This window comes from Sebastes fasciatus, chromosome 9 (genome assembly GCF_043250625.1).
Source record: "Sebastes fasciatus isolate fSebFas1 chromosome 9, fSebFas1.pri, whole genome shotgun sequence".
In the NCBI taxonomy this organism is placed as follows: domain Eukaryota; kingdom Metazoa; phylum Chordata; class Actinopteri; order Perciformes; family Sebastidae; genus Sebastes; species Sebastes fasciatus.
Genome location: NC_133803.1, coordinates 18220736 through 18509093, shown reverse-complemented (window position 1 = coordinate 18509093; position 288358 = coordinate 18220736). Strand labels below are relative to the sequence as shown.

At 39.7% G+C, this 288358-nt stretch overlaps 9 protein-coding genes across 24 annotated transcripts in view; 3 read left to right on the top strand and 6 right to left on the bottom strand.

Annotated features, from left to right (window-relative positions):
* hmgcll1 (3-hydroxymethyl-3-methylglutaryl-CoA lyase like 1) overlaps positions 1–12821 on the bottom strand; it is a 17310-nt gene extending 4489 nt beyond the window's left edge. For both annotated transcript variants that reach the window (XM_074646395.1, XM_074646396.1), the window contains exons 1-7: positions 12476–12821; positions 10353–10430; positions 9731–9838; positions 9243–9338; positions 8907–9055; positions 8044–8107; positions 7657–7845 (exon numbers count right to left, since the gene is read on the bottom strand). In XM_074646395.1, coding sequence (XP_074502496.1) covers positions 7657–7845; positions 8044–8107; positions 8907–9055; positions 9243–9338; positions 9731–9838; positions 10353–10430; positions 12476–12571 — 780 coding nt within the window. In that variant the 5' untranslated portion in view covers positions 12572–12821. The remainder of the gene's footprint in view (positions 1–7656; positions 7846–8043; positions 8108–8906; positions 9056–9242; positions 9339–9730; positions 9839–10352; positions 10431–12475) is intronic.
* Positions 12822–22869: 10048 nt separating this feature from the next.
* Positions 22870–35147, bottom strand: bmp5 (bone morphogenetic protein 5). Its single transcript, XM_074646394.1, has 7 exons — positions 33913–35147; positions 30585–30777; positions 26151–26299; positions 25607–25804; positions 25087–25163; positions 24857–24967; positions 22870–24710 (listed from the first exon to the last, which is right to left on the bottom strand). Exons 1-7 carry the CDS (start codon positions 34418–34420, stop codon positions 24561–24563), a joined length of 1386 nt encoding a protein of 461 aa, XP_074502495.1. The 5' UTR covers positions 34421–35147; the 3' UTR covers positions 22870–24560.
* Positions 35148–40666: 5519 nt separating this feature from the next.
* On the bottom strand, positions 40667–69330 carry col21a1 (collagen, type XXI, alpha 1). Of its 4 annotated transcripts, none has more exons than XM_074646391.1 (29): positions 69149–69307; positions 63135–63262; positions 62435–62995; positions 61226–61391; positions 60923–61145; positions 59694–59864; positions 58280–58357; positions 56514–56594; positions 54608–54670; positions 54135–54188; positions 53993–54046; positions 53827–53880; positions 49554–49607; positions 49417–49470; positions 49281–49334; positions 48904–48957; positions 47296–47340; positions 46817–46870; positions 46656–46709; positions 45532–45585; positions 45355–45426; positions 44513–44548; positions 44085–44129; positions 42633–42665; positions 42396–42542; positions 42221–42275; positions 41946–42137; positions 41797–41865; positions 40667–41115 (listed from the first exon to the last, which is right to left on the bottom strand). In XM_074646391.1, the coding sequence occupies exons 2-29, from the start codon at positions 63229–63231 to the stop codon at positions 40928–40930; spliced, it is 2862 nt and encodes a 953-aa protein (XP_074502492.1). In that variant the 5' UTR covers positions 63232–63262; positions 69149–69307; the 3' UTR covers positions 40667–40927. The 4 variants fall into 4 exon arrangements, with proteins under 4 accessions (XP_074502492.1, XP_074502491.1, XP_074502493.1 ...); XM_074646390.1 differs by lacking the exon at positions 69149–69307 and adding an exon at positions 64629–64907; XM_074646392.1 differs by lacking the exon at positions 63135–63262 and having other exon boundaries at positions 69149–69330.
* Positions 69331–75112: 5782 nt separating this feature from the next.
* Positions 75113–89680, bottom strand: LOC141774064 (uncharacterized). The gene is made up of 26 exons (XM_074646388.1): positions 89575–89680; positions 88446–88569; positions 86335–86728; positions 86168–86245; positions 85973–86068; positions 85838–85891; positions 83003–83056; positions 82856–82909; positions 82715–82768; positions 82501–82554; positions 82365–82418; positions 82228–82281; positions 81815–81868; positions 81659–81703; positions 81524–81577; positions 81381–81434; positions 81238–81291; positions 81038–81109; positions 80917–80952; positions 80580–80624; positions 80447–80479; positions 79041–79187; positions 78407–78583; positions 77585–77675; positions 76012–76089; positions 75113–75714 (listed from the first exon to the last, which is right to left on the bottom strand). The coding sequence occupies exons 1-26, from the start codon at positions 89651–89653 to the stop codon at positions 75509–75511; spliced, it is 2295 nt and encodes a 764-aa protein (XP_074502489.1). The 5' UTR covers positions 89654–89680; the 3' UTR covers positions 75113–75508.
* Positions 89681–92136: 2456 nt separating this feature from the next.
* Positions 92137–214342, bottom strand: dst (dystonin). Of its 9 annotated transcripts, XM_074646379.1 has the most exons (105): positions 213975–214342; positions 213460–213491; positions 212011–212199; positions 205453–205669; positions 185330–185391; positions 182611–182700; positions 180299–180415; positions 179075–179152; positions 176494–176586; positions 168559–168716; positions 168344–168456; positions 168052–168158; positions 167832–167951; positions 167377–167472; positions 167140–167267; positions 165083–165176; positions 164826–164980; positions 163540–164008; positions 163331–163459; positions 162474–162551; positions 162217–162378; positions 161841–161945; positions 161587–161682; positions 160819–160944; positions 160572–160724; positions 160328–160482; positions 160079–160205; positions 159773–159956; positions 158974–159131; positions 158710–158888; positions 158461–158599; positions 158180–158373; positions 157913–158075; positions 157743–157826; positions 157474–157581; positions 157284–157382; positions 149718–149864; positions 147939–148027; positions 147744–147852; positions 143126–147184; positions 142880–143026; positions 142582–142797; positions 142360–142503; positions 142036–142272; positions 140300–140452; positions 139972–140205; positions 139536–139820; positions 138422–138970; positions 137701–137877; positions 136605–136728; positions 135552–135760; positions 135140–135457; positions 134889–135055; positions 134602–134758; positions 134046–134172; positions 133813–133863; positions 132699–132934; positions 132443–132572; positions 131879–132078; positions 130742–131240; positions 129048–130516; positions 120601–120762; positions 120239–120409; positions 119801–119967; positions 118809–118968; positions 118256–118582; positions 118011–118095; positions 116949–117190; positions 116643–116849; positions 116353–116472; positions 116119–116226; positions 115812–116030; positions 115525–115728; positions 114203–114434; positions 113502–113728; positions 113284–113406; positions 113066–113167; positions 112080–112181; positions 111574–111747; positions 111306–111461; positions 110902–111099; positions 109732–109860; positions 109075–109245; positions 107802–107957; positions 107417–107623; positions 106669–106788; positions 105831–106000; positions 105576–105735; positions 104163–104357; positions 103952–104080; positions 103551–103694; positions 103155–103343; positions 102934–103063; positions 102578–102741; positions 102329–102491; positions 102082–102236; positions 101922–101996; positions 101713–101730; positions 99775–99891; positions 97533–97650; positions 96460–96525; positions 94861–95051; positions 94549–94656; positions 93823–93946; positions 92137–93202 (listed from the first exon to the last, which is right to left on the bottom strand). In XM_074646379.1, exons 1-105 carry the CDS (start codon positions 214156–214158, stop codon positions 92946–92948), a joined length of 22116 nt encoding a protein of 7371 aa, XP_074502480.1. In that variant the 5' UTR covers positions 214159–214342; the 3' UTR covers positions 92137–92945. The 9 variants fall into 9 exon arrangements, with proteins under 9 accessions (XP_074502480.1, XP_074502482.1, XP_074502483.1 ...); XM_074646381.1 differs by lacking the exons at positions 212011–212199; positions 213460–213491; positions 213975–214342 and adding an exon at positions 205907–206146 and having other exon boundaries at positions 96412–96525; XM_074646382.1 differs by lacking the exons at positions 212011–212199; positions 213460–213491; positions 213975–214342 and adding an exon at positions 205784–205807 and having other exon boundaries at positions 96412–96525.
* A 2663-nt stretch (positions 214343–217005) lies between these two features.
* Positions 217006–227705, top strand: znf451 (zinc finger protein 451). Of its 4 annotated transcripts, none has more exons than XM_074646375.1 (13): positions 217006–217139; positions 218986–219046; positions 220505–220588; positions 220689–220802; positions 222044–222155; positions 222444–222594; positions 222696–222822; positions 222963–223122; positions 223945–224092; positions 224236–225656; positions 225738–225806; positions 225992–226048; positions 227553–227705. In XM_074646375.1, exons 2-13 carry the CDS (start codon positions 218990–218992, stop codon positions 227591–227593), a joined length of 2541 nt encoding a protein of 846 aa, XP_074502476.1. In that variant the 5' UTR covers positions 217006–217139; positions 218986–218989; the 3' UTR covers positions 227594–227705. The 4 variants fall into 4 exon arrangements, with proteins under 4 accessions (XP_074502476.1, XP_074502479.1, XP_074502477.1 ...); XM_074646378.1 differs by lacking the exon at positions 217006–217139 and adding an exon at positions 217595–217619; XM_074646376.1 differs by lacking the exon at positions 217006–217139 and adding an exon at positions 218621–218762.
* Positions 227706–230683: 2978 nt separating this feature from the next.
* bag2 (BCL2 associated athanogene 2) lies at positions 230684–234837 on the top strand. The gene is made up of 3 exons (XM_074646372.1): positions 230684–230990; positions 231449–231558; positions 233874–234837. The coding sequence occupies exons 1-3, from the start codon at positions 230869–230871 to the stop codon at positions 234266–234268; spliced, it is 627 nt and encodes a 208-aa protein (XP_074502473.1). The 5' UTR covers positions 230684–230868; the 3' UTR covers positions 234269–234837.
* Positions 234838–236316: 1479 nt separating this feature from the next.
* Positions 236317–244857, bottom strand: rab23 (RAB23, member RAS oncogene family). The gene is made up of 7 exons (XM_074646371.1): positions 244440–244857; positions 241082–241315; positions 240908–240993; positions 239601–239757; positions 239419–239501; positions 239246–239338; positions 236317–239168 (listed from the first exon to the last, which is right to left on the bottom strand). Exons 2-7 carry the CDS (start codon positions 241234–241236, stop codon positions 239035–239037), a joined length of 708 nt encoding a protein of 235 aa, XP_074502472.1. The 5' UTR covers positions 241237–241315; positions 244440–244857; the 3' UTR covers positions 236317–239034.
* Positions 244858–250091: 5234 nt separating this feature from the next.
* Positions 250092–276765, top strand: prim2 (DNA primase subunit 2). The gene is made up of 13 exons (XM_074646370.1): positions 250092–250241; positions 250371–250486; positions 251242–251336; positions 251430–251550; positions 253196–253291; positions 256633–256770; positions 261387–261454; positions 262584–262656; positions 262957–263142; positions 271989–272115; positions 272376–272458; positions 274811–274879; positions 276263–276765. The coding sequence occupies exons 1-13, from the start codon at positions 250097–250099 to the stop codon at positions 276488–276490; spliced, it is 1545 nt and encodes a 514-aa protein (XP_074502471.1). The 5' UTR covers positions 250092–250096; the 3' UTR covers positions 276491–276765.
* The last annotated feature ends 11593 nt before the right edge of the window (positions 276766–288358 follow it).

Below are 288358 nucleotides of genomic sequence, written 5' to 3'. Positions count from 1 at the left end.
GGTGGGGTAGGAGGAGGAGGAGATCTACTCCGGTGTGTGCAGTGCACGAGATTTCCAGACCTTGGATAAAGCCAGAGCAGGATATTGTACTAGGCAGATTTTTTTTTGTAGTATAAACACAGAGTTGTAATCTACCATGCCAATCCTCTCGCTTTCAGCTGCTAACCGCGTAAGGCCAGGGGTCCTCGGCGTACTGTTTCCGAGAGGAACAAAACGGACCCTTCAGCAGCGTGCCCTGTTCCTCTGGACCCTAATCGCGCAGGAATTGGTGGTCAGCAGCTCGAGCTTGCCAATGCTCAGTTAGGTTCACAACTGCCCAGAAACCAGATGTGCACTCAGTGTTAAAAAGCCATATTCAGTGAGCTGCGGCCATATAAAAACAATACATTCCTGGGTAAAGACACAGTGCATTTTAAAACTCGCATGATTCAGGATAAGCTTGTTGACATTCTACACTCGGAGTGGACGAGGCTGAAGATGGACATGCTCCCATTTTTGGTTTTATGACTGCGTCAGCGAGAGAGAAAGAGAGAGCGTGCATTCACTGAAGGATATGGAGCAGTGATGCTTTACCTGCTGCTACATAAACTGGGAAGCTGAAAGAAACTGTCACAGATCCACTGCTGACACATATATCACCTCCTTCCAGGAACGCATAAATAAGCAGCTAGGAGATAGACAAAACAAACATGTAAAGAATAAATAAATGACATTTTTGCTTCATGACTTATTTGAGCATGATCACATCGTTCACCTTCCAACCTCTCCATGGATTACTGGGCTTCATGAATGCAGAACAAGACAATAAGTCTTCTTAATATAGAAAAAATTCAGATCCTAATCTAAGATCCTGGTGTTTTAAAACCATTGAATTTTTATGTTCAGTTTGGAGCTGTGTGGTCAGTAATAGGTGAAGAACACTATCAAATCAAACCATATTTAACTTTGAAAGAGACATAACTGGTTGCTCTGTGTATTCAACCGTAAAATAAAAAAGTGTCGGGTGCTCTTGAAAAACTCCAAAATATTAAAACAAACGAGGAAGAAAATATTAAAAGCTGTAGGTCCTACAGTGGTCGAAACATGTTAGATTTAGCCACTATAATAAAGACTTTTTAATATTTCCTTCATTGTTTGCCACTTGTTTTCATATTTTGGAGTGCCTGGATTGCCTTCCTGTTTATCTATATTTAACTTTATTTTATATATCCCAAAAAAGGAAATTCATTTGGTCGAAGCTGCAGAAAAATAAATCTACAGAGACAACCCATTAAAGAAATAACCAATGCCAAATGCACCTGTTGCACGATAGATAGATAGATAGATAGATAGATAGATAGATAGATAGATAGATAGATAGATAGATAGATAGATAGATAGATAGATAAATTAATAGTAACTTTATTGATCCCAAGGGAAATTCAATATTGACCAAGTCTTAGTCGTAGTAAAAACCTTTTAAAAAATCATATTTAATAATTAACAATAATCTTACAACTGTCAACCTATTCTGTTTTTTAAAAAAATGAAGAAATACCAGAAGGATGTGTGTGTTTGCGTCTTTAGCATTTAGTTGAAAGATTATTCTTTGGTTGTTCTTTGTGATGCTTGGTCTCATCGGTTATTTTAAGGTTCTGAATGGCGTTCTGTATGTGTTGTTGTTGTTATTGTTGTTGTTGAATGTGTCTGTTCTGTAGTTTTTCTGTACATCTTTTTACTATATACTTCATTTTATGCCGTATCCTCTTATATATGCTTTGATGCTATTCTGTCTGCTTTTTTAAAGGTTCTCTATACGATATCCAGAGCATTAATATAGCAGTAAACAACTACTGTCTATGTAAAGATATAGAGGAGTGATGTCTACCTGAGCAGAGAATGAAGTCATTCTCTGCGTGTGTTGTAATCAGCTTCTCCTTGTTTTGTTTACATAACAACCATGCATGCTTTTTAGTGCATGTTAGTGCACTTTTTAAAACTGCTTTTAATGTTTGATTTATGTTCTGTATAATACTATAATATTCTGCACTTGTATTGTGTTGTCTGTTTTTGTTTTACATACCTAGGTTGTCCTGTAAATTAAATGTATTATTTATTATCAATATTATTTTGTGATTTATTAGACTTTGATTGGTTATTTAAGCTAAGTGCGTATATTTCTTTATTTGATTATGAAGGTTTTTTCTTCTGAAAAACAGCACTTCACCACTGACGGGAGACAATGGTGATCATGATGATGAAGATCACAATGGTCATAATATGATACTGTTATACAGTAAATGTCACCTATAACATCATCATACAAAGATGTACTGAAGGCATCAACACACTTCCAGTAGACCTTTGGATGTTAGTAAAACAAAGTTATTGACCTTGCACAGCCCATCATGGCTGAACAGGGCCTCATGGAAACAGACAAAAGAGAATACTGAAGATGATGTTATTGTTAGCGGAGAGCTCAAGCGTGAGCACAAACAGGTTATACTGTATTCCCCAGCTGCAGCGCTACACAATACACCAAAATTGCGGGTGAGAATAAATAATTTTCCCTGCCAAGCCTGTGAAATCTAAGTACATACGTTGTCATTGTGTGACCTGCCAGGAGTAGGTTTGTAACAAAGCCCCCCCCCACCCCCCTCCAGACCTCCTGAGAAAAAAAGAGAAAAGGTACAAAGACTGAGGAATGTCTTTATCGAGAACAAAAGAGGTGACTCAGGGCTGACAGCGCTGGGGGAATTCATTTCTCTCCCAGTTGGTGGTGTGGACTTCTGGCACACAGTAATGAAAAGCTATGATAAAATCTTTCATTTCCATCTTGTTTATGGGCGAGCAAATGGTAGGCAAAATATCCCCGGCTGCTATTATTTTCTGTGGCCACGGGGCAGCTGTGATGAATCATTCTGAATATGATCCACAGAGGAATTTAACCGTCCCTCTGCGCTTTTTCACTCCGCCATCCAAAAACAAGGCTAATTTTTACAATATTTGCTACTTTTACAAACGGACATTGTTGAGCTTTCCTTCAGCACGATGTTGCAGAGTTACAGATGACTGACTGGAGATGATCAAGATAAAAGCATCAATATTAAGAGTAAATCAAACCATTATTTCTTCCAAGTACTGTAAATGCTTCACTGTATTTTGTGTCCTGCCAGAGTTGACTATGAATCATGTTTTAGGGTTGGACTGAAAAAAGTTCTGGTGCGGTAAATATTTGTTTCACATCTGAAAACAAAAACTTTTTTTACATTACGCTTAATAAGACTCCAAAGTTACGCTAAATATTGGCCAGGAAAAACTGGCATGGTCATTTTCAAAGGGTCCCTTAACCTCTGACCTCAAGATATGTGAATGAAAACTCTGAGATGAACTGAGTGAAAACTGAATCGTATTAGATAAAACAAATGTTGACAAACTACATAATTTGAAGTTGAAAAAAGGTACTAAATCGCAATATATCTTATCGCAATGCTCAGTATATCGTAAAATGTTTAATATCACAATAAGAAAGTGACCCGATGACGTGATAATATTGCATCGTGGGGCCTCTGGTGATTCTCACCCTTAGTATTTACCAGTATTAATATTAAGGTGCTTTGTCTTTGGTGAGAGTGTAACTCTTAATCTAATGTTTCCAGGTCTTAAACTAGGTTTTTGCTATATTTGGATGACACTGTAAATGAATGATATTACCATGCAGTCATCTATTCAAACTACAAGTCACAAAAACGCATAATAATTATTGTCTGAACACCAGATTATTTACAAGTGCTATCAAAGTTTCTAGAGTTGGGATCTGCAGCTGCAGCGCCATTCATCACGTGCTCCGCGGCGAGCGAATGAGAGGATCATCTTCCACTGGCCTTTAAGCGCAGCATTGTCAGAGAGTTCAACAGCCAAGCGACAGATGAGTTAGGAGCCCCCCAGGGCCCTTCTATCCACCTAGCTCTCAGTGGCTTTGTCCAACAGACACTGAATAGGTGAGCCTTTGTGCTGACCCCCCTCACATCTGTTGACCCACCCAGCCCCCAATGAGCTCCCTCCTCTGCAATGACAATGTGCCCCGGAGAACTGATACCGCCATATCTGCGTTACCTCTGTTTTATGTCTGGATTTATGTCAGTTTTACACTCGCTACGGGCACATTGGTGAAAAAACACCCCGATGAGAGCTCTTCCGCAGGGATTTACAACCTAATTACATTTTTGTGAGCTGTGTAGAAACAGAGTTTATTACTGTAATAATCCTTTTTTTCCTTCTCTTCGCTACAACACATGTGCACTGTGATGGAAGGGCCCGTTGGAAATATCTTATGTTCATTAAGATTCTGGGATTTTTTCTCAGCGGGCAGTTTGTGAATCATCTTGCTTTGTGGGGAGGCTTAGATCATGTTTCTCTTCCTTGTTGACTGATGGTTCCTGCTTTTCTGTGTGTCCCATTGTAACCTACACATTTGTTTTGCGCGTTCTCAATACTCCCCCCAAAAACAGAGGATACATTCATAATGTCGTAAACTGACACATTGTCATTAAAGCTTAAGGGCAGATTAAGGTTCACGGTTGGTTTCATAAACATTTGGACAGCGATACATTGATTTACACTGCATACTCAAAATTACAATAGTTGTTTAAGAGGAGAATGTCAACAGGTATTTTTGAGATTTATTTTAGATGAACACTTATTATGTGTAAGCTCTAAAATATCTTTGAATTTAATATTATTTAGTGCTGTTAAAGTTAACGCATTAACGCAATTGATCTTTCAGAGGTTGTAGCAGACTAAGTTTTAAAGCTAGAGTGAAGATACTGGTATCATTTGAAACTACAAAAAAACTAAGGAATTCATCATGTCATACTGGCTTGTCGCCAAATAGGGTAAATAACGCTCTGAATTTACGCTACATTTTGACGAGGAAAAACTGTCATGGCCATTTTCAAACGGGTCCCTTGACCTCTGACCTCAAGATATGTGAATGAAAATGGGTTCTATGGGTACCCCCGAGTCTCCCCTTTACAGACATGCCCACGTTATGATAATCACATAAAGTTTTGGGCAAGTCATAGTTGCGTGTTGGGCTCGAGTTTGCCATGTTATGATTAGACCATATTTTTTTATGCTAAATGCAGTACCTGTGAGGGTTTCATGACTATATTTGTCATTGTTTTGTGTTGTTAATTAATTTACAATAATAAATATATACATACATTTGCATAAAGCAAACATATTTGAGTATTAAATGTTTGACAAATTCTCCCTTTAAGGTACATTTTGAATAGATAAAAAATGTGTGAATAATTTGCGATTAATCTGGATTAACTATGGTCAATCATGCGATTAATTCTGATTAAATATTTGAACCGATTGACAGCACTAATATTATATTATTATTATTTCAAACAAGCTTAAATGGGCAAAATAAACCGCCATCAGTCTACTTGAACATTCTGATGATAATTTAACTTCCTTTTTCCTGATACCAGTGGAAAATAAACACTACTTATCCTGTGCTCTTTGTAAAAAACAAAGAAAAGAAGCTGTCTTTGAATGTCTGTAACTTCTGCCCCGAAAGAGATGGATTGGGAGCAGCTTTGCATACGCTTATCCCCAGCAGGAATAATGATTTAAAGCCGCAGAAAAGACTTGTGATCTCTACAATGTTGGCAGTTACTTAAGGTAGTTGAAAGACATCCTGGAACAAGAATCACCACCTCAACTTTGCTTCCACATCTGGTTGGTCCTCTTCATGTCATCATGAGTAAGAACATTGATTTATGTAAAGGCTGGGCATTTATCCATAATCGGCTTGCGGTTCTCCACAATAGTGTTCTTCAAATTCATCACGGCGAGAGAGATGTGCATGTGAGGGAGAAGATGCCCGGAGACATCCTTGCCAAGCCACTGCAGAAAGTAAAGCTGTCAAACAATTCAACATTAGAGGATGTGCGAATCTAGAGGATGATGCATTACTGTCTTGTGCGCAGGAGAACTCTTGAGATAAATGGGTCTCCTCTTCAAACCATGCCAGTATTTGTAAGCCCTCTACGGACTGCAAGAGAAAGTACTGGCACTTTTTCACATCCCTCACACCAAGATCAGGATGTTTTTTCATACTTTTCTTCTCATAAAAGTGGTGTGATTCATGCTTGTCCTCCCAGAATTATCAGAGCTCCTGTCTTCCTTTTCTTTAGAGAGACCTGAGAGCTTTCCTCCTTTTTCAGAGGATGTCAGGGCTTTCCTTCACTCTTATTTTCAAAGACGTCTGTTTGAAGTCTGCCAGGTTTTTGAGAACTTTCAAGCTCCTTCCTCTGCGTTTCCCAGAATTCACAGGTCCCTCCACCCAACTTTTCGAAGCAGTCTTGGACCCGTTCCCCTTCATTTTAAGAACTTACAGAAATGCCAGGTGCTTTGAGTGATTAGTAAGGCAGCGCCGTCTTGCCAGAGAGAGCAGCACCTTGTAAACCGTTACCGCAATGTCTTTAAGAAAGATGGATAGATTGTTATAAGTATGGGTTTGGGGTTGAGCTCTTGTTTATGTGCGTGGGTTTGTATCATTTTTTAAAAATATTATATTTACCCTTGTTTTTCTCTCATGCTTTCATTGTTAATGTTTATGTCTTTTGTGTCTAAAGGCCTTCTTGTAAATGAGACCGCTCAGGGCGTGTATCCTTGAAGTTTTAAATAATTTTAAATCAGACATTTTTGTGTGTGTTCATCTTAGTTTTTACAATCATTCTTTACATTATAAAACTCCTTAAATGCATAACTATGAAGTTACAGAAGGTCAAAGTTGATGCAGCTTTGCAAAATGCAGTAAAAGGTATTGATAGATAGTTTGGCTAATGTCTTATTTTTGTTGTCAAAATAATAAAAGTAATTCTTAACTGAAATATTAAGAGCTTTTTTAACACTATTCCTGCTACTAAAATACTACCTAATCACAGTACTTCTTTTGCTATTGGTGATAATAATTATAGTAACAATAATGACCATAACATAATAAATCCTTATGGTCAGTAGTGGTAGTAGTAGCATAGACTGTATAAAAGTTGACGTCAACCATTTGTTTGTGGAGTTTGGCATTTTGGCCGTCGCCATCTTTATTTGCAACCAGAAGTGTCACGAGACGGTGGAGCTAAGTACAACCGAATGCTGACAATTTTAGGCGAACAAAAAGGTTATAATTAACTTTCATTAACTGAAAACATACTGTGAAAGAGATAAAGTTGTAAGACGAAACAAAGACAACTCCCAGACCAGACAACGCCGTGGAAGCAAACTGTCAGTCACGAGGTAGCCACGCCCTAAAGCATCCCCTGCTTTATGGTCTATTTCGCTGTAAATGGGACCATAATTTACTAAATAAACATCATGCTGTATTGAAGAAGACTTGAAACTAGCGATTGAGACCATAAACTCATGTTTACAATGTTTACTGAGGTAATAAATCAAGTGAGAAGTAGGCTCATTTTCTCATAGACTTCTATACAATCAGACTTCTGTTTGCAACCAGAGGAGTCGCCCCCTGCTGGCTATTAGAGATAATTCAAGTTCAAGACACTTTCACATTGGCTTCACTTTTCAGACCCCGCAGTTGCCCACTGAGTAGTATTAGTAGTTTTGTGATTACTCTCCACACTAAACATTATGAGTTCTTACCTGAAGTGCAGTCAGGATGTTGGGCAGTGCTTGCCCATAAGTGTCATGGCAGTGAACTGCGAGCGCGCTGGTGGGCACCTCCTTCATCACACTCTGCAGCATCTTAAACATGGACCCTGGAGTACCAACACCGATGGTATCCCCCAAGGAAATCTCATAGCAGCCCATATCATATAACCTCTTTGCCACCTAAATAGTAAAAATATGGTAAAACACTCTCATTAACAGGAAATCATTCAGTAAAAGAACTAACCTTAACCAATGCAATCTTCATGTCTAGAAAACTTGTATTTTCAATGTAATGTGACAACATTTTATTAATATTGTCTTTACTGAATGTTTCAGTAAAGATGAAAGAATAAGAAGAATGTAAAAGGTTTATCTCACCTCAGAGACTTTGGAGGGTTCAATGGGTCCCTCATGGGGGCACCCAAGGGCACAAGAAACATATCTGAAAGAGGACAACGTTTGTGAGAATTGTAATATGTTTGTGTAATGTTTGATAGCATTTGTTGAACTATAAAACACCGGCTGTGGATGCAGCAGCAATTCACTGCAACATTGAGAACTTCAAGCTGTGGATTATTCTGGTATTGTGGTTTCTGTATTCCGGATAACGTGATTATATGAAATCAAAACATACTATTTTACTGTTGCCTGTTGTTGTTAGACGGATTAGCTCAGTTCAAATAAAGGATAAGAAGATTTCTCTTGATTCTAATGTTTTTTTGTTTGTTATTTTGGCTGTTCATCTGTTTGTCAGTGAGATATCTCAAAGGCATACGAAAAGATTTACATGAGATTTGGTTAACAGATGGGTGATTACATTTTGGTGGTAGTCCAGATCTTGATTTGACGCCATTTGTTAACTATCAAACAGTATTTTGCACATAGAAAGTGACTGTGTTTATACTAACCCACTGTTGTTCTGATATGTTCAGGTTTTTTTTTGACAGAAAGGTTCATATAATCTAAGGAAACATGTGTTACAATTGAACTACAGTATATTCAGTAACTTATCCTATTTGGTTTGCCTTAAAGTCCATCTGGAGTTGTGGTTAACAATTGTACAGATATAACCTGGTGAACATCTGGAAGTTTGCTTTAAAACTATAATTACTAAATTGTGTGTTTTCTCCTTCATATAGAAACGGCAGTATTTTCAATTGTATTTTCATTCGGAGTAAAAAACAACATCAGATATGTGTTGACACTCATTGTAAGTGACAATTAATACCCAGAATACTAACCCACGGACTGGAATTTGTCGCTCTTTGGCAGTGTTAATGACTTCCTCGAACCTCAGCATGCTTTCATCAATAGAGCAGTTAATATTCTTTTTACTGAAGGTTTCAGACGCTGACCCAAACACCGCCACTTCAGTAGCACCAGCTGTAACCTTAAAACAGGAGAGAAAAACTAACTTGTTAAACCGTTTTGAACACTGTCACACTTACGCAAGTGCAGGATTTATCTGGGGAAAAAAAAGAGTGTAGTGCCAACAGTTAACTCAAATTGACAAGCAAGGTAAGGGGGTAAATAGTTATAGCAGAGATCATCACGCTGAATTGAAAATGAATGCTTACAGCATCCTGAAAGCCTTGCATGTTAGGTGTCAAAACAGGGTAGCGAACATGAGGCGCCCTCTGGATTCCTCTGAGTACATCAGTGTGGTCTGCCATCTAAATGAAGGAGGGGAAAAAACATATGATGTAGAAAAATAAACGTTTAACATCACCTGAGAATACATCATCGTGCACAAATGTTTTCACATGCTAGCAGACGTTTCGTAAAGGTCAGAATAAACTTTTTCATCTCACATTTCTCAGTAAATAAAATGTGACATGTTCTTGTTTGGTCTTTTTTTTAAGGAAGTAAATAGTGGTACAATTTATGACAGGGAATGAGAGGGCGACTATGTGAAGGATATCTTAATATATTCTTTCCAAAAGCATCTGTGTGTCCAAGAAGGTTTGCTAAAAGAGCAGGTTTTCTTCAGTAGTTATTCAGACAAGAAAGAGAGCCTAATAAATCACTCAGCACTCTTTTGCTGTGCACAAAGAAGAGTTATTACCTGCGGTACCCACTTTGAAGAGACAAAGCTGGTGGCCTCGATCACAGGCAGGCCTGTTCCTGAGAGCATGTCTATCAGCTGGATTTTCACCCCTGTCGGAACAATTTCCTGGGGAACAATGAAACTGAAACTGCTCTTTCTGGATTTGATTCCACTCAAGATGGGAGGTACAACAAGCACATATCTGGCAGATCTTCTTTTTTTTCTTTGCTATGCTGCTTGCCAATCACATTGCTATCTATATACACATGCTGAATCTTGCACTTGAATCTCTCAAAATATACAATATTTCTTATAACGACACATGGTGGGAAATAGAATTATCCCTGCATCCAGTGCAATCTGTAAAACTACAGGCGTGCAATAAGGAAATGATAAAGCAGTGACACGCTAAGCAGAGAATACGAAGCCAGAAGCCGTGTCATCTTTCCTATTCAATTTCAAAGAAAATGTGAAACACATGCTCCTGGCAATTATGGCACACAACCCATATGTTATGGATTGTTTTATGTATGAAAAATAGGGGGTTTCCCGGGGTGATCAAGAATAGTAATACAAAACAAGGGTGTGTATTTAAAAATATAAATAAGATTCATGACTGAAATGACAATGTATAAGTTACCTTTTCATTTTGAAGTCCATCTCTGGGCCCAACTTCAACTATTTTAACAAACTCTGGATACTCGTGTCCTGTGATGGTCTGGAGAAGTATCAAAGAGAAACAGAGAAAGGGAATAAGGAGACGTGTACACTGAAAACAAGCAGTCAGTCATCCTGTTGGCCTGGGATGCTCCAGGACATGTTATTTCTAACATGAACAACTGTCTACCTCAAAGCCAAGTGAAACCCTAGAACTAAAACATGAGCCTCTCATGACATTAGGATGCAGGATATGTCTCGTAGAGAGAAAAGACTGGGAAAGAAGGTGAGGGTAACTCCACACAAACCACAAGGGTTATTCTGAGGATCAGGGTATTTTTCTGGTCTAAACCTCGTAGAGAAAAATACCTCGTTGAGTTAAAAGATATTAAATATTATAGAATTTATATAGCTTTGGCTAAAACACATTTTAAAAAACACCACTAGCTGACAAAAACTGCAACGTTATCTAATCGATTTGTGTCCAACTTCTGAGAGACATAGAGTATCTGTCCTTTTAGCTTGCTAGACATTCAACAGTCTTCTTCACCAACTCAACTAACTGCTGAGCCCCTAGCTAAAGGAGCTTACAGTAAACCAAGGAGGAATGCCAAGCTCCGGTCACATGACCGGAGCACAGCAAATAGGAACGCTCTCTCTCTCTCTGAAATGACCTGTGATTGGTCAAAGTCTCCCGTCACGGGATTTTTTTAAAGCCTGTAAACAGAGCCATGAGGAGGTGCAGGAGGCTAGTTATCTCTCAGAACACTTGAATTACAATATGCTGAAAGGTTATTATGGAATTTTTGCCCAATGATGCCAGAAATATACTGCCTACTGCCACTACACCAAATATAACAATGACATGCTGCATACTGTTGCATCATTAATAGAGTACTTTTACACATTGCTTTTACTTGTAATGTAGTATTTTTTTGTGGGTAACAATTGAAAACAAAGCCTGTAGGTGTTGAACAGCTCAGACTCATCTCTTCAAGAAATGTGCAGGCTATAAAACCAAAACAATGAGCTATAAGAGGCTAAAAATCTACTGTAGTGCACATGCATCAATGGAAATATCAAATCTATTAGTTAATATAAGCTTTGTATCTGATCAGTGAGTAGTATTTGAATGTAAAGAACCACTATGGGCTGCCTATTTGTCCACTTGCAGTAAATACCTATTTTTCATGTTAAATTATTATCAATTAATCCTGTTGAGGCAGCCTAATGGATTTACACAACACAAAAGACACAGCAGCATCTAGCCTGCATCTTTAGTCACAGTCACACAGCAGTTCGTGAAATAGCCACGAAATTGAATGTATTGATTCGTGTACATATACACAAATTTCCCAGTTTTTCGTGATGGTCAGCACAAAATCAATTCCTATGTAATCCACTTAATTGTGAACCTGGAAGCATAAAGAGCGGCAAACGCCGCGTAGGGAGGCAGTCGGGGTGGATGGGTTGGTCAAAAACCACAGGACTTTTGCCCAAGAGACCGGCGTTTGTGTTCCGTGTGAAACCACAAGTCAAAGTTGATTTATTTGCCACGGAACTTCCGTACTTAAGTTACGGCACTTCCGGTGTTACTTTAACCCAAACTACGGTCTTTTCCTAAACCTAACTAAGTAGTTTTGTTGCCTAAGCCTAACCAAGTTGATCTATTCCTAAACCTAACTTAGTAGTTTTACTTTGAAAAGACTGGAGCAAAAAGTGACACCTATGTCTCGTGTTGTTGAAAGTCGTGCTGAGCGTCACAAGAAAAAAGGGAAATTTGTGTCTATGTACATGAATCAAATACTGTAGATGCTTATTTTGCGATTATCTCACGAACTGTCGTGAGACTGTGTTGCACATACAGTCAAATCAGAAAGATAAATGCAATCTACCTTTCTTATTTAGAGACATGCATCCTTAAAATACAGTAATATATAAAAGTACAGCAACATATACATTGAAGAGGACCATTACATAAGCAGCGTGCACTGCAGCATCCGCGCTGTCATCAGCGGCTGGCTGCTGCACATCCTCTCTAGTCATGATACAGTCATGTGGCAGAGCATGTGCAGCAGATTAGAAACAAGGAAAAACAACGCCCACCTTCTCCTCCTGCAGCCAGCGTTTCAGCCATGGGTAGTCCTGGATGAGTTGCTCATAGCTCAGGCAGTGCTTCACCGTAGTGGGTACGTTGCCCATCCGAAAGGCTGCTGCTGCTCAGCCCTGCTGCTGATGCACCTCCGTGTCCTCTGAGAACTGCGCAGACTGAAGCAACTAATATAGCAAATGGAAGCGTCTGATCAATGTGCTAATGCTGAGGCCTGCTGACGACCGGGGGCCTGGCTGCATGAGGAGATGGGATTAGAGGACAGCCGGTCGAGGATGATTCAGCAGTTGCCATGGAAGCCACATCCCTACTGTACCAGGGAGGGGAACACAACAGAGGGGACTGGGGGGATGGAGAGAGACAGAGAGAGAGAGAGAGAGAGAGAGGAAATGATGTGAAGCAAATGTGGCAAATGAAGCGATATGAGAGATTAGTGCTACACTTTAGACTGGGAGTTCTTGTGGAAGCATTTGGAGGAACGATATAATATGTGCATCCAAAGAAGGGGAATGCAGGTGCAGAGCAAAAAGAAAAGATACCATTAGGAAAGAAGAGTTTGTACAACTTGGCTCCAAATGATGTATTAATGGTTTAGGGCTGTCAATCGATTCAAATATTTAATCGTGATTAATCGCATAATTGTCCATAGTTACTGTAAAGGGACTGTTTGTAAGAATCAGAAATTGGTTGTAACAGCGACATCTGTGGCCGTTAAGTCAACGAAAGTCAGTGTCCTGTTGCTCGCGCTCGCCCGAGTGCACACGCTACGTGAATGTGAGCGAGCATCCGTCAAAACACTGAGGCGACACACATCAGCTAAATCCACAATATCACTCTATATTTCACCTGCTTGGCAGTAATGTTGGCAGACCAGACGAAAGTCTCTCCATGAATCACTGCTGATCCTAGTGTTGGCTTTTCCTGCTTCAGCCTCCCGACCACGGCCGGAGGGAACAGGGGAGTAAATATGCTCAAATCATAACATGGCAAACTCAAGCCAAACAGGCAACAACAGCTGTCAGTGTGTCAGTGTGCTGACTTGACTATGACTTGCCCCAAACTGCATGTGATTATCATAAAGGGGGCATGTCTGTGAAGGGGAGACTCGTGGGTACCCATAGAACACATTTACATTCACATATCTTGAGGTCAGAGGTCAAGTGACCCCTTTGAAAATGGCCATGCCAGTTTTTCCTCGCCAAAATTTTGCGTAAGATTGGAGCGTTATTTAACCTCCTTTGTGAAAAGCTAGTATGACATGGTTGGTACCGATGGATTCTTTAGGTTTTCTAGTTTCATATGATGTCAGTATCTTCTCTCTAGTTTTAAACCTGAGCCCGCTACAAGCCCCGAAAGATCGATTACATTAAAACTAGTGGCGTTAAAACGATTATTATCGCATTATTATCGCGTTAACTTTGACAGCCCTAATTAATGGGCTAAGAACCGAGTGCTTTCATGGAACTATTTTCACCAGTATTTGCTAAATAAGTCTCACAGTCGATGTTTTATTTCTTGGTTCGACAGCAAGATTGGACTCCCTATCCTAGTGAGAATGAAAGGCTTCGGGGAAACAGGCTGCTTTGATTGATCTCCTGTGACCTGAACAGTTGAAGGGTTTCCATTGCCAGACGTGCCACTGCTGCCAATGTCAACTGCATGGTGTAATAAAATCCCTTGTTAATCCAGAGCAACATTTACCAGAGAAAGAGCCATTCTTCTGAGCCCAGATGTTAACAATAGAGGGGCTTAATGAAGTCCTCGCATTCAACCATCTCACCACGCTAAACTGCTCTGTGATGAGAGACCTCTACCTCTCTCTCAGGGGAGGAGGGCGACTCATATGATCAGCCCTGAAAAAGCCTTTTTTCTCGCAGACTTCAAGGTTGATGTCTATCAGTTGCCACCCCCTAAAAGAAATTTGTATTGCCTCTAATCACTTATTCATGGTCCTCTTAAAGCAGCGCAGCAGACATAAATGGTTGAATTTTGAAGTTTAAATCACATTTTTATCAAATTTCATTTAGCTTTTTTACATTTAACCAAATTAGTGCTGATCATTATTTCCACTAAGGGATTTTCTGTTGAAGTTATATTTGCCTGAAAATAATTATTCATTCATTTGAAGTAATTTCATGGTTTCAGCAGTTTGTTGGCCTTTAAATTCTTTTCAGATGTCTGTAAATCTGTGCGTTAAATGCGTCAGAGCCCGGAAATAATGAAAACCGCATTTTGCAGAAGTTGGTGCAAATTATTTCTTTAGTAAGTCTGCTACCATAGCACACAGTGTTGAGTATGTATATTGTATGTAGAACCTTTTAAATGAATATGTTGGTGAACTAAATGTAATATAACAATTCCTCATAATATCTGTTGTTATTATCACCAGAACAAATGTGACTCATCATTTGTATTTGCTGTCTATTGTCAGAAAAATGAAGACATCTCAATAAATAGTTGCTGTCACGATGGCTCCTTTTCAGTCAATGATAATAGCATCAACCAATTAACCCTAACTGGCCTTTAACATTTCTACTTTCAGGGAAACTCGGCAGCCACGGTTTATCTTGACAAATACCAGCTGCAGAGGGTCACTTTAAAGAACTGGCCTTCGGGGGCTTTTCCTGCTTTTAGGAGTCAATGTAATGCAGGTGAGTGGAAACTTTAAAGTCTAGGATGGTATGGAAGTGGAGGAAGATTTCACATTTTACAAAAAATAGCACTATAGAACAGGTATAGAAAAAAATTTTTGTAAGATATTAGAGAAATATGTAAAGTTGGGTGTAGTTTCAAGCTAACACTGATATGTGAAACATCAATAATAACCTTTTTTTTTGTCATACATACATTTGTATGGTAAAAGAATAGGTTAACACAAATTATAAATAATAAATAAAAAAGTAATTTACAAGTTGTAGCACTTTTGATGTTGTAAACTTAATTTTTTTAGAGTGTACACAGGATGGAGGATTTTGGCTTTTGGCAGTCAAATGAAATGGAGGATTTTTGTATCAGCATTAACAAATAAGCCTAGATCAGAGCTCTGTAATCACTGCCCACATGTGTGATTTGTTCAGAGTAAATAGAGTGGATTAATGAAGTGAAACAAAATGGCAATTCAGTCTAATTATCAGGCTACTAACAAATAAAACAACTGCACAAACTTGAAAGATGTTTCCTACTCCTTCAAACTCTGTAAAGGGACACTACTCTTAACGTTTGTGTAGATTAGGCAAACAGATCCGCCTTGGCAGGAAAAAGGATGTCTCTGTGCTCGTTTGTAAGCGGTCTCCTGAGAACAATATATTTTACACATGAGGATTTCAGAGACCAAGCACATGATGAATGCCTCCGAATATTAAATAAAAATCAAACAACGCAAATGTCACAACGTGTTTCTGAATGGAAAAAGTTGCGTATAAAAGAAAGAGACTATTCAATTTTTTTTTTGCACGAAGAAAGAAACAGATGTGAAAAACAGCACTTTATAGAGTACAGGTTTCGGCAGGGCATGAAAGAGGTTTTAAGCTCTCAGATATACACTGAAAACAAAGTGGGAGAAAGAAAACAGGAACCAGATTAAATCAATTTTCATCCTCCATCCGTCTTCAATTTCTACATCATGGATTTAACTGGACTGTAACAACAAGAGATTTCTGGTGCTGAGCGAATAGCACATGATCGTCACCCTGAAAGCAATAATCATGATGACATAGTCTTTCATACCCAGGGAAGATGGAAGGGTTTATAGTTAGAATAATTACACCCAGTCCTACAGAAACAGACCACTTGATGGTGTATAATGGAACCTGAATCATGCTGCAGAGCAAAGAATGAACATATATAAATAATCTTGCTCTTGCGGAAGGAAAGGCACCACCACCCCTTCTCATTTCCATTATATTCAGCTATGTACCAAGAGAACAAAATGACCACAAACACTCTTTTTTTTAAAAATAAAATGTAAAGCCTTGATAAAAATAGCAGCCTACCTTACAGTTTTCTTCAGGAAGGCTGGCTGCTGTGAGCCAACTTTCCACAGCTCCCCTTAGAGACAGCATGTGTGTTAAAGATTATCCTCACAGTAATCACACCGCAGAGCGCCCTGTGGCTTTCAGTCACAAAAGCCACTGACCTGTGTGTTGTGTCCACGTATGATCACGACTTGTTCAGCATTGATGTGTAAAATGCAATTTCTCTGGCTCTGTACATGCAGCCTAAAGTAATGCTGTTCAGAATGATGAATGTTAGTCTAGATTTAATAAGGAGTGTGAGCAAAAAAGCATAAATCCTCACCAGGTAATAATCAATTGGCTGCAATATAACCATATCATACATTTATTCTGCTACAATCTTCACTTTTTTCTTCACTTGTTAACACCAGTTTGTCACTGATACACATTCAAGCGGATGTCTCTAAGCAGCCAGATATTTACTGTGCACATTTTTCTATTGTACCGCAGAGGACTTCATGGCTGGATTACGGCTCCGACTGGATCATAAAGTATAGAGATTTGTATCGCTATCCTTGGTTGGAGAAATTGAATTTCACAGCAAAATTTACAACAGCCAGGATTCACACAAACTTGGGTTAAGTGGTGGCTGTTGACATCTCTATTATATTTCTAAAATTGGTACAGTAGCTTGTTTTGTTCACTATGTTTTTCATGGTGGTGCGAGAAAATGACAAGTCACAAGCTTCTTGTTCTAGGGCTGATGATTGTTAGAATCATTTTAATACTAGTGTCAATACGATACCTTAGTTTTTATACAGATACCAACCAGGTTTTTTGATACCTTACTTTTTTTTAGACATATTTCTCTGCATATTTCTCTTTATTTAACCAAAGAAACAAGTTATCTAATGCTCTGTGTTGTACAAAAGCAGCCATACAATTTGCCTGGATACATTTCAGTCAAATTAATAAAATTGTGATTTAAATCAACTGTACAATCAAAGGACAAGTTAAGATTTTGAATCTGATCAGATATTTGATAGTATAACTTTTGATACTTGGTGCTTTAGGTTGGTACCAAAAAAGTACCGAGGTTGGATATAGCCTTAGAAGATACTAGACTGGTGATAAGGACATGACCCTGCGCTGCGAGAGTGAATTGCTGTACGGCTCACAACAACAAACACAGTGTGTGTCATCCTCCCGGTCCTTTCTCCTGACGCTTCATGCAGTGTAGTGTGCAGTTAGGACAGAAAATACCTGAAAAACAACCTTCAGATAGTGTCAAATATTGGGTTAAATATGAGTTCTTAATTCTGAGCAACTCATGATCCACTTTTGTGAGACATCTATCCAATTTAAGTCCTTATGAAACCAAACAATGTTGCATTATTCAGACATTTGGACTTAACTTAAGATGCATTCAAGTCCAAGAGCTATTGAATCAAGAGGTTTATTGAAATAATTGTGGAAGATGTGCTATTGTCTTTAATCAGCTAACAGGTTACTAAGACACTGTGACGAGTTGCAGTTCTGCTGAGCAAAGTATAACCTCCAATCTATGGTATAAATACAACTGGATACCTTAAATTGTCTTGGCTACTACAAAGATAATGATTCATTCAGAGTCAGCGCCTCAAATTTAAAGACTTTCTTTGGAGTATTTTCATTGTTCACTGTTGGAAACAACAGAGCAGCAGGTTTTAATAGAAACGGTTTATCTTTTATATTGTAGAGTGAATTGTGCTTTTTCTGTCTTGGTTTTGTTCTTGATTATTTCCTATATAATCATAATTGTGCCCAGATATGCCCTGGTTCTTCTGATGTACCCTGTGTTTGGCAACTTTTAAAACATTAGTTTGATAGCTCGGTGATACAGTAAATCAGCACGATTAGCACAGGATAAAGACATCCTTGGCCTCAGAAACAGGTTAATATCCTGTGCATGTGCTTTGGTTTGTATTTTTCCTTTAAACCTTTTTTTTTATTTTATGTGTTCTTTGACATAAACTGTACGATAGATGGTTTACAGGAGGACATAACTAACCTGCACAAAAAGAAGAGAGCAGATGTTGTTAGCATATCATGTCAGAAGCTTTTATTTCTACTGAGACAAAACCCACAAAAGAATCTTAAAAGACTTGCATGTTTTTCTTGATTCTCATGGAAAATATGTTTCACAAATGCTGCACGCAATAGAAAAAAAGAAAGCCCAACTGAGACTTACTTTAATAACAACTGCGTGTAAAAAAAAATGTTACACAAAGAGGGTTTCAATTTATGATTCCAATTTATTTATTAAATCATCTCAGAAAAACTCTGCTTAACTGTATTTAATGACGACATTCAGCCATATATTTTAATGCACGTGTTAAATCCTGACTAAATATACAAGATTTAAAAATATAGAAGCACAGGTGCAACCTCTAGTGCTAATGCAAAGTGACAGTCGACTTCACAAATAGTCTGTTGTAACTCCGAGAACCCAAAACCCTCTCCTCTCTGGCTGGGGAAGCTAATGTGCATATGTGAATAACAAGCAAACACAACGGCGTTTTCTGCTTTGCCTTCTGTCGGGAAACATTCCTCGCCGGTCCTGCTGCAGCCTTGTCATACCAAACAACATGTAAAAATGTGACCCATATGGTCTCCCCTTTTCAAGAGGGACTGATTGAGCTGTATGGAAGCCCTAGCCCACCCACAGAACACAAATAAGGAGAACCATATGTGGGGAGATGAATTAGGTAAACTGCACAACATTTTTATTAGATACAATTTCACTTGCCTTGTGGATGGACTGCAAGGTGACACTTTAAAAAAATAAACTTTGAGCCTCAGAAAGAAAAACACCTCTGGTTAACAGAGGGTGAATGAATGAAACATGGTATTACTAAACCAAATGAACAATAATTATTATTTTTTTGTACTTGTATTAGATTGACCAAAATGTGATTAAAAATAAGCATCATGTCAATCACCTGACCTTCCTGCATTAGAGCCGACTGCACCGCTAAATGAGCACATTAATGACATTAAACTAGAAGTGTCCTTTTACAGTAACTGGCATATTAAACTCCATTAAGACTGTGAACAAATGTTTAGTTTCACAGTTTATGAGCATGTTTGTGTAAAAATCCAACTTTTCTTTCATGGACTACTGAACACATATGATTTTCATTTCAAAAACAAATGTTCTCATTCAGGAACACTTGTTTACAAAATGGATATTATTATGGGAAGTGTTCTACAAGGCTGGGAAGCCTTACAGAGGTTTATGAGCCACTGCCATAGAAAAACACACTTCACAATAAGAAGTGGAGTTTTTATTCGGGATTAACCGATCTGACTTTTTCTTTTTTTTCCAATACCGATAGTGATATCTCAGCTTTTCGATATACTGAGTACTAGGGCTGTCAAAGTTAACGCAATAATAATGTGTGAACGCAAATTCATTTTAACGGCACTAATTTCTTTAACGCATTAACACAACTTGCGTTTTTTAGGTTGTAGTGGACTCAGTTTTAAAACTAGAGTGAAGATAGATAACCTAAGGAATCCATTGGTACCAACCATGTCATAGCTTGTTGTGAAGAAGGCTAAATAACGCTCTAAACTTGCGCTAAATTGTGGTGAGGAAAAACTGGTATGGCCATATTCAAAGGGGTCCCTTGACCTCTGACCTCAAGATACGTGAATGAAGATGGGTTCTATGGGTACCCACGAGTCTCCCCTTTACAGACATGCCCACTTTATGATAATCACATACAGTTTGGAACAAGTCAAAGTCAAGTCAGCACACTGACACACTGACAGCTGTTGTTGCCTGTTGGGCTTGAGTTTGCCATGTTATGATTTGAGCATATTTCTTATGTTAAATGCAGTACCTGTGAGGGTTTATGGACAATATTTGTCATTGTTTTGTGACAAGCATATTTGCCCACTCCCATGTTGATAACAGTATTAAATACTTGACAAATCTCCCTTTTAAGGTACATTTTGAATAGATATAAAATGTGCGATTAATTTGTGATTAATCATGATTAGTCATGGACAATCTTGCGATTAATCATGATTTAAATATTTTAATCAATTGACAGCCCTACCGAGTACCGATCCAATACCAGTATGTAATTAATAAGCTGTATGACTCACTGTGGGGAAGTGACTGGGATCATTCTTTTATGCGTAAGGCAACATCAGGATTGACTTAATCGTTACATTCCTAACTTTGTAAAACAAAAATGTAACAAATAAATACATAAATCGTGAAAATATCCTCAAAATGAACATGAATTACAGTTCAAGTGTAAACATTTTTAATGCAGCAAAAAATTTGTCCAAACTTAAATAGGAATTAAAATTCCAGTATGTTATATATATAGTATATAAACATAAAATAGAATTGAATAGATCAATTGTCATCGATACCTGATCCAGCTATTTGAGTCAGTATCGGCCCGATATCGGTTGGTGCATCCCTAGTTTTTATTATTGATTGCCAAAACATAATAAGAATATTTCTAAACCATCTTGGTTGCATGCTTTGCTTTCACATACTTGCTATTTATCTTGAGTTACTTTGAATCTTAAAAGTTAAAAGACTATTTAATATGCATGACTGAGGCATCACTTCACTAAGAGCGCTTTAATCATTATTGGAAAAATATAACAGATCACAAAACCTTCCTCTGTGATTTTAATCCGTGAGGACATCGCTGAGATGCCGGTGGTCTAACAAAATCAGCGGCGTGTTCCATCGGCTTTTTGTTTTGCAGTATTTGTCAACATATTTCCAGCTTGTGATGGTTTAGATTACAAAAAGTGACCTGAATCATCGAGCATTTGCGACTTTTGACAGCCAGCCAGCTCCGGCCTGCTAAGAGCTTCAAGATGATCTCTTCTCACTAAATATATCACATTTTGCTGAACAAAAGAACATGTTCTTAACAGCCGCTTCACGTGGTCATGTCTGTTTTCTCGATCAGGTTGAGAGAGAATAAACATGTTTGTGGTAGAAAAAGAATCTTAATATCAGCACTGGAAACACAACTGAGAATATGTGAAGCCAACACTATGTTGTAAGCTTTATACTATTAGCCTGAGAGCATGATTCATGAATAATTCTCAAGAAAGCCTTCATGAAAAGTAGACTACGATGGGTTGTGACCTTTTCCAGCATGTTTCAGAAGTGGAAGTGCTGATCTGATGAATGTCAAGGCACCTCTGACTCACTGCCCCCTGTTTGTGACCACGGGGGTCTCAGAGGAGAAGGGGCCACTATATTAATCTGCTCCTGAGTATGGCAATTGTTACCCTTTCCTTTCATGTGGTCAGGAGGTTGCCGTCGAGAGGGCTGTGTGTAGTTTCGGAGAACTCAAATAGGAGCTCATTCATAGCAGCTCCTGCGTAACAGAAAAGGAAGAAATGTGGCTGAATTGGAAAGAATCCACGATATTAAACAGTAGATGGGATTGTGAAGTGCTAGGAGTAATCATGCCAGGCAACAGGCCGCAGGAATGCAAATCACCCCTCAAGCCAAGAGTTAAGTTAGCAGGTGGCCTCCTCTATTCACTGAATGTCAACACTCCTTTTAGACGGAGCCCGCATAACATCTGGGCAGGCCGGCCACTGCTTTTAATTAAGTGAAATACAGTCACTCAATGTTCTGCCATGTCAGAGAAAAAAAATGTTATAGAAGTGGGAGGGTAGGGGGGGAGAAAAAGTGCAACAGTACATATCCTGTGTTCAGCGAAGGTCAACACAGTTGTGTAAATAAATATTAATCCTTAACCTAATCCCTAGATTTCCAAGACCACTGAAAATCCCTGCGTAACCAGAGTATTTCTCTGGAAATAGCACGTTTGCTCACACTTTTTCTGGAAATTCTTCTTATCCTGAATGAGGAGAAAATGCTCGATCACTTTAGTTTACGGTCTCCACTTTGTTTCCAGGGGTGAATCTTAGTTTCTGAGCAGATGGCAACACATTAGTGTACAGAGGTGTGCCATACATGTCAAGTAAATCGTGTGATGGATGGTATCTTTCCCCATAATCAGGAAGAGATTGCTTACAAAAATGATATACCTTTCTTTGCTGGCAGTCTCATGATAATCACCCGTCTAGGTCACAGCACCGCTCGCACTCTACCACCAGCATTACCACTACTCAAGAGCATGTCAACAGGCTCCGTGGGTGGACCCCTAGTTTATATACTACTTGTCAAACATTTATAAATCTGAGACGGTAGTCCGGCAACAGTGTGTAAAACATCCGCAGAAATATAAAAGGACAACTTGAATTTGAAAAGGCTGGAGGACTTGCAGCTGGAGGAGGAGGACAAAGGCTCCAAGATGAAATGCATTTCTGCATATAGTTTAGGGTGATTAATGGAGCAAGAAAAAGCTGCGAGGTCAAGTAAAGGCAACACAAAAGATGAGTTTTCAAGTGGTACATTTATTAAAATACACAACACTCTACATTGAGATATACTTTCCCCAAACATAAGATAGAATTAGTGTGGAGCAAAGATGTTTGCAGAGGAATGAGGAAAACCGTGTTTATGGAAGAGATTTACATAAACATAGTTTTAAAAAAAATGACATAATTTGTAAAGCATTCGTAAGCGAACACTCAACATTATAGGAGTTTCATTCCAGACTGACATAATCCCCTTCTGTGAACACACTCTCCTATGAAAAACAAAAAAAAAGCTGGCGTGGAAAAGGTGAAACCATATCAGTGCTGAAAGACAGTGGCAGCTTGAAAATAGCTTTGGGCAGTTTGGTTTACATTAGAGAGAACGCTCACTTTTTTTTTCTCCCCAGTGATCCAATTTGATTTACATTATTTCCAACAGCCTGTTGAAGTTGTGATATTACCGCTAATGGCATCACCTTGCGGTTTCCTTTGCCTGTCAGATTAACTTGTGATGCTACGTTATTCTGTATGTATCAGTCATTCATAATTGTGGGTCCATAATGGAGACAAACTATAGAATGTATATATAGATGGACGACGCATCTTCAGTTCCTCCCACTGTACAAAAGTGAAGCCAAAATATCCATCTTGAGATTTGATGTCATTTGGACCCAGAGTCTGTGTAGTAGTGATCGAGGGGCTGGAGCTGTGGTATCAAGGTCCCGCCCACACACCCGCGTGAGCCAATCAGCCGAGCACGGCCGCAGCTTGTTAGCATGAGCTGATACGTTAACACCGCGGTAGCTGTTTCGCTAGAAAGACACAACAACTAACCGTAATATCTCTATAACTACATTTATGATCAAATTGACACATGTTCTATTACAGACTCCTGACGGTTATGGAAAGTTAAAGTTACATCTCCTCTCTCGTTTTCTACTTCTTGCCTCAGAGCAGCTGTCAATCATGACGTCTCACCCCCTTTTTATAGCATCAAATAACTAATTAAAACCAAACTTATCAGAAAAATCAACACTTTAACATAAATTAGCGTGATAAGAACTACCTAAAATGACAGAAGCCATCTTTAGGAAAAATATATTTTAAGTGTACTTTGACTTTCTAGTTTGGCCCATGTCCCATCCGCTAACATGGAGGCGGCGGGATTTATGAGGCGGCGGGATTTATGACCTACCAGGGGGTGATCTAGATATTTTGGCTTCACTTTTGGGGAGCTGTCATGTCGTCCATCTTTATATACAGTGTATGAGACAAACTAAGAGACACAAATTAGCGTTGAACAAAAACACATCATATATTGACATCCATGTATAATTCCAGCTCAGTGAGCATTTGTAGCACAAGCGTATTTTTAAAGGGGAAAAACAAGCAGAAGGGGAAGCGATCTTATGCATCATGATGACTCCAGTGAATAGTTAACTCATAAAAGTTATCATACAGACGTAACTAAGAGGGAGTATATGCCAACGGACACAAAAGTTAACTGATAACTGACATAAAGTAAAATCATTTTGTCCTAATCATTTAAATATCACAATATTCAGTGCTATTTTATATAAAAAAGAAGAAAATAAATTAGGTAATAAAACTTTATATACATAATACTGTACATCACATCACACCTGCAGCAGATGTGTTTTCCAGCGGTTCCCATACCAGATAGCATAAATTAAAGTTAGCCCGGCCACTAATGGCAACCACATGACCTAACTACCATATTTCTATATTTCTTGAGGATAACGTTAGAGCTGTCATCAAAGTAAAGCACTGATATTGCGTTGAGCTTGGTCGGGGCGCAGCATGGCTTTGGCACATTGTCAGGAAACATTAAGTGGACCTATAAATGAGAGCATGAAGTAGGTTTAAAAGAGGTGCAACAGCAGTGAGTTTCAAATGAATTATACCTGCTGAGAACATTATTGTAGCTCATAACACGACTTTTATTGCAATTCACATCTGCATTGCACTCTAAAGAATACTTACCAGGGTTTGTACAATTGCGTGATTTGTTGCATTCATGTGTGCGTTGAGTGGAAAAGAGCATTCGCCATCACAGTAAAAAGCAGCATAGCCCTCAGGTGCAATGATCCAATCCTTGACAAAAAAAAAAGAGCTTCCTTTATGACATAATTTAAAAAAAGTATTGTTCATTGTGTTGCCACCATTTGTTAGTGTTATAAATGTTTTTTTATTATGAAATAATTTTGTCTTACCTGCCAGCCCAAATCTCGAAAACTGACGTAAAGTTCGTGCTTCTTGCAGGCTTGCTTCTGTTCGCTTGTGTTGTAATCTGAAAAAATAAAAAAAGGTTATTAATCATAACAGAAAGTACTGAATAATTATATATTTTTGTTTGCTTACTGTAGGAAGGTTAGCACAACAGTGGCTCAATGCACTAGAAATACATATATGCAGTCCATAAATACAGACTTTTGGAAGGACACAAGATCATCCTACATTAAGGCTCTGTTAATTACTTAATTATTGTGATAAATGTTATACTATTAAAAAACAATTGATGTTTCATTAAATTTGGAGTTACAGGTGTTTTCTTTACCACACATTTTAGAGATATCTTGCTGCTGGAAATTAAGTTATTTAGTCTGACTAATGGATGGACAGGTCGTTAGCAGGGTTAAAGGATGTCATTAAAATGTATATAATTAAGAGATTGGATGTGAATAAGATTAAAGAAACCGTAGCATCTAAACTACATTATAAAAGTGTACATACCTCCAGTTTTTGGTGCCTTAGATGATTCTTGTTGGTTAGTAGATTTATTACGATTGTGGTTCTTTTTCTTCCCACCAGCAGCTCTGACAGAGCGAAGCAACACCCCACTGGCCTTGAAGAAAGCAACCAGGAAAGGCTGTTTGGACTGGGGCCCGTTCCTCCCAATTATTCCAGCAGATTTTATGTTGATACTGCGGCCTTTGACAAACCAGAAGGTAAATACAACATTCAAAAACAAACCTTAAAAAAAATGTGATTATGTATAATTTTAGGACCGCTTTCAAGGTCCAGTATCTTTACAAATACTAGGTCAAGCCATTGATCTGTTTTGTGGATTTATGCCCCTTTTATTGGTGGCAAATAATCAAATAATCCACAGATTGTCAAATACACAAATCCCATTTATCCTGAAGTCAATTAAAATGTATCAAATGCAGACATGTGGATTTGTCTTGAACTTCCTAAATTTCTTGACCTTTTCAAGAGTCCAAGAGTTACAAGTAAAAGAACAAATTCATAGGAAGAAAAACTGAACTTCACTTGCCATCTACAGTCTCCACAGAGAGCTGCAGGCCAAAGTTCTGCTGTGGGTTCATCACCCAGTGGTTACTGGTGGTCGTGATGTCAAACACTAGCCAGCCTCCGTCGGACGCCTGGACCTTTTTGGAGTCGAGCAAGAACGTTTCTGCATCGCTGAAGGTAAGAGAAAACAACGAAAAGACCATCAGTCAAAAGGATGCACAGTCAAACAGACAGTACATACATGCAAGCAGCAACTGCTATTACACAACAAAAACAAGACACGGTAAGTCTTCTCATTATTTCAAATATATCATAATCCATTGAAAACGTATTTAATTTTTAGTCTCGGTGGGTATGTTGGTTTTCAGGATTATTACTCCTGCGTTTCGGAGAGGTGCCAGTGAAATGAATGTGGTCAATTAACTGCTTCATTATAAACAATGTACAAAACCTCAGTGCCCGCAACAGCACGTTAAGCTCTAGAGCAAATACAAACTGTCTGTGCACCCTTAATGTTGCATAGCTTTAATGGGACACAAAAAGGGAACCATATGTTTCTTTGAGGGCATTTAAACCGGGTCCAAGAGGTCGTAACCAGTTAGACTGGAACAGACAAACGAGGTATCACTGACTGATCACAAATGGATGCTTTAGCCCAAACTCTGTAGCAGGAGCCAAACATCTGAGTGGCTTTAATTACAGTTTTATTGTAGTTTCTTCATGTCTTCATCCTTTCTTCTCTAAAAAGGCCTTCATTATTGAAAACCGGTGATTTGGTGTGTAAGAGTAATTTGGACATTTTTTGTGTGCCAGCTTTGTACTGGAGATAAAAAGAAAGCATTTGTTGAAGAAGTTGTGTCTTGTAATAAACTGCAGAGTTGTGTGGTACAACGCATGCCAAGATTTCAGCTATTTGATGGGCAAAACATTTCAGGAGTTATGAATCATGTATATCAGCCCTTGTGTATTTTTAACATAAGGCATCAATCAACCCGAAGTTGAAAAAAGCCCCTGCTTTGCAATTTGCATTGGATTGCTTTCAAGTGGCAGATCGGATAAGGCAGCGCCTGTTCAGTTTTTGTGGTTACATGGTGCCGGTTGGAGAGAACCAAGATTTCCCCCAATAGTTCAGGAATTATTCATGTGTTTATTACAGGTGTAATAAAACTCAAACCTCATGTGGAATTCCAGTCGTTATGAGTGACATACTGGTGAACTTCCTCTTTGAAATGTACGGTATTAAGCTCATATCCTGTGATAATTTAGTTTGTGTAGGTAAGAATTCACCACTCCCATAGCCATATCCAACAGGAAAATGCTTATCCTGCCCCGTCATCTGTGATTACTGGATGTACTGTTCCACAGAGAGTGAGTTAAAGCCAGTGGATACCAGGGACGGAGGTAACTTCTCTTTTTTTAGACAAGTCTGTCTCCTGCAAATTATGTTCATGTGCCACTATTCTCCATTAGCAATTTATGTTCAGTAGCCAAAGTTCAGTGGCAGTGCAGGACGTGGTGTGACGTTGATATAGTGGAGTGGGAGGAGGTCAGGGTGGTGCGTAGTTGTCTGACTTTAAAGGTACCATGTGGAGTTTTTGACCACTAGTACTGTAGATATATGAAGCAATATGTTTTTAAGAGATCCTTGTTTTGTTCCGTTTGTGTGCTCAAGGACGGTGGTTTCCCCGATCGACAGTTAGTGGCAATAAAGAACCAAAATATTTTGCAATCTGTCTACAACGGCAGTGAAGAAGAAAGCAAGCGAACATGCATGTACACACTGCAGGTTTTACATTCTAACAAAAATCGGCTCTGCAAAGGTTTTAAAAGAAAGGAAATGCAATCAACCTATTCATTAGACCTCAGCGATACACACAGTGTGTTTAGGTGACAAAGAGTGAATGTAAATATAACAAAAATAGCTTTAATATAGAGTTAATATAGAGTGCAACAGGAATGAGTCTTAAAACCCAGAAATGAATAACATTTTAGCACTTCCTGTTCCCTCGTCTGGAAGTCAGTGGGTTTTTTAAATGGGTTTTTGGTTAGATGCCTGACATAAGGTCTATGGTTAACACAAGCTGAAGAGATTTTAACGTTTTGTTCTACGATATAAAATATGTCAGTAAATACCCTACTCGTGAATTTTGAAGCTTTTATGTGTCTTAAAAAAGGCGGTTGCTCACAAGTGGCTAAATGACACTACTAAACGTCATCACGCCGACTCGCCCGCCTCTACTGCCTCGTTTATAACCTAACGTTAGCTTTTAACTTCTGGCGATTGCATTCACACTTCAAAAATCATAAAAGTGGTGTTTATTTGTGAAGATTATCTTGCTGAACAAAACGTGTGAGTGTCATAAATGTGTGTTTGCCACAGAGCTTAATTTCTGCAATAATCTAAAACCCAATGGAAAAATCCCATTGGCTTTTTGTCGAGGGAACCCAGGGCGACGATAACTTCCTGGTTGGCCTACAAAAAAAAATCATCCCTGTAACACTCTACACTAGTAGTGAGTAATAGTTTACTGTATTCAACATTTACTCCAACCTTTACGTAAGCCTAACAAAGTTATTTTTAAAGTACTGTTGACAGGAAGTGAGGAGAGAGGGTTCCTGGCTGTACTTGAACTGGGGACATTGCTATTGCTGTACATGGTCACTATCTTAAACCCTTAAGATGCCCCAACAGAGGGGTTTTAATTTGCTACTTCAACCCACTAATTAACTGCTAAGTTAACTACTACTTAAAGAGGACCTATTATGCTCTTGTGCTTTTTCCCTTTCCTTTAGTGTGTTATATAGTTTTTAGTGCATGTAAAAATGTTCTGCAAAGTTACAAAGCCCAAAATCCACGTCAAAGGGAGTTACTCTCCCCCACAGAAACACTGCTCCTGAACTGCCTGAAACACCTTGTTGAAGTCCCGCCTTTTCTTCTGTAACGTAGTGATGTCACCGAGTGACACATTTGCATAAACCCTGCCTAGCAGCTAGTTTGGCACGCCCTCAAACAAAGCCAGTTAAGAGCGGAGCTGGAGCAGAGTCTGAAGAGTTTGGTTCGGTTGACCAATCACAACAGTGGGCCAGCTGACCAATCAGAGTAGACTGGGCTTTTCGGGCTCAAACAGAGTGTTTCAGACAGAGGGTGAAAAGAGGTGCTGCAGCACAGCCGGTATGAGAAAAGTAAAGTGTTTTTTGAACAATAAATCATGCAAACATGTTCTAGTAGAAACCCAGAATACAAAAATGCACCTGAAAATGAGCATAATATGTCCTCTTTAAGTTGGTGTACAAGTGGATTTTGTAGAAATAACAATCTGAAAACCATTGGCAGTTATCAATTTCTGTAGAAAAACATGAAATAATGAGTGTGGCTTACAAAGTAATGATACTCATATAATATAATTTCATTGTGGCTTTCTAACTTGAGGAAAAACTTGAGCAAACCCCATACTACCAATATTGTTTCTAGGATTTCTTGCACTGGGAAATAATTGTTCTCCTTTGTGAGCACTAACTAAAACACACTACTCCCCATGAAAATGTGTGTGAAAACTTAGACTGAGCAGTCTTCCCCTTTAAGATGGCAAAGTCCATTGACTTGGCCCTTTTCAAAGCCCAGGAGGGCCATATCTCCCCTTCAATCACCCACACACATTTTTGGCAAGCGAATGTGGGCCCACTTTTAAGTACACCCTTGTGTATTCAGCTATGTCATGGTTTAAACTTCCGGCATATTGTTAAGACAGGCAGGTGGTGGGCATAACAGTGACCACGGGAGCACGGGAGCACCCGAGGGAGCCCCTTCCCCCCCTATTGTGGGCCCTCATGGTTTCATCTGGGACGCGGCCAGCTTGGCAGGCAACACAAGACGAGTGATAACTGATGGACCTTCCAAGCTTCATAAGTGGCCAACTTGCTAATGGACTCCTCTTTATCCGAGAACTATATTTGTAAGGCAGACATGGTGCGAATGAAGGAGAGCAGAGTTGGAGATAGAAGGGCGTTCTGTGCGAGTGGAAAGTTTTAACTGTGCAAGACAATAGCTGTTGGACTGTTTGCCTTTTTTAACTGTGAAATAAGATTAACTGTATGGGGTAAAAGTACTCATCGGGCCCGTTAGAGTGTAACTAGACTCAAATTTCTGATTAGAAAGCAGGATTTTAATGTTTTGGTAGAGCTAATTTTTAACTATTTTACATGTTGTTGGTAGTTTAATATATAAAAATCATAATTTTTTTGGAAGCTGGTCATATGTTTTGTATGTTAAATACTACTTCTATCTTTTGTAAAAAAAAAATACAATCTTTGTATCAGAAATTGTTTGGTGTACAAGTATAAAGTAGCAGAAAAATTGAAATACTCATGTAAATTGTACTTAGGTACAGTACTTGAGTAAGTCTACGTAGTTCCACCACTGCCTTTAATGTTTGGTTTTGGTGGATTAGGTACTTACTTGTTTTGATATTCCTTGATGACTTGATATATGGAAACCTTCAGAGTGACATTGTCGTAGCGGGCGTGACTGCGGTCCTTATAGATTCGAAACTCTGCCGCAGTCACCGCCTCTCCGTCCGGGATCTGAGTCAGATCAAAACGGAACTCCTTGTAGTGTCTTCGTTGGTGTGAAAAATCTTTATCTTTCTCCACTGGGAAAGAAAATATTTCATGATGAATTTCATTTATACTGGCAGCAAAGCTCACACTGATCAAGAAATATGACTTCAACTCCTGAACCGCTGCGTGCGTTGCTCTTAAGAGAGAAAATACGCCAGCATTAACGCACAGAAAAAGAGTAATTTATCACATCTTCTTTTACATTCCAGGTCCAATCCAAACATTTTGACTACCAACAAAAGCACTTTCCAGTTCATTAAATCAGTCAACTGAATACAGGTAGCAGTTCCCAGACAGGCCCTCTACTGTGTGCCTAACTGCATTCTCTGGCCATGATGAATGGGCTGTCAGTTAAGAAAAACAGGCTGATTTCAATTAAAGACACTTTCGTCTGCTCCTCATGTGAGAGAAAAGACCAGACAGGATTCTTCAACGTCATGTGAGCATCTACTCTGACCTCATTTCTGACCTCATGCTGACCTCCTGTAGGTTTCATACAATGTGCTAAGAGTGTTTAATGACCCTTGACCTGTAAAACTAAATAGTTCTAATATAATGAGTAACATAGGATATCTTTTTCGGACATTTTTGAAACTTTAAAAACTTATAGCATGATTATTTTATGTTTTGCTGCTTGGAGATACATATCAGATAAGTGCAGCTTGAATTTTTGAAGTTTTTCTAGATAAAATAAAGCTGCTCAATGACTTTAATAATCAACATGCTGACAAAAGATGCTTTGATGCTACTAAAGTAACCGCTAACCGTCTCACACCCCTGCCTAGTAGCAGAAAAGTGGCATGTGGCTGAGGTCAGTGTATTTTCTGACACCCGTAGTGATATCATGCAGTGCATTTCCCTGATGTTTTATCGAGAGAGAACGCCTGCGGTTACTTAGCACAAACAGGTCAGAGGTCAGGGCTGACTTTTACCCACTGAGCGTGTTCCATTATATTAGCCACAGGCAGTAATCTGAAGCAGAGGTGCCACTGAGGGCATTTAACTCTAAAATGAAGATCAAATAATAATGACTTCACTCTCTGGTAAGGTGGAGCCGCATGCATTCTCGATGTGTCGCACATTAATTGGTTTCAGCTTGGATCTCCCAGCAGTATTCATATTTTTTAATAACACATTTCATCTTCACTCCTCTCGCTGACTTCTTATTTATACACTGAAAAGTTCAAATGGGCATATTAAACTGCGTGAAATGCCACATAGACGTTTCTAAAACAGTTGAGGTCAGTAGCTATATTTGAGTGTACTGTAATAAAGACAGAGCCCCATTGAACACTTCACTGACAGTCCCCAGAACGAGAGCAGAGCTTTCAAGGCTGACAGTGTACATGCCCTGCTATAGTGGTAAGTGGAAACAGATGGGCACAGGCCAAGGTGAGGGATTATACTTCCAAGCAACTCTTTACAAATTCACTTTTTACATGTTTTTGCTCTATATATTAAGAAAAGAAAATCTGTAACATCACAATACCAACATTATCTAAAGATTTTTTTTTTTTTTATCTTTAGTTTATTCTGCAAGTTGTGTCATATTTCATTTTTGAGAAACTCTCCATGTGGCATGCTTAATATTTGAACTTATTAAAGAACAATAAATGCTATACAAATATGAAGAATAGAGCTACTGCCTGGCTTTCTCTTAAGGACAGAACCTCAAGAATTAAAAGGCATCAGTCAATATCACTCCCCTTTTAACAACAGGAAATAATTTAGACCAATTTTCTCAAGGTCAGACAGTCATCTGATAAGGCTCTCTGAACTGCTGGGTTAAGGGTCGCTGCTACTGAACAAACACAATCATTATACAGATCGGCTGCTTTTTTAATGGAAAGCAGCACAAATTGGTAAAAGGTCAAAATGTTGGGCCTAATTCCGTTAAATACTGAATATTTCACACAAGACTAAAGCAACTGAGCTGACTGATATCTGAAACATATTCACATTTAGATTTAGATTTAAAAGTAAAAAAAACAAAAAGAAAACAGCCTATAAGGAGTGAAAGGAAGTCAACAACTTTACTTAGATGACCAGCACATTTGTTTTTTTAATTATTTTTAGTATTATTATTTCATATTTATAAAATAAAATTTAAAAGCGGTTTAATAGGACAAAACAGCTGAGATAATTGAACAAAATGTGTTTAGTTATTTTGGCAAAATTAATTAACTGCATGTTCTGATAGCAACACAGCAGACACACTAAGAAATATCTTAATTAATTAATTCATTAAACCTCACCACATCAGATCTGCTCCCTCTATGGATTCTAAAGGCCCACCTAAATTGTGATTACTAATTGGCCTTTTATATTAATTTTATAATGCTCATTATAACAGTCTTTTACTCATGGATGTTATCTTGGTCTCTGTCTGTGGATGTGTGTGATTTTGTTGTCTGCTCTGTTGACCTGTTTTTATTCTGCCTGTGTGTCTGTAAAGCACTTTGGTCAGCTCATGTTGTCTTAATTGATCAAATGCTGCACTGTTTTTATTATCCTTTTAATTTTTTTCTTTTAACTTATACTTTTATATTCTTTAATTCGTTTTTATCTTATGCACTTTGTGCTCTTTTATCTTGCTTTTATATATGTAAAGCAGTTTGAATTGCCTTTGTGTATGAAATGTGCTATATAAATAAACTTGCCTTGCCTTAAATGTGCCAAAGTAATAAATTAGACCTAACTTTTGGAATACATGGATGAAGGCTTTTAATGCTGCAGTATTTTAGTTCCTTGTCTACACTGGATTGGACAAAAATTGCACAAAATATTAGGCTTTTCATCACTTAAGGTAAAATCCTTATTATAGCTTATGTATTTTCTTTTACAGTGGAGGGAATTAAGATAAATGGGAGTTGGAGATGGGAGTTTATGCTGCAGTATTTTAGTTTCTTGTCTACACTGGAATTTAACAAAAATTTGCACTTATTGTACAAAATATTAGGCTTCTCATCACTAAAGGTAAAATCCTTATTATAGCTTATGTATTTTCTTTACAGTGGAGGGAATTAAGATAAATGTGAGTTGGAGATGGGGAGTTTTTAAAACTGTCAAATCTCTTCAAATAACATAGAAACCATGGCCTGCTTTCTAAATTTCGATTAATATTGATTTAAGGTGAGAAATGAACCCTACTTTTTAATGCCACTTACCTAAATTGACAAAACTCATCACCATGTCTGCATCATTGAGGAAGTTGGTGTCGTGCACCGTGGTGAGCGCAGGACTGTGGCCCAGCAGAGGAGCTGCTCGGTACGGCTGAGCCACTCGGGAGTACCCGGTGGCATGCTGCTGCTGGGTTGGGCTGTAGTACCCTTTCCTGGAGTGCCCTTGAGCCTTGACACTGAAGCTCTTCTGCTGCTGCTGCTGCACCATCACCTCCACCTCCACCTCCTCCTCCTCCACGGCCATGGCGTTGTACAGGTCGAGCATGAAGAGCGGTGCAGAGGACGCCTGCTTGCCGGGAGAGAAGGGCCTGGGTCGGTGCGGCAGGCCCAGGATGGAGAGGATCTCTCTCTGGATCTCCCTGCGCTCGTGGTTGCGCAGCCTCCTGTAGATGAAGCTGGAGTGCACGTGGTTGTCACTTAAGCCGCAGCGAGCGCACGAGAGAACGCTCAGGCAGCTCCACGCGAGTCCGAGTAGTAGCGCATGGTACTTCATCTTGGACAAGTTTGGTGAAGTTGAACTTTTACATCGCACTCTTGTGCGAGAGAGAAATAAGTTATATATCTCTGGGAATCATAGACTTCCCATATTAGCCACCGCAACTTTCACGGTGGTAAAACTACAGATGAAGGTATCAGCTTGCAAGAAAAAAGTAGTGCGCTCCTCTCCTCTCTCCAGCAAGTTTTGCGCGCTTCCTTCCTTCCAGCAGTATTTGCTCCTCCAGGGTCCATCCAAAGCTCTCTGCCACACCAAGTATTTATGGAGCTGTGTGATCCCTCACCTTTTACTCCTCTTGTGATGCAGGAACACGGAGAGGTACGCCCATTACGCAGAGAGGGATAACCCGGAGAGTTTCCAGTGTGGATGAAAATGTGTGAACACAGAGAGAGAGAGGAGGTCGACTCATGCTCCCACTCCTTTTTTCTTCTTTTTTTTTCTCTCCTCCCTTGAGTGTCCAAAGCACTTAAAGGTCCCATATTATAAAAAAGTGAGATTTTCATGTTTTTTTATAATAAAGCAGGCTTAAATCCTAATTTAAATACTGTGAAAGTATCGAAACACTCAATCCACAGGGAAATACACACAGCCTGTATTCAGAAACTCTGCATTTGAAACAAGCTGTCAGTATTTCTGCCCATTCGTGATGTCACAAATATACAATATTTAGACCCTTGACACAATTTTAAATGTAAACATTCTACATGTGTCCCAGTTTATTCCTGGTTGCAGTCAATGCCTATAGAAAGGAGGCTGGGTCACGCGTCGGGGGTATAACACATGCGTAGTAAAATCTCATCTGCACTCGCCGAAATTGAGCCAATTGCAACGCACGACCGCAGCTTCAGTTACACTGCGCATGTGTCATACCCCATACCCCAAGACCCATGTCCGCCCGTGACCCAGCCTCCTTTCCATTGGCCTTGGTTGCAGTGTATGTGAATGTCATTCGCTGACAGGAAGTACACATGGACCCAAGCTGTTGCATAGCAACACAATTCTGTTGCAATTCTGTCAAAATGCGCTAAAACGGAGCGTTTCAGACAGAGGATAAATACAGGTATATTCAGGCCGACAGTATGAGGAAAATAAAGTTTTTTTTTAACATTACAGCATGTAAACATATTCTTGTAGAAACACAAAATACAAGTATGAACCTGAAAATGAGCATGATATGGGACCTTTAAATTGTTATTTCTGAAGTCTGTCACACATAAACACACACACACACACACACACACACCACCTACAGAAGCTTTGTAGTTGCACTCCCCAAGTATCCAAGTTTCCTATAGTGCTGTGTGCTTAGAGGAGGACCCAGGTGATTATCCTTTTTGTTTGTTTGTTCCACACTTCATCCTATATGATGCTGCAGTAAAAATGGCAACGCTCACACCAAACACAGAAAAAGTAAAAAAAAAAAAAAAAATCCAGAAAGATGAGATCAATAATTTGTTGAATAAACCTGAAACATAAAGCCCAATGCACAGACCAAACTAAGTTCACAAATCATTAAGATGTTTTAATTCTAGTAAAAAAAAAAGAAGAAAGTCATACAAAAGTCACCTTAACACACCTCTCCCTTGAGAGAGAGAGTTTTTTGAGGCTATAGTTGCCCTCCTGAGTCCATCCCACCACACTCAACTTTTTGTTTTTGCATCCACCTCTAGTGGCAGCAATAAAACTACTCCAGCCCTGCAGTCCTCATGATGAATGTGGCGGCTCGGTGAGTGTAAAATGAGACACTTGAAATTCGAGAGGCCGTCTTTAACGAGTGAGAGAATAATGACAGAGGCTTTTAATCACCTCGACTTATTGAAGTCCACGTGTTTATGGGAGAGAGGACTCTCATGCTGCATTCACCACCACCAACAACAACAACAAGGATCCTGTTTTCATACTACTGTATATAGGCTTAAATATGATCCACTGGTGTGCTATGAAATATTATTTTATTAAAGCTGAAGTAGATTCAAGATTCAAGCCCTTTATTGTCATTGTGTAGTACAATGAAATTAGATTGTGACAATCCCATAGATGCTAAAAAAGATAATACAATAAAAAAAGAGATAGTGCAATATAAATATATAAAAAAAATATATAAAAGATCATACAATATAAAATATAAAAATACAATATGTATATTGATGAGATGACAGTTTTGTCAGATTATTGCACAAAGTGTCCGTCAGATAATTATATAATTATTGCACAGCATCATAAGTAGGCGAGATTGGAGCAAATATGATTAAAAAAAAAGTTATTTTTTTATAAAACGGTCGCTATACTGTGACAGTAGTACATAAAACAGGTAACCTGAAAAAAAAAGCATGTGCCTCTGTGTCCTCCGGTGTTCCTAACGGCATCTGCAAGATTTCACAGACCGGAGGAAAACAAGCAGTAAGAGCTGATCTGAGGTCTGCTGTTCGATGAGAGCCGGCTGTCAAGCACTCACGAACTCCGACTCAAACGGTCAACCTAGGCAGCGCTGATCAAATATGAATCAATATGATGTTACGTTAATGCCTATTTCTCTCCTCAAATGTTTTCAGAATCATCTCGTAGTGCACGGTTTAGCTGTAAAATGAGAACGTTTGTGACGCGGCCGCCATTGTAAAAATCTGGTGAAGGAACGCCAAGTACCGGCCACATGACCGGAGCACAGCCAATAGGAACGCTCTCTCTCTGAAATGACCCGTGATTGGTCAAAGTCTCCCATCACGGGCTAGATTTTTTAAAGGTCTCATATCATGCTTATTTTCGGGATCATATTTGTATTTTGTGTTTCTAATAGAACACATTTACATGCTGTAACGTAAAAAAAAAACTTTATTTTCCTCATTCTGTCTGCCTGAATATACCTGTATTTACCGTTTGTCTGAAACGCTCCATTTTAGTGCATTTCAACGGAATTGCAACGGAATTGCGTTGCCAGGCAACAGTTTGGGTCCATGTTTACTTCCTGTCAGCTGATGTTATTTACATAGACTGCAACTGGAAATAAACTGGGACACATTTAGAATGTTTATGTTTAAAACCGTGTAATGGTCTATATATATATATATATTGTATATTTGTGACATCACAAATGGACATAAATCATAACGGCTTGTTTCAAACGCAGAATTTCTGAATAGGGGCTGTGTATTTCTCTGTATATTGAGCGTTTTGATAGTTTAACAGGATTGATATGGCACTTAAACCTGCTTTGTAATATAAAAGACATGAAAATCTCACTTTTTACAATATGGGACCTTTAAAGCCGGACAACAGAGCCATGAGGAGGTGCAGAAGTCTACTTATCTCTCAGAACACTTGAATTACAATATGCTGAAAGGTTATTATGGAGTTTTTGCCCAATGATGCCAAAAATATAGTGCCTTCTGCCACTTTAAATGCACCAGCAAACAAGTGGGCCTGCTTGTAATGTGCTGCACTTAGACGGATTATTCCCATATCATCTTAAAGGAACACATCAGGGAAGAGATAAATATAATACAAAGATTGATAAGAAAATTCGATATTATTGCATATATCTACAGTCTACAATGATTTCCATTTTCATAATTATAAAAAAAAAAATACCCCAAAGAGCTGTATATAGTATAGAAAGGTTACGTTAAATCGAAAAGCCTAGCTCCATTCTCAGAGGAGCATTAAGTAAACAGCATGTTGAAGTAAGTATGCTGGGATAATTAAAAACATAAATACTCTGAGGTTTCCATGTGATGGGTGGCTGCTGTCCAAAATGAAAAAAAGGAAGAGTCTCTCTTAGGTGAATAACTCCTGGACATGCTGGATGTTACCACATAGCGCCATCTAGTGTCCAAAGCATTTAAATTGTTATTTCTGAAGTCTGTCACACATAAAAAAACACACACACACACACACACACACACACCGCCGCCTACAGAAGCTTTGTAGTTGCACTTCCAAGTATCCAAGTTTCCTAGTGCTGTGTGCTTAGAGGAGGACCCAGGTGATTATCCTTGTTTTTTGTTCCACACTTCATCCTTTTTGAGGCTGCAGTAAAAATGGCAACGATCACACCAAACACCGAAAAAGTAAAAAAAAAAAAAATCCAGAAAGATGAGATCAATAATTTGATGAATAAACCTGAAACGTAAAGCCCAAAGCACAGACCAAACTAAGTTCACAAATCATTAAGATGTTTTAATTCTAGTAAAAAAAAAAGAAAGTCATACAAAAGTCACCTTAACACAAAATAATAAAATTACAAAAGCTGTTTAAGACTTGTCACGCGCTGAAATACACAGTTATGACTCTTTTATAAATAACAATAAAATACCTGCTACAGTAATGAAAGGTAAGCCTAAATGACAACACATTTCAAAGTAAAATCTCAGCATGTTCTTAGATGATGAAACATTTGGCTTCCTAATTGGAATATTGAACGGGTATTGTGATAGGAGGGAAAGTATTCATTTATCTTGGCTGATACACAATATTAGCTGTTTTCATTAAGAGTTAAGTGCTTAACAGTCAAGCTGAATGTTTTTGGAACACGGGCTTACAGCAGCTCAAAAACAGCTACAGGAAATCAGTCTTGTGCTGAAACATGCCAATTCACACATAATTTATGATGAAATAATTCACTGAACATGGAATTTATAGATCATAGAAGTTGAGTGTTTTTTTAACAGAAGATATAGCACACACATAATACATACAAGAGCTGTCAACGTTAACGCGATAATCACACGGAACGTTTCTAGTTTCATGATACCAGTTCCAACAATTTTCAAGATACTGGTATCATATGAAACTAGAAAACCTAAGGAATCCATTGGTTAAATAACGCAATGAATTTACGCAAAATTTTGGCGAGGAAAAATTGTCAGCCATTTTCAAAGGGGTCCCTTGACCTCTGACATTAAATATGTGAATGAAAATGGGTTTTATGGGTACCCACGAGTCTCCGCTTTACAGACATGCCCACTTTATGATAATCACATGCAGTTTGGGGCAAGTCATATTCAAGTCAGCACACTGACACACTGACAGCTGTTGTTGCCTGTTGGGCTTGAGTTTGCCATGTTGTGATTTGAGCATATTTTTCATACTAAATGCAGTACCTGTGAGGGTTTCTGGACAAATTTTGTTATTGTTTTGTGTTGTTAATTGATTTCCCAATAATAAATATGAACATGCATTTGCATAAAGCAAGTATATTTGCCCACTCCCATGTTGATAAGAATATTAAATACTTGACAAATCTCCCTTCAAGATACATTACGAACAGATTAAAAAATGTGTGATTAATTTGCGATTTATCGCAATTCAATATTGTAATCGATTGACAGCCCTAATATACACTGATCAGCCATAACATTAAGATCACTGACAAAAAATGGGCCAGCGTAAGGATGTGAGCGACTTTGACAAGGGCCAAATTGTGATGGCTAGACGACTGGGTCAGAGCATCTCCAAAACTGCAGCTCTTGTGGGATGTTCCCGGTCTGCAGTGGTCAGGACCTACCAAAAGTGCTCCAAGGAAGGAAAACCGGTGAACCGGCGACAGGGTCTGACCCAAGGGTCATTGATGCACGTGGGGAGCGAAGGCTGACCCGTGTTGTCCGATCCAATGGAAGAGCTACTGTAGCTCAAATTGGTGAAAAAGTTAATGCTGGTTCCGATAGAAAGGTGTCAGAACACACAGTGCATTGCAGTTTGTTGCGTATGGGGCTGCGTAGCCACAGACTGGTCAGGGTGCCTATGCTGTCATAATGTTATGGCTGATCGGTGTATATTTAGATGCCGCATTGGCTTTTGGATCAATGTCGCTGCTATATTGGGGAAGTGAGGACTTGCCTGTACACAAATACAAGTGTGCTGCTGTTTTTCTGGATAAAAAGCTCTATAATGTTTCCATTTCTCAACTGATTTCAATGAGTTTTTATATTCAAGCTTTTTTGATCTACGTGGAGCACTGTATATATTCAGAAAAACAGCAGCTCCCTCATTCACTTGTATTTGTTTACAGGCCAGTCCTGACTTCCCCAATATGACGTCGATGTTGACGTATTGCAGCAACGGGCTGAAGTGGCCAATGCGGTATCTATGTATAAATATCTATGATATAGCACCCATCCGATGTGTAGTGAAAATTTAGTGAGCGACATGCAATGAAGCAACACCAGGGGGCAATATGAGAAAATGCACCAGTCACACTGCCCAGAGAGACATGAAGTACATGAGTTCAAGGTGCTCAGATGAGAGGTGTTAAATGGAGCCAATTATTTATTATCTTAACACCATTAAAACCTCAAAGCATGTTCAAAGTTGTGTGGATGATAATACAAAATACCAAGAGATAAAATGTGATAGGATCTAGTTCTGTTGACTGTCTGAGATCACAGAAAAGGTGTTAGAGGAGGTTTTGTTTCCACGACAGAGAGAAACTGTAAAGAAGAGATCTTCCTGAGAATGGCTGTTTGTTCCACATCAGCTCTAGACTGGTGCCTGCAGCGACGCCGCGTTACGTCAATAGTTTGGCCCTTTGCTGTAAGGATCCCGCCTCATCATGCTACCGTAGCACATGGATGGATCACACACCCCAGGCCGACCAGGGATGCCAGGGTTTCCACTTTTACCATCTGCTCCGTTTAGACCAGGGGATCCAGGCTCACCTGGAGGACCTGGCTTACTGTACCCTTGGGTACCCATTGGACCTGTGGAGATAAAAAAGATACTAAGCTATGATCAGTTCAGAGGAACGGTACACACAGTACTTAAAGGATGAAATCTATCTTACAGTATCCCAGCAAATAAGCTCCCACATGGCTCTTTAAATGATAAGGACCTGACACACCAGGCCCAGAGAAATCTCTCTGATTGGCCGTTCAGCTTAAGTGAATCAGTGTACGAGAAGAGAAACAGAAGTGAGTTAAGCAATCAAAGACTAAAGTCAAGAGGGCACACACAGAAAACTCTTCTCATTTTTCATCTTCATCTCATCTGATCATTGCGATACATGGATATTTTGACAGCGACATTGTCATCTGGAATGAAGCTAAGTGGTGAGTGAGAGTGGTGTGAAAATCCTTGGCAAATGTCATTTTGTTTCATGTACATATCATAACAATGGCTTGTATATCTGCAGTCCTCTTTCTTCTGGTTCCCCTCTTTGAATGACGAATACAGACTAACGCTACCTGCTGGTATGGAAAGTTATTTCCTCTCATGCAGGTGCAGAACGTACGTGGTAGTTGCCCGTTGTCTTTGCGGTGTGTCCGAGTGCAACTTTTTGGCCGAGACAAAGACGATGTGAGGCATTCCTACAGTCGGCCTCCGTTGCCGCTAGTTCTTTGATGTCGGTTTGGTGTGTCTGAATAATTAGTCACATTTTTTACCTGGTGGCCCTTGGTCTCCGATGGTGGTTCGACCAGGGCTCCCCTTCTCACCCGTGAAACCTGTTTCTCCTGCAAACACAAGCAAACCTGTTTGAGCATCCTGTAAAACAGCTTTAATAACAAGGTGTAGACTTTGAGGCTGGCTTTACCTTTCAGCCCATCAATACCAGGGTGCCCGGGCCGACCAGGGCGGCCTGGCTGTCCCCCGGAGCCACTAAGTCCAGAAGGACCCCTGAGTCCTTGGAGCCCAGTTGGACCTGGAGGACCAGGAGATCCAGGCCGGCTTTGACATCTGGTACAGCTACTCTGCTGGTTGCTCAGCAACAATAAAGGCAGCTCAGCTAGGAGGATTGAGAGTGAAAATATTTCAGGTGTGTGGTGAAAACACACAGAAACATCATCATCAGTCTATAATGATACTCACACTGAAGAATCTCTCTGCAGATTTGACGAATGTGATTGTCGGACATTTGACTTGCCTGGAATAAAAAGTGATGGATAATATGGATCTGTCCACTGCATTATGTTAGTCAATACCAGATATAACATCATAAAGACATTATCGACAGTAAAGTTAGCACAATATGTAGCGCACATACAGATCTTCCTTCAGGTCCTGGTTGGCCAGGTGAACCGCTGTCCCCCGGCAGCCCTCGGGGACCAGGTGGGCCTGACTGACCCGACTGTCCGGGCCGTCCCACTTGACCTTCTTGACCTCTCTGCCCCGAATCCCCTGCTGTCCCTTTCTGGCAAAAATACCACCACAGGGTTATCAATACATACAACAATTCAGGTTGGATGGAGGTAGAGTTATTAAAACATTCAGCTTAACATACCTCTCCTTTTAGTCCCAGTGGACCAGCGGAGCCCTGTCAATCAAAGTCAGGATAAGTCATTAAATACTACAAAGCACTCAGAGAGCACATACCTCCAACAAGGCTGCACAATCCTTAAAGTGTGCTGTATTGTAATAACAGAAAATCAGCTTCTAGATCAGCATTAAAATGCTCAGTGACAGATAATCTTGTAGATTTAGTTTTTTCAACTAAATCTTGGAAATATTAAGGAGAATCAGACAGAAGTTACCACACTGAACCAAAGCAATGTACTGCTGGGCAGCAAAACATATTTTAGCTACCTAAAAGAAAGGCTCACCGTAAAAAATCAATATCAGTTTAAGTGTATGCTATATTTAGAATACTTTCTCCGGTTTACCTTGCCGTGAGTCAGCTATACAGTCTATGTTTCCGACGGGGAACTGAAGCCGCTATCTATGCTCTCGATTAGTTAGTTTGTTTGTGACTTTGATGAATCCAAACTAACCAAAGTCACACAACAACAGAAACAAACTAACCAATTGAGGCAGACGTAGTGACTTCCGTGTTCTGCAAGTTTTTGCAATGGAGTCTGGTGGCTTTGGCGAGATCATACTATAGATGGATACAATGGCTTCAGCTCCCCGTCGGAAAGGACTGTCTGATGGCAAGGTAAAGCAGTGAAAATATTCTAAATATAGCATATACTTAAACTGATATTGATTTTTTTTAGGTCGGCCTTTCTTTTAGGTGGCTAAAATACATTTAGCTGCCGGCCCCGTCAACAGCAGTACATTGCTTTGCTTTCGTGAGGTAACTCCTGTCCGCTTCTCCAAACTGGGGTAATACATTGACTATGGATAAGTACCTCATACAACCCCACTTCAAAACACCCAAACAATCCTAAATTTGGTTACAGTTGCCACCTACATGCATTCATTAAATTTATGTCAAATAGACCATGCCCTCAAGAATTTGACAAGTCATATTGAAAAGATCATCCGTACAGGGTCATACGAATATGTTATATACCAAACATGGTTTGGATGAGGAGGGGTGGAAAAAAATAAAAATAAAATCACTGTACACAAAAGTGGATATTGCCTTTATAGATATGTACTGCTCCAACTCCTTATTACTGCTTATTCCAAGAAGAAATAATGTTGCTAAGCCTCACAGCTCAGGAGTTATGAGTGAAGATTTAAAGTGCTTAACAAATGGCCACATGGTGGCGCTATCCACTTTTAAAACTAAGTTACAGTTTTTGAGCTTTCCTGATAATTATCAGACATCAACCATTCTTGAGGGAAATAATTAATATATTGTTAAGTTTTATCTTAATTTGCACAGCATTAAAAGAAAAGGATTTCAAAACACATAAAGTAAAATATCTTGGTGATGTTATTGTGCATTTTTTGTGTCCATTTGGTTGAAAGTCTTCATCACACAATAAATCTGATCAAAGAAACTCACGTGTTCCCCTGGCCGACCATGTTCTCCTTTTTCACCCCTCATTCCCTGGTGAGAAAATCATTAGATTAACATCACGAAAGCATCGTAAATCATTGTTCAAGCACCGGTCTTTACTGTATGTGCAGCACATGGTACTGTAGATAGTACTGCAGGTTAAAACATCCACTCAAAACATGATGATTGATGCATATTTTTAGAGGTATTTATGGGTGATAATGTGTTTTAAATGCCACACTATGATTACACTTCCTTGTTGAGTTCCAGAGTTGATTTTGTTGTCAGGACATAAAATGTATCCAGTTTAGCGGGAAGGTTGAAAATCACACTGGAAGTCAGTACAACCGCAAAGATCCAGTTATACTTCCAAAAGACAGATGATTGTTTTCCTAACCCATAATCAATATAATGTAAAAAGTCTCCAATCTTACCGTCTCTCCTCTTTCACCTAGATTTCCTCTTTGTCCCTGAAAAAGAAATAAAGACATGGATCATAATTTAGTACGTTGTATAGTACATTTTGTGGCATTGATACAAACACAAGTTCCAAATGATTTACTGAAAAAATTTACAGTATATCCAGAATACATCCTTAAACTAAAGTTTATATCACAGTAGTAGTAGCTGCAATGATTAATTGATTAATTGTCAACTATTAAATTAATCACCAACTATTTTGATAATCAATTAATCGGTTTGAGTAATATTTAAGAGGAAAAAAAGTTACAATTTTCTGATTCCAGCTTTTTAAATGTGATTATTTTCTGTTTTCTTTACTCCTCTATGACAGTAAACTGAATATCTTTGAGTTGTGGACAAAACAAGACATTTGAGGACATCATCTTGGGCTTTGGGAAACACTGATGCACATTATTTTTTACCATTTTCTGACATTTTATAGACCAAACAACTAATCCATTAATCAAAAATAATAGACAGATTAATCGACAATGAAAATAATCGTTAGCTGCAGCCCTGTATCACAGTGACGATTTCTCATATCTGGCTTACAAATGTCCAAACACAACATGTGGTAATGTCAATGCTGAGAAAAACAGTACTGATTTTTGTTATTGATATGGCAGTTAAGTCATTATTACAACTGGAATTTCAGGTGAACTATTGGACATACATTTTTACATTTGACCAGACTGGGTTAACCCTGACCAGTAAACAACTACTCATAAATCATATATCTGAAAAGATTTAAACTGGATGAAAGTGGCAGAGACGGCAGTGTCCAACACTGGCAGAAAAACATTTGTATAAATACCTTGCTTCCTTTCAGGCCTGGCATGCCCGTGTGCCCCGGCTGACCTGCTCCTCCTGGTTCTCCTGTACTCCCCTTTAGTAGTATCCAATAATACGTTGTTACATTGTGGATAAACACATGTTCAGACATACAGTACAGTCACCTGGTTCATATTAGATTATTTAAATGGAAACATACCGCAGTGCCTGGTGTTCCTTGTACACCTGGACTTCCATTTCCGCCCTTATTCCCCTTGATTAAGAAATAAAACATGTCATATTACTTAAAACATAACATCCAAACCACATCATGTCACGGACGGGACAGCAGTTGGTATTTTCACTTCCTTATCATAATTCATTTTCATTGATCCGTGATATTCAGCATACCTTCACAAGGTTTCGGTGTATTACAGCTTGACGTTCAATTATGTCTAATCGTCTGCGTTCATTTCCAGACGAACAAGCCTCGGTAATTGCAGTCTGAAGGTCGGCCATGAACTCAAAGTATATCCTGCCTGTCCGTAAACTAGCTTTTTGCTTGTGTGCCATTTACCAATACACATTGGCTTGTTAAAGGCATATCAGCTAATGAAAAGTGATTCGGAGACAGAGCGTCCAGACCAGACAAGCCAGACTGCTTACATTTCCACTAAGATTTCCACTGACGAAAGCAGTAGGGCCGGATCATCGCTTAATTTAGCGCTGCCGGTGTGGCCAACAGATCGTTACTTGAGCTAAAGTGTATTTTAGAAAAACAGCGATCAAACAAAACATGCAGCGTCGCTGACCGGAGCAGCTTTCGATGCATTTCAATCAACTTGTTGGTTAGAAAGCTTCAAAGATTTACCCTCATCAAAACTAGTGACACTGTGCACTGCTATGCATGTTGTATAGGTTGGATGATGTAGGGCTTGGGAATGTACAGTCACATAACGCAACACTGATCCCCTGTACTTGTTGGCAGCTGTTTAACTGCACTACATTGTGCTTGGACTCAACTTAAATCACGACATGACTCGGCCTGCAGCTTGTCAGTCGTTGATGCCAGCGTGTGTGGATTGATCTGCAGTATTGACTTTTCTGGGTCACAGTTTGAGCCAGTGCACTCACAGCCCCAGGGATACAGAGGGCGGATAAACTCACATTATATTTAGTGCACAGTTTATCCATTTTAAATACTTTATTAAATCTTTTTGATGACTATCGGTAAGAAGAAAGTCAGTGATTATTTCTGCTAGCTTCATTGTAGCTTTGCATCACTGACATTACAGCTGTTTGAAGAGGCTCAAAGGGGATTTCCTAACAGGCATACATGATTACCTTGGGTCCAATTGATCCTTTTAAACCAGACGCACCAGGTAAACCCATTTCACCCTGCAGGAGAGGGAAGAAATTGTTTTGGTAACTCTTAAGATTCAATATTAACACTTTGGTGCGCACTGCACCGACACACACATATAGTCCAACAGTTGTCAACTTACAGGTGGTCCAGTCGATCCCGGGAAGCCCCGGGATCCAGGCGAACCAGCTTCCCCCTTAAAAATGAAAATCACGTCAGTCAAACATGATCACAAAGAATTATGCAAAACCGTTAATACGTTTATTAAGCCGCATGTTTTCAAGTTGTCCGCCCATCCGCACTGTGAATGCGATATCTCAGGAACACCTGGAGGGAACTCCTTCAAATTTGGCACAAATGTCTACTTGGATTCAATGATAAACTGATTAGATTTTTGTGGTCAAAGGTCAAAGGTCACTGTGACTTCAAAGACACATTTTTGGCCATAACTCAAGAATTCATATACTAATTATGACAATTTCCCCGTACATGTCTAACAGGATAAAATGATGAAGGGATGACATATCGGACAGATATGGATGTGAACTGCAACTTGACTGGTTGGCAAATGCATACAACCGCGAGGCAAGTTTTGCACATACATTAGGAACAGGAGCTTACCTTTTGTCCATTCAGGCCGACAATTCCTGGCAATCCAGGCATACCCTGGGAGCAAGGAAACAAATTATACTGTATTGCAGATCAATATATTCAATAATGACAAAATAGAAAAAATGTTTGTAATGATTCTGTTTGTCTATCATTTTTTAATAAAACTGCATGTTTTCGTTTGCAGTGTTTCTGAACAGATATGAAAAGCAGCATGAAGGACTACAGGTTCCAGTTTACATTGTTTCAGAGTGAAATAATGACTTCATTGTGTCAGTAACAATTGTAGCCAATTGCTCAATATAAAGGAACTGATTGAACTGACATGGTGTACCAAGAAATGTTACACTCCCCAGTTACAGTTGGCTAGTTGTACACAGGAAAAAAGAGAGATTGAAACATAGTTTTGGGCTTTTTGAAAGAATATTTCATTTCATTTCCTTCTTCAAAGTGCCTTGCTGTGCAGTAGTGCAGCACTGTCTAAGGTTTTATCACTACGCTAGGTGTACAATCTCTAGATGAATCCTGTGTGCTGCAATTGAACTGTACACATGTTTAATTTACTGATAAATGCAATAATAGAAAAAGGAGTTGCTATTTAAATTGCAAGTAGGAAAACGAAGAAAAGCCGATCCAAATTTACAAATGAATGGTTTAATACATTGAAAGTTTATGTGGTTCAACACATGCAGCAAAACTACCCTGGAGAGCCTCTTTACTTTTTTGTTTTGACGTTATTTTCTTCCGAGATAAATGCTTGCAGATGCTTGGTGGTTGCCTCAGACTGAAGTTTGAGTAACATGTGTTCTTAGTGAATAGATTTGAAAGACAGGCAGAGAGACAGATTATAAAGATAGAGCCACCCAAGCACTCACACTCTACTTATAGGTGGAGAAATCTTCATCTCGGGGCCCGACACTGAAGCTCCAACTTCATCGTGTTTTAACTTGAGGAAGTACGGTACTAATCCCGTCTCCTTGGATGCTCCCTCTAACTATTGTTCTGGTGGGGAAAAATGGCTAACAGCCTTGTGGAGCAACTGACTCATCTTTTGTAGACCCATCACAAACTTTTTGGACAACACTTCTAATCATGATCAGCGGGGTAGCTGCCCAGTTTGAAACACTTTCTTCCTAAAACAGAGCGCCACAGCATTCCCTCGCTGAGTAACTTTTACTGCCTTATGTAGCCTGCTTGTTACATAACAGGGTTATCCTGGGATGAACTACTGGGGAAATACCCCTAATTTACTAGCTGTCAGGGGTACTCTCTGTACTGCTGACAGTTTGTTAACACACTGCAGTTGTACTACAGTAAAACACGTTATGCATGCAAATCTGCGTGATCCATAAAACCAGGTCTTGCACAGTATTCGCCTATTTTAATCTTACAGCGTAATGTCATGTCAGCTACAATTTGTAAACCGTAATGTTAAGTACCACATACATATCACACCCCTTTTTTTCCTTCCATTCTGAACACAATATGACAGTATATTTCATATTTCATTCATGCACAATTTGCATCAAATCCTCAATTTCTAGAGGTCCGAGTAAAGATGCAAACAACCTACAAAATACCAAACATGCACAATGAGTAGAGTCTGTGTTTACTACTCACAGGATGGCCTGCTCTTCCATCAACACCAGGAATACCACCATCCCCTGCTTCTCCCTTAATACATTGGAAAAACAAAAACATCATTAATATGTTTCTAATTTGACACATGCCTCATATTTTTCATGTCACGTTGGACTTATTAAATAAGGATTTATCTTAACTTTGATTTGTACAAAAGTTGTCAAACGGGGTTTGGGAAAATACGAGGGAGACACCAGCACTGGATGACTTCATTTCCATGGTTGCCAAACATCAACAACACAACTCTTGGGAACAGCAAACATGTGCGCTTAGCCAAACTCATGCCTCTATTATTCTCCTAATCCCCTGAATGAGTTTGGTAACATACTGTTCTGTACAGTCAAAATAAAACAGACCTTTTGACCAGGTCTCCCTGTAATTCCAACCTCTCCATCTCTCCCAGGCAGGCCCTGAAACCAGAGAAAATTATTTTACAAACAATTATAATGGCACATGAGCTCTGGATTAGATTGAGGATTGTTTTGTACATACAGGGTCTCCTGAATAACCTGGTGGCCCAGGAGGTCCCACAGTTCCCTTTTCTCCCTGGAAACATCATGCAATCCAGTTAAGATTGTCATATTTCTTGAGTCATTTTCAGTAGCCGTTAGGATTGTTGGCACCCTTACCACTTGACCAGCTTTTCCCAGTAACCCTGCAGTTCCTGTGGGTCCTATTGAGCCCTGAGAAAAGATAAAAGATGTTAAAGGTACAGTGTGTAGGATTTGGCGGCATCTAGTGGTGTGGTTGCAGATTGCAAACAACTGAGTACCCCTCCACTCACTCCTCCCTTTCCAAGACTGCGGTAACGAGAGCCGGTGAGGAAATCATCACACTCAGATGGTGATGAATCTCATTTGAATAGATCATCCATGTTTGTAATAGAGGGAGCTAGAAGAGCAACTCTTCACCTTTCCCTGTGTGGGATGAGAGCACTTCATAGACTCATTGCAAAGTCTACTTGGTCAGTGTTTGACATTAGTCAGCAGCGGTCTTGATTTTCTGGGATAGACGATGAATTTAGCAACTATTTGGACTGAAACTTAAGGGAAACTGCGTCATTCTGGCATTTCAAAAATTGCACTGGATGACCTAATGCTAGACGTTAGTCAAGTGTCTGGTGCCAAAACTTGGAACGATGCTTCACCGCATTTTCACATTTTCAGAATAAAAAAACCAACAACATGTGGAAACAAGACGGGACATTACACCGTTTGTTTTCTCAGATTTTGCATTTCATCGTTCAATAATTTGCTAATCAACTCACACGGGAACAAATTACTGTACAGCGCAAAACCGAATGACGTATTTATCGCTGCCAGTTTCTTTCTTTCTTTCAGTTTGAGCTGAATTCAATTTCCAGTTAATAAACCGATCCCAGGATCATGTGTTCATATTCCATTGGTATCCAAAACATATATCAAAAATCTCTCCAGCTGTGGCCATCACTACAAGCAAAGAGATTTATGCCACTGACTGGAAGTGCTGCAGTCAGGTCAGTAAAGGCACAATCATGGAAGCCAACTGGTAGTGTTTGTGCTTGATTTGTCTTTATGCTGCCGTAAATGTTACTGTTTTGTTGGATTGTGTTGGCAGTACCATGCTGTGTGATGACGTGGAGCATAAAACATGGACAGCTGCTAACATAGGTAGTGTAAGCAATGACTGGTTTGCATGTCAGGTGTGCAGGAGCGATGCAATAAGGAGCTTTGGTTCACTCCCCGAGCTGAGCTGTGGGTTTCCTGATTTCTGTCAAAATGACTGTAGTTGCAGTGTTAATGAATACAGAGATCATTAGCACAGACTGGATGGCCATATAATCAGCGATAAAAATGTTCCATCAAAGGTGATTAATGACTGTGGTCTTGAACACGTATCGCAGACTGTGAATACACAAACACAGCCAATTTCTGGCGAGGTGGCTAACACTCCTTTTTCCTCTTGTGTCCTTGAATAATGTACTTCTGACTTAATTTAGCAGACATCTCATGTTTCCGTTCTCCAGATCCTACGCCAGGAAAATGAGACTACACCCTTGGGTGTTCTTACAATATGGGAACAATTTGGAAAGGTAGATGTAAATGCATTTACATCCAAAGAAAATCTTACACTCAAAATGAGGATTCCCTTGAACTTGAACAAATGGAGCGTCCTTAGCTTTCCTGAATTGCTAACACCTTTAGATCCAGACATTAAGGGTATTAAGTTGCCTAGACCAAAATGAGCATTTTCACTTGACCCTTACAAAAAATAATTTAAAGTTGAATGCCAAATAGCTAGATTTTGAATTGTGACGGAGCCGAGGTGTTTGAGCTGTCCTGCTTTGCCATGTAAGAAGATATGGAAAATCAATAGCAGCACCCTCTCTAGATACTCATCATTCATGAAGCCTCAGAACATAACACCTAATTAGATGACTAATTATGGGATTTTAAAAGAGCATGTTGACAGACCAGTAAAAGTCATGATGCTTTCATCTTGTAGGCATTACTGGAAGTAGGATGAAATAAATAGATAGATACAGTAAATCCACCTGATCTTTAGCAGTGCACTCCCCCATTATGTTCCCTTTCTGTTTTGTTTTTTTGCCAAATTCCAAAGTACTTCACCTAATCAAAGGAAGTCAAGAAGACAGTCCAAACAAAACCTAATTTGATACATCCTGGACCTGTGAGTGAATCTCTTAATAATGGGACGGATGTTACTGGAGGATTCGCTCCAGGTGCAGACGTCTGCAGACAGCTGAGACAATCTTCTAAACGACATTAACTGCTTGAGTTGTTCTCCACTTCAGCCAACTGGCAGGAACCCCCTGTGGTCACACTGATTACAAGGTAGGATGATATGACAGGTGATGCAGTCTAGAGACGATGCATTACCTCACTTTACCTCAAAATAATGTTCGATCAGAGCATAAAAATGTTCTGGATAAAGCTGCAGGCTTTTTTTGCTCGAGTCAACTGTGACTGTAGTTGAGGCCTTTATAGTATCATTCAGGAAATGCTTGCTTTTATTTGACGCTACGTCTTCTCTTTGTATGGATTGTTGTATTGATTTGCTCCACTTTAGTTTGGACTGCTTGTGGCAGCGAACGCATTTCATCTCACAGTTGCTTTCTCCTTGTTGCTCATATAAGTTTGCCTTCTTACATGGTATATATCGAGACTAGGGCTGTCAATCGATAAAATATTTAATTGCAATTAATCGTATGATTGTCCATAGTTAATCACGATTAATCGCACATTTTGTATCTGTTCAAAATGTGCTTTAAAGGGAGATTTGTCAAGTGTTTAATACTCTTATCAACATGGGAGTGGGCAAATTTACTTGCTTTATGCAAATGTATATACATATTTATTATTGGAAATCAATTACCGACACAAAACAATGACAAATATTGTCCAGAAACCCTCACAGGTACTGCATTTAGCATAAAAAATATGCTCAATTCATAACATGGCAAACTCAAGCCCAACAGGCAACAACAGCTGTCAGTGTGTCAGTGTGCTGACTTGACTACGACTTGCCCCAAACTGCATGTGATTATCATAAAGTGGGCATATCTGTAAAGGGGAGACTCGTGGGTACCCATAGAACCCATTTTCATTCACATATCTGGAGGTCAGCGGTCAAAGGACCCCTTTGAAAATGGCCATGCCAGTTTTTCCTCACCAAACCTTAGTGTAAGTTTGGAGCAATATTTAGCCTCCTTCGCGACAAGCTAGTATGACATAGTTGGTACCAATGGATTCCTTGACTTTTCAGTTTCAAATGATACCAGTATCTTCACTCTAGTTTTAAAACAACAACCCAAAATCGCAAGTTGCGTTAATGCATTGAAGAAATTAGTGGCGTTAAATCGAATTTGCGTTCACGTGTTATTATCGCGTTAACTTTGACAGCCATAATCGAGACAGCTGCTGGTAACATGCAGCATCAACTGTATGTGTGTTTTCCAGTCTGTGTGACTGAACAGTGGAAGAGGCAGTAATCCAGCTGAGAGGCATGTCTGCCTTTTGATTTCTTAACATCTTGATATTTTGAATGGGCTTTCAGGCTCAGAGATTCTCACCCTAGCCTTGAATGTGAAAGAGCTTTAGCTGTCAGGTTTTATCTGATAAAAGAAGATTCATTTATGTTTTATTTTTTATCCATTTGTACGCCTTCTCCTTTACAGTGTAAGGATATATTGTAGAGGGTGGTGGGAAGTGAAGCCAGGTCGGTCACACTGAATTACACGGTTTTACTTCTAACTGATAGCCATGTGAGACATATAGTCCTCTCTGTGGGCGTATGATCTGTTTTGTTAGACTCTTAGGTTTTCTGTCTTCCTTGCATCTCTACTTCAGAGGCTAAGGAGCGAGGAGGAAATGCAATTGAGGGGAAAAAACATGGCAACAAGGGAAACGAGATACTGGCTCTCTAAAAATAGCGTTGTGTTTGTTGTTTGAGCTTTCTAAGGAAAGGCCGGAACAAAAGCCAGGAACGTAAAAGAGTTAAAAAAAAGTCTCTGATGGCCCTCGTGCTCTCTCTGCAAAGCGCAGTATAGAAGTTGTATTTTTTCTACTCTCTCAGGGGATCTGGCTTTATATTCATAACATATGGTTTCTAGAGTGATTGATGCGACGATGTTCAAACGGTTCAAGTTAATGTCTCTAGCAGGGATTTCCTGTTAATCCTACATTTGATCTCATAAAAGGAAGATTTACCTTGACAATTCAATGAGTGTTTTGTACCATCGCTCATTTTTTTTCTACGGAAATCAGTTTCCTCTCAGCTTGGTCAGTCAGTGCATTCAGCTATTTTACTCACTTTTCATGCTTGAATTCAATTTTAGATAAATAATATTGAACAACATCTGGATAGCGTCTTAGCGAGTATTTGAATGATTAACATCAGCACCTTCTCTCCTGGTTGTCCAGGCGATCCTGGTAATCCAGGCCCACCAATCTCACCCTGAAAGAACAGACTTGTGTTACAAAATAGTTTTTTTAGTGGTCACAAATTAGTGCAACAGCATGATAATGAAACCGATTGTGCCACAAATGTGCCTTTTTGACCTTCCTACCGAAACACCAGTCCTCCCTTGCTCGCCCTTGTACCCAACTGACCCACGTTGACCCTGACGGAAACAAAGGAAACCAGCTTTAAATGCTCTATTCTTGATGCTGAATTTAATGTTAAGATAAATTAAGTGAGATTTGCTTTACCTCTGCTCCTGTTGGACCTGGCAGCCCTGGACTTCCTCTAATGCCAGGGATACCCTTCAAATTAAAAAAAGAAAGACGGGAGATACACACATTTGGTTAAACATCTGAACCCCCTCAACTGTGTGCATGTTCTCTAAGTGGTTCTAGCCTGCGGGGTGAGTTTTTGATCATGCCGTAGTAGAACATGTGGTTCACTTTTGGATGGTTTTCATCACACAAAAACACCACTGTGCGGTCACCAGTGGTATAATCAAAGATGTTTTTTATTTAGCCTTTGGAAAAACAAGTAAATAAGTATGTGTACCACTTTAGCGGTCCTGACCACATAAAATTAACGGGCAGAAACTGTCATGATCTAATGGGTACATTATGTCAATTGGTTTTGGTATTTTCTGTTGTGGATGCTGCTGCTTTGACAGTGTAGTTGGCGGTTAAGATCTGTATGTTTGTATATTGAACTATGTAGTACTCACAGGCTTACCATCAGCACCAGCAGGTCCAGGCTGACCAGATTTGCCAGAGTCTCCTTGTTCTCCCTAAAGACAGTGGAATGAGGTGATTTATTTAGTAATGTGAAGTTAAAAAATATTTTGCACGTCTTTATCTATCACGCAACCTCAAAGCGGCATAAATTAATCAATTTGAAATCGTCTTTGGTAACAATGTGCTTTCTCTGACATAGAGTGTTGATTTAATATTTTTAAACAACGTATCATCATACAAAGGTTCATATGATATCCTACAAAACGTTTTCCTACGAATGTCCAGCAACACGCGACGCATATGTAAATTTCCACTTGTTACATGCTAACAGTCTTTTCAAAAAAACTTCCGTCTTCACGGAAACAACTTGGTTAGGTTTAGGCAACAAGACTACTTAGTTAGGTTTGCCTAACCTTAACTATTCAAGGTCAATGCCTAACCTCAACCATTCAAGGTCAATGCCTAACCTCAACCATTCAAGGGCAACAAGACTACTTAGTTAGGTTTAGGAAAAGATCGGCTTGGTTAGGTTTAGGCAACAAAACTACTTAGTTTAGGAAAAGATTGTGGTTTGGGCTAAAATAACTCCGGAAGGGGCGTATCTTAAGTACGGAAGTTTCGTTACAAATAAATCTACGTTGGCTTATGGTTTCACACAAGGTAGGAACACCGGTCTCCTGGGCGAAAGTCTAGTGTTTCTTGACCCACCCATCCACCCCGACGTCCTACCTACGCTCCTTTTGTTGCTCTTTATACATCCTGGTCCACGATTACGTGGATTACATACAAATTACAGTGCATTACTTTGCATAGGTATAGCTACAAATGGTGTATTAGAACAGCCTGTTTTAAACCATGCTGAGGTAGTTTATCTAATGAAAGATGCTCTTGAACCCTATTTGGGGTTGTGAGGAACATCTGCAGCCCGCAATAGTTCCAGCATTTTGGATCTATTAGTAACGTGTGACGTTATAAACACCAACATGCCTGAACCCATGTTAGTTTAATTAACAAAGAGTCATGTTGCTTAGGTAATATCTCTCTGAGTAAAGGGTAAAGGCTTTTATGACCGGGGTTTCTCTTATTTGGTTGGTATCCCGTGATTAGAGGAACATGCAGGTTTTAATCCCTATTTAGGTAATTTTCCATTCTAACCGGTGTTTATCTTAAGCAGTGGTCTGGTTTGCTTCAAGCAAACAGCACATTACAACAGGATCTTACAAGGCTAACCATACAGTTACCTTCTCACAATGGCAAGCCGCAATTTGCCTAACTGGAGAAAAGAGGCTATTTAGTGAGTCCATAATTAGTAGTTTTTAGCGAGTAACTGTGTATTTAAGAGACAAAAGTGATAAAACCTCCCACACAGCACTGTTTCTGGCACAAAGGAAATCTGTGTTTACAGGCTATAATGGTTGTAGCTGGATTTGGCTTATTGGTAAAGTGCAACCTCATGTGCTCATCACTTATCCGACACAGAGAGCAGCATTTAGACATCAACTCAGCACACATTCACTCAAGGCTAAGCTGTGAGGAAGAGACAGTTTGTGCTCCGTTTCTTTGTCACTCCCGAGGTTACACATAAACTAACATTGTTAAAGATTAATTATTTTTCTCTCATTTAATCTCAACAGAGTACCACTGTTTAAAGTAAATATTTAACCAACTGTCTGAGCACTGAGGAGCTGGACAAGGTTGAGCTCTGTGCTGAACCAGGAACCAACTATTCTCTGATATCTCACAGCATAGCACTGTATGTGCGTTTTTGCATTTATTTCTGCAGGCTAATTTTGCTCTAGGCTGGTTGTCAGTGTGTGCTGTACATAACACAACTAAATTACACTAGACAAATAATGAAAGATAATATAAAGAGGAAACATTTTTTTAATAACTGACCTTTATTCCTGGAAGTCCAGGGGCTCCAGGGGGACAAACACACGGTTCTGGAGTTGGTTCGTAATCAGGACTGTTTGCGCACTATAATGAACAAAGACCAGACATTGAGTGCACATACAGAATTATACATATTAGAGCTGCAATGATTAGTTGGTTAATAAATTAGTTGATAGACAGAAAAATATTGGCAGCAATTTTAAAAATCCATTAATCATTTTGAGTCACTTTTTAAAGAGAAAATGCCACAATTCTCTGGTTCCTGCTTCTCGAATGTGAATATTTGCTTGTTTCCTTAGACTTCTAGGATTGTAAACTGAATATCTGTGAGTTTTTGCCTATTGGTTAAAGGAAGGCGTATAAATACAACAACATTCCGCGTGTCATGGGAACACATTTTAGGCGTTTTGCATGTAATTTGTACACCACGCAACAACACTACGGTACTGTCCGCAGTTGGGTTGAGGCAGTAAAACCACTTAGTTAGGATTAGGAAAAATGTCATAGTTGGGTTTCAAGTAAGTTTGTAAACTAAGTAAAATACGTACAGAAACAACGTAACATGAGTACGGAAAACACGTCACAAACATCACTAAAAACAGGTAACTTACAAAACAAAACATACCGGTCTCGAACACCGGTCTCCTGGTTAAATGTTGGCTTTATTGAAACCATCCGCCTACCCTCCCACCCGCCATAAGCGGCCTTTCTCATTTTTTATTCTACGTCACTAGCTCTGATCGTAGAATATTTACACAGAGTGTTTACATTGCAGTCAGTAAAGACTACATGGCATACAGATGACATGCCTAAAGCAAGAAAGGTGTTCTTATGGCACGCTAAATGCCTTGCGCATTATCGTGGCATTCATATGCCTTTCCGTGCAAACGGGCTGATTTGTTGGAATTTTTGAAAATGAACGATCAATCAATTAATGGTCTAATGTTTGTAAATGTCACAAAATCCAACACTGAAACCTGAAAACTAATTAATACATTCAGTTTAAAAAAAAAATGAACTATTTTAATCACCAAAGGCTTACATTACCTGCTGTGTTCAAAATTAATCTGTATTTTACTTTGAATAAGCAGTTCTTTCTGCTAAAATGTAAACTGTAAACCAGATATCATTATTTTTTATATCAAATGGTGAGAAGTTTTGCCAGAAAGGCATCTGATCCTCCATCAAAAGTAAACTGATAACTGAACTTTGAGATTCCATTGCAAATAAGCCATTAAAGAGCACACAGGGTGAAGTGGTGCTATACTTGGCAATCATTTGTAATTTTAGGCTACTCATCTTGTCTCTTTTGATATTTTTATCTTCACATTAAAAACAGTAATTTGGCACTGGCTTTGTGGTTGTAGCCATTTGGAAGCCAACAAAACAATGGGCCACTGCTTCACAAACACAGTTAGAGCCGGCCGATAATAAGGAAAATTAACTGAGTGCAAAATGTTTGAAGCTGAGCCATGGGTCCTCCTCCAGCAAATTATTTTATGCATAAACAGATGTGAGTTGAAATGAATATGCTGAGTTTACAACTTTCATTACACAATACTACAAAACACTGTGCTGATGAAATAAAAAGCAAGAAAATCATTTAATGCCATGCAGTATGAGGTGTGGAGTTGACTGATGGTGAAATTGAGCGTTTGAAAGCAGAAACAGATGTAGTTGGACAAGGTGAGAAGTAGGTGAGAAGCAGTTATCTTTGCTGTTTTTGGACTGAAAAACAAGTTCAGAGCCAAGCAGACTCTTGTACTTACGACTCCAGGTATTTCACACGCAGTCTCTCGGTTATTCTGCTCGGGGTCACAGTAAATGCGAAGTTTCTGGATTTCAAACTAAACAAGATTCAAAAGGAGAAGAAACTCTTGTTAAAAACACAACCTTCGCTGTTGGAGACTGCAACAAAACAAACGTTGGGGTAATTTTGCAACGTTTAGTTCGACTTTATCAGTGCTTTGCTACTAATGAATTGAAAATGTGATTGTACTACTCGTTAAATTGCCCTCATTGGGCATTGAGCAGCGACATGTTGCCAGACCTCCCTCAGTGTTGGAAGCACTCTGCAGCGACATTACACTATTCTTCCATTATTTGGTATTTTGTTGATGTTGGTGGTAAAATGGCTCCAGAATGTCCCATAGACTGTTTCACTACAGTTACCATGTGAGCAGAAAGATTATCCCAACATATGATTTATATTACTTCCAGCTTCATGAAAACATTAGAACGAGCTGGAGGCATAACTCAAAGTAAAACAATATAGTTTACATTTCGTTAATGATAACGACGGCGTGTAGCCTATTTAGATTTAAACACGATAAGAATGTCTGGCGCGGTCTGGCGGTCCATGCTAATTAATGTTGTTTAAAATCGCATTGTGGTACTTTCAGAGGTCCAATTGCAAAAATCTGTTTCCAAATACAAATGTGTTTATCTAGACATGATACTCCTCACATAAGTGCATTCACTCTGTTAAATGGAGTAAAACTACATTATCCCTATAACAATGGATCAGTACACGCAATAACATTCACTGCCAAGCTGCGGCTCATGTTAATATCCACAGCTATAATGATGTGTCAACATTAAAGTCATGAATGAATCATGGTCTTTTCCTACACCAATGACAAACTTGGCTAATTGCTTACATATGTGCCTGAAGTATTTAAAATGGTGCCATTGTTTCATAATACAAAGTGTTACATCATATTAGGATAAAAGGATGTATTGTATGTTATCTTCTTTTCCCATATCGGTATCATTAAATTATAATGTTGTGTTATGTTTGCAGGGCTGTGTTTGCATTGAAACTGCACGCTATGTAGCCTTCTGCAGAGCAAATTACAACACAGCGTAATTATGATTTATTACAAATGCAGCATTTATGGCGCAAAATGTGCCAAATGAGACAAATAAAACAAATACCTTGTGGCGGAAAAGGCTCATTTTTGCCAATGATTTATTAGCCACAGATTTAAGCACGTCTCCCAGGAGGCACCAATAAACTATGTGATGCTGGTTAAAACATACATCAGTGCTGAGTTTGCTCAACTACTCATTAAACAAACTGTTCCCTCTTTCTATAGTCAAGTTGGCGTACTGCCGGATTACTTTCCTGGGAACCAAAGATGTGTTTTATGAAAATAAGGTTGTTGATGTTAATAAACTTACTGGCACTGTCGTTTCCTTTCTGACATATTTTCCAACTTGGGTTTTTCCATTGATGAAAATACCGACAGGGGGCTCCAAGGGTTGGGTTTCAATTTCCAGGTCATCAACGTAAAGAGTAACATCCTCCTCGGTGACCAGCAGTCGTAACTGGTGCCATTTCTCATCAAACAGCTTATTTTGACATAAAACAAGAACAGGGAAAAGTCATTAATACAATGGTACGTGCTTACAGTGTGCTGATAAAGACATTAAAAAAACACTCTCCCCTGTAGGGAGTGTAGACATTGCTGTAATTGTTCAGAGCAGGAAGCAAAAGGAACAAATCATCATCCATCTATCTATCTATCTATCTATCTATCTATCTATCTATCTTTCTATCTATCTATCTATCTATCTATCTATCTATCTATCTATCTATCTTTCTATCTATCTATCTATCTATCTATCTATCTATCTATCTATCTATCTATCTATCTATCTAGCTAGCCTTGGTGTAGCGCAATTATTTCATCTTTGACCTTGGTTGCCGCTGACCTTTCAAAGCGCAGCCACTGAGATAACAGCTGCAACTGTTCATGCTGCCTAGAGACAGTGAATGAAGTTCCTTGCGCACTTTTCGATAGCATATTATACCTGCGCTGCACTTTGCCTCTGCAAGGCTCCGCACCCTACCTCTCACCCTACCTTTTTCATCATGTTATGGCAGCTTAAAGTTTGAATAGGCTTCTGAAGCTCTACAGGCTTATACAAGCCGTCTGGATGTGTGAATAGGAGGATTAAGATGGATTGATTGCATAACAGGTATTATGTCTTTGAATACAATTGAGTACCTATATGTCATACAGAGAGTTTATAACATAAATGCATCAATAGAGGCTTACTCCAGCAATTTAGCATTGCACTTTCATAAAGTTGGGGGACTCACAAGAGACATGTAGTTCAAATCAAGGCAGAGGCCGAGATATCCTGACTTTCAGTTTCTTGTAAAAATGCTGGATCCTACATTTCCCATAGTGCAACTCAGTGTGTCTCTTTGATTGACCCTCTCTGCCTGGTAAACACCCACATTGTTATTCTCTCAGACTTAACAAAGCTCCTACACAGCCACAGGAGACATTATACAACTGTGTAGTACTGTTTTTGAAAAGTAAACTGATCTTAATGTGTAAAATCAGTGGAGTGCCCTTTTAAGACTATATTTCAAAGTATAAAACACATTGTTACCGTACCCTTGCTGTATGTTGTGAGAATGTAACCGTTTGCGTTCCACTTGCTGCACTCGTGGTGAACATGATGTTGCGCTCCACTCCATTTAGAGTCACCGCCATCTGAGGTCTCCCATCATGCGTCTGTATTCTCCACACATCCCACTCCTCTGTTGCCACTGAGCCTTTATACCTCAGTGTGGCCACAAAAACATATGATGGAGGCAGGCCATCAGGAAAAAGGGTCCTGGATGACCAAATGTAAAAGTCAGTGAACTTGTGAATACACCGCTGATGATGAAGAAAGAATAAAAGCAAGGCGATTACCGTGTAGCTTCACTCAAGTCGACACGAGATGTCACTTCATAGGCCTTGGTGCCGTAATATGTCCCTTGTGTCTTCCTTGCTTTTTTAGCCAAATTTAAATGTAACAGAATATCGAAACCCTTCTCATCGCGGGAGTCTATGGGAATTCTTGCTTGACAAACCGTCTCTGCAACAGACAAACACAGTGAAATAGGAAAATAGACAAACACTGAAACTGATATCGCTGATACTGTCATGAAAGTAATATCTGAACTAGGGCTGGGTATCTTTTAAAAAATTACGATGCCAGCACCAATAGAAGTACCGCTCCACTCAAATCGATCAGCACTTGCTCCAAAAAAGAAACAAGCTGTATTTTAATTAGGGCTCTAGGCTACCGAATGTCTTTTTTCTTTTACATTCAAAGCTTCTGTTGAGGTTTTCGGATGAAGCTTTGAATGCAAAAAAATCCTTGAACAAAATTCTCAATTTTGAATAAAGGGATTGATCGGATTAAGATATTATTAAATCAACTTTCTTTAAGGAATATAACTCGTCAGTTTTTTTTTATTGCTGCTAGACCGCTACATCAATAAACTACAGGTGCGTCCTTTGCGGCGATTGGGAGAAATTTTTTTGACCGCAGTGAAAATGTTTTTTTTGAAAGGCTTAACGCCAACAAATATGGATTGAAGCATATTTAGTAGAATATTTCATTAGATAAAAATATGTTGTGAGTTTTGGAAAAGATTACATACAGTATATCTTTTTTCAATAACTGTTGACTTTTGGACTTTACAACACTCTGCAGTTATTGGAAATGTTTGGATCACACGAGTCTGAAACAATCCTACACAACCACCGTGTGCAATACAGAGATACATTCTGGGCTTGCTCGGTCGTGCTTCAAACTCATGGTGTGAGTGGTACCCGGAATCAAATTGGAGTGGGAGATAAGGCAACACTTATCTGATCTGCGCTCTATCCAAAATCCTTCTGCTCAGACTTGCAACTCGCTCACGCTCCACTCCACTCACATGCTCTGACAAATAGTCCTTGGATTGATTGCAGGAATCGTTTGAATGGAGAAGTTTCGATACTACTTGGTACGGGGTTATTTCTTAGATACATTAAAAGATATCAAGTACCGATACCCACCCCTAATCTGATCTCATAATATTTGAGCAGAACAACACTTTTAGCTCCAGACACTGATCAGCAGTTGCTTACCTTCGCACAGTTTCTGTCGTATGACCTGTATGATCCTGGAAATACCTTTGTAGTCCTCAACAGAAAAGACATAAGTTGAAAATGGCTTGTTTGCAATGTCTTTCAACTCGGCCACTTCTGTCTCTGGTCCAACACCGATGGCAAACAGAATTACTCCTTTTTTTCTTGCTGCCTCTGCCGCTTTCAAAACCTCATCTTGAGACTTCCCATCTGTGAGGACGACAGCAATTCTGGAAATCCCCGCCGGGCCACGCTCAGACAGGCCAAACAGTTTGTCTGTAGCAAACTTAATGGCTGTCCCTGTATTTGTGTTTCCCCCCATGTACTCAATGGACTCCATCGCTTTGATGAGGTTTTTGGTAGCGAAGTGCTTCCCCAGAGGTATTTCTAAAATGGGGTTATCGCTGTACTGGACGACTCCAACCTGGGTAAACTTCTGTCCAATGTTGAAGCTTGTTGTTATGTTGACGAGCCAACGCTTTACTATTTCAAAATTGACATCTTCAACACTCCACGAGCCGTCTAGAATAAAGACCAAATCACATGGCGCGGTCCTACAACCTGAAGCAGACAGGAAATAAACCATCAGCAGTGTAAAATAATGGTTTCAACAAATCCTATCTAGTTTTTATTTTATTTTTTAATGTATGGACAACAAGCATAACAAAGTGTGAGAAAATGAAGACAGAAGCACTCTTACTTCTTATGTCTTCATCTTGAGCTGCACTAAACAAATGGAGAAGCATGAAGCACAGGCATCTTAAGACACAATGCATGGATGTCGCTTTGTAACCCATTATGCAGCAGTACCAAGTTCCAATTGTGCACCTACAGGGAAAGGGAAACACATGCTTTGTATTGCAGGGAAAAAAGAAAAAGGACAATGCAAGCATTTGTGACATGTGTTTCCTGTATTATTCTTGCCTTGACAGAAGTTAAACCCTCAGACTAATTTATTTTTCCGTTATTGAGATGTTTGGCCGCCATTTATTCTGGCTCGTCCCCGCTCTACAGACTTCAAACACGAAACTATCCCACTACCTGCAGTTTCACACATGCGGTAATTAATTATAAATGATGTGTAATACCTTGAGGTACATGAAAATTAGGAATTAATTCAAACAATAAATGATTGTGTACACGTGTGAATTAGCAGCATTTGTGCATTGAGGTAATGGTGTCTCTCTGGATGATGCACCAAAGTTCAACCTAAGTGTTGGATGAAGGTGATCTGATTAAGCTTTGTGTGAATGTGTATGACTCAAGCATGACAGCAGGAAGTCAATGCATACATTCACACTGTAATCATTTGTTTCATTTTCAAACATTTTCCACATTCATTTTAATGTCATTAGTTATTTTTTGTTTTGAATTGGACATTTTTCATCATCTGAGCTATGCATTTTGCAGAAGCCTGGCTTTTAGTACAGAGGAGTGTGCCCATACAGTACAAGCTGAGTTGGTGCAAATAATACTGTATGCATTGCACTTAAGTCAAATCCCAAGTCAAGCACAGAACAGACAGGACAGTCCATTTATTGTTTGTGGTAAGTAAATCTTTATACGAAAGGTAGAAATAAAATTGGCAAATGGCTGCCAAATCTCAAAATAATGGAGAAAGATGCTAATCTGAGACAGAACAAAATAATCTGACTATTTATGGTTTAATCAACAGTTCCATCAGAAAATGTGTATTTCTTTCCTTAAACTGAATTCTTTGATTTTTTTTTGGCCACTTGGGTGCTGTGCAACAACATTAACATATTCTCACCTTATAAAGTTAACATGTTAGCAAACAGTTGCTTATCTACACATCCAGCAGACAACATTAGTATTTATTTGAGTCACATGCACCTGGGGAGTGTTAGTCCAATATTGACTCTCCTTTTAGCTCTGTTTTTGGTCTCTACCAACACCTCAGAAAAATATCTGTTTCTTTAGCTGCTAAATGCTCCACTATGTTCACCAGCTAGTCGTTAACTTTTTTTGGTGCTTGGCAGGAAGTGTAACAGGGCAGGTAACAGTGGCTTTGTCAAAGCTATTGCTGAAAACCGCCGCAGGCAGTTGTCACTGGGGCTATCAAGTGCAAATCCCATCAGCCCATGTTTGCTTTTTCCTAAGTGATTTTCACTTCCTACCTCCCACTGCCGCCATAGACACCGCTGTACTACCCACAAATCCCTAATTCACTTACTTGTGCCACAAAGTTATACTCCGAGCTCTGCATCCAACCTCCATGCGGCGCAATCTAGCTTTCCAATCCTACTACTCAGCCTCAGTACACCTAAAAGCATTTTCCTTTCAAGCCTCATCCACCACATCCTCACATGGCACTGTCAGCTTTACTAAATAAACAATTCACTGAACTTCTGACCACAACTACCCTTAAACCAGTGCTCACTGTTTCCTGTGGGATTATCAGCTGTTTCCTCAAATCTGCTGCCATTTGCCAGTCTCTACCCACCCTTGGTCCAAATACAACACGTCTGCCCAGAAAAGCTTCACTCCTACACTTTCCTTCCTCGTGGATGAAACCAATTGTAATACCTTCCTTCCCATCAGCAGATTAAGTATTTTTAACCAGTTACTGTCACGTGCTGCTAAAGCAGTTACAGTAGTTATGTCAACAGGTGTGTCATTCTTGGAGTAAAACTATTTTACACCCTGGCAAAATGTTTCAAAACATTGGCAAGTCTGAACATATGGGAAACTGACCTTTTTTGGAAGATGTTAGTGAAACAATTTGTACAATATGATTAATCTCTTTTGGTTTGCTTCAATACCTTTCAATTCCCTCCAGCTCTTCTTCTGTATTTTTATTAATTTATCCACTCCCTTGTGCTGACGTTTTGCCCTACAACCATTCTTCACCTATATGATTGACTCAAGCCCTAAAGGCTCCTCACTCTACACCTGCACAGCAACATCCTTGCTGTGTGGCTGAGTGCTGACTGTTGAAATGCTTCTCCTATACACTCCAGGGATTCAAAACAAAGATGTAGCTGATGTCCCAGAATAACCTCTGTGTTATATGATTGTCAGATTAAATGGTGGTATTCTGAAAGTTCTCATTTGTCAATACACTACAAAATAACTCGTGAGGATTTTCCTGATCTGGCGCCACCATCAGTAAAACAAACTAGCAGTGGTTTTTTTTTTTGTATTTAGTAGCTAATACAACTTGATTACTGTCAGGGAAAATTGTGGTTGTGGATTTTTAGAGGAAATCGTGAAATTTGGTATCAATATCTCAATGTAGTACCAATTCATGTGACCCAATGATTTTGGTGATCCCCTGACTTTTCATCTAGCGCCATCATCAGGTCAAAATTTAAATTTGTTCAATACTCTGGTTCATGACTAAATACCTGCGAAACAAACATCAAACTCTGCTGTACTTTGTGTTTAATGCTAATGATTGCATGATTTAATGAAAATGTTAGCATGCTAATACACCAAACCAAGATGGTGAACATGGTAAACATTATACCTGCTAAACATCAGTATGTTGACATCGTCATTGTGAGCATGTTAAAGGGATAGTTTGTTTTGAAGTGGAGTTGTATGAGGTTCTTATCCATAGTCAGTGCATTACCTACAGTAGATGACGGTCGGCGCGCTCGCAGTTTGGAGAAGCAGACAGGATTTACCGCACAGAAGCAAAGCAATGTGCTGCTGTAGACGGGGCCGGCAGCAAAATGTAATTTAGCCACCTAAAAGAAAGGCTCACCTAAAAAAAAACAATATCAATTTAAGTGTACGCTATATTTTGAATATTTCACCGCTTTACCTTGCCGTGAGATGCTCTCACCAAAGCCACCAGACTCCACTGAAAAAAAACTTATAATTTTACCTCGCAGAACACGGGAGTTGCTGGTCTACCGCTACCTCGATTGGTTAGTTTGTTTGTGCTATTGTTTGACTTTGGTGAATCCGAACTAACCAAAGTCAAATAATAACACAAACATAACTGATCAAGGCAGCGGCAGACCAGCAACTCCCGTGTTCTGCATGGTAAAATTACTGTTGTTGGTTTTTTTCCAATGGATTCTGGTTGCTTTGGCGAGAGCATAGATAGCGGCTTCAGTTTCCCGCTGGAAACATAGACTGTATAGCTGTCTCGGGGCAAGGTAAATCGGAGAAAATATTCTAAATGTAGCGTGCACTTAAACTGATATTTTTTCTTTTAGTTGACTAAAGTATGTTTTGCTCCTGTGTCGGTATTCCTGGATGTTTCTCCAAGCTGGGGCCACGCCAACCGTCATAGGTAATACACTGACTATGGATAAGTACCTCATACAACCCCACTTCAAAACACCCAAACTATCCCTTTAACATGCTGACATTAGCATTTAACTCTAAGCTAGCAGGGCTGTAAACTCTTGTTTGCACAACCCTAAAAAGGCCATTTTAAGCCATTTGAACAAATGACCAAATCTGTTGTGTTTCTGATGACAACAGTCTTGGCACCAACTCAGAAATAGCAAACAAATCCCACTCAGATTTTTATGAAGCAATGTCAAGGCAAGTGCAACACATGGCAAAATGCAGTTTGTTCTCAACATTGATTAATGTCAAATACAAAACAATGACATGTTACAAACGTGCTATTTATTGTATTTCGCAAGTTCATTTCAGTAACAGGTGAACATTAATATCACTGCATGTGCTGCAAACAACATGTAGCATTATAGTGGAGTATAATGATGTTCATGCTCAATGAATTAGAGATGAAAATGGCGAAACAATGAAGAGAGACGTGTTTACATTGTGCATGTGAGCAGAGGGTAGACATTTTATGTATGGCTGCTCTATCAAATGATCTTTTACAGTAGTTTCCAACACGTAAAAGAAAGAAACTGCTGACATCCTAAAAGGATGCAGTTGCAAATGAAGACCAGATACGCTGCATACAGTAGAAGAAGCAGGACTTGTGGAAGGAATTTGATAGGAAGGAACCGTAGCTATTTCTGATTGTGACACGTAAAGGTCAACGAAACAGTGGCTAGGACATAACCTTTGGCCTCCCAAATGCTTTTTATTCCTGCGCAGCCAGAGAGGGGTCACACTCTTTAACATGACTGCATTTTTCCACCATGTAAACTCAGCGTTGAAGCAACACAGTGGAAGGGGGCGTCAAGCTGCCACAGTTGTGCAAGCCGTTTTCTTCATAATTTTTCCCCACTAGAGAGCTGGAGGAGGTTGTTGGAAAACCCCCTCATTGGCAGCGTCCAGCCAGGATGACTTTCCCCTCGACTGACTTTCCCCAAACGGACTGTTTCTACACCTCTGCTCGAGCCACATGGAATTCATTTACACCGTCAGACAGTGAAATTCCGGCTGTGGACTGTGACCAAACACATGTAGTTGTGATGATGAAGGAAAAGCAACCTTCATCCAGGAATAAAAACGCCACATTACGCGTGCTATGCTACGATGCGTAGAGTTGGAATGCATGCATAATGTAGCAGAATTAACAGGTGCACTTGTGTTGCAGGTTAGTGCCAGACTCCATTGATCTCTGATGTTATTGGGGCAGCACAGACACTTTGTAGCTCCAAGTTTTGGTGATTGAATGACAGAATTGTAACTGTGACTTTCTAGCTGTGAATATAACTACCACATGGCTGAGTCAGTTGCAGTACTTTGCAAACTTGATTTATGTGAGACTTAGTTTATTTGCAGTTAAGTTCCAGCTGGATATGTCGTTCAGGAAGCTGCTGAACAAACGATTTCTCCAATTTCACCGGATAACATTTCACTTGTTCAGTGTGGGCGACATTGAATCGTCACACTGGTTTTAAAGACAGCATCAGACCACATATTGTGTGCTTAACAAGTGCAAAAAAGACTATTTGTTTTGTACCCATACTTTATGTAATGCTACTGCATGCTTTAACTCCACTTGACCTGCTGAAGTTAAACTTATCTGCTGTAAATTTGGCAAAAGGAAGTTGTTCCATTCCAGAAACAACAACTGCTATTCGTGCTGAACAGTTGCCAACATCAGGGGAATTTATTGCTGCCAAACTCTTCAAGGAACAAGGGGAAGCCAAGCCCTATCAGTTGTTCTCCGTAAAAATCTGTTCAACTAATCCAAGCTGTTAAATAATGTCTTGTAAAACGTCAGATCATACGGGTTCCGATATTTTCTACTCTAGTCACAAATGATTCTTCATGCAATGCTCACATCTGTATAAACTGTATGCGTACAGTACATGCAATGCCACGGTGCACTGTGCAGTATGCTTGCACAGATCCAAGGAATATGAAAGAAAAATCCTTTTTTTTACGAGAAGTGAAATGGCCAGGAAAAAAATCCTGAGCTGATTCCATTCATTCTTTGCATGGCAGTAGCACAAACAAGGGACTGATAACTGGGCTTAATGTCTTCAATATGCAACTGCGGCAGCACAGACTCTCGGACACTTAAGTAAAAGTTGACACAGTGCAAAAACTGTTACTAATCTGAACATCATAACCAATGACAAATAAATTAAATACACTAAAATCCCAACAGCTTCACTTTAATGATCAAAAACTGCCTTCATAGATTCCAATATTCTAAATGTAACTGTCTACTGATAAAATAAATATGACATAAAATATCAATGTGCATTAAAACACACCCACAACTTGTTTTTTTTAATTTCTAAAATTCAGAAATGCAATAAGTTACATCACAAAAATGACACAAAGTGAGCAAAACGTTACCGGTAAGCGTCCAAGCCCTTGTGTGAGTTCCTGTTAATCCTCTCATTGAGAGCCAGTGATCAATACTGTTCACGGCGCCGGGTTTACAGAAACTGAATTTAGGGAGAAGTGCACATGTTTCTCTGCTGAATGAAAGCCTGCCCTTTCCAGCAGCTCTCTCTCCGTCTCCTCTGTTTCTGTCCTTCTTCCTCTCCACCGCCGCCCCCCCCCCTCACTCCAGACTTTTACTGGCCTACAGCCACCCTCAATTATCATGGGTGGAAAGAGAAGCAGATAAGGAGAGCATGAAAATAGTGCAGCAGACAGCCCATCTCTGACAGTCCAAAAGGAAAATAATAGTAATGAGCACAGCCTCCTTCCAAGTTTTGGGGGTTTGGATCGTGTGTGGGTTGCTAGGGGCATAACCAGAGAACATGGAGTTTTCTGGATGCAGGACAAGCACCGGATCAGCCAACAAGTTTTAGTATACTGAGGCACGTATACTGTACTGCTCGTGGTACCTTCAGCAGGATCTCAAGTGCTCAGCGATGCACTACACTACTCCTTTGTGAATTCCACTTCATCACCCGAATGGACAGCAGATTATGTTCTTACAAGTCAGCAATGAACAAGGTGTGAAACGCTACTGCAGTGCTGTTTCTGCATGAGCAGCTGGAAGTGGTTAGAAATGCAGAGCTGAATCTGCTGTGGAGCAGGCAGATCTCAGTTTGATTCACTGTAACAAGTTTTATCATGTTTGTACTCAGTGGCAGCCTGCTCTGCATCAACTGAAAGCAGCCTCAGTGTATGCAGGCTCTCCTAAAGGCTCCAAAAACACTGATCGTGACCTCTGTACTGTAGTTTTAAGTGATTCTCTGCTCAGGTAGACATTACTCTTCTATATCTTTACATAGCAAATAGTTGTTTGCTGCTATGTTAATGTTCTGGATATCATATAGAGCACCTTTAAATGTAGGACTTTTGCTTAAAATGTTTTTTTTTAAATTGGGTATCGCTATTGTTACTGAGGGCTAGAATAAAGGACTGCTTGTACTGTCTGGCTGGTGCTGGCAGACTCTACTTTAAAGGGTTTAATTAGGTTGAGCAGCAGTACAGAACATGGGCTTGTTGGTATATATGCGTGGTTCTGCCAAAGAAAATACACGGTTCAGATAACAATGCAAAAGGAATTATACAGTACATACATACTTTATATATACTGTACATCCCTCTTAAGGCATAGATTGCAGGATTCTCCCTCCAAAATGTATAGACTCATACAAACTATCTCTGTTAAAGGGACTGTTTGTAACTTCTTACACGTATAAATCATTGTGGGTCGGTGTCTCATGCGCGCTCGCGTGTGGCTATGCTGTTCAGACAAGACTCCAACACAAACTACACGGACCGCAAAGTTATATCTAGTGAAGCCCGTCTTGCAAAACAGTGTTGGCCGCGGTCGGAGGACGCGGGGGAGCCTGTAGCTTGGGTCTCCAGGGCCGGAGTCTATGCTGTACTCGGCTCCTCTGCCTGCCTGCCTGCCTTCACTCACACCGCGCTCGTTCTCACTTGCTCTTTTGTTTTGAGCGATGTTCGTTCATGTCTATGTAGAGCAAGCACAAGCGCGAGCAACAGGACGCTGACTTTCGTTGACTTAACGGCCACAGGAGTCGCTGTTAACAAGCAATTTCTGATTCTTACATATAGTCCCTTTAATCATCACACTAGTGTGTGTCTGCAGGGGCATTGCCCACCGCCTGCATTTCTTATTTTCGGTGTTTGGGACCCCATAACCATACCAAACACCGGTAATTGACAACTGCGATTAAGATTCATCAATCAACTACCCTCCTATGCATCCACAATATCAACTGACAAATCTTGCATACCCCACCTTTAAACCCACTGCATAATCTCAACTAACTGTGGCAGGAGGAAACAACGCACTCACTACTACAGACACGAACAGCATGTAAGAATACTACTCATTAATATGTGGAGCAAAGGCGCTACGACAGTAATACACAGTGTTATCTAGCAGGTGCAGAGTCTTAACAAGGTGAGCTAACTAATTGACGGTAAACACACAGCCTAATCATTCTACATGTTCAAGAAGTGACAACCACATAATTAAATGGACTTATAACCTAAATGTTGTGACTTACAGTTCTCAAGGACGCACGCAATGACGGTGATTGAGTAATCATTAAATCATGAAACAGTCCTGCTCACGTGAGAGGCACAGTAGTGCTAAAGATGTCATCAGATGTGGTTTCCTGATGATGGCCTTGTTGACCCTGAGCCTCAGCACACTCTGGTGGATCACACAGGCAAATACTGAGTTGGTGTTTGGAGCCTGGGAGTGGCCAACCTGATGGTGAGAGTAGACTTTCCAATGCTGACTAATCTTCTGTCTCTATGTACTGGTCCCTGGTTTGTAGCCAACATGAAGGAAAACCCCGGGCAGAAAATCTCTGTGCTTATTTTCCTACAAGAAGTTGCTTCAGTTGTCTTCTGTGGCCCATTGATCAGTATGACTGTGAACTGTGACCATATCTGGAAATTTGACATTGATTACATTTAGCAGTGAGCTGATCATTACGTTTGGCTAGACGTCAGGAGAACAGGATACACTGTAATAATTGCCATACTTTGAATTGCAGTAAATCTGCTGCAATTAAAATAAATTGCCCCTTTATGATCGAGTACATTAAACTGTTTTGTAAGCATATAAAGACGGTTTGATACTTGCTAATTAGACTAAATTAAACAGCTCATTATATCAAATTTGTGGGAACAGGTGAAATGATTTGTTTACATAAATTAAGTGATTGCAGTAGGGGCACCACTTAAGTAAAATAAAACAGCTATAATCATCTTGTGCAATCAAATCCTAACAAGGCCACGATCTCAATTTATTTCTAGTTTAATATGCACACAACATCATCTCATGAGGTTGGTGCACACAGTAAAATCAGTACAAACATAATGACCCCTGTTCAGAGATACAGTGTTAAAGAGTGTTAAATGATGCCAGAAATCCACACAACTGATGACTACAAACTTTCTAACTTATTTAGATTACAAATTTACCTTCAGGTAATCGTGTGGGAAAAAGACAGGTCAAAGAACCTCAAAAATCAGTTAAAAGCCTCTTATCTATTTGGCTATTCATAACTGGAAGTTAATAACTCCTCCCATGATATGGCCCCACGTGCTTTCTCCACTGGAAGCGCACTTCCTCACGTTTCCTTCACTAGAATGGCACCATAGAGGGCGCTGCAACATGGTTTCTTCCCTTGAAAAACACTTAACCGCAGAACATTTATAACAGAGAAATCAGTTTGAAGTCTGCTAATAAGCTAAATTAATCAAATGCTTGAGACAAATATGCAATTGGTTTGTGCAAATGAGAAAATTGTATATCCAAATAATGAGGAATCAAATTAACCAGAAAACGTTTCATCCACCCAACAGGGCAGCATCTCATTCTGCCAACATGTTAAAACATGTGAATGTGGTAAAAAAGTTGTGTCAGGATATTTAATGAAATCTACAGTTGGGCTCACTGTCACTTCTATAAAAAAACACAATAACACGCTTATTGCCTACATCAACTAACATTTACAGTCTGGCAGATGCTCTGAAACATTTTAAAGAAACTGCCTGAGGACAACATAAAACCTCTCTCTCTAATAACCTCAGATTCTGTGCCATCGCTTTGAAGCTCAACCGTCCTGGTTCGTTTTAATCAGCTCACATGCATTAGGCCGTATTTATCTTGATCACTTGTATGGTTTGCCGCAGAGATAAATAGTGAGCATGTCTGAAGCAAGTGGTTGAGCCCAGAAAGAAAAATCAGAGGATAATCGTGGATTAGTAATAGTTTCCATGACAGAGGTGACCGTAGCATCCAGGGCAGCATGGCACACATGATGCTGCAGTCGCAGAGGGGGTGTACGATGACGATCTGCAGTCGATGGGCTTCTCAGAGGAAACAAATGAGAGCCAGGAAAGACACTGAGGACAGCCACATGCAGAGCTCCCTGGGAGTTTCCCCCTTCAGAAGTGTTTCTCCGTTAGATAGGAGGCTGTGGAAAACAATCATTATATTTCTCAACTCATTAAGTCCTTTCTGTCTCAGCATACATTGATCGGGGAAATGTCCCGGACAGACAGGGCGTTGGTCCATTGCACGGCTAACACAGATAGACAGATGCGGCACCTCAAGCAATTTAGAGTCTCCATTCCACTTGACCGGCAGGTTTTTCAGCTGGAAAGTCGACACAGGCCAGGAATCAATAAACCAGCTCTGTGTTGCTGTGAAGCAACAGCGCTACAACAGTATCTGCCGAGCCACCATGTGGGAAACATTGCTGTTTGTGTCATTGTTTGTTCTCATCACTACAACAACGTCTCAAAAAAGAGTAAGCACAGGTTGTAGGTCATTGAGTTTTCTGTTGACAGCTAAACTCATGTATAATCCCTGCAGTCCAATGAAACATCCAACTATGAAGTGAGGAATCTCTGTCTGCCTGTATGTCCTTCGCATATCTTGAGAACAGCTCATCTGATCGACTTCACACTTGGTGGGTGTATTGCTGGGGACACAAGGGAGTGCTTTTTGGTGCAATTTGGACACACAACACATTCGATATTAATAAACTTTTAACAAACAAGCCAACAGCACTTTGTTCAGCAGCAGAGGTGGGGCTTCAGGGCTCTGCAGACTGACGAGCATGCCGTCGCAGTGAGCAGGCCGCGGCCCATTGGCTGCAGTTCACTTTGACTGCTGGATATACCAACGTTACAATCAAACTCTCGACAACAGTGCAAGCAGCACTTCTTTGGGGCCAAGCAATCAGCCTGCTCCCAACGGCCGCATGCTCTGAACGGCCACAAGCCCCCGACAACATTGCAAGCAACAATACCCAGCCCGTTTGGTACCGCCACACAAGGCACCCTTTAGCGCCGTCTGCGGCAACAGTACTGCTCAAAGAAAGTGTGGTGACGTAGTTTAAAGAGTGAAAATACACACACCAGGCAGGCGGGAGGGGAGGTAGATGGGTCCAACAAACACGTTACAATCAGCTGTTCATTTGTGTCCCGTGTTCACAACGTTCATTGTCATTTTCACGACACAAACTTAGTAGTTTTAAGCCCAACCATGTAGTTCTGTCCTAAACCTAACTAAGTTGTTTTGTTGCCTAATCCTAAAGGGACACAAAGGGTAACTATAGTGGTTTTGATGCCAAAAATAAAGTGAAGCCAAGGGGCGTGACAAAGCGGCGGTATGTGACGAGTTGGGATGAGAACGTATTGCAATACCGGGAGGCTACCGGGAGCCAAGCAATGGGCCCGTTCTGAACGGGCATGCGCTCCCAACGGCCACGCCACAAACTGGCACTCCACTATCAATTAAGATTTGCAGAAACTATTACAGGTATGATTTACAAACCTTCTACTTGTGGAAATGCAGAGATTTGCTTTGTTAAATTTAAAGTTACTCTGAAAAATGCATTCAGCATATGTAATGATTGTGAATGTCTGGGCATCAGGTGGTACTGCAATACAGAATGTGACCGTGTGACTAAAATCTCCTCACAGCCGAGAAACAGGATGCACTGCTGTCTGCCGTAGTGCTAAATTGTACCTTTTCAAATCCTACAATTAGGGGCTTTAAGAATATGTTCAGTTTATAAACTGTACACACCAACATGTGCACTGTGTAACATCGAAGTTATTTAGTTAATTTTGTTATTAAAATCTGTTATTTTTCACAGAAAAGCTATAGACTTTAATATAAAAACAGTTGCCTCCTCTTGAAAGTTTTGAATAATTTGCTAATTTTTCCTTCACGCTTGACTATGGGCTACACAGACTCTCTTCATACATTATATTAATTATATTCATGTTCCTCAAACATTACCATGTTGTACTTTGTGTTTGTTTTTGCTGCTTTTGCTCCAGTAATGACACAAGCTCTCATATTCCATGACAGATATAACTGTGATCATGAACCTAAATAAGGCTTTCACACAAAAACATCAGTATAATTTTGGGATTTTTATTATAAAGAACAGATGTTTAAAGACAACTCAGACCTGTGATATCAGTTTAAATAAAACTATCAAATGAAGACGGTCTTTTTATACAAATATATATTTGTTACCACTCTCCTTCAAATCACATAGGTGTTGTCTTTGGTAAAGATCAAACTGTTCCAACAAGTTCAGTTCACGTTTTCAGTTGCATATTTACATGATAATTTTCAATTTATTTGAACAAACAAATATTAACAATAACAATTTACCATGTTTTCCTCCCTTTTTTAGCTCAATATTCAAATTCACCGTCCACATATAGACTCTTTTTCCCCCTCTACGGGCGATTCCTCAACCTCCGCGGCGCTGGCTGAGGTGTCCCGCTGGTGGAGTTCAGCTGAGCAGAGCACCCAGAGGTGAGACAAATACCCGGAGATCCTCTGAGACCTGCGTGGCCCCTGAGTCCAGGCCGGCCCACGTGTCCCCTCTCGCCCTGCTGCCCTGGCTGGCCGTTAAATGCTCTGCCAAGACGTCCACGCTGACCTGCGATCGAGGCAAAAATGTTGTTTAGTCTTCAGGCCTCTCTGTCTGCTCTCCATTAGCTGACTAAGACTATTTCACAGATTCCAAGAACCGAGAATTTACAGAGAAAAATTGTTTGGCAAATATCACACTCCTCTTACAGTAACACATCCCTTCTACCATTTCCATTGATTTGAAGCACAGACTCAGCTGGATATAGTTTGTAAAATGACATACAGGCCCAGATGCGGGCGTCTATTAATGTCTCATTTTAAACCAAGTCATCAAACAATATAAAGTATTGGAAGATTAATTTACCCTTTGGTCCCTGGTCTCCAAAGTAGCCGGGTAGGCTGTAACCCTTGGATCCTTTATCACCTTGCTCTCCTCTGTCACCTGCAAGCCAGAAACGCACACACACACACACACACACACGCATTGGTCTCGACAGTAGACAGGCAGACATGCCATTCCCCCGGGAGTGAGTTACACTCAAGAACACGGCGTACATGTTGATTAAAGACCATATGTGTTGCTGAGATCATTGTTAAATAAACGTGTAAAACACCTTGTAAATATTCTTCGATTTCATTGGCTTGGCACAGGAATTTGGCATGAGTGTGACATCACACTCAGGCCTCCAACCATAAATTAGAGCGGAGAATGGACACATTAGCCTTGCAAGTTTTACAGTATTTGATTCGGCAGTTTCTTACAGTGCGGTTCATGATGAAAGGCAGCCGGGTGTGTTCTTTCCAGTGGTGGAAAAGAAGAAGAAGTACATTTAGTCGACTGTATGTGCAATTTTAAAAGGGCCTTGACTTGAGTCTGGCTTTGACTAGCCCTACACTCCACTTCATTTCACAGGGAAATTTGTACTTTTTACTATATTCATTTTTGCATGCCAGACTTTTACTCATAATAGATTATTGATTGTGTTGCTACTTAAGCTGCTTATATTCAAATACATGTTTTGTAACATTTGTTGAAATTCTCATTACATCCCGATAGCAATCAATAAATCAAATGCTCTGACAATAAAAGTATCTGTGGCTGTTGTAGGACTGTAATAAGCCCGTCCAATCATTTAATACGGCCCAAATGAAACGATTGAATGGGCTACCTGTCTACCCGCCTCCATGCACTCATTGCACGTCACCGGAGTCTTCCACAAGCTGCTAACTTGACAGTACTAAAGTGGACTCAAGTGTGAGTACTAAAATAGCCATGTTTGTTGTTTACGTTCATAATAATAATTTTGGCGGTGTGGCTTTGGAGGAAGGCCTGAAGCGACGGATAACAGCGTTGCCAACTTGGCAACTTTCTCGCTAGATTTAGGGACTTTCTACTTTCATTGGAAAAGAGTTGGCAACACTGGGCTCTGTTTTTGTTGTTTTTGTTGTTTCTCTCTTGTTAGTTTCTCAACATTAACAACTCGACCTTTGACTACATCAAATTACTATTTAGTGACGAACCCACAGAGAATTATCACCCGATTCTGCAGTTCCTCTCAGCACTACCATGCGTTTTAGCACCTTTTAACTCACTGTCTTGGTTCACTCACACCGCTCTCACCATGCAACTATTTTCTTTTGTGAAAAGGCCCTGATAAACCCACTGTACTCAAACAACGTCAAATGAATAGTAATGTTGCTCCATGTCTGCCGGATGTGTAAATAAGCAACTTAATAAGGTGATAATATGTTCGTGATGTGTTTACAGCTTGTTGTCATGCCTCAAAGGGGCCAAAAAAAGCGGTTAATGCATGTTTAAGTAGAGGATCTGAAAATGTTTTCCGCCACTGGTTCTTCCTAAAAACAAACATTGGTGAATTATAGTTTTGTTGTTCGTCATATTCATGAATACAATCTGCCAGGCTTGTTTTTCACACCTGTTCCTCCTTTTCGGCCCAGATCCCCGGCTTCTCCGTAGAATCCCGGCAGGCCCACTTCTCCTTCAACACCATCATTACCGGGGTCACCCTGACAACATCATCAGTAGGAAAATACATCGTTAATCTTTTGTGTGTTTTCAGTGTAAACCTTGTAGTGATTATTTTCTTCTCAGGTGCTCTCTCTTCAAGTCATGCATTAAGGTTCCATTCACCTCTGACCAGCTCAAAAGCTGAAAAGATTTATTTGGTTGATTATATAATACTTTGTTGGGAAAAACTTGTACAGTACTGATGCATCACTGTTCTCGGTTTGGCATTAAACGCCACAACATGAGGCTTACTGGCCATAATCTAATATAGTGGAATATTTTTTTATACAGTCACGGCTTCAAGAGCATTTATCAGCCTGAGAGTGATTGTGATTAAAGAAGTTGTGGAACATGAACACCGTATAATAATGTGGAAAAGGCTTTCCAATCCAACGACAGCCTTGATACTCTCCAAAAACCATTCAACACAGACCAAGTGTCTAGTCTGTGACTCCTTATTTGTCCTCATGGAGACGTGGAAAATCGTAATGTTTTCATTCCAAGCTTTTCTGCCAGATACTTCAGCCCTCTTAGTCCAGTCCAGACCATTGCAGTGTGTTTGCATTTTACTCAGACAAAAGCGAACAATGCATGGAGAACGTACTGCGCTCCGGCAGTGTGTCTCAGCTAAAGGTCCTATGAAGAAGAGGTGATACCTAAAAGCAATGATTTTGTTTCTAAGCAGGCTGATTCATCTTGAACAATGAACATCCAAAACTGTAAAACTCACAGCAGGTCCGGGGGGTCCTTTCTGTCCTGGTGGACCGGGGGCACCCATGGGCACGTCCCCATACAGAGGACAAACTGCAGCACACGTCCTCTTCACTGAGTTGGCAAAGGTGGACATCTGCTCCAGGACCACTCTCTTACAAACCTCGATCACGTGTTCAGCCGGGAGGGTCGGGCCCTGTGTAACAAATCATTACCACATCCATCACTGGAAGGGACCCAACTGTGGGACATGTAATAAGGAATATTACAGGACAGGGCATGCTGAAGCAATGGCTGCCTCCCAGAGGAAATGCAATGAAGAAATGAAGCCAAAAATATTTCCTTAGGCTCATTATGGATTTATAGCCACACTAAATGAAACCCTTGCTGTGAGTCTCTTATAACTACGGGCTAATGTGAAACTCTTTAACTGTGTTTAAGACACCAAAGCTGTTACCAAACACTGTGTGTGCCAGTCAGTGTAACTGCTGGTGCAAAAAAGAGAGACTCTGCTGTTTCTGCGCCATCATTCACAGATAGATGAAGTGTCAATTATAGTAGAGACTGAATAGCAGTACTAATATACCGTAGCTCTGTAATGTTTGTGGTATCAGCCAATAAAACAAAGATTCAGAGGCTTGTATTTTACTTACTGGAAGACCCGGGGGCCCCTGAAAGCCATCTGGTCCTCCTTCACCTCGAACCCCCTTGACTCCAACAGGACCTGAAAGTCCAGGTGGGCCCGCCGGCCCGCGCTTCCCCCGTCCTCCCAGAGGACCCTGTCCACCCCTGTCTCCAACCTAGAGCCAGTGCATCCATCAGAATACAATGACAAATCAGTTCAGCATGGGCACAAACTTAATTGAAAGCAGTAACAGCTTAAAATGTTTATTAAGTCCAGTGGGCAAGCTCGGGGTCTGAAAAGTGAAGCCAATACAAAAGCGCCTTAAACTTGCACTCTTTCTAATAGCCAGCAGAGGGCGACTCCTCTGGTTGCAAAAAGAAGTCTGATTGTATGGAAGTCTATGAGAAAATGAACCTACTTCTCACTTTATTTATCACCTCAGTAAACATTGTAAACATGAGTTTATGGTCTCAATTGCTAGTTTCAAGTCTTCTTCAATACAGCATGATGATTATTTAGTAAATTAAGGTCCCATTTATCAGTTCATGAAACTTAATTGTAACATTTTGGTTGCCTGAAATGTCTTATTTAGTATTCAGTTGTTCTTAACTCCACCCTCTCGTGTCACGCCTGGTTGCAAAAAAACGAGATGGAGACGATCAAAAACCAAAATGGCAAACTCGAGATTTCAAAACGGCAGTCAACAAACCAATGGGTGACGTCGGTGACTACGTCCACTTCTTATATACAGTCTATGGTTATGTCATGTAAATAGTAATAATAAAACATAATAACTAACAGAGTCACATTGACAGCTAAGCAAACTTGCAAGAAATTAAATCTCAGTGGTAAAAGTAAATATTAGTAGAAGTGCAAAACTGAAGTATTTTTAAAAAATGTGAACAGAATAAAATTAAAAATTAAAAAAAACCTGCAAGTGAAGATAAATACACAAATGCATAACGAACAATATATTTTCATGTAAAACAAATCAAACATGGTAGAAACACACTCGAGAAATGTGTAATATTCATTTTGGTGTGGGTGTTACTGCCTTAATCGCATCTACAGATGCTCTAAATATGTCTGGAATGTTATTTGATAGGTTGGGTTTATTGGGTTGATACAAGGTTTTTCAGACTAGTATCAGTTTGCAAACAGAGAATGTGATGAGCATAACATGTTGATGGTCGTGCAGGAATATTGTAGTATTATGAAACACACACCTGCATGACTGCTCTATTTAGTGACCTAATTCATCACAGCCAAATTACAGTTGATCTTTTAGTGAATTAATTGGACTGATTGAATTCACTTAGCCCATTCATATTCCTCCAGGGAAGTAAATGGGGTGACTTTTTGAGTGCCAGTATGTGTTTAGAAACATTATTATAATTTTGTCAGTGAAGGTCCAACAACAGAATCACATCTCACCTTTCCTTTTGGGCCCTTAACTCCTTTTTCCGCCTTTAAAAAAAAGATAAAAGAGTTAATGTTAGGGGTCGTCACAAAACACACAAAGTGGATGTAATGACGAGCAGAGAGGATGAACTATTTAAGGCAGTACCTGTCCACCTTTAACTCCTTGGATTCCCTGGAGTCCCGTGTCACCCTGTACAAGGCAAATGAAAAATGAAGCAAATTTCACAGGTGTTCAGCTCCATGAATAGAGCATCTATCAAATGAATACAGTGATGGTTAAAGTCATTTTAGGGCCTCAGTCAGGACACATAGCTTTTAACTGTCTGTGATTTTTACAAAACATCTACAGATCCTGAATCGTACGATTGCTTTCAGCTCATGAACCAGTAAATATTTCTTGACTAGCTAACTGTGGCATCAAACAGTGATTTTACTGTCATTTTTGTTTTATTTCTAATGAGTAATGGATGAGAATGTATTACCTTGGACCCTTGTTTTCCAGGCACACCCACGTGTCCCTGTGAAGAGATGACATGGTTTAATGGTCTGAGGAAAATGAACTAGCGTTTGGAAGAGTTCAGAAAATTCAGCTGGTGCACTTACAGTTGGTCCCGGTGGGCCGATAAATCCAGGCCTTCCTGGCTTCCCAGCCGAACCCTTGTAACCTCTTGGGCCCTCGAGAATAAAACATTTATTAAACCGACCTAAGGGACTGCTTTATTCTTTGTCGTTTTCCTTTAAGATGGCAAACTACTTTACGTACAAAATGTGTAACGTGCTTGTCTTCTGAAAAAGTGACTTACAGTTCGGCCTTGGGGACCCATTTCTCCCGCTGGCCCGAGGGGGCCTTTCTCTCCCTGTAAAAGTCACAAACCACAACAAATTAATCTGCCAAAAACAACTCAATTGTATATTCACAAAAAAACAAACAAGAGCAGCGAGTTACCTTTGCTCCACTTCGTCCGAGTTTTCCACTGATACCTTGTGGTCCTTGATAAGCCTGCGAGGAACAAATAACACTTATAATAACGCGACTGCACTGCTTCTGAACTTCATCGTTAAGATACCATCATCAGCAGATTATAATACCTCTATTCCTGGATCACCATCCCTGCCTGAGAAACCCGGATCTCCAATAATGCCCTAGGGAACGATATCATTATTATAAAACAGACACATTTTGGGAGTGTAAGTGAGCACTCAGGTGTGTCGACAGTGAAGCACCTTCGGTCCGATGGTGCCAGCTCTGCCCGCAGGTCCATAGATCCCCTAGTTTTCACAAGTTCAGACAAAAAAACATTAAATATTTGTGCTGTAAATCAAATCGAACAAAAGGGACACATCATTTTCGTGTCATTGTGATTTGTTTGTGATACATACAGGCTTCCCCTTCTCTCCAGACGCTCCCCTCTCTCCAGGATCTCCCACAATACCCTGTCAAATCATCATATGAAGCGACATAATTGTACATTATATGCAAAACATTTCCTCCAGTAAAGCAACATATTGAACCACGGCGCCTTCCTTCGTATACGATAGAGTAGGTTATCGTTGCAGTCTTTCAGTGACTCATTATGTTGATACAGTTCAGGCCCTCCGATCTCATCCAAAATCCAGCCACATGAACTAATGTTGTTTATGGAGACGGCACATAGGCCAAAAACATAACTCTATTCCAGTGTTTTACCACATTAAAAAATGATTCCCTCGCTCTCCACTTTGGGGGATTTTGAAGGTAGCGGACAAAGAATCGAGATCATTATGGATTATGGAAATCCCACACAGAAACCCACCTGCTTTCCTCCGGGCCCAGCTCGCCCTGCTACACCAGTGGTCCCACTTTCTCCCTGAAAAATACAAGCATGTTGGAATTCAATCACAATATCTAGATTAAAAAGAAGACAGAGAGAAAGCAAGGACATATGAATACCTTAACTCCTTGATATCCAGGAATCCCTTCGTGTCCCTCTTCGCCTTTAGTACCCTTCAAGGAGGTCATAATGTTAGTAATACAATGATTACATTGCAAAAAAGGGCTCACCACTGTGTCTGAAAGGTTAACTCACAACTCCTCCTGCTGACCCGGTCTCTCCGATGTCTCCAGCTGGTCCACGAACTCCCTTTAATTAGTCATAATGTTGACATTAGTGGTTATCTATAAAAGTTGCGCAACTTAAACTGCAGACGGCACCGAAATCCAATGAAAAGTCTGTTACGTCATTAGCTGGTTGCCTAATTAAACAGGTCCAATTAAAGCCTGAACCCAGCAAAGGGGATTACCTTGAAGCCCGATGCCCCTCTTAATCCTGTCAGCCCCTTAGGACCTCTGTCTCCCTGTTAACACAACATGTCATTAATACAGATTTGTAACATTTCAGGCCAGGGTAAAAGAAAATTATTAATCTGAGTGTGATGAATTACCACTTGGCCCCAGAGTCCTCTCATTCCTTTCTCGCCTTTGATTCCTTCTTCACCCTGAGGACACGTGTGAGGTTTCATTAAATGCTGTTTGAGAACGAGCCAAACTGAAGTGTGATCCTGATAGGAGTATATAAAGGCTTATCTTACCTTGTGGCCTGTCTCGCCAATGTTGCCATAGTCTCCGGTGTTTCCCCGGATCCCCTACAAGACAAGTTTGACTCAGTCACACGCAAGACCGCAGCTATTTGTTTGTGAATCGACTATCTTGGAGTAATAGATAATAAAATGTAAAACGTTAACGACCGTTTCCAGAGAGAAAGTCACTGATAATGACTTCTGGAAGATAAAACTTTGGATACATCAGACAGAGAAACTGTTTAGACACAACAGCATTTACTCCTTAAACACTCAGAAATTAGCTGTTGATTTTTCTCTGCAGTCATTGTGGCAAGACAAACAGTCAACAAAGAGATGAGAGAAACATGCTCTCATGCTTGAACAGTAAATATGAAGCTCGGGCCAGGAGAGATAAGCTTAGTTTAGCATGAAGACCAGAAGCAGGGGGAAACATCTACCCTGGTTCTGTCCAAAGGTAACAAATTACACCTGCCAGCACCTATAAAGCTCAGTAGTTAACATGTTACATCTTGTTTGTTTAAGCCGGACAAAAACTAAAATGCAACATTAAAAAAAATAAAAATTATGACAATGATGACAAGACTGCAGTAAGTCACTCTGCCTGGGCAAGAAAAACAGTTCAGCACACAACCCCTGTAAAACTATAAATTACTGTTTCTACACTTTGTTTTTTGTACAAAATAAACAAATGAGATATAACATGTTAATTTGTTAGCTTTATAGCTACTGGTATGTTTTTATTTAACTTCACTTTGCTTTAAAGGTGCTCTATACGATATCCAGAGCATTAATACAGCATCAAACAACTATTTGCTATGTAAAGATACAGTAGAGTAATTTCTCCCGGACTATAGTTTCTTCATGCTTTGTTGACATAGCCGGGCCAGCCACACAAGCTTTTAGTGCATGTGAGCTTGCCCCAATGGCTAGCTCACATTCGCCACTCTGCACTGCTATCATTCGGGCGGTTACAGCTGATCACGCCGTAATGACCTATGGCGCTGTTGCAGAAGCGTATAGCATCCACCCTCCGGTTTTCCCCAGGTTAACACTGTTAGCTCCGTCAGCACTGTTACCGTTGTTTTCACTGTTAGCACTGTTAGCTAGAAGCCGCTGGCTCAATCAACGCCAAGAAAATTCGTGTATTCCCAAAAACTGTTCCTTTAACATAAAATCGAATGACAAAATGAGTATAAAAAAGTTTAAAACGTGAATATGCTGTAAGTTTCAGGCATACTCACATTGGTGGAAAATATATACAAGCATATGTCCAGCAGGATTTAGGAAACATTAGTCATAAATGCAACAAAATGGATCGGACTACTGTTTGCACAGATGCTGACTTCTTCAGTAGTAGAAGGGAAAGTGTTTTTCACTTGGCTGTATTTCACTGAGTCAACAAACAGATTCAACAAGTTCCAGGATGCCTTTGTGTTGTCAGTTTATTTGACCACCTCACCTAACTTTAAGCAGAGTCAGTTGGGCGAAAGGTTAACCTCAGAGATGGCCGACAGTGCGGCGAGAGGCACGACCGTGACCTTTACGACCTTACTATGGCGGTATAGCTCTGAGCAAAGGACCACCCACCACCTGAGATGGACAGTTCATATATCTGTGCCAGGAAATGCCCTCCTCGGATGCTAGCAGGGGAGGAGATAAACATGTTGGGGCTTCTGTGATTCACAAGCTGGCAGGAGGTCAAAACTCTAACGAGTTACACAAGACAGATGTTTACTCCCAGATGAGCTACAGCTGCTACTCAGGGCATGAATATGTAGCATGCACAGCTCTGGAAATGTGCTCTGAATGTACGCAGGTCTGGAGGCGTACATGTGTTTGCTCAGGCAGCATGGGGGATTTCCTTGAGTGCAAGGGGCATGTTAAACTCCAAATGATCACATACGTATAAAAAAATAATCCTCCTTCTTTAAACACACGTTCTCTGGACCGTTTTTAAAAGACTCTCTGATCTGCCCTAACAGAACACCGACTGCTAAACATGAAAGAGATTAACAAGTCATAAATTTAAAGTGGAAATAATCACGTCTGCGACTCCCTGAAGGATACGAATGTGAGTGTATTTGTTCATTCACTGATCCATGTGTAACTGGCTCCTGCAGCAGATTACTTTGTTCATTATCATTTTCTCAAACCTCTCCTCTCTTTCACAAGTTTGTCTTTGGGGAATTAATTAGCCTTATCCACAAAAATAAAAACATTTAAGAGAGTAATTTCACACAATAGTTAAGCACACTAATGCCATTCATTACCAGATGCTGAAGGGTATGGTTATTGCTCAACTGCCTGTGTGTGGTATTCATTACATTTGGCTCAGTGTCTTCCAAATGGGAAAGTAAAACCATTAGAAATCCTGTGATCTCTTGCCAGAGTTGAGTTAAATCCTATATTCTAAACAGGCAGGGCCTGCGCTTTAAGATGCAAATGGCTATTTCAGAATGACAAAAACAAATTTATTGTCGCATCCGTATTGGTGTGTGTTTACCTTGGCTTCGCCCTAAATCTTTTGCAAAGCGGACACAAGTTTTCAAACCATGAAAGGAGCCTCTGTGTTTACTATCGCCAAGCGCTTCTGCTTCCAGATCTGTTTCCATCCTGTCGACTCTCAGTTGTACTTCTATTGCCATTTTCCACAGCTTCGCTGCTGTCTCACGAATAAAAGTTTTACAATGTCACTCACCCACAATTCAGGTTAACTCTTTATTGTACAGCGAGAGGAAGGTGATGCTGCTAACACTAAGAATGCAACGAGTAGACACCGTTCATGCAGTGTAACGCGTGGGTCGATATTTGCATGACGGAGAGAAATATTATAAATGTGTTTACCCAGTTTCCTTGTCTTCCTTGGTCTCCGGCTTTTCCTGGAAGACCTCCGTGACCCTGCAGAAGAAGAAAAAAATACGTCAACACGGATTCAACTTCAGTATGTTCAGTCAATATTCACCGTACAGGTATATTAACCTTTGGCCCTGGAGGTCCCTGAATGCCGGGTTGTCCGTGCATACATTTGCAAGACGCTCTTCCAGCTGTTAGGCCAATCTCTGCGTACCCTCCACACTGCCACGGAGAGAAAGGCGAGACAACGGTATTAAAACCACATCAACACATCTCCAACATAGGGAGTGAAACAGTGTTGAATGGGAGCCGCCAACTCACCACACTGGAGAGCTCGCAGCAGCCCTCTGAATAAGCCTGCTCTGGGTCACATGACACCTCCATCTGCTGGAGGTCCACCTGCAAAGAGACGGGAGAGAAGAAATTAAAGTTGTATCCCGAATCAAAAGACATCGAAATATTACTTAAATCCAAAGCTGTGAACGTACAGCCACAGAGCGATCTCCTGCGGCCCGCTTGACGATGGAGGTGTACCCTCGGTGGATGACTGGCCGTGGCTCATCGATGGACTCTACGCTGACCTCTTCACAGTCTATCAGCAGCTTCACCTGGCTGCCCTTCACACTCAGCGCCAACTTGTGCCACTCTCCGTCAAACAACTTTTCCACACCATGGAAGGTCCTCAGCATCTGGCTCCCGCGTGGGCTGGTGTAGAAGAAGTCTAAAGAGCGCGTGCCGCCCTGGAAACGCAGGCCGACTTGCTCTCGTCCCTCGGGGTCGCTGACCTGCCACAGGTCCCAGGATTTCTTGGCGGTGGCCTTGGTCACCTTAAATGTTGCGATGACAGAGTAGTCGGAGGGAAATCCATCTGGATACACATCGCTGTGGCAAGAGAGCGAGGTTTAGAGAGCTGGGTAACATCAGAGAGGCCACTTTAATCACAAAACAACAATTAATGGCTTTTGAAGGAACACAAGGGTTTTATTTTATAAGATCATGAATAAGAAACAGATATCCTCTTGGATATTAAATTCCACTTTAGCATGCAACACATTTCTTTGTAACTTTATGTTAACATTTTATTGATGATGCACTATTTATTAGACAGCCATTAATTGTTTTTTTCAATTTGAACAAAGCACATGTTCAGTTAACTCAAGGGTAACGATTCGGGATCTGTGGGCAACGCTGCATTCATTGACAGGATATGAGAGTTCAAAGAGTTTACAGCCGTGCTAGTAGCTCAGCGAGGCACGGTGGTGCTTTGAGCTAAATATTAACTCTCAGCATGTAAACCTGCTCACAAATACAATGCTAACATGTTGATATTTAGCTTTTAAAAGTACTGTGTGTAGGATTTGGCAACATCTAGTGGTGTGGTTGAAGATTGCAACCAACTGAGTACCCCTCCACTCACTCCTCTCTTTCCAACACTGTGGTAACGTGAGCCGCCGAGTGCAAAACCGTAGTAACGCCGTCCGCCCCGCTCAGAGGCCATCCTTACCATAATAACACTACTTTAGGGGCAACGGCAGTCAGACGGCGGCTGGCGGTACCACGGTTTTGCACTCTGCAGCTCACGTTACCGCAGTTTCACAAGCGAAACAAACAAACAAACTCGAAATGGTCTCTCTAGAGGTTTGTCCGTTCTGGGCTACTGTAGAAACATGGCGGACTCCGTGAAGACGACCAGCTGCCTATGTAGATATGAAGGGCTCATTCTAAGCTAACGAAGACACAATGATTCTTAGTTTCAAGTGATTATACATTAATGAAACATAGTTATGAATATTATTTTCAATTTCTGCTAATAGATCGTCCAAAATGTTGCACACTGTTCCTTTAAAGAGTAACTTCACACCAGGCTGAAGAGCTTTAGTTTTGCTGCAACTCTGCTTGAAAGTTTCAAGTCTTTTTCACCTCTGACCGCAGCAACACTAATGGGTGTGCTTTGTTGCACCTGTATCCACACCCAGCAGCAGTGTCACAGTGTACTGACAAACCCCGGAGTACACTTCTATATCACAAGTTAAACTACTGGAGATCAGCAAAAACTAAATTTAGGCGGTGTTAAGTTACTCTTTAACTTTATTTTCTTTGTATTTGTGAACAAAGACTATTTATTATAAAAAAAAAAAATTCCACAACATTTGTTCAGATCGGTCAAATTGGGAAATTGTTTATTAGTTTTTGAAGAATTCGGGAAAACGCTAACATTGAGTTTATTAAATGTTTTCCATATGAAATATTTTTGTATACTGCATATGTGTGCATATCTTTGATATTCAACTTGTTATGAGTTCATAGATGTAGCTTCTGAGATACAGCCAATTTCTTATCATACTATATCTAGTATTTGGACACATGGGACTACTGTTTTTTCCTAAAATATAATGGAGTCTATTACAAAAACAGTCGTCCCATATGCCCAAAGATTATAGTATGATAAGAAAAACTCGCTTTTCAGCCAAACAGTTTAGGCAAACCCAGAAAACACTTCCACCAAAATAAATTAAAAACTCCAGTTGCGGTCACAAATGGGTTAATAATTTTTCCAGCTTCAATGGAATTAACTGGGTTTACGCGTCTAGTACTGTACCTCATAGTCCTCCGTAGATGGATAGAGGGGTTGACGCGGTAGGCCGCCGCCTCAGGTTGAGAGCCGCTCACTCTCCTCACTCCTCTCGACTGAGGCACGCGAAACTCCTCCAGCAGATCAAAACCTCACAGCAACAAACACTTAGTTAGTTTGACTGAGTTTGATGAATCGGCATCAAAGGGTGCTGGACTACTTCTAAATCTTACGCCGGCGCTGATGTCACAGATTTCTTTCAAATAGTTGCATCACTGATTGTCATTAATAATGCCATCTCTTCACAGGTACAATGAGGTAATTTATGAAACCCATAGAGGCTGTTTATTGTCTTTCATGGGTGGATTTGTCTGCTGAATTGAGTTCAAATGAGATCCGCATGGCTGTGGGGTTTCCTGTGACGTTAACGTGTGGGTGAAAGATTCTGATGACAAATTTTATGACTCAAGTAGAAAATAACTCAAAAAACTCCTCTAAAAACAAAGAAAGTGCTGTTTCACCTGCTGTCTGTGTCTAAAATCTGTCTTATTGCACGTTTTACTGCCATGTATAACAGTCAATATGCCAGCAAAACATGTTAAAGTCAACTTAAAAGTGACAACAGTTTACATTGAAAAAAACATGACTACTGGGATTATTATTGCTCAGTACTGCTCATACTATTTCTGACTGTTTTATCTGCTGGTAGGAAAAAAAAAACATTGCGTTAACTAATTTATTTATGGTAACAGGGTGAGTCAGTGGAGACTCTGGGCTTCAAAGGTTCATGCACACAGTTTAACCCAGGATGACCTCTTGACCTCTCAGTGTCCACATAGGCACTGAGAGAAGGAAATACGATACTGGGTCGACTGCTGTGAAGGCAAACAATGGACTGTGAACTGACAAACACTGACATCTGCTGCTCATGGTGCCGTATTACAGTGTTCAACCTGGAAAACTATAGTCACAGCAGATAATTATTGTCAATAATGTTTTATATGATGTGTGCTGTGACAAATATGGTAGCAGCATATTAAACTAAACTACACAGAACCAGTGTATTTTGTGGGTGGTGATGTTAGTGTTATTTTTATGTAGTGGGAAATATGCTGTAGTCATCAAATAAGTATGAAAAAAAAAACTTAAAACTTACTTGGCAACTTTTGACACTGGGTCAGTCCCAGGAAGGCAACGAGTGCTGCTAACACCAGCATTTCTTTGTAGGCTTGCATTTTCAAATGATTGAAGTCAGGGGCTATAAGTGCCTGCAGTACAGCAATTAAATGGATCAATAATCCTATAAATCAGATTAACCGATATGCAAGTGCAGTAGGCTGTTAAACAGAAGTTAGGCACTCAATAAAATATACATTTCTATACATAAATGTTAAAGGTTTAGAAAGAATAAAGAAAAAAACAACGTAATGTTAAATTTCTTGCCGTAACCTAAAGGTATATCAAATCAAAACTGGTGAAATTGTCTTTTTAAATCATTTTAAATACAAAACATTTTAATATCTTTGACTACCAAGGTTTATGATCATATTCTATGATACAAGTATATGCCTTCAAGTATGTGCCAACTGAATTGATTTGTCCATGCAAATATTCTAAAGTTTCCCAAAATTAGAGAAAAACTATTACACTAATCACTAGATAACATACACAGCTGATAAAACTACATCATTCTCCTTTCGATTAGCAGCCCGAAATAATGTACAACCCCAATCTATATCAAAATGTATTTAAAAAATACTGAAAAATTAAAGAGAAAGTTGTCATTACTCACATATTCCTGAAAAAAAGAAAGTACCAGGGCTCCTGCAGAGGGGTCTTTTCCAGTTCCTGGTGTGATGATAAATCCCACTCTACAGTGCCATCCCCGGCCCAGTGTTTGAGCTGAACAGGAGGACCTTTCAAACTAGAAGCTCTCGGTCTCACAGGAGCCTGACCCCTAATCTCCACTCCACCTTTGGTCCCTAGAGGATCTGTCTCTTCTCATAGGCCAGTTACACCTACAGTCAAGTCCGGTAAACTGAGTCAGCACATTAAGGAAATGAAGGTGAACACATCAGGGCATTTATGTAGCTATTGAAGGATAAAATAATAATAATATTTCTCAGCAAAGTTTTACTCAGCAAATACTTTTTGTGGGGACTTGTAGAAACTTAAGTCTATAATCGCTTTAAAAAACAGTCAGTGTATATGTTCATTCAAGACAGTGTTTTATCATCCAGAAGGTCTCACTGAGAGAAAGGTGCAGTATGTCACAGCTACACATAAGATGCTCTGCAAACATTCCACCCAGTGGACCAAGAAAAACCTCCACACTGTCTGCATCTGTCAACTAGGGAGACTGTGAGAAAAGGCCGGTGGTGGAAGAAGTACTCAGATCCTTTACTGAAGCTTGTGTTAACAACAGACCTTATTTTAGAAGTCTAACTATAAACCCATTAAAAAAACCTATTGACTTCCAGAGGAGGGCACCCTGGAAGTGGTAAAATGCTAACTCATTTTCGGGTCTACTAGTTTTTTTGGAATATCTCTGGAGCGGTCTAGAAACTCACTTTGAATCGCTCCGTCACTGTTGTATCTTTCCAACGAGGGCTTTGTAATCCAGCATGGAACAACAGTGTTTTTTAGAGACATGATGCATCACATGATGCAGGTCTTTCTCACAGCAGACATTATGGCTTGTCATAGCAGGAAAAGCACAGGTGTTACTAATAACACTAATGATGTCTTTGTTGTATTCAAGTGTCCCAGTGAGAGTGACAGTGAGCCAGCACGCACCATACCAAGAACCGGAAATGAAAGCAGCTAAATGGAATTCAGGCATCATTAATTTAATTATGTACACCTGTGCTTTTCCTACTGAGACAAGTCAAAATGTCTTCTGTGAAAAAGGCCTATTGGGTCCAGTCTGTCTGGTTATGTGTGCCTAACAGTCTAATAACAGTGCTGATCTCAGAGGCCAAGCACAATGGAATAACATGACATTTACCCCATTTTAGTATCATGTAGATCTGTGCTGTTTGGGCAGCGACCGAAATAATGAGTAGAATATCCTGAGTGTAATACATAATTTGTATATATCCTTTGCACACTTGAATAGTGTTGTGTGCGCCCAGGGCGTACCAACATGAAGTGTCTATGGAGTCAGTCTTGCCTGAAATTTCCACCTATGACAACTTTGTATTTTATAGCCTCTAGGCTCTAGTTTTCTAATACATACATATTTTGATATTCATATTGCTTTGAGGTGTAGGACAGATATCAGGGCACTATTAGTGCAAATTTGAACTAAATCCAAGCAATAGGTGAAAACATGAGATTAAGGAGGTCCACCCCAACACCATCTCCAGAGTTGTATGTTGATCAATTTCATGACTTTTTGCTGTATTTTGCCGAATAAAATATTTTTGTTATGACCATCATCATCAAGATTATGAAAAAACATGGTTGTGTTTTGTTCTAGGTTGGGGTATCTGAAAAAATGAAGCTCTTTTGAGGATTTTGGACTGTACTAATACCTGTCACCCCCACCTTTGAAACCAAAATTTCCCGCCCTGCATGAATGTCTGTACGAAATTTCACAGCAATCCATCCAACAGTTGTTGAGAGTCTGGAGCGAGGTGGCGGACCGACTGACCGGCCGACAGACTGCTACTAGCCTGTCTAATAAAATGAGCTGAAAGCAGCGAAGCAGAGAGGATTCTGTGGTCCACACCAGCCTCTGGTGACTTTCTGCAAGCAGGTTTATTACAAAGTAATGTTACAGTGACAATTTCAGCTCTACCGAAATTAACCAGACATCGACATGGATGCACAAGAGAATGTCTACATGGAGTGGCACCTCTTCGAGGTCAATGCTGTGAAGTGGTCAAACGAAACAGGGACTGCAGCTGCTCACAAACAAACAGGACTTAAAAGCTTCATGATTACGAGGTTTCTGCTACTTGCCTTAAATAGTGTTTTTCAAAGGTTTCTGCAGTGCTTACTGGGGTTTATTGTAGTATATTGCATTGCCCTTTAAATGCATGTTGGCAGTATATCATAGCACTTAAATAGATAAATGCAGTGCGTCAAATGGTACCATAATGCACCATCTACTCCAAACATCAGCAAACATAAATTACATTACATTCAGTAACTCTCACAGCGCTATCCCACGCATTGCCCTTCATTAGTGTGTTTAGAAATGTTAGCTAACGGTACAACGTAGTCATTCCCGGGTTTTTTCTAGTGTTCGTCAAACCTCTACAGGTTCAATAAAATAAGGTACGATAAAAACAATTTGACATTTTTCACAAAAAATAAAATACATTAAAAACAAATGCACAAGGCCATTAACATTCCATTCACACATAATATTAAACCATATTGCCTCTCAACTGAATATTTTACATCTTCGCAACAATTTAAATAACACTCAACACATTTGCAGTCTTTTTAAGTTAGATATCTCCAGTGTCCGTTTAGGGTGCAACTAGCTCCTTGGTTGTTTGTTTTCAAGGCCACTGACTATCGCTTGGATCCCTTGGCCAGTTTGCTTGTGGGAGTGGATCTCCTCTGAGGAGTGGGGATCTTGGAGGCTTTCCCTCCGTGCTGACGGGACGCGGAGCGCGGCGTCGCTCGGGTCGAGTCCCCGACCGCATCGGACACGTCCGAGCACACAGACGCGATGTCTGAGATGTCAAAGTCAGAGGCGTCACTTCCTCTGCGACTGCTCCCTCTGCTTCCTGCTTTACTTCCAGGTCGGCTGGAAATTTTTCTCGACTCTAGAAAAGACAAAATGACGATAATTAAAGAAGAGTGAGCCTTAACAGTAGAGGTGTCACATTGGTAAGACATTGATTTGCAGTCATTATCATTGAATTTGTAGTCTTTTATCCAATATTATTACACGGCTTTGTTGAATACTCGATTTTGATTGGTCAATCACAGCGTTCGACGGTCTGTTATTTGTTTATTGCAGACCGTTGCTATGTATAAGAGGCCGTTGCTATGGAAGCAATTCTTATGTCGGACTCTGGCGGACTATTTTTGTGTAAAATGATTGATTTCTTAGGTAAGTAGCCGTATAATAAGCAGGATAATGCACAGACAGCGTCGGGGTCACCCATTCGCGACCTGTCAGTGTTTATTTCACAACAATGACCGGCTCGCTGTACATTATCCCTCACCTGTTTAGCAATTTCTACAACACCTTCAGTGACATCTGGGTGACATCTCAGATGCTTCATCCATCATTTTTTACAAACTATAAATCGCTCCTTAAACCCCTGAAAAGGTTATTGCAACCGCAACACGTTTTATTTAAACATATAAAAAAGGGTTTGTTCATCAGTGGCTTTCTTTCTTTAATTCACACACTTCACTGAGGTTTCTCTCTACTCACCACCTATCGTCGTTCGAGCTTTCAGTACAGCAGTGCTGATCAAGGTTCCCTCCTCACCAGACTGAAATCCTTTGCCTGACAAGTATCCAGGAAGACGTAATTTGCTGCCTTGAACTGGTGTACTCTGCAAAACATAAAACTTTGATTACTTTCATTTGTATTCAATGGGAGTTAACTGCACAGTATCGTTACAGTGTTTTAGAAAACGGTCTTTATCAACTGAAGTACATAACAGTTTGTACCAGAAGGTAGTATGAATGTTGTTAGTTTTAAATTTGATTTAAAAAAAAATCTTTATTTTTGTAACATCTCTTTCAGAAGCAGTTAGTATTTCAATTATATGTTAAACCTGTAGTTAGAAAGTCATTAAACCATCACACATGCATAGATTAAATATAAGGCTGTTCGTATTATAGTGGAATTAAAATGAGACAGACATTTCGTCAGGCAAGAATTAAATATTCAGCCCGTTAGTAATCAAAGAGTTTATAGACCCAACTGAAGTCTCATTGCAGAATAAAATTGGAAATCAGCTAAATCAGAAATAAAAACCTCTATCAAATACACCTTTTACAAACTAGGAGCTCCATCTAGGCTGACTGGTGATATATACTGTATATATATATTATGTGTTTCGTCTCTGTTTTGATAATTATGCAGTAGATTTCAGTTGAGTCATAAATCTGAAGCATCCCACATCGTGTGCTCTATACTATATGACTATACCTCTGAGGATGAACCTTGGCTCCCAAAGGAGTCTGATGATTTAAGAGGAGTGGAGGGTTTGCTGTTTGTAAGCCAGGGTTTATCATAATTGCGGGTTATGTGTTGTGTCTGGGGAACAATGGCAAATCAAAGAAACACAGACATGGATTCACAAATCAAAAACTACCAGACACTAGATGGAAGAAAAACAAAAGAGAGTGATCAATAAAGTGAAAACAAATGAGAGGAGAATCATGGTGGGGGGGGTGATCAATCAACGGTGTGACAGACAACTAGAGAAACTGGCTCTCACAGCAGAATGGAGCCTCTCACCTTGGGCGTACTGGTCGCTGGTGGGTTTGATGGGACCGCACAGCTCTGACTGGAGGTGGATCTGTTGGGAGAAGCTCCTCTGGACGACGGCCGTGATCTCCGGCCTCGGTAGCGGAAGCTCGCCATCACCTGAGTGGTTCCCTCCGGGAGGATGAACTTCTCTCGTAGCTCCATGTTGGTCCTGCCTTTAGCTGAGAAATGACACTCCATATGAGCCATATTGCATAAATACAACTGGGATTATTTTTAGTAGTAGTTTTGTGTTGATGAGGATGTGAGTTAACACTTTATTTTCCATTTTAAGTCCCTAATTTCCCAGGATTAACTATGTAGTACTAATTATAGGTACATTTCCTTGAAAGAATTGATCAATTTACAGAGAAGCAAATATTGATTAATTATTAATTTAGTATTAAATTTTTTTTTGCATTGCCCTGAAGGGGTTTATTTCATAGCGATGACCCACTAGCTGTACATTATCCATCTTATTACACGGCTACTTCCTTAAGAAATCAATAATTTGACACAAAACGGTCCGCCAGAGTCCGACATCAGAGCAGCGCCCATAGCAACGGTTTGTTATTCATAGCAACGGTCTGCTATTAAGAAATAACAGACCGTAGAACTCCGTGATTAACCAATCAGAATCGAGTATTCAACAAAGCCGTGTAATAATAATTGTTATTAATTAATTGTAAATTGTAAACTGTTTTCGCAATTAACGGCCACATTACATATTTATTTCCAGGAAACATCTAAATAACTTATTGGGGAATTATTAGGGAAATATATAAAATAAAGTGTCACCATGATATGATTTTAAATAAAGCAGAATATTTCAAATGAATTCAAATAAAAGGTGGGATTCAAATACTGAATAAACGATGAAAACACGAGATTCATGCTAGTTTCACATCTCATCCATACTGCTTGCAACAGTAGTGGAATCAACTTTTTGTTTCTCAACCAGCAACACTTCTCTGTTTGCTTGGAGTGCTAAACAAATGGTGAAAAGATGAAAACAAATCAAAGTATGCTCAAACACTCCCACACCAAAACAACATAAACTACACAGAATAATAAACCAAACACCTTGCACCAGTTGTGTTAAAAACAAATATACTGTTTCAGATTTGTTGTGTGTTATATAGAGACAACTTCATCATTTTCCCCAATGACGATGTTAGTTGAGTTGTATATTTATAGGTATTATATATTCAGCTAAGCATCTCTTGAACCTCTCATGGGGTTTTGTTTGATTGTCAAGCAAACCTGAAAACTGCAAAAGAAGCTCGGCTGAGAGCCGCTCATTGCATGCTGAGAGAGACAAAAGAGCTCATTTGCCGCTTCAAGTCCCAAAACAGTGCCTCGGAGAAAGAGACGGCGGGTGATGTGACTCACACAAAACAACTGCATGCGTGAAAAACCAGCCGCAGCTGAATGACAGTTGATTGTGAGTGTTATGAGGATGCCATTCACGATGAGCGCTCAACACACAGCTACGGCACACCAACATAAGCAGAACACAGTCGGATGTGCAGACACACATACCACAGGTGGGTTCATGGAGCAAGGTGAGTAAGTTTGAGACTTGCCAACCTATGGGAGACTGAGTAATTGAAGAGTTTGATTCCGAGCGCAACATTTTGCTCCCGTGGTGATGAACTGGAAGAAATGATATCGTGTTCAGCAGGAGGGAAGGTTTAGCAGGAAATACAGAAATGTATAATTAATACAGAAGATAGCAGAAACAAGCAAGAGTACATAAAGCTTTTGCAACCAGACGTGGGCACAGAGAGAGTGCTTTCATACTGATATACATATGTAGGCGGCAATCAGTAATTGTACTTTGCACTCTAATTTAAAGCTATAAATAACTGTTCTTACTCTCAATATTCATGCCTCACCAATTCTATAAATCCGCTAACAAATGAAATACATTTTCTAAAAGGTAATTTGAGTCCTGCTGGGTTATTTCACTACGTTTTTCCTGTTATTTAACTTTAGAGCTCAGTGGTGTGTTAAGATAGCGAGGGCAGACTCAAAGAAGAAAGTAAATAACCACTAACATGATTCTAAAATAAAGTATAAATCAGTAAAAGACAGTCACAGTGGTTACTTCCACTTATATTCAAACTGAGGATTAGACTCTTAAACTCTCCAAAACCTTTGATGAATCTAGAACCGAGAAAATACTAATCCCTTCAGTTATTCTGAATTATTTTATTAAGTAATGAAACAATAATAATGTAATTTTGGTAAAAAGAATATCATTGTTTCTAACTGAGTTAATGGATTATCTGACTTTACTCTTAAATAATGTACGGTATAAATATGTAATCCTCACTCTAAACAAGTTGTAATGATTTCAATTAGACATAATTTACCACACAGTGTGGCTATAATGGTTCATAGACAGTATATTCAATCAATAATCCTTATAATAATAATAATCTTTATCATTAGTAACTATCCATACAGCAGTACAGCGCAGCAATAGAAATGTTTTTTTGTAAATCAGAAATCAGACAAATCAAATGTTCACCTTCCTAAATAGATTTTTTAAAAATAAAATGAATGACCCAAACTGTAATGTTCTAGTCATTCTAGACTAAATTGGACATGTACACTTTTCAGCGCTACATTGTGACTTCTTGAACTTTTGAACTAACCTCGACAGGGGTCGTTCTTCACCAGGAACTCATCCAGAGCCATCCAGCCTCCTCCCACCCGCACCATCACAGTGCTGCGTAAGATACGCACTAGACGAAGCTGCTGAGAGTCTCCAAACTACAGCGAGGGGGGAAGGAAAACAGAGAGGAGATGAGGTGAAAACACTGTATGAACACTCTCTCACTGCAGACGAGAAGCTGTGCAACACTGGAAAACAAAACAGACTTGTTTGGAGAATCACATTTATGCCAATTATTTTATTATTATTATTATTATTATTATTATTATTATTATTATTATTATTATTAGTGTGGAATTCGTTAACTTCGATCAAAATTGTCCGTGCAAAAATCAAACAGCCATCAAAGATGCGTTTTTTCCACTTCAGCGCTGATTTCCTTTTCAATGTTGCACAGATTTACACAAACAGGATTATGAGACAATAACATACGTTTTCAGTTTTCATTCTCAAAGACACAAATTACATGAAGGTCAATCCAACTGGTTTTCCTCTAGTAGTGTGTGCTGGTGTGTGTGATTCAAATGTATTTGTTCCTAAATTACTATAAGAGTCCATTACTTCTAAATGAGTTCATGCTAAATTGACTGTTTTATTTTCACATAACAAACATTTCCTCGTACGTACAGTATAATCATTTGATGTTGAGTCTGACTCATTGATACTAGGGCTGTGCATTGGCAACAATCTGGCGATACGATACGTATCGTGGTACAAGGGTTATGATTTGATATATCATGATATATTGCGATACTGTAAGCAAGGTGATATATTGCAATTTTTAAATCTAATTTTAGGAAACCTGAACATATCACTATATGCATAAAATCGGAGTAAACAAAGTTTTTTTTTTATGCAATCAGAACAGTGGGATCTGCATTAGCATTTATCACAGTCCCTGTTACATCCAACATCATAGCACTTCTTTGAGAGGGCACATCTCTTTGCAAATGAAATAAAGTACTGACTGAGTTAATCTTTGCATGTTAACTATTAATTAAAAATCAATATTGGGTTTTTGAGAGTCTATACTGTATCACAAAACGTAATATTGCAATACTCAACATTTCCGATATTTTCTTACACACCTTTTTTTTTATTGTTGAGTCAAAATGATTATCTAATATTGGTTTACTGCAGATATTGTTTATTGTAATCTGTGTTTATCATTTTGGCCAATAAGAAACAAAATCACACCAATGAATGTCAGAAAATACTAATTCTGATATCTTAGAAATGGTGCCTTCATCACATAGTTATTATGACGTTTAGTGGACAATTGGCTGATATTTCATTATCACATAATAAATGTATTATTTTATTTATTACTCCGAAATAGCAGAATCAGCCCTATAACTCTAGCATCAGTCAGGCTTTACGTGGATATCTGTTACAGTTATAGCAAACTGAATTCTAGCTCCTGTATTGCATAGAGACTGTTAAAACAACTTTACACAGTAAACTGATACAGAAGTGGACCTTTTATAATTTGAATAATTTCAGTTAATGTGTGTTTTCTGGTGGTAATGTGTGACTTTATTCTGACAGTGTCTGGCTTCAGGTCGCTGCTGTTACTGCAGGTTGAGCCTGTGAAAAAAAACATTAACTGAAGGCACATTATTTTACCACCAGGAGGCACTAGTGTATAATAAAATGCCTTCCATCAAACCAACCACACATAAAAACACAGAGCATGTTAAATGGGTGTGAATGGTTCGAGGTTTATGAGGTGATGGACAGCCAGTTGGATGTGACCATGAGCATTAGCACAAAGACATAAATCACACAGGACGATCACAGCCGCATGCTTTCTGTCAAAAAAAACATCATGATCAAGCGGACAAACAGCAATCTCCTGCAATCCAGCACTTTGTTGCACTTTCTACAACTAGGACTCAAATGTTCGGGATGCATTGACACGGATGCAGATCCGATGCAGCTAGCAGCTCCAATGACACACCGAGAACGACATGAGGAATGGTTTCAAATCATTTCTGTCTAATAATCCACCACAGTGTGACACGCAGACACGACCAAACAATGATGAGCCTCCGCTAGGTGCCTACTATCTTATGATGTCTCTTCAAACTGGTAAAGAAATCTTGTATGATCATTATAATGATTTAATGCCACTGGTGATTTAAGTGATCAAATACATTAAATGTGATGATGATCTGAAGGAAAAAAGAGGCACAAGAAATATCTTAAGAATAACCATTTACCAGAATACAGCTTTCCAAAACGGCAACGTGTAGGTGGGGGGTAAGATTTTGATTTTCCCTGTTTGCTATTGTCTCATCGCCGAGTAAGGAGTCATGTAAGCAGTGAACCAGACCAAACTGTCAAAAGAGTTATATCAATGAATTGTTGTGTGACACATCAAAACAAACTAGTTCACAAACCAACACTAAAGCCCCTATCCCCTCTTACTATTATTAATCTTAATCCAAACAAGCTTCTGGAAAGCATGTGGCATATGAACACATATCAGTCATGAGTGTTAAACTGTAACATGCAATTTTTTCAAGACATATTAACTCAGTAAATGCAAAGTATTCATTGAAGTCATCAAGGTTGCCCAACTATGAAAGTAAATTAATAAACAGTGTCAGTTACACAGAAGTATGTCAGCCAATGTCGAGGTAAATCATTCCCATGATACTGAAGCGCCAAAGGCAAGCACACACAAAGCATTATTTTTCCAAACTGCCCAGCAGATGAATTTATGCCCGTGGACTAATAAAAAATATGGGCTGGAATGGTATTGGCTTGTAATACTGCATTTTCTGAAACTCAAAAGCAGATGTATAAATATTTACTACGCTCATTTTCACCTGGATTACTTTTCTTACTTTACGTCATAAGAACAATCTGAAAAATGCGAGAATCACATAAAACTTAAACACACGGGGCCTTTAAAGGAGAACACCACCTAAATTAAGAATTCCAACATGTTATTACCACGGCCGAGAAAAGCTCAATCTATATTTGTGAACATGAGCTACTCTCTCGCAAAGCCAGAAACCAGAGAAGTAAGTCTCAAACTTGCGATGTCATACGGTATAATGTCTGGAGCTGCTTCTTTGACAATGAATAGGAGGCTGATTTTTATTTTATTTTTATACCTAAATTAACTTTATTTTATTGTCGTGTTCTCAGTTGTCAAACAGAAAATGTTCCCATATACTCAGAACATCCCCCTCCTCCCAGCGTCATCTATAACATCTCTACCCATCTGTGGTGGAATGTAACCAAGTACATTTACTCAAGTACTGTACTTAAGTACAATTTTGAGGATCTTATTTTCTGCTACTTTATACTTCTACACCACTACATCTCAGAGGGAAATATTGCACTTTTTACTCCACTATACATATATTTTACACTTTAGCTGCTAAATACTTTTTACATAAAAAAAACACATGATATACTTTTGTGATATGATGCAATAATGTAGTACTAATCTACCCAGTAGTATCTTAATTGACTCCAAATTGAAGAACTACAACATTAAAATGAATGTGTTAGTGATAAAGACAGAATAATATAATATTCTATGAGAATATGACACTTTAAAAGGAGCCGTTCTGCATAATGAGTACTTTTACTTTTGATACTTTAAGTACATTTTGCTGATAATACTTCAGTAACATTCTGAATTCAAGACTTTTACATGCAATGGAGTGTTTTTAGACTGTGGTATTTGAACTTTTACTTAAGTAAAAGCCACCACTGCTACCAATTCATTGTCTGTGGAGCAGTTCCAAACGTTATACTTGATGAGGACATCACAAGTTTGAGTTTTAGCACTCTAGTTTTTAGATTTGGGAGAGAGTTGTTCATGTTTACTAATCTTTTTTTGGACTGTCTTAGACCATAGGAATAACATGTATGAATATTGTTCCCCTTTAATGCTTCTTTCATTGGTCATTATAGATAAAATTGTATGTTAGACTGAAAACACATCTTAGGCCAGTGTTCCTTATGGATTAAATCAGGCGGCCATAGATCTTTATCTCTACTTCTGAGTTTCAGTCTGTAAACATCAGCCAGGTCTCCGGGCAGAGAGTGTTAATTGGAAAGCAAACATGGTAAATGGAAAAAGGCTTGATAAGGCACAGACCAGAGGAGTAAAAACGGAAGAGGACTTTCACATGTACCTGGTTTCCAAGGTAGAACTGGTGATGTGAGGAATAATAAAAATATAGAAAGGTTAGAGTTTTTACTATGTATTGACCTTTATTGACACTTTTTGCAGCACTTACCTTTCTGAGAAATAAAGCTGCTAGTATTTAAAACATTTCACAATCATGACACTGCTTGTATTTGTTGAAACATTTGCTCTTAATAAAATGTAAAATCTGCTTACCCGGTATTTGTTGGCACCAATTTGCTCCACTTGGAATCGTTTTGTACATTTGCATTTTGCTACTTGTCGTGTAACCTACAAACAGAGAACATGTTATTGAACCATAATTCCCTAAACTAGATTTAAATTTAAATATTCTGGGAATGTGAGTTTGTATCACCTCATCTTCAATTTTGTCAGCATCTGTTAGCGGTTTGTAAGCGTCCTTGTTAGGATGAAGAGCTGCCACAAACTCATAGTAGTCAATGTAGCCGTCACCGTCTCTGTCAAATATGTCTGCCACAGCGCTCATCTCCAGACGACTGGTGGGGAATTCTATTGAAGACACATTAAAGTGGTACAAAATGAGCATTTTGCTGGCTGGGGTACATGCTGTTCAGTTGTGAATTTGTATGTTAGACACTTACTGGAGGAGAGGATGCCCTCTATGAACTCCTGTCGGGTCACTTTGCCATCTTGATCTTTGTCAATGCGGCGGAAGAAGTCCATGACACGAGACTTTTTATGGTTCATCCAGCGCATGTAGCGCTTCCGCCACACATCAAAATCGAAGTTGGCAAATTCCTTCAGCTGCACAGAAACAATAAACGGTCATATGAGCACAACTTTGCAGAAAAAAAAGTGCTCACAATCATACAGAGAGCTTATTACTGTACCTCCTCCAGTCTGTCCAAGGCATCATTGAGTTTCCTCCTTCTGTCCAAAGCCAGCAGCCACACGTGCTGCCACTTGGTGACCAGCAGGTTAACCCTGGGGTTTTTGGTTTCAATGGGAGGTTGTGTTGCTGACGCATACATCGTTTGTGTGGGGGAACGCTTTCCTGTAAGTGAAAGACAAAAACCTTCATAATGACTGTGCCCTCACCGTGTAATCAGGATGACTAGATGAGCAATGACGTCATTCCAGGTGCTAAAATGTACACGATGAGGATGTCGCGTCACCCTGCGGTGACTAAACACTGGAACAGATGGCTCAGGTCATGCTCTGTGAGGGGTATTTGTGTGATACATACTTCCAGGTCTTCCTTTGTCGAGCACAGGGATGTGTGACTGGACTGGGGGCTCCACAGCAGCCTTCCTTTTGTGTGTCTTGGTGATTTTATCAACATCTGGTTGCTTCCTGGTCATTTCCTCCATGAATGCCTACAGGGAAAATCAACAAGTATGCTTCCAGTATGGTTCATGTACCCTAACAATTAACCGTTCAAAAAAACTATGCTGGAATTATTTCTACCTGGTGTTCTGCTATGAGGCTTTTGACCTCCTCGAGCTCCTGCGGCAGCTGCTCCTTGTCCTTATCGTTGAGGTTGGTCTCGGCCCACTGCAGCCACATCAGCAGATTCTCCAGCAGCTCCTGAGTGGCCAACAGCTCAGTGAGAGCCGTGGCCAGTCTCTGCTGGTGCTGCCTGGCCCAAGCCTGCACCTGTAACAGCAACATTACACAAATGTTAAATAGAGACAGAGCAATTCCTCTTGTGTGATGAGGCGTACACATGCCACCTCAAAATGTGTGAATTTTGCGAAAAAAGGCACTAAGAAAACTATTGCATAGCTTGAAGCATCCAAATTGTGTGTTTGTGCTGCGTCATACGTGTGGGTATGAAAGGAATGTACGCAGCTGTGAACTGACCTCTTCGAGCCGGGCTTTAATGATGGTGTTCCAGTGTTTGATGGTTGTGATGGAGTCTGGATGGCAGATGACCAGAATAGCCTCCCCCAAACTCGTTGCTTTATTTAGAGCCACACGCTTCTCCTCCAGTTTCTTCATGAACTCCTTAAAAATAGCAAACGGGAACAAGATTAGATTTACTACTGGACTCTCTTCAACACTGCATTTTTGGCATGAAAGATGACACGGCATCTACTTGTAGACACATTTACAGAATCAGGGTTGTAACTGTTTACTCAAGCAAAAGACAAAAAGATGCCAGCATGTTACATTTATTTATTTAAGCAACAAAAACTGTCAAAATATAAAATTTAAATATAAACCCAAAGGTTTACTTTAGATAAAACAATATGAATATTTGCCTTGTGTTGTTCAATAAGCGCCTGCAGAGCCTCCTCATCATCAGGCAGGCTGCCATGGAAACGCAAACTCTGCTCCGCCTCAGCCAGCCACTCCAGTAGGATGTGAACCGTCGAGTGAAACTCTTCAGCCTGCAGCCAGAAGATACAGATCAGTCAGACTTACAGAGTCAGTTTACCTGCTATGTAACGGCTGTTAGTTACTCCACAGTACCTGACACAGGGCCTGCTCCAGCCGGGCCTGTTTGGACACCGAGAGGTTGCACACCGTCTCCCAGCGAGTGCTCAGCTCCTGCATCTGGACTTTGACCCAGGACGAGTCGTCGTGACTGCTCTCGATCAGGTCCTTGGCTGAACGTTTGAGGGCTTGAACGCTTACTGTCCTCTTTCCCAACTCCTTCTGGAAAACCTGCAGCGACCAATCAGAGAAGGACAAAATGAACCCACATACAACATATTTAATAGTTTAAGATTTGTGTAATTCAAGCTAGGGCTGGATGATTAATCAAATTTTATTTTAAATTACGATTTTGGCTTCCAACGATTATGAAAACAAGATAAAACAATTATTGTGCAACAACGTTTTAGTTAGTTATTGACTGGAATATGTTGAATACAGTTTACCAAAATGTTGAATATATGTTCAGGAGTTATCAGCAGGTTGTGGCAGTGAACAATGATTTAATTCATATTTATTTTTATTTTATATATTGAATATTTATGTTTAGTAGTTTTCAGTAGGTTGTGAAAGTGCACTAACATTACAACATAGTTGATCTTATTTATTTAGATTTATTACAATTTTTAAATTTTATTATTTGTATATTTTATTTATATTATTTTTAACATTGTAATTATTTTTATATTATTTTATTTTTATATTATTTATTTAAATGTATATACAGTATATAGAATTGTATATTATTCATTTTATCGATCTCATTTTTTATACATTTATTATTATTATTATTTATCAATTGAATTATATTTAAAGTTCAAGAAAATCCACTGTTAAAAAGACATTTTAAAAGAAAAAGTTTAACAAATGCATGATGTTTCCAAAGTCATTGAGTCATCATATTATATAATTGAGATCTCAATATTGACAAAAATAATCGTGATTTTGATTTTTGCCATAATCAAGCAGCCCTAATTCAAGCATATTTCTGCTATTTACAAATTCAATGAGAAAGTACAGAGGGAAAATGTATTTGACTTCAACGTCAAAGCTGTTGGTTCAACAAAAAACAGAATTACTTCTGCTGCTGATGTAGTGCACTTATTATTAATAATAACATTGGGGATGAGCAAACATAACATCGCTATTAAAGACATCTTTGCTGCACAGAAAACTTGAAAGAACAGGGACTTTAAATGGAAAGATACCACAACGGCCTTTTGTTGTTTGAATTTTTAGTCCAACCCTGGTGTGGTTTAAGTGTCCTTTGTTATCTATTGTGATGAGCAACAATCAATGAAGAAAGGAAAGGGTGGTGTTAATGCAGCAGTGAAAACTTCTATGCTTTTGAAGTTGGGTTTCGGTGCTGCCACTAAAGACATTTATTTGACTAGCGTTCAACTAGCAGCTCTGGGTCACGCTGTGATGTGGTCTGGTGTTGTTTCCTACCTTGTGGTTGTCTATCAGGTTGAGAACCAGGTCTATGTCTCCGTGTACGGGCTGGTCCTCAGCCAGCTGAGGCTCCACTCTGTAAAGCCAGTCAATGAGAGCCTGGAGAGCGTCTGTAAACTGGCCGGAGAACAACAGGGCCTCCTCCAGCTTGTTTTGTCTGTGGGAGAACACAAAGCATGAACAGTGAACGAATTTGCAAATAGTCTGACTGGTAGTTGATACAGCAACACATGTGGGAAGATGCGTCCTTACCTTTCTACTGACTTGCCACAAACGGTGTCCCATTTGTCCCTCAGTTCACTCAGGTTGTCGTCCAGCTTCTGATTATCATCCTGGAGGGAGGTCTTGTCTTTCAGGGCTCGCCCTGTTCGAATGGTGGTGTCGTACACTGAGTGTTTGCTGCCCACGGCTTTTTGGAACTCCTGCGGATGAGAAACAACGTCATCAAAAAGCTCCAACCTCCAAACTATAAAGACATTTCACTGCATTCAGGAAACAAACAACCAGACAATAGTCAAGTATAGGGGATTGTTGTAAGTCTATATCTTTAAATGCACAGGGTCACAGATTTTCTTCTTGCTACTGTTGTCATGCCAGATAATATCCTAATCTGTGTGTGTGTGTTTTGTGATTAAGGAGACAGTATTCTGTGAGGGAAACCAAAAAGGGGGTCAAAACTCAAGAGCCACTGCTCCACAGAGATTAAAAGTATCCAAAAGCAGGGTTACTGCTAATACATTTGGTCCATCGAGGGATTATGATAGGATTAGCACGATATCCCCACATAACGCTGCAAAAACATCAAGAGAGGATGAGGTAGTCTGTAACGCAAGCAAATCCACGACTAATGCATTCTGTAGATACTGTAATTCCTATAAATAGCTTTCGCTGTTGGAATCGTCTGCTTCCAACACTCATACAGTATATCACACATTAAACAGCTGTCTCATTATTCCGACTTGTAAAAAAGGTTTTGGATGCAGATGTTGTTTCTGTTAGATGAAAGAAACTCTGCTGTCAAAGGTTCGCTGGTTGTTTTTACTCTCATTCTTTTTTCCCAGTAAAGCGCAATAAGACGATGCTGGGTCACCTTGTGCTGCACCAGCTGCGTCTTGATTTTGTCTGGATCGTTGGCGATTTCCACTTCTGAGTCCAGAGTCTTCTCCGACTCGTCCAGCCACTCCATCAGCTTATTCCAAGATTCATGGAACTAATGAAGGATAAAGAAACAAACAAAGGTATGATTTCACTTGATTTATGGCCGAGTCCTGTTAAATGTTCATATGATTAGCCTCTCAGGCCCTAAGAGCAGAAAAGGGCCCATATTAATGAAACCGCTGTAATAAGCTGTAGACAGAGTATGAAACAGGCTTCATACCCTTTTCCAGAACTTTCCAATGAAAATAATAGGCGGTGCCAGGGAGGGACTTTAGGGTGCTGTAGCTTCCCCTAGGACAGCCATAACACCCTCAAGAAATTTCTCTGGTGAATTTATAATTTTGAATGCCTTAGAACAGATTTGATTAATGTGTCAGTGCACATGAGTTTCTGATGGGGGATTTCCGGCGGGTCAGGAGGAGAGAGGAAGTCACGCATCAAAAATCCACAGTTCCAGGAGCTCATTGGACAACGGCTAGGAGCTAGAAAAACTAAACAAAACTGGCAATGCTCATTCATGTGTGTACATGTGTCGAGGGTGTTAAAGTAAAAATGAAACTGTGGCGACCGGCACATTAATGGGAAACCCTAAAATTCAGAGCACCCTCACTGACACCCACAGCGCCAGCAAAACAAAGGCTCTGGCGCCGCCACTGAGTGAAACAAAGCCTGTTTCAAACCTGTTTCGCCCTCTTCCTGGCGTCGTCCAGCAGGCGACCTCGCTCAACGGACCGCTGCACCAGCTTCTCCCAGCGGCCCTGCACACTCAGCAGCAGGTTCTTGATCAGGACCACATCCTGTTTCTGGCTGAAGTACTTCAGATGTGTTCCTGTCTTGTCCAGGTCAATGATGTGTTCCCTGTGGGAGTTCACCTCCGTCACAAACACCTGCATGGCAAAGAGAGGAGAGAAAGGTTTAGGTCAGGTGTTAGTACTGGCTTTTTAATACAAACACTTTTGCTTAGCATCAGGAAAAACAGTAAAAGCACACACATAACAAATGTTTTATATCATCATTAACTTCAGAGGCTGTGTATGTAAACCCTTCTCTTTGTACAAACATTACCTTATGTTCATCAATCTGAAACATGATGGTGTCCAGTATGAGGGAGGCGGGAGAAACCATGTTCAGCGTCTGCTCTGCTTGGGTGAGCCAGTTGATGAAGTCCTGCAGAGAGTTGTGGAAATCCGTGGCCAGCGTAAAGGCTTCCTCTAGTTTCACCTGTAGACACAACACACATTGTCAGGCTCCACGCGTAGAGATGGACATAATCCTGAGCGCTATTATGACCTGTATCCTCCTGCTGAAAACAAACCACTTGGTTGCCACAACACTAGATAATGAGGAGGAGGGAAAAATAATTACACTTCAATTGTGCCGAACATGACCTCTGTTTAGAGGAAGTTAACATCTCTGGAGAGGCTGATGGTGGAGCAGAGAGGGAATGATGAGCTTTTAATTGAATGAGAGAAACATCCACAGTGACTCCATCGCTGGAAAACATCCACTGGTACAGCCTCATCACATAAATGCTGTTTTAATGACATTACAAACTGATGAGAGTTATGGGTAATAATGTGTTTCTCTCATATACATTGTGAGTCATGTTGAGAGAGGCTAAATATGGCATTGTAGTTTAATAGACAGTACTTATTTTATGATTTGAATAAACTCTTTTCTGTTTGGAAAATGTGTTCGGCTCACTCGACGAGAGAAAATGTCACACTGCTGAAGAGAGTTTGGCCAGCAGCTGCAACTCTGTCCGGCTCTAAGATTTATAAATCCCTTGGAACAGGACCAAAGTAAATAGGAAGCAAAAGCAAAATGTTACAGCAAACTCTCAAAGCAGCCAGAACGAGGATCTCCATATCTGGAGTGGTAAGGGAGAGGAGATTGATCTTTTTATTCTGTTTATTTATTGTAGCAGAAAAAGTGAGAAAATGTTTTCGCAATGGAATAACACATAAATACGATTTCCCAAAAGATCAACGTAGTGACTGATGAGTCTTTATTTTGGCTCAAATATTAGCTCTATTATTTATTTCCCGCACTTGTCAAGTGTAACAACATACGAGACAAGACCACAGTTGTTCCACGCTGACTCAGACGATAACTCGCCTGCTGTGATCTACAGTGCGACCACATCCTGTGTGTGCCTGCCAACACGCCGTCCTTACACCATTCATTATCGACACCGGGATTAGAGGCTTACAAATACAGAGTCATGGCCCAAGTGTATGTCAGCGATCTCTCACTGGCACCTAAAGCCGAAGTTGTGAATCATTGAGATGAGAGAAGTGCAAGCTCTACCGTCCTCACCACAACTCCCATACTGTACCTTTCTCTCAGCGACCTTCCCCTGCACCGCTTCCCATTTGTCCTTCAGGTTGGCGAGGTCCTGCTCCGTGTTGCTGTCAGGACCCTCGGGTGTAATGGCGAGCAGCTGGTGACCCTTGTTCATCAGCTCCTGATACAGCTCCTCCTTCACCTCAAAGGCAGAACATAACTCCTGCAAGAAGACACAATGACATGAGGGGAGCGGCTGAATTACAGCTTTAGTTTTGGAGAACAATACGAGAGTCCGAAGTGTACGTGATGAATCTGTCAGTACACTTTATTTTTACATGAGTCCAAATCTAGTCCAAAAATGGTGAAAGAATTAGACTCTCAGCGGCATGTTCCCACAGATAATCCCTCAGTTTTTGGCTCCGTATAATGTCACTACTGATGATCCTTCAGGGAGAGTTTGTTGTGAAAGTGTCTAGGGTTTCTCCATTAGAGAAACAAAGATGGGAAACATTCCTAAATTCATTATAGTCAGTCACGGCTTAATCAATCTGCCACGCTTTTTGTCATCCTCTGCAGGGCGATGCAAGTGGTGTATTTCGCAGTGTCATTTAATTTTCACACTTCGGGTAAAACACAGAAAAGACATGGTTGTCTCCTTTACAAGCCTGCCATCTGTATGCGGCCTTTCATATTGTTAAACACATACCAGATGGGCGTTAAGCTGCTCCCGGGCCGTGTCTGGTAAGCCTCCCACAGCCTTTGATGCCAACAGCTGACGTTCTGTGTCTTTCAGCCATTGCTGCATATCTTCTATCTCGCCATGGAAACCTTGGGCCTACAACACAATACAACCTGAGTCAGGACAAAAGGTGTCACACAAACATTCATTGTGAGCATCCTGTGGCTCAGAGAGGAGGACGTCTGAGTTATTAATTCCTTGGATTCATTTAGCCACCAAAATCTGCGGTATGAAGCAATTAAGAAGCCTGAAATGTAATGAAATAAAGCCTTTGATAGAAATTACAAAAATTACAAAAATTAGAAAGTGTTGCTTTTAATTTTAATTAACGTTTAAAACTGTTGTAAGTTAACTGGGTACCAAATGAAACCTCCTTTGATTGGATTTTTTGGCACTTTTTTCTGATAAATACTATGAAAACCCTCTCAATCTGTGACAGATTATGTGTTTTTGAAGAACATTTCTTGACTTGAAATCTAAATCCAGGATATATTTCTGTTTCTCATACCCCCCCTCACATCAAAGCACCCCGCTAAAGGTCAAAGCTATGAATAGAAAAGGAATGAGGAGGGAGGGCAGAGATACAGTAAAGATCATTCCTCCAAAAACAAATTATGACTTTGACATGACTTAATTGCTCCCCTGTCCCCTGGGAGAAAAGAATCAATCACAGTTTACAGAGTGCTACAGGAATGAGTCCTAAACTCGGAAATGAGTTGCAGTTTCCTTGTCTCGAAGTCAATGGGTTTTTAGTTAGATGCCTGAAATAAGGTCTGTGGTCAACACAAGCTTAAGAGATTTTAATGTTTTGTTCTACGACATAAAATACGACGACAGTAAATATCCCGCTGCGTGTATACTTGCACTGATGTGACAGTGGTGTAGTTTGTTTATAGCCTAACGTTAGCTTTTTACTTCTGGCGATTGCATTCACGCTTCAAAAATCACAGAAGTGGTGTTCATTTGTGAAGATTATCATGCTGAACAAAACATGTAAGTATCATAAACGTGTGTTTACCACGGAGTTTATTTTCTGCAATAATCCAAAACCCAATGGAAAAATCCCATTGGCTTCTATTGAACAATGAATAATGAATAATGGGCCCTAATAAGTTGTGGTGAAAATGATTTTCCTACCTGAAGCAGGGCGCCTTCTAGTTGTTGCTTCCTCTGCCCTGATTTCTCCAGGATGGCTTTCCACCGCTGGTTCAGGTTCTCCAGTTTGCTTTGCAGACTGGAAGCTTCCTCTCCAGCGCTGGACTCCACCAGATCTTTACCGGCCTTGTTGACCGTCTCGACTGTCGCCTTATGAGCCAACACGTCATTCTGGAGAACCTGTAGGGATGAAGATAAAGAGATGATGGATCTGAAGCACGAAGGACAAAACTAAACCTAAACCGGAATAAACAATACAGCACGATAAATCTACTGCCTCCTTGTTCTTTTTCTGATGTTCATTTGCTAAACCAATTGTCGTATAAAAGTACACTTGACTACTGAAACATGTTTGAATTTGAAAGAAAAAAATACTCTTGTCGTACATGATGCTTAGCGAGTTCTATCTCGACGGCTTTGGGGTCTCCTCCAGCCTTCCTCTGGTCATTGAGCAGCTCCTCGGTGTGGCTCATCCAGGCCAGCAGCTCGTCCAGTGCGTGCTGGAACTGGCCCAGAGCCAGGAGGCCTCCCTCCAGTTTGTGCTGGATTAATGACAGATCAAACCATTAGATAATGTAGCGCGTGAAAGTTATTACATACTGTATTTAAACAGCACATTGCCACATTGAACAGTGTGAATTAAGCTTTTCTGACCTGTCGGCCGATGATCTTCTCATCCAGGTTGTCCCAGAGCATCTTGAGCTCGGACATCGGCTCCTGGATGGCACAGCGATCGGCCTCCTCCGTCACCTTCTTCAGCAGGAGGCCCGCCTGGTGGTTCAGGCGCTCCATCTCGATCTGCAGCTGGTACGCCTCACCTTTGAACTCCTGAGTGGTACAACCCAATCAGTCAACACAAACACAAAGCTTTGTGGACAATACATCTGCTGGCTATGCCTTCTCAGCACAAGATGTGTCTTATTGTACATCAAAGACAATGAGACTTACTTTTATAAAGCTATTTTTACAGAGCTTTTATACTAACTGCGGCAGGTTATGAATCAAGCACAGAACATAAACACAGCTGTTATATGACAGAGCCTCTGTAGCTCTGAATACCGCAGTAAAGTTAAAGAAGTGAATTAATAAGACAGAACAACAGTGAATTATAAGAATACCCTGCTGTTGTATATTCAAACACTAATACAAGAAGACTGTACCTTGAGTTCTACAATCTGCTGCTTGACAGTTTCCAGGTCTGTGCCGACGGGCGACATTGAATCCAGTTTGCCCTCCAGAATATCCACCCAGTCAAACATACCCTGCGTACAAGGTGGGAAACCATTGTTACTGGGAGAAAACAAAGCTGCATAGGGAGTCATGTTTCACGTCTAGTGTCACGCTATCTTACAGTTGGTCTGCAGTAAATCTATCTGGTTGACACATTAGGTAAACAAACACAGTAAAAGTGAAAAACAACCCCTGAACTTAAATACTATCATTTTAAAGGAGTGTGATCCTTAAAGTTGGTGAAATTAAAGCATAAGTATTATATAAATATCTTTATAGAAGAACTTTATACACCCAAGTCAAAGTTTGAGCCAAATATAGCGAAGCACTGTGGTGGGTGTTTATTGTTTCGAAATAAATACTGTAGGTCTCTCATAAAATGTTGTATCGCTTCAAATCAAGTGCAATAAAAAAAAAAAGCACTGTAATCTGTGGTTTCATCTTAAAAACTGGCTGGCTCCCAGTGTGTGTTTAACTTTAAAATGCATGTACATGTCTCCACGAACAATTATATTCTATAATTAGTTATACAATAATGAAAAAGTCTGTTGTATGAGTAGGAGGCCTAAAGATCTTACTGTGTCACAGTAGGGCTGTGCGATATGGAGAAAATCAAATATCACCATATTTTAGACCAAAAACCTTGATATTGCGATAAATAATCATCACTAATGTGGATAATTATTAAGTGGGTAACAGCAAATAATAGAAACAGCTAGAACAGTCTGGTATATTCAGAAAATCACATCACTTTACTGTAATGCAGCCTTTAAAACCAGGAAAAGACAACACTTATCTTCTAAATCTAAGACGGTATCTAGTCTCATAACACGATATCAATATAATATTCATATATTAGCCAGTCCAAGTACTCAGATTATTCTTTCCAAACACAATGCAGCAGTGATCAACGTACCTGCAGGCCGTCCTGAAACTGCACAGCAGCCTGCATGGCTTCTTCCAGACGTTCTACTCTCTCCTTCCAGGTCTTATTGAGATTTTCCCACGCTGAGTTCACCTGGAAATATGACACCAATAAATCACCACAAGCCATATGCAGGCAGACAAAAACAGCCCTGACGCCCAGCAAGTGAAGAAGAAAGAATATGTCTTTGTAAAGATGTAATCTATTACCTCATCAAGGCTTTTCTTTATCACAGGTTTATCAGGTTCCCCGCAGGCCGTCATCAGCTCTGCACCTTGGTTTTGAACCACTTCGAGCTCTTCCTGCAGCCCATCGATCTCCTCCTTAAATCCCTGTAGAGACAAAAAGCAGACAAAGAAATGCTCCATCATTCTTAATTATCCATCCGTTGATTCAATCATTTGTTTTTGGGGGATCTGTTTACTACCTCGACAAACTCCTGCTGCTGTTTGACGACTGAAGGATCGACTCCGGGCTCCTCTAGCTCTCTCAGCAGGTCATAGCTGTCTTTGATGGTGGCGATGAGAGCACAGTGGTCACACCAGAACTTGTCTGCCAGGTCCATGACATCCAGCAGCTTCACCTCCCGCTCCTCATGTAAGGCCTGGATGTCGTTCCACAGGAACACCATCTGGTCCAGTTTGTCTTGTACAACTAGTGGGGGGGAAATACAATAAATCAATTAACAAAATAAAATGTCAAATATCAGCGTGTATTCCTCAGCTGTGTGTGAGATGGGGAACACATCTTGCACATTTACAGGTTTAATGAGAAACTGTTTGGTCTCGTGCTTGGATTTTTACTTGTATCTAAAAAAAAAGAATGGCATCCCATTAAAGCAACACCTGGAGGAAAGCTTTCACAATCCAGTGAACAAATAGGTCTGATCCAAAACTCAAACTAAGATCTAAAGCCAACGATTTTAAGAATGATCGCACGTTTTGATAGGGGGAGAATTAAAGGTTTGGCCAGTGATTATTATGCCTCTAAACTGCTATTTGTCTTATTGCCTCTTATAATCATCCCAAAGCCCTATTATGGCTTATTATAACCCTTCTAACTGGATTAAATTAAATAAAAATAAAGGGAATAAAATAAAAATTAAACACATAAGATGATATAATATACCTTTGGCAGATATGTCCTTATCTGGTCCTTCAGATCGTGCGATCATCTCCTCCCCTCGCTGCTTCAGTGTCTCATAAGAGGGCTGCAGCTTCTCCAAATCCACAGAGACGGCTTTATTTTCACTAATCTGCTCCCTGATCTTTTCCACCTCCACCGAGATGGACGGAGGCTGCCGCAGGCGTTCAGCGATCCGTTCCAGGGATTCCAGCATCGGGTCAATTTTGTCATGGAACTGGTGGAGAATGAGGAAAGGAAACACCTTAAGTTTGTATTTATACTTAATGTAATAATAACACTAAAGACAGCTGGGGAAATGTTTGGCTCTCATGTTACAGAAAGACACTATTTATAACAACAATCCTGTAAAACTGAAATATTTGTGACGTGTGGAGTGTTGGATTGAACTTGGGTTCTTGGGTTTCACTATTTTCTGACATTTCATAGAATAAACAATAAATTGATAAATCAAGAAAAGAATTAGAAGTGAATGAATTAGATTAATCAAAAATAAAAATTATATTTTGTTGTAGCCTTAATATAAAATGATTATGATTCATAAAGCTTTAGATGTTATAACATGGTCATAATTTTTATAATCATAATTTTTGAAATACACACAATAATACACATATGAAATTAGGCAGCGCAGCTTTTTTTTAACTATGATCCAAAATTATGGAATACACTACAGATACCATAAGAGATGCGGGCTCTGTGAATATTTTAAATGACAGCTGAAAACCCATTCATTTAATTTGGCTTAAAATGAATGCAATTCTTCTTTTCTTTTTTTTTTTTTTACTAATTCTCTAATATTCATATATATTATTTATTATTATTTATTTATATTTCATGATTTTTTAATTTCACATATATACATTTATATATAAACATATACATGTTTATATATATTTTATTTTATATATGTCTTTTTATTGTCTATTATTGACTATTTGCACTTGTTTAAATGTGTTGCATTTTAATTTTTTAAAGCACGTTGAGCTACATCTCTTGTATGAAAAGTGCTCTATAAATAAAGTTATCATTATTATTATTATCATCATGTTAAAGCTACTGTGTTACAGTTACTATGTATAGCTACTTATGATCTCTATAACCCGATATTATAATAATCTATTTCTAAACTCAATGGCTCAACATTTAAAAATGTAATAAATATTTAAATAAATACATATGTATGATATATTTTATTTATTTATTTATTCATTTATGATATATTATATTATTCATTATTTATTAAAAAATGAGCAAGAAAAATCAAACATTTCTTTAGAAACACCCAGTGAACAACTGCTCCTGACCTGGGTGGACTTGGAGATGGCCTCATCCAGAGTGGCAGCTCTCTCCTTGACATCAGCCTTGAGTTTGGTGTAAAGTTGATCTGTAACGGTGTACTTCTCTCTGATGGGCTCTCCCTCCACCGGGCTGAGCTCAAGCAACTGAGGCCCCGTCTTATTCATCTTGTCGATGTGGGGCTTGTGTTCGGAAATCAGCTCTCGCATTTGCTGCAGATGATATGACACATTAAGGTTTTGAATTGCTTAAATAAAAGTGTTTTACTGAACATCTGCTTCTGTTGGCCTCTTACCCTGAGCTCCTCTTGCTGCTGTCGGAGTTTTTCATACTCGATGGAGGGTAGCGGCAGCTGGCTGAAGTCGCTCAAGGTTTCCTGAAGCCACGGCCACATCTCCTCATGGGTCTCCCAGAACTGACTGGCCAGAGACTGGGCTCGCTCCAGCTGCAGACAGCGCTCCGAGTTCAGCTGACTGACAGCGCCGTACTTCTCCAAGAGAGTCTGGGTCCGGGCCTGATTGAAAACCACCAACATCTTTAACTCATGTGCACATTCTTAATGAATAATTTCCCATTTCAAATTGGAAATATATTCTTTTCACCTTCAAGATTTCTTTCTCCTCAGGGTTTTTGCTGTTCATAATGGCCTCTCCTGTTTTGATGATATCATCCACGGCATCCTTGTGCCTCATGATGTCCATGGAGAAGATCTGGAAAACCGGTAGAGTGAGTTTGGCTGGATGTTACAAAACAAACCGCTCTGTTTACTGTACTTTGTTTAAATGGAGGCCTGTGTCTATCCACATACACACGCATACACAATATGATAGGCTAACCTTCTGTGCTTGGAGCTGGGCTGTGGTTTGGTCCTGCTCCAGCCTGATGTCGCCCATCGACAGCAACTTCCTCTCAGCGTCAGTCAGCCAGGAGAGTTCAGCGTCTGCAGCCTGTTCAAACTGGAAACAGAGAAAAATCACTGACATTCTCCATCCATGAAAACGTTTCATCTCCTAATTAAATACGGAAATTAAAGTAGAAGAGGAACAATTGAAAAGAAATTGAAAAGAAAAAAGCAGAGAAAAAAGCCAGATGAGATGAAAGCTGTTTATCAGTTTCTGTGGTTTACCTGCTGTGACTTTAGTATGTCAGCGTTGATCTGGTCGACCTGCTGGGTGACGGTGTCGCAGACGGCTCTGTACCGCTCATTATCCTCAGTCACCAGCTTGTCCAGACCCTCACGAGTGTGCCAGGGGATCAGATCCAAGAGAGAGCTGCTCAACTCATTCAGCTTGTCCATCACAGGTTTTTGCTCTTTGCTCTCCTTCAACAAGGCCTGGACAAGATTACATGACGCACAGAAAAAGGTATTTTATGTTAAAGACTACATTTGGTATTCATTTCTGTCTCAAACTTTTATTGTAGGAACTCATACCTTCTGCCTGCTTTGTGCATGAATGAGCTGCTCGCCCACTGGCTCCTGATCAGCAAAAGCGCTGACCTCAGCCTCTACGTTCTCCAGCCAGGAGCCCAGGTCCTCATGGGTATGCTGCAGCTTAGTGGAGAGACTCAAGACCCGCTCCAATGTCTTCAAAACGCCATCACTCATAGAGTTGATCTCAGCATACTTTGTTTTTATTCCGTCCAGTTTGCCTTGGATAACAACCACCTCATCACCTATAAATAGAGAGTGAATTATTAGATATTAATTCAAGGAGTTTTGTATTTCTGCTCTAGTATAGGGAAGTACAGTATGCTGCTAGCTTGGCTCAACACAGAGGAGTAAAAGTAGTGTAAACAGCATCCTGCACAAATTCTGTCAGTAATGTTTTAAAGACAGCGTGGTGTTTGAGGCCACACATTTCAATGCCATAAGTACTTGGAACATGCCGAAATAAGAATAAATGCAAACCAAATTACATACACAATTATGATAATTAAAGGAATAGTTTGACATTTTAGGAAACATGCTTATTCACTTTCTTGCAGAGAGTTGTATGAGAAGATTGATACCACTCGCATATCTGAATGGTAAATATATGCTGGAAACAGGGGGAAACAGCTATACAACAAAAAATATGTCTACCAGCATCTCGTTATATCTTATTTGTTTCATCTATACAAAAAAACAACATGAAAAAACGACACACTGTTGTGTTACATGTGTTATGTGCCAGACTATTTCTTGGCCAGGCAAGGTAACTTCCTGGAGTCTTCACAGGGACAACCGTGACTGACTGGTGGTGGTATCTTCTCCTCTAATTATCAGCAAGGAAGCGAATAATTGCATAAAAAAAAATATATATTTCTTTAAATAAGTTGGCGGAAGGGAAACTGTCAGTGCTTTCCCAATCATTTCCGATTCTAAAAAAAGACTGTTTAACAGCTTCCTAAATAGAGCGAGAAGCCTTATGATGTGCATTACAGAGACACAATTGTTTGCTGACATTCAACATTATGAACCGTGACAGGACAGTCATACACAAGTCAGACATGCCTGTTGTTTGCTTCAGCAGCTCCATCCCATTAGAGACGGCTTGGTCAACATTCTTCTTCCTCAACTCAATATCACTTTGTAGCGCCTGAAAGGAAAACACAACCTCAGAAAATCAGTCAAGTCACAAGAAACGTTCCACTAAAATGATGTAAATGATGAATGACACACAGATAATAAAATCAAGTGAAACATGATAACTTAAATGAAAGGAGAACATAATGCGTGGCCTGAGGAGGAGTGTATACCCGTTGCTCCGCCAGCTGCTTTTCAAGAACATCTATTTTGTAGTCCTCAGCGGACACTTCGCTCAGCCTCGGGTGCACTTCGTTGAGCCAGTTCATGAGGGCCACTTCGTCCTCTCCAAACAGCTGGGCGTTTGCCTGAGCCTGCTGCAGCATCTCCGCTTTCCTCCTGCATCGCTCCTGGAGCTCTATGTAACTGGCCTGGGTGGCGTCCAGTTTGGACTGAACAAACTCCTTTTCGTCCACTGAGCTCACACTTTTGAGCATCTGACCCAGGCTGACGGCCTGTAACAGGTCTTTACTGTGATTCATTATCTCCTCCTCTAAGGCCTGACCACAGGGGATGGGAAACACACCAACGGAAAAATGACAAACACACACATAACACAAAAAATATGAAACTGAAATTTAATGAAGAACGGAATGGGAAATAATGAAAAGCACAAACTTACAGTAACGAGCAAAATGAATGAAACTGAATTCAGCTGGACAAAGCTGATTGTGTCATAAAAACATCCAAAAGCATATGGAAATGATGTAGGATGATGGATATTACCTTATGCTGAGAGATCTGGTCTTCCAGCTTAGACGTCTCCGTGCCGATGGGCTCGGAGTTGGCGAGGTGTTTCTCTGTAGCGGCGAGCCACTCGCTCAGGGGCTCCAGCGTCTCGTGGAACTGCTGAGTGACCACTAAGATGCTCTCTAGTTGCTTGTGCCTGACACATTTACGCAGACAGTAACAGCAGTGGATTAGGAGCAAAACAAAGTAATGGACAGAATGACAGGCAAGTTTATTTCAACAAAACCTATTATAATATGCGTTATTGGGAAATGCTAGCAACGTATAAATACTTTTTTACAGCTCTGTTTTGAACTTGAGCTGAGAGAAAGGTAAGGTAGGTCTATGTTTGCGTAGCCTCTCTATATGAATTAGTATGAATTATCCGTTGGAGAAAAGTATAGGTGAATTTGGGAGTTTTAGAATTCTAATTTTGAAGTTGTAAATATTCCCAGATCCAAACCCAGGTTGGTTTCATTACCAACATTTAAAGGATAGTAAGACATTTCTAGAAATATGCTTTATTGGCTTTCTTGCTGAGTGTTAGACGAGAGGACTGATATCACTTTTATGTCTGTACTAGTGGGCAACCTCCGGGCTAACAGCCAGCAGGGAGCGACTCCTCTGGTTGCAGAAAGAAGTCTGATTGTATAGAAGACTATGACAAAATGACTACTTCTCGTGAACATTGTAAACATGAGTTTATGGTCTCAATCACTAGTTTCAAGTCTTCTTCAATACAGCATGATTCATTTAGTAAACTATGGTCCCATTTAGAGTCAAATAGACCATGAGGCAGGGTATGCTTTAGGGCGTGGCTACCTTGTGAACTATTCCTCTAAGCTTCAGTAGGAGGAAAGTAAAGGTGAATTTAGGAGTTTGACATTCTTTGGAATATTCCCAGATCCAAACAACATTTAACTCTGAGGCAGACTGAAGCACTTCATTCATGAGGACGTTTAACATTACAGGTGTTTTTTTATACCGACCTGTTTTCAGCCTTCTTGAGCAGAGCGTCCCACCTCTGCCCCAGGCATTCGATCTCTTTTGCAACCTTGTCTTTATCCACAGACTCTGCCAGTTCCGCAACCTTCTCTCCCTCTTTTTTTATCAGCTCCACTGTCGGCTTTCTGTCATCCAGCAGTCTCTGTAAGAGCTGTCACAGGCAAACAAAGGAGGAGAGTTATTGGGCGCCTTTAACACACTTTGACCGCGAGCATTGCCTGGTGGTGAAAAACAGTAAATCTAACAGGCACAAATTAAGTGTCCATTAAACAAAACGCTTTGTGTACCACACTCGTGTTTAACAATGGATGTCAATTAAATAAGATGGATGGCAGAGTCATAATGTGATGTTGATTTTCTAGTGTTGAAGTGGAAACTGTTAGAGTGTATTTATGTGTTTGCTCTACGTGATACCGGCTTACTTTCTGCTCTTGTATCTGCGCTTTGACCACTTTGAACTCTGCAGACGGAGGTTTTTGATTGGCCACCAGCTCCTCGGTGTCAGTCAACCAGCTGAGCAATGACTCCAGAGCATCCTGGAACCGCCCACAATGCAACAGGGCTTCGTGCAGCTGGGCTGAACGCTCAGCAATCTGCAGACCACATGGTAAATAAAGATGTCACCTGTTTTACTGCGCCCAGTAACTCATCAAAGAATGGCACTATTTTTAAGAATGGATGACTCATTACACAGACAATACATCTTTAGAGTTTCTAAGAAGGACGACTATTGAAAAGTAAAGATCAACCGGTCAGACTGGTAGTAGCCTATAAAACAAATAACCTTTTTATTGAGGGTATTCCACTTGGTGTTGACCTCCTCCAGATCATCCTCGAGCTTCCTGGTGCTGGTGCCTTTGGCAGCGTTTTGGATCAGGCTCTGACCGAGGGAGCCGATGTCTTGAAGCTGCGTCTGCAACGGATCAATGTCCTCTTTCTGGAAAGCCTACAAACAAATGGAACAAATACGAACAAATATTTTACGAGTGCTCAAATTACAATGTCATCATTGTTATTTGGAGGTTCATTGAATGGAACAGGATCACTATTCCAATTGTAAACACCGGACTTTTCATGACGCATTATTTTAATTAGATTTTTCGGAATTACACCGAATTAAGTATTTCATTCATTCTGAACAATTCCTCTTTTACAGTGAGTTTTATTAAAATATTGCTTCCTGTCATGACTGTCTTCTAAAAATACATAAAATTGGATGATTTAGATCTAAATTTGATAGAACAAAAGTGCAAAATTATGCCAGGAAGTCGAATCCAGAGGCCCGATTGCCACGCCATCACCTCAGGTTTGGTGTTAAAAATCCAGCTGACATAAACAACTCCCTAACCAGTCAGCGGCTTCTAGAAACGCAGAGGTAATCATTAAAGCACAGCTGTGTACAAACAGACTTCAAGGCTGAGCTAGTGAGCAAACCTATTTCACTCATCATGTAATCAGATATAAGAAAAACACAGAGCCAGCAACCGGGAAACACTCATCTAGTGAGACACGTGCTGGACCAGCTAATGAACAAAACTCGGACATAAAGGAAGAGGCTTTTTATGGGCACCTGTGGGGAGAAATAACCCATAGGGTTCATCTCAGGACACGCAGCGATGGCATTCAGTAAGGCCTCTATCTCGTGCTCCCCTGCGTGCTGGAACGTCTGTAAACTTTTAGGCAGACAGGCCTCCACTGATTGTAGAAACTCCTCCAGATCCTCCATGCTGTACTTGGACGCCCCTTGTTGCACAGTACATGGTTTTGTTTGCTGGCAGCTCTCTGTGGGTACAGAGTTTCCGTAAGTCTCAGGCTGCGTCACCACCACACTGAGCAACTCGCAGTCGTCCTGAGGTGACACATCCTCTAACAGCTCAGCAGTGGAAAGCTCATCGTAGTCTGTTAACGTCCTGGAACGCCATCCGAAGCTGTCGTTTTGAGTCCTGGAGGCCGACCCCGAGGATGACCTCCCTGTGGAGTGTTTGTATTCTCCGTTGCTGAGGGTATCCTTTTCATTTAGATCCACCACACCTGATTCTGTCTGTCGCAGCTCCTGGACCAAGCTGCTGCTGTGGTAAAGCGACCGATTGTCCCTCGCAGGTGAGAAAGGGAACTCCTCCTGTCCCGAGCTGAGCGATCGCCCAGTTCTCAGGTCCCCGGACATGTGCATCGCCTCTGAAGACGAGAGGCTCCTCGTACCGGGGCCCGCTCTTTTGTGGGATCTATGAGCATGTCGCTCCCTGTCCACAGTAGGGCTGTACAGACCCGAGTCCTCTTCAGATGTCAGCGAGCTGGTCATACTCTGCCCTCTCCTGCCATTGATCAACCCTGGCCTCTCAACGCTCCCGGAGCACAAGGTCCCACTGCGGCTCGCATACTCGCCCAAATTAGTCGGGGCAAAAGCCCTCCACGAACGTCGATGATGTGGGTGATCCTTCTTCTCTCCCCCCTGGAGACGTGACTTAGGCAGCACCGTATCAGTCGCCCTGATCATGTGCCCATTGAGTTTAAGTCCATCAAAGGCCACACGTTCGTCCAGCAGGGCGGGTTTGCGGGTTCGAAGCTCGAAAGAGCTGGAAGCAGAGAGAGCTCCATTCCCACACAGGCCAGTGAAGTCTAGCGTGCGGTGCGTGTAAGGCAGGGTGCCTGTGAAGTGCCGGGAGGAGAGGCTGCCTTTAGAGCCCGAGTCTATCTGCTCGTTGAGCCTGACGGTGTCATAAATGGACCTCTGGGGCACGTAGCAGTCATCAATGTTCAGGTCCTCCTCCTCCCCCTTCCCCACACAGGAAGGGTTTTGTCTGAGGCAATCTGGTCTGCTCAGCGGTTTGCCCATGCTAAAACAATTGTCACTGCTCACTACAAAGAAAAGATTAAGGATGTAGTGAAATCCTTTTGAGGTATATATGTTACTTTAGTGCACGACCAGTAATTTAAAAAGAAGCACAATGTGACCAATTTACATAAAGAAACAACTGAGTGCAAAGTAATCATTTAGTTAACAAATAAATACTAAATGGTTCTACTTATTTTTCAAAATAAAACTACAATTGCTTGTGGACATATTCTTTTAAAAATTATTGACACAATTAAGTTGTTCTAGATTTTTTTTAAAAAATAAAGATTTTAGAAACACAAACATGTCAAACAATGTAAAAAAAAATCCCAAACAAATGGAGTGTATAGCAGCAGTATTAGGAATGAGGATCCAGTCTTTCAACAGTCACCTATCCCTAAAAATATTCCTCTAGGCTCTTCTCCGTGCATTGCCAAAACTTGATCACTACTCCTCTGGTCCAAAGTGCTTCTTTTCCCTGAAATCCTCGCAGCATCCATGCGCGATAAAGGAAAATCCTCAGTGCAAAGTGAAAATATCCACAGGCAAATCCAGCAGGCTCTACCGAAAAACTGTGGGCAGCTCTGAAGGGAGCTGGTACTCCTGGATAAACAAAAAAGCCTGCCCTTTCTCTCTCATCGCTCCCTCGCAATGACAGACACCCTCCTGGCAGAGGGTTCCATGCCCCGCCCCCGCTCATTATTCAGACAACATCTGCCACAACTCCATTTGTGCTGAGAGCCGCTCCGGCACATGTTGATTGGTGGACACATGACCCTTTTTTTCTCCTCCTTTCTAATTCCCCCTTATGTCAGCATGGCCCATATGACTTCACTTCTAAGCCATCTTCTGCATCCTGACACAATCACTCACTATTTTCAGTGACTGAGGGAATGGGGAGGGGAAGCGATACGCACTAGTTTTTTTTTTACTTCACAAAAAAAGCAGGCAGCAGCAGCTCCCACTCTGATGACATCACACTGTACTGAAATAGATACACATTTTTCCTTTTTTCTCTCTCTTTGCCCTCTGTTTTCTTCTGGTGGATGGTTGCTGTGGACCCTGCAGATATTCTTAATTACTGTGGAATGCTGAGGGAGGCACAGGTCCCAGGTAATTTAACACCGACGGCTCTGCCAAGTGCATGAAGGCGCTTTTTATGTCCAGTGACCGGGGTGGGAGAAGAAAGGAGAATAGGGGAGATAATGAAAGGAATTTATTTTTGTTTCCTGGATTGTCTACACCACAGTGGCTCGGTACGGAGCTGAACAATCCAACCTTTTTTGTCCAGATCTGCACGCATGAGAGGAGACGGAGAGAGGACGCTGGCAGAGATAAATAAGGAGTTAAGATCTGCTGGGGTTTTAAATAGGGATGTTCAGCCACTGAAACCGGCATACTTTTTAAATATGCAGGCTTCTGAATGAATACAAATAGAATACAATACAATACAATGAATACAAATTACAATTTAACAAATAAGTTTCCTGGCTGCTGCCGGTCCCTTTGTCCCCACTGTCCCATATATCTGCTATACTTTGTGAATTTTACAGAAATTGTGAATGCTGCATTTCCTTTAAGCCCCACACACAACAGTGCAACAGTGAAACTTGAGTCACATGGGGAGAAACATGTGCTCTCTATGTGGAAGATACCTGAACATTATTATAGTATAAATAATAGTATCTTTACATCAGATATTTGTTCTTTATATTTGTATTGAGCTGCAAGCTTCCTGGATTATTAACTGTCTCGTTTACATGAATTTTTAACTACAATGATGTTCATAATCGATTAAATGTGCTGATTATTTTTGTTATTAATCAGTTAATCATTTGATCCAAAAAGTGCCAGAAAATAAAATAATAATGACAAATATCAGGTTGACATATTTAAAGGGGACCTTTTATGCTTTTGTGCTTTTCCCTTTCCTTTAGTGTGTTATATATATTTGTGCATGTAAAATGTCTGCAAAGTTACAAAGTCCACCCCAAAGGGATTTACTCTCCCCCACAAAAACACTGCTACTGAACTGCCTGAAACGCCTTGCTTGAAGTCCCGCCTTCTCTTCCGTAACGTGGTGATGTCACCAAGTAACACACTTTGCCTAGCGGATAGTTTGGCACGCCCTCAAATAAAGCTAGTTAGAGCGGAGCTGAAACGGAGTCCGAAGAGTTTGGTTCAGGGGGGTCAGGATCTCAAACAGAGCGTTTCAGAGTGAGGGTGAAAAGAGGCGCTGCAGCAAAGCCGGTATGAGAAAAGTAAAGCGTTTTTTGAACATTAAAGCATGTAAACATGTTCTAGTAGAAACCCAAAATATAAATATGCACCTGAAAATTAGCACAATAGTTCCTCTTTAAATACCTTGTTTTGTCTGACCAAAGTTATTCAGTTTAGCATCACAGAAGACTATGAAAACCAGCAAATATGCACTTTTGTGAAGCTAGAAGCAACAATTATGGGGATTTTTGCTTAAAAAATACTTTAATTATTAAATTATCAAATAAGTATTTTCTGCCAATTGACTGGATGACACTAGTTAACACTGATTCAGTTGTAATCCAGCAAACCAAGCAGGCTGACTCTGTTGTAAAAGTGGTAAAGTCAGCTGACCAGCTGAGGAGCCAGAGGTCTGAAACAACATTCAACAGCTAATTAATAGGTTTTCATATCACTGTCACAAATGTGTTGTGGGAGTGTACAGAGTATTGTCTTCAAACTCCTCTGCTGGCATTTAGGTTCGGTTGAGGACTACTTAAAACTTGAGATGCAGCTCTGCATTGTAAACAAAGACTAGAAACCTTCGATGAATAGAAAACTCAACATAATCGCCTTACAGCTGAACAATGTGTTCTCTACCTGTATAGAAACTGTCCCACAAAAGTTTCATGTTACAAGAGTGTATCATTGCTATGTGGCAGTCAGTGTGTGAGTCAGCGGCACTACATGCTCACAATGACACTTTTTGCCCTCATTAACTTCACTGAACCGGTGAGCTGCAGTGTGATTCAGATGGAAGAAACTCCGTCCAGAATGTGTAAGAGACGCTGATGTAATGTCTGAGAGAAAAGACACCCCCGCTAACCCCCCGGTGGTGTTGAGTCACTAGCCTTGCCCTTTAAGGTACACGTAAAGATATACATTCACCAGGGCTCCTTCAGCCCAGCTCCTGCAAATCTCATGGGAAAAACGAGAATAAACACATGAAGTCAGGCATGTCTCTTTCAAAACTTGACCTAAAATGGTAACAGCGCACGAAAGAGACGAATCCAAGCGCTGTCTTTCTCTGTTTATTTCTTTCTCTCAGCAGCTGCCAATAAAGCCCACTTACCTACAGAAACAAGAGCCTGATCCACTGAACATAAAACTGAATATGACACAATCATCTAATGTTTTCATGCTGCAACTAAGCAAAGAAACGACTCAAGTTCCGACGCTGCTCGGCTTTGTTTTTTGGCACTTCTCCTCCTGATGCTAAGTATTGGAGTACAAAGGGGGTTTTCTACCGGCAGCTGAGGCCGTATATGCCCTCTCGACCCAGACTGACGACAGGACAAAGAGGGGGGTGAAAACATGCACCATGACAACGCTGCTCAGCAACAATTTGAATCAATCACTTCTTTAATAGTTTCCCTGCGAGGCCTTTAAACCAAACTCCACACAACATACTGACACCCCCACTAACCCCCTGTGATATTTTAATCCATGTATCTCAACTGGAGGTTTGGATGTAGCTCTCCTGCCTGCGTGAGTGCAACACCCCCGTAATTACAAAAAAAAAAAATCCCTTGACCTATATCTTAAAGGACACGTCTGTGTCATTTGCCTATACTCAGCTGTTTACATTGTTTTATTTTTAATACTATCTAATACTATAAATGAAGAAGTGTTTCATAATGTCACCTCTAAATATAGGTTAATCCTCTTTTGGAAAACTCCACAGGAATTTACAGGCTTTTAAAATATTTTGCATCTGTCTGTAAATCTTGCTAATGGCTACCCCTTCTTTTATCCCTCACTGATACTAACAAAGGCCTCCAGCCTTTTATAGACAATATGGAGAGTTAAAGGAATTGAAAACAGACCATTAGGACAATTAGGAAGCTGTGTGGTATGTTTGTAGTACTGCATGTACGATTACATATAATACATATTACATATAATGCCATTTTTGGTCCAAACATCTGTAATACAATACACAAAATAAATAGCATTTGGATTATCATTTGGGCTGCTTTGCACCAGCCTTAATAGACGCTCAGCCCAGCAGTAAATACAATAAGGGGTTTCAGGACGTTTTAATGGCTACTAACCATCACTATACTAACCGGTGTCTATGTCAGGATGGTGAAATGAACACCAGGCTACTCTTAGAGCCAGAGATAATGTCAGGCAGTGAAGGTTCAGATGCAAAAGAACAACAATATCAATGTGAAGAGATCAGGATGCAGGCCCAGCTTCATTATCGGGACCATTGAATCAAATGACGCCCTGCTGGCGACCACCTGGCTGTGACGGTCCGTCCCTCCTACACCATCATTGCATATGGGCCACAGTTCCTTTGTTAACACCAGATGCCCTTAATGAACCAGCAGTCCCCAGAGGACTGCCGTGTATATATGTAGCAAGTGTGCTCAGTGAAGAGCCTGCTGGTATAATCTGCCAGAGTGCAAGGCTTTGTGGACAGACAGCATCTAAAATATTAAAATGTTCAAATATATGTGAAACCCAGGAGAGAATACAGCATTATGCTAATAAAAATAGCATTAGTCAGTAACAAAAAAAAAAAGATAATGATAGACTTGTGTTTAAAAAACTGAATGTCATCAATAAAATCAAATGTATGCATGTTTCTATTATCTAATCTTACAAGAAAGGCTTTTCTCAAAATTAGTTTCCGTTTTACTATTTGTGAAGAAATTGTATGAGCATACAATTATTATTCTGATTATTTATCAAAATATAAATCAACTAATAAATTGTGATATAATATTATATATTAAGTTACCCAGCAGTGTATAAAGTAGTTGAAAAATGAGCTCCACCTCTAGCAGCCGCATCATTCAAGTGACGAACACATTAATGTATCAATAATTATAATCCAACAATATAATAAGTATGATTGTAAAATGGTTCATTCTGCATAATGAGTGCTTTTACTTTGGATACTTTAAGTATATTTTGATGCCAATACTTTTGTACTTTTACTTAAGTAAGATTTTGAATGCAGGACTATTACTTGTAACAGAATATTTTAACTACAGATCTGAGTACTTCTTCCACTACTGAAACATTACTATGAAATACATCCAGGATATTTACAACAATCAGTGTGTCAGTAAAGCCCGCAGGATGATCAGAGACCCCCGCCACCCCGACCACGGACTGTTTTGGCTGCTGCTGTCTGGCAAACGATACCGCGGCCTCAAGGCCCGGACCAGCAGGCTCCGGGACGGCTTCTCCTATCAGGCAACCAGGCTTATAAACAAAGAACACTAAGAACCTGTTGCCTGTCTGTCTGTGACTCACACACACACAGATGTAACTGTGCAGACACAAACATGCAAATAACGTTATCCACATTTACACACACATACAGCACCTTAGACACTTATTTGCACACTATATGCACATTATTTATATTATTATATTATCATTATATTGTATTTTATTGTATTGTTACCATTTTTAATGCCTTTTTATTGTTAGTTTTTATTGTTATTATGCTGCAATGTCGAGGATCCAAAACAAAATAATTTTACTCTCTTATACCTGTTTAATTGAGATGTAATAATAAAGATATCTTCCACTATCTCCAACAGTCTGCAAATTATTTTAAATATCTCTCTCTGAATCAAAGTCACATAGCTGTAATTCATTTGATATTAATATTAGCTGAAATGATTAGTTAATTAATGGATCAACAGAAAAATTATCAGCAACTATCTAGCGATTGATTAATCGTTAAAGTATTTTTTAAAGTAAAGAAATCGAAACTCCGTTGTTTAAGTTTCTTAAATGTGACATTTTGCTGCTTTTCCTTGTCTTAACATTATAGTAAATTGAATATTTTTTGGTTTTTGGGTATATATATATATATATATGTGTATATATATATATATATATTCATATATTTAATGTTATATAGGCCAAGCGATTAATCAAGAAAATAATCATCAAACTAATCAATTGTGAAAATAATCGTTAGTTGCAGCCCTAATCTATATAGGAAATATAGTTTATCCAAAAAAAGACAAAAAAGGAAAACTGCTTCTGTGATTTCACATATATTCCCTCATCCATCTCAATCACATATCATTATTTAACCAATTGAATTCTATGAAATTCCATGTTTAGACTTAAACAACAAAATAAATGTATAATTGTCAATACCATACCTTAAAGGCCTCTAGCTGTTGGTTGATGACCTCTGTCTCCATGCCAACTGCCTCCTGTGACGCCTCCTTGCCCACCGCTCTGCCGAGATGATCATCTGCTTGGTGGAGTTTACCGTACAGCTCCTCCAGTTTGGTGAGCGTGCTCTGCACCTGCACCTCTCTGCCTTTAGCTCGATCCAACAGTTTACCGCACTGCTTGCTCAGAGCATCCAGATCTCTCTTCACGCCCAACAGGTCAGGTGAGGTCTCAGTCTCTAGCATCTTCTTACAGCTGTCTCTGGCATTGGCTGTGTTGGCCGTCAGCTCTTGCAGCTTAGACACGAAGCTCTGAATGCCGTCCTGCTGCTCTTTAAGAGTGGCCAAGTCAAGATCCACGGGCGCCATGCTGTCCAGTTCGTCGTCCAGGTCTGTGAAACAGGTATACATCTCACGGATGCGGTTTTGGAACTGCCCGATACCCTGCAGTTTACCCTCCAACACTTGGCACGTCTCCTCTAGTTTCTTATTAAGGGTGCTGTAGTCTTTTTCCATGCTGTCAGCCTGCAGTAAGAGGTCTGTCACTCCATCGGCATCTGGGACATCAACCACGAGGTCCTTGGCCAACGTCTTCAGGTGCTCTACTTGGTTCTGCACTCCCTCTAAACTCTTATGTTGGGCTTTCATGTTGGTCAGGTTCTTGTTGCTGTGTGCCTGCACTCCCTGTGACTCATAGGTATCCACCTGCTTCTTAGCCCCCTCAAGTTGACTGTTTGCTTCTTTATAGGCGTCATTAAACTCCTTAACTGTGTGTGAGATCTTCTCCAGGGAATCCCTTTTGCTCTGCAGTCCTTCCACTACATTGTCCACTCTTTTGCCAATGCTATCCTTCTCCTCTTTGATAGCGTCAGTGTCTGCGTTTGCCACCTCGAGAAGGCTATCTGCCGCCGCGTTGAGCTGCTCCACCATCCCCCTGTGCTTGTCGACGTCCTTCTGGAGAACTTTCACCTGAGAAATTGAGCTCTCCACAGCAACCGGATCAGCGGTGAGTTTGACTCGGCCCTCGCTGGCTTCACATTCTTGAATCCAGGAGCTGAGCTTCTCCGCATGCTCCTGATACTTGAGAGATTTCTGCAGAGCCGACTGGAGTTTGTCAGCTTGCTCCACGGCGCTCTTCTTCACCTCCTCCCAGTTGGAAGAGAGCGTCGTGAGCTGCCCTTGTAGTGCCAGTTTTTCTGCCCCATCAGTGTTCTGCAGGAGCATCTCCCCTTCCCCAGAGATGGAGTTATAAGCTTCCTCTTGCTCACTGAGAGCCTTCTGGAGTTTACTGTGCTCCTCCAGGGCTTGATGCAGGACGTCCACTTTGGCAGAGATGGGCTGGGGCTTGGACTGGTCCTGGAGCTTCTCACCCAGCCACGACTGGAAGTCTTTGGAGGTCTGATGGAACTGCTGAGAGCTGGCAAAGGTTGAGTTGAGCTGCTCGACCCGTTTTGCTGCAACAGAGAAATGTGGCAATTAGGGAGTTAAATGTTGCAAAAGGCGGCTGGGAATATGGTTGCATGTGACTTTTTATTCTACATTTCTACAATCTGCGATTATGATTACTGCCTGATGGGAAGTTGTTATCATAGAATAACTATATTTTAGTGTGACTCAACACAAATAGAATGGTTATTTTTTCCACACACTACATCATTAGGTTAAGTTAAAAGGCTAACCTGCTTTCTCTTCCAGCTGTCTGAAAGGCTTGCTGACGCTCTCCAGCTGCCTGGCCAAGTCTGCTTTGAGATAGTCCTCAGTCACCATCGCTGTGAGCTCCGTGTTGATGGCCTCAGCCTCCTTCAGCTTCTTCCTCTCGTCCCTCAGCTGCGCTGAGATGTTCTGGACGTCCTCCAGCTGCTTCTTCACAGCATCGGGCTGGGTGCTGTGGCCCTGGTGGTTGGTGAGCTGATTCTCCAGCTGAGTGGCGGTCTGACTGACACCCCTGAGTAGCTCCTGAAACTGACCCGTCTTCACTGCGGCCTGGTCGATGAGGCCGTCTCGCTGGTCCAGCTGTCCTGTGAGGCCTTGCCACTTCTGGGTGACGGCAGCGAGCTTCTCCCTCACCAGCTTCCCACTCGAGGGGTCCTGGTTGCCTGAGGAGCTCAGGATGGCAGAGGCAGCTTCCTCCAGTTGCTCATACTGAGGTTTGCGGCTCTTAAATTCGTTCTGGAGGATCTGGAGGGTAAAAATAAGTCAAGATGAACATTCCTTCAGAAAAAGATAGCACACTCTGGGATAGCTTGTGTGTTTTGAAGTGGGGTTGTATGAGGTACTTTTCCATAGTCAGTGTATTACCTACAGTAAACGGTTGACACACCCAGAGCTTGGAGAAACAGACAGGAGTATCGACACCGGAGCAAAGCAATATAGTGCAGTGGACGGGGATGGCAGAAAAACTTATTTTAGCCACCTAAAAGAAAGACTCACCTAAAAAAACCTATATCAGTTTAGGTGTACGCTGTATTTAGACTATTTTAACAGCTTTATTTTGCCGTCAGACAGCCCTTTCCGCCGGGGAACTGAGCTTAAAGTGAAACTTATCTATGCTCTCTTCAAAGCCAGCAGGCTCAGATGACAAAAACAGAAAGATAGGTTTCATTTTCAGTTCAATTCGCCATCAGAAAATATCCTAAATATAGCATATATAGCAGTGTATTGCTTTACTCCGGTGTTCCTGTCTGTCTCTAGATGCTGGGGGCGTGCCGACCGTCATCTTCTGTAGCTAATACACCTACTATGGATAAGTACCCAAACTATCCCTTTAAGAGATGCACAAGCCTCAAGTTATCCCTAACAACATGCGCCATGCTCACCTGAACTTGCTGCTTCTGCATTTTAAGCATGTTGGGGTCTATGGAGAGGGGTCCGAGGACACTCATCATCAGCTCTTTCTCTGAAAGCCACTGACCGAGCTGCAGCTCAGTTGTCTGGAAGATGTCCAGGTTCTTGTTGGACTGCTCCAGGTGCTGCTTCCTCTCCTCCACAGAGCCGCTGATATCTGCCCAAGCAGCATCTGAGCAGGAGGGCAGAACAATCACACCAGTCTGCATTAGTCAGCATAACGACACCTTTCTATCCACCGTCCTACTGTTCTCCTAGCAAACCTCCCACCGTGCAGGACTTGGCACTACGAATGTGTTAATTTACCTGGCATGGCAGAGAGCAGGTACAGAGACTCATTCTGTATGCGTGTGGTAGGTCAAGATGAACTCTAGTAATGGTCTAACATCTCACATGTGTCATTTTGTAAAAGCCTGTACTCAAAGGCCAGTGCAGTAATGAGATACATTTGTCTACAGCGGGGTTCAACATACCTCTAACGGTTTCAGTGACATAAATTACCCCGAGCCATCTGGAGACAGCACCTTGGTGCATACCTATTTCTGCCAGCATCTGTTTCCATTTTGCAGCCTCGGGGGAGTTCGGATGAGTCTTAATCAAGTTGAGGAGCGTCTCTCTGAGCTTCTGGAGCTGCTCCTGTTTTTGCTTCATGTCATCCTCAAATACCTGAGAGAATAAAAACATTCGCTGAATCCTGTGATTTTCAACTTGAGTATCATACAGTATGAGTATCTCATTCACAGCAAAACAATCATAATGTACATAATTAATCAGCTGAGCGTCAACAAGTACCTTCTGCTGTTCAAGCTGTGTTTTCACTGAATCTTTCTCTGTGGCTGCATTGTTCCAGGACGCTGCAGTCTTTTTCTTGTCCTCCAGCCACGTCATCATGTTGTCCGTCTCCTTTTGGGCCTCCTTCACCTCCTGCACCGAACTACTCAGCTCTGCCGCTCGACTCTTCAGCGTCGCCCCGAGGGTCGAGTAACCCTCGTTGACGAATGACACGTTCTGCTGAATCACCATCAGCTCTGAGGACATCAACAGTAATTCTGTCAAGTATCCTCACCAGGGGTTAAAGTGTCATCATGAGGTTATGACAACAGCGAGGCACCGTTAATATAGAAGCCTTATTTTACAGTATGTTCAGAATATGAGTGAGGAAAGTTATCCTTACCAAAAGAAGTTTATTCAAGTGTGCTATATATATATAGAATATGATGTGTAGGCCAGGACATCTTTGCAGCACCACAATATTTAATTAAAAATAGTATTTTGACACAAATTTCACCTTCAACAAATTGTGATTTCAATTAAATTTGTATTAATTGTGCAGCCCTACTTTTTACTGTTGTATGATATTTTTTGTGAATGGAACTTGCCCAAAATCTTAGGAACATGTATCTCCTCATAAACAGGTGGTATCCATCGGCTTGAAATGCACAGTTTGTGTAGTTACAAGTCGTTCTGTGAATCCGACTTGGAACAAGCCTCACGGAAAAAGTGAGAGAGATAGATAAGAATATAAATATAAATGTTCTTGCATGAGGCCCAATGAATATAGCTGCTATCTAATCTTATCATACGTCCTCCCAGTGTGTGTAAATGGATGTTTGGGCCTTTACATGTTGATTAATTTGTGGAAAAGCTTCAAGGAAAATGATGAAATAACTCACTCCCTATGGAGTTTATCTGAGGCTTAATTGCTCAATTGCTCAAACACCCTCTGTATTAGTGTCTTTTTAACTTAATTACTCATAATCTGAACATACAGCGATCTTCAAAAGTTTCTATTTGTTTCGCACAGAGCCACCACAGCCATAGCAGTGTTTTGAAAACCAGCCGTAACACCTACACACCACAACCAATGTATTTCCACAGCGGCATCCACATCCACACACTTGATTACCTTTATTGGTTAAGTAGGAATGGCTCGCTGGACCACCACCATTAGTAAGAGCTGATGCAAAAGACATAAGACAAAGCTTGTGTAAAAGGACAGGCAGACTGTCTAGGATTGTTGGCACAAGATCTTTCCATGATCTCTAATGGTTAGTGACTATACAGTACAGTAGAAGTGCACCCAAACACCATGCTTCCCATCCCACTGAATGACTCAAACAGAGGCGTTTAAGTATTTACCTGACTTGTTAGGGGTCTTCGTCTTGGCGGGGGATGTGAGGAAAGTCATGAGGCTGCATAGCGCTGATCCTTTACTGTTCAGGTCTTGGACAGCAGGGTCTTTGGACGTCCACTCGTCTAATAATCCCTGATTAATCAGACAGATAAATAGGAGCATGGTATTCACAACATATAAAAGCAACAGGTGATGTTTGGATAGTCACGTGAGAAAAAATGGATGATTTTGCTTCTCTGTAAGATTTAATTTTAGTTTTTCAAGATCTACTTCTGTGATCTGTTTTGTACAATCGTGAGAAGCAAATAGTCTCTCTGCTGGACAACATAGTGTTCCACTCCCAGATCTGCCCAGTGTAAACACATACCATCCATCCGTCATCAGCTGGCAGAGAAAGCAGGCTGGGATGGCGGAGAGTTTAGGGAGGATAGGACTATAATCTATTTAAACACACTTACATCTATCTACTTCAAAACACAGACTTTCTCTGGATGCAAAGTGTAACGTCAGTGGCTTCTGTCCCAACACTTTAAGTGCAGTTAGACAAAATGCATGACTCACAGTGACTATCTGCAGGTCCTTCTCCAGACTCTTCACGCTGCTGCTCGGCTGAACCGCAGGCACTTTCTCGTTGGTCTGCTCCAGCCACTTGGTGAGAGTGCCTGCTGCAGATCTGAACTCTCCCAGCTGGTCCTGACAGGATGATACCTCCTCTTCCCTGTAGTAGACAACAATCAGTCATATCATGCATCCATCTACAAACAACTACTGTTAAGGAAAAGGATGTTACATTTATTAGAAGTGCATATACAATAACCTAATGTTTTCCTTCCCCTATCCTAGCTTACTTTTCTTTGACAGTGTCTTTGAACGTGCTGAAAATATTGGAGAGATTGTCCATCTTGCTCTGGATCTGGGCTTTGTTTCCATCGGGGCTTATTTCAGACAGCTCCTTGGACAGAGTCTGCAGCTTCTCCAAATCACCGGCGTGTTCAGCCATCTCCGCTTTAGTGTTCTACAGAGAAATCATAATGGTCAGTCATTCTTTGCAGTATAAAATTACATTTTTGATAAAAAAAAAGGTCAGCGGTAGAGTTACCTGCATTAGCTGAGACAGTTCATTGAAAGTTTTCCCCGGCCCGTCTGTCTCATGTAGATCTTGTGAACGCTTCACAACAAACTGCTGAACTTTATCTGCGACCTTCTCAAACTGCTCCACCTTTTCCTTCAGCTGCTCCAGCTGGGAGACTTTTTGCTTGTGCTTGTCACAGGTATCAGAGAAGCGCTGTGAGAGGGCATCCATCTGAGACTGCAGAAGCGCAGCGGCAGAGGGATCTGCCGTCTCCACGAACTTCTTCACCTTGGCTTTCATGGTGGAGATGCTGCTCTGGCGACTTGCTATGTCCTGCTCTAACGCCTTAAAAAAAAATACAGGATGGAAAACAGTTTTAATGGTTAAAAGATACAGTATCTAGTTATTGTAGTGCTGAAATGATGACAAGAATACCTACCACTTCTTTGCTGAGGACATCTCCAATGGACGCAGAGTCCAGGGGGATTTGTCCTTTCTCTTTCACACTTGCCTCCACTCCCTCCATCCATCCCATCATCTCATCCAAACCATCCTGGACACTCATGGAGCGAGTCAGGGTGATCTGCAGCTTCTCATTTCGATCACTCACAGACTTGGACAGGTTGTCGTAGCGCTCGACTATGTCATCTACGGCGCAGGTAAACAAATCAGGTTATGTTTAAAACTGAGCAGTTTCTCATTGTTTTGAAGGCATTGTGAGATAAATATTTCAAACCAAAGCAGACATTTATTTGACATTTATGAATTTCTAAAAGGCTATAATTCTTGAAAAGGATTACAATGACTAAGGTTTTGGTAGAGTAAAAGCATTTTTAAGTGTACGCCCAAACCAATGATTGGAGAGAAGGAATAAGACACTCTAAAAGCCATATATCATGCTGACACCTTGTGTACATTTTAGATAAAGTGTGGTGGACACTTTGGGGTATGATGACATTGTTGCTTGCTACCAATGGACAGTCTGCTTGCTTAACAACCTCCCTGCTTACAAGTAACAAGTTTCAAGGCTCACATTTTGCAGGGCTATGAGATTTACGAACTTTAATTTATACTTTGAAATACTTCATTTTGAAACAGGGACCCTACAGCAACAAGAAACATCTTAAAGAGATTGTTTATTCCATCCTTTGTCATCATACCTAACAAATGATTTTATTAGATATTAGTGACTGCTGCTGATTTTTATGTCTTTTTAAGATATTGTTTATCGTTGTTATTTTTAGCACTTTAACCCCAACCATTTGGCCAACTTAGACTATTACTTACTTAGTCTTTTCAGGCGAGTGGACGAGAAAGATGTCTACTCTGTCTATTCTTAAAACTTTTCTACGTCTGGCATCTTTCAATTTCCATATTTAAAGGCCGAAATCCCATTATTTGAGAGTCAATGATGACACATAAAATCATTTAAATTCTCAGATATTCTGCAGATGGTGAAAAAATCTGCTCTCTACTTGGATTTGTCCCTCACCGACTGTCTCCTGGATGTCGTCTGAGTTGGTCAGCAGGTCTCCTTCAGATGTTACCAAAGACTCAGCTGCTTTGCGAAGTGTGTCAATAGCAGTCTGATGTCCCGTCATCTGACCTTGTAGGGCCTGTGGATCAATAAGTAAGAAGAGATCAGAGAAAATAAAACTGTATCCACATAAATAAATGTCCTCTGTCTACATTTATACTGTACTGTATGCGTTTCAACCATGTGGTAGATAATATTGAAGATAAAAAGTGATAATATGCAAGAAGGTCTGGATAATATCTATGGAAATATATAGTGATCCCGCAGATATGTTTAGACGTACCTGTCTGCCTCTTGCAGAAAGGTTTAGGATTTTCTGCAGTGATTTGTAACCAAAGCTAAAGTACAGTGTTCCTCGGTTGGCCCACAGGCGCCTCTTATCTGGGCATATCTATGCTGTAAGTCACTACCTCCCTACAGAGAAATGTTCAAGCTCACTGCTGCCAAAAGCTTTGAATGAGACGGCATCGTTTCTTATCCTCCTGTGGGAGTACGCAGGCTTCAAATAACCACAGTTTAACTATTCACATGTGGGTCTGAACATGAACACAGAGCTAAAAATAACCATGTTGTACTTGGAAACACTGTATATGGTAAGGCAGGTCTATTGTGCCATGACCTTATAACCCAATCAACGCTCCCAACTTCTGCATGTGTTACCTCTTAATAAAGCTAGTCTTTATTTCTTTACTTTCATTATTCACAAGCTAACATCCGTTAAAGTTCACACAGAGTTGATTCACTTTTATAAAGCAGCTGCTGCACAGCAATTTCCCTCGGGATAAATAAAGTTGTATATTATCTAATCTTAATTTAAGGACGTCTGGCTCAGGCAAGGACAAACCAAACATCTGCCTTTTTGATCTTTAACTGTAAAGATCCAATTTTGATCGAAGTGTAATGAATTATATCGGAGGAAAGATCAGAAGGGCTTCAGAGAGGCCTCACAGAGATATGAACAAGATAAAGAAGACCACAATCTGAGACAAATCTGGGATTTGGACTCGATACCAAGACAAGGAGGCCTACTGTGAGCGCTAGTTTTTCTTGCCTTGGTCTCCTCCAGTTGTTTCTGTAGTGTCTGTGGGTCAGCTGCTATGGCCTCCGATTGCTGCTTCCTCGCCTCCTCCTCTGAGCTGTTGAGCCACGTCAAGAGACCAGCGCTCGAGTCGTCGTATTTCTTGTATTTGTCGACCACATCTTTGAGGTTGTTGCCGAGCTGATTGCACTGAAACAAAGGAAAAGCAATTATTACAGTATAGATATGTTTGACTTTCAGTTCAGTTCGCTGTTGGAAAATATTCTAAATATAGTGTTAACTTAAACTGATGTCGATTTTCTTTAGGTGGGCCTTTCTTTTAGGTGACTAAAATAGTCCAGTTGCTGCTGATTTAACCCTTCCTCGGATACCATGACCTGGATGACTGAGAACCTTCACAAACATACGTGACTAAAATATGTTTTTCTGCCGTCTCCGTCCACAGCAGTACATTGCTTTGCTCCGGTCTTGGTACTTCTGACCTTCATCTACTGTAAGTAATACACCGACTATGGATAAGTACCTCACACAACCCCACTTCAAAACACCCAAACTATCCCTTTAAGTTTAATGACCATTAGATGGAAAACTGTCACTTTCTCTGACATTGACATTTTCACAGAGCTTACAGAAGATAGTTTAGTTTTCAATGAAGACAAATGCTGCCATCCAGTGGCAAGAATAAGTCATTGCAACCTCTCAAGCTCCATCTGAACAACTGGAGACTGAATACCTGTGAATGTAGTGTTTTGTATCGGCTGGCTGCTGAATCCAACTTGTCCTTGACAGCAGCACAGGTCCCTGAAGTATCCACGTCCAGCAGAGCGTTCTTAGCCGCAGAGTCGGCCAATCCACAGGCGTTAGCCACGTCCAGCACTTTCTGTCCTGACATGGTGATGAAGCGAAGGTCCCCCTTGTGGGAAATCACATCTTCTGAGTAGCTTTTCTGTCGCTGGAGTTTATCACTGAGGATATTGAGGGAGCTTGCAGGAGCGCCCAGCTCCTCCATCTCTCCCTCCGCCTGGTCCAACCAGCCAACAAACTCCTCACAGTCTCCTTGGAACTTCTTCAGCTCCTCCTGGACGCTCTGCACCTGCTTCATCTGCTGCTCGGCCTGCGTCAGCGAGGCGTCGTAGCGCCCCTTCAGCTCCTGGATGTTCTTCTGCAGTTTCTCCTTCTCCTCTGGAGAGAGCACGTTGGCCTGCTTGTCGAGCAGAGCCTGAGCTGACTGGGTGGCCATGATCAGGTCCTGCTGCTGGGACAGGATCTCCTGATGACGGGCCTGTGGGAACAATAAAGACTTGAGGACACAATACCAAAACATAGAGCTGTAGTTATTATCTTTACTTACATTTCTTAAACATTGTAACATCATTTATACTCATTTTTTGCTTTACTATTTCTTAATTTTTGTCTTTACTGGATTTAAATGCTGGTCTGCAGTATCGGCTTTTCCTGTGTCTTTAAAATTGGTTCTCAAATTTCTTCAAAATTCAATTTCATCTTTTCTTTTTTGTATCTACATAATGTCATATGTCATATTTTAATTACAACTTTTTTTTCCCAGATTAGACATAGTTAACTCTTTAATTTTCAATTTTTTTTAATACAATTACATTTTGGAGCTTTAATAAGTGTTGGTTATTACTGTTTAACAGATTTAGAAATTGATTTTATCGTTACTTTGAAAAAAAATTCTGCATTTCTTTGTGTCTTTCAACTTTAGATTTAAGCATGAATATCAAGTAATGCCCTGAGAAAGAAAGTCAGTGCCTGCAAAAAACTCCCACATGTAAATATGAACTGCTGTGGAAAAAAAATGTTCTTAATTGTTGTAGCAACTCTACCTTGACCCTGTCATACTGCTTATCGAGCTCCAGGGAGGCGTCTTTCTTCTCGCTGGTCTCTCTGCCAAAATCCTTTTCGGTGGTCTGTAAAGCGTTTCCATTGGCATCGTCGTCCTCTCCTATCAGTCCCGTGGCTGAAGTTTCTTCTGGCAGGTTTCCATTCTCTTTACTTATATGGTCAGTTTGATCCACACCGCTCTCGTTTTCATTCCCTATGTTTGATATCCAATCCAGGAGACCTTCGATTTTGTTCTTACTTTCTTCAAGCCGCTCAACAGCTGCTGCCTGAAAGGACAGATGGATTACAAAAAAGATCAACAAAATAGTGAAAAATCAATATAATATGTTGACATTAAGTTTAAGCAATATAACACTGGAACTAATAATCTAAATAATGATGACAGACAACACATATGGAGGTAATCTGAAGTCTGACCTTTTCACTCTCCTGTTTTATGGCGGTGGTAACAACCTTCTCCAGATCTTTCCTGGACTCCTCCGCCCGCTGGTTGATGACCTTGGCTTTGCTTTTAGCCTCTTCCAACTTGCCCTCAATGATGGCGATCTGATCTGGCGTCAGCTTGCTCCGGTTTTCCTCCAGAAACTTTTTAGCGCTGGTGATGACCTCGTTCAAGGCAGTGGCGTTTGTCAATACGTCTTTTTGAAGAGCCTTGAGGTCAGGAGGAGGAATAGTAGGGTCAGATGAACAGATGAAAACACACATATTGTGCTTCTTAGAAGCAAAAAGGAAATGTATTTCAAACCTGGTGCTCCTGTTGGTACTGCTGCAGGTCTGTGACACACTCAGCGTTTCCAGACTGCTGCTGATGACCCATCAGATGGTTTTCTGTCAGGGTGAGATTATCACACACTTCCTCCAACTTCTCTGTAAACTCTTTCTGTTTCTCCAACAAAGACTGCCAAACAAGAGTAGAAAAATACAAAGTAAATATCACACTTTGACAACAAAAGGCTGCCATTAAACACATGAGACAAACCCCAAAACCCTACAACAGTTGCATAAAGGGTTGTTCCAGTGGTCTGAATCAATATTTGAGAACACAAACGTCAAAACAAGGGAGGAGAAACTACTCAAGCACTAAGCACTTACAGGAAACATGCAAAATCTGCTTCAATATACATTTTCCTTCATCACAATAGTGTAAAGAAATCTAGTATGCTGTAAACATGCTTTTTCGCCATTCGCCACTTTGGTCTTGTGATGGTTATAAGAAGCACATTATGTCCGGTGTGTTAATGGAGAAAGTTTTTCCAACAGAGAAGGTGCATTTTGTCCTCTGTTAAGTTTTCACTGGTGTCTTGAAGGCCTGTAGGATACAAGCAGCACAAAGAGTTAGTCTGCAGGAGCGATCAAGCATGCGAGCATGCAATCTGGTTATTTTTCCTAAACATGTAAGGGCATTCACAGTAGAAGCTCCTAAATCTGAATCCTGGAAACAAAAGCCAATAATTAACTTCAGAAAGCATTTAACAAACATACACTGAAATATTATGGTAAAATGTATAAATCTGGGATACTGCTAAATATTCATTACTTGGAAAAAGTATAATTTTCAATCTAAATCCTTTTAGAAGTTCAACATTTGTACAAAAATAAATTGAGTTTTTTTTTAAGAGCTGATTAATAGGGATGCACAATGATATTGGCAGGTCATCGGTATCAGCAGATAAAGGCTTCAGAAATGAAATATCAGCCAGAAATGAACATTTCTTCCGATATGACAGGCCGATAAAATGATGCGTATGCGCACGTGACGCATACCGTTGCATAAAGTTACTATTTGCAATGATTGCTCAGTGTCGGTCATGCGAGGAGGAGCCAAATCGCATTCCTTCAACAATGCAAACTGAATTACCCATCTGAAGAGCCGTCATCTTCACCATTATAATGAATTTGTGAAAAACAAACAGGCACCAGCGAAAAAAAACAACTGTAACCTAATGTAACCTAAATTGAAGTACTTTTCTCATTTTGCCCAGGGAATGTGTACATTTTCAAAAGCATTGTAATTCATGTCTGCATCTCCCAGTGGGCCATCATGATAAAAGTCGGCATAATAAGGTGTTAATTCCACTACAGGAAAGACTCGATGTTCTCTGCAATTAGGTGGAAAAGCATATGTGCGTATATCGTATTCGGCGAAAAGTAGTTTGAAAATATTAGCAAAAATCCAATATTGTGCATCCCTACTGATTAATCATTGTTTTTCTGTTGAACCAATAATATGAAACCACATATGTGAAATGTATTGTCATAAATTATTTGTCTAAATAACACATTTTGTTGTTAACTCTCACAATTCTGCATGTACTCTTTCAATGTGATGATCTAGTTTTTAATTCTAATCCACAAAGTGTATACCAGTAACATGGCGCATACAGCCCACTCTACATGCACTGTAAGCATTAGTATATATAGTTGTTTTGTTTTTAAGGAAACATCTGTGATATGTTATAGTACATCCACAGGCAGGCAGACCTTCTCCTGGCTCTCCCTCTCCCTGGAGTCCAGTAGGACATCCAAGGCGCTCCTCTGGATAACAAGCCTCTCTGTCTGGTCCCTGAACGCTCGCTGTGTGCTGCTGAGGAGCTTGAGGAGGTAGCTGCTCTGAGCCGGACTCAGGAACTGAGCGTGCTCAGAGATAAAGCACTGGATATCGAATGTGACATCCTCTAACTTGAGCCTGGCTTCTTTTAGCAGACTGCTCTCCTTGTCCTGGAAGAAAGGATGGAGATATGCAGAGTCAGTTTCCGTAGTGACCGTACATATTGGATGTGTTTAATTAAATGTATTTAAAGATACCTTGTTCTGCTGAATCAAATGTTTCAGTGCGTCCACATCACATGGGTTCAAATCCACATCGCACATGTCTGCGTTGTTCTGGATGAGGCCCCCTATTACATCAAGATCGCTGAGATGTTTCTGGTACGTTGATTCCAAATGTACCTAAAACCACATTTAAAGTAGTCAATAGCTGATGCAACTGTTACTGTGTCATTTTAATTCCTTGCAATGAGCGCTGACCTTTCCTGTTTCCATTGCTTGAATCAGGGAGTGACTCCTTTCTGCACACATTTGGGTAACAGCGGTGAAATTTGGCTCTAAATCCAGATACGTTGAGGCCAGATCTTGGTGGATTTGTTTGGGGATGTTCTCATGTGCAGAATTTAAGAGCTGTTTGGCTTTCTCCATATCTGCTGTCATAACACCAGCCAGTCGAGAAACTTGGGACTCCAGACCCTGGATAAATAAAAAAAGGAACTAATGCATACATCTATAAGTGAAAAATGTATAACATATTATGGTGTTGCTAATTTCGAACCTGAAAATCCTCTATTTGGATCTGCAGTTCTTCCATGTTGTTGCCTATGGGTGCCTGGATTAAAAGGTCTTTTCTGACATCTTCTAAAACATCAGCATGATCCTGCAGCCTCCCGACGCTCTCCAAATAATCCTGGATGGAGAACAGCTGAGGGGGGGAAAAAAACACAAAACAAAAGTGTTACTTATGTCAAAAACCAAGGGAGTGGGTTAGCTAAGCTTAACACCGAAACAACATAAAATGTACCTTATTTTTGACCTCCTTGACTTTGCAGGCATCTGAGCTGCCAGACAACAGAGGAGCCGGTTGGTGACAGTCTGCAGCGGAGCGACAGAGACCCGAGGCATCTTCTGCCGACCCGTCATCTTCTCCCTCTGAGCTCTCCTCCTTGATGCTCTCCAGTGTGTGCCACCGCTCCTCCAGACAGTCACCCTGCATAGAGTCAACCCTCAGGGAGTCTCCCCCCAGAGAGTCTCCCCCTAGAGCGCTGTTCAGAGTGTCCATCACCTCCTGAAGCATTGAAAGGTCTTGGCTCGAGGAAACAGTCTTAAGAACTTGCAGAAGTTGCATCTGGATATTTGGAGACTGCTCCGTCTTTTCGTCGACTTTCTCTTCCTGCATTATCAGTTCTGAGTTTCCCATTTCTTTGCTGTTCAAACTGAGGGCGTTTTGCTTCATCAAATCCATGAGAAGGTCCGGGTGACTGCTCTCTATAAGTCCACGAGGGGAAACTCTCTCGTTAAAACCACCTTCGTCTAAAGCTTGTGGAGTATCCTGAACTACAGCGATGGTGCTTTCATTGTCTCCAGTTTGTGCCTTTTGTAAATCACTGACATCAGACCCCTTTATGATCACTTCCCCTCCGTCATCTACATGTGTCCTTACAGAATTAGAAAACACTGAAGAGGGAGCATCAGATGCAATGCAGCTGTCTGACACGAAATCAGTATCTACCTGGAGATGCTTAGAAGCACACATATCTAATGTTTTTTCATCCGATCCGAACCCTGCTCCCATTATAGTTTCAGACTGTCCTGACACAGAGCTATTTCCGCCAATATCTGCGTTTTCTTTATCACTCGCTGTCTGTGCATTTCTTGACACAGAGACAATGAAAATGTCCTCATGTTGCCTCTCTGGGGAAACACTGTCCATGCTTAACACAACATCCTCTGCAGCGCTGTGCTGTGAGCCTGACAAATCTTCACCTGTTTCAAGAGAAACTCTGCTGGTGGTAGTTAGAGCGTAGTGCTCTGAATCTTCTACATCCAGACACTTCAGATTGATAGCAGTTGTTGCGGTGACTTCATCGGAAACAACGGCTGACTGTGGAGATCTCTCACCACCAACAAGCTGACCATTGTGAGAGCAGCTGGGCTCAGATCCAACACTGAAATCACTGTCTGAATGAAGTGCTGCTCGCTGAGGTGATGTCATTATGCTGCCATCTTCTGTGATGTTGTTGTCATGGTTACCATAACCCCTGGACTCTGAGATGACTGCACTTTCACCCAAATCTCTGGGCGATGAGTAATCTATACTTGGAGTTGGCTCGCTGTCCAAAGGTGACTGAACTGCACTCGTGTCGCTCTCCGTTCTACTTTCCTCAGATAAAACACTGCCGAGTGATGAGGACACGTCTACTTTCTCAATTCCCACTTGGGGAATGAAAAGATCATTATCAATGGGTGGGGTGTCGGATTTGGAATGATTAATAGAAGTGGCGTATTGAGTCTGGCTTTCTGGATCAGTGCCGGAGGTTCTGTCACTCAAGCTAGTTGGACGTAACTGGGTGGTTGGAGCAGCGTTTCCTATCACAACAGCCATATCTGTCGGCTGGCTATTGATTACACCCTGTGAGTCACTGTCTTCAGCCGGTAAATTGTCAATGTGATGCACACACTCTGCAGTAACCTGACTCCATGAGATCATCGGAGACTCGTGACCACTAACTGAAGGAGGGGAGTGATGATGGAGATCATTACTCATCTCTCCTACATTTCCTGTTGTCTCACAGTCTACTTCTGCATCTCTATTCTCCATCTCTGTATTAGCCGCCTCATTAGTCAGATCAAGCACCATGACAGCAACCTTCCTCTCAGTCTGCGTGTTGTCAGACTCCTTATTAATAATTAAACACAGATTATGATCATCAGAGATGGAGTGAGTGCAGTTTTCTTCGGGGTAGCTGCTGGCTCCGGGGTCTAAATCAACAGACTGCGATGACTCACTGATACTAATGGTGCAACCAGACATCAACAGGCTCTGCTGTTCCATGATACGTAGAGCAATATTTGAAGGTTCACCTGTCACCGTCTGTTTTAAAACAGACACTATATCCTCCTCATCTCCTACAACACTTCCTTTTTCATCTGACTCTCGGTCAAGCAGTTTCATCACTGTCGTCTCGTCAACTAGGCTCTTACTGAGAGCTGCTTCCAGGTCGTAACGACTCCCAGAGGTGACATCTAAAATGTCTTCTTCCTCCATTTGTGCTTTCAGAAGATAAGCAGCATAATCTTGCTCATTTTCACCCTCCAACACAGAGCATAAAAACTCATCTCGTGTAATATCTGTCCCTTCTGATTCACTACAAAGTGACAAAGTGACTTCTGATTCACTACAAAGTGATTCAGAATATGATACTGTTTGACAGCTGGATTTTACTGAGCACTCAGTGTCAAACATCCTGGACGGTGAGCCAACATTTGTTCTGTTCTCAGAGCAAAACGTTTGAAGGACTGACGTCAATGGAATAGTTGGAATATCAAGTCCGTCACTATCAACACCTTCAACATCAATTTGGAAACGACTTCCACAAATTCTCTCTTCACATTCATCTGACTCTTTGTTGCTTTGACACATGTTTTCCTCTGCTACATTAGGCTCTGCGGTATCCATGTCAATGTCATCATCTCCTAAAAATTCCAGTACTACATCCTCGTCATTTGCATATGTTTCTTCATCAAAGCTAATTCTTCCATCGGCCGAGGAAACAAAATCATGAGGATCAAATGTGTGTTGCGTGTATTTCATCGACTCCTCCGTTTCCTCATTTATGTGCAGCGGCGTCTCTAAATCCATCTGTTCTGAAAGATCGCCAACATTTAAAGTCAGAGAAGTCACATTTTTCTCTGCGTTTTCAGAAAATACTGAATCTCCAAGAAACATTTTAACCATTTTACTCAGCTGCTTATCGAGTATCAGGACCCTCTGTCCTGACTCGGGATCTATGTAGCTGTTCAGCATCAAGTAGGAGATGAATAACTGCTTTGTCTCTGTGTGAGTCGGGATGTTATCAACCTCTAAGCAAGCTGCGGCATGATGGCATCCATCTACTATGAGTTTTTTGTACATGAGCCAAGATGAAAACTTGTCATTAAGGTGATCAGCATCAGGAAACACATCAGGGATCTCTATAGATTTCAAAACCTCTGCTGTATAAGTGTCAATGAAACCATCGTGAACGGCGGAGGCGATGTCTACCACCTCGGAAAATTCTGGAATGTAAAAAGCTGCTATCTTTTCTCGATTAGTGAACAGCGTGCTGGTAAACTCCTCAGTGGTGATTTCTTGGTGGTCATACTGGAATGAGGTGGACACAGTTTCCCCACAAGGAGAGAACACGAGTCCTATAAACTGCTGCTGGTTTTCAAGCACAATGAGTGTGCTGCTGGAGCTCATCAGATCACACTGAACAGCTGCATCCACCTTCAGCCTGTTACTCATAACATCCTCTGACATCGACTCCTGATCACTTAAACCCTCACACCTCAAAGTGTTGATACCCCTCCCTGATGTCAGTGATTTATTTCTGCTGAGGCACTCTAATATCAGTCTATTGACCTGCACTGGCTCTGTCTCAGCAGCGTTGGGATTCATCATATCCTGACAGGTGTTTTGTCTCTGAAGAACCTCCACATAGACAGAAGGAGATATTGAACCACACTGAAGAGCTTTCTCCAGGGTCAGCGTGTCCCCCGTGTAGCACACCGTCAATCCATCACTGACTTCTTTGACCTCTATCATCTTGATGATCGGGTCTTCACACGTCGCGGCCCCTTCCCTAGCTGCTGCTATGTCAGAGAGCGACGCAGAAGAGACGCGTGAACTCTGTGTGCACTCGCTTGTTTTGTTTGGCAAGTGGTTCAGGGTGGATTTATAAAGGAGATCTTGCTCTAGAGCATCGTCCCCGTCCAGACAGACATACGGCTCAGACTGAAAGACGTTGGAGGTCAAAGGTTGAGCCTCTGGGAGAGCGATCATGGGTCCAATCCCACGCCCTGCATCACTGGATTTTAAATCCTAAAGAAAATGAAAATTTGACAAATTACTGAACTGATTTCAGCATAAAAATCTGTATTAACTACTGTGCAATTAAAGTATTCAAAAGCAAGACAAAATGTGTACTCACCACCAGACAAATGTGGGCATGTTAAAACATCATGTGCACAAGTGCAAGACTGCATCAGGGAGAGCGACGGATAATACATTTAAAGCTATCATGCATCTGGGAACGCAGTATCCAGCATCTTGCAAAAAGAGTTAGTCACTGTAGGTAAAGGGTTATTATGTGTCATATCTGTTATCCTGTGGAAGTCAAGCAACATTAATAACGGTGAAATGTCAGACCAAAGCCGGGCGCAACTAAGCATGTTTACAGCATACTCAGATTTTCTGTGCGTTTTCAGTCCCTCGTGTGAGAGAATAGAAAGAGAGATGCAAAAGACAACTGGTCACACTGTACTAAGGAGAAGAGGAAAAAGGTTAGTCATGCAGTTGAACATCAGGTGGTGCTGTTTTCTAACACATCATAACACACAAATGCAAACCACTCAATAGAAGAATCAGCTTTGTGTCCAACCTCTTCTGCAGAGGTCATCTGATCTGAACAGCTCTGGGAGAGTTCACTGTAGGCCTGATTGAGCGCCTTCAGCTGCTCCTGGGCCTTTTCTCTTTCCTCCTCCGTCATTCTGTAAGACACAACACACAGAGTGAGGCTGAGACTGTGAACAGTGGAAAAAGTCTTCTGCGTGTCGGTCACAGTAGCTCCACCTACTTGTCACTGTGTTTGTTCAGCATCATCTGCGTGGATCTCAGTGCTTCTGCAATTTGTTCCTTCTTAGTGACCATTTCCTCGACTGACACCTAGAACATCAAACAGTGGCGTATTAATACTTTATATGCAGTACAATGACTCTACCTACTTTTGCATGACTACTCTTTGAGTAGTTTTTGTACAATATTGTAGTCACCAGTATGATTATGGCAAACAGGGACACAGAGCTAACAAATACTAACAAAATAGAATTGTTTTAATTTTAATTTAATTGACTTATTTATATAAAAAAATGACAATTTATTAATAAAGCATAGTGTACACCCCAGTGACTAGATTAAATATAAACCCCTGCACAAAATAATGCAATACAGTAGAAAACCAATTCAATAAATTCGAACTTTGTCAAACCTAAAATGTAAATTTTTGAATGTCTGAATGTGTCAAAAAGGAGTTGATTCATTTTCAAGACTGTCATTTGTGGTATTGTTGTATTTGACTGCTTTGTGTATTATCTTTTCACTCCCTTACATGAAAGGCCAAAATATTAGAAACACGTTCAGAGAGATAGTTTCATAATTTGACAAAAACAACAAAACAAATGTTAAAAAAAAGGAAGTCCAAAGCTGACATTATTGCATTTTAGTTGCTGGAACTGGAATTTAATTTATATTTGTCTGTGCATATGTAAATAATAAAATATTATTTTATTCAATAAAAAGTACAGACATATTTTATGTGTACTAAAAGCATAACAATTACTAATTAATAATAAGAATCAAACATTTTGTTTCTATTATTACATTTTACTTTATCTGTGGTATTTACAGCAAAAAATAAAATTAAATGTCTGTGCCCAGTGCTCATGGTCCAGAAGACAGCACTTTATTGATTACATGAATGTATTGAATGGACAGTGTGAACACTAACAATAACTGTCTGGATGGTGTGTTTAATATGCACAGTTTATCTTAACTTTAATGGCTGATCTGAACTGGCCAGAGATGCAAAACAACCTCTACATAAATAGCAACTTGTAAAACAAGTCAATGCTCTATTTTCAAGTTACTAGAGTATTGCACATGTGTAATGATGGTCTAAACTCCTTTAATGCATCTGTCTATTATCTTTTCTATTACATTACATTGGATAGACTGAATTCTGTCAACCCAATGCTTTAAGATCATTTTCTCAGCACTATTCTATCACAATTACGCTATTGTGATATACGTACAGGACACATGAGGGAAATTTCAAATGTTTTTCAAATTTCACTTGAATAATGTCAGCTTTGGACCGTATGAACTTTATAATGCATGTTTCCTTCGACACACAGGGACAAAAATATGAAATGTATTTTGATATTTCAATAACCAGTTGGGCTGATTTCATTTATGACTGAAGTATCGCTGAAGTTGTTCTGAAATGTGAGTGATTGTGCAACTTTTGGTGTTATTGAATCAGTTTGGGGTGACTGAAATAATCAAATATATCATGAAATCCACAATATTAACCATCCTTTTGTGTACAAGGGATATGATAGAGTAATTACACCCACTATCTATAGTGTAAAATATATGGATTACATGAATCAGAAAGTAAACAGTGTTTTTATTAGAAATCATACACTGTGACAGCAAAAAAGGCTGCGATATCATTTTGATTATAAAAATACTCTTTGCCGTAAAACCAAAGCATTCTATCGTGCACAACACATATGCGGCAAAATATTAAAACAGGACACACCAGAAAACACAGAAAACAATACACACTATTTACCTGGGGCTTATTAGAAGCGTCTGTGTTGGCATTGCTATCTTTCTGAGCATTCCCATCATTGTTCGGGGTCTGCTTCACATTGGACATCCAGTGCAATAGTTTGCTAACTTTATCACCGTGCTCTCTCTTCTCCTCATCAACAGATCTCTACAATTAAAACAGACGGGTTTTTGACAAGATTGTTAACATTGTTACAAAGACATAAAAGAGAGGGGCATTGGTAAAATACATTTATAGTCAGACTAAATACACCTTAGCTCAAGAACCATTGGCAGTTGCATCAACCACCGTATTAAACAGGATGTTCTCATACACCATTCGTAGCCATGCCAACGAAAAGTAATGCACTGTAATTGTATATATATATATCGCACAAAACCAATTTGTATGTAATCCACATAATCGTGAACCAGGAAGTATAAAGAGGGACAAACATCGCATAGGGAGGAGGTCGGGTTGGATGGGTAGGTCAAAAAACACCAGACTTTCGCCCGTGAGAATGCTGTTCGTACCCCGTGTCAAACCAGAAGTCAACGTTGATTAATTTGTCACGTATCTTCCGTACTTCTGTAATGCCACTTCCTTAAACCCCGATCTTTTCCTAAACTTATGCAAGTAGTTTTGTTTCCTAGTCAAGTTGATCTTTTCCTAAATCTTACCAAGTATGTTTGTTGCCTAAACCTAACCAAGTTGTTTCCTGTGAAGACAGAAGTTTAATTTGAAAAGACTGTATGCATGTAGCGAGCGGAAATTGACACGTGTTGCTAGACATTCGTAGGAAAACGCACAAGGACTAACTTTTCGCAAGATATTCTATGAGGATACGTTGGTATTACAATATGTGTGTAAACCAAAAAAAAAGAACATTCAACAGTGAAGTCAAGGTAACTTCACAGCCACACGCAAAACCAAAGGAAATACTATGCAGGTTTTGCTTTTATGCTGTGGACAAACATATATCGACAAATGTTAATTACTTATACGCCAAGAAATAATGAAATGTTGATTTGGCTCCAAAACCATGAATTTTTGTCGCCTCCAGTAACCTTAACCCTGTGTGGCAGTCGTACACGCTTCTTTCAAGAGCCTCCCTGAACGTGATTCTTCTCTTGGTCTTCGGACAGGTGAGGCTTTTGGTGTGGAACTTTTCATCTTTCAGTACAGAGGCAGTAGCTTTGTCAACAAGGCCGCTCTGGATGACTTCCTCCAGTGAGACTCTGTCATGAGTGTCAGGGTTTATCAGTCCTCCAGTCAGGAGCTGGAATTCGATACAGCGGAAACCAGCATCCTTTGGGAGGAGGTTTTCCTGAAGGGCCTGGGTGACGGACAAAGTCTTTGAAGTCTTGGGGTGAACGATGCCGTTAAACGCCTGCTCAAACTGTTGAAGCTGTTGATTCAATGCCTCATCTAAAAGACCACTTTTGAGAGCCTCCGAGAGAGTAACTTTCTCCCCTGAAGAGGCGTCGCAGATACCTCCAGTGCAGGCCTGGGCCTCCAACAGCCTTAAGGCAGTGGCTCTATCAGTAAAGCCCTGTTGGAAACCCTGAAGAACTGATAGCCTCTTCCTCTGAGTGACGTCCCACAGACCAGCAATGGGGCTGTTGACATCTTCCACAACCACCATTCTTGAAAATATGACGTCCGCAATCTCATTGATGCTAAGAAGCCCACTGCCATAGCTTTCAAGCTCAGATATTTCCAGAAACCTCTGACTCAGAGCGGACTCTAGACACAGTTGTCGGCCACTTTTGACATCAGTGATGATGTGAAGTTGGTTCCCACTGGCGTCAACTACGGACTTTTCCTGCCAGTCACATTCCTGCTGTGACAGAAACAGATACGTCCTCCTGTCAATGTGTCTCCCCTTGAATGCTTCATACGCTGACATTTCAACGCCTGAGCTGCTGCTGACAACAGACACCCTATGAGAACTCATGGGAGAGGTGTTTGTTAGATGTTTCTCACCGAATGGGAAGAGAAACACGCCACCATCGATGTCGTAAAGGCACGTCTTCAGTATCTCAGAGTAGTATGCTTTCTGTCCGGTGTCAGGGTTGTGGAAACCTTTGGGGTTGCTGACTGGATCGTACAGACTCTGTAAAGTCTCCTTGTTCAAAAGACCCTGATCAACAGCAACGATAGCCGGCACCCTGACGCCAACTTCTGGGTCGACCAGTCCACCAGTGGCGACCTGGACCTCAAGGATCTTCTTGCCTTTGTATCTTTCGAGAATCCTTTCCTCCATTGCCTGAAACACGGACAGCTTTTTGCCAGCATGGATGTAGCCACTAACAGCTTTCTGAGCCTCTATCAGTTTATCTTTCAGTCCCGTCTCGATGATACCTCTCTCCACAGCCTCAACGACTGAGTGTGTCTGCCCTGTGGACAGATCTGTAAGGCTTCCTGTTGCAGCCTGAGCCTCCAGGAACTCAAGAGCGTACGTCTTTGCTAAGAAGCCCTTCTCAGCAGCTTCTAGGAAGGAGATCTTTTTCTTACTCGACTCCACATAAATGCCAGCAATAGTTGTTGGTTTTTCGGCGTACTGAGCGAGCAATGTTTGCACCTCTTCCACTGTGATGAGACCCATCTCGAACTTACGTAAAACCTCTTCATCCAAGAACTTGAACTTGATTAACTTTTGAATGCTTGTGCTGCTTTTGAGTTCTGGGAGCTTTTGGGAAGTTGAATAAATCTCCCCGTCTGGTGTGTTTTCAGATGTTTCTTTGATCTGATACAATCTCGTCTTAGTGGTGCTGTGTGTTTCATTTGGCCGTTGCTCCGTTAGTCCACACAGAGCCATGTATCCATGTGTCGCCACAGTCATGGGCTCATTGGGTTTGATTTGGCTCTTTTTGGTCACATTTTGCACGTCTTTTTGTTGGAGAGTCAGAGTTTGATAAGTGGAGCTATTCAAGGTTTTCTTTGGTGGTGAATCATGAAGGCTTTGGCTGTGAATGACTTCCATTTTATCGTGTTTGACTTGTTTCAGTCTTTCAGGAATATTTTCTTTCTCCATTGTTGCCATCTGTAGATGTGACATTGAAAGAACTTTTAAGTTACAAAGGACTACAGTTCACTGTTACAGATCACTACAATTGCTAAATAGATATTGTGATAAATAGTAAAATAAATAATTAGTAAAACTGTATTACATTTAAATATACTGTATTTCTTATAAATATGATATTGTGCTGCAGTAATGTTGAACTAACTTCATCCATACCTCTGAGGACACTTTCATTTTGAGAATCTCGTCCCCCAGGTGGTAGTTCGGACTTTCATACGAGGGTGCGATCATCTGCCTCGCTGTATGTTCCGTCTTCAACGAAGCCGCCTCATTGTCTTTCACATAGTGACGACTGGTTTCAATGGCTTCCTGTTTGTTTATCTTCTGGTTTTCACTCTTCATCCTGACCCCGAGCGTCAAAAGCTTCTCCTGAAGACTTTTCACCTCTTTGACATACGACTCTATTTGCTCCCGAAGAGATCTCGCTTCGTTTTCCTTTGCTGTCAGTTTCCCCTCACTGTCTGTCAGCTTAGTGGACTCGTTTGACTGTTCGTTGCAAAGGCTTTGTAAAGCGCTTACTTTTGAGTTGAGTTTAAGTCGGTCGTCCTCAAGGTGGGTAATTTCTGATTTTGCCTTTGAGAGGTCATGACCGAGCTTCGTTCGTTCTTGCTGCAGTTTGTCAATTTTGATCTGCAGTTGCAGCTGTTGGTCCGGTTGTTGCTTTGTCTCCACAGTGGTTTCATGCACCGTTTTTATCTGCCTGACGTCTTGTTTGAAATACTTGTTTAGCATCTTTTCTAATTCTGCGCTATGTGACTGCTGCTTTGACTTGCCACTCTCACTTGAGATTTCAGATTGAAGTAAAATTAGTTTTTTCTCTATTTCAGTCTGCACTAGCAACAGCTGCCTCTCGTAGCCCTCTTTCTGAAGTTCTAGTTTACTTTTCAACTCCTCTAACATTTTCTTGCACCTCTCGAGTTGTTCTTCCATCTGCTGGGACCTCAGCTGAAGGGCGGAGTTTTCTTTTTTCTTTTGTTCAGCATCTTTTTGGGCGCCCTGCAGATTTTCTTTCAGCATTTTGACTTCAGATCCCGACGAGATGCTTTTCTCTAGCGCTTCAGCTCTCTCCCTCTTAAGGATCGTATTTTCATGTTGTAGATTTGATCGGGATTTGTCAGAACTCGACATTGCTTCTCTCATTGCTACTTTAGCTTTCTGAAGCTCGATCTCCATCTGCAATATTTTTGATTCTTTGACTTTTCTTTCTCTTATCTCTTTCAACAATTCATCTTTAGTTCTTTGTAGGGAAGAGCTGAGCTCTGAGAGTTTAACATTTAAGTTCTCTACGTTCCTGTCTGTCACTCTCTTGTCGCTCTGAAGAGCAAACATCTCCTGCTTTAGGTTATCTGTCACTTTCTCTGAGCTGCCAGCTAACCCTTTAATACTGTTCTTATGTTTGAAAAGCTCGTCTTCCAACGCCTTGACTTTATTGAGATGTTTTTGACTCTCGGACGATTCTTTCTGTAGTTCTGCATTTCTTTTCTCTAGCATCATGTTCAAATCATTAATTTCAGCATTTTGCATGTTGATCTTTTGATTTGAAGATTTTTTCTCATCAAACACTGACTCCAGCTCTGATTTCAGAGTTGCCATTTCTTTCTCATAATTGGCAATTTTTGAATTCAGTGTTTGGATTTTCTGCTGCAGTTCAGTCATTTTCCTCACCTCCTCGCTGTAATCCTGCAGTTTCATTTGAAGCTCATGGGAGGTCTGAGATTTCTTATTTAGCTCCTCCTCGATAATTCTAACTTGTGATTTGGTGCCCTCCGCCTGAGACTGGAAGATTTTAATCTGCTGATCCTTGCTGTCAATTTCCACTGTCACCTGATCGAGTTTAGCTCTCACGTTCTTCAGATTCTTTTCCATCTCCGCATTAATCTGTTTTAACTCATCTACCCTTTTCTGCAATTGAGAAGCAACTAATTCACTTTTTTGAAGTTCTGCTTCAAGGTTTTTACATTGGAGCTGCGACGCCTGCTCTGATCTCTTCATTACGTTGTTTTCTTCCTTAGCTGTTTGAAGCTGCTGTTTCCAGCTCTCGATCTCACTCTTTAAAAACTTGATCTTTTGTTCAGAAAATGATCTATCTTTTTCAAATGACTCTGTTTGGATCTGAAAACCTCTAATATCACTGTCACATGAGACATTTATCCTTGTCAGCTCATTGCATTTAAACGTCAGCTGATCTACTATTGCCTGCTTGGAAGCTACCTCTTCCTCTAAGGTGTTAATTTTGTGAATATTGTCCTGCTCCATGGAGCCTTTCTTATGCAGTTCTCCTTGGGTGATCTTCAGCTGCTCTTTAAGGCCTTTGACTTTAGTACTTTGGAAAAGAGTGTTTTGTTCCAACGACGACTTTGCTCTTTGGAGAGATCTGATTTCCTCTTGAAGTTCATTGATGGATTTCTTCATGCTCAGCACTTCCTGTTGGAGATCCTCTGATTTCTGTCTCATGTTGATCCTCTCCGTTTCCATGTCCATCTGGAGTTTCTTCAGTCTGTTATTGCTGTCGTCCAGCAGCTTTTTATAACTTTGTGCTTTTTCCTCAGCCATTTCTGCTCTTTTCTGGATCAGGACTAGTTCCTCTACTTTCTGCTGCAGGACATCAGCCATCATGCTGTCATTGTCTCTGACTGCAGATGACTCGGGTTCACTGTTGGCTGTCCACTGACTGTAAGATGCTGAAGGATGCTGAGCCAGATCATTTTCTTTAGCCTGGACTTGACTTTGCATCTTCTCCTCAGTACTTTCCTCCACGTTTATTTTTCTCTCAAGTTTGGGGCTCTGTTTCTCAAGATCATTAGTTTTCTGTAAGACGTCCTCTAGTTTCTTCTGAGCCAAAGTCCACTTAGCCTCTGACTGCTCAGTCAACTGTTTTGCGTGACTTAATTCCTGCTCACTGGCGGCTTTGTCTTTTACCGCTATTTCTAACTTGGTGTAATACTGACTAACGTCGTGCTCCAGCTGTGATTTCCTAAAGGTTAGATCATCGATTGTCTTCTGTTGTGTCTCTACTTCTCCTTCCAACTTTTCCAGCTGTGCTTGTCTTCCAACCAGCAGAGCCTCCTGTTCCTGGACCCGTTCCTTAAGATGACTAATCTCTACTTCCCCTGCAGCTTTTTGGAGCTCCACGCTCTCTCTCCTTTTTGTATTCTCTGCTCTCTCAAAAGACTTTATGTTCTATAATGCAAAAAAATCAGTCATCCACTGTTTCACGTTTAATGAATATTTTACTTCTTACCAGACTGCTGCAGCCATATCAAACAATCTCTCCAGGAATTTGCAGTTTCAAGATTGCGTGACTTTTTAGTTTGCCAGAAATATTGTAGAGGGTTAAAAATCACATTTAAAGGGAAACAATGGCCACTAATATTATTCTGTAATACCTTTCTGACTTCTTGTAACTTTAACTAGCTTGTAGTTTCCACAGTGAGGAACAGCACACCACTAATGCATCTCGGACTATTCCCATCCGTGCTCTACTTGGTCAACAAAAGTCTAGTACTGTATTTATGGAATTAGCTATAGCTAATGTTATTTTACTATCTAACCAGAGATCTACCAATATGCCATGCCTGTCTCTAGCATGGTCGATAGCCGCGGGATGACCGTTACAACATGCGCTGAAATCCTGTCATGGATTACTCCGCTCTAGTGGATTTCTCTGTTCTAGTGGACAGCACTTGCATAAACTATAACTACTAGAAGACGACAGAAGTCAGAAAGGTATAACACAGTTTCCCTGTCTTATAAGTGTTTATTGTTAACATAATACAGATTCAGAAAGTGACAGCATGTTTATTTATATTGCAAATGCTGCCACCTTGTGGTTTCCTGCAATAAATGAGCAAGTTGCATTATTTTTTAATATATATATTATATTATTATTATGTTATATAGCCTCCAGAATAATATCAATGTTTTAAAAATGGCCGTTGTTTCTCTTTAACAACAAGATGTTAGATTTATTTAAGATTAACTTTATAGCACTCGTCAGATTTGATCACTGCACCTTTGTCAATATAAATCCTTACAAAATAGTACACAAATTCCTGGAGAGGCTTTATTTTCCCACAGAAAGGCCTGTCAAAGAATAAAAAAGCTCTCTCCTCCCAGCAGGTCACCGTCACCAGCGATAAGGAATTATTCTACATGCAGACAAGCACCGCATTCGCACATTTCCTTTGCTTCTGTTGCATAATGAAGCAAATGTCTTCACTCGTGATGAGCCGACCATATATGATAATAGAAACGGCCCTCGGAGGAAGTCAAGAACTCAAGGGAGATAATGAGTTTGTTACATTATTTCACGATTCACTACTTTTGTAATGAGGCAGTGAAATATGTTGAACAGAAACAGAAGATGCAAAGATAAGAAGGTAAAGATAAAACAGACATTATAAGTTGAAGCATTCACATTTTAGCCCCGAAAGTGTAAAATGTGCTGCATAAGCTACTGTATATGTAGAAAGGAAGTATTGAAAATATGGATCTCTCACCTCCTCGTCTTCAGTTCTCTTCAACGTTTCACTGGCAAACTTCACATACTGTGTCATGAGAGTCACCAGAGCAGTGTAGCGGGTTCGGAGATCCATAAACTGTGCGAAATAAACAACAAGTGTGTCATTGAGATGTACTCTACACAGAGCATGAAGTTCCTGTCCTACCAAAGTTGAATCATAGGTTTACCTCCTGCTGTATGGCGTCAGAGCAGCTCTGCATCCTCCGTTTCTTCAGAGGGGATTTGAGTTGGGAGTCGACCATCGCTCTGAAGGTCATCAGCTGGAGTTCATAATCCTAAAACGAAATTCAAGTTGTTGTTTCTTTCTCTAATACAGCAATTTTTACTTTTGATCACATCTTGGTCGCTGCCCAACAAAGTTGGAATGGGAGTGACACCAATTACTCATTTGAAATATCAGAGAAACCACGAGAACATGTAAGATAAATTAGCTTACCTTAATGGCAGATGAGTATTGCTCTGAGTGCTTCTGACACTCATCAATTCTGCTCTGTTTTTGTTCAATTTCAGCAACAAGGACCTGAAAAATACAGACATTTTAAATATATACTTATACATCCATATACTGTCTTTATCTTATTGTGAAGAAGTTAATTCTTGTCCCACCTTCTGCTTGTTTAACAGCTCAGCCAGTGCCTTGCTATCTTCAGGTTTGTTTTCTTGGGCCTTCAGCTGTGCTACTTCCATTTCTCTAACCCATTCATCAAGACTGCTGAAGGAGTCTCTGTAGTGTTTCAGAGATTTGCTGATACCATCCAGGTCCCGAAGCCTGAAATTGAACGATTCACGTCAATGAGCAATACTTACACACAAATGTCATGAATAACTTATACTACTAATTACTTATAGTGCAAAACAAATCCTAACACTAACCTGCTATCAATCTGGGAGTGGATGTTCTGCCATCTCTCGCTCAGCTGGTCAGCTTTCTCCTTGTGCCAGTCGAGGTCAAAGTCACGCTCGTTGTGCGTCTTAAACATGCGGTCGCTGATGACTCGTGCTTTCTGCAGCTCGTCCTCCATGTCGTGGAACACCTCCTGCTTCTCGTCGATCTCTGTCCGCCATTGCTAAGATCAAAAGGAGGGATGGTTACCCAAAATGAACTACAAGCATTGCCAGGGTTGTTGAAATGTTAAATCCAACAGTGTATTTACCTTAAGTGTTGAAATGACAGTCTCAATGGACTTGACGTCAGAGTTCATAGCATCTTCCTCGTAGAGTTTGGACTCGTAGGCCTTAACTAGCGTCTCTGCACTCTGGCTGTGCCTCACCACTAAGCTCACTGTCTTCAGTCTGCAACACAAAGCGAACATGTCTTCAATTCAGGTCATTTGAATGCAAATAACTATCTAGTAAAAAATATCAACCATGTTGACTTCTAGACAATGAAGGGAGTGTCTTACTTGTCCATATAAATGGAAGACATGGAGTACACTTGGCTCATGCTCTGAACGATGACGGTGAGTTCAGAGGAAAGCGTCGGCACAGAAGGAGAACCTGCAGCCTGTCTGAGGAACAGCTCACACTTCTCCTTCATAATGTCGAGGTCATCCTTCAGTTTGTTCAGCTCTGCTGTCTTCTTCTGCAAAGCGGCACATAGAAAATCAGGATTAAACACCAGTAAGTCCTTGAATATGTGAAATGATTATTGCTACCCAGACGTGTACCTCGTGGTCAGTGATGCGCTGCAGACTCTGCTCCAGGTCGTCTCTCTCCAGCGGCGTGCGGAGCTGCCTGATCAGGTGTTCTTCATGGGCCTCCAGATGCATCCGGAAGTTGCGTATTTCTGAGATGTAATGGTTGTACACCGACTCCTCGTGTTCCTCTGTTTACCAGACACATAAGAGCATAAAATATGTTTGAGTTTCAAACTGTGACAGGATGGAAAAAAAGCCATTGTAAACGCGCCGGTTTGAAAATCACAACTATTTTAAAGGCAACACCACATGACAAAATAAAGGGAATGTTAACCTTACATATAGTCTCACACACATTAACTGATAGCATATCAAAGCACCACTAGGTGGCATCATTATCACAGTATAAGGACCTGTTGCAATGCAGCTAAATCAATGACATTTTCTATACTGCTAAAGTGAAGTCATACACACATTAAGAAAATGATTTTGAGAACTTATTCAATAAAAAGTAAACATACATGTAAATGACTTTGTATACATTCATATTTGTCTTCTATAACATCACAACATAACATAAGTATTCTGTATTTTTTCTCCCGATATTCCACCCTATTTAAAAACTGCATCCCAGTGTTTGCTTTTCACAGCAAAGCCAACCATCTCTTAAGAAACTCTTCTTAATTCAGTAAAAAAACAACATAATTCCAAAAGGCATTAACTTCGGGCTTAAAAGGCTTAAAGAGCCATGTGTTCCCTTCACGTGTTGTGTTCAATGTTCTCCAGTAGCGCCTCGTTGGGAGGGACAAAAGGGGAATCTGAGCCTTGCCTCTTTCTGCTGATCTGAGCAGTTCCTGGTAGTACTCCTTACAGGCCGCAACGTCTCTCTCTTGCTGGGCACAGTCCGCCACCGTGAACACCTCGGACTCCTCGCTGTCTTCGAGGAACTCGTCGAAGTGGGACTGCAGGTTGCTCAAGACCTGCTGATGCTCACCTGGTAGCATGGTCTTTATCTAAGGAGAAATAAAAGTGGGAATTAGGCAAAAATGCGCTTTGCATTTGTTCTAAATCAAAACTGACTTTAAAAGTGTGATGGATAAGCGTCTAAAAAGAAAACATAATAATTCAAACATACTGAGGCCACATTCCAGTTGCGGATGGCTCGTATATCATCCATTAGATAATGCCAAGACACCACACTCTTCATGTTGACGTGGGAGTGGTGCCAGAGGGCCAGGACGTTCTGATATAACTGCTCAGTTCTGCAGGAAAAGCAACAGACATAAATAATTCATCCCACCAAAGGCAGGTCAAAAGAGCTTATGCATTCAGAAACAGTCATTTGAACCCAAGAATGAACTTTATTTTGAAAAACAGGACTTACCTTGTAGCCTCGTCAACAGCCTCTTTGTTGGGCGGAGGCACAGTGAAACAGACAGATGGCACCATGGCCTCGTTTCCCGCTGGGTTGATGACTTTCCACTTGGCCCGGTGAGAGTTACTGGCCAGTACGCACTCATCCTCTTTATAAATGGTAATCTGAAAGACACAGCACAGATTTACTATAAAACGTCGAAACAAACTGAGATGAAATGTGGTGTGATATGGCGTAGAGAGCCTCTGTATACCTCTATCTGGCGATAATCACAGATGGCTTTGACGGGGATGGAGGATCTCACAGGGCTTTCAGGGTTTCTGGGCTTGAGCTGCACGATATTCTTGGCCCTGCCCACTAACCCAGCGATAGTGCTGCGGTACTGGAGAAGCTGTTCTTTCTCATCCTAGGGACACACCATACCAAAAAATATATATATATTTTTTGCAACTATCTCAACACAAAACACCCACACTTCACATATCTTTCTATCAGTTTACCATTGACTCCTGGATGAGATCCTCCAGTCTGTGTAGGCTGCTCATTCGATCACAGCTGTATTTTCTTTGAATGGCGTCTTGCAGGCTCTTTAGGTAGTCCTTGGACTCTTTGGCATCACTGAAAAACTACACGGGGAGAAAAGAGCGCAAAGAAATAATTAGATGTGGCAAAAAAATGCACTTTGCTTTATTGACCAGTGGGCAACCTCCAGGTCTGAAAAGTGAAGTGTCTTAAACTTGCATTCTTTCTAACAGCCAGCAGGGGGCGTCTCCTCTGGTTGCAAAAACAAGTCTGATTGTATAGAAGTCTATGAGAAAATGAGCCTCACTGTATTTATTACCTCAGTAAACATTGTTAACATGAGTTTATGGTCTCAATCGGTAGTTTAAAATCTTCTTCAATACAGCATGATGTTCATTTAGTAAATTATGGTCCCATTTAGAGTCAAATAGACCATAAAGCAGGGTATGCTTTAGGGCGTGGCTACCTTGTGATTGACAGGTCTCTATCACGTTGTCCGGTCTGGGAGTTGTACATACATAAAAGATAATTATAATATTTTGGTTGCCTAAAAATGTCTTATTCAGCGTTTGGTTGTACTCTTGTGTCACTTCTGGTTACAAAAAACCAAGACGGCGACGGCCAAAATGCCGAACTCGAGGCTTCTAAAAACGTCAGTTCACAAACCAATGGGTGACGTCTCGGTGATTACGTCCACTTCTTATATACAGTCTATGATATTGACTGAAAAACAGGCAGCAGCTCACCTCAAAATAAACAGCGTTCTCTTTGAGATGCTGTTCGACACATGAGCAGAGCTGTAAAATCCAGCTCCACTGTGTCTGCATGGCAGCCCTGTACGCCTGGAAGGGAAACACACAATAATCAGGTGTAATAGCTGGAAAATTACAAGATTAACACAATCTTTTAATTGCTGTGGGAGCAGCATGCAGGGTGGAGACGCTACTGTCATACTGACCGCAGAGCTGAGCATACAGAGAGATTAAAAAAAAACACTTACTTCAATAGAGGGCCTGGCTGGGTGGTTCTTGAGCATAAGGCGCTCTGCCTTGTCCTGCACAGACTTGATCACTTCCTCCTTTTCATCCAGCTCCCTCATCAGGTCCTGTGTAAAGACATTAAGCTGAGTATCTCTGGCATCCAGCCCTCAGTCCCTCCGTCCTCTCACACAATCCCATATCCTGTCTCATAGTATGAAGTTAATCATTCAGGCCTCAATAAACAAATCCCTTCACTGAGATTATTGTTGTATTAAATGAATACAGCTGTAACATAGCCAAACCTATACACCCAAAAGAACTGCCTGAACAAGCCCGTGTTATTCTGTCTGCATGGAAGATTTCACAGATTGAGTTACAGTTCATTGAAAAACGCACAGCGTGGTAGTCTCTTTTCTTGGAGATGTTGGCGTTGCGATCGCTCCAGTCAAAGGCGACCTCCTCCTCCTCCTTCTCGTTCAGCCAGATGAGCTCCTGAGTTGCCTGCGACACAAAGTCATGCAGGCTTTCCAGGTGGCTCTGTCGCTCTCTTGAACAGCTCTGAAAGGACATTCATAAAGTCAGACTACAAGAAGCACATAAATACGTTTTATATTTTATTCATTGCAGCACACATTTAAGATTGGATCACCTACCAACAGCTTTTCATACTGCTTCTCTAGCTTGTTCAGTTTGTCTGAATAGGTTAGTTTCAGTGGCATGTTCATCTGAATCTGAGAAGAGAAAAACATGTTTTAGTTCATTTATTTTCACTGCAGAATCTAAGGGTGCTTTCACACCTGTAGCTGAGTTCATTTGGTCCGGACCAAGGTGAAAAAATTATACATTGTTGACAAACAAACCAGAGGAGAAAACATGAAGTTATACAGACTGACAGGTAACTTGTTGATTGGACAGTTTAGTCATCATCAGGGCCCACGTGGGGAAATCAAATTCTGGTGACTGACACAAGTTTATGCAGCATTTTAATGCTTCTGATGTGTATATTTATGTTATTTGATTAATAATTGATTATTATAAGCATTATTACTAGTTTTATTAGACTGCAAATTGACTGCATGTTATGATGAATAATGGTAGAGACAGGACTGTACAAAAGCCCCTTTGCTCGCTCCCAGATGACTGGTGCGAACGCATAGTGCGAACGTCAGGGAGCGCACAAACACGTGCCTGAGGCGTATTACTGTGGGATCCCTGTCACACATGTTTTAACGGAGCTAATGAACTGGCTAAGTACAAGGAGTCGGATACAAGCACAGCAGTTAAACCTACTAAACCTACTAATCATGGAAAATACCCACACTGACGTGCTTAGCATATATGCATTAAATACAGATTGGATACAGATGGTTAGGTGTGAAAGCACCCTAAGAGTTAGGGCAGGTAACTGCAGCAACATTTCAGACTAACATTTATATTATAGATTATGTACGATTGTTGATGTTTCCACTTAGATTATAAGCAAGACAGAGATAAACTCCAAAACGCTTACCTCACTCAGTTTGGCATCTTTAAGACTCATTTGAAATTCTTCAATGGCTCTATGTACACTTTTGTGGTTCTCTAAATGCGTTTCCACACTTGGCAAATCAGATCCCCACTCTGAACGATCCAGCTGCATCTTTAATACAGGAAAAAAACAGTATGTTATTTTAAGTGTGTACAATTAAAGCTACAGTACAGTATAGAAAAACTATTCACCTGCATCTCTTCCACCCAGCTCAGGAGGTCCTGAACAAACTTCATGTTGACCTCCTCCTCTGTCATATTGGGGTCTGCCAGTGAGGACTTCTGTAAGGGCTTTCGGATCTGCATGTGTTTCAATTGCCTGAGGCTGCCTGGGTCCATGCCGCCGCCACTCCCCATGTAGCTCTGGACCGAAGCGGGCTGCAGACCGGGCGTCAAGGCAGGGGAATAGGACGGGGTGAGGCACGGTGTAAGGCTAGAGGTGAACGTGGAACCGGGGGTACCTAACCCCCCCGGGGTGAGTGCAGGAGTAAGGGCTGGTGACAGGCTTGTGTTGATGTTCTGAGAGAAGCCGGAGTTCAGGCTTTGCGTGATGCCCGAGATCATCATTTTGGTTTGTTCTGTCGTCAGGGTGCGACCTTTGCTGTATACGGAAGAACACTCTGCTCTCAGGGATAGGAGGTCGTCCCGGAGTTTTGACACCCTGTATTCAAAAAGGAAAAACAATATGAGATGTCTTAATTAGGGCTGTCAAAGTTAACGCGATAACAACGCATTAACGCAAACTGGTTTTAACGCCACTAATTTCTTTAATACATTAACGCAATCGATATTTCGGAGGTTGTAGCGGGCGCAAAGCAAGAGTGAAGATACTGGTATCATATGAAACTAGAAAACCTAAGGAAATCCTAACTTGTCGCAAAGGAGGCTAAATAACACTACAAAAGTGAGCTAAATTTTGGCAAGGAAAAACTGGCATGGCCATTTTCAAAGGGGTTCCTTGACCTCTGACCTCAAAATATGTGAATGAAAATGGGTTCTATGGGTACCCAGGAGTCTCCCCTTTACAGACATGCCCACTTTATGATAAACACATGCAGTTTAGTCATGCATAGTCAAGTCAGCACACTGACACACTGACAGCTGTTGTTGCCTGTTGGGCTGCAGTTTGCCATGTTATGATTTGAGCATATTTTTTATGCTAAATGCAGTACCTGTGAGGGTTTCTGGACAATATTTATCGTTGTTTTGGGTTGTTAATTTATATCTATATACATACATTTTCATAAAGCAAGCATATTTACCCACTCCCATGTTGATAAGAGTATTAAATACTTTCTCCTTTTATCTCCTTTTAAGGTACATTTTGAACAGATAAAAAATGTGCGATTAATTTGCGATAAATCATGGGACAATAATGTGATTAATTGCGATTAAATATATTAATCGATTGACAGCCTTTGTCTTAATGTATGAGAACATTCAGCGTGTTATTTTTGCAAAGAGGATATACTTTGTACCTTTGGACAAGTTGATCTGCAAAGGGGAATTTCCCATCCAGAAGAACTTGGATGTCCATCACTTGTTGTCTGAGGATATTCTCACACTCCAAAAGGTAGCCGGCGATCTCAGCTTCATGTAGGAACTGAATACCAGACTCGAGACGTTTTGCATCCTTAGCACAGGAGGGGAAAAAAGAGACTCAAAACTCAAGACAAAGAATGTACACAGTGCTATTTCATCACATTAAGGCAAACAGAGATTGCACAAAACTTACAGACTGGAGGGCAATTCTTGCCAACGCCAGCTTGTCTTCTCCGTTGACACAGTCCCGCTGGACCCTGTTGGCAATCTGCTGCAGCATTTCAAGCCTACAAAGACAAACAGATTAAATATAGTAAGTTTACAGTTGTTATCACTTAAATAAAAACAAAAAAAACAGCTGTAACCTCACCTGGATCCAAAGGCGATGTTGTTATTGAGAAAAACTGAGCTGTTAATTTGTAACGGCTCAGTGAGGGCGGTGTCATTGGAGCCAAAACTGGTGAAGCTACTGTTGCTAACAGACGAGAACCCACTCAAATAGGCCATCTTGCTTCACACAGTAAACCTGCTATTCCCAGCTACTCAAACAATCAATGTGACCTTTCTCATCCTGATCATCCCTCTGAAAGGATCCCAGCCTCGACTGCGAGCATTCGCAGACCTGACTGATGTAGCAGCTTTCAACTTGCTCATATTTATAGCGCCACAGCCAGGTGCAGAGCGTGTAAAGTGACTCCCACCCTGAAATAATGTGCAGCCCTCAGGGGATAAAAATTAAACAGCAGGTTGAGACAGTACACCTTTATATGAACTGAGACTGCAAATAAAGCGCTGCCAGTCTGCTGTGATTGCTATCTCTGCCAGTTTTCACCACACCCAACATTAACACTGTAAATACATTGTGTTTATAGACCACGAAGGCAGGAATGGAGATGTAAACTTGTCTAAACTATTGTTAATGGAGAACTTCAAAGTGTTTGGACTTGGCATTTAGTTTCCATAGAAATAAGATCTTCTCTGCAAACAAACATTGATGGAGACAGAGCACCAGATAGAGCTCTAAAACTTGACCGAGCTTGCCATGGGAAAGAATAAGACTCTTTGTGTTCTTAGTATCTGCAAATTTCTGTAAAGTAACTAGATAGTCATGATTTTGTTCCTGAACTGAAAGCACCTATTTCTTTTCATTATTTCATTACACAGGATTAATTTGTTTGCTGCTTATTTTGCAAAACACGTGATCATCTGAGCGGAACAAAATTCAACCTTATCAAACACAAACAGCGCACTTTGTCTGCAATAAATCTGATCAAGACATCTTGTGCACAAAAGCTCATAAATATGTTAATAGAAATCCTATCCTCGTGTGCAGCGGTTCAGTGAGGGGATTTTTCTTCTTTAATAAGGACATTCAATCTCTGACATAAACACTGACCCTCAGTGCATCAGAGACATTAGTGTGCTTGCAATATGATGCTGCAGCACCCAAAACCAACCCCAGAGAATCTTATGCTGACTCATGCAGCATATTTGCTCCTTTATCTAAATACTTTTTGCTGAGAAAAGCAACACATGGCCACAATATTTATTGCTTTAAATCCTTGTATGTTGCCTCCATCAGTCACATTTTGTTATATCAAAACACCAGCTACGTGTCTACGTGTGTTAGTTAAAGGTCACATATGCTAATTTTCAGGTTCATACTTGTATTTTGGGTTTCTACTAGAACACGATTACATGCTTTAATGTTCAAAAAACACATTATTTTTCTCATACCGTCTGTCTGAATATACCTTTTATTCACCCTCTGTCTGAAACACCCCGTTTTAGCGCCTGTCTCTTTAAGAATCCCGCCCGAAAAAGCCCAGTCTGTTCTGATTGGTCAGCGTTTTCTGATCTCTGTGCTGTCGCCGTCTTCACAGCGTCACTGCAGCCGGAGACTCACTGGGTGTGTGTCAGCTACACAGAGTTTAGCGGCACTTTTACTGGTGACTGGTGTACAGTTGTGAGATCACAACTTTACGGAAGTCCTGACGGCTCATTTAAAGATACAGTTTCTGAATACAGGCTGTGTGTATTTCTCTGTGGACTGAGCGTTTTGATGTTATCACAGTATTTATATAGCACCTAGACCTGCTTTATAATAAAAAAAGACATGGAAATCTCACTTTCTACAATATGACCTTGAAATAGTGACTTTTGGCTGACACGTAACCCATTATATTAGGTTATGAAGACCATAAAGATTAGACCTCACAGAGTATTAGTACGCTCAGCGCCTCCACATACCTTTCCACCTCAGGCCTCAGGCTCTTCTCTCTTTCCAGCATGGCAACAATTAATTTACCCCATTCCTTCTCCACATCATTAGGATGGTGACCCTGGGGTAACTGGATGCGTCCAAACTCGATCCACATCTGTCAGATACGCCGCAAACACAGACTTGTTATTACCATAGCGCGTAACACCACAAGCACTGCAATATGTGATCAAAGCAACATGCTCTTCTATTTGGGATTTGTATACCTCGAGCATTTTGTAAAGATCCTGTATTTTTGTCTTCTCGTTCTCTTTCAGCGGGATGTCGTGTTCTTTAAACTGCAGATACTGTGTATAAAGTGCCTGTAAAAGAAAGAAAAGATTATGTTAAATATAATTATACACTTGCATCATGAAGCATCACAACAGATAGTATCCGTATCTGTATGTCCATACTCTCCCCTTGTCTTTAAAACAACTGCATAAAAGTGCCTTTACTGTTAGAAGCTATCGACTTCTTGCAGCAAATGGACGCTGCAGCTCTCTCATATCCGTCAATATCATTTTAGGTCTCAGTTACAGCAGATAGACGCTACACGTGGGCTATTTGATGCAGACAATTATCCTTCACCTCGCTGACTATACATGCAGATTCTCAGCACTCTGTAAGATGAGACCTGAAGCTCAACTTGTGTAAAATAAAGCTAATAATGATTCAATACCTTCAGTTCCACAGGGTTGTTGGGGAATGATCTATCGGACATTATGGCCACATTGTGTTTGATCCACTGGCTGAGGTATTTGATCATGTTCTGGTACTCCACCCATTTGATATCAACATCCTGTTCAGAAAAAAAGGGATCATCATCAAATGAAGCACTTTTCAGCACTTTTACTGAGATCGGGGGTGGAGTTACTGATGGAGCGGTGCCATCCACTTACATTAGGGCTGATTCCATCAACGCCATCGGGTACTTTGGGGAAAGCGTCGTACAGCGTTGAGACGTATGTGATGACGGATTTTTCATCGGGTGAGTGAACGTCTACGTCTGACGAGGGAAGTAAAAAACCAAAAAGGTCACAAATGCAACACGTGACAATGAATGAGCTGTGCTGAGAGGAATTCCTCCTCAAGCCAAAATCTCCAAGCTTCACTCCACATGATTTACAGCACAAAAAAGGTTTCGAGTGTTTTGTGAGTCAAAGCAAACATGACAATGTGTATGCATCTCACCCTCGGGGTCCAGCAGTCTTGCCACCCCCAGATGTTCAGCTGCACCAAACGCGTGCTCTAAATTTGACCGGTTGGCCTGCGTCGACACACGGCTCATGTCGACCAGGTCTGGCCTGCAATAGAGACAAAGAGAAACCAGTAAGGCGAGTAAAACCAGGCACACCAACCAAAAGGAAAAAAATAATCAGAATGCAGTTCCTTCGATGTTACTGTACCTGTATTTATGAATGATGGCGTTAAATAGCCTCCCATCCCTCCAGGAGGTTGTGAAGTTGTCACATCGTACGCCTACGTAGCCGTCTGTCATCTGCCTGGACCAGAACAGTAGCCGCTCCTTGGCGGTCATGTCCTCGGACCCCCCAATCTCCGAGATCTGTCACAAAGAGAAATACAGGATATAAAATACAAGATGCACTGACGTTAAATGTGCAGTTGCGTGCAGAGACACAGAAAATCGAACCCACAAACCTGTGAATAATAACCCTGTGAGATTAAGACTGCACCATTACTGACTGAGTGGTAACAATGACAGAAACACCGTGAGATACAATGCAATCAAATGTGACAACAACATAAGCTACAGCCGTAAAATATTACTGCATTAAATCACAAAGATAGTACTTATTGTACAGAGAAAAATAATGAGACAAAAAGGTGTATTTCATTTCATATTTGACAAGACTCAAGTGTGAATCAAGTGAAAATGGGGTAATAGTTCCCTCATCTTGTTCATTAACAGTTCTGTTGGCACTTGAAACATGGAAAATGTGAGATAAGGCTGTGTAATAAATGACTTAATAGTTTTACAATGTGTTATACTGAAGATGACCTCGAACAAACAGGTTGAGTTCCACAGCGTTGTTGACACTATAAAGCACATTTATGACATCTGAACAAGAGTTTCTATCTGCAGTCTACACACTACATTCAGTAATGTTGATTCAAGCCTTTGTAGATTTTGTTTTCCTGTAACACAACAAAAAGTGGAAACACCAGAAATACTGTAATTCTGTTTGCCATGGAAGCCACATGGGATACATCATGAAAGGTTTGTTTCTATTTTCCATATCAGAGAACATTTTGTCTCAACATAGTTTGAACAAAAACCCAAGAAGCAGAGAAACACAGAGTAGATTATACAAGATGAACTTCGATCGATCAATCAACCAGCCAACCAACCAACCAATCAAAACATCAATCAACTAATCAATCAATAACTCTTCCCAAGGGGGGAATTTGCAGCCAGGTGACATCAGTCATAAAAACAACAGTGAAAATCAGAGACAGTAACGACACACTGCAGCTCAGACAAGATTAAAGGGGAACACCACCTAAATTAAGAATTCTTATATGTTATTTCCAATGCGTTTTATTCTATTGTAATGTTTTCAGCTGTTCATCTAGAACAACATCTCTCCCAATTCATTGTCTATGGAACAGTTCCACACTTTTTACCCTATGATATCACAAATTTGAGTTTTAGCACTCTAGTTTTGGGATTTGGGAGAGAGTCGTTCATGTTTACTAATATTTCTTGGACTGTCTTAGACCATAGGAATGACGTGAATGAATTTTGAAAATGGGCGTAGTTCCCCTTTAACACAGTCACAAATAACACAGACCTGAAGAAAAAAATTCCCTCGCAGACCAGCCTATATTATCAAGACTGTACAGACTGGTACATACAAGAAATTTGACCTCTGCATTTAACCCATCCTTAGGAGCAGTGAGCTGCTGTCTAGCACCCGGGGAGCAACTTGGGGTTCTGTGTCTCACTCAAGGACACTTTGACGTACAGCCAAAAGGAACCGGAGATCAAACCGCCAACCTTGCAAACTCTACCCACTGAGCCAGAGCCGCCCCAAACTGGTGTTTAACAGGCCTACGACCACCAAAACAAAGATTGAGTTAGTCATTTTAGTCTGTCCAGCTGGGACCCTAAAACAACAACTGTGGCAGTAACTCAAACTGCCTGAACAAAGTATGATATGGACAAGCCAGGATAGCCTCAGTCTTCCTAAGAACATGCTGGACATGCTGAGATTTCCATACCTCACCACAATACAAAAGAATAAAACAGATTCAATAAAACTGCGAGAGTCTCAAAGCATAAAAATAATTATTTTTTCTAAGAAAATAAAGATGCTGCTGTGCTTTCGTTCTTACAAACAAAATTAACATTACAGCCAGAACACATTTTGCTGTCAATAACTGTCCCAAGACATTTGTAATCATCTGCCAGGGTGATTACAGAGCGCTGTATAACAGTTTGGTGTTGAACGAGGGAGAGATCAACAATAACGTCTTTTGTTTTGTTAATATAAATATGAAGGGATGATACAAAGTCATTAACTATAGCACCACCACCCTGTTCCTGCTCCCGTAGACAATCACTGAATCACCAGCAGATTCTATAATGTGCCGAATTGTATACAAACTCTGGCAGCCGTTAGTGTACAAAATATAAAGAAGAGGAGACAAACAGCAACCGTGCAGGGTTGGAGGATTTCCATACTTTAGAATAAATACACACACTTTACTATAATACACAAAACCAACTGTTCTAGTGAGATCACTAATTAAGATAACTATACAATACAACATAATTTGTCCTGAATGTACTCAACAAAACCAAGGCCCCACCAATAAAGCTAAAAAACACAAGTTACTATTTTTTCCCTAATGCTTTATAACGCCTGTCAACTATTGATTGGGCTTTAACAAAAAAAATCTATGTCAACACACTGTTCCTGTCTACATACAGATGAGCAGCATAAATATCTTCACACAGGTTTCAGATCAGTTATGCAAAATTATGCAGCATATGCACATAATGTTCTGCAAAGATGATGCCTGTGGTGTAAATACATTCTATAACGTATGATTTTTGAGTTACTGTGTGTCCAAGAATGACTGTGAACACAGACAGGAGGACACCACAGTGATGACATGATGCTCTAAAAACAATGGACCATGCTGATGGGGTATAAAATCATTTCACCGTGGCGCTTAACTTCCATGATTGAAACACCAGCCTTGCAATGTTCACGTCACATTATATCCCAATCAAATCCCTTATTAATCTATCATGAATCACACCAATAACGGCTTTAAATAACACGCTCTAAGTTTACCTCGTGTTGGGTAGAAATACATTTGGCAGGAGCTGGAAGATGTCCTACGTAACCAGAGCAGGTGGAGGCCCTCCGTCTCCTCCTCCTGTGTGATTGAGAGCCCCATATAATCTTGGCAAACGTCTCTTCACTCCCAGGTCTGTCATTACCCCTCAGGGTCCACAGCATGTGCTCCACCGCTCCAAAGCTAACAGCCCTCCTTAACTGGCGCTGGAGCAGCTTCTTCACAAGCAATCCATCCTTGGCTGAGACGCCTCTGGAAGTCGTGTTGAGACAGCGAAGCTTTCCTTCTACCCTGCGTCTGTCCTCGTCTGTCTGCTCTGTGGGAAACCTGTGAGATAACTTCTTGCTTGATTGATTACAGGGATCTCTGAGGATTAACACCGGTACCTCTCCAACATAGACGCCTGTGCTGATGCTGTCCTGCCTGGATAGATGTGTCTTCACCTCTGATGGTTTATCCAGCTCTGCTTGGGGCTCCTCTGCGCTCCCATGTTGAGGCTCTGCACTGCTGCAGATGGCCTCGGCTGCAACAGCTTCACTTCCAGTACCCCTGAGAGATCCAGCAGGCTGAAAGTCCCCTGATTTCCTCTTCTTCCTCTGGAAATAGCGGCGCCCTTTGTGCTCTTTAGATTCAAGGCTCAGTGGAGCTTTCTTAGGGTCAACGTAGCATTCCTCTTTAGGGCCTCGAACACATCCACAGATGTTTCCCATCGCTGACACTCATTCAGTCTCTTACCCATTGACAGTGTTGCACTCCCAACAGTAAGCTGTTTTCAGGCAAAGTATCCGGTGAGATCTGCTTGATCTGAAGAGCCACTCCTCCATTGACAGAAATCCATTTTCGCGCTGTGCAACCAGCGCAAAATAAACAGTGACAGAAAAGCCGGCACCCAGACAGACAGAAAGCTCGCTCCACTCAGAGCAGAGTTGACTTTTTCCTTTCGTTGACTCACAGCTGGGAACTGGTCAGCCTCCCTCTCTCCCTCTCTCTCTCTCTCTCTCTCTCTCTCTCTCCTACTGCATTTCTCTCTGGCCGGCGTGCTCTCTGTTGAGTCTCTCCTCTGACACTGGAATCCTTTTTGACCTTTGAAACATTTCTCAGGCTTTGCTAATCCAGCACAAACACCATAAATGCACACACAGACACGGCCCGTGTGCTTATGTTTCTCAGCTGAGCAAGAACGGAAAAGACTTGTGGACAGACCTGTTTTGTGCTGGCTGGTCTGCTTTGCCTGTACAGTAAACACGTCACAGCTGCCTCTTAGGTTTCCTAATATTTGTGTCTGTAACTAGAGGTGGAGGGAGGACAAGGGCTAAACTGCAAGTAGTGGATGCCACATACTGATGGCCACCTATTATGCTGTGAGAAATTTTGGCTCAGCAAGTTTGGGTGCAGCGTGAACCAGACAGAGTCCCAGCCCTGTCAGAGAGGCTTTGAAAAAACAGAGCAGCGTGTAGGTCAACGAGAGCAGAGCAGGAGCAGAGGCAAATCCGAGCTGGACAACAAAGTGCTTTCACTTTGTCTATTAATCAAGCTACGCACAATGGCGGAGCCAGAGGTGGGGCGCAAGTCCAATGGTTTAAACAAACACTATTATCTGAACAGATCACCACCACCGCAGTTCACAGGGGGGCAAAGGCTCCGACCGGGAAGTGATTCACCACATAAAACCAGTGCAACAACATAACACTGCCTGACAATGTGTGGCCCACGGTAGAGGAATCTATCGATACTTTTATTACACGGCAAACAAGAGAAATAAGAAGTGTATGAAATATAAAGTAGATATAATGCCACCACACAGCTCGACTATAAATAACACTGTGCTACTGTCACAATATTTGAACGCCAATGAAGTTTCCCTGAAGGTCAAAGTCACCTGACAACCCACACAGTTCAAACTACAGTGTACTGATTACTCACACTGCTACGTATGGCCAACTTATGCTCAAACAATAAATAACTAGTCCATATGAAATAACCACATGGTAAAGCCTATTTTTGTATACAACTGTGTGACATATGTTTGCTCATTTTCAGAACTTGAGTGCAAAATGAACATCACATCACAGTGAAATTATAGATAAAAAATAAATAAATATAGGCCTTGCCTATATCGGGATAGAAACCATATAGAAAAATGCATATGATAAGACATTTTTATATCGTTTTGGCCATATATGTCGGCATATTTCCCAGCTCTAAGTGAATGAATGAAATAAACGGATCATGACTATGTGTTTTGAGCACAGAGCAACAGACGTCTCAGAGACAGCGACGGTCAATCAGGGCAAAACAAACAAACAGGACAAACAAGCATAGAAATACCAGACAACGGTGCATCGTCATGGTGGTGCATCGTCACCGGCTATAGCAAAATAAACACTCAACAGCATGTTCCAGGTGAAAACGCACACGTTGTAGAAGAATAGCGGCAGCGCTGTGTGATGAAATCAACGTCTTATCTGTACAGACATGATCAAACAATGAGTCTGAAACACCTCAACAAAACATCAACTGTGACACAGTAAACCAGCTGTGAGGTAGAGAATTGAAACATAACAGGACGCACAACCTGTCTGTTACATATTTATATAAGTTTATATTAAAAAAAATAGCCTGCAGCAATAAGAAAAGCCCGTAAAGTATGTCTCAAAACAACTCCCTGTCCTCTAGACATGACTGATCCTGGATACTTTAGGCAAAGCCAGTCACATAAAAGCATGTGATATAAAAACAGGTCATATATGTCAATCTGCTGTCAGCTGGGCTTACATAATAAAGCCAAAGGTGTACACTGTGACTGATTTACTCCTGCCCTGCTATCCCTCTAAATCAAGAAGAAACAGGCCCATCGCTGCTCAAGGGCTTGCGTGAGACTGACAGCAGCAGGTGTTGGCATCATCACCGACGCTACCTGTCAGCGAGTCGGGGCAAAATTATACTATTAACTACTTTATCCTCCATTATTCCATCGAGGGCGTTAGTCACACAGATGCATTCTTGATCGAACATAATATGCTAACTCAGCAACTCAATTAACGCTGCAAGTGTGAAAGGCTATTAAAATATTCCTGTCCCTGACCAACCGCTGAGTCATGTGCCCAAAGTCAAAGATATTAATAATCCAACACAAGACAGTCAGAGAGGGAGAGGAGGGAAGAGAGAGCGTGAGAGAGAAAGTATGGAGTTTCAGCTTGCTATTAGATTTTGGATAGTCACTTCTATGGACACTTGGATACTCCTGGCACACACACACAGATTACTCACCCACTTGACAGGATATGAGTCACTCTAGCAATAAAATGTCAAGTATTTCCGGAGAGAACATTTTTTTGAGAACATTCAGGGAGAAATATAAACTCAGACTGGAGCACAGAAAATCTCCCAAACCGTCATACTCTCAAAACTGCAAAGTTTGGTTGTACTGATTTGTGCACAAATGTTCACAAGATAATGCTACAGATATTTTGTCCACTAAAAAAGTAGATTCTAGGGAAATATCGGATTACACGGAGTACAATACTTTTGTTTAAATTTTGTGCACTACATTAACAAAAGCTGCTCACAGGCTGCAACATGGCGCTACTGGGGCAAGCTGGCACCGTCATTTACGTCCACTAAAAATGCTTGTTTTTGCCATGACAGGCTCTGATTGTTATTATAAGTGTCTGACATCATGGAAAGAGTCTCCCTCAAGGAGAAGTCTCGTTCTGAAATCTGGCGAGGTGACGTGTTGCCGGAAGACAACGGTGGAATAGAGGAATACATCCATGGTGGTGATGCGAGGGCCAGCCGGGCAGCGATATTAGGAATCCTACTATAACGAAGGCATGACCCATGCTACCCTGCCTCTGTTGGCTTATCATGATATTCTTAACCAATCTCACTCCTCATGCTTGAACTAAACCAATCCAACCAACGAAGGTAGCGAGTACTAGCCAATCAGAGGCAGAAGAGGCCAGGTCATGCCTTCGCCATAGCGGGATTCGTAATTTAGCAGCCGGGCAGAGTTTGTTGTGTTGTAGTACGGAAAGCGTACCTTAGTATTATCTCAAAGATTTTCATTGGCATGGCTGAATATTTAGATGATTTCGACAATGTGGATGAGTTGTTTGAATTCGATGGTCGCCCGTATTTATTTGAGCCAGAGTATACGGATGTTCAGTTTTCACAACGAGACTTCTTTTTTAGTACGATTAAGACACAATAACAAACAGACCGGATGAAGTGGAAGGTAAGAAAAACGTTTCATTTCTCTGTAGGATCCTTTCCATAATGTTGTCAGCCACTTATAATAACAATCTGAGCCCGTCAGTGGCAAAAACAAACACATTTAGTGGACGTAACGTTACATTAAGGCTGTTCACTTGCCCTCACAGCTTGTTTTGTGGCTGCCGGTGGTTACCTCTCAATACTGGACCAATTAAAAAAATTGTTGTCCCCATTAGTCACAAAATCATGGCAGAATAGGGTCCAGGTGGAAAAGTGCTGAAGTTACCCTTTAAAACAGATGTGTGCAAGGACATTTCCATGTCTCAATACATCGTGAGCTGAGCTGAGCTGAATCAAACATGAATTAAAGTAAGCCTAACTAACACTAACATCATATATTTCACTACAATCTGCAGTTAGTAAAACAGCAATCACAGCATTCATTATAATCTATGCTGCACAGCTTTGACACCTTGTGGTCAAAAGTGGAAACATCCATTTTATAAGTATTAATCTGGAGGGACTTTCACACGCTATTATGTAACTCAATCCATAAACATGCCAGCATTTCTGTTGCACTAAAATATCTTTAAACTCTACAAAGACAAAAGGTAGCTGTTGAAAATCCTCTGCATTCAAATATCCAACAGATCAACATGGAGTAGTAAAGAGATAGAGATAGTGTGAACTCATCACTTACATGTAATACAAGGAAATGAAAGTAAGCAATAATCCAGTATCGTGGCTGTTAAAAGCATAATAATCACACTTAAGAACCAAAAATTGACAACGCTGACCTGAAAGTGCAGAATTATGGTCCAGATCAATCCCAGGGTCAGTTTTGGGTTGCCGTCTGTGATGTCGTCATTCCTGATATTTACAAGTTTGACCTGATGACAGGAAACACATGATTAACATATTTACAATATCTCAAAGTGTTCAAATCCTGCTCTTGAGTTTCTAAATTATGACATTCACCTTTACATTTATACTGTGTTTTGTCTATTTTGACTCACATGCCTGTCATTTAACAAGCACCACAAGGTGGCACAATAGTCATTATATTATGTCAGGGAACACTGTTACCATAATAACATGGGTCTGAGGTGACAGAGAGAATGACTGCTTGCTACTATTTAAATGCTATAAACCTGCTAGGACTGTTTTATCATCCACATATCAGAGTGAAAAATTATGTGTATTTAATGAATTCACAAAAAAACAAACAAAACATGAATCAGCCAGCAGAGTCTAAACACATTTGTGTTTTAATGGAGCGGTTCATTTATTCCTCCAGTGCCATCCTGATCATCTGTAATAAGTACGATCAATAAGCTGCAGGGGGAGATTTAAGGGAGTTTAAACAGTTGGACCGTTTTAACGACTACAGATGATGCATGGAAGTGTCTGGTGTGTACTGCAGCTAAAACAATAGAACAACTCATTTGTGAACATCTATGATTCCTTTGTCTCAAGCCCTTACGTCACATCTGGCTTCAGCTCAGCCCGGCTGTGTTCTTCATCACATCCTGGGCGGTGGGGGAGGGGAGGGCAATCAAAGCTCTCCGAAACCCCACCGATGGGATGCATGTAGGCAGCGCTCCTTAAATGCTGCCATTACCATTTGTGGGAAGTGACTTGTAATTTTCATCAAGAAAAGATGGAAAATGCCACGAGTCCAACGGTGTGTGATGGTGGAGAGCAGGCAGTGTCTAGGTAATCACCACTGAATGGGGCTGTCCCACGCACACACACACACACACACAATGTGGCACTGTGTGTCTGAGCTGGTCTGAGCCCACATATTCAGACACAGTGTGCCAGTTGCATTCCCAGTTCAATTACACGCATGTGCCTTTGCTTGCCTGAGTGGTTACGAGTGAACAAATCTCGCACAATATGATGCAACTCTCAAGATACACTGTAGCTGCACACATGAACTGATTTACATGTGTTATTCAGGTGTAACCTTTTATATAATTTGCTTTCTGTACCAAAGTGTGTGTGAAAATTCCTAATTAATTATGTGGACAGGAAAGGGCAGCAACATGTATTTGTTTTTGCTATTACATCACTGTATGATGGATGGGACTCTGACTCTGCAGGCTGATTTCCTGAATCTTAAAGGAATACTTCACCTCCAAAATGACTATTTGTATATTAATTACTCACCGCGTGTTACCTTGAATTACTGAAGAAAACTTTGTTTTTCTCGCATGCCTCCATAGTGAGCGGAGAAAAGTCGTGATGCATTGAAGTAAATGGGGGCCGCGTTTAGCAACAGCAAAACTATATCAAAACATCAGTTTCACAAACTCTCACAAAACTCGTGCAGTATAATCCAAGTCTCATTTATCCAGTCGTATGTCACGTTACCAGACATTTAGTAGTTGATACCAATACCGGTGAAATTCCACGATTCTCGATACCAATTCGATACCACGGTAAAAAAAATAAAAGTAAAACAATAAATCCCATGTACTTCAACATCCACACCTTTATTACTGTTTGCATACTGGTTTTTGTTAGAAAGTTTAAGAGTTCATAATTCCCTTTTTATTCTCTCCAAAAACTAAATTTTACAAGATTACATTTGAACACACCATGATGTTATAATTTACCTTCACCCAATACTCTTTTACTGAATAGAGCCTGAACATATCGTAATGTAAATCAATGGCACCTCCCGTGTTGAAATCGGAGGGAGGAGAGCTAGTTAACGTTAGCTGTTAGCAGCTGGTAAGCAGCACAGTCCTGCACGGAGCTAACAGCTAACATTAAGTAGCGCTCGTCCTGCCGATTTCAACACAGATTGTTGTTCGCAATGATGCAATATCAGGAAACAAAATAGGGTGCGTCCCCTGGACATGAGTTTACTGCATCCCAAAAACATTTTCTTTCCTCAACCGGGATGACGTTAAGTCTTGAGCCCTGACGCTACCTGCAGTACTGTAGAAAAACGAGTACCATCACGTTTTCAGAATTTTAGCATCGACTTGGTACCAAAGAATCGGTTCTCGTGACATCCCTTCTCAGTACTTCCAAAGAGACTTGATTTATACTGCATTGATGTTTTGATCAGGTTCTGCTGTTGTTAAACGCGACCCCCATTTACTTCAATTCATCTAGACTTTTCTCCGTTTTTTGAATTCTTCTTTACCGTGGAGGCATGCGAGAAAAACATAGGTTTCTTCAAGAATTGTAAGTAACACGGGGTGAGTAATTGATATACAAATGGTCATTTTGGGAGTGAAGTATTCCTTTAATCTGGCAGTCTAAACTTTGAAAGGTTTATGACAATGTTGGCTGAAATGTATTCCAATCAAAAGCATGACAGAAGGAGAGTTTGAGAGTGTGATTGGTTGGATTGATCCCTACCTGCCGCCTCTTTAAATAATCCAGTGCTATTTGTACATTCTGGAGTCTGTGGAAGCGCATCCTCCCTCTCTCCCGAGGCTGTGGACATAAAGAGGGAAGAGGAGCCACGTACGGTAATCAGCTTCGTCTCCATATCAGAGGACACATTTCAAAAAAGTGATTAGTTACATGGTGGACACAGGACATGCTTCCAGGTTCTTACCCGTTGATCTGGTGAGGTATAAATCACACAAAAAATCTCTACCCACAACAAGAGTAGCCATTTCTGCAGGCCAACTCAAAATCAGTGCATGTACAGAACATTTTCCACCATTTGCAACTAAATGTGACCCTGCAACACTCTCACAGCTAAAGTGCACATAAAACACAGTAATACATTCGGATCGGCGTGCTGTAGACGCTAAATGTACATTTTAAAAATGATAGCAGAATGCCGCGTTGTTTGAGCGAGTATCCAATCTCTTGTGGCGAATGCACGTGGACGTGGACGGCGTGAAGTAATGAAATGGAAAATGCGTCGAAGCCAGGATGCAGCAGCAGCAGCAGAAGACTTGTGCTGCATTCAGCCGTATTTCTAAATTGATAAAAGCCGAGAGAAGAATCCCGCTCATCCCTCAATAGCAAAGCAACAATATCTAATCTCCCACAGCTTTCATTCAATGGATCTCATACACTTAAGAAGAGCCTTGAAATACCCGAAAGCAGCAGATGAAAAATGTCCTGATGCTCGCGAAGGTTTGGAGCGCTTTGATTGTATGGCTCAATGATGGGCAAAGCTAGTGAGCTGGATATAAAGACCCAAGCTTTATAAGCAATTTCCTTTTATACTTCATTGCATCTAATGCCTTTGCAAGGTCAGCGTGCCAAATTTATTGTTGATGCATGTTCAAAAAGACAATTTGGAGCATGAAGATGCCTGGGTCTTTAGATCATGTGCACATTTCTCTGCATCATCTGGTCATGTAAACAAGGAGTCTGACATTATAACCTGATCAAAACAAGTGGCATTATGAAACAACACTACATAGAAATCACATATTTAGCTAAATTGGGAAAAGGGAAACTACTCTATAAGCATGTTGTAGAACTACAACATCTGCTGAAGCAATCATGTGAGACTACAAATCATACAGTGGGATTGTTTCTACACTCCTGTTAACGGGCCACAGCACAACTGTGAATTAGTTTGTTAAAAAGGGGGTGGAGGGGGCGAGCCACACGTACCCCCTTATCATCATCACCATCACCATCACCATCCACCGTGTCTCCATGCTGCTCAACTGCGCATGCCTCTGTCCCACTCACCAACCGCAATGTCTTCAGAAAATCACGCTCCCTTGGCTTATCACCGAAAAGGCAACACATGGGGGAAGAAAGGAAGACATGGACACACACGGCGGCGAAATGAAAAAAGGAGGTTAGACAGAAACCAATGACAGAGTGGAGAACAGAAGAGGAGGAAAGTAGAAGGGGACACAGGATGTAAACAGAAAATAGGTAGAGCTCATAGAGGATGAAAGTTAGTCACACTGAAGGAGGGAGTAACTGCTGGGGCTATTTGCACAGAAAACATGCAGTTTAAATACAGTAAGGGACATCACAGCATGATAACATTATGGGGCGCAGGACTGCACATAGACTGTATTAACATACTTCAGTATAAGATGAAAGAATGACATGTTAACAGGGAAATGATATAATACTGCAAATAGCCTGCTGGATAACATGCAGCACCTCAGTAGCTACTGTCTTCTTAGGCCAGAGTACTACAGCTACATACACTGTGCTGCTTTATATGTGGGGGATTAGACACGTATACATACTGAACTATACATGGAGCTGGAAATTAACCTATTGGGCATATCAAATTTGCAAAAGGATGAATTTTATGCACAGCAGTGCAGTAATGTTTGTTTACTGAGATTCAAAGGTTCAAAGAGTTCAAGACACAGTCATGACGACCAGCAGAAAAGCTACAGGACTTTTACTAGGGATGCACCGATCCGACTTTTTCGGTCCCGATAGCGATACCTGAATTTTGGGTATCTGCCGATAGCGAGTACCGATCCGATACCAGTGTTTAATTCTTAAGCTGTATGCCTCGCTGTGTGGAAGTGACTGGGATCATTCTCTTATGTGTAAGACAACATCAGGTCTGACTTAAACATTGCTTTCCTAACTTTGTCAAACTAAGTGTGACAAATAAATACATAAATTTAAATTCATTGAATTGTTATTTATTATTAAAATAATAGTTTGTACACAGGAATTCAAATTCCAGTATATAAAGTATATAGTATATAAACATAGAATTGAATTGAATAGATCGGCCTCATTGTCACCGATATCCGATCCACCTATTTGAGTCAGTATCGGCCCGATATCAGTATCAGTGCATCCCTAAATTTTACATACAGAAGTTTTAATAACTGCTCATGTAATTTTGGCATTTAAATAAATTTCTCCTGTGAAAAAAGCACAGGGAAATATGTAGCAATTTGATTAATCTTTCTTGTACAAACTGATACATTGGTGCTGTTTCTACATACCCACATAGCCTGTGTGGGGTATTTCATGCTAGCAGTTAATGTTACTTTACTTATTCTAATATGGATGACAGGAAACTATTTGGGGCTGTGCTTTTGGATTTTAATACAGCTTTTAATGTAATTTCCATCATATTCCCATTGCCAAGCTTAAATGTTATGGTTAGCTCTTGCTTGGGGAACGGGGATCCAAATAAAGAATAGAGGAAGCCTTTGGCAGTTAGTGCGTTAAAAAGGCCAGTTAGCAAGTTAAACTTTGTTAATGACTGATTATCGGTGGCCAAGAACGCGTCGGACACTCAACTGGGCAACAAGAGAGCTAGTTTCCCTTCTTGCTATTCTTTCCTTGCTTACATTTTGTTGACAGAAAGACAACAAGGTTTCGTGGCTAATCACCATATTTATTATCCCACTCAAGTATGTTGCTACTTGAGCTCTATTACTGAGGCACAAAATGCCCCATCCCTCTGTGTATCCAAGAAAACAACTGTACCGCCCTATGTCATATTACTTACAACTAGTAGCACAACACAACTAACCACAACGATGAACACATCAGTCCATTTCATAGATATCACAGAATGGATAAGGAAAGAAAACAAAACGGAAAGGTCTTTTGATATGTTCGAAACCTGCTTATAAATCGCACATAAAGTGACTTTATTGTGTGGGTTTTGGTGGATGTAAAGTCACAGCAGATCTGATTACAGACCATCACATCCCAGCGTTCCCTCCTACCATCGGTTATGTAAGTGAGAGACAGGAAGGGCATCAGTGCCAGGTGTGATAAGTTGCTCTACGGGAAGACACATTTCTCACTTTCCTCAGTGGTGTCTAATGACAATCTGAATATTTGGGGATTTTATAAGACTTATCTCAATGGAAATAGGATCACGAAACAAATCCACATGTACAAAACATCATCTGTAACTTTTTGGTTCTTTTTCTCTTTCTTCTGAAAATTAAAACAACAGAAAAATGTTAACTCACCAATGTGTCTCCGGACAAAACCTCCAGCAGTGAGATCAGGTTATGTCCATCTCGTAAGTCTTCATACAGGTCATTTATATGTTTCCGTACCTGCGGACATGCAAATACTGTTATTAACACACCCGTTCATTGATGACTGTTCATTATAACAAATATAGCTATACAACTACTGTACATGTAATCAAAATTGGTGTTGTTTTTAAATTATAATAATCTCAATTTCTAAAGAGGAGATCTTTGAGGATTATACCAGGAGCCACGAATGTCTCTCTCATTCTTACACCTACTTGTATTAGATGAATAAAGCATTTAACACACAGGACATCATTGTGACACCTTATCTAAGCACTTGAGCGATACACTTGACAACTCCGGCCCGAGGCTTTCTCCCTCCAGCGGGCCCATCTTTCCTTCCTGTCCTAAATACCGCGCCTCTGAAATCACCCCGCTGCCCGCTGACCTGCTTTCACACAGGGCTTTCAGCACTGTAATCCCAGATAGCAGTCACAGCTGTGAAGCCAAAATAGACTTGCACCCATATGTTATTGGGTCAACAGAGCAGACCCCTCAACTATTACTCAGCACCTCTGATTTCTCATGGATGAAACACACTTAAAAAGATAAGCTGAAGAGGTCTGAAATCTGGATGGCAAACATGAAATAAAACGCAAATATTAAATCAGGTTCAAACAACTGAAGCACAGAGCATATTGTTTTTATATACCTGTTGCTGCTTCCCTCTGCACCGTCATTGCATGAGTCATGTTTTATTGCAGTACAAGAGGCATAAAATATGATTTCCTTCTTTCTTCTGATTGTGACAACGTTTACATAATGTGTCTTTCATAAAACAGTGTGAGCTATAGCAGGTGTTTTCCTTAAGGCAGGACTGGAACCAGCATCCTTATAATAATAATAAATACATTCCTGTTTGAAAACATCACACACCAATGATCATAAAACCAGTCATCAGCACAGGTTTATGGCCCACACCCCACTTTGATGATGATGATGATCAAAGAACGCAAAAATCCCCTCAGGGGCAAATTAATAAATACATATATATATATAACATGATTGGGGGGGAAAGAGTGGCCCATCATGTAATAGTATAAGGTAAGGGTGTAGCAGCCATACAGAGGTGTTACCAGCAATGGTACCAGCTAAAGGACCAAACCAGAGGTTTTGTTTAAACCTGCTAATGCTGATGTTTAGCAGGTATAATGTTTACCATGTTCACCATCTTAGTTTAGTGTGTTAGCAAGCTAACATTTGCTAATTAGCACTAAACATCAGTACAGCTGAGGCTGATGGGAAGTCCCTATAGTTTTGCAGGTATTTTGTATTGGATAAAATTAAAACTTTGAAGTGATGATAGTGCTCGATGAAAAGTCAAGGGATCACCAAAGTCATTACAACTCCTCTTGAGGGGGACATAAATGTGTGCACCAAATGTCAAGGCAATCCATCAAATAGTTGTTGAGACAACTGTCACTAAAAACCACAACTATCAACCTCATGCTGACGTTAGAGGAAAAGTCAGGGGATCATCAAAGTCCCCTAATATAGAAGATTCAGCATCTGTAACCATGATGGTCTGCACAATGTGTTGGGCCAATCCATCCAGTTGATGTTGAGATATTTCACTGGATAAGTGACCTGCTGTTGAGGCTAAAGGCATCACCAGAGTCAGCAGTTAGTTGTTGAGATATACTACCATCCATAGACACAGTGTGGCTAAAAAATTGCATATGCTTCACACCACTGCTGTCCGTTTTCAAAAGCATACAATTAGTTTTTGATTTCCTACCTATTTATATCAATATGGTATGAAAATCAACTTGCAAAGACCAGAGGATACAATTCTTGCTTGAGATACAACATTAAATATTAGTTTATTTGTTTGTTTTCCAGTAAATTTACTGTCACATGGTGCTTCATTTGCAAGAATGGACATTCTGAGTAAGCTTATGGGAAAAAATGGACTTTGTTGCTCATTTGGTCACTGATTTTATTTATTTTTGAGAATTAATAGGTCTTAAATGTGTCTGTTAGTTCGGCCATATGTGATGCTGCTCAATCTTATCTTGCTCCCTGAAAGATACCCAATTTACAGGACTCATGGCATCAACCAATGCCTCTATATCAGTACCAATCACTTTAATGATAGTGAAGTAAATGAATGACTGAATTCCCCTTAATTTAAATATCACACGATTACATGTTAATGTCTTACTTAACAGAAATGAGTGTGACCTTTAGTGATAGCAGTGATTAGCACTGATGCATGAACCCTGCATGAAAGTGTAACAACATCACACATGACTACCATGTAGTGATTCATTTTTACAAAGACATATTAGATGAGACTTGCCGGTGCTTGTCTGTCTGCTAAAGTGTTTAGCGTTTAGATTTAAATTCCTGACAAGCTGTTACTGCAGCAGAGCAACAGCACATGTCATGTTAAATGACTTTTGGCCAGCTTTAATAACATCTGGGGAGGAATGTCAGCATGTTGGGACCTAACATGCAGAGTGGTAATTGTTATTACTGCCAACACTTCTCTAATGGAGTGTTTATTTTGGAGGAAAGTGGTTTGCTGATTGTTGGAATTTCACCTTTGTATTAATGAATATAGTTTCCATGGGGACAATGAATGAAATTAGTTTTCACATACAGAAATACTAACTTTGACCTAGTATCACACATTAGTTCTTACCTTCATCAGATGCTGGTTTATCCATTTTGTAAAGGTCTTCTTCTGCACTCTGTCTCTTTCATCTGAGGAAAAGAGAAAAAAAGAAAATGCATCATGTGAATGTTTCCACGTTATAAATCAATAACCGTTTAGGTGTTTGGGCAACACAAATCTCTTTTGAAGAAGGTCATCATTAGACAAGCCTAATTCTGCTTTGTATACGCCTGTTATGTAATCTATTATGTTTAGTGTAGGGCTGTCAAGCGATTCAACTATTGAATTGCATGATTGTCCATAGTTAATCACAATTAATCACAATTTAATTGCACATTTTTATCTGTTCAAAATGGACCTTAAAGGGAGATTTGTTAAGTATTTAATACTCTTATCAACATGGGAGTGGGCAAATATGCTTGCTTTATGCAAATGTATGTTCATATTTATTATTGGAAATCATTTAACAACACAAAACAATGACAAATATTGTCCAGAAACCCTCACAGGTACTGCATTTACCATAAAAATATGCTCAAATCATAACATGGCAAACTGCAGCCCAACAGGCAACAGCAGCTGTCAGTGTGTCAGTGTGCTGACTTGACTATGACTTGCCCCAAAACTGCATGTGATTATCATAAAGTGGGCATGTCAGTAAAGGGGAGACTCGTGGGTACCCAGAGAACCCATTTTCATTCATATATCTTGAGGTCAAAGGTCAAGGGACCCCTTTGAAAATGGCCATGCCAGGTTTTCCTCGCCAAAATTTAGCAAAAGGCTGGAGCGTTATTTATTCTCCTTAGCAACAAGCTAGTACGACATGGTTCTTTAGGTTTTCTAGTTTCATATGATACCAGTATCTTCACTCTAGCTTTAAAACTGAGCCCGCTACAACCTAAAAATCACAAGTTGCGTAAATGCATTAAAGAAATTACTGGCGTTAAAACAAATGTGCCTTATCATGGCGTTAACTTTGACAGCTTTATTTTAGTGGTAGCTGAGGCCAATGAGGAAACAGCAGTCCTTTTCTGCATTTAGCACTTTATTTCTGTAGCTTAATCTTTTGCTTCCTGCCAGGGACATATGAAGACCACAAGTCCCAGTGGCTAAAAAGAAGGATGTCATTTCCCAGAGGCTGAAATGACATCACTCTCTCCTGCATGCTTGTGACCACATTATGTTTTTTTGCTCCCCATAGCAACCAGACTTCCTGCAGCACAGTGACATACTGTATGTGAAACCAGAACGCAAATGGTTACAATAAAAAAGGAAAAGGAAACTATGTAAATTTTTTCAAAATCAATACATTTCTAGTAGTAAAGAAAAAAAAAAATTTTTTTTTTCTCATCAGCATTATGAACAACTTGAGTTTTCCATTGCTGTATTCTTCCTTAAGACTGGCCTGTATCCAGCGTCAGGATTCAGGCCAGTGACCACAGTTGTGACTCATTCCACTGCTTCCACGTCTCCCAGTCTGCCTGACACAACTCCTCTAAATCCTCCTCGCTGAACACCAAAATGCTCACATGCACAATCAATAACATTAACAACTATCTGACAGCTATAGGTCACATTTACTCAACTGCTAGTGACAACAACACTGTGGAAGATCTTCCCTGAACTTTGACCACAGGACAAACAAAACAGACAACACCCTCCCTTTAATAATCCTCAGTTACAAAAGAAGTTTTGCTCGAGGAAACCTCACCTACTATTAGTTATGAGCAAGCTCAGACACGACTAACCTTTCAAGTAAATGACAAGAGGAAGCATTAAGATAAATACTGACCCATGCAGCTCATTAGAGTTACCAGGTGAGCTCTGTGCTCCCTCTCGGCCTGAAGCAGGTACTTCATCCTGTAGCCTAGATCCTGAGGGCTGTCGAGAGGATCGTGGTTCGGGCAGACGGATGCCATGTGGATAAGCGACTGAGGAAGCAGTAACAGTCTCCCTCTTCTTGTCTGCCTGCCTGCCTACCAGCCTCTAGGGCAGCCGCGACTCCCTTTCCCATCAAGCATCCAGAACGAGTCCCGTCAGGTTTTCCATAGCTGCTCACTATTTTCAGTTTAGTGTTTATATAGCACCAGCACTCAAAACCACAGAAAAATCAGTGCTTCTTATATAAAAAAAAACCTCAACATGTTTCCGGATGGTTCCAATTTACTATGCCAGAAAACAGACGGTTTATTTAAGCTGCAATTTAAGAGCAACGTACCATCATTTCTGATGACAGCATGCACCACTTGATTAATGCAAAATAATATATCTTGAGCAATATGTCCAACTATAGACCTTAATTTTCAAAGGTGCAAAAGCTTTCAGATAATCATCTCTCTATTGTGCAGCTGCCAAGACTCACCACAATGTTTACATCAGCAGAAACAACTGAGACACATCCAGGCAAATAACAATCAACGCCCTTCATGATATGACACGAAAAATACCAAAAAAGGACGAGCAACCTCAGCTCAGAGTTTTTAGCGGGTTTGTTTTCTTATTATTCTGAGCATACCAGTTACATAAGGCAGTAACAGAAAATGAAAGTACTCCTGTACTAAGATATGGGACTTCAGTAAAGCCAAACCCTAATTCTATGTAAGTTTTACAGGCAACAGTAATATCCTCTTGCATGTGCAACTCTGTCACAATAAAGGACATAATAAACATACTGTAAAGCCTGAAACATGCATTTCCAGGATAACAGGAGTACCTTAAGAGCCCTGTGTGACTGCACTCTCTGTGGATTTCTACATTTAGTTCATCTAAAAATAGTGTGAGTGTAAAAGCTGCAGAGAATTGGAAAGTGGGTTGATCTGACAATGATTTTGTATGATGGTCTTACACGTCTACATCAAGGCCTGACATGAAGCAAAACATCACATAAAAGGAAGCAACACATCAGCCTACCACATCCGAGTCTGACAAAAAATGACCAAAAGAATCCAAAGAAATAAGGAAAGCAGTCTGACAGTGCTGCTGTGTCACTGCTGATGAATCACAGAGGGATAAAGCAGTGCAGGACACTAATATGGTTTGTAATGTCCATATCTAAGCTCTTTGCTGCATAATATATAAACCTCTCCTGAGAAACTCATTAATATAGATTGGCCGAGTATTCCTGGAAACTCTCTGGCTCAGAGCAACGGCCGGTTAGCTGAAAGAGGGCATCATCAACCAGCTATCAGACACGGTCAGCGGGAGGCTACTGTACTACACATACTGCACAGATTATTACAGATAACAGGCCCACTTAATAGACTCGACTAGGGAGCAGGTACAGTATGAGACAAGTTATTTCTGTACCTGTGCTGCCTAAAAGATGAGGGTGTGTTTAATAGTATGGTGCCCTCTTGAGGATCTTAAGAGAATAAAAAGTGGGCATGAGCTCATATCAGTCCAAAAGACATTGAACTTTAAAACAGTAGTCGTGCATTAGTTCCTCATAACATGAGAGCAGTAGTAAAGATCAGACATCAGACGGAAAACAAGCCAATAACAATGACATGGTGTCAGATCAAATATGATCATACACTCATTCTCCTGATGTTGCACAACATTATCACCTTAATCAGTCTCATTATCACATCTAATAAATTATGGGATTATACGACTTGGACTTTTGCACCTTTTACCCATTTCACACATATTTCATTTTCTTAGCAATGTAAAACTGCTACAGTATAATACTACAGCTCATCATGCAGACATGTTATTTATTATGTTTTGTTCCATATGACTAATAAAATGTATTTCTCACACAGACACACCATATTACCCGTTCAGTTTCACCAGCGAGCCAAAACAACATCCCTGTGAAGGTAATTCTGGCAGTTAACTGCAAGTTTAACACAAAACACACATAACTATAACCAAAAATTAACCCCAAAAACACTACAAAGGACCTGAATTAAAAAAACAGCCATTATCATTACTTAACAATCAAGTGTGGAATTTGAAGTCTAGTTTAAATTATTTTGGGTTTGAGGGAAAAAGTTCTTTATACAGTATTAAATCTACTGTTTCAGCAAAGATATGGTCACTAAACAGCAACTGCTGCAATGATTAGTCGACTATTCCATAGTCGATTGGCAGAAAAAATAATCGCCAACTATCTTTATAATCTATTCATTGTAAGAGTAATTTTTCATGCAAAAATGGCAGAAAATGTCGTTTTCAGCCTCAAATATAGAGATTTCCTGCTCTTCTCTGTTTTATATCATATTAAACTTAATATCTTTGGGCTTTGAACTGATAAAACAAGACATTTAAAGACATCATCTTGGACTTTGAGAAACTTTTTCACTATTTTCTGACATTTTACAGACCAAACAATTAAACTAGAAATTAATCGGCAGATTAATCAATAATGAAAATAATCATTAGTTGCAGCCCTACTGAAATGCAAACAGTGACCAACTTGTTCGGCTCCCGTACGATACTCTGATAATAACATTAAAACATCATATCACACTTGATGACAGTAAATATATGATATGTTTATACTATGAAAAGCCGACAAGTAGGGCTACATACAGTATATGATTTTATTGAGAGCACTTCACGAGAAAGTAATTTAAGAATAACACACACATAGTCTTGTGATGTGTTAATATTCTCACTTTAAATTCAGATGCATGTCCACCAGAGGTTTGGGAACAGTTTAGAAATGTGTTAACCAACAGCTTGTGACCTTTGACTTTAATGGGTTGATGTTTGAAGGATCACGAGAGCCTGACTAACCACCTCTCTCTCTCATATTACATTTGAGACTTGGGGCTGTCTAGAACATTTTGTCATTAAAGCCTCCTTAAGATGTGAAACTGGAAAGATGTACTCCTTGATAGGAAGTTAAACTGGTAGTAATTAAGTAGTAATTGTTATTTACTATACAGTCCTCTGTAATTATCTGCAGAGTACATGGGAACACTCAATTGCCTATTGTTGCTTTTAACAATGACAGCAAACACTGGAAATCCTGACGCACACTAGACAGTTTTGTATAAAAGTGAACGTTGTGTGTCTACAGTCTGAGTCCAGTGAGTCCACCACAGCATTGAAACAGACAGCACAGAGGTCCTGAGACACTTATTTGTGGACCTCAGCAAAGCACATGTGCATGGCTATAAATAGCTATAACCCTAAACCACGCTGCTGCTGCAACTGCAGGCCACATGAACGGTGCCACCTAGGTGACTCCCTTCATTTCCTCACATACAACAAATATGATTGATTTGACATAACCAAAAACTAGGACAATGCTTCTAATTGTTAGTTACCAAACTGCTTTCAACAACACACAACCAGATCTTTTGGAAACGCAACCAGCAGCAGAACAGCAGTCTACAGAACTTCACACTTCATTACTAGATTACAAGCTACTTTAAACAGGAAATCGGATCAATTGTTGTTTTCCCAAATATGCCTGGCACAGGGGGTCCGTAACACCCTTTGGCCTCTTGTTACGTCAGGATGCCTAAAATATCCTCATATTCTGAGCGGAGCAGAGTCAAAAAGTCCTTGCAATCAAAATCCAGCCTGAGTAATCCTCTTGACCTCGTAAGGGAGGGAAATCCAAACAGACATAAAGACTAAACTGAAAAGCCCTCGACCTTCCCGCCTATGAATGACAAGGACTCGCTAAACATTCTTGCTAAACAGCTTTCATTTCACATCTCTTGTGTCATAGCGAGCAGCTCACAAAGCAAAGGCATGCATGCACCTTAGCTTTGTTTTGAGTACAACGCCGTCTGTTGCATGGTATTGGTAGAGATTTTGAAATACAGGTGTACACATGTGTGTGTACTTGATCTAAGTCAACATATTGTCACTTTGACAGGACATGAATCACTGAAACAAAGTGAGTCTCCTGCACAGCAGTGTAATGTCTGATCCTGCTCACAAACATGCAATATAAAAAGCATCCAAAATTAAATTTCGCACCCCAAAGCTTACCCAAGAAGACCCACGTAACACTTCATTAGGATGAACAACAAAACACACTGTTCACTCTTCCAGTATATATGTAATACATTTATTTTGTTAAAGGTTATATTGATAACATTTTTATGTGGACAAATATTTTTTTTAAAGTAATACACCAGCAGAGCTTTTAGAAAGGTGGCAAAAAAAATATGGCTTTTACTAAGTAAAATATTATGAGTGTGAATTAATTATTTTTAAAAATGTTGATGGGTCCAAAATTAATGTTTTGTTTATCTCTGTGGAAGATATCTGACATTTGGTTCCCACTTCTAGCAAGGCTTGTGAGCCAATAGTAAAACAACGTTGGTATCACGTGGTATCTCTGGGTCATCAGTTAGTGTGGAAAATATGAATAAATGGCTTTTTTAAGGTTTTAAGATCAAGTTTAATGGTAAGTGCCTGGCAACGACTTGTTGTGAAGTGAATGCAATGGAACAGCTGAGGGAGAATGTGAAATCTAGCGGCTGAAAGTTATCAATGTTATCAATAGCACCTATAACTGGATCTAGACCTAAATTCTGATGTGTCACAAACCCTTTTCATATAGAACACAAATTATATTTTATAAAAAGATGCCCACTGAAATGATGACTCAGCTCAATATGGCTTCTTCTTCTTCTTCCATTGCCTTTTAATAGACTACATAAACATGGTATCCGGTTTGGTGGTAAACATTACAAGTGTGATGCCAAGGGGGGATACTTGCAGGCGCATTTTAGTCATTCTTTGTAAGTGAGAATACTACAGTCAGTCTACTCAGCACGGGCAGAGCAGTGTCTGAAATATGTCACTGAAACAGGTTGCCAAGCCTTCAAAGCAGCCTTTCCAGTCAGTCTTTAGTCTCCAGACTTAAGACAAAGCAAAGAAGAAGCCAAGACAAAGGCTACAGTGTCTGAGCATATGTGCAGAGATTATGATTATCTACAAGAGGGACAGTATCAATCAAGAGCTGTCTTCTGAATCATAACTATTACTGACATCTGTTGTTATGATGTAATACTCAATTTAACTACTTGTGAAGTTGAATTATTGTTTCACCCTCGATGAAGAGCAAATGGAGGATGAAGGTGAAGCTGGCAAAGTGCCCTCAGGCACGAAGCTATCACTACAAAGGCACTCAGGGAAGTCCAGAAGAGGAGAGGGGGAAGTATTAATGGCAGCTAATGGGACATGATACATACTTACAATCATGAACACACACACACAGTTGCTAACACTCCAATACCAGCCTGCATATGTGCAACAGCTGCTACTGCCACATATGAGTGAGTATTTGTGCATGTGAGGAAATCTTGTTTTCCTCCCCAGACTCTCACTCAGATTATGGATAATCCTTATCAACACTTAAAGGTAATCCTCTGTAAACTCTCAGTGATCTGTGATTCAACATCAACAGATTTCTGTTTTGAAAAAAAAAACACAACACTAATGATTGCTGAACACTGCCAAAGTACAAAAAAACACACAAAACTTCATAGATAGCCACTTTAAATACATAAAAAAATAAAGTTTTATGATGTTTTCTCCAATATCTTCCTAGATAAAGTTAAATTTTTTAGTCATGATGTATTATTTTGGAGTTGTTCCACTCTCTAACATCTGCATAAGATCTAACAACTACTAAAGACAGGCCACTTTGAGAATGCAGTTTTCAGACGAAGCTTTTCTTGACCAGCCCAGTTAAGATATCAAAATGGAATCATCTTCAATTCAGAAACATCTTAGTCACTAAACACTGATTTGAGAGTAGTTTGAGCCAAACCCAAAATTAAGTGTTTCAATAAGGTGCTGGGCTCCCAGAACCGCTTCAGTATTCCTTGACAGGGCTCAACAATAAGGATTGCCCGTTTGCTCAGGCAAAGTAAAATGCCACGTCGGGCTAGTAAATCTACCAACTCTAAAAAAAGAAATAAACAGATTGGGTTTTTTTCCGGAGCTGATGATGGAAGTAGCTAAAAAGTGAGCCATCTCACTTCCTTCTCATCTCTGTTGAGAATCGCACATGCGCAATACTGATCGGGCACTCACAAGGGCGGGTAAAGAAAAAGTATATGAGATGAAACGCAAGCGAGCATTTCAATTATCCTGGAAACAGGAGTTTAGTTGGGTGGCGTTAGAGGATGGGGGCGAAACTCCAGATTAATTTACTTAAATAAAGATCAAACATGACAATTAACTTTGGTCTTTGTTATTTGATATTTGATAGTGTTTTGATGACAGTGGGTTGAGAGCGCTGTGTGTGTTCAACTGGCTGTGGATTCAGTGATGGTGAAGGCTATGGTATGTGATTCACATCATTTTTATATTCATCAAACCATTTAGGGACTCTGTATGAAAGCATTTGCAATCGTTTTGTTTCTCCCTATTCTGTCCCCCGCCTGTATCTTCACACTACACTCTCTCTCCGATCTCTCTTTTTACAAGTCACAGCTGATATCACGCTATTCATGAGAGTATAGCAATGCTTTTAAAATGTTAGGCCTCAGAGTCAACAAAAGAAAAGCAGATGGAACTACTCATTTCCTGGCCACCAATGAAACAGTGGAGAAATCTGTTTCCTACTGCTAGCCTGGGATCGCTTCCCAGCATCTGCTGCATCGAGCGAGGAAGGGTGGTGCTGCCGGAGAGAGAGAGAGAGAGGAGAGAGAGGAGAGGCTACAGCGCAATGAGTCAGGGGTTGGAAAGAGACGCACAGGATGATCTCATGTAAGAGGAGCTAAGCAAAGCTGTGTGGAATGAGGTTCAGCCTCATGCTGGTCTTCCCATCACCATGACGACGTATAAATACAACATTTAGAGATACAACAGTGAGCAGGCCTCACACTCATATAATGCAACTGCATGGGACTGCATTAAAGTTATATTTCAACAATGTATGAATCAAATAGAGAAGAAAATGCACGTATATCTCTATATGATAAATGTAAGACTAATATATGATTAAAGACATATTTCTGCAGCTAAAGACGGATGGAGCAGTAAAAAGCTTTCTGAGAGCTCTGCTGGTTTGGGTTACACCGCCCATTTTAAATGAAGTCTATTGATTAGATCAATGAAGGGCGTGGCCACGACAACAATATTATGTTTTAACATAAGTACATACAGTATATTACACTGTGTATTTACTGTAGCTTTTCATTTTTTAACATTTTCTTGTCAAACTGATGGACAGTAACAGCAAAGCAACCATTTAATACGTACAAACTGACATACTGATCTGAGAAAACATCCAGTGTGGGTGAAACCTGTAAAGTGAAACCACAAGCAGCTGCTAGATGATATTGGGAAATTTATAGAGCACGAAGCTGAGCTGGAGTTGGACACCGATCCAAAAAACTAATGCACTTAATTAGCCATTAGCACTTAGCACTCAGGATTATGGCCGTGGTAGCTGTGAAATGACCCTTGATAATGAGATAGCCTGGCGATTATACTCGCTAAATCATATTTGTTCATATTTTTTCTAAACCAGATCTACTGCATGTTAGTTTAAATAGATTAGTTCCAATTGTTCAGCTATGAAATACATAATGTGCAGAGCTTTGTTTTCTGATAATCTCCTAGTATGGAGTTGAAAAAAAATAAAATGCCACTTGCTTTAAATAAGAAAATGATTAATTACAGTGGAAAATGATTGGTTGGCCAATTCATGTATATACTAGATGTAATATGTTTGTGTATTCCTTTTTACCATGATTAACTGATCTTAAAAACTACGTTTGAATAAATAAATTGAAACCTATGAAGCCTGTTCCTATTGTTTGTGAACAATATAAATGAGTGGATTAGTGCTCCGTTTTAAGAGGCTATAATGGCCAACTGAATGTGTATCTGTGGGCTGAGTTTGTTGGGTAGAGACCACTTTCAAAGTGCAGCTCCTTGACACGTTCAATGAAAAGACAGAAAAAAGGAGTGTCACTACTGCCATCAACTTGACACATGAACAAGTCTCTGGAACTTGGATGCTGCTCCCCTAAAAACAAAGTGTCTTTTGTACGGCAACAGACAGTCTCCATAGAGGCAGCAGGCTGTGTGTGTGTGGGCCACTGGGCCGTTTGAATGTGATGAGTGGGCTGTCGACATAGAGCAGAGGGGTTGGGCTGGGCACGGCCCAGGAGGATGGACAAAGGCAGTGACTGTGCAAAAAAACACAACGCTCTCTCACTTGTCTGCGCTGGGTTTGATAATGCAAGATAATGAAAGAGTAAGACGGTTGATTTTAACAATTCTAGATATGTTTCCTTAATGTATCTACAGATATCCTTTTCGTAAAGAAAGATCAAGTCATAATAGCAGTGATAGCAGTGATTCACAGACAGACTACGCCCTCCTAGAAAGCACAACTAATACAGAGCTGGCATCCTAAAGACTGGCTCTGTGCTGCAGATGGCATCTTTCATCTTAACGTGATTCTCCTTCAAGACATTAAATCAGTCAGTAGGTTGTATATCATGTCTGTGAGTCAGTTGACATTCACGGAAAGACTGAACTTATACTTTTATCATATTACATTCAGGAAATAAGCCTTATGAATGTTTTAATGTCAGTGTCACTGAATAGAAACAGATTTTTGGGTGACTAGTGACTACTACTACTACTCATGAGCTGCAGTGTACTTTCACAGATTTAGATTTAGCTACTAGTACAAGTATTTCATTAATTATATTTATTTAAATGTTCTTATTGTAGTAGTCTTTTTTTAAGACCAGTTGACAAAAATGTATTGGGCCTTGATTTTATTTAACAAAGAGTAGGGCTGTCAAAGTTGACGCAATAATAACGTAAATTCGTTTTAACGCCACTAATTTCTTTAATGCATTAACAGAAATTTAGATTTTTAATTAAGCTCTTAAAAATCCAAAGGGCCGCCGCTATTTTTGGAGGTTGTAACAAGCGCAGTTTTAAAGCTAGAGTGAAGATCTTCACCATGGCATAAAAGAAAACTAGGGAATCCATTGGTACCAACCATGTCATACCAGCTTGTCGTGAAGGAGGCTAAATAACGCTCACAACTTGCACTACATTTTGGCCCCTTGACCCCTTGACCTCTGACCCCAAAATAATACATGAATGAAAATGGGTTCTATGGGTACCCACGAGTCTCCCCTTTACAGACATGCCCACTTTATGATGATCACATGCAGTTTAGTCATGCATAGTCAAGTCAGCACACTGACACACTGACAGCTGTTGTTGCCTGTTGGGCTTGAGTTTGCAATGTTATGATTTGAGCATATTATTTTATGCTAAATGCAGTATCTGTGAGGGTTTCTGGACAATATCTGTCATTGTTTTGTGTTGTTAATTGATTTCCAATAATAAATATATACATACATTTGCATAAAGCAAGGACATTTGTCCACTCCCATTGCTAAGAGTATTAAATACTTGACAGATCTCCCTTTAAGGTACATTTTGAAAAGATAAAAAATGTGCAATTAATTTGTGATTATCGTGATTAACTATGGACTATCATGTGATTAAATATTTCAATAGATTGATAGCCCTATAATAAAAATCTGTGCATGAGCATGGAAAATCAGGTCAGAAATTCTGAAAATAAACTGTTCCTCCAGCTTGAATTTAGATTTTCTGTCAGGGCTCTCAATGAGAAAGATGTTTATTTGGGTTCAAATATACCATACTTTTAATCTGATGAAAAAATTGACTCCATATGGCATCTTAAAAACAAAATGAACAGCAAGTCAAGAAGAGCTGACTGAACCACCAAATGTCTAATCCATTAAATCTTTCCTGATGTCAGAGGATGATCAACTGTTGGGGGAACTCAGTGGCCCCGTCATGCCGAAGGCCTGCCGAGCAGGCTCTGCAGGAACAGTGTGATCCCACACAGCCACTGCCCAGCGCCATGAATTGTTGTATGTGTCGAAGAAACCGTGCAATTAACTCATTCCTCGAGTGTACATTCTTTTGTAAAGCCTGCATTGAATTTCAGCAAATCCTCTGTTAAGTGTACTATTAACTCTAATACCTAATTAGTGTGGCATTCTTTCTTACAGCCAGAGCAATAACAACTACATGCATGCACCCAGTCAACGGTGACTGTTATGCTTAGTCACCAAAAACTAAAACTAAACTTTCAAACACAGTTCAGAACTTCATAGTACAGCATTTCTTTCATCTTGAAATATGTAAATTTATTTCTGACAGAGTTCACCAAAGGTCACACTGGTGGTGAACAACTGCACGGCACAACACACCACACAGCACACACTCACTACCATGAAGCCTTAGAAGTACATCTTTTTCCTCCAGTTATTATCTTTTCTCTGAAACTGACAACTGACATTCACACAGAGGTGTTTGATGACAGACAACAAATGACGAGCACCCGCAGAAAGATCAACTCAACAGCACAGATAATAACAAGGGCTGTTAATCGATTAAAACATTTAATCACGATTAATCACATAATTGTCCATGATTAATCGCGATTTATTGCAAATTATATCTGTTCAAAATGTACCTTGAAGGGAGATTTGTCAAGTATTTAATACTCTTATCATCATCATTGTCCAGAAAATATGCTCAAATCATAACATGGCAAACTGCAGCCCAACAGGCAACAACAGCTGTCAGTGTGTCAGTGTGCTGACTTGACTATGACTTGCCCCAAAACTGCATGTGATTATCATAAAGTGGGCATGTCTGTAAAGGTGAGACTCGTTGGTACCCATAGAAGTTACCCATAGTTTTTCCTCGCCAAAATTGAGTGCAAGTTCGGAGCGTTATTTAACCTCCTTCGCGACGAGCTAGTATGACATGGTTGGAACCAATGGATTCCTTATGTTTTCTAGTTTCATATGATGCCAGTACCTTCACTCTTTCAAAACTGAGCCCACTACAATCTCCAGAAGAGTGACTGCATTAATGCGTTTAAGAAATTAGTGGTGTTAAAACAAATTTGCATTAACCCATTAACTTGCACGGTTAATTATGAAAATGATCCATCTTGATTTGGGGAGACAAAGACCCTTCTGTTTGCTACTTTAGAGCTATAGCCCGCTGGCTGTTTACTGGTCTGTTTGGTTGTGTTTGTTGGTTACTGTTGATGATGTTGTTATGAAAATGTCTCCATGTTATTCTCTATGCATCACATGGACAGAAGCTTGGGGCTCTGGGTGATCCCATCAACTGAAAATAAAACTAAAATAACAATAAAAACAGTGATTTTTCCAGCACTTTGCTTATAGAAAAATATCTAAGCTATGGAGAAGCAAACAAACTTTTTTATGGAAACAATAGATACAGTTCTAAGCCATTTTCATGACTGGGAGGACAAATATACATTGAGAACTAAATTGTTTTAAGAAGGTAGACGGTATTTGATGTAAAGATACGTTCCTCAGCCTTATCATATAGTCATATATACTCAAATACACTGCTTACAGTGGCATTGTTTACATTAACTTCTACAAACTAAGATCTAACTTTCTAAAGCTTTCCTCTCACTTTTGTAAATCTTAACGTGTAGATTATCATCTCAGTCTCAGACACAAGCAGCCCACAACTTTGCAAATAAATTATGAATTGGTAATCCTCTCTCCTTAACTGAACTCTAGTAAATAAATGTTGATAACTTCTTTCTGCTTGAACAGTCAAAGCTGGAATGTTTCTTTTTCTGCCATGAGAAGAATGATGTAAACAAAGATGTTGGAAACAGGGTTGTAGGTGAGTTTGCTAGAAGTAATGATTAGCCCACCAGCTGATCTTAAGTTTCTACCAATATCACTCATTAGCCACACGTATTGATAAGAAAAAACACTAAATTGTGTCAGTTTTAAATGTTTAAATTGAGACAACAAATAAAAAATCAGTAGCATTTCTGTGAGGCTACAACGCTTCCCTACATTTTGAACTTTCCTAGTAAAAGTATCAGGAAAATACCCCAAAAATGTCTTACCGTTCTTTGCAAAGTTCATCGTTCATGCAACAACTAGCAGGAGTCGAATATCCCCCAATAATCAATATAGAAAATGTAAAAACCAATCGCAGGATGGTAGTTTAGTGATAGAAGCTCACAGCTCCTCTGCCTGAAGACAACAGCTCCAGATTCCTAATGATGCTACATCATATGATCCCATTAGAGTCCAGTCAGGGTGTTTAAGCCTTATACCACAGCTGACTGGCCCTGCTGACTACAACACTCAACAGCTGAGAGGAGAACACGCTCACGGCCAAGCATTCAGTACAACAGTGTACATTATACGCCATTTAGTGCCGTTTTGCTTTGGTTTCTTCTGCGGAGAGGAAACACAAGAGTTAAAACCGCTGCTGTCAGTTTGAGTTCAGCTCCACCAGATCTCCTCAGGCCTGGCCTCAGAGTGCATGTGTAGGATTTTTGTCAGCGAGCTCTAGAGCTGTCAAAAAAGAGACGCTGAATAACATGGACCTCTCATGTGTGATTGGATCTCTGCTCTAATTAATGAGATCATATAGACCCAAAAGGAGCAGCTATGCATTAAGTGACATAAGAGCTGAGGCCTCACCCTGCTATGTCATTGTCCTGTCAGCCTTGAGACACCACATACATAGATCAGCTGAGCAATATTCAGTCAATGATATTCACCACAAAAATACATAATTTACATTATGAAAGTAGGATTTACAAAAAACAACAGACTTGATTTCTCTGTTTCAACTTTCTATTTAACAATAAACGACATATATATTTCCATATAACAGCTAATGTCATTGTCCTGTCAGCCTTGAGACACCACATAGATCAGCTGAGCAATATTCAGTCAATGATATTCACCACAAAAAAATAGATAATTTACATTATGAAAGTATGATTTACTAAAAATAACAGACTATACACTATACAGAGGTATACACTAGGAATTTGCTTTGGTTTTGTTGGTGCAAGTAAACAGTATTATAACAAAAGAATAGATAAAAACGTTAGAATAAAATAAGAATAAAATATATTCTCTGTTTCAACCTCTCAATTTTACAATAAATGACATATATTTCCATATAACAGCTTAAACAAGAAAAATAATCCTCTAATCTAACAAAAATTCATAATAAAGCCTTTGTCTTGGCTACTAAAATGCAGCCTAATGTGATGTCATGCAGGAAATATTCCCACTTTTCCACTGCAGCAGGGATAAAGACACCAAGAAACCAGCCAGTCACCACAGAGTGAGGAGGACAGGCTGACATTTATTGAACTGTCAAGCAGCAATCAGTTCTTCATCGTCCCCAAAAGCCTAAACAAAAACCTAATCAGCACTGATCCTACCTTTATATTTTTCCAAAACATCTTCATATGCTTGGAGGTATTCCTGTTCGTCCGTGAGACCATGAGCCTGCGGTGCGTACTGAGCCATAACCAGGGCTCCACTAAACTGGACATTCACTAGCAGCAGTGGAGGACAGGGACACAGCGTGTGTGTGCGTGTATGTGTGTGTGTTTGCATGCATGTGTATGTGCTGAGGACTGGAGAGTGACTGGCGCTGTTGTTGCACTGAAAGGAAACGCCCTACATCCCTCCCTTGTGTGCGCTTCATCCAATAGGAGACACTTCCTGTCCAGAGCGCACCACACTGATAGGAAGGACTACCGGACGTGCTGCGCTGCAAAAAATGTCTGTCTTAAAAAAAATTCCAATGAGTCAATGACTCTTAAATACGATTAGAGTCAAAAATGCTTTTTTTTTTCTTTTCTTTTTTAACACAAGAGGCTACTTATTCCCCAGTTCTAACCAAATATGCAGGAATTGGCATCAGTAGGGTAAATTAAGATGTCAAACCAGACTGAATGAATTGTTCATTTTTTACAGTGTGTAATAATAATACATGCTTTTCCTTGTCAAGCGCCTCTGTACCAGCTCCTAACATTTTTTTAGTATTTATTTTCTGAATTTACCAACCAGACTTTTATTATTTGTTGAAATAATTCATATACCAAATGTAACAATTAAAAAAAATTGGGTCTTTAAGCTTCTGATGAAAATTCATAGCTTAATAATGCTAAATAAATAATAATAATGGAAAAAAAAAAATTAAAAAAAAAAAAAAATTGTGGAAGATTTGTGTATGAATTTGAAATTTGAAATGTATATATGTTTGAAAATTTGAGTGTTATTAGTGTAACACAAATGTGATGTTGTATATAGTATGTATGTGATAAATTAATGTACATGATTTCGGACCCCAGGAAGACTAGCTGGTGCTATTGGTATCAGCTAATGGGGATCCTTTTTAAATAAATAAATAAATAAAATAAATAATGCACCATATATCCAAAAAAAACTATGATTAGCCTAATTTTAAGGCATCCTATCCAGAATAAGAGCAGCCAAAATAGATAGATAGAAGATAGACCTCGACTAGTCGCAATAAGCTAATGTAGCCTCCATATGCACCGTATATCGCAGCCTATTCGCTCATTGTTTTTCTCCTTACAGTAACATTAGCATGCGATTAGAATAAAAAATGTAATCTTATTTTCTTAACACAAGAGGCTAAATACTCCCCAATCTAACCAAATATGCAGTAATTGGCATCAGTAGGGCAAATCAAGATGTCAAAACCAGACTGAATGAATTGTTCATTTTGTACAGTGTCTAATGATAATAAAAGCGTTTCCTTGTCAGTCGCCTCTGTATCTTTTTCGTTGTTGTCCACCTGCCAAAGACTTCAGATATATAAAACTGTGCCGGATTTACAAATTTGAAATGTCTTTTGCTGTCCATCAGCTTTCATTCATGTCACACAGATTCACATAAGGTGCCAAACTTCACCCACAAAAGCCCCTATATCGACATCTGATGGGCCTACCAAATAGAAGTTTATTCAACTGTGCTATTAGTATACTTCTTTTCAACTTAAAATAACAAGGTTTACTGTCAGTTCACTTCTTACGTATTTATCGGAGATATACTTAACAAAAGTATATGTGCGTATACTTGGCTCATACTGACAAGTATACAGAAAAGTCTAAGTATACTTGGCTTATAATAACAAGTAGGCTATACAGAAAAGTCTAAGTCTACTTGGCTCATACTGACAAGTATACAGAAAAGTCTACTTGGCTCACATTGACAAGTATACAGAAAAATCTACTTGGCTCACATTGACAAGTATACAGAAAAGTCTGAGTATACTTGGCTTATACTGACAAGTATACAGAAAACTGTAGGTATACTTGGTTAATACTGTCAAGTATACAGAAAAGTCTAAGTATACTTGGCTTATACTGACAAGTATACAGAAAAGACTAAATATACTTGGCTCATACTGACAAGTATACAGAAAAGCCTAAGTATACTTGGCTCATACTGACAAGTATACAGAAAAGCCTAAGTATACTTGGCTCATACTGACAAGTATACAGAAAAGTCGAAGTATACTTGGCTCATACTGACAAGTGTACAGAAAAATCAAAGTATACTTGGCTCATACTGTCAAGTATACGGAAATATCTAAGTATACTTGGCTCATACTGACAAGGATACAGAAAAGTCTAAGTATACTTGGCTCATACTGACAAGTATACAGAAAAGCCTAAGTATACTTGGCTCATACTGACAAGTATACAGAAAAGCCTAAGTATACTTGGCTCATACTGACAAGGATACAGAAAAGTCTAAGTATACTTGACTCATAATGACAAGTATACAGAAAAGTCTATGTATACTTGACTTATAGGCCTACTTGTACTTAATCTTTTGATGGAGATATACTTAAGAAAAGTATAATTAAGTATTCTTGCCTTATATGTCTACAGAAAGGTATACTTGGCTTGTAGCTGTGCTTACTTTATGAGAGAGCAGTCTATTAAAGTGTGTGCACAGGCTATATCTGACGGGGATTTTACAACCTCAAATAATGTCAAAATATCATTCTAAAATAATTAAGTGCTATAAAACTTTAATCCTCTACGGATGTTATCAAAGAGTCCATATCGGAAGTAATTTGTTGTTTTCTGAACTTACCAACCTGACTTTTATTATCTATTGAATAGTTTAATATACAAAATGATACAATTAAAAAAATTGGGTCTTTAAGCTACTGATGAAAATTAAAGAAAAATCATAGCTTAATGATGCACCACATATCCAGAAACCCCCTATGATTAGCCTAATTTTAAGGCATCCTTATACAGAATAAGAGCAGCCCAAAATACCATCACATGTAGGCTACCACACATCCAGACCCTGAATATGTCCCTATAAATAAAACTGGGGAGAAGATACATCTCGACTAGTCACAATAAGGTAATGCAGCCCTTCATATCCACCCTATATCACAGCCTCTATTCGCTCATTGTTGTTCTCCTTACAGTAACATTAGCATGTAAAAAAAATAAGAAAAGTCTATGTATACTAGGCTTATAATAACAAGTATACAAAAATATCTAAGTATACTTGGATCATACTGACAAGTATACAGAATAGTCTATGTATACTTGGCTTATATGCCTACATGTACTTAATCTTTTGATTGAGATATATTTAGGAAAAGTATAATTCAGTATTCCTGCCTTATAAAGTATCATTCTAAAATAATGAAGTGCTATAAAACTTTAGTCATCAAAGCATGTTATCAAAGAGTCCATATCGGAAGTATTTGTTATATTTTCTGAACTTACCAACCTGACTTTTATTATCTGTTGAAATAATTCATATACAAAATGATACAATTTAAAAAACTGGGTCTTTAAGCTACTGATGAAAATGAAAGAAAAATTATAATAATGCACCACATATCCAAAAAAAACTATGATTAGCCTAATTTTTTTTTTTATATATATATACTTTATTTTTTCCTTTTTTTCAAGGCTGTTTTCATGTATGCAATCCACTGTTTGTAATTACAACAGTCTATAAACCACCTTTTAAGTAGATGAGCTCACAGACAAACCCATCAAGTACACTTAGAGAAAACAACCTCAACATTCAAAAACAAAACAAAACCAAGAAAAGAAATAACAATAATAATAATGACAAAAAGAAAGAGTAGAGTTAAAAAAAAAAAAAAGCCTAATTTTAAGACATCCTTTCCAGAATAAGAGCAGCCCAAAATACCATCACATTATAGGCTATACCACATATCCAGACCCTGAATATGCCCCTATAAATAAAACGGTGGAGAATATCCAGCTCGACTAGTCACAATAAGGTAATGCAGCCCTTCATATCCACCCTATATCACAGCCTCTATTCGCTCATTGTTGTTCTCCTTACAGTAACATTAGCATGTAAAAAAAATAAGAAAAGTCTATGTATACTAGGCTTATAATAACAAGTATACAAAAATATCTAAGTATACTTGGATCATACTGACAAGTATACAGAATAGTCTATGTATACTTGGCTTATATGCCTACATGTACTTAATCTTTTGATTGAGATATATTTAGGAAAAGTATAATTCAGTATTCCTGCCTTATAAAGTATCATTCTAAAATAATGAAGTGCTATAAAACTTTAGTCATCAAAGCATGTTATCAAAGAGTCCATATCGGAAGTATTTGTTATATTTTCTGAACTTACCAACCTGACTTTTATTATCTGTTGAAATAATTCATATACAAAATGATACAATTTAAAAAACTGGGTCTTTAAGCTACTGATGAAAATGAAAGAAAAATTATAATAATGCACCACATATCCAAAAAAAACTATGATTAGCCTAATTTTTTTTTTTATATATATATACTTTATTTTTTCCTTTTTTTCAAGGCTGTTTTCATGTATGCAATCCACTGTTTGTAATTACAACAGTCTATAAACCACCTTTTAAGTAGATGAGCTCACAGACAAACCCATCAAGTACACTTAGAGAAAACAACCTCAACATTCAAAAACAAAACAAAACCAAGAAAAGAAATAACAATAATAATAATGACAAAAAGAAAGAGTAGAGTTAAAAAAAAAAAAAAAGCCTAATTTTAAGACATCCTTTCCAGAATAAGAGCAGCCCAAAATACCATCACATTATAGGCTATACCACATATCCAGACCCTGAATATGCCCCTATAAATAAAACGGTGGAGAATATCCAGCTCGACTAGTCACAATAAGGCTGATGCAGCTTCCATATGCAGCCTATATCGCAGCTCCTTGTTTTCCTCCTTACAGTAACATTAGCATGCAATATCCGGAGACAACAAGCAAAACTGGCTGACTCACCTGCGATCCGGAGCACGGCTCTCTCGGCCGGATCCAGCACGGATCCTCCCTGTATCTTCCTCTTGGACCTCTCATGCCTGGGCAGGTTCCAGGGTAAAGTGTCTCCGGGTGCAGGTGATGCAGACCCGGACTTTACACTGTAGTCATCCTCGTCTGAGAAATCCTGCGAGGAAGACATGGTGGAGCAGTGCAGGGAAGGATTTCCCGAGCTGGAGCTCTGTGTAGACAAAAGAAAAACAGGGTGGTAAAGAAGAAGAAGAAGAACAATGCTAGTCACACACACAGCCAGCAGGAATAAGCACACAGCCGCACAAATCACGTTATTTCTCACCATCATCATGGGTCAAAGTGCGCAATGATTCATAACAATAAAAAAAAAGATTGAGCCAAATAAAAAAAAGGTAATGAAATGAATAGTATCTGGCTCCCCCGCCAGGTCAACAATAAGACTTACCAGTGTATACATGGAGAAGCTGTCAGCTGGAAGAAAAATAACAATTTGGGCGTAATAAGCTTCCCACCCTTCAGTCACACATTTTGTGCGTCAATATGTAAAAAAAGAGGGTGCTGCTGCCACGCCCTTAGAGGGACGCTCTCCAGCCAGTCTCTTATCTATACGCATTAAGGATGGGAGGTGATGTCAGATGTATCTCCAGAGAGGCTGAGAGGATGGTACTCTGTGTGCTGTTCGAGGCAGAGCTTGGACTGGTGATGGGAGAGCAGACTGTGCATGTGTCTGCTGCGCGTCATATACCAGGTGGAGCCAACGCCAACAAACAGCAGCTCGCTGGTGTTAGAGCGCCATCCCTGCACACAAAAGGTGCTGGGATGGCTACAGATAAACATCCAACAGCAAGGGGTAATGAGAGGGCAAGGGGTTCACATAACATATGCACATTAGATCCACACACTGTTAAGAATTTCCCAGTAAAATAACAGTAAAGAACCTGCAGCAGGGTTGCCTTTATGTTACTGTAAAATTAACATTATTATACTGTAATGCTGACATTTACAGCTTTGTACTGTTAATGAAAAATACTGTTTTTTTTTATTATTAATTTCACAGTATTTTACAGTTAATTTACTGTTTAAAGATACATTATATAGCTGTTTTTTCACCTTTCTTTTACATTATCTTACTGATTTGTTTTAATGCACTATTTAGGTTGTATTTTTTACATACATATTAATAAACATTATTTTTTGCCTAGATGAATAGACTTAGCAGGTTACAGACATAGGAATAGTCACACTAAATACAATTAAAGGCACTTGTTAGGAAAAAGGCTATAATAGACTTGTTGACAATTTTCCCAAAATGTCTGTCTATAGCTGGCTACAAGCACAGAATGCAAACCATAACAACATGTGAGTGAATAACAGAGCTAATTCACTGATTTTACAATCATGTACGATGTACAAGCCTCACATGTGCAGATCAGGTCCCAGAATTAAAAAAATACTGCATGAAACTGTTACTGATGATACTTTAGACAGTTGATCAGCAGTAAAGCACTGTTTTTAGCAATAACAGGTTAATACTGTTGAAATCCTGCTGTAAATTAACAACAATTGTTTACAGTGCAGAGAGCAGACTGCTGAGACACAATGACATAACCGCCTACACACTGTTAGATGGGGGGTGTAGGGTGCAGTGAAAGCCTTCTCATATGTTGAGCTAATTACCTGAGAGGATGGAGAGGACCATGGGAGCACAAAAAAAAGGATTGGTTTAAGTAGGTTTAACTGGGATTCAATTTAAACCCATTTAACCAAAATCTAATTAAAAAAAAGAAAAGTCTTAATACCATTAAAGGGGAACACCACCCAAATTATGAATTCCAGTATGTTATTTCCATAGCCTGCTAAAGTTCAGTCAATATTTGTGAACATATACTCTCTCTCTCAAAGCCAGAAACCAGAGAAGTAACGGTGCCTTCAAATGGGGTCGTGGTTCACGAGAAGAGTCCATATGAACGCCCGCCTCTTGTAGTATTCACGACCTCTTAAGTGGAATTTTTTTTGTCGCATAATAAGGTAATATATTGTAATTTCAGTCGCATAATGTTTTTCTTTGTAATTTTATAATAGGTCTGAGGAAAATGTTGATGTTCCGAACGACCTAATTTTTTTTCTCTGTCATTATGCCTTGGCATTTCCTACATTATGTTACCCACTTGCTAGGTTGCTAAATTGTTAGCCTCTGTCGTTAATATTGCCGTTGCTTAGCAGCGGTGTTCCCATGATTTAACCACTTGAATGCCAAGCATATTGTGTACATGACTTCCCATGTGGTAAACACAAGTTCAAGAGTTTCATTTGAAGGCACCATTTTTTTCAAACTTGTGATGTCATAGGGTACTGTTTCCCAACTTGGGGGTCACAACCCCCACTGTGGGTCGCCAAATCTACATGGGGGGGGTCATGAGGCCTTCTTGATTTTAAGGGCTGTAAGACAACTTTTTTAAAAATATATACAGTTGGCCTAAATGTCAGCATTCATGTGAAGAAAACTAAATGAAATTGTAATTTTTAAAGTTTGGATAATTACTTAAGATATAAACAGTATAAGGGCACGGTGAAGACGTGAACACAAGCTATATTCCCTCTCTGCTAAACAGCCTCATCCTGCATTAGAAAAGTATGCAGTTAAAACAACCAAAGAGCTAATGGAACAATAGCCAAACATCAGGAAGAAAACACTGAATTTTTCAAAAAAGAAGAAGTATGATTGTTGAAATAAAACAAAAAATACATAATACAGACAGAGATTTCTATTAAAAGTTCATAAAAAATAACAGGAAAACTCTGATGCAACATTCACAGGAAATAATCTGCTCAAGATCACTTGTTTTAGACAAACCTCCTGCAGTTATTGCATTCACTATTTGGGTTAATTGTACAGTTTATCTGTTGTTCTGTACTGTTATTGTTATGCATTGAATATAATATGAAATATCTATAAAATATGTCACTTAGTCAGGGGTCGTCAGTACTCAATGATAGAAAAGGGGTCCCTTAAGGAAAAAGGTTGGGAACCACTGGTATAGGGTATAAAGTCTGGAGCTGCTCCATAGACAATGAATGGGAGGCTGATTTTATAGACCAGCAGAATGTTTGTTTTCTTCTTTATACCCAAATGAGCTTTATTCTGTTGTAGTGTTGTCAGTTTTGAAATAGGAAATGTATCCATATACTCAGTACATTCCCCTGGGTGCTCTCAGTGTCATCTATAACATCTCTTCCCATTCATTGCCTATGGAGCAGCTCCACACCTTATACCTTACGACATCACAAGTTTGAGGTTTACCACTCTAGTTTTTGGATTTGGGAGAGAGTCGTTCATGTTTACTAATGTTTTTAGACCATAGGAATAACATTGTATGCATTTTGAAAATGGGCATAGTTCCCCTTTAAATGCATCCTTATGTGGATGAAGTGTTATTCTTCCTTGTATCTGTACAGACTTTTAACTCTAACTAGAACTGCAACACAATTCTCATATAGAAAATGATAATGATGGCTTTCTGTTGCAATGTTCTGCTGCACCCTGACACACCTGAGATTGAGCAACAGAATGTAAACACAACATAATGGTGAAGCAGAGGGGTGGGGCGCAAAATACCTGAATGATGACACTTCATTTGCTTAATGATAAATCAGTATTTAAAAGGGGAAATGCAACCTTTAACACAGACTGCTATCCTGAAGAGCTCAGTGCTAATTTGTGAAGATAATGAGGGAACAAGTCTGCAGTCAGGATTGTCTTCTTGGTGTTATTAAAAGGTAAACTTGGAGCTAGCACATGAAATGTAAATATGGTGGATAAACTTGAAAGCGTCTGACAGTATTTCTACAGGGGTACAGAACATCATTTCTATTTTTAAACAGCAGTAGTAGTGAGAATCTGCTCTCAGAGCTGATGAAAGCAACACGCTGTTAATATTAGCAGCTTTTTCATCACTGCATCACTTTTCATCAGGATGAAAGTCAGTGCTGAAAAGACAGCTTAGTGTTGCAATTTTTATCAGCTTTCTGCTTATTCATAATTCCTACCACTAAAAGGAAAAAAAACTACATGATTCGAGGAAAGTGAATGCTGGCTATTATGAAATAATTATTAGTATGGCTGCTATAGGAATAAGTGTATGTTCACTTTCCTTCATATAAAGAGCAAACTGTACATGGATAAGTAGGATTAGAGACCCTCCCTCCCATACAAGGCTTATCCTCTCCATTAGGGAACGTACAAAACTCTTTATACTTCGCTAACACCTAATATTCTTTGCTCCGGAGCGGTTACTGTTAAAAAAAAAAAATGGACATAACATGTCATCTATTTGACTATCTTAGTTAGTAACATTTGAAAGTAAAGTGGCTACAGGAAAAAAAAATCTTGATCAAGCCCTGACAGAATATTTCAAATTGTCTATTTGCTAAATGTGCAGTTCTTATTAAATAAAAGTCACATTTCAAAATAAAACATCCAGATGCATTTATAAAATATTCCATTCATGACCAGATTCATTAGCGTTGCACCCTCTGTACATAAAATAAAAACAGGACTGCAACCACTTGACCTGCTGTGAATAGAATATGTGAAGTTAGTTTCTTTACACTGAGAGATCATCAGTTAAAAACACAAAATATGGTGTCACCGAAACAAGGCAATCATTCTGGATTATTCATGTTGCAGTTTAGTGTAGGCTACACATGCTAATACTATATCATGAATGATGCATGGTGGTCTGATCTACTGTAGGCCTTATGACGGGCTATTACATATTAAAAGTCGGCTCACTTACAGCACATCTTTGAGCTCTCGTGATTCCATAAATCTTCAAATTGCTCTTCTTGTCGTGGTTCAAGTAATATGTGAAACTCCTCTGCCTTTTGAATTATTAGAATAACTATATTGGACAAACACTCAATTGTTTATCTTTTGCTCACCGCCAGGTTAATTACTTCACCTCCACAACAAATGTATGAATACAATATAAACATGAAGTGTATTTTGTTTTACCCATGGCAACAAAATATTTGATTTAGACGCATCATAAGTGACGGTAACATATTGACATAACTCGGATCAAGTTGATATGTATGTTTTTTTAGCCTGTTATCTACAGTATTGCAACACAACTAATGGAAGCAGGGAGTTGCAACAGCTTCAAACAGATCAATAAGTTCCTCTGAACACAGTCAGTTCAAACATCATTGACATGTCAAGTCAGCTATAACCCCTTTGCAGTATAGTGATAACGGTTGTGTAGGATATTTAATATTCTGGACACAATAAATTACATTAAAAAGCAGACAAAAGCAACCCACAGACTTGGTGATGTTGTGAATGTGGGATCCGGATTCTTTTCTCTAGAACAAGAAAAAAGATTAGATCAGATTAAAGCAGCAGCGCATAAAGAAAGCCCAACAAACCAAAGGGGTTCAGTGTGGTCATGCCTTATGTTCACATAAGGCCCTGTGTTTCTTCAGCTCTCTGTTCCTGTACTGTTCTTCCAGGAAGAAATGGATCAATATGTGGGTCAGATGTTATACCGTCTTCCTCCTCACTTTACCTTTTAACTGCATTGTCTGAAACTGGTGAAAGTATTGAAGGATGGCGAGCACACTCTTGTTAGTAATTCACAGGGAAACATAAAGATGCAGACAGGAAACACCGAAGGCATAAAGCTGTTAAAGAGCTGAGCTGTTGATCCGTACGAGGATACATATTATGTTCCCATGCCGTGCCAACATAGTAACTTGTTAACAGGCTTATAATGGATTAGAGAGGACACGTACCAGCATGTCAACTAAAATGACTACAAACGAAGACAAAATGAATTCTTGCATATGATTATCATTTGAAATTCAAACAGTAAAACAGTAAAAATCCTTATGTTTGTGTACTCCCTGAGGTAAATACCTGATTGCCTAACTACATGGATTAATGATTTTTACTTGAGTTTAATGTCCTGTGACTTATTAATGTAAGATATTTATAACATATTTTTTTAATGCAAGGCTGCAGCATCTTTAGAAATTGCATGCTAAAGTAAAAAACACTAGCATGTTGGCCAAAATTGAATAAAGAACTTTATATTAGCCACATTTATGGGTTAAATTGGTGATCAACAAATGTTTCTTTAACACAAAACTTATATTTGGCTTTTAAAAAATATATTATTTAAAGCAAAATTTTATTACCTATTGGAAAAATGTTAAATTAGTCATGCTAAGTTAGGATATATAGAATTTATATATATAGAAAGGGCACTTGAAGTGACTTTGAGATCCCTGTTTTTTGGTAAACCTGCAGGTCTCACATGTTTGACTGACTATGATAACAAGTGAACATGCTTTTTTTTTTTAAAATCCATATTCACCTTTTGACCAATAACTAAACAAAACACAAGGAAACAACACAATAACACCCTGTTGGCAAACACTTTCCCTTGAGCAAGCTGCTGACTCACTACCAGATTCAGAGGCACACTGATGGCCCTGTGGAGGCATCAGTATATCAATCATGGTTACAGGTGAGGATGGGGTACCTACAGGTTTGCGTGTTGGGGTGACTTGTACAGACTGGTAAAATTCTGGCAGGACTCTCTTCTTCACTTTGCGTTTTCTTAGAGTCGATGATGAATCAGGTTCGCTTTCAGGGATCTCAACCAGATTGGGTTTTTCCTCTGTCACTCTAGCATGTATGCTCCTTCTGGCGTGACGTGGACTGTGCCTGAAGCCCTGGGAAACATGAGCAGATGTCAAGCTGGCAACAGATTATACTTTCAGCAGACGCAGAAATTAAAAGCTCTCATCATAATAATAAGTGTGATTCCAATCAGGTTTCTTAAACTAGGTGGCACTGTTGAGGTACATGACCTAGATTTCACCCAGAAAGATGATTAAGCAACTCCAATCACCAGGAGAAGGAAAAGCAAACTACTCAATGTAACAGTTTAGAGTTATTATCTATTGTTTTCTTTGTTAGTTTTTCTTTAAGAGCTGTTTATTGTTTGACTTCATATTTTTGAAGGTAATGATCAGGGAGGCTGTTCTTCAATATTGAAACTCAGCAGCTGTCCTGCTGTTGTGCCCTTGAACATGATACTGAATCCCTCCCAGCCATACAGCACAGAGCCAGTAGGGATTCAGTGTCCTGTGGTTCAATAACATCACCTACAATGGAAGGAAACATTTTGCTTTTGGAACTTCACAACCACAGAGAATCACAAAAAAAGGTTGATTTTTAGGCATCGGTGTATTAAATGCAACTGTAATCTACAGCAAAAAAACTGATAGCTGCCTATATGGCACTTTCAATAAACAAAGGGTTTACTAAAAGTCTTGAGATGTGCCAAAGTTACTTTTCATAAACCCCCTTTTATAGTTTGAGACAAAACCTTTCCATATGCCATCCAAATAAGTTACTGAAACACATGTCTACTAAGACAGCTTTTTGACATAATATAAAAAATTTAATTCTAGGAAGGCAATTTGGTGGTAGTGCTAGTTTTAAGTTGTTTTCATGCATTTTGATTACGTCAATTTCTGTAGTTTTATTTTGAAATCACAGTGCGTAAAACGGAAACAGAGCTCTCCTTGACGCATTTGGGCATCAAACATGATGACATAGCTTATGTAGCACATCATGAAATAGAGTGGGTTTTCTAATGGGCTCAGTTTTAACTCAGTGTTTCTGTGAATACACCATCTACAGAGTTTCAACCCTCCTTCAAAGAATGAAACTGCAAAATCACCCACATTATTTATTGATAGCCTCTAACACATGCGCATTGCGCACATCACAGTCCTTAAAATAGTCCTGCAGTTCAGTAAAAGTCCAAATAAACAGGCTTATAATTGAAGCATGTCTCATGTTATTTCTTTAATAGCTCATAAGCAACATAAAGCTTTCACACATTTAACTCCTGGTGATTCCTCCTATAGATATTACACACAGAGAACTGACTCAAACCCCATAATGAAAAAAGTTCATCCTACCTCTGATCGAAAATGATGTGACCGGAGGCCCACTATACAGGACAGATAACAGCTGTTAGAATGACATATTATGATCTAACATTCACCATAAAGTAGCCTATAACATGTCAGTATATGCATTTATGTAATTAACAATAATTATGTTAGGCTATAAGCTACAAACTAATAACACCCTCTTATCTGCACTTATAAGGCCTAGTATATGTGTTTGTTTTCTCCTTGTTGATGATCTAACACTCACCATAAAGTAGCCTATAACATGTCAGTATATGCATTTATGTAATTAACAATAATTCCAGATATTTTAGGCTACAAACTAATAACACCCTCTTGTCTTCACACTTATAAGGCCCTGTATGAGTATGTGTTTGTTTTCTCCTTTAGCCAACACTGCAGATAGGTTATCTTTGCTTGCTAGAAGAGATAAAAACATGGCTATATGATCCAGAACCCGCAGTGAACAGACATGAGATGAGGAGAGATGCGTCTGGCCTGGCTGATGCGTAAATACTCACCTCGGCTCCTGGTGCGTCCGGATAGGACTGATTTTATTGGATGCTTTCCATCACGAAGCCTGCGATGCCAGCAGCAGAAAAACAAAATAGTCGCAATAGTCCCGAGCAAAAGCAACAACAGCAGCAGCACGCATTGGATGCTGTACGGCCTCAACAGGACCAAAAACGCCGCCGCAATCATCATAAGACGAGATGTAGGACAGATCAGATCCTGCAGCCTCAGACAGCAGCAGCAGCAGCAGCAGCAGACTCCTCTCCTCTCTCCTCTCTCCTCTCTGTGTCGCTGAAAGCTCAAGATGAGAATAAAGAGTCTGACTGACAGATGAAAAGCATCGCACAGCAAAACCCAGTAAAGCACACAGGTTTCAAAAGTAGACAGCCCAGACTATTGATATCATTATTGTGAGGTATACAACAGCATGACTCAGCATGGACGCAAGTTGTATTTATTTATTTATTTTTTTCTAAGCAGGGAGAGTCAGCAGATTCAGCTGAGCATCGCAGTATAATCTGCTGCAGAGTGCTGCTGAACCAAAAGGATATAATGCTGCTGTCATGTTAATGACAATACAGATTAATACAGACCCATGTGTGTCTGTCAAGCTCAGTGCATGGGGAACATATTGCATTATTATCCTGACATACACTGCTAAGAATTTTCCAGTAAAATAACAGTAAAGAACTGGCAGCAGGGTTGCCTTTATGTTACTGTAAAATTAACATTATTATACTGTCAATATACTGTTAATGAAAAATACAGTTTGAACTGTTTTTTTAAATTATTAATTTCACAGTATGTTACAGTTAATTTACTGTTTAAAGATACATTATATAGCTGTTTTTCACCTTTCTTTTACATTATCTTACTGATTTGTTTTAATGCACTATTTAGGTTGTATTTTTTACATACATTTTAATAAACATGAATAGACTTTGCAGGTTACAGACATAGGATTAGTCACACTAAATACAATTAAAGGCACTTGTTAGGAAAAAGGCTATAATAGACTTGTTGACACTTTTCCCAAAATGTCTGTCTATATCTGGCTACAAGCACAGAATGCAAACCATAACAACATGTGAGTTGATCAGCAGTAAAGTGCTAAATGTTTAACAGGTTTTCTTTTGTATTAACAATAAAGCACTGTTTTTAGCAATAACAGGTTAATACTGTTGAAATCCTGCTGTAAATTAACAGCAATTGTTAACAGTGCATGTGTGTCTGTCAAGCTCAGTGCATGGGGAACATATTGCATTATTATCCTCACATATGTTACTACAATATATTATTATTATTATTGGTAATACAATATGTTTAGTTTATTTTGCTGTATAAGCTTAGTAAAATGATGCAGTACCCTGTTGTATACTGACAGGCCCTGAAACGAGACAGGTGCTATGAACAGACACTTTCAGGATTAGGGAGGAAAAAAAAATACAAAAACCAACTCTAATCATAATCCAACATGGGTTATGTAATTTTTGGGGATGAACTGATATCATTTGGAGTGGGTTTTTTTCAGTCAGATGAAAGACTCAGACAGCCAAAATGTGAGGGGAGAAAAATTTTATTTGCAATTTTAAAAAGACCCTTTCTGCACCCATCAGACAAAAAGCCCAGACACTGACATGATGTATAGTATGTTAACATGTGTTCACATAATATGCAACAGCCATATTGTTTGTGTATGCCATATATCCATATATATGCAATAGAGCAATATATATTTTACATGATGAAAACATATTGTCACATACAATATTTTACCACATATAAATGACTGGAATGTTATGGTTATTCTTTTATACCCTATGTTATGTTATGTAGCATTATGAAGTATAATGAATGTATGTTATTCCCATAAGATACATTTGCATACCAGCAGTAACCAAATATGAATGATTTGCCAAACTAAAACATGTACATACAGTATATTTCAGGATGTGGTGCATCCTTGGGAATAATCACAATGGATCTAAAATAAACAGTTTTCAAAATATGACTTTCCCCCCAAAAAGTGGTCTTTTGGCTCAACTTGCCCCCGATGAGGGGTAAGTTGAACCTACGGAGAGGATAAGTTGAGCCATATCGATACGCCTAGACTATCAATCATACCTGTCTATCACTGAAGTGAGGTTATTAAAGATCTCCCCCACATTGTAAAGGCAGTGGCTCCTCCGAGAGAGGTTGCTTCAGGAGTGCAGCATGACAGATGGTGATGAACCCTAAAACGTGAACCAATGTTATATATAAATATATATATATTTATAAATATATATACATATATAAATATATATAAACATATATATATATATATAAACATATATATATAAAATAAATATATATACACATATATTCAAATATATATGTATATATGTATATATATATATATATATACATACAGCTCTGGAAAAAATTAAGAGACCACTTCAAAATTATCAGTTTCTCTGGTTTTACTATTTATTGGTATGTGTTTGAGTAAAATTAAAATTTGTGTTATATTCTATAAACTACTGACAACATTTCTCCCAAATTTCAAATAAAAATATTGTCATTTAGAGCATTTATTTGCAGAAAATGACAACTGGTCAAAATAACAAAAAAGATGCAGTGTTTTCAGATCTGGAATAATGCAAAGAAAACAAGTTTATATTAAACAACACAATTGGGCTATACATATATATGTATATATATACATATATATATGTATATATATATATATACATATGTATATATACATTGATATATATATACATACATATATATATATATATGTATGTATATATATATGTATGTATATACTCTTGCATGGCCACACGTCTATGTTTTGTTGCATAGACGTTAAATAACTTTATAGTTTAATGTAAATAGTGACAAGTTGGTACATGTTTATTGTGAACTAAAATATTAATAGTGACAGTTTGGCGGATTCACACTTTCAGCCCGGACTAGGTAAAAACAGACGGGCGGAGTTTGTTCTCGCGTTTAGTTCCATCTCAACAACCAGTAAACCCCGCCCGTACGGGCACACTCCGCGTAGAAAAGGAGCGCTTCAGTTACACACGTGACTTATCAGACCAGACTAGTAGCTGCGTTTACTTTGATTTGTGGATGTTGTAGCTAGCTACTGTCAACTGAGGAGCCAACACAGCAACAAGCAGCAGGTAATGTCATGCTCAGCTTCATGCATCTGTTGATTTAAACCATGTTTGATGTCGGCGTGTTTATCTTGCAGTAGTTAACTGGGGCGTTGCAACCTGCAAACGTCAGAGAGCTACTGTTAGCTATCTAACCCAGAGCCTTGCAGCGTCCTCCGTCAGAGTGAAGCTCCCGTTACTTACTGCTCATAAAGTTGCTGAACAGAAGATGGTTGTCAATACAAACACATCAAAAGAAAGGAGAACTCCTCGGCGACATATTAGGCTACTTCACATCGACGTCAAATACGTGTCAAAGTTGCAGAAATACGATTTACGATCGATTAAGTGCACTGGAAAATGCCCACTTAGGCGCGAAACATTCTTCTTCCTCGCTTAGCTAGCGGGTGGGGAGTAGTGATGTCTCGTTACGAACGAGTCGGTTCAAAGAGCCGGCTCCTAAAAGTGAACGATAAGAGCCGGCTCCCATCCGAGAGCCGTTTTAAAGTAAGTAAGTAAGACTTTATTTATATAGCACATTTCATACAGGAGTTGTAGTTCAAAGTGCTTTACAAAGAATCAATAAAAAACAAGCAGCAAGAGCAGTGCATGGAGTCAACAAAATCATGATAAAAGTAATAAAACATTTTAGAACAGTAGAAATAGTAAAATATAAATAATGCAGGATAAAATTCGTAGTGCAAGTTACAGAGAAAATGCTCTGGTAAAAAGACAGGTTTTAAGATGTCTTTTAAAAAAAATATATTATTATTAATTCGAGGCAGAATGATAGGATGATCTTCTCCGCGCCACGGGCACTCCATGCACTGATGGTACGTGTCCACAGGCTCCGCGCTTTCCACGCTCCCCATTCATTGTCCATGTAAGCAGCCGTGCAATGCATTCTGGTAGCATGGCATCCCCATTCATTGTCTATGTAAGCAGCCGTGCAATGCATTCTGGTAGCATGGCATCGCGATTCGAGAAACGGAGCATCATGACGCCCGCTCCTCATTTGCATAAAGTTGAGGGAAATTATGGTATTCTGGAAATTAAAAGGTTTAGTATAATTATCAGAATCAGAATTGTGTTTATTGCCAGGTGTAAGAGATTTACACTAGGAATTTGCTTTGGTTATGTTGGTGCAAGTCAAACAGTATAATAACAAAAGAATAGATAAAAACGTTAGAATAAAATAGAATTAGAAAAATTGAAATTTTAAGAATATACAATATACAAAATAAGCTATAATTATATTGAATAATTTAAGTGATATATGTGCACACGTACTAATCATAGGTCAAAACAGAGCTAATTTTGGCTGAACTATAAAAAAGGCAGAAGTGGTAAAACGAAGAGCCGTTTGGGAGCCGAAAGAGCCGGCTCTTCTTTGGTGAGCTGAGCCAAATGATCTGGCTCACTAAAAAGAGCCGGAATTCCCATCACTAGTTGGGAGTGCAGTTCGACAGCTCGGGCGCTCGGTGCTGCCACCTGGAGGCCGAGAGGTGTAACTGCAACAACAACACAGAGATTTGGAGACCGTCGCTGAAGTTTAGCTTCCGCCCATCAGTGGCAGCACTAAAAAAGAAACACTAGTGTTGTAGGCGAGGAAGGAAAGTACGCCCCCCCCATGCCCTACATTACACCAGAGTAAGTCGTGTTTTTGTTGCAAGCCTCATAGCAACCATAGCAACCTAACCTTAGTTATTGCTCGTATGTGGTCTCCAGCTGACCCCTGTTTACTCAAAGCGTGGCCACATGTCAGGCAACTATTACTGTAACTAAACTCGTGCTAGTAGACCATATGTATGGTCAAAGTTCAAAGTTTGGGCTGCAGCTTCAAAAGTAACATTAAGTGTTTTTTTCCCCTCAGATAAATGTCTTCTCCAACTGAAGCAGAGGACGATGAGGTGGAGGAGGTGGAGTTTGTATCAGTAAGTCACACTTTATCTATTAAAAAACAATCAATAGGTTCAAAGGATGAGATAAAAAAAAATGCATTTGCTTACTTTCTGTCTCTTGACATTGAGAGGACTAACTAAATGCTATAACATCTTGGCCTGATAATCAGACACAAAGCTGAGAGGTAGTCTACAATTTTGATATAATGTCTATCTAACTTCGAAAATAAACATTTCTACTCTGTCCCTTACCTCATAACATCTCTATACTATCTCCAGCCATAGATTGGCAAGTTTTAATCAAGTCAAATTTATTTCTATAGCACATTTAAAACAACATGAGCTGACCAAAGTGCTTTACAGACATAGGCAGAGTAAAAACAGGTCAACAGAGCAGACAACAGAATCACACATACCCACAGACAGAGACCAAGATAAAATCAGTGAGTAAAAGACTGTTATAATGAGCATTATAAAAGGCCATTAGTAATCACCGTGTGTTTTAGTCACATGTACTATATCATGTCGTATCACCCCCCCCAGTGTGAAATTGAAAAATAACTGGGAAATTTTGTAAAAAAAACCTCCTGAGAATCAGTCTTTTTTATAGCTGCTCTTCCTTTTCCTTGTGGTAGCGTCCCATCATATTACACCTAAATCTGCATAGCTTTTGACTTTGTGGTGACTTGCAAAATTCCCTGCTGAGTCAGACTCAGTTTTTCCTTGCCAAAATGTAGTGTAAGTTTGGAGATATTAATCCCGACAAGCTAGTATGACGTGATACCAATGGATTCCTTATGTTTTCTAGTTTCATGTGATGCCAGTATCTTCACCCTAGCTTTAAAAATGAGCTCGCCACAACCTCCGAAAGTTTGATTGCGTTAATTTTGTCAAAGAAATTGTTGGCGTTAAAACAAATTTGCGTTAACGCGTCAACTTTGACAGCCCTATATTATAGATCATATTATTGGAATATTATTACTGATGATTTAAGCAGCATTTTAATGTGACAGCTGGTGGAGGTGGAGCACATTTTAACTACTTTATGTTCTGTTGGATAGTTTAATCTGTAGCATGGTATCATATTTTATAAACTGATCACATGATTTGTTTGTAAAATCTTAATCTGTAAAGTACCTAGCAACGAAAGCTGTCAGCTAAATGTGGTAGAGTAAAGGTTCAATATTTCCCTCTGAAATGTAGTGGAGTAGAAGTATAAAGTACCATAAAATTGAAATACTCAAATAAAGTACCTCAAAATTGTATTATTATTATTAAAAAATATATATTATTAAGTACATTACTTGAGTAAATGTACTCAGTTACTTTCCACCACTGGACATAGGTCACCTCTGTTTTCCTGGGCATGTTAGAATAAATAAATCACCCTTTTTTTTTTACATTGTACAGGGTTTGCATACTGCTTTGAGTCATATAAATGTGGGTGTGTTTTATAACACTAAATGACATGGTGTCTTGTACTTGCTTCAGGAGGGCTCCGTCAGACCAGTACTGGAATGTATTGATCTGCTGAGTGATAATGAGGATGAGGGATGCTCGTCATCGGCGGGCACGGTGAGTGGCTATATAGAAAAACACTTTTTTTAATTATTATTGGATAGATGATATCCGTCTAGAGTTTTCTGAAATTGTGGTGTGTTTTATTCTCCTGTAGATTGAGGATAAAATCACCCGCCATAAAGCGCATGTTACATCGACACTGGACAGACTAGCACACCAGGTGGCCCAGGAGAAAAGGGAAAGATTAGATAAATGTAGAGCGTTCAAGGTAAGTTTGCTTCAAAATAAGTTGAGCTGCTCATTTGTTGGTTGTTAGACTGTAATTAAATTATAACATATTTGGAGGTATCTTTATCAGACTATTGTCTTTAATTGTTTTTTCCATCTAGCATTTAAAAGCAAAATGACTTGGGCACTTAAAAAAAAACAAAAAAATAACACAAAATAATATAGTAGGCAAAAGAAGGTTGCAATGCATACTTTATAGTTACTACTTTCATAATTTATGTTATCAGTACTGAGATAACTGTATTCTCAGGGCCGGCTTAAGGCGTAGGCCATATAGGCGGTCGCCCAGGGAACTATCTTCTAGGGGGCGCTGGTCGCCCTCTAAAAAAAAAAAAAAAAATTCCTCATTTTCTGCATTGAGGTAACAAATGAACAAATAAATAAAGAAAGAAATACACTTTTCGCCCCTGTAACTCTCTTTCTCACATCTTTTTCAATTGTAGTGAAACTGAGTAAACATTTTTATGCCAACAATAACAGGGTCCAATTGTTTATCTATATTATAATACAGTTATTTATGAAAATAAAAATCTTAATTTTTCTCTTAAAACTATTGTGATGTCTAACCCGAATCCAAATTTTGCCTAGAGCACTAAAAGGGCTTGAGCCGCTAGCTAATTCCAGTGTTTCCAACCAAACATTCACATTTGTCCAGTGCAACATCAACTTGGTAAAGGAAAAAAACCATCACCTGGTGCAGTCTGTGGGATCTACCTTAAATCAATTACATGATCACATTACAACTGCTGAGTGGTCCAATATTATCAATACGTAATATTTTATTTATAAACTACTACAACTGTGCTTGTGTCCTCAGCAGAGGAAAGCAAAGTCCAGTGTGTCGCTTCAGTGCTATCGAAACCTCATTAACAACTCCATAGCCAACCTTTTTTTTATTTTAAGAGTAATTTTGACTAAAAATGCTCAGTAGACATTTTTTTGTGTTGTGTTGTTTACTGTATGTAGTCAGTTAAGGTTAGTTGTAGCAGCAACAGTGCCACCTTGTGGGAAGAATGCATAGAAAGCAAATAACTGTGACAACCTACAGGACTAGAATGAACAACAGTGGTGTATTCATTCCATACAACATCATACTGTTAGTGACTTAGATAACTAACATTAAACAGTGTTTCTACTGTCTATTTTTCATATAAGGCAAGTGTAAATAAAGATGCTGAATATGTTCCGTTATCTTTCATCTCTTTCTGTGTCCATTTTCAGGAGAAGCAAAACTTACAAAGAGCTCACGGACAGCAGGAGCTGGCTTTTACTTCTCCAAATGGCATTAATCGGGAAGCAAAGCACTGTGTGGACATGTGGTTAAAGATGCCAGGTACATTTTTAATCTGGATCAGAGATCTGTTGCGTAATCACTGACATTGTCACTTGTAAATCTGTCTGTGTTGGCGTTGATTCAAGCCAGCAGAGTAACTTTTTTAAAGCATGTTTTTGTTATGTACTGTTTGATATTTCTACCAGTATACTATTCAGTGCTGCTGCAGTAATCCGCGTTCTTTATGTAAGTTGTAGGGGATATAGGCATGCTAATGACAAGGCATCCTTTTACAGTGATTCTACATGTTGGAGAAGTTGTGTCAACTTGTGCTTTTTGTTAATTTAGGTGTTAAACCTGGAGTGATAAATGCTGGTTTCGTAAAAAGACGCGCACATGTTGCTTTCCCAGGAAATAGTTCAACTAGACACACTTGTCCAGTGATCAACTGCGGTCGAGCTTATGACAATGTGTCTCTCCTTGAAGGCCATTTAAAAAGGTAATCCTCTTCTGTCCATTTCAGTGTAGGTGTGAGACCTTTTGAACCTTTTCCCTGAGTACAAACATGGCATATTTTGCAATAAAATATCTTGTGTGTAGGTTTGATCACTCCCCTTGTGACCCAACCATCAATCTCAAGGGATGTCCATCTGAGCTCTTTGCCTGCGTTGCCTGTGGTCGACATTTTGAGACCGAAGAAGCGTGGAGGAAACATGTCGAGTCTAAGGTTTGTGCACTTTTCTGGCTGTGCTATTAATAAAAACTCCAGCTCTTTGAAGGATCCATTAATTAATGTTTGAATTCAGTATTTATTAACTATTGATCTATAGTAGTGATATTCATTATTTTGAGAATTTTGATCACTAGGTGTCGTCATCTACCGCTGATGGTCACAGCATCACTCAGACCTATCAGCGGATCGTGTGTTTCGCCTGTCCTGCCTGCTACTTCCTCTTCAACCTCCAAGACGAGTGTCTTCAGCACATGTCAGCCAAAAACCACTTCACAGAGTCATTCGCCATGACTGGTAAGGTTTATTGAAAATGTTTTTATTTTCTATACATCTTCATTAAAACCTCACATATTCAAATGTCAAATCTCTCTCGTCAATTTAGGCTTATTTTACATAACGGTGTCTTAAATTTTTTCAACCTGGAACCTATTTCCCCATGTTTTTGTGTCTAAGTGTCAAATGGGGACGACACTTTTTGAAATTGGTCCAGTATTGAGGGAGTAGGCTGCAGCCACCAGCCGCTAAACGAGCTGTAATGTAATCATTCTGTTTGTTGTTGTGTGTCTCGCTCGGAGAAACCTCACTCTGAAACATTACGTCACATCCACATTGTCGAATTCATCTAAATATTCAGCCATGACATTGAAAATCTTTTAGATAACACTCGGCTACGTTTTCTGTACTCGAACACAACAAACTGTCCAGTGGCACGCCTCTCTCCACTCTCACTGTTGTCTTCCGGTAACAAGAGACATGGCACACTGACAAACAGAAAGCAAAAGGTATGAAAACATTTTTAATATCTCTGTAGGGTCCTTTCCATAATGTTGTCAGACACTTATAATAACAATCTGAACCTGTAAGTGCCATAAACAAGCACTTTTAGTGAACGTAAACTGACGGTGCCAGGTTGCCCGGAATGATTACATTACAGCTCATTTAGCGGCTGGCGGATGCATTGAATGTGTTATTCCCATTAGTCACTTAGACAAAAAAAAACATGGGAAAATAGGGTACAGGTTGAAAAATACCAAAGTTATCCTTTAAAGAAAATGCTCAAGTGGTATTCTATGAGCATGATTATGTGTACCTTTTACTTTTCTCCTCTTGTTAAAGAAACCAAGGGAAGTCCGCTGCCGGTTCCCATCTCACAATATGTCAAGAACCGTCTCATCACTCTGTGCAAAGATGCAACATTCAACATCCGATGCTCTTTATGTCAGGAAGTACTGATCTCACATCAGACAGCTCAAGCTCACTTTGAGTAAGTTTAATTGTGATTTATTCAGTACATGTGCATATATTGACATTATATTGTTTGTATAGCAGACACTGATTTTGTTCAGATGTTTTGTTGAAACAGATTTTTCCTTTCCTTTTTTTTCCTTATTTTTCTTGTTTTTTTAGTGTGCACTGCAGACAGGGCTGTGCGGTGGCCAAGGCTGATAAAACAGTAGTGCAGGTAATGAAGCAGCTGCAAGTGCGAGGGCAGTGCTCCCTCTGCTGCAAAATCTTCCACAGCCAGGCTGAAATCGAGAGGCACAAAGAATCGACCCAGCACGACGTTGAGGTCAACAAAACCATGGAGAAAGCCCTCCTTCAGTACTGCAGGTTCAGTGAAATTCAACACACCAAGGGGGCTCGAGAGAGGAAAAGGCCACGCTGTGAAGAATCTTCAGCCAAACGTAAAAGGCCGAGTGTGAACGGCAGCACTAGCAGAAACATGGTCACAGCGTGGTTCTGCGAGTGCGGTATACAGTTCTCACTCGAGGCTACAGCCACGAAGCATCTCTTGGCCGTAAACCAGATTTTCCACCAGTGTGGCATGTGTGGCAAACACATGGGGGAGTCCTCGATCACTCGCCTGCATATGAGTCGCTTTCACGGGGGAGCTCACCTCTCCAACTTCCTCTACCACTGCCGTAAGTGCAAAGTGGAAAAGCCTCGGTATGAAGACATCCTGTCGCACGTGGCAGAAGCTCACAGCGGACACACCTACTTCACCGAACGGGAAGTGCCCGAGGAGCTCGCCAAAGTCATCGACGCCAAGCCGTCCACCAGCAGCGACGTCCCTTCATCCTCCAAGTCCACAGTAGAGACATCTTTAAAAGCAAATCAGACTTGGATGTGCAGGATGTGCGAGGACGTCTTTGACTCAGAACGGGCAGTCCGCAGACACTGCAGCGACGCGAGCAGTCACAGCTTTCAGAGATTCATCTGTGGACACTGCCCCCAGAAGTTCTTCAAAGAATCCACCGTACGCAGACACTGCGCGAATGAGCACGGCGGGGAGATACAGAGCTCTCACTTCTGCGGCCTCTGCGACAGCATGCTGTTTGAATCCGAGGGCGAGTTCTTGGCGCACTACAAGAGCCTTCACAGTAAGGACTACTACTGCATGGACGATGTCGAAGTCGTCCAGCCCGCCGTTGCTGAAAGCTCCGGTCTGCTCACGTGCCCATGCATGGGTTCAGAAAAGAGCAAAGAGGAGGCGAAAGCTACATACACACAATGCATGAGGGATCTGTCCGCTGAAGGGAAATGCGAGTACGTGTGCGGTCCTTGTGCCGTATCTGTTCCTTCCTTTGCACAGATGAAGACTCACGTCCACACAAAGCACGCGGCCTTGCACCTGGACAAGACCTTCGACGTAGAATGCAAAGTTTGCCAGGAGAGTTTCACGGGCGTACCGAGTTTCCATACACACTATCACTCCCGACACTGTGCACTGAAACCTTGCACGAGCTCCAGGACCTGTAAAGACACAAAAGCAGAACCCACTACTGTAAAAGTACTCAATGCTGTGGAGATCACACCAGACACCGATGGTACATCAATTAAAACATTTTGATATTACTATCTACATTTGCATGCAGCATTTAATCCTGTTTTTCATATTGTCATTTCAGAGATTGATGATGAAACACTGAAGTTGTTGAACATGGATCAGACCGACAAAGAGAGTGAAGCACGTGAAAGTAGGAAATTAAACGATACATAACCACTGTCTCTCACGCCGCCCAGACAAATAGATAAGCAAGCAAATGCACAGCGTAGCTTTCTTTTACATATATACGTAAGAGCTGTATTGCATCACATTTGTGCTTGTGTTTTTGATCTACTTACAAAATATCAGCTGCTCATTTATTGTAATCTATTACAGATGAATCGGATGACGAGATGAAGCATGAACCGTCTTTGGGTGCAGAAGAAGAAAGAGGTATGTGTTGACTGTATGTGGCTGAGTAGAGCTGCGATGATTAATTGATTAGTTGTCAACCATCAAATTTACCGCTAACTATTTTGATAATTGGTTTGAGTCATTTTTTTTAAGAAAAAAAAAAGTCAAAATTCTCTGATTCCAGCTTCTTAAATGTGAATATTTTCTGGTTTCTTTACTCCTCTATGACAGTAAACTGAATGTCTTTGAGTTGTGAACAAAACAAGACATTTGAGGACGTCATCTTGGGCTTTGGGAAACACTGATCGACCGATTGCACACTGATTTTTTTACCATTTTCTGGCATTTTATAGACCAAACAACTAATCGATTAATCGAGAAAATAATCAACAGATTAATCAGCAATGAAAATAATCGTTAGTCGTAGCCCTATGGCTGAGCATGTAATCCTTGTTTACTCTGAGAAAAAGAGTATAACTCTCTGCAGCCTCAGGTTACGACTGAGTCTACCATACGTCCCTTTGTGTACCTATTTAAATATTACACAGTGATCTAATTTTACTGTAGAGAATTGAATTTAGTCTGATAAACATTCCTTGTGCGTTTACCTTAGTGGTTCGCAGTTTTCGTAACAACATATCAGTTTCCCATAAAAGCACAATATTTGATCCGGGGAGAAATCCAATATATATTGAGTGCTTGTCAAGGTTGCCCAGCAGGTTAAAAAATATAATAATAATAATAATACGTAATTTCATTTATATTGATTTATTCATGTGGCTCAGGACCACGATCATTTGGTATGGAGCACAAACGAAACATAAAATAATACCAAAACAATTGCACACAGCTTGGCTAAAGTACAACAAATGTTACTGAAACAAAGGAAGGACATTCTTCAACAAGACTTCTAGTTTACAAATAACTTTTGGCATATCTGATTGCATAGATGGGCGGTTTAAATAATACTTTGGCAAATACCTTTCTCCATAATTCATTATTCTTAACATTAAAACTAAATATGATACTCGTCTCCCAAGCAATTGGCATTACAAAGGTTGCAGATGCTTTGGTTTCTATCCAGCCCTTTATATCTTCCAATGACTTTAAAGTTACAAATAACCTGCCTGTACTTATGGTTTTCAACAGATAGTTTTCCAATTTAAACTCTTGTTTAAATTCTCCATAAATATCACATGATGTCATACTTTCACAATTCACATGCATATAACTATATAATTCATATAACTGTCTAAAATGAACTAGTCACGGATAAATTGGAGACAAAAGTTTAGTCTTTGTAGTGACAACATATACGTGAATGTGGAAGCTGTATGAGGATATCAATTCTCAACTCGACTGCTTTAAATATTGATCAAAAGTAATACAATTAATTGTCAACATATGGAGAAAAAAAAATTCACACAATTATTAGGTTAATATAAATTGTTCCTGGCATAGCTATGATGGTGTTGCAATTTGCATTGTTTTATTTGGACATAGTGTAATTTGGATCCTTTATATTCTGCTTCTTTTTTTACAGAGTTGGAAGAAGCTCTTAAAAGAAGTCTTCTGGAGTTTTAAGGACGTGACCTGATACATTTTTTGGGACACAATGTTCATCGGACATTATATTGAGATGTTTTGTACCAGGTATTTGTGTTCAAAATATAATAAATAAATAGTAGTTGCTATTATACTTTTTTCTGTGGTTTTACTTATTTTTGAAACGTATCAATATATGATTACATAATAAAATCAATACAGGGCATTCCCAGTCAAGAAGGTTTGTTTGTGGCTGTGGAGTTATATCCTCTGTTTTGAAGACTGAACACTTTGGTGTGTCGACACATGTGCTATAGATGGCATCATGACACTGCAAAATGCCAAGGTTGAACTTGTGACCACGGTACTATCCGTATCTTCAGTTGCAGTCTCGGGTTTCACTGCAGACTTGAAATCGTTTAAAAAAAAAAGCTTAAGTCTTTCCTGGAGTGCAGGCATATGTTATTCCTGATCTTTATGTGATACTGAAAGTTATTAGACCATTCCTCTAAAATGAAGTGTGTGAGCAATTCTGACAACAGCTCTTTGGGCTCTGCTAGTTTCCTCATGTTGTCTTCAAAACCATTAGAAGGTGACTGACAGATTCCTTTTAAAGGGGACTCACACTACAAATTGGCATTCAGATGCATTTTGTGTTGCTCCCTTTGTTATTGGGATATATTTGCAAAAACAGATTTCATTTGCTTTTTTGCCATTTTCTTCACATCCTCACAGTCACTTATCCATTGCATAATTTGTGATTCTTGCGAGTTTAATTATAGAAAACTGTCCAATACACTAAAATAGTTTGAGATATTGGCCCAGGTGGTAAACAGTGGGTGTTTATGCACTCAGAGGAACACGTTAATGGGGAATCCTGGTTGTAGAATTTGACGGCTACTATTGAATTACAGTTTCAGAGATGAAGTTTCCTCTGAGATTGAATGTGAATAGGCCTGACTCCTTTAATTCCCATTTAGATGTAAAGACATTAATCTACAGAGCTTTCAGCAAGTTGTGTAGAACATGGCAGATGGATGTGGGTAATTTATTTACAGGTCCCATATTGTGCTCATTTCCAGGTTCATACTTTTGTTTCTACTAGAACATGTTTACATGCTGTAAAAAAAACAACAACATAATTTCCTCATTCTGTCGGCCTGAATATGCCTGTATTCTCTGTCCGAAACACTCCTTTTAGCGCATTTCAATGGAATTGCATTGCTAGGCAACAGCTTGGGTCCATGTTTACTTCCTGTCAGCTGATGTCATTCACATACACTGCAACCAGAAATAAACTGGGACACATTTAGATTGTTTGTGTTTAAAACTGTGAATGTTGTACAGTTGTGACATCACAAAGTTACAGAAATCCTGACAGCTTCTTTCAAAGACACAGTTTCTGAAAACGGGCTGGGCGTATTTCTCCATGGATTGAGCATTTTGATACTTTCATAGTATTTATATAGCACTTAAACCTGCTTTATAATAAGAAAAAGTCATGAAATTCTTTTTACAATATGGGACCTTAAATATATACACGCTTCATCCGAAATCACATACTGTGCACTACATACTCAATAGGTGTACTATCGTTCAACATTTATATTACACCTAGCAAAGTGAAATATTATACGTACAGTTAAATTTAAGTGTTATTGATGTTGCAGAACTCTCCGTCAACATCTGTTATGAACGTTGTTGTTACTACCCAATTGCATTGTGGGATATTTATGTCGACGTAGTGCCCAGCGTTTGCATACTGTAATATTTCAGCGGATATGGTATGCAATTCGCGTACTATTAGTTTCATATTAAGGTTTCGGACATACGAAAATATCTCACATACTGTTTTAGCGTACTAAATAGCAAGTTAGTGTGGAATTTTGGACACAACCATACACTGCAACTGAAAATAAAATGACACATTTAGACTGCTTAAAACTGTGAAATGTTGTGACATCACAAAGTTGAAGAAATCCTGACAGCTTGTTTCCAAGGTACAGTGTCTGAATGTGTGTATTACTCCATGGATTGAGTGTTTGAATACTTTCACAGTATTTACTGTATATAGCACCTAAACCTGCTTTATAATAAGAAAAAGTCATGAAAATCTCACTTCTTACAATATGGGCCCTTTAAAGTATATAAAATATACAATGTTTTATAATACTCAAGTCTGATGGGAATCAGTATAATCGCTAAAATATTCCAAGAGTAGATTTAAGTGCTGAGAATATAAAGCCCTACATCAAAATGTAATGTTATGCCACCCAGCTGAGGACAGTTTTGTGGCATTAAAGACTTGAAACATTAATCCAGATTAAAACTCAGATTTGAACAGATGCATACCCACATATAAAGTACATCACATAACAGACTGTTTCTTCTTCAATTCATTCCTATCATTCTCCATTATGTTGCTCTTGTGCCAGGTGCCTTTGCCCTGACATCTGTTTTTTGTGCTTTTATCTTATTTGCCAGTTGTGTTAAAGATTAACCAATTCCTAAAATTCTAATAACGAGTACCTGTTTCTAAAACTCTATAGGCTAAGAAAATCTCACCTACATATATTTGTTAAATATAGAAATAGCCAAACATATTTGAAAATGTGTAGGGAATTAAATTACAGTATCGACACAAATACCCCACACTCCACCTCCATACCACTATTGACACACGGTACACCTGAACCGAATGGACTGTAATGCTGTGCAATATGCTGCCTTCCACTGTGTAATTGTCTGAAATATATTAATTATTTTAAATATTTTTATGAGAGTTACAAGTTCTTTTAACATGGTCATGGAGCATATATACTGTATATTTGTATTCTGGGGGTATCGTTCCTATGTAGAGGGTAGTTTAGTTTATTTATTGACTACACTGTTTTATATTTTAAAAATGTATTTATTTATTGTGTTGAGTTGAATGTGCTACTTATTTTGTACTGTAATTACCTTGTGCCTTTTCTACCTTTTTTCTTTTCTTAAAGCTGATAAACTGCTCTGAATTCCAATGTACTTAAAGGTGCAAATGGCAAATAAAACTCTTGAATCTTCTGGGGACCTGCTGGAGCTTCTCAGGCGACCTCTAGGGGGTCCTCGGACCTCACCTTGGGAACCCCTGTTCCTCGGGAAGCTTCTGTGAGGAGGACCGAGAGGGAAGGAAGTCAGCAGCCCATGTTAGGAAATGTTCTCCCTGGAGCTCTGCTGCAGTCAGCCAGACAGCTCACACTGACAGGATCTCTCTCTCCAGGACGGATCATTATAATAATAATAATAATAATACTATATAATAATCATTCACCAGCATGGCTCAAGCTAAAATACAGGCGAAAATGAACGAGGCTCCGTGCAGCAAGTTCAGCAGGACTCTGTCCATGGCAGACCGATCAGGACAACTCCTGGAAAGTTTGGATGACCTGGAAATGAGGTACAGTTAAGTAACAGGCCATGTGCGTAAAATACAGGGCATGTGAGGAGCTGCTTGAGGCATTATAGTAGTTAGTAGGTTGTATTACTGCTTGCATATTTTATAGATTTATTTTTTTATTCTTTTTTATTTGTATTATTCTTTTTATTTTATTATTTATATTTATTTTATTATTTATTTTTATTTATTTTATTTTATTATTTATATTTATTTATTTTATAGATTTATATTTATAGATATTTTTTTAGAAATGTAAACCTCACTAGAAGAGAGAGAAAGCAGGATGCAGCCGAATTACAAATGGTTTGTGAAAGTACAATAGTATCTTAACCTAATTCTCTAACATGTGGATCGATATGATCATGATACTCAGATGCTCCCTTTCCAGAGAAAGGATGTGGGTTTTATTAAATGGATTGCACTGGTAATGTATTGTTGTCTCTCTGTCTCTCTGTCAGGGTGGAGTCTTTACGCGAAACAGCCTCTGCCATGGAGCAGGAGAGGGAGTGCATCCTGGAAATGATCCAATCCATTCAGAACAGCCAGGAACTGAGAAACATCTGTGCTGGTGAGACACACTGACTTTAACACTGACTTTACAGAGTCTGATACACCTTGTTTGACTGTGTATAGTACTCAATAATGTGTATATGTATTTCTGCAGCTGCTCTGATTTCACTGTAACATTGTGATCCAATGAGGTTATGCTTTGAATGCTATTGTAGTTGGGTGGTGGTGTTGTTGTTCCAAGAAACCTCAGGGAGTTTAAGGAGGAACAGGATAGTTTTTGTACCCCACCCAAGAGAAGAGAGAACCCAAGTTCACCTCCCATACTTAATATATTATAGGATATACACAAAAGGGTAATTACATTCAAATTATCATACAGTATTTCTTAATTTCCCATATTAAGTATATCCACCTTACTTCAATACAGTCATAGTAGAAATCCAAAGTTAAAGGTCCCATATTGTAAAAAGTGAGATGTGCATGTCTTTTATATTATAAAGTAGGTTTAAGTGCTTTATAAATACTGTGAAAGTATCGAAGCGCTCAATATACGGAGAAACACACACAGCCCGTATTCAGAAATTGTGCGTTTGAAACAAGCCGTTAGGATTTCTGTCCATTTGTGATGTCACAAATATACAATATTTAGACCATTTCAAGGTTTTAAATGTAAACATTCTAATGTGTCCCAGTTTATTTCCTGTTGCAGTGGATGTAAATGACATCAGCTGACAGGAAGTAAACATGGACCCAAACCTTTGCCAGGCAACGCAATTCTGTTGCAATTCCGTTGAAATGCACTAAAACGGAGCGTTTCAGACAGAGGGTAAATACAGGCATATTCAGACGGACACTACGAGGAAAATAAAGTGTTTTTTGAACATTACAGCGTGTAAATATGTTCTAGTACAAACACCAAATACAAGTATGAACCTGAAAATGAGCATGATATGGGACCTTTAATTCTTATCTTGGATAGTAAATTATCATGGACAAAACACATGAATAAGATAGTTGCTAAGATGGAAAATGGTATTTCTGTTATTAAAAGATCCAGGATGATTCAGGCTTTAATATCGTCCAATCTTGACTATTGCCCAGCATCATGGTCTATAAGATAAAGAAATTACAACTAAACAGAGCAGTGCGTATAGTCCTTCGTTGTGGATACAGAACGTATGTTGTTGCAATGCATACTAGCTTGGTTACTGGTGAAAAATAGATTGCTCTATTCATTACTTGTATTCATCATAAATATGTATGTTACAAAAACGGCACTTATTTTGTTTAGGAATTTATCCTTCAGTTTAGATAGACATGACTATTCTACCGGACATGAGATTAGATTAGATAAGATAAGATAAGATATTTCTTTATTAGTCCCGCAGTGGGGACATTTGCAGTGTACAGCAGCAAAGGGGATAGTGCAAAAAACAAGATGCATCAGCTAACACAGTAAAGAAAGAGCTAAACAAAGTGTAACAAAATATGAACCATTTAAATAGAAGGAAGTATGCTACCGAAGGACAGTTCACATTACCCAAAGCAAGGGCAAATTGACTACTTTCAATTTTCGGATTGTCAGGAGCTTGTCTTATGTCTGAATCTGTGCTTCAGTCTTGTGCTGTTTATTCTGTAATGTTATGTTAGGTTATTCTGTATTTGTTTCAGTCTTGTGCTGTTTTATTCTTGCACTGTCACATTGTAACCCCAGGAAGAATAGCTGCTGCAATGCTGTAGCTAATGGGGATATTAATAAACTAAACTAAACTAAACAGTAGTCACCATATACTATAGCCTAACTATAGGCTACTGTATACAGGGGGTTGGACATCATCCTAACACTGTGTAATCTGGTACAATCCAATGCAGTAACCTAGCCAGAATTACCACTTTTGTCTTGTTGTATTGCTACAACAGGGCATTTTTTTAATTTATTTTCACCTGCTGAACAAAATAATAAATGATAAATAATACAATATAATACTAAAGTCTTGTTTTTACAGCTATGTGAAAAAAGTAATATAAAATAATGTAATGTAATTCTAAACACCACAAACAGTGTTTTAACACCTTTCTGACACAGTTTAAAAAAAAATTAACTTCTTAACAGGCCCACCCTGTTGGATTACATTGCATCAAATCTGTCTTAGATCCACCATCCATTAGTATAATCAAATTCTCCTGAGGTGCAGGCCTGTGTTTGGATGGTGGGAGGAGGCTGGAGCACAATGGGAACTCTACACAGTAGAAACAACGGCAAGGATATTTGACACCAGAATAGGTGTCTCTTATTACTCTGTATTGCCTGTGGTGTATTTTGCTCTTTAAATGTCCAGCATTGATTTATATGTCTTGTTTTGTATTTTCTAGGGGAGAGAGAAGAGTTAAATCTAACTGCAAACCGTATAATGGGCCGGACGCTGTCTGTGGAGATCTCTGTTGGCACAATGCGAAACTCCCAGCAGGAGGAGGCGCTGCGCCAGGCCACATCTGTAATCGATGAAATAGTGAAGAAGATACTGGACGACATGGACAGCGGGCGGCGGCAGCTGCTGGCCCTGCACGCGGCCTGCGTGACCGAGGCCCCGCCCGTCCCCATCGACCAGAAGTTCCAGGCCATAGTGATCAGCTGCGCTCTGGAGGACCAGAAGAAGATCAAGCGGAGGTTGGAGACTTTGATGAGGAACGTTGAAAATGCTGAAAAGAACATCAAGATTATGGATCACCAAAAACTGCAGGACCCAAAAGCCAATGGCTGCCAATAAGGCTTCAAAACAAAAACATCAAATATGTATTTAATACCACTAACCTCACCAAGAACTGTCATAATCCTGTACTAACTTTTAGAGGGATGCTTCATGTAGCAGCAAGACCAGTCCCTATCTGAACCGTAGGGACAAAAATACAGTAAAGCACAACAGACACCATAATTCTCCCTAAAAGAATATTACAGTGATTTCTGGGCAGTATCAAGTTTTACCATCAATTTATTGTAAGTTACACTGACCTACACAATGTGTGTTCACTGGGCACTGAAGTAAGGTGGAAAAAGATGCAATGGCGTGGTGCTCCATTGGAGGTTTGGTCACAGTTTATTGTAAAACCCAGTGCATCACAAAAAAATTAATCTAACGTTGAAGTATTTTTTTTTCTGTTTCATTGTCTCACCTTTTAAATCAGGCACTTGGTAACGATTTTGGATGTGCGTACACTACCTCTGTGTGTGAAGGCAACACCAATCACTTTAAGCTGTGGATTTTTGTTCACATTTGCACAAAGCAGTTATGATGTCAGATTATGTGTCAGAAATATAAATAAACTTGAATTAACCACCTCGCGGTTGTATGCCTCCGCCAACCAGTCAAGTTGCAGTTTACATCCATGTCTGTCCAAAATGCCATCGCTTCATCATTTTATCCTGTTGTTGTGTGAAGTTGTCATAATTAACATGAGAATTCTTGAGTTATGGCCAAAAACGTGTTTTGTGAGGTCACAGTGACCTTTGACCGCCAAAATCTAATCTGTTTATCCTTGAGTCCGAGGGGACGTTTGTGCCAAATTTGAGGAAATTCCCTCCAGGTGTTCACGAGAATGGACCGGATGGACGGACAACCCAAAAACATAATGCCTCCGGCTACAGCTGTTGCTGGCGCAGAGGCATAAAAACACACATTGTCTAATAAGTGTTAAGTATAGAAGTCTTCTGTGGAGGGTGGCCTATTGCCGTAAAACATAAACACAGTAGATGATGCAGGTACCCTTATTTATTCAGGTTAATCTATAGACTGAATCCTGTTGACAACACATATTTTTAAATTGAGACCTAGTCATAATAATCCTTTACTGTATGAAGTTATAGACAAAAGGACGATGTCAACGAGGCAATAGTAACATAGAGCTGTAGCCACATGCTAGTCAGCTATAAACATCTTGATAAGTTTGACAATAAAGTCTTAACCCCTAACTCAAGGTCACCCTTCTAGCTTTTTAGGAGCTTTCAACAACATCTATTGGCTTTCGGCCTTGTTAACCCTAACCAAATACACCTAAACCAGGGGTTTTCAACGTTTTTGGGGCCATGGACCACTTACAGGGGAGAAAAATTCCCAAGGTCCCCCTCTTAATCGTAAATCCAAATTAAGCATGTGCTTACTCTTAGATGCCATGGGAACAATTTGTATTCTAAAGTTTTTTTTCAGACATTTAGTGATAAACAGAAACACATTTCAATTTCAATCATGTTAAGATAAGAAGAGAGGATCCTTTATTAGTCCCACAGCAGGGAAATTTGCAATGTAAATGAATGTTAATACAATGTGTATACCTTTAAACAGAGCGGGATTTTATTCAAATTGCATTTGATCTCAACTTCACGGCATTTATTATCCTACATTTCAAGTGATTGATCTTAAAAGCCTTCAGAAAATGAATATTAGCTAGAAAAAGTCCTAATAAACCCAACATTTTAATTTACCAGTCTAAAGCTGACTTTCTGTAAGTGCTTCATCTTAAAAATATTATAAAACTTATACTTAAAATAAAAAAATGTATTGCTGTGTGTCACAATCATCAGTTTCTATTGGCCCAAGGCTAACATGGATGGGACTAATGGACACAATGTGCTTGTTTTATTGGAGTAAATGGTCCTCATCTGTCATCTACAGCACAATTTTATAATTTATAGCAAATTATTTTGATACCCCTCTGACTGAGTGCCAAAGACCCCACTTTGAGAATCACTGACCTAAGTGAAATGTATTTAATGTAAAGTTTTGCTTAAAAGATTGTATTGGCAGAAGAAAATGACACTGGATGCTCAAGAAAAAAGTGAAGTTTTATTTATGTCAGATTACCATCAACTTTCCCCCCCAAACATAACATCAGGTGCTCAGTTGTGTGGCACACTTAAAGTTGCGATACATGTTTTACTGTTAAAAACCAAAATCCAACAATGAGTGTTGTTGTCAGTCTGAAAGCACATACTGTATATGTTGGTTTATCTATCTAAATGTGTGAAATTGATTTATGAAGGCATGTGTGTGTGTGAAATAGCAGAGTAACGGCAAAGACACAAAGATCATTACAACACCTGAGTGACAGCACATAAGTATGGTTAGTTTTTAACTCATGGTTCTTTAAGATTATATGCCATCTTCATGATAAAGTGCGCTAAATCCATTCAGTCAGAAAAGCAAAAAAGGCGAAGTAAACACAATGTTACAAATGAGAGAAAGCTCAGAAAATAATTATTTACAGATTTGCTGTGCAGGCAATTTGAAACAAACAGCAAGAGGAGGGATTAAGATGCTTACTGGGGATCAACGGTCAGTGTGGGAGAATGTAAACAAGGACAAGGACAAGGCATTGTGGCAGTGCAACCATGGTTGAACATTCACCGATGTGGAAAAAAAGGCTTGCATGCATTACGATTATGCCACATCTTTTTTTTTTTCTTTCTTTTTTTTCCAAAACAGCAATGTTTACAGACAACCAAATGAGAAAGCTTGAAATGTGACACAACCTTAGTACCAATGGTATTAAGTGGAACATATTTTAAGCACCTGTTGGGATTTTCACAACAGTCCCATCTGAACATCTTGAGAATAAAGTTCATTTGAATCTGGGAAAACTTTTTTAAAAAGACAAAAACGTGCATGCACATGTATTCTAAGATGTCATATGTTTTATAATTGCATGTAAAATACTTAGAATTGTAACTATTTAATAAGGAAACTTACCCACATGACCACATCTTTCTTTGTGCTTAGTAAACCGGCGTCTCTCACATAATGAGTTTTTAGAAAAACAAATGTCACAAAAGGCTTGATGCAGACAAGGCAGTAACATACAGTTTACAGCTAGCTGTGTTGAGGACTGAGCATTAGTTTTGGGAGATCTTTTTAAAGTACCCTCAGGTAGTGAGAAGAAATTTTCTTGCATATTCAGGCACACACTAGCAAAATATCCCATCCTGATGGTCAGCAATTGTGCCTTCGGAGAGCCAGGCTTTACGTTCTGCTCAAGGCTCCAAACCACAGGGACAGACACTACTCATATGATATGAATGATATTTACAAAATAGAAATTGATTAGATAAAACAGAAGCCAAAACTTAGACTGTATATAAAGATAGACGATATGACGGCGCCCCAAAAGTGAAGCCAAAACATCTCGATTGCCCCCTGCTGGCTGGTTGCAGTATACGTCATAAATCCCGCCTCCTCCATGGATATTAAAGTACACGTCAAATACATTTTTTCCAACAGATGGTTTCTGTCATTTTAGGTAGTTCTCATCATGCTGAAGGATGTTCAAGTGTTTTTCTGATAAGTTTGGTTTTAATTAGTTATTCGATGCTATGAAAAAAAAAGGGGTGAGTCATGATTGGCTCCAAATGACGTCAAAATCTCAAGATAGCAGCTCTCATATCCGGGATATTTTGGCTTCACTTCTGTGCAATGGGAGGAAGTGGAGACGCCTCGTCCATCTTTATATACAATCTATGAGCCAAACCAAGAGATAAAAAACGAAATCTTCTACCATGTTTAGTGTTTGAAATGTTAGAAATATAGTGAAATGTGAATACATGGGTACTGGAACTTATCAATGACTTACTCAAAGCTGTTTCAAAGTTAAAGAAAAAGCACAGTGAAATGTGTAAAATGTAAACAACTGCAATCAAAAACATAATGCTATAACTGTGACTTATGTTTTTACATCACAAAGTCCTAAACTTTGTGAAAGTCTCAGAATTAACAAATCCGTAAATAAGTGGAGTGTAAGCAGACATATAGAGGACTACTTTGTGTCGATAGTTATTGATATTTGGTTATACATAAAAGCACATTCTATTAATTTCATGTTACATCCATATCACTGCAGTGTTAATATTTAACTACAGCTCAGAAAGAGGAAATTTGGCACTATGTCAGTCAACACTTACATGAAAATATCACTCAACACTGTTGTGATTCGTACAAAAATACTTCTGCACAGAGAATTAACTCTGGATTCGATTAGTGTTTCGTCCACAATGAACAGTATAGTTTGAACCATATTGATGCTGACGGAAAAATATGGTGCAAAATGATCTGTGTTACCTTCGACAATACACGCAAACATGTTGTGCTGTTTAAACACAGGAAAGGGTGACTGTAAAAATCATACAGGAGTTTTCCGAGAGCGAGAGTGCAACCTTTTGCCGTTACATATTCTGATGAGAGGATTGTAAGTCGAGTCATATCTAAACAACATACATGTACTGCAGCTGTTGCTGTTACTTAAGGCAACTGCAAGGACAGATTTGTGCGCAGATCACTGATGGAGATCCAAGATTGAATCAAAGGGAATTCAACCATCAATGTGGGGAATCAACTTACAGATTAAACATTATTAAAGTAGTATATAGAGTAGTATTTCCCCAGTCTGTTTGGGCTTTGGTCTCTAAATGTGGCTACATCCACAAAATACAACAGCGACCAATTTAGTCTTAGACACAATAGTCAGTCACTAAATCTAAATGATTTTTTATCTAGAGTAGGCTGCAGCTTCCGAAAGGATTTTTACTCTTCTTGGTCCTTTGTTTGTTGGGTCGCAAAGTGATGATTTCTCTGCCGTTGCTGGAGCTCTGGTTGCTGACATTACTACTGGTGGTATTAAAAACACCTTTGGAGTAAAACACAATGTATGAGTAAACTTAAAAATGCAATATAAACCATATGATGTAGAGAAAGACTCCTCACCTATTTTATTGCTTGTTGTATGGAGCACCTCCGTCTCCTCTGCCGTTTGCTGTTTGAGTCGCTGAAGATACTTCTCGGCTAAGTACTTAAAAACTAGAAAAAGAAAAGCAGAAATGTTACGATCCAGAATGAGACTGTTTCGCTTGCATTAGACCAAATTCTCAGTAACCCACCCTCGTTGACATTGAGGTCCTCTTTTACCGAAGCTCGGTAAAATCTCAGCTTGAGCCTTTTAGCCAAAGCTTCTGCCTCCTCGCTGCAATGCAAGTAAAAACAATTCACAGTCATTACCGTTAACATTCAAACCCTTTACTGTTCTAGTGTCATTTTTTTAATAAAAGAAACTACTACTTACTTTTTTATAACGGTCTCTTCCAAGAGGTCGATTTTGTTCTGCACTAGAACCGTGGGAATATCTCCGACCTCGGCCTCCACCTTCTCCCTCCAGCTGTCAATGCACTGAAACGACTCCCTGTCTGTGGTAGAGAAGACTAGTACACATGCTTGGGCACCTGGAACGCAAGACAACACACCAACAGTTCATGATTTAAAGCTGTTCATTCTTTTAAAAATGACTTAAACGTGATTCATAATCCCTCCTCCTTGAGAATATAAAAACATTGACTTCAGAACAGTCCCACTGGAGATTCACTTTTAAGTCAAAGACGTGTTTGCAGTGCTGTGTGTGCCAGTTCATGTGCTTTGGTTGAATGCCCTGTTGCCAGTACACCATCAAATCTGAGAAATCTAAACTTAAAAAGATCTTATTGATAACATTTTTATGTAAACGAAAATAATACATCCACAGAGCTTTTAGAATAGGTGCCAAATAAAAGTATCGCTTTTCCTAATAAAAAATATTATGATTGTGAATTAATCATTTTAAAGATTTTGATGGGTACAAAATGAATGTTTTGTTTATCTCTGTGGAAGATATCTGACTTTTAAAAAGGCTTGTGAGCCAATAGTATAATGACGATGGCATCAAGTGGGATTCACGCGCTTCAACCATTTCACAAGGAATAGTATGTCAGTCCGGGGCAATCTTGTAATAGGCGAGACTTCAGAAACCAGGTCCAAAACGCACTGGAGCACACAGATTTAAGGCAATCAACTTTATTAAAGACTAACATTTTTAGATGCCATGTGTCTCTTCATCAGAGTCAAACAGATCTGAGACTCATATTCTCTAAAATAACCTCCCCTAGTTGAGAATTGATTCAGCACAGGCTGGAAAAATGGGGAGGGAACAATAAGCTGCATGTAGGAAGGTTAAAGAATAATAATTAATATAATAATAAAAAGAGAGAAGTAAATATATAAATAGCTATTTGTGACATTTTTTTTTAGTAAGAATAATAAATAACGTGTCACAACAATATAGGTAAATTCATCTAACATCCACATATCATAAATTTCTTAACACGTGGTATCTTTGTGTCGTCAGCGATCAAGTTGCCAGAAAAAAGCTGGTTGAGTTTGACGGTAAGTGGCTGGCAACCACTTGTTGTGAAGTGAATGCAATGGAATGGGGTAAGGAGAATGCGACATCTAGTGGCTGAATGTTATCAATGTTATCTATAGCACCTTCAACTTCAGCAGTCAGGGAGGTCAGTGATTCAAAGCAGCAGTGTTATATCTGTCCCGGTAGTGGGGTCTTACCACGGTAGTAGGCCTTAGTGATAGCATCAAACTCCTCCTGCCCGGCGGTGTCCCACAGCATTAGTCGGACCTCTTCGTCATTTACACTGAAACAATGAGCAGGTAATAATGAGGATAATAAAATAAAGGCAATAATTGATTGGAATGTAAACTTCTATGAAACAAGTTGCTTACAGTATCTGCCTTTCCAGGAAGTCCACGCCGATGGTCTTTTTGTAGTCCTTAGTGAAGACTCCCTTGCAGTACCGTTGGATCATACTGGACTTGCCGACAGCCCCGTTGCCGACCACAACCACCTTGATGGCCACTTCCATGTCCTCCTCCAACATGGTGGCGACGTCTGGCTGGTTTGCTCAGTTCCACTCTGCCTGGATAGCTTCAGGGATGTGTCACAAACACATATACCACCTGAAAGTGTAAAATAAACAAAACATTAACGTATGACACATGTTTAGATAAGTAAAACACATCCAGCATAAACAGCAACCCGAGTGTAACTCAAATATTCTCTTGACATTTAACACATCCACATCTGGTTTACATTTGAAGCTCTCGTGTCAGTGAAGTGTGATTTGGTGGATTACGTCGTTGAAATATGTTCTATTTTTTTTTTTTACAATGTTCGATGCGCTGTTCTGTGGCGTATGACTTGCCAGGATTACTTCTGTTGTGCGTCCGGTTGTGTTGTTAAATGGCAGACCACTTAATGTTGGTGAATATTCCCCGGGGTAAGGAGGATCCTAAAGTGTGTGATTTGATTTTGTGAACGGATGGTTTCGTTGCTGGATTATTTGGAACTGAAGAAAGAACGCCAAATTGGTACATTAGGCAACTTAAAGTAACAGTGAATGATTTGTTTTCCTCCCTGTCTGCCTGTCTTGTATCGTGGACAAAGAGCTGGTAGTGTTGCGTAACATATTTGAGAGGTAACTCCCCCCCCCCTTTACCTTGACTTTGTGTATGGAGCCTCCATGCAAAATGATGCTGTACATCCCAGCTTGACTGGTGGAAACTGCGCAGCCATCGGCCACTATCAGAGCCCAGTACCCCCAATAATGATAGTTTGTAAAACGTCCTATCGGCCAAACCGATTACTCGGCCGACCTTTAGTCAAAAATCGAACAAAATCTCAAATAACCAGAGCTTAGCAATTGCTTTTTATGTTTTTCCAACAGTCAACACGCCAAAAGTATCCAATAAAATTGTTTTTATAGCTTGTCAAATTTGATTTAATTGGAGGAGGGAGTACACTCCTGAAGGGCATTATATACACAATGACTGGAATTGTCCTTTAAACTATTATGTGTGCTTGCATTGAACCAACTGTTGTAAATTTTTACAACGAATGTGTTTGCAGCGACCGTGCGATGTGTTTATTCTTCCATTAGCACCGAGAGCAGCAGACTCCTCCACATAGCAACTGGCTCTTCCTCAGCTCTGTGCGTGGAGCTGCTGAGTGCAATGCTAAACAATATTGTTGGAAAGCTGTTCCCAGTGGATACTGACAACCTACTGTGTGACTGTGGCGTCCAACAGCCTGTCTGGATTTGACTCACAATATGTATCGCAGTCAACGATATTATTCATCAACTATAATTGAGCTGTGTGACGCAGCAGTGGTTATAACATGCAGGCAAAACACAGCTTAAAATAAACAGCCCGCTCTTTTTTTGTACAGTGTTTTGATGGGAATTTTTAAACCAGTTTACAGCAAAATGTATACTTGGTATTAGACGTCACCTCAGCAATCACTTAAATTGATCTAACTCATGTTAGACTTTCAAAAGACCCTTTTTTCTTTCAAGTTTGATTCACAAGCCAGGTAACACATTTGCAGTTCTCTCATCTCTCAGTGTAATTATTTTTAGATGTGTTGTTCAGATTTGTTTTAGGGTCACAGAAACTAGAGTTGATCAGTAGTCATAGAAAGTCTACTAACACACAATGAATGACAATTAAGTAGTAAATGATCATGTATTGTCTATCACTGTTTACATCTTGAATATTCTACACAAAAGTGGGGTTCAATTCTGAAAATACGAGGTAAAAAATGAGACTACTGCCACAATAATCTCAATACCTGGGAGTGCCAGCTGAAAATGAGAGTTCCAGTTTGACTCCCCTTTACCATCAACTCCAGTATGATAAACACCAGTCAGGCATTTAAACAAATGATTTTCCATACCGGTGTTACACCGAAATCTGTGACCGCAGAGAGCCAGCAACACATGAGGTCACCATTTCTGATGGCTGTGGTCAGAAAATGTGACCCCACTGTATCCATCTTTTGCTTTTCTTTTATAAAGTTTTGTGAATATATCTTTAAAGTAAAAATATGAAAATACATTTATCTTTTTTTACAGTGCTGGTACAGTGGGGTCACATTTTTTGACAGCAGCTGTCAGAATTGGTGACCTCTGAGGTCACAGATTTCGGTGCAACACCAGCACAGATAGCTATCCTTGACTACTTACATTTACTGCCCTTTATGACAGTTTGCACATACGACACTGGTCACTAACCTCATCGCTGTCTTTATACAGTATCCTGCAGTTATATACTGTCTTTTAATGCATCGTGTATGTGATGGGGAGTTGCAAACTCAATTTCATTGTACCTGTACAATGACAATAAAGGAAATCTAATCTAATCTAATCTCTGCGGTCACAGATTTCGGTGCAACACCGGCACAGATAGCTGTATCCTATCTACATTATGGGTCTTCTGGTTATCAGATTTTTCTACCTACAATAAGACCATTACCCCCATTCATACTATATTTAAAAAGGCATGACATAGAATCTGAAATGTGTATTTTACATAGCATGGTAGCTGGGTATCATTTGCATTACAGTGCACATATAAATGAACTCTTATAATAAGTATGTGGAAGATAATAGACCTCACATCCTGGACAGTGAGTCATCTTCACCATTACTTAACCCAGGCCTCAAGGTGGGGCACAAAGAGAATTAAAATATTATAGATAGATTTATAGATAGATAGATAGATAGATAGTAACTTTATTGATCCTGAGGGAAATTCAAGTTTCCAGCATCGCAGTTCCACAGTGTAAAACATGTTAGTAAAAAGGCAGTAAAAAAGTTAGTAGTGCAAAGTACAAAATACAAAAATATATATACCATATGTAAAAATACAAGGAGATGAAGAAAACTGTCAAAACTGAATATAGTGCAGGGTAACAGCTGTGATACAGGACTATTAAAAAAGTGAATATAGTGCAGAAGAAACTGTTAAAAATGAGTATAGTGCAGGGTAACTCCATAAAGCCATAATGTGTAAGTAGTCCTTTCTGTTGAGGTTTACTGTAAGTGGTGTTTCCAAAAGTCTGAGAGGAGAATAAGTATTTAATGGACTTTTAATTCTGCTTTGTTCCTTAAAATCGTGGTCAAGATGTGACCTGTTGAATAAGCTGACAGGAGGGGTGTTCAGGTAGCAAGCAGCTGATGCTATAGTTACTGAAGGGCTGATGAAGGATGTAAAGATAGCAACACCATAGACAATGTCTTACCTGCAAAATCACGTTTCAACTCATCCAGTGTCCGCCAACATTAGATGAGCTAAGCAGCTAACTAACTATCACATTATTATCTCCAGCCTCCCTCTGCTCTCTCTCTTCTCTCTCTGCGTGGCACAACTAGGAGACGCTGGTGACTCCTCCGGGTGCTAAGGTTACCTAGCTGAGGTTAGCCACTGAAGAAACCTTCTGCTCCACTCGATAATGATGAGATCTTAGCTAATGACTACACACAGCGGATGTTACCCGACAGGTAAAGTTGAATTAACGTCGATAACGGAGTAAAAATCGGTGACATAGACGGGGTGAAGATGTATGGCTATCTATCCGCAGCTACGCATCAGAGTCACTAACCAGCAACTGGCTGCTAGCTGCAGCTCGCTAATGTTGTTGCTAAGCAGCAGAGAGTCTTCTTCTTCTGGCAGTTGGCAAACAACGAAATATTGCATCACCGCCACCACGTGGTGTGGACCGGGACTATCACTTTAAAACCGCGTACACTAATGATACAAATATACAGTATATACAGCTCTGGAAAAAAGAGACCACCAGCAGGGTATCATAGCTAATATATATATATATATATATATATATATATATATATATATATATATATATATATACATGAAAAAAAGATTCTTAAGGCACTTTGTATGAGACACACAAGGACATGAGGGAGACAGAGCTCTTACACCTCATAACAACAATTATTTTGTACATAAATTAAGGAAATTAAGGTAATAAACTTAATACACATTATAAAACATGTACAACTAACATTCAGAAACAACTCATGTGCCACAACATCTTACGTAATTATCCATGAAAATCCAAATTATTAACAGATAGATCAAACTAAACTTGCTTTATGTTGCACAATAAAAATATAATAATAAATAATCAGTGCAAGGTTGAAAGGTGTCACTCATTTTCAACACAAGTACGAGTATATATCTATATATATATAGATATACAGCTCTGGAAAAAATTAAGAGACCACTTCAAAATTATCAGTTTCTCTGGTTTTACTATTTATTGGTATGTGTTTGAGTAAAATAAAAATTTGTGTTTTATTCTATAAACTACTGACAACATTTCTCCCAAATTTCAAATAAAAATATTGTCATTTAGAGCATTTATTTGCAGAAAATGACAACTGGTCAAAATAACAAAAAAGATGCAGTGTTTTCAGATCTGGAATCATGCAAAGAAAACAAGTTCATATTAATTTTTAAACAACACAATACAAATGTTTTAACTTAATCAATTCCACCAAATCAATATTTGGTGGGCTGGCCACCAGATCATGACAGGGTCCTGATCTGGTGGTCCTTCATCCACACCTTCACTGACCTGGCTGTGTGGCATGGAGCATTGTCCTGCTGGAAAAAAACACTCCTCAGAGTTGGGGAACATTGTCAGAGCACCGGGACTATAACTTTAAAACCGTTAACACTAATGATACAAATATACAGTATATACAGCTCTGGAAAAAAGAGACCACTTCAAAATTATCAGTTTCTCTGGTTTTACTATTTATTGGTATGTGTTTGAGTAAAAATTTAAATTTGTGTTTTATTCTATACACTACTGACAACATTTCTCCCAAATTTCAAATAAAAATATTAAAATTAAAATAATATTGTATATATGGTCCAATCCTTATGGTCTTTTGCAAACCTCAGCCTGGCTCTTCTTTGCTTCTTTTGTGCTCTGACAATGTTCCCCAACTCTGAGGAGTGTTTTTTTCCAGCAGGACAATGCTCCATGCCACACAGCCAGGTCAGTGAAGGTGTGGATGAAGGACCCCCAGATCAGGACCCTGTCATGGCCAGCCCAATCTCCAGACCTGAATCCCATTGAAAACCTCTGGAATGTGATCAAGAGGAAGATGGATGGTCACAAGCCTTCAAACAAAGCCCAGCTGAGGAGTGGCATAAAGTCACCCAACAGCAATGTGAAAGACTGGTGGAGAGCATGCCAAGACGCATGAAAGCTGTGATTGTAAATCAAGGTTATTCCACCAAATATTGATTTGGTGGAATTGATTAAGTTAAAACATTAGTATTGTGTTGTTTAAAAATTAATATGAACTTGTTTTCTTTGCATGATTCCAGATCTGAAAACACTGCATCTTTTTTGTTATTTTGACCAGTTGTCATTTTCTGCAAATAAATGCTCTAAATGACAATATTTTTATTTGAAATTTGGGAGAAATGTTGTCAGTAGTTTATAGAATATAACCAACATTTTCATTTTACTCAAACACATACCAATAAATAGTAAAACCAGAGAAACTGATAATTTTGAAGTGGTCTCTTAATTTTTTCCAGAGCTGTATATCTATATATATATAGATATATACTCGTACTTGTGTTGAAAATGAGTGACACCTTTCAACCTTGCACAGATTATTTATTATCATATTTTTATTGTGCAACATAAAGCAAGTTTAGTTTGATCTATCCGTTAATAATTTGGATTTTCATGGATAATTACGTAAGACGTTGTGGCACATGAGTTGTTTCTGAATGTTAGTTGTACATGTTTTATAATGTGTATTAAGTTTATTAACTTAATTTCCTTAATTTATGTACAATATAATTGTTGTTATGAGGTGTAAGAGCTCTGTCTCCCTTATGTCCTTATGTGTCTCATACAAAGTGCCTTAAGAATTGTTTTTCATATATATATATATATATATATATATATATATATGTATATAGCTATGATACCCTGCTGCCATGCTATGTAAAATATTCATTTCAGATTCTATGTCATGCCTTTTAAATATAGTATGAATGGAGATAATGGTCTCATTGTAGGTAGAACAATCTGATAACCAGAAGACCCGCACTGTTGGTAGGATAGCTATCTGTGCTGGTGCTGCACCGAAATCTGTGGCCGCAGAGGTCACCAATTCTGACAGCTGCTGTTAAAAAATGTGACCCCACTGTACCTGTATAATAAATTAGTGAATACTACAATAGCTCCAACTAAAACATTAAAATGCACCAATGCGCAGTACGTTGCATTTTAATGTTTTAGTTGGAGCTATTATAGTTTTCACTCATTTATATCATTTTCTATTACATGTTATATTGTTATATTATATTAGTACTGTATTACATGTTTATTATTGTATTATAGTACAAGCAGTGGTGGAAGAAGTACTCAGATCTTGTACTTCAGTAAAAGTAGCAATACTACCATGTAGAAATACTCTGTTACAAGTAAGAGTCCTGCATTCAAAAGTAAAAGTACAAAAATATTAGCATCTGAATACTTAAAGTACCAAACATAAAAGTACTCATTATGCAGAATAATGTATATAATTGTATTCTAATTATTGATGCATTAGTGTGTTAATCACTTTAATGTTGCAGCTGGTTATGATGGAGCTCATTTTAATGACTATATACTACTGGGTAGTTTAATCTATAATATTATGTAATTTATTAGTTGATTATATTTTGTATTAATAAACAATCTGTAAAGTAACTCAAGTTGTCAGATAAATGTAGTGGAGTAAAAAGTCTAATATTTCCCTCTGAGATGTAGTTGAGTAGAAGTAGAAAGTAGCAGAACATGGAAATACTCAAGTAAAGTAGAATTACCTAAAAATTGTATTTAAGTACTTAGTTACATTCCACCACTGAGTACATTTTATACTGACTTTAAATGAATGAACATTGAACTCCTCTGACATTAAATTTTTTTTCCCTTTTTTGTTTTTGTGCTGTTTCTTTTTATTCTCTATACTCGTTTGTACATGTCTTTTGTTGAAATAAAGTTCTAAAAAAAAAAAAAAAATTGCTTGGTGCCTGGTCGCGTTTGAAGGGGAGGTGAATTTTGACCCATTTGGCTTTCCATAGTCCCACTGGGTTCTGGGTGCGTTTGTTTTGTAGTACAGAAGCCCCCGAAAGTTCACGTTTCACCCAGGTCGACGGGAAAACAAGAGTTATAAAAATGACACAATGAATTAACCATTATTTTAAATATTCATCTACAGGACTGGTTGATACTCATCATACAAAATCAAAAATTGACTAGTCTTTTCTTGTTTTTATCTTTTTTTTTGTAAAAGTCATCGACAGCAGGAAAGATATGGCGGCACGAGCGGAACAACTAAACGAGCGCTAACAGAAAGTTTCTCTTCCTGAGTCTGCTAAACGCGTCATCATTTACCCGCGTTTGTTGAACAACCCACTTTGTTTGGCGGGACTGAGCAGAAGAGAAGCAGCTCCATCGTCTTACTCGGTAATATAACGACAATAAATCATGTAAATGTTGTTCCAGTACTTGTCGTGGGTGGTGTGGCAAAGAGTAATAACACTTAGCTGCTTTATCAGCACTGCTGGACCTGTTGTAATGTGACAGCTAGTTAGTGTCATCAGGTCAGTTCTTTATAGTAGTGGGCTCACTCACTGGTGTCTTGCCACCTATTGTATTACTGGACGCATATTCATAATAGGTCTTACCAAGTTTAGTGAAGGCAGCTTTCTAGCCAAGTTTTTGCAGATAAAAAACATATTTTGACAGGGAGAAAATGCTTTCTGCATGATAATAATAAGATAAGATATTCCTTTATTAGTCCTGCAGTGGGGAAATAACAATAACCTGATATCTTCAGGTGGAATTTCATTTAATTCTCACTGTGCAATATCATTTTCCACTTGTGCAATTTTGTTAATAGTCTGTTTATTGTCAATACTGTATATACTGCTCCTATTTTATACTTCCTTCTATTTAAATGGTTCATATTTTGTTACACTTTGTTTAGCTCTTTTTTTTTACTGTGTTAGCTGATGCATCTTGTTTTTTGCACTATCCCCTTTGCTGCTGTACACTGCACATTTCCCCACTGCAGGACTAATAAAGCAATATCTTATCTTATCTTATCTTAAATTTGCAGTGTACAACAGCAAAAGGGGATAGTGCAAAAAAAACAAGATGCATCAGCTAACACAGTAAAAAAGAGCTAAACAAAGTGTCACAAAATATGAACCATTTAAATAGAAGGAAGTATAAAAATAGGAGCTGTATAGATAGATAGTAACTTTATTGTTCTCGAGGGAAATTTAAGTTTCCAGCATCACAGTCCCATAGTGCAAAACATGTTAGTAAAAAGTTAGTAGTGCAAAGTACAAAATAATATACCAGATATAAAAATACAATGAGATGAAGAAAATTGTTAAAACTGAATATAGTGCAGGGTAACAGCTGTGATGCAGGACTATTAAAAAGGTGAATATAGTGCAGAAGAAACTGTTAAAAGTGAGTAAAGTGCATTATTATCTGTCCTGCAGACCGTCCTCCTTTGTCCCCCCCAAGGTTATCTTATGTATTAATTCTCCAGTATATAATCAGTATTTATTCTCCAAATGCCCGCATCCTGGTGAAGACAAGCTGGCTGAAACTGTTGTAAACGGAAATAAAGCCCAATACACTGGAAGAAGAGTCGTGCAACTTATTCAGTTTTTATTTACTTGTATTGAAGCTCCCTCTGGGCTGTGCTGTCTGTGTGTTCTCAAAATTAAAAAATTGTAGTTGCAACAAATATGCCAGCATGGTGAGCTCTAAAAGACGCCAATTGTCTGGTGATGCATTATTGAAAACGTTCTTGTTTTCCCTTACCATCATCAGGAACGATGCAGTTTCCTAGCAGAAGAAAGAGGTTCAATACCAACCTTCAGACGGAGCTGTATGGCCATCCCCTGCAGTTCTACGGGCAGCCTCCTCTTGAAAACATCTCTCTCACTGAATTTGAGGCATTTGCTGTGGATCGACTGAAATGTAAGACCTGGATCGCATGCAAGTCTAATGATATTTATGAAATAAGCAGTGTTTTTCTTTGCTGTTGTGAAATACATGTTTCTAAAAAGGGCCTGATATTTACAATGCCTTCTTTTAATGCCACTGCAGTGTTGAAGACCATTGAGAATTTGGGAGTGAGCTATGTGAAACTATCGGACCAGTACAAAAAGAAGCTGGAGTCTGAGTCGAATGCCCTCAACTTTCTTTACAGAGATGCGGCGCCGGTGAGTATGTTCAGCATGACACACACATCAGAGTTTTAAAACTTAGCAGTGCTACATTTACTACCTGTCATGAGTCTTTATCACAAAGGGATTTCTCCATGACCGTTTACCAGTTGTTGGCTTTCACAGGAAGCAAGCAGGGTTTGGGAACATCTCATTACGTATCACATTGCAATGATCCATCATATATTTAGGTAGTTAAGGCTGCATGCTTTTCTCCATTGTGCTTGTGGTCACTGGTTACATTCAGTTGCCAGTTTATTGGGTACACCTAGCTTAAACTAATGTGGTCTTATACAACGCGCTGTTAAACTGTATTGTGTTATACTGACAGGTGGTAGGGTTGTGCTCGACCAAAGAAACTCTTAGTCGACTAACACTCACTTCTAACAGGATTTTGTCGGCTAATCGACTTGTTGATTTAATCGACAGATCTGTAAAACTGAGTTTCTCCACAAAGAATCATGCAAAAAAAACACTTTAAATCGTGTGCTTTCCCCATAGAAATAGAATAGGAGTAGAACAGACATTCATAGTGGCGATCCATTATAAAAATAAGTATGGAATAAAAAAAAGTATGCAATGCACTCTTATGTGTACAGAGTCACAAAACTCCCTTTAAAAATCTGTAATTTTGATTTTACCTCGCAACTGAAATTATACCCAACAAGACAACAAAACTTATGAAGAAGTAATAATGTGAGCAATGAAAATGAATGTCATTAACAATACTGTGCCTGCTTTAACCCTTCAAGGATGACAAAAAATCTCAGAGTGGACTAAGCGAATTTGACAAACGAAGGAAGGACCACATCTCCCACTTCATTCTCAGACTCGCATACTGCCAAACGTAAGTTTCTGTAGGATGTTTGTTGACAAAAAAAATCTATAAAAAAATTGCTTTGTAACTGAATATATGTTTATTTCTATTGGCATCTTAAAGGGAGGATCTGAGACGGTGGTTTATACAACAGGAAGTTGATCTTTTCCGCTACCGCTTCGATGACCTGCATCCAAAACAAAAGCTTGAATTTCTTCACAGAAATAGTCTGCAGTACGACACAGTAAGTTTGTCTTTGTTTCAATATTTTGAGTTTTTACTTTAATATAGATGAATACCGTAACTCATAAGGTTCATTCTTGCTACAAAACTACAATGTTTTCTTTTGTCTTACTTACACCTCGGGTAGGGCTGCACAATTCATTTAATATTAACCACGATCACGGTTTTGACTTCCCACAATTAAATGAACATGATCAACTGCGATATTGATATTGTTTAAAATACGTGCTCTGCTCATAGAAGATGCAGCTGCATTTCAAATCAAACGTGTCCTAAACACACAACCAGCCACCAAGGGGTGATCAAGATGTTTTAGCTTCACTTTTGGGGAGCTGTCATGTGCGGCAGTCCATGTAAAACTTTCCTGAATGTTGCGGCTGCAGTCCAGAGTAGAAGAGAGATACTGTATATTTCTTATTTTTTGGCAAAAATGAAAATGTACTGAATTCAAGTGAAGACGAACGTTACTTTAAGTTTAATTTTGTTGCAAAGATTCGTTAATTAGCAGGAATGTAGTACAACATGAAAGTGAAAGGAGTGCTCTGTTGATTTTAATTTTGGGTAAAAAGTTTTGTTACAATTTTATTTTGCTTCTAGAAGATGCACTGTGAATAAGGACCAGTCTTATTTTGATGCAACATTTCTACATAAGCAGGAATGTAACCCAACATGGAAGCGAAAGCAGATCTCAGTTTATTTAAATGTGAAAGCGCAATAAAAAAATATTTTGTCCCTAAAATCAATGAATATTCGTGATCTTAATATTGATCAAAATAATCATGATTATCATTTTGGCCATAATCGTGCAGCCCTGACCTCCGGTACTCTCATACGTTCACCTCTGTCCACATCTGTGAATGTAAAGGCGTGTTGACTGATCTGTACAGGGCACTACCTGAAAGCGTCTGTTGAATATGCATTTCTATACAAACGTTCAAACATAAACAAAATGAACTGTGTTTAGACACTATCAATAGTGAGTAGAGCTTAGGTTTTATATCAGCAAAAGCTTATAGCTGCAAAATTGCTATTCATGTATGTTACTAATGACAAATACTGTACATGACTCTTGACTTTGTAGGATCCTGTAGTAATTGTAGAATAATTCAAAACTGATACAGAAGCCCATGTTTTAGTCAGTAATATATGGATTTCTGTGTTTAATAATTAGTGGATACTAGGAAAGGAAAACCCCCCAAAAAAAAGGGGGCAGGGAAAGTAACATTTGTGCTCAATTGTATTGTCACTAGATGGAGCTGTTTGATCACTCTAACAGGACCCATGAATGTTAACGGTGAATGGTGATTGAAAAGTTTAAACAGTTACAGTAACCCTAATCAAATGTGAATAATAACAGTGTGTTTAGTTTATCTTTTACTTCTAAGTGTGTCGTAAGACCCACTTAAGGAAAGCACTGCGGCAGGTTTTTCATAAAATGCAGGTGAATACTAAAAGGAAAAATAAAAAGACCTCTATTTAATAATTCATCAACACATAATGTGTCAAGCAAGGACGGAACCGGCGCATTCACCTGATAAACGATGTTTGGTTTCCATGAGCCTCAGCCTTCAATGTATTAACACTGACACAGTTCTGCCTCTGCAGCTCTTCACTGAAATTCATCTTTCTCATCAATAACTTTTCAGATTAGTGTCGAGGAGAAGAAGGCTCTGCAGGATAAACTTGTCAACTCCAGTTACAACGTCAGTGGAATCACTGTGGAGAACCAGGACTTCTACAAAGTGAGTTACTCATACCTCTCTCTCTCCATCTCCATCAAGACCACTAAGAATGTTAAGTGCTTATGCCTCCATAAAACACATTTTTATATACAGTATTATTCTACAATTTGTAGTCCCTCAGCTCTCACATAGCGAATGAGGAAACGAGCCATCTAGACACTGTACCGTTAACTCAGTTTTGTATGTTGTTTTGAATTCTAAATGTCAGAACTTTAATAAAGAAATGACAGTTTTAACATCGTTGATTGATATTTACTAGAAAATGTTATTTTGTAAAAATCTCCCTCCCCACTGTAATTATATTCAGTGATTCTTCCTTTTTACTCTCAAAGCTCCACTGTTTCCCCCTTGAGTCCATTATTAGACTACTTTTTATAGTTGTTAATGCTCAGTTTGGTAAAGAAGTGTCCAGATTCATGGAACAGCAGGACTGCTGTACTGTGGCTATTCATGTTAAAGGGGTGCTCCGCCAGTTTTACACATGAAGACAGGGTTACTCGATATGAGGGGTACTACTTGGCCTGTGTAAACTTTGGATAGAGCACTTCAAAGTTTGAAAAATAACCCTGATAAGGTCATCAGACTTGAGACTTAAACAGAAAAGGCTGCGTTCCACACTGGAGGTGTGGAGTTTAAAAGTTGTGGCGTTCACCAGTCAGGGAAGGCCTAACAAAAGATGCTTTTGGGTTGCATTATTAGAAATGTAAAATCCAGTGTGTTTGGGGCTTGTCTCTCATACTAGAAACTAAAAGTATCTCAGCCTCTGCTACGTCTGTTTTCCATTTTAAAGTCCCCATGAAATGGAAGTTAGAGTTTCTCTATCTGCTGTACTGTGACATATATCTCACAGTGAAATATTTGAGCGGTGTAAAGTTACAAGAGGGATTTAAATCAAATCAATCGCATTTGACTGGGCCTCTAAAAAATGGTTTAGAGTTCAGCTCGATATGTAGCTACAGAGGACTGTTGGCTACACACACACACACACACACACACACACACACTACCCTCACCTGTTGTTAGATCAGGCAGAGGATGAGGGAGAGATGAAAGGGAAGCTTTTCCGATTTTCAACTGACTCTGCGTTACTGCAGCGCGTCAAGAACCTGCAGATGAATGGCGCCCGGAGCCCCCCCTGCCAACCCGCCAACAAACTCTGTACTGCCGCGCTACAGTGACACAGAGTCGGTTGAAAATTGGTAAAGTTTCATTTGAATTAATTAGACCTCAGCCACAACAGCGTTTTTGCCCACTGATATCCAAAAACTCATCTCTTCCTGTCTCTCTCCATATTGCTCTTAGCTACTTTGATCAAAGAACGTATATTGATTTGATCCACTAACACCTGGCTAGCTAGTCGCCCAAAGTCTCATTTGATTGAATTCATTTTTCTAAATGCCCCCGAGTGCAGAATGAGTCATCAAACATTTGAAACCGTTTACAGGAAGAGAAAAGAAGGGGATTTTGATCAGATTTTGTTGTAAAAATACTCTGATACTGTCTTTTTTTTTTGGACATATTTGGCATATAACAAGAGACAAATGAACAATTAACACAGGGACACCGGATTAAAACTGGGAAAATATGTTTTTCATTTTATGGGGACTTTAAATCTGTCTCTTGCGAGTCCCCCAACTATTATGGAGGTGCAATGCTAAATCTCTGGAGTAGTCCTTTAAGGTGAATCCAAACTACAGGTTAGATGATTACTTGATAAATCAACCCTCTGTCTACATAATTTGGGTCCCATTCAGAGGTGTCTTAGAGATATCAAACATCGCTACATGTAACAGCTCAGATCACACACTTTACAATCTTCCACAATGACTTAAGTGTCAAATAAGAGTAGAGTTTACAGAAAAGCTTAAATCCTTTTGGCAAGACATGAAGTGTTGTAAGTCCACGGAGTTGGATTTGACTTTTGCCTTTTGTCCAATGTTAGATTTCGACTAATTACCACACCGGCTCTCATTAGTTTCTTCCATACTGTTTAATTTAACCTGCCCAAGAGTACCAGTCAAGCAGGGCAGTGAACCGCCTAGTCTGTTTTTATGAATAAAACATTGATCACGTTGAAGTAAAACACGGATTTATCTTCTTAGTTGTATTTTTTTCCTCAGCTTCCCTTCCTTCAGGGACAATATTTAGTCAGATGGAGACAGATCATCTTATGATATGAAATAAATGAGCAAATATTGGTCCATGGCGCAGTTTAAATCAACTTTATTGGAGAATTCATGTTCTCCCAAATGTAGAATTTCCCCTCTGAGTATCTTGCCTTACCTCTAAAGAAATATTTGGACATAATTTTGTTGAACCACTAAATGTTCACATAATGGAGTTTTAAATCGGTATGAAAGGACAGCCTGAAAAATAGTTGGCTGATTGACAGATTACCTTCATATCCTTTCACAGTTGAATGGATTTAAGTCTACAGTTGTCTGTTCACAAAATGAAAAAGGAAAGAGAAAAATGTCATGGCCTGCTACTTTGAATTTACATTTTAGGCTTGTTACTGACAGTCTTATTTGTTGAGAGCATGCAAATCATCACGCTCCCTTTATTGAACATCTAGACTAGAATAAGGGTGAATTCACGTATCGCAGCCAAAATTAGGAAGGGCAAAGAGTTGGCCTCAGCATCCTGACACTCATCATGCATGCAAATGCAATATTAACATCGATATCTTTCTTATTTTAATATTTATTGAGTCTTTGTGCATACAACCAAAAGTACTTTTTACAAAGAAAACACAATAAAGAAAATAAACAAAAAACAAACAGAACAGTCATGGTTACAATTGTCCCAGCATTTCCCACTCATAAATCATCCATTTCTTCCATTTACTAACAAAAACATTTTCTCTCCCTCTAAGCTGGAAAGTCATTTTTTCCATAGTATAAATCTCTCTTATAATTTCTAACCATTGTGTTATAGTATGGGGTTCAGTCTTATACCAGTTTCTTGTTATTGCCTTCTTACTTTTGATCAATAATATCTTGGTTAAATATCTATCAATATCAGTGACATAATCCTTTATATATTCCCCATGTACATAACTTTGCATTCCTTAGGTATTGCATATCCCAAAATACCTTTAATTGTAACATGTACATTTTCCCAAAATGAGTGTAATTTATGACATTCCCAAAAGATGTGTGCGTGGTTTTCCTCTCTATTCCCACATATCCGCCAGCATGATTGTTGTGAACCAGTTTGTTTATGTGTAATAAAGTAGCGGGTTCGATTTTTCTACCCAAACCCCCTCAATGTCCTTGAAATTTTAACATCTATATCTTATGAATGCATTTACTATTTACTATTTTGTTTTTATTTTAAAGGTTCCATTTCAAGATGCCCTGGATCTAGTGCGAACAAGGAAAGTGTATCTCAAAGCAGGCTACGTGTACATCCCTCACCAGGACATTGTCACCATTGTTCTCAACGATTTCCGCACCAGGCTATCTAAAGCTCTCGCAGTAAGTGTTTGACGGTTTTCACTGTTTTTAGAAAGAATGAATAATAGTATTACAGAAAGCTCAAGGAGACGTGTGTGTGTGTACATCTGACCACTTCGAAGGTCTTATTGATAACAATTTTATGTAGACCAGTATTTAAAAAAGAAATAACACATCCACAGTTTTGGCGGGTCTAAATTGAATGTTTTGTTTATCTCTGTGGAAGATATCTGACGTTTGGTTTCCGCTTCTAACAAGGCTTGTGAGTCAAAAGTATAACGGCGTTGGTATCACATGGTATCTCTGGGTCGTCAGTTAGTGTGGGAAAAAATTGATAAATGGCTGGCAACAACTTGTTGTGAAGTGAATGCAATAGAACGGGGGAGGGAGAATGCGACATCTAGTGGCTGAATATTGTTAATGTTATCAATAGCACCTTTAAAATATCTAATCAGCCAATCACGTAGCAGCAACTCAATGCATTTAGGCATGTAGAAATGGTCAAGATGATCTGCTGAAGTTCAAACCAAGAAATGTAATGGGGAAGAAATGTAATTTAAGTGACTTTGAACTTAGCATGGTTGTTGATGTGAGTATTTCAGAAACTGCTGATCTATTGGGATTTTCTAGCACAACCATCTCTAGGGTTTGAAGAAAATGGTCCTACAAAAGAGAACATTAGATGATGGTTACACTGTGGTCATAAAGGGATGAACATGGTCAGCAACAATACTCAGGTAGACTGTGGCGTTTAAATGATGCTCAACAGGTACTAAGAGGCCCAAAGTGTCAAGAAAATATCTCCCGCACCATTACACCACCAGCAGCAGCCTGAACTGTTGATAAACGGCACGATGCATCCATGCTTTCTTGTTGTTTATGCCAAATTCTGACCCTGCCATCTGAATGTGTCAGCAGAAATGGTGACTCATCAGACCAGACAACGTTTTTCCAATCTTCTCTTGTCCAATTTTGGAGAGACGTGACAATTTCAGCCTCAGTTTCCTGTTCTTAGCTGACAGGAGTGGCACACGGTGTGCTCTTCTGCCGCTGTAGCGCATCTGCTTCAAGGTTCCACGTGTTGTGCGTTCAGAGATGCTCTTCTGGAAATATCTGTTACTGTTGCCTTTCTGTCAGCTTGGACCAGTCTGGTCATTCTCCTCTGACCTCTGCCGTTAACAAGACATTTTGGCCCAGAGAACTGCCGCTAGCTGGATATATATTTCTCATTTTTGGACCGTTCTCTGTAAACCCTAGAGATGGTTGTGCGTGAAAATCCCAGGAGATCAGCTGTTTCTGAAATACTCAAACTAACAACCATGCCATGTTCAAGGTCCCTTACCTCACCTTTCTTCCCGATTCTGATGCTTGGTTTGAGCTCCAGTAGATCATCATGACCATATCTACATGCCTAAGGCTTCATTCACACTAGAGTAGGCGGTGCGGAGAAAACGTGAGTTTTTCCCTTCCTTTTGAATGGGGGTAGTGCGTGTGGGCTGCGGCGGCCGCAGGGGGTGGGGTTTCTGGCCTGCGGCAGAAAAATAGAAACGGAATCAACTTTTGAAGAAACGCAACCCGACGTCACACTGTGTGGCCAGTCACGTAACCGGCGACCCAGAGCGATACAGCCCAGCAATGAGGGAGCAAAAGATGTTAATCGGCACAGTTAATGGGCCATTAATGCAACTCTCCCACACCGCTGCAATGCCTGATCTGGTGTGAATGCAGCCTCAGTACACTGAGTTGCTGCCACGTGATTGGCTGATTAGATATTTGCATTATATTGTGTTCCTATTCTGTCTGTATATGCAGTTTATGTAAATAAATTTTGTGTATATAGTAAGTTTACACAGGTTCCATAAGGCAAATTCTTAATTTGCAAACCATGGTTGTTCCCTTCCGTGCCCTGAGGGGAAACTGGAGAAACTCTGGGTTCAAATGAGGGGAATAAGTATGAACGCATGACATAAAATGACAGCTAGTATGAAAGTGCTCATTATCCCTACGGGCATGATGTTTTTTTAAAAGCTGTGGAAGTCTGTGAAGGCGCAATATCAGCATGCATTGTGCATTGAATGCCCTGAGGGACGTGGAATATGGTGTTCTGGGGTCCAGAGGCATTTTTTATAATACATGTGAGGAGACAACCAAGGTTCAGTTACATCATGGTGAGGGTTCCTGATTAGGGAGCAGGCGGCACAAGCATGCTCAACAACATAGGCAGTCGCACATATGGTTTATGAAAAGACTTTTTCTATTAATGAGGTGCAAGAAATCTACAATATAGACGACCCAGCCACAGAGAAGGAATAATATAAAATATGCCAATATAAACACCTGCAAATCCTCACTGTTCTGATTGGAGTCTCAACCTTTCTAATTTACATAAAATTATGTAGATTTTATGCTATCCCTGAAGTAATTGTGTAAACATTATGATTTTTATTGTGATGCAGAGTAGGGATAATAGTGGCAAAGGGACGATACGGTTTCCTCAATCTGATCCATGTTGTTTTCATCATCAAGATAAGAGATACAAAGAAAACACCATTCATGAAACTACTTTTGAATTTGTCGGGTTTGTCTAATGTGGACCTGGTTGTCATAAAGAATGTGTATCAGATGCTATTACTTCTGCACTGGTCATTCTTTTCAACAAACACATAACCTAAACATAAAAGCAATGCGTCCTCCTTTAGTTTGCTTTCTCCAACTAAAGAGCACTCTGTCAAAAGAGAGTTTTCAATGCCTTTCCAAAGCAGCTGTTTGAATCCACCAGGCAGTTCATTGCTTTGTTCATAGAAAATGATTTGGCAGTTTGAACAAAAGTCCATTTTTGTTGTGTGGTTTTGTTGTGTTGTTCGCCTCATGTAGTCGCTTTCAATCAGTGCGTTTCCAGGTAATGCCTGTGTTCATGACAAACAGTAGACTCTGTCTAGCCAGTGGTCTAAAATGCCTATTGGCAAATTGGAGCACTCATCGTAAACACACTACTGCCCAACTGTAATATGCTTAATTAACAGAATTGCACAGGACAGAGAGTTTTCATGTAGCTTGCTAATCTCAGAATGCATGCAGAGTAACTTGGGCACCAGACCTCGACCTGCTGCTCTGATTTTTGGGCTTTTTAATTTCTCAGCAGCAGTAAACCGTTTATTGTGTGCAAGTTAGGTGAAGAAACCCCATAGGACTCTGGAAACCGCACTGGCTATAGTGTCCAAATCATGATTGCATACTAGATTGTGTAGCATATAAAAGTTATTGCCTCTGTACTAATGTTGGCATAGTGGGCAACATCTCCTTGATTTGCTTTAACACATGTCCTCCGTCATGGGACAGACAGGGACCATCTTTTCCAAATTACAAAAAGGAAAAACAAATAAAAACAGCAGCTCGGTCCGGCTCCGCCATTCTCCCATTTCCTGGTAATTATCCGGACCACTAACTGTTGGAATGGAATAATGCTCCAAAACTATTTTTTCTTGTAACTGTGCCATTGTGACTGTTTGTGTGTTACTATAATGGTTATTCTCCTCTACTGGGGACGACAAGGGGACATCGCAGAAAATGTGTCATTAAAAAGGCATGAAATTGAAAGCTGCTTCTCCTTATCACTCCAGTTATTGGTTGGCTGTTCATTTGAACAGAAATGTAATTTATTAAGTAGTTGTTGTGTATATGGGGGGTGCGGGGCTTGTAAGGAAAACATTTTTTTTTTCTTTTAAGGATTATTTTTTTGCCTTTAATGGAGAGAGAGAGAGAGACAGTGATAGTTATGAAAGGGAGAGAGGAAATGACATGCAGCAAAGGTAAGACGCTGCAGTAAGACTCAGCCTTGGTGCATGGGGCGTCTGCTCTACCAGGTGAGCTACCGGGGCGCCCCTGTAAGGAATCACTGTGCTGGTGTCATATAGTGTGATGTATGATCATTCACTCAATGTCAGAAAAATCGTAGTCTGTTTTACAGCTAAGGGAATTTTAACATTATCACTTTAAAATAGGGCTGCAACTAACAAATATTTTCATTCTCGATTAATCTAACGATTGTTTTCTCAATTAATCGATTAGTTGTTTGGTCTATAAAATGTCAGAAAATGGTGAAAAATGTTGATCGGTGTTTCCCAAAGCCCAAGATGACGTCCTCAAATGTCTTGTTTTGTGCACAATTCAAAGATATTCAGTTTACTGTCATAGAGGAGTAAAGAAAACAGAAAATATTCGCATTTAAGAAGCTGGAATCAGAATTTTTCACTTTTTTTTGCTTTAAAAAATGACTCAAAGCGATTAATCGATTATCAAAATAGTTGGTGATTCATTAAATAGTTGAAAACGAATCCATTCATTTTGCAGCTCTACTTTAAAGGGCCCTCACACACCAAGCTGACAGCTGATTTTCTGGTACCGCTGTCAAACATTCAGCAACATGAAGTACTTAAAGTTTAGGTACTAATTCTTTAAATGAACTTTGATGCAGTTTTTTTCAACTTGCTTAAGTTACTAAGTTGTATTTTAATTACTGTTTGGTCTGTGTAGTACTTAATCTTTGCACTTAACCTGCAATGTTGGGCTGTTCTAGTTCTAGTCCTTGTGCCAACTCTGTTTACCATTACTCAATGTGATGTCCGTCTCACCTGCAGTTGACAGCCCGCTCGCTACCAGCAGTGCATTCTGATGAACGACTCCAACCGCTCCTTAACCACCTCAGGTAAGCAGCAGCAGGATTAATAACTTCGCTGCCACTTTGCCAGGACTCCGTTTGGAGAAAGAGATTTAGCAGGATTGATCATTGGCACCAAAGAACGTTGGCGGCGGCTTGTAGCTGATCTGAGTAAACCCAATCTGTCCCCATAGACAAGTCCAGATGTTGTTGAAACTTGTGGTGCCTGGCTACGTGTGCAGCATCGTCGATTCCTATGGTTAAAGTAATTAGGACTATGCAACACGTGCATTGTTTTTGCTACAACTTCTCATGCACTGTACTGTATCTCTGTATTGGTTGTTGAGTGGTGCGGCCATGCTGTTCCCCAGTAGTTGTTTCTGGGATAGATTTCTTAATTGATCTTATAATAGGCTTAACTTTTGTACAAAGGTGCATTTTTATGGTGGACGTAATAGATTAAACATGAACAAAAAAGCAACTAAAATATCTGTATGTTTATCATGTTTGATCAAACAATAGAACCGCCACTAACTTCTCTTACTCCTGTAGATGCCTTAATGTAAAAACCCTTAAACTTGTTCTCCATTGAAAGTTAATGTGAATCAGCAACAGCACACAAGGTTGCCTTGAATAGTGACTTAATAGCAGCAGCCTTCATTTCAGCTTCAATAGCAGAGGAGAGGCAGCTCAGAACACAGTGAGGGGGTTTATCTTACTTTAGATAAAAGTAAGAACATGAATATAAGGGTTGAAGAAGTCGTGTCGCCTGATTGTTGATGGGGATTAGTGGGCAGGTTGTTGAGATTAGTGGGCAGGTCACTAATCTCTGTGGTAGGGGGAACACTATATGATATAAAGCATTGCCGTACGGGAGTCAATGGGATGCCAAAGTCATCGACTTAAAAATTTGATAGCAGCTTAAGAGTTTTACATTTTTTTTTGGCAGGAGGTTACAATGGATGTTTTATATTCACCTTTTTTTAAATGATTGTGTCCAGTCTTTAATGTCCAGTCTTTAGTGTCAGGTGTTATTTTCCATCAAAAAGACTTTTATTACATTGAGGAACCAAACAATCCGATTTCATGGCATCCCCGATAGCTTTCTAAAATTGTATTAACATTGCTTATTTGTCACAGTCCTGATATTTTCTTTTTTTATATTTTCTCATTTTAGTCATGCCTATGTGGGGCAGGATTACAGCATCCAGAAGAATGTTGGGAAAATCTCCTTGGAACAAATCGATTCAGTAAGTTGCATTCACTATTTATTCTTGAAAGAAGTTGAAGTTCAGGGTTTCATTTGTGCCTGAGAACGGGTGGTGTGTAAAAGGTAGAATACGGTTTGAATGTAATTCTGGTGGCCCGGAGGTGTATTTAGTGCAACTTTAGTTTTAATCCATCAGTTCACATTATGTTTAACATTTGTACAAATATGAATTAAATTATAAGAAGAAATTAAATGAGAAGAAAAATAGATATTTCCAGGTACAGATGGATTCTAGTAGTCCATATCTGCATGTTAATCATTAATTGTTGTCTACCTCCAGCTTGCAGGAAAGTCATTCCCACTCTGTATGAGGCAGCTCCACCAGACCCTCAGAGAGGACCACCATCTCCGACACGGTGGTCGCATGCAGTACGGCCTCTTCCTCAAAGGTATCGGCCTCTCGCTGGAGCAAGCACTGCAGTTCTGGAGGTCGGAGTTCATAAGAGGCAAAGTGGATTCAGACAAGGTAATGCTGACAACATGAATGCTATCATATATTTTTTTACTTTTTTAAGTTACGTTTAAAAGTCTATTTAGTTTTTAAAGGCTTTTCTACATTTCATTACAACCTGATAAAAAAACACCCAGAGAGTTCTTTTGTTGTTGTTTTTTTGAGAGTTTATCCTTGAACACCAGATTAGCGGACAATAGTGACAGCAGACTCCACATGATGGAACGGTTCAGATAGAACAGACAGTAGTTCATGCTGTTTTCTTGTTGTAACGCTTTAAATATTAATGTATTTTAAGCGAGCCACACCGACCTTTATTTAACAGTTCTGAACCACGTACTAAAGCCAAGCTGTCAAGACAATAACTGCCTGTTAAATAGGTAATTGCTTGGATTGTATCGATTTGCTTTCACAGATATGACTGTACAGTATCCACCACAGACTGTTAGAACATCCCTGTATGCCTCGCCTTGGCTGGCCTATCTAAGTGAGATATGGAAGATTCAAAACTGTGTTGTTTTTTTTTAATGCTCCGTCCTCATTGCAGCCACTTAGGAATTCCTTGTCGAGATATGAACACTGAAGTTCATGAAACATGAAAATCAACTTTGAATTCAAGTCGGTGAACTTTATTTTGTGCCGTGGTCTAGTCAGAACAAAATTCAAACATTTAAAAAAATCCATCTTGAAGTTACAATTTATGAGTTTTGACCAGAGCTGAAACGATTAGTGCAACTATTTTTCACTATTTTGTAACTTTTTTTTTTTAGACTAATCTATTAATTGAGATTCCGTCAAACCATTCAGGATGTCAGTGATTCTGCTCTCAAAGGTTCCCTGAATACAAACCAAATATATGGTCAAATCACACCATATTTAAAATATCTTCAGGTTCATAATCATAGAAACATATTCTAAGATATTCTCCACTTGTACCATGTCTTTCTTTTTTTTTTGCTTTTAGTAGCAGCATCACTTGCTTTACATGATTAATAGAGCTCTGCACTATATTTTCAAAAATCACATAATGGCATTTTTCTTAATTTTAAGTAGAACCAGCTGATTTTAAGTTAAAAAAAACTAAAACTTCCAATGTGATGCATCATTTAAGTCTTTCTTTGTAGTAAATTTGTCGAGGCTTTATTCAAATATACATCTAGTTGTCACCACATTATTTTCTATTGTTGCTTCTATATGTTTTACTGAATTTTAAAAATTAAAGTACTACATATCCACCACATAAGACCCGGCTAGGAGTACTTGACAGGTAGATATCAGAACAGCATGATCTGATGGCACTGGGACACAGGCAGAGACTTGACTAATCAGCCACGTGAGCTGTCATTTATATTTGAAAAGTAAAAGCTTAAGAAGTATTGTCCATCTGACCCGCACTGATAAAAAAACGCTTAATCTCACACATAAGTCTGTTGTGTTTTTGGGTGTTCATCAAAAGATGCAGTATTAACAGGGTGCAAGGTGAGTGCCAAGAAATCATTTAATTGTGAGTTAAAGAGACACCCAGAGCAGCAGTCTGGCACAGCAGTGTGTGTGTTGGGCCTTGATCCCCGAGCCTTGTTGTCTTTTAGATAATGATTTGTAGTCATAGATCACATGGCTGGCGTATCGCTCCAGGTGGTCAGCGCTCTTTCCAGTCCGGGGACATGTGTTGCATCAGCCAGACGAGGTGTCCTGGCGTAGTGGTGGGAGATCTTGAGCCTCTGTTTCCTGCTGGTGCCGCAGTTTCAGTTGTAATGAGAAGACGCATCAAAGAGTTCTGACCAGACTCTGATGCACAGAGATACACAGAGCGGCCTTCATGTTTTCAGATGTGTTGTCACTTGTAAGGGTTTTCACATCTCAGTGCAAAAGAACAAGTTGGTAGAGAGAGGGGGAAAAATACAATATTATGCAGTTTATACAAGGCAGATTTTTCATACAGAAATGTATACGGTACTAATGTGAGTGACAAAGAGGTTAAAGCATTAAACCGTGCCCCAAATCTTCAGTGAACTCGGTGTGAATGGAAACAAATTTAAGCAAGTCTAATGTCTTAAAAGAGTAAATGAATTAAACAGACACAAAACGCTGCATAGGTCATTATGGGAAATTAAATTATTCTGCACACTTCACAGTGAACTCCTTTTATACTGTATATACTGGGGATACACCATTCTGGGCCGATACCGATGTTTAAAATAACAATTTGGCCGATAACAGTGGTTTTGCTATTTATTCCCCTTTTGTGCCAAGGAAACGAAGACATCAAATAACAAACTAGTAATGCACTCGGAGAGCGCAGGTTTCATGCCCCCTCCCCGCCGTTCAGCTTGCACCATCATCCACATGTGTGTTTGTTTTTGTTGAGATGAGCGGTACGTCATGAACGTGTCATCAGTTACACTGCACATGTCTTAAAGCCTGTGGTGTTAATGCACAGGCTGAGCGGAGTTATTAAAACAAATTCCGAAGCCGGATCGTGATCCGGATCGCCTCCAAAATCTAATGGATTTTTCATTGTGCCACACCCCACCCCTCCAAAAAATGTCATTCAAATCCATTGCGGACTTTTAGAGTTATCCTCCAAACGGACAAACAAACCAACGAACCAACGAATCAACGAATCAACAAACCAACGCCGGTGAAAACATAACCTCCTTCCTAAGCCTTCAGCCTTGGCGGAGGTAATAACTGAGCAAAGTTATTCAGCATTTCATTACACTGTCTTTGATCCAAATTCAATCACACATATTTATGAAACAACCTTTAATATAACCCTCTTTCACATGAAGCCGATTTTTAATTTTTTTTAAATTACTGCTTCAAAAGCCGTTTTAGCTGCGCTACAACTACCTACTCAATGAGAAGAATGTGTCAGTGCTTAGATAGCCAACACAAATATTAATTTTGTGAAACATAAATCAATGTAAAGGTAAAAGCCATTAGAAACATAAGCAGTGTTTCCCACACATATACCTTTACTTTGGTGGGCTGCCCATATATCAACAGCCGTCAAACTATATTTGGCGTCCCATTTTAGCATTTTTTTGTTTCATTTTTTTTAAACCGTTCGAAAGAACGACACCATCCGCGATGGATTATCTATGGTAAATGGACTTTTATTTATATAACGCCTTTCTAGTCTTCCGACCACTCAAAGTGCTTTACACCACACGCCGGTATTCACCCATTCACACACATTCATTCACTGATGACAGAGGCTGCCATGCAAGGTGCTAACCTGCTCGTCAAGATGTGAAATGCTCATTCACACACCGATGGCACAGCCTTCGGAGGCAATTTGGGGTTCAGTATCTTGCCCAAGGACACTTCGACATGCGGACTGGAGGAGGCGGGATTGAACCGCTGATCTTCTGATTAGTGGACAACTTTTCTCTATCTCCTGAGCCACAGCCGCCCCAGTGCACTAATGGTGTCAGAACGCCGCCGGGGGGCGGGAGGAGAGCTCCGCTCTACTGGTCCAGCCTCGGGCTTCACTGCCTCAGCTGTCCGGGCTGGACCCACAGACGGGACTACGGTGGCGTGTCATTCCCATCCAGACCGCAGTGATTGCTTTTAAGAAATCTTATAAGCCATTGTTTTACTGCTTAATTTTTCGTTGAACATAAAAACATTCTTGTCGCGGATCTTTCTCCGAGACAGAGTAATACTCCCACACAGCCGAGTTGTTCTTTCACTTTTATTTGTAAAGAAACCACACATGCCCATGGCACCCGTTGCTGTTACGTTGTTACATGCCAGAGTCGTGCCCAATCGGTGGCTTCTTCTCTGAATCAGCAGCTGGTTACTGTTTTCCGAGACCGACTGCAAATAAACAACAAAACATTATTTAGCCGGCGCAAAATTGATGGAACACAACAGAAACATCGGCCAGTGCCATCGGCGAATGTCCTTTTATTTGTCGATAGGCCGATGGCAGTCAACAAGGTGAATATGGGCCAATACAGATGTTCGGCCGATAAGCTGGGGCATCCTTAATATGTACAACAATTAAAAATGATTTACAGAGACGCTGCCTTTTAAAAGATACACATGGTTTCCTTTTATAATTGTAAAAATGAGTATCCTGCAGGTTTAACTATTAATTGCAATGAGCACCTGTATTTAAGACGAGTAAATACTGGAAGGGGAAATGATACAGAGAAGTGGAGCTATTTGCAATGGTTTCGCACCGCAGCAAAATATGTTATTTACTCTCTAAAGATTTAATTTAGAAAGAGGGGTTTATGTGTGCCGACATTTAATTGAGCCATCTAAAGATTCCCCATCATCTTTTTGTGCAGCTTTGTCACTGACACCTGTTAAAGCATGTTTTTAGACTAATAAAGCAGTGTCTCCTGTCTCTCCTGTCCTAGTATCTGCTGTTGGCCCTCAGTAAGAGCCTCATGGCAACTACAGTACACTAGAGCCCTCTTTGGTGCCCCATATCTGAGGTGGCTCGGTTCCACGTGTACAAGCTCCCAGAGAAAGTGCGATGGTCGGTGCACAATGCCCAGCTCTTGTTCCACAGCAGAGGCAGCAGAATGGTGCTGACAGATCACAGCTCTCACAATGATGTATGTGTTAAGTCAGGGACTGCACTTTGTGGCGTGCTGCACAAAAGCCTGCTCATTAGCATGCAACAGGCACGGAGGAAAAAGATGGGAGGCAGCGATGCCAAGAGGGAGGCCTGGAGGAAGAGCCAATGTAATATTAGACTAGAGGGAGAGAGGAAATTGATGAAATCAACTTGATCTATCCATTTTTCTTGCCACAGAAGTTAGCCTATTCATTTGGAGGAGTGTGTCTATTTGAACCACATTTGAGTGCGTTGCATTGCCTCGGGGGTCGGACTGCTTGTTTTACAGATGTTAACTTCAGGTTAATTAATTTCCACTAACTGACACCATTTGTCACGTTATAGTTTTGCTTTGCTCTGGGGGCCTTTTCCAACAATGGAACGTTTTTATGAGATGACACTTTATATTAACTGCTCTTAAAGGTTGATTACAAATGAACACCATGTTTTTTTTATCACTGGTATTTGCAGGACGTTTGAAAGTAGCCCCCAGCTCCTCATGTGACCCTGTATACAAATATATCCTGATTCTTCACTTCACTTTTTTCTTGGAAGAGACGCAAGAGAGGCTATTTTGTGTTAATGAGTTTTTTTTCTTATAGAAAATCCATAAAGTAAACAGTGTAAGCTAGATAGTCGGGTCATTCTTTCATTAGGATCTAGAAATTCATTGGACTTATAAGAGGCTTTGTGTCATTTATCTTCTATGGTGAGTTACTTGCAGAATAGTGCTGCTATTATAGCAACTTGAAATTTATGATCCCAATCCTTAAGTAAACAGAATATTGGCCAATACATTACATTATCTGATATAAATGATTCAAAATAAAAGTCTAGAAAATTGCACTTCATTGTATTGCTCATGCTGAGCATGCAAGTTGTACAAGTGGCATTTGCTTTCCCTGAGAAATACACACTAAGACCAGGCAGACACAGGGTTGATATTAGTGTATCACAGATATATCCGTATAGCTGTATACGGTGGCTAATTGGTAATTTGAAATTGCAGGACAGATACAGTATATCAAAGATATGTTTGAGATCATTTAGAAATGGTACATTACATTGTTTTTTACACTAGAGAGCACTGCCATTTTTTTTTTGTCGAGGGAACCAGGGCCATGCTAACTTCCTGGTTAGCTACAAAAATACGTCTACTAAACAAGACAATGGTCATGTTTGTCATTTCTTGACAGCGGATCAGTTTGAAATATTAGAGGAAGTAATGGAACAAGGAGGAGCAGCCACAGTGAGCTGTTAGATGAAGAGCTGAAGGCAACAGGCTGCACATCTACAACTTCTCAGCGAAGTAACAAACTACTTGCACTGTTCACAGATCCATACCACATGCAGCATAAAATCAGATCACAGGTGCTCACAGAATGCTGGAAAAAGGCCAATTATTTCCTGACTTCTTTATTAAAACAATAGTTTATTTTTATTAAACTATTATTTAATTGTTTATTTAATTGTTTATTATTTCGCTTCTTGGCAAACAGAAGAAATTACTGTTGATTGCAATCTGCAACCTCACCACTAAATGCCGCAAAATCCTACACACAGCTCCTTTAATTACCAACGCTTGTTGAAATGTGTATATATATATATATGTATATATATATACATATATATACATATATATATATATATATATATATGTACATTTTACAGATGTCTAGGAGTTGTTAGCAGTTTCACCAAAGAGATATTTCCATTTAAACTTCTCTGGTGGCTTCATTTAGAGGCTGAAAGAGGTAAATCATCCATTATTTCTAAAAAAAAAAAAGAGAGATGCAAAGGCTAGAGAAAGATCAACAAAAATTAAATGGAAACAGATTTCAGAATTTAGTTTTTTCTTATTTCCTCGCCAAACTCACGACCCCTCAGATGTATTTTGTGACCTATTAGAGGGAGGGTGTCCCTTTGGTTAATAGCTGAAAAGAAATCTTTACAGCGTTTCCCAAAAAGCAAAACATAAAAGTCAAGGACACAAATGAACTGTATTAATACATTTTAAAGTGTCAGATGTCTGTAAACCTTCACACCATCTTCTGTCCAGTTTGTTCCAAAGCAAAAAAAAAAACGTCATAGTTTTTGATGGAGGTCATTCAACACAATCTTCACAGTGAACTCCTTTTATATGTACAGAGCACAAGTGCAACCATTAAAAAAATGATTTACAGGGACCCTGCCTCTAAAAATCAGACAGTAAAATACACACAGTGCGCTTCGACAGTGGTAGAACACAATCCCCGCGACTGCTCCCATCATAACACATAAATGTTGCAATAAAACCCTTGAACTCGCTAATGTGACAAGCTGCAGCGGCAATTCACAAATCCATAAAATCTTCTTGAGGTACGATAAATCAAATATTAATTATGTAGAGCTTGGAAGGATTCAAGAGGCCGTTTCCTGATTTAAGACGCCCCTACTCTATTAAAACGGATCTTGGAACTCCACTGGCACCGAAGTGTGTTTAATATGTATTATGTGAAATAATTAGGATGTAAAAAAGATCCTATGTGGTCTCAAAAAGTCATACTAAGAAATAATACGACATCAAACTTTCACTTCCTCCACATGAGACTGAGGTGTGACTTTTTTGCTAAAACGGTGATTAAAGATATAACTTCACAAGAACAGATTAACGCTTTTAAATGCTGGGATTAACCGCAAACGGCACATTAGATTGAACGGTTTTGATTTGCCTTTTTCTAAAGACATTTGATTTGTCCTCAAAAACAGTATTCAGATTCCCCTCAGCATCCGCCGTTGTACAATGCAGCTTGCAGTTTGTTCACAACTCGTCCTATATTTACTCTCATTGAATTCAACCCCTCTAAATATAATATTTTCAGTCTTCCTTTTTAATCACCAACCTGTGTTCCTACACTTCAGCCCACACTTCAGATAATCCTGGATATACTCTTAACACAGCTGACCTCCAAAACTGAGGGAATTCAGGAAAATCAGAGTAGAGAGTCTAAACACGAGCACAAAAGCTGCATTAAAGGAGCAGAGCCGCAGCTCTTCTAGTGCACATCTTGGCTCATGGGGCTACATCACTGTAACATCCCCCCACACTCGAGGACACATTCGCGAAAACCTGCGGCGATGGAGACAGAGAAATAGGACACAATCAAAGGGATTACGTGTGTGTCTGTGTGTGTGCATGTGTGTGTAAACTTGGCATGGCTTCTTAGGCTCAGTCCATAGTGACTGATGTGCCTGCAGCTCCAGTTCTTCTTATATGTAATACCATTAAAAAATACGTCCCATTTTAATCTGCACTACAGGCTTTTTCAGAAACTGAAAACAATAAAAAGGTGAGGGACTATAAAAATGCTGCAAGTGTGCTCAAGTTGAGAAGTTTGATGTTGCAGAAAGAGGAAAAGGACAGCTTTTTAAAAGGTCATTTACACACACAGGTAGAATTTTAAACTAAAAGGCAATGGAGACAAATTAGAACTGCACAGTCCCTAAAACACTGTGACAAGCCTGCTGCAAACCCAAATCGTTGCACTGTGCATCACACCCGGTAAAAGAGCTTATTGTAATTTGAAAAAAAATAATTTAGAATGCTAATAATTTTAGTTTTTTGTTTTATAAGTTGTACCTTAGGGTTTGGATGAATACATTGAATATTGGCGAGTACATCGCTGGTTGTTGTTTTTTTTGGGCATTGTTTGTCATTTTATTAAGCTCATTTTTAACTAGCGATAGAGGTCAGTGTCAAGCTCATTGACAAAGACATTGCATTTTCTCCAGCTACTTCATAATAAAAGCATAATAAAAACCTTGTATTGCCAGTTAAATGCTTTTAATTTGAAGCTGCAGCAGTAGGAAATGTTTGGTTTGCTTAGCAGTAACAAAATTTACAAATATTGAAATGCTACACATTTAGGAATAATGGGCGCATTGCAGTGAATACTGGTACACTGTATTGGAAGTTCCTACATCTATATTTTTTTATTTAAAACCTACTCTTGTATCAAAGTACTCTGCAGGACAAGGGGCAAAAGCAATTAGAGGGGAAACATGGCCGTTGTATGATATTCATAATTCAGCTATCTCGAGTGTGACGACACCTCTACAGCAGGTTCTCTCTAATAGCTCTATATTTCATTGAGGAAAACACCCTGTCAGATCTGACATGATGTATGACAATGTCTCTTTTCACCCCAACCTTGTCCCTCTTACACTCTCATCCTCATTAATGCCTCCGCTTCCTCTCTCCTTTCATCCCTCTCTCTCTCTCTCTCTCTCTCTCTCTCTGTAGTTTGACAAAGCATATGCCTACAGCATCCGCCACATGTTTGGCAAAGAAGGCAAGCGAACAGACTACACCCCCTACAGTTGCATGAAGGTGATTTTATCAAACCCACCCAGCCAAGGCGACCATCATGGTGAGTTGATTGCTGTTGGAAGAAGCCATTATCCATGTGATGAGCCACTCAACTGCCATTATCAGGCTTTTTAGTTAAAGTGCATTGCTCAGAAATAGTGACGCAAGTGACTGTGGACATCACCAAAATCTCTGCATATGTAGTTTTCACATGTGGAATATTTCAGTTTCCGTCCATCAGTGAAACAAGTAATGTGTTATGTTAATTGTGTATTGGTATATCCATTTATTTTAATACATTTTTAATTTTATGTTTTGTAGGATGTCCTTTCCGTCACAGTGAACCAGAGCTGCTGAAGCAGAAGCTTCAGTTCTACAAGGTGTCTCCCAGCGGGATCAGTCAGGTGGGTGCTGTCCTGTACTACAGTTAGGCCACTCCAATGGTCGGACAGCTCTCTAGGCAGCCACCATTATCTGCTTCTAACTGGGGTCATTTCTCCCCTGATCTCATGAAACACAGCACATATAGAAATTGATTTTGTCAATGGGTTTATAAAATATGTGTCAAATAAAACATTCATTCAGAAACTGGCAAATGGTACCACTCACAAAGCCCTCAGTGGCTGTGAGCAGTTAGTCTCAGACATGGTCTTAAGCTGCGTTCACACCAAACGTCAAGCAAATTTTCGCCTCACGTTGCTCGCGTGAGTTTGAGCGGCAGGATCGTTTGTGTTCATTCGTATCACTCACATTGGACGCGCCAGAGAGGAGGAGGAGGGATTTACGTCCATGTAGATACCCACAACGTTTTACGGCCGTGGTCGAAATCCACTTTTGGTGCTTTGTACATGCTGTGGAAGTCCCAGATATGGAAAATCAAACACTGTCTGGGTTCATAGCATCATCTGGGTGGTGCTCTGTAAATTTCACCGAGCTGTTTTCACCGTATCTAGCAAGCCACACGACGTTACAGCAGTATGAACCCAAAATAAACAGATTGTGTTGTGATTTAATTGCAATGAACCGATCAGAAGGACTCCGAAATAACTACATAATGATGCCGATTTGTAAAAAGTCGGAATTCATGTGTTGTCAGGTCAGTATGCAAGAAGACAGGCGAACAACTTTTAAAATGTTTGTTTCCTGAATGGAGTTTGGATCGATCTGTGTCGGGCTATGATAACATTGTATCTGATCCATCAATACTCAACATAACGTCATCGTCCGGTCTCTGTGCAAACATGATGTACTATCGTAGAGGGCTGGGTGCCTACAGGTGGCTACAATATTTTTTCCTCCATTTCTGATTCAACAACGTCAGGACGTCAGTGACAGGAGGAGAATCTCAACGCTGATAGGCTTTCGCGACACAGTGCCACGCGAATTTCGCACTCGAGTTGAAATAATTCAACTCGCACAAATATGCTTCTTTCGCGTCCTTTGCGCCAATCGAGTTGCATCTACCGTATTTGCCTTTTCGCATTGACTTTGCATGTAATCGCTCCACACTAAAAGTTTGCTTTGCATTTGGTGTGAACGTCCCATTAGATGTCAAGTCTTAACAATGTTTCATTTACGGTATCTACCTGCTGGTGGCGCTAGATGAAAAGTCAGGATCATCAAAGTGTTTCATCACATGAATGTCTGTACAAGATGTCATGGCAATCCACATATCACAATTATAATGATCCTGTTTTCACAGGATAAGCTACAATATCTTCTAACAGCAGTGATTTATTTCTGAAAGATCTGTAATGTAAAGATAGTCAAGGCCGTAATAGTATGATCAAGTGTCTTGTGGATGTTCGGCATGTTGTTTCTCCAATCCCCGAAGAACCTTCCAGTCCAGAGTAAAGCTCGCTAACTGGAAGTGAAGCACTTGTATCACACCAGAGGCATATTTTTCTCCTTTTGCATGAGAGAGAAAAAAAAAAAATTCAAGTTAGAGCACAGCTTTGCCCTTTTATTATCAGTGTGCATTTTTGCAAATGTTCCTGGTATTCCATTAAACAGAATAATAAAAACTGCATTATGTGGCAAAAAACGGAGAAACAGCTCATCACTGATCTAAAAGCAGCCCCAGTGCTGCATTCTTGTAGCAGTATCACGCTGGAGGCAGTCTTCAGGAATATAGGGAATAATGAAGGAGCCAAATACAGGCAAGATTCTGCAGAAGAGTCTCTCTCGTCTCTTAGTGAGTGCTGAAGACCTTATGGATTTGTTTTTTTTGCAGGCCAGCCACCCTGACTGTGCAGTCACGCTAACACTACAGTGCTTTAAGTACAAGAATGTGACCCAGCCAAAGCCTGGGCTTCAAAATATCTGCTCACATCCTCTCTTTTCAACTTTGCAGAGCTTCAGAAAAACCAGAAATAAAAAACAGGAAATCCCAAAATTGAGTACCAGGAGGAGTAATCGTTGCCAACGGTTATTCTGCAAAGAGTTGACTCAGGGCATGAATATTTAAATTAGCCCAAATAAGCCTGTGATCTGTTTTCATTGCATCTGCAAAGATCCCTTGAAGGATGTATTCACTGCCGTCATTATGATTCAGGAACGTTTGTAGTAGGTAGCTGACCGAAAGCCAATTAAAACAATTTTGAATACAGGGCTGCAACAAGATGTTGAGCTTATCTTCTGTAAATGTACTGTGTCAGTATCTTAAGGTTTAACACTTAACAGTGGAAGTAAATAGCCTCATTTAAACCTAACCTGGGGTCCTCATTTTTTTCTTTCCTTTACCTTTTTTGTTGCAGATCATGGAGCTGGTTAAAGGAATGCACTATCAGCTGGCGTGCCAGAAGTACTTTGAGCTGACACACAATGTAAGTGCAGATTTACTTAGAAGCAGAGAGTAACTAGGGCTACCTGTGTAAGAGGAGAGGGGTTTGGTCCTTTACATATCATGCATGAAGGCTCAGGAGAGACCCAGAACTGTCATCACGTCCATCATTAGCTGGCTGTCATAGCCACTTAATTTTTATATGTTTATTATAGCATTTAGATCTATGTAGTCCCCCGTGGACACTTATTTAATTTAATCTGTTTTAGTTTTGGATGCTTGAGTCATCATCCCTTTCAGTCACACTCAAGGTCCTCGTTTTTAGAGGAAAGCTGGGATTGAAGAAAAAAAAAAAAAACTCAAAATGTATTTACTTGTGACTTTAAATGCTTGACATTCAGCTGAGTTTGGCGCACACAGTTTAGATGTTGGATCGGTTCATAAAAATTCAAGGTTGGACTTTGCATTGGTTGATAACCTCCACAGTATTAAAGCAGTATATATATAACACACTGAATCACTTGGAGCACCTTTGCGTGGACTGCTGTGACTGCTTGTGCAGTTACAACTGGGTTTCAGAAAGATCAACTGGACATACTACAAACTGTCAAATACGCTACGATGTTAAAATAATGATAATATCATTTTTAAAGCATGGCATTAAACATGTTTTTTTGGGGGGACGTGAATGAATCGTAACTACAGAAACTACAGTAAGGCTGAAACGATTTCCTCAAGTAACATCGAGGCCTTTTGTGTACCTATTTTAAAGTAATAATATAGACATCACACGTACAGTATATGTGTGTTTCAGCCCCTCAGCCCATCCGGTGCCTTAAAACATTTTTTACAATCTAATTTTCTTCACTCTAGTGGTTCAACAGGTAGAAACATTAAAGTGAAACGTCTCCTTACAGACCTTAATTTGGCACATGGAAGACGCTGATACTGCTTTGTACAAATCTATCAGAGTGATTTAAAACATTTACTCACATTTAATTGGTTTCCCACAATTTGTTTAAGAAATGATGGGAAAGGTCACAGGAAGAGCATTTGAAAGGGCTCGAACTTCCATCTTGTTAATTGATTCATAGGTTTTTACTCCCCCTGAGTGATTTTGACATTTTATTTCCTGAAAGGGCATTTCATCTTTTCACCGAATTAGCTCGCTAATTTGGCCATGAAAAGCCGGCTGTCCTCATCATCGTTAATAAATTAGTAAATTGTCGGCAAATTAGCAAACCGTTCCACATCGTCCCCCAAATGAAGCAGATGTTACATGACCATCTCATAAAAGATGACATAACATTGAATCAATCAATCAGTTATAAGCTACAAACCTGCCATTCCTGTGAAAGCTAAGACTGCTATTCTTTTTTTTTCTTCTCATCTTTTCTCTCCTGTGTTTCTTTATTTTATGGAGCAGATTGAGGAGGCCAATTTCTCACTCAATCACCCCAACCAGTACTTCATAGAGAGCCAGAAGATTTTGAGCGGAGGCAAGGACATAAAGCGAGAGATGGACGCTCCACAGAGGTCGCAGGAAAACTCGGCCGCCAGAGGATCCAGCGCCGCTCAAGAGGCAGCGGCAAACGCCTCCCAGGGTGTGGCTGAGATGACGGAGGACCTAGACGCTTTCTTTCAAGACGCCTGATTTTTCTTTTTTATATGTTTTTTTTCTATGAGGACTGGAGGTTGGGGGTTTGTTCATATTCTAAGTCAAGTGTTAAAGTTGAATATCTGTCATTTCTCTGATATGGGGCTCATGTTCTCAACACAGCACACTTTGAGTTCATCTTGAGTGGACATGATTCAAACTCCCAACATCAGACCAAAGCAGAGTTGTCTACCTTAAAAATTCCTCACGTCACCGACACAGCGTCATTCCTTTTTACTGTTTAAGCCGAGTATTAAAAGTAGTCTCTCATTTTTTGGTTTCCTTGTTTTCACTCCGGTCTGAACTCAGATGGCTTATATCCAGCCTCAGTGCACTGTGTTTTGGCAGGGACGTGGATGAGGGGGGTGATGAGTAGAACATTACCCAGCTGTCTCAGAAACAATGTCATTGTATTTGCTGGCAGGAGTATGGATGAATGGTGGCAGGAGGATGGAAGAAAATAAACAATTTCCACAGTTGTATTATGCGGACTTGGAATATTGCCTCATAGTGCACAATGCAATTTACTCAAAGCATACGTGGTCAGGAGATATTTCCTCCTACTCAATCTTCTGTCTGCAATGATTTGTAAAAGAAATGGGAGCTGTCCGGCAACACAGACTGCTCCTCTAATCTTTGTTCTTTAGGAGGTACAGTTATTTCCACTCTTTCTATGCATTTTACAGTATGAGATTACTAACTCTAGATCCAATTAGAGAGAGGCTGTCCTGAATTACATGAATACAAATGTGTTTTCACAGAGGCCAAGGGAAATACTGAATGTATGAATGAAAACTTCTTTCTGTAATTTAATAATTGTGAAGTTTTTATCTCCCTGAGGGTGCCACATTTGAAAAGAAATGTCTGTTTGAAGACTTTCTGACACTCCACACACACACAATTCATCACTGCGTCACGCTTGTAACGTCAGAGCACAAACACACGGCCTGGAATTAAATTAGGTCTTAAAATCCAGGCATGGTGCTTGACACGGAGAGGAAAGCAAACTGGATAACAGTGCGCAGCCAGGCTGCTGTCAGCAAGACGGCCTTGATGTTTAATATTTGGTTGTGCGTGACTACGTTTGACAAAGCTGGCACTTTCTTAGACTGTGGGCAGGCAGTTGACTAGGACGGTGTTTATCTCCTCTGAATGGATTTACAATCATTAGTCATGAACTTGCTTGCTTTCGTCGTGCGATTCGTTTCTCTTCCGGGACTCATTACATGGGCGAGAGGTGTTCTGGGGATGGTGCATTATCCGAAAGGGCAAGGAATTTAATCCAAGACCTTACCGCAACATTTGTTCCATGAGCCTCATATGGAAGCTGACATAGAGGCACAATCTGTATGCGGAGATGTGCCGTGTAGCCGGAGTGAAGCTTTGTGAATGTGTTGCAATCTGGAGCTGGTAAATGCTGCCAACATAACCTCCTCAAGGTAATTTTGCATTGCATCCATAGATGAGTAATATCAATTAAGATATAAAGCAAAACTTCAGGTATAATATAGGAATGTTACAGAACGACGAGCGTGAATTCTCTGCGACCGCATACGTGTGTTCATGCATTCACACACTAACACTTGACCTCCATGGCAAAATGAAAAAAGGTAAATCTGCTGAGACCAATAATCACATAATGCCAGCGCTCTTCACCACCAATGTCACCGAGATAGCAAAGGACAGAAAAGGTATGCTGAGAATATATCGATAATTGGATGTGATCCTTATGGAATCGCACCTCAGCTTTTCGGCCACTGATATTGTCGGAGTCTACCTTGCACCGCTACTGTTTTTTAAGAGCCAATTCCTTTAGGATGAGTGTAGTATGACTCATCCACCAGATGGAGACATAGACTAATGTCTTCACATGTAAGGCTGAGGATAGGCTGTTTGATGCTGGAGGAAGGCAGACTGTAAATGCTCCTCCATACAACTGGATGTAGATGGCTGGAATCCATTCAAATCCAATAGCATCAAATTAAGCCACTTTTATCCACATCAGGAAAAAGCAAGAAATATATTGTAATTCATACCAATGCATGTTGCTCAGAGTAATCACAGTCCACACTCTTCTGTCAACAGCACGGGGTCTTGACCTCTCCTCTTGCACGAGGAGTAGGTATGCCGTCATCTGACGAATTTTAGCGACTTTTGGAGCTATTTCTTTTCTTTTCTTTCGTTAGATCAGGAGATTGGGAAAAATGTAGTCTTATTTTCAATCCAGTATGAGGCGGTAATGCAACCTTTTGGATGCAAACCACCTCTAAAAACAAGAAGAAGAGCTAGTTTCATTGGAAAAGAGTTAGCAAAGAAGAAGAGCTAGTTTCATTGAGTTAACAAAGAAGAAGAAGAGGAGCTAGTTTAATTGAGTTAACAAAGAAGAAGAAGAAGAAGAAGAGGAGCTAGTTTAATTGCTAGTCTATTGTTACTCATTTAGTTGCTTGATGTTGGAACTATGTTTCATTTAGGTAAAATGCTTATCATGAGCTTTTAGGCAAGCTTCTTCCCATTATGTGGGGATATATGGAGCATGATTATGTTGCTACGTGTTTATGTCCTCATCTGGTGTTTGTTGGGATGTGCACATCTGCCCTGCAGGTATCATGGGCTCAGGTTCACATAAATAATGCAGTGGCTCTGGTTGCTATGATTAGAAACCTTGTCCAATGAATGGGGATTCACTCTGATCGGTTCATTGTTTGGAAAGTCTCATACATTGATTAAAAAAAAAGCTGCAAATTAATGTTAACTGATTGAGCAGACTAACAGGTTAGCTAATATTACCTGAGACAAAATGTGCACAGCACTGATGACTGTGTTTTGGTCAATGTCCACCTAACCCTGCTCTCCTAATTTCTGCAAAGCATTTTTATTTTTTATATTTCATCTTTATTTAACCAAGAGAGTCCTGAGAACGAGAAACAGCACAACTACACAATAAACAGATATTAAAAGAGTTACAAGAATCATAAAATAAAACATCAGATATAATAAAGTTTTAAAATCTCCAAGGGGAATGCAAAACTCTAGTTTGAGGACAGTTCATTCCACTACCTGAAGCCAGTTCTGCCAACATTAGTGCGTACATGGGGAGTATCTAAGGTTAAGTATTTACTGGATCATGTGCTACTAGATTTAAATGACAGAAGAGATGTGAGGTAGTTTGGAAGCTTCAACAGTAGAGCTTTATGAATGAATAACATGAGATGGCTATTTCTTCAGGACTGTAACAGATGTCTGTTTCCCTCTTTAGGTCGTCTATAGGATGAAATATTCAGGTTCCTTTTTTTTGTTTAGGGTAGGCGCTTGAACCTGGAACCCAATATGGTGGTGGCCAACAGTAAGCAAGCGTTTGACAAGGTTGTGACGTCAGCTGCAGGGCATCTCATCCCACACACACACACACACACTTTCACACCCACGCACTTGACCTCCATGCCAGATTTCAGCCTCCTAGGGTGAAAACTGTGGCCGCCAAAGGGTGGGGACATTTTAGTGGAACGATCTGTAGAGCTGCCAGGCGCAGCTAAAATTATCACCAGCCTTGTGATGTAAAAATGCACCGAACCAGATCAAAAGGTTATTCGTCAATGAATACTCAACATTGACTCCGTTGTACATTTTTATTCACAGCATGGTGTTTCTCTTTGTCCTCTTCCTGATTATAATTTCACCCAGAGGACCTCAGTTTGATTTGTTTTTTCAATATGCCTCACCAGGAGCAACTCTGGTTAATTCGGGGATTTGTGCGTATTTTGTCTTCTGCATATTTTTAGGGATTAGATAACATCCCATAACGCATACTTGTACATCTCGCCCTCGAGCTTTATACAAACGGGCACAATTTATTTGATAAATGTCTCATTCCTCATTTCAGATCTCATAAAAGGTTGTGCAGTCATGATGGGAGTATTAGCTTTTCAGTGGGAGGAAGAGCAGATTATTTTGGGTCTTTAGTGGATTCTTGTCAAATTAGCTTCCACTGCAGTCTCTCTCACACTTTTAGGAAATAAAAGGTAATAAAAAGTTTGATCAGATCTGAAGCAAAGCCTGATGGAGGTTAAATTAACAATAAAATCTAGTAGTAACAGCTTGGAGTTGTACTTGTTGCTTAGTTTTTTTGTGGAAGAAATACATAAAATTGTATCTATGGGAAAGTCTCATCTCTTGAAACAAAAGCTAATTTTAGGTGCAACTGTTAAGGTGATCAAAGGCATCAAATTGTGAATTGGCAGCAGGCGTTTGATATTTAAAACATTGATTATCGTTACATATTTAAAACATTTCTTCCTAGTATTTTAAGGAATAAGGGTAAAAGTGCAAACAACCAAAACACGGACCAACCTTGAGCTATTTTTATTTAGGCTAAGTGCCCCACTGTCAAAAGTATGCCTTTTTAAAGATAATGGCAAGGTGACATTTCGTTCCTTTATTCTCCAGGTTTACCCAAATGTCATCCATGAGTGTATTCCCCTCCACAACCCAAAGTCCCATTGGGATGTATTAAACACACAGTGCTTGGATGTTTACTTTGCTGGCAAAGAAAGCAGGACAAAAACTATTTAACATGTAAAACATTGCTCATATCTGCTAACAACAGCCTGGGGATTGTATTTGGAAAATTATGTAAAATAAAAATGTGGCGCCGTCAGAGAAGTATTTTTCACTTTTAACAATTTAAATTTCCCCTGAGTACTCGTATGACGCACTAGAAAAATTGTGCCATTTGTTAAAGAATTTTTTCAGGCAGATTTCTTTGCAAAGGTGAAGATGAGTGTCATGACTATTACGTGGCAAGTTACAAGATTGAAAATGGAAATTATATTAAATATATATTTTCTATTTCTAAGCACTTTGTTTCCACGATTAAAAGCCTTAATTACATTTCTATTTAATTTCCTCTTTATAATGGCATTCAATTAAAGCAGCATGATGGCATTTTATTGTGCTACAAACATCTGAAATCCATTACTGAAAAACTTGCAGATGCATTAAGAAAGTGAACAAAGGTATTCACGGTACACAATGTGGTGCTGAACTCTTACTTTCTTTCATTCATTGTCTGACTAATATATTATAATTATTGTCTAAATCATAGACTGTATATAAAGATTGATGACGTGTCTCCACTTCCTCCAACTGTACAGAGGTGAAGCCAAAATATCCTGGATACGGGAGCTGCGATTTTGAGATATTGACGTCATTTGGAGCCAGAGTCGGCGCAGTAGTGACCGGGCGGTGGAGCCGCAGTATCGAGGTAACCCGCCCGAATCAATCGCGAGTCGAGCACGGCCGCAGCTCGTCAGCGAGAGAGACTCACAGCTACCAATCACCCCCTTTTTACAGTATCAAATAACTAATTAAAACCAAACTTATCATATCATACTTTTTAGTTTGGCTCATGCCCCATCCACTAACATGGAGGAGGCTGGATTAATGACCTATTCTGCAGCCAGGGGGCGATAGAGATGTTTTGGCTTCACTTTTGGGTAGCTGTCATGTCGTCCATGTTTATACAGTCTATGGTCTAAATGCATAGTTGGTGTTTACAATGAACCAAATGTAAAGTCATGCATTGCTCTCACTTTACCTGCTTGTTCCTTGCCATCTTAACTGATGTCTGGGTTTTATACCCAGCGTACACAGAAGGCTGAATTGTTGTTCTATTTGACTTGCATGCTTTTGGGATGTGGTAGAAAACCAATACAAACAGATGGTGAACATGCATACTCTACATGTGGCTGGGAATTGATTTTTTGTTCTTGCTGGGAGGCAAAATTGATGCTGCCTTTGGCTTGGAATAGAAAAGTGAATTTAGCAGGAAAGTCAGTCACTACAAATACTGTAGGTGTTTTCAGAATAACCGTCTTAGCCTGTGTCCTTCCTACAAGGTTTATCATACAGTACGACGAGGATGCACCTGTTGGCATCATTCCATTGGTCTAAATCTGGAGATCCACCAGTGTCCATTACTGTCTCTTGATGACGTTTTTGGTATTGATTGTAACAGCAGATGGAAGCATCGGTTACACTCCCATCAGCATTTTGTCCGATTCACGTGAAACCTGGCAGTTGTTATGATGCGCGATGTTGGTCTCTTCGTGATAAAAATAAAACCTATCCGTGTTGTCAAAACATTTATCATTAAGTCCTCCTCTCCAAACACAAAATTAGCCAGAAGATGTGACAACCCTGATTGTAAAATTGGAGGCAAAACTTCCTGCAGCTGTACGTAAACTCCTCATTATTCCCCCGGGCGTTGTCTCATTAACCTGACAGATGTGTGAGCCGCTGCTCATGTGATTAACTTTGCTCACAAACTCTTCACTCTTTCTAAGCTTCACCTGCAGCCATGCTGTCGCTCTGTGTTAGACTTTATGTCGGACAAAACCTGTGGAAGTGGAGAATTAGTTGCTAAAAACAGCCCCATCTCCTGCTTTGCTTTGGTAAACAGGTTTTAATCACTGCTCCACACACATAGAAGTTGTTTTTTACCCTTCAGTCTGCTTAGTAAACACTGACCATCTATTTGATCCCCATATGAAGTTTGCCTGACTGAGAAGGGAGCTTATGTTTTCATCCTCTCTGCAGTTATTTGAGCTTTGATGACAGAATTTAACAAGATCACACTGTTGTTTATCCACATTTGACTTGAAAAAGAACTCATTTGGCTGTTTTTATTACCAGCTGCGACAGTGACGCTGGTATTGTTTTCACCTTGTGAGTCAGTGTGTGTGTCATCATTTCAAAATGTGGTCCTGGAAACCCCTACTGTAGCGGGAACTATACCAGAGAGGCAGTTCTGAGTACTTTGCCAGGTGTTTATATGTCTGTGGACGGATTTTGTCACAGCGATAGCGTCACAACCGTGCAAGATGCAGTCACGACAGGTGTGTAATTGAGATAAAAATGAAGGCCAAAGATGGGTGTGGTCCAGGCTAGCTGTCTCCCCATGTTTCCAGTCTTTGTCCTAAGCTAAGCGGCTCCGAGCTGTAGCTTCATATTTAACTGACGGATATGAGAGGGTGTTGATCTTGTCAAATTGCTCTCAGCAAGAACGCAAATAAATGTGTTCCTTTAAGTAAAAATACACCTGTTAGGAGACAGTCTATTCAGATTCGTCCCTTGCGTGCAACATACTGTTGATTTTATACATATATATACAGTGGTTTAAAGGAACAGTGTCTGGCGGTATCTTGCAGTGAAGTTGCAGATTACAACTTCTCCCGAGTGCCAAGTGTGGAGGGTTGCTATGGTGGCCGATGTGAAAATGCGAATGGCCCTATCTAGAGCCAGTTGTTGTAGGCCTAAGAGTAGAGCGCTTAGAGTGTGTGTGTGTGTGTACATGAGAAGTGAATGGTGAAGCAAGAGAGATATTATATTCCATTTCTGCCACACTGTTCCTTTAAGTAAAAATACATCTTGTGTCAGGAGCTGGATTTGTTTCTTGTGAGTGCAACATACTGTTGATTATATATCCATCTATAATTAATAGACAGTAGACAGTAACAGACTAGAATGTGGATGCAACGTTGCCATTGGACGGCCGCTCCACAGAAATTCTCACTTCCTCTCACTACCAGTTAAGTGGATTCAGTCACACATATTAAAAACAAATGTGCAGCCGAGTGTGACACATCAAAGGGGAAGTGGAAAGCAAACCCCCTTGTTAATGGAGGGAATAGTGGAAGCGGGGACTGTGGGATGTTGGGGGGACATAATGGCCCTGACAATCAACCGGCTGAGTGCCCGTCCTTTTTCCCTGCAGGGAGTGTCGGAGGAGACAGAGCGCCGGAGCTTGTTGATGCTTCATGAGCTGACACAGAGTTAGGTCTGTGTCAGCTCTGAACAGAAGGGAGATAAGAATTGGAAAGATGGGAGCGTTGAGGAACCAGAGTTAAGAGCAATCCCCTGGATTTCCTCTTTGACGTTGATCGATTGATGAGCCGCAGCTCACAGCGGTCCGCCAGATTGCCCCCTTGAGATTGATGGATATAAAAGAAGTTTTTTTTCCCCTTTTGTTTTCAATGTTGACACCCTCCTAAAGAGGTACATCCTGGTAAGTTGTAGATAAAAGGCTGTGAAAGTGCATTTTGTCTCAAACCATCGAATCCAATTTGAAGCCAACATAAGACGAATAGCGTACCTGGTATCTTCATTTGGTTAGATCTCATCAGGTGCTATTACTAGAGACAGAACCAAGCGTGTTGCTGCTGCAATATCATGTCATCTCTGTAAACTGTTGTTGGCAAATTCTGCCACATGCAATAACAAAGGAATGTAATGCTCCATCTTATAGGCATGACCATGAGACTTGCTTAGTGACAAAAAGAATACGATAAAATTACTAGGGTTCTCAATCGAATAAAATATTTTATCACGATTACTTGCATGATTGTCCAGAGTTAATCGCGATAAATCACAAATTAATTGCAAATTTTTTAATTTGTTTGTTCAAAATGTATCTTAAAGAGATTAATGCAAATGTATGTATTTTTTTTATTATTGGAAATCAATTAACAACACAAAACAATGACAAATATCGTCCAGAAACCCTCACAGGTACTGAATTTAGCATAAACAATATGCTCAAATCATAACATCATGGCAAAAAAAACAAAAAAAACACACAGGCAACAACAGCTGTCAGTGTGCTGATTTGACTATGACTTGCCCAAAACTGCATGTGATTATGGGTACCCATAGAACCCATTTTCATTCACATATTTTGAGGTCAGAGGTCAAGGGAACCCTTTGAAAATGGCCATGCCGGTTTTTCCTCACCAAAATATAGCGCAAGTTTGGAGCGTTATTTAACCTCCTTCTCGACAAGCGAGACATGGTTGGTACCAATGGATTCCTTAGGTTTTGTAGTTTCATATGACACCAGTATCTATCTTCACTCTAGCTTTACAACTGAGCTGTAATATCGATTGCGTTAATGCGTTAAAGAAATTAGTGGCGTTAAAGCAAATTTGCCTTAATGCGTTAGCCCTAAAAATTCCATATCAATGTTTTGTTTAAATGCATCCATATCTGAGCTTTTGAGCTTTCAAAAGCTTTGGATTTATCATTGTGAGAACAAACCTTTCTTTGGGCCCTTCAAGTTGACACACATTATTTGCTCCATTAAATCACACCTGTCATGGAACATTTATTAAAAAATAAATCATTTTAGAAATGATCTGTTTGCGAGGGAGAGTGGGGGGAGAACAGGGAGTTCACCTCTCTCTCCATCTCACACAGCTGCATTGGTTAATCTCTTTCTTGTGGTTCATAGCTTCAGCTCCCCTCGGGTAGATGTGGGGTTTTTCACTACTGACATGCATTTTTCATCTTCACTGGGTTTTCATCAGCTCTCACTATAGAGAACTGCAGTTTTCCCAAGCCACATAATTGTCTGTAGTTTGATGTCTTAGCTGTGGTAGGCCGCATACGTGTGCACATTTGAGCCAGGAACTTCAGAGCGAGCTGAAAAGAGACTTTTTTAGTCAGTGTGACCCCACAGCATAATGTCAACACCTCACAGGGCTTAGATGGTATACACACTGACTGGTGACTCATTATTTTTTTTGTAATTTCCTGCTTCATATTGCCCTTGAGCAACAGAATCTATTTTGACCTCAGCCCTCATTCAGAAGATGAAAATATGCACAAGACCATCGAATCAGATAACAAGAGACCTACAAAATTGACATTTTATAATAATTTATCAAGTAATTACATTCACATCAAAAACATCTTTCCTTCCTAAAGGCCTATTAACATTTTCTTCCCATTCATACAACATGGTCGAAAAGCATGTCTTAAGTGAAAGACTGAGAAAAGTGTTAATTAGAAAGTGTCAGAGTGTCTCTGCACGCCGTTCTAGCATAGTTGCCTTTTAAACGATAATGAAAATGAGTACTTTCACTTGAGACAAAGCGCTAATACAGCCCCACGGGTTGCCACACTGATAAGGTGAGGTCAATGTAAGCTCGCAATCAACTTCAACAGCTTACTGCAGCAATCCTTCAGGCATTTTACCAAAGACACAAAGCAGCAGTGGAGTAATAATTCAGTAATGGCTGAACTATTAAGGATTCTATCAAAATTATGGTTACCATGGAGACCAAAAACGGACTCGATGTAGACCTAGTTAACGGATATCAGACAGGTCAGAAATATTACTGAATGGATAGATAAATAAATAAATAATATAATAAAAAAAAGCAAAAAGGATTACATTTTTTCCCTTTATTGACAATCCAGCCGATTAGACTGTCGTCAGGCCATTAAATAGGCATTATCGGTCACTATAAGCGCCATAGATGTGGGTCAATAGGGGCCTACTACACCCACTAGTAGCTTTTATCATCTATTCACAGACTAGATCACTGAAAGAAGGTATAAAAGAACACAACAGCGACCTCTAGCGACTGTACTAATTATGACAGGAGCAGAAGCGGTAGTTAGGTGTTGTAGTAGACACCACGTCTTTGTGTTCGCAAGCTTTAAGTTTTACTTTCACTTCTGAAATGTAGTTATTTTAAGCCAAAACTCAATGTTGTTGCCTAAACCTAAATAAATTGTAGTTTTGTTGCCTAAACTTAAAGAAGCCTTTTTATTGTGTTCAAAACGTGACGTTTCGTTCAGTTTTACATGTTAGAACTTGTTGGTTTTAAGTTTCGCTTTCACTTTTACAACATAGTTGGTGTAGTAGGCCCCTAATGACCCACATCTATAGTGCTTACGGCGACCGACTCAAACTTGACCTTGACTGACAATCATCAGCTGAATCAATAGCCCACTGTTTTTCGTGTGGGCTGGATGGATCACCTTGCCCTCTGAGCAATAGTTGCTGTAGGTCTTTTTGTCATCCAGATCGAATTCAACAACTGTGTATCATTTCCTCGGCTGTGAAAAGAAATACAATCTAAGCAAAACAAAAAAGGCGTCATTGGGGATGTCCGTGACTCTGAATCTTGACAGCCACATCACCGTGTCGCCTGTCGGAGGCATTTATCCGACACAGCATCTTGCACTGTAGCTCATGATGGGGGTATGTGCAGCAGGAAAACAAACGAGAGATACCGCGGCGCCGTCATCTTTTACAACAATCTTAAAATGTAGTTTGTAAGCTGATTGGATTCCATGGTTTTAATAGCTCACCTGAAATAATAACACAAACATAGTTCACATACAAGAAGATCAATTGGTTGCATACTGAGGCTGTAACAAGCAGTAGTGGATGAGACGGAGACGCACACAGATTGGGAGAGGATCCATGTTACAGTAAACAACTGCTGGGTAATAAACAAGCTAATTTCCACTCTTGGCATGGTGCATAGTTGAGTTAATAAAGTAATGACAATTTAAAAACAACATGCAGATAAAATGAAAGAAATACAGATGTCACTTTTTTACCCACAAGTTTACAGTTTTAGGATTTTAGACCAAAGCTTTTGTTTTTAGATGTTCAAAACAAGTGCTGTTTTATGTTGCTCCAAAATAAATTACTTCAGACAAGTGGTTATGAGTCATACGCTACTCCAGTGAAAGCTTTTTGAGTACACTTGACTAAATATAATTTTTAATATCAAGGAGTAAAATAAATAATTAATAAATAAACAATATAAAAATAATAATAATAATAATAATAATAATAATAATAATAATAATAATACAAAATAATAAAAATAAACAGACTATATTTAGGGCTGCGTACTGACAAGAACCTGGTGATATGATACGTATCATGATTAGGGCTGTCAATCGATTCAAATATTTAATCGCGATTAATCGCATGATTGTCCATAGTTAATTGTGATTAATCGCAAATTAATTGCACGTTTTGCAATCGCTCATCTGTTCAAAATGTCC

Coding starts and splice junctions, on each gene's coding strand:
- bag2 (XM_074646372.1), top strand. CDS start 230,869: ATGGCTCAAGCTAAAATACAGGCGAAAATGAACGAGGCTCCGTGCAGC. Junction 230,991..231,448: donor TTGGATGACCTGGAAATGAG/GTACAGTTAAGT, acceptor TCTCTCTGTCAG/GGTGGAGTCTTTACGCGAAA. Junction 231,559..233,873: donor ACTGAGAAACATCTGTGCTG/GTGAGACACACT, acceptor TGTATTTTCTAG/GGGAGAGAGAAGAGTTAAAT.
- col21a1 (XM_074646390.1), bottom strand. CDS start 64,672: ATGGAGGTTGGATGCAGAGCTCGGAGTATAACTTTGTGGCACAA. Junction 49,471..49,553: donor TGGGAAAAGCTGGTCAAGTG/GTAAGGGTGCCA, acceptor TGATGTTTCCAG/GGAGAAAAGGGAACTGTGGG. Junction 45,427..45,531: donor AAGGAACACCAGGCACTGCG/GTATGTTTCCAT, acceptor ATACTACTAAAG/GGGAGTACAGGAGAACCAGG.
- bmp5 (XM_074646394.1), bottom strand. CDS start 34,420: ATGAAGTACCATGCGCTACTACTCGGACTCGCGTGGAGCTGCCTGAGC. Junction 25,164..25,606: donor TAAGGCACCAAAAACTGGAG/GTATGTACACTT, acceptor TTATTTTTTCAG/ATTACAACACAAGCGAACAG. Junction 24,968..25,086: donor TTCGAGATTTGGGCTGGCAG/GTAAGACAAAAT, acceptor TTTTTTGTCAAG/GATTGGATCATTGCACCTGA.
- znf451 (XM_074646375.1), top strand. CDS start 218,990: ATGTCTTCTCCAACTGAAGCAGAGGACGATGAGGTGGAGGAGGTGGAG. Junction 225,657..225,737: donor GATCACACCAGACACCGATG/GTACATCAATTA, acceptor TTGTCATTTCAG/AGATTGATGATGAAACACTG. Junction 225,807..225,991: donor AGAGAGTGAAGCACGTGAAA/GTAGGAAATTAA, acceptor AATCTATTACAG/ATGAATCGGATGACGAGATG.
- dst (XM_074646379.1), bottom strand. CDS start 214,158: ATGATGATTGCGGCGGCGTTTTTGGTCCTGTTGAGGCCGTACAGCATC. Junction 165,177..167,139: donor CTGAGGCCTGAGGTGGAAAG/GTATGTGGAGGC, acceptor TTGTCTTTGTAG/GCTTGAAATGCTGCAGCAGA. Junction 161,946..162,216: donor AGAAAAGAGACTACCACGCT/GTGCGTTTTTCA, acceptor GTCTTTACACAG/GACCTGATGAGGGAGCTGGA.
- prim2 (XM_074646370.1), top strand. CDS start 250,097: ATGCAGTTTCCTAGCAGAAGAAAGAGGTTCAATACCAACCTTCAGACG. Junction 256,771..261,386: donor GGCTATCTAAAGCTCTCGCA/GTAAGTGTTTGA, acceptor TCTCACCTGCAG/TTGACAGCCCGCTCGCTACC. Junction 262,657..262,956: donor CCTTGGAACAAATCGATTCA/GTAAGTTGCATT, acceptor GTCTACCTCCAG/CTTGCAGGAAAGTCATTCCC.
- rab23 (XM_074646371.1), bottom strand. CDS start 241,236: ATGTTGGAGGAGGACATGGAAGTGGCCATCAAGGTGGTTGTGGTCGGC. Junction 240,994..241,081: donor TTCCTGGAAAGGCAGATACT/GTAAGCAACTTG, acceptor TCATTGTTTCAG/TGTAAATGACGAAGAGGTCC. Junction 239,339..239,418: donor GGACCTCAATGTCAACGAGG/GTGGGTTACTGA, acceptor TTCTTTTTCTAG/TTTTTAAGTACTTAGCCGAG.
- LOC141774064 (XM_074646388.1), bottom strand. CDS start 89,653: ATGCAAGCCTACAAAGAAATGCTGGTGTTAGCAGCACTCGTTGCCTTC. Junction 83,057..85,837: donor AAGGAAGACAAGGAAACTGG/GTAAACACATTT, acceptor CTTGTCTTGTAG/GGGATCCGGGGAAACACCGG. Junction 76,090..77,584: donor GGGCCGAAAAGGAGGAACAG/GTGTGAAAAACA, acceptor TCTGGCTTGCAG/GTGACAGAGGAGAGCAAGGT.